This window comes from Lissotriton helveticus, chromosome 8 (assembly GCF_964261635.1).
Source record: "Lissotriton helveticus chromosome 8, aLisHel1.1, whole genome shotgun sequence".
In the NCBI taxonomy this organism is placed as follows: domain Eukaryota; kingdom Metazoa; phylum Chordata; class Amphibia; order Caudata; family Salamandridae; genus Lissotriton; species Lissotriton helveticus.
Window position 1 is genome coordinate 136,327,604 of NC_136069.1, and position 288,358 is coordinate 136,615,961.

Here is a 288,358-nt window from a genome sequence, read left to right on the forward strand (position 1 = left end):
AATCATAAAATGGGATAGGGGGGGGGTAGCAGAGCGTCCACTAAACAATGTTGCAAAGAACCTATGGACAGACTTCTTTAAGCAACAATATGCATGTAATCTGGACACAGGCCAATATCTACCTCCCCCAATGGTCTTCTTTAAAGGCGAAGTGTTCAGTCTGGGTGAATTAAACATAGCGTTGGATGGGGTGACTGGAGGGAGAGCACCAGGAATGGACCGAATACCGGCCGATGTATTTTTAAGCGACCGGGCGTCATGGTGCCAATACTTTGTCTGGTTAGCAAATTCCATCGCCCATGGAGCTTCCATTCCCAATTCATGGAAGGGTGCGGAGATCATCCCTATCTTCAAAAAAGGTGATAAGTCACTCCCAAGCAATTACAGACCCATCAGTTTAATTGATTCTGCACAAAAACTGATGGGTCGACTGATACAAAACAAACTACAAGCATGGATAGATGAGAAGGATGTTCTCTCCCCCTACCAAGCCGGCTTTCGCCCCCTAACAAGTTCTATTGATCAGGTCTTCTATTTTCTAACGTTGTATTGGAGAAATGTGACCTTGATCAATGGTCCATTGTATGCCGTATTTGTTGACTTGAAGTCAGCATTCGACCTAGCATTGACCTAGTCCCGCGACAAAAATTGTGGAGCGTCCTCGCGGAAATGGGAATCAGCCCCGAAATATTGTCATTGTTAGTCCGCATGCATGAAAATAATTACGCTAGGCCCAGGGTGAGGTAACTGATTCTTTCCTTGTAGAGCGTGGGGTAAGACAGGGATGCGTCCTGGCACCCACCTTATTTTCATTATATATCAATGGCATAGTGGACTATCTGAAGAAATCCCCTACGGATGCCCCCATAATTGACGGGGTTCGTGTGCCAGTATTAATGTTTGCTGATGACACGTTGCTGGTATCACAAACTCCTAGTGGCCTTCAGAAGGCAATTAATGCTTTCGGGGATTTCTGCCAGACCCGGGGCTTGGAATTAAACACTTCATAGACTAAGTTTATGTGCATGAATCCAGCCAAGCCATATAGGGGCACAATAACTTTCAATGGGGCCGCCTTAGAACAGGTGGATGCTTTTACATATCTTGGTATCTCCTTACAGGGCAATATGAAATGGAAGTCCCATATTGATTCAGCAGTTTTAAAGTTCCATCAACTAGCAGGGGCTCTAGCACTTAAACATAAATCTTCACTAACCAGACCTATCCATCCAGTGTTAGAGATTTATAGTATGAAGGTGCTAAATGCCTGTCTGTATGGTTCAGAGCTGTGGGGTTTTACTAACTTGAGCACTTTGTCCACTGCCGAGAACAAGTTTTTGAGACGTCTGGTCAGCGTTCCACAGAGCACACCAACAATCCCCTTGTTGTTTGACCTGGGGAGGAAAAATATTGAGGACCTGGCTCGACTGCGCCCATTACTATTCTGGAGGCGAATAATGTCAACGCCGGAGCTAGGCCATTATGCCTCCGCCCTCATGGACATTATCAAGAAGGACCGATTCCATGCAATAACATGGCTCAACGAGCTCCGGAACCTATTAATAAAACTTAACCTAGTCCATCTATGGTCCAACACTGACCCAACTGCCTTCCCATCAAAGGAGATTGTGAAGAAAATGTATTGGGATATGACTTTGCAATCTGTGTTGACTTCTAACTCACATTCCATGTTAAAAGCCCGGTATCTGGAAATCAAATTTGCTCCATTTTGTGAACAATACTGGGATTTTATTACAAAACCCATGGATAGAAAATTGTACTTCCAATTTAGAGCTGGTAGTTTGCCCCTTAACGCTTTCACACAAAAGTGGTCGCCTGGTAATGTTAATGTATGCAACCATTGTAAAGACTTGGTTGAGGACATCTCGCATTTTTTGTTTGTCTGCCCTCTTTATGCTTCTCCAAGAAGGGGGTGGTTAAAACCAGCGTGCCAGAATCTAGGGACATGTAGGTGCCAGGAAGCACTTAGAATCTTGGGACCAAATAGCTCCCCTCCTTTAGCAATTGCAGTAGCAAAATATCTAGGATGGGCATGGATCATTCGCACTCGCACTTTAGCCAGTGGAGTAAGAAGAAATGTATCGTGAATTCATGTAGATTAACTATTTAATTAATCATGTTTGGTGAACTGGAGCTTTTTAGTACTAAATAACTGCATTCCTTTTAGTTATGATTCGTCAGCATTTTGTATTTAATGCGTGTTTTAAAATGTGTCTGTATTTTAGAATAGTATTTACTGATGTATAGGTTAGGGTGTTAATGCTTTTATGACAATGCTGTCGAATAAAGCTTTTGAAACGTGAAACGTGTATGCTGTAGAATGCAGCAAACATGGAATAAGGAAACAATCAGGAGAAATAAAGTTGTTTCTTCTTGTTGCGCCTCCCCTGAGGAGGTGTAACGTTTTGGTGCATCCCCAGGTTTACATGGTTTTGTGAATCTGGGGAAAGCATCAAAATTCATGGATGTTGCATGGAAACACCCACTGCAACACACATGGAATGCCTCCCTAGCGTAGAGTATGGCAGTGCAGTGATTTGCGCTGCCCTGCCTTATTCCATATCTGTGAGGCTATTCATTGCCACGCAAAGTGGCACTTTGCGTGACCTCATAAATATATATAATTTTTCAGTTTGAGACACCGGAGCGTCACAATAAGTGACCCTCCGGCAGGCAGCGCAAGGGGTTCCTAAATATGACCCATTGAATCTAAGCAAAAAGATTCTCTTAACCAGAAGAATGAAAGCATATTTAAACCTCTGTGGCCAGTAGTTTACACACAGATTTCGGCCTTAAGCTCTGTACTTTTTATGGAAAACATGCAAGCCCATTCAAGCAACTGCATGCATCTTGATAAGAGAGCACAGTCTAATAGCTAAAGCGCCACAGTTAAAAGTAGGCAGATTTTCTGGAAAAACGAAGAGGCATATTTGTTAAAGAGTTGGTTGCTCTTGCACCACGCAATAAGGCACAAGAGTGACACAACTCTTAAGTTTGATCAATCAAGCCATGCAAGGTCACCTTCCGTGGCTTGATAAATCCAGAGCACAAATTGCTGCGTTGTGTTACTCAGCACCAGGGAGGCTTTCCATGGGTGGAAGGTGGATGTTCCCTCACATCCACCCCTGGATTTTGGTGCATTCCCATATTTACCATCAGTGGTAGACCTAGGAATGCATCAAAATGCTATGTCTCCCCGTATGGGACCTAACGAGGAGAAATATAGTAATTTCTGCTTGTTGATTGCTTTTGTGGAGAATGGTGTCCCTTCCTGCAGAAAAGCAATCATGCATACAATGCAGCCACCCCTGCACCATGGTGCAAGAATGCCTATGATGGCGCTAGGCAGCACATTGTGTGCCAGCACTGGAAAATGACAGGAATGGCAGCCACGGCCCGTAGTAGGTGTAACTGCAGGGCGGGGGAGGGGGAGGGGCACGGTGGGGGTAGTAATGTATGGATTACGGACTTTAATAGGTAAGTCAACATATAAATAAATAAAACAAATTTCATGCGTGCAGTGCACACAACGAAATTCGTTTTATTTATTTATATGTTTACTTACCTGTTAAAGTCCGTAATCCATACATTACTACATCCCACCCTGCCCCTCCCTCTCCCCACATCACCGCCCTGCAGTTACACCTACTACCCGCGCGGCTGAGGAATGGGCCATATTTAACATAATATACCGCATTCCTGCCTTTTCCCAGCTCTGGTGCACAATGTGCTGCCTAGCGCCATCGCAGGAACTCTTGCACCATGGTTCAAGGGTGCCTGCGTTGTAAGCAGGATTGCTTTTGTGCAGGCACCTTCCTCCACAAAAGCAATCTAACTAGGAATGCCTCCCTGTGGCAGAGTAACGCAACATAGGGATTTGCTCTCTGTTGCCTTACCCTGGATTTAGCAAGTCATTCAGGGTCACGTAAGGTGGCCTTACGTGGCATGATAAGTCACAGTTCGGATTGTGTCACTCCTGGACCCCAGTGCATGGAGCAAAAGCGATGCAACCCTAAGATAAATATGGCTCTAAGGGGCCTATCAGCAAGGGCGATATTGCCGCTTTAGCTGGACTCTTTCCCGCTAAAGCGGCAATATTTTTATCGCCCAATTAGCAAGCTGTCGCTAACATTAGTTAGCGACAGCTTTTAGGTGATAGCTACAGGTTTGGGGCCAACTTTACATGTCAGCGATATTTATCCTTAATGACATGCAAAGTGGGCGTGGCCAAACTGTTAGTGACTGAAAACAGTCACTAACACAGTATCGCCTATTAGCAAGGCAGGCGAAACGATAAATTAGATTATCGCTAGAATCTAACGCCTGCTAAAAAGTTGATTTACCTGTATAGTGAATGGGGGGTGGATTATCAGATTAAGCCCCCATTGGCGTTAATGCGAGAATATAGCTGGAGTTCCAGCGATATTCTCGCATTTCACCACTATCGCTGGATATTTTAGCACAATGGAGAAAAACGTTGCTAATAGCAGGTTTTCTCCTCTAAAATATCCACCGATAGGCAGTGATAAAAAAAATGCGCTAAGCGCATTTAGCGATAATTATCGCTACTCCTTGCTAATATATACCTATATTCTTTTGTATAGCACATAACAAATCACTTCTGGGCGCTCCAGAATGTCAGCAGAGGGACGGGAAAGGCACCAGGGAATGAAGCTTTTCGTCTTTGAACACTGAATGTGGAAAACGTGAGGAAGTTTGTCCAGCAGGTGGGTGGTAATCTGCCATACCAGGAAACACAGCATTGGCGGACCTTTCTGGAAGGGGGGGGGGGAATAGGTGTGTGTAGCCATAGAGAGGGATGAATTTCTGGTCTTCAGGCAGTTCCAGCTGGGGTTCTCAATATAAGGTGTCTCGAGGGTGGCGAAGTATCAGTCCCAGCTTTAAGGCTTTCCTAATGTGTATCCCACTCGGCTTTCACAGACCTCGATAAGGAAGGAAACAGGGCAGTTGGGCAGATGTCTGGGGAGAAGATCTGCGAGAGAGTAAACATCATTTGACCTTCAAAGCGTCTGCCATTAATAACCATGAGCAATTTTGCAGAGTAAGAAATCCACGCACGTCTAATGCAAATAAGCACTCTTTGCAGTAACATATAAATTGCAACCATTTATTATTCGAGCTAGTAGTAGGGCTAAAACGGGGACAGTCACAATTTATGCAGAAACACTAGCCGGGTATGGAGACAGTCGCTCTCTCCACTAATCCGAGCCACATGAAATAGTTCCACTCACAGAAAACGAGGCCGGTTTGCCAACTTGCAACTCTTATGCAAGCATAAACTGCCAATTCTTGAAGAAATTGGTGCACATCTTTTGACATATTTTCTCACCAAAACCACTTTTTCAAATTGTGCCAAGTTTTACTCTCTTGTGGATGTCAAGCTAAAGCTGGCTCATGACACCAGACTAAGGCTCTGTAGAGAGTAAATACAAAGTCTTGTCTTTCAATAACTGGTGTTTTTCTCTGATATAACTGTAACAATTTTTACCAATGTGTGAGAGTTCTCTTTCAGGCTTTCCTGACATATTGCCTATAAAAAAGTTAATCAACAAACCCTAAGACAGATCTTTCAGCTAGTATAGTTCATGGAGTATCAAATTCAGGGTCACAGCCTTGTTCTCAGAGTCTGGACAATGCGTCTGCTTTGGTGTTCTTGCAGCCTGGTTTGTATGTTATCAGAAAGTCAAACATGCTGAAGAAAGTCATCCAGCAGAGTTGTCTTGAAGGGAGAGCATAAACTGACAGCAAAAACTGCAGATTCTTATGATCAGAATTGATCTCTATGGTGTGAATGACTCCTCAGAGGTAATGCCTCCATTCCTGAAAGCCCGTTTTAATGGCAAGTAACTCGTGGTCAACAATGGCATAGTTTATTTCAGTAGGGAGCAATTTCTTTGAGATGAAGTCCACCGGATAGAGTTTCTTTGTGACAATATCCCCCTAACTCAGAAGATGAAGCATCTGCTTCCACAAAGTAAGGTATATCTGGAATATGGTTTGAGCAGGTGGAAAGGCTTCTTGTACATCATTAAATGCCTGTCTGCTTCCACTGACCATTCAAATTGTACTCCTTTATGCTACTGTTTTGTTATTGATGTAATAAAATGGGAGAACTGAGGGATAAACCAAATATAAAAGTTTGTGAATCTGAAAAGGCCTTAAATATCTTCAACACAGTATGGGATAGGCCTGTGCAACATTGTTTGACTTTTTTTTAATCAATTTCTATGGTAGTTGGGGACAGCACAAAGCCTAGGAAATCAGCAGTGGTGATATAACATTTTTTTTAAAGTATGGCATAGAGACTATAATGTTTTTAGTTTCTGTATTACTTCCCGAACTTGCTGCACACGTTCCTCCCCAGACTGGGATTAGACTAATATATCATCAAAATATGCTGTGTCACATGACTCCAAGAATTCTATCAATACTACATTTTGAAAAACTGGAAGACTACAGTTGTGTTACAGTGTCAGAAGGCATGACACAATACTCATATAACCCAAAGTTGGTCCGGAATGCAATCTTTCATTCATTACCCTCTCGGATTCTGCCAAGATGGTAATCTCCACGCAGATCCAGTGATGTAAAACTGTATGTGTGATGCACCTGATCTAGTAAAACAGGAATCAGGGGTAATGGGTATCGATTCTTGATTGTCTCTTTATTTAGTGCACAATATTCAATGCAATCCTCAACTCTCTGCTTTTCTGGGTTACAAAAAAAGAGGTGAGAAACTTGGGGAGGAAGATAGTCAAATAAACCCATTTTCAAGCAAGTCATCAAGGTAACTTCTTAAATATTCATTCTAGTTCTGTGAGGACATAAGCATGCCTGCAAGACAGAACCGTTTAGGAACCTGGTCTATACTGCCATCAAAGTTCTTGCAGGGTGTTAGGGTGTTAGTTTGACTTTTATCAAATGAAGCATAGACTTCTTTAAACTTCTCTGGCAACCTTTGTTTCTTTTGCTCCATGTTTTCAGTCGCTGTACAAGACAATAGTAAATGTATGTAGTAACTGAGTCCAGACGTGTAGAGGATCTTCAGATGTTTATTTCTAGTTAGTTACAGGTCATCTAGTTAAGTCCACTACAACACCCCACCAGGAGCAGCCAGCATGCTGCTCAACCCTTTTCAACTCACATCTCTGGCTCCCAACATTCGGTAACACATCATCCAATGAACATTCCACTGGCAGAGCAAGAGATTGCATGAATAACATCAAAGCCAGGATAAAACATATCCCCTTTTCTTCCATATATAAACAATAATGAAAAATAGGCTTACGCTTGCTGAAGGCACAGCACAACACACGTAGAGTGCAGACGTAGGCTTACCCTCACTGAAGGCACAGCACATATGACAAGATAGTGGGGAGTAGACGCCCAAACCTGAATGGGCAGCTCCAGTAGAAGCACTTCCCCAGACACACAGGAACAACTGGCAGACTGCTGAGGGCAACCAATGGGAGGTCACTGGTGGGACTGTGGTGTGCCAGTTGGTTGAAAATACGCTGCTGTAGAGTAGGTACTCAGATACTCCAGACTTGAAATTGAAGGCCTTAGAGGTAGCACACGCAGATTCTTTGCTTCAAATCGTCGGCAATAAAATGTAGTAACTGAGTCCAGACGTGTAGAGGATCTTCAGATGTTTATTTCTAGTTAGTTACAGGTCATCTAGTTAAGTCCAATACAACACCCCACCAGGAGCAGCCAGCATGCTGCTTAGCCCTTCTCAACTCACATCCCTGGCTCCCAACATTCGGTAACACATCATCCAATGAACATTCCACTGGCAGAGCAAGAGATTGCATGAATAACATCAAAGTCAGGATACAACGATGTACAAAGAGCGACCTCTGACCCGGTCACCAGGCAGGTCGCTCCCCTCACCGCCACGCAGCCCCCTCTGTGACCCGTGAGCCCCGCCTGCATCGCTGCTAAGTTCTGTTCTCTTGCTTTCTTTTGTCCATCTTGCATTCTGTGCCTGTTTCATTTCCTTTTGTCCATCTTGCATTCTGTGCCCGTATTTTGCCCTGTTTGCTTTTGCTCGCCTGTGCCCCTTTCTCTCCGCTCCCTCGCCCCTCGCCCTCTGTGCCCCCCGCTTCCGTCTTCCTGCCGCTGCGTCCCTGCAGCCCCGCCCCCTTGTCTCCCATTGGCCACCCCGCTCCCACCTCCCAGCAGCTCCTCCCACCCTCTGCCCCTCTTATGGAGGCCGCGCAGCGGCCGCGCCGCGGGCGCGCCAAAGGCAAGCCCTTCTGCCCCCATCCGTGCCTGGACCGCACCCATCACCAGAACCCCTGGACCCCGCACCCCCCGCAACACCAGACTGCACTACGACTCCAGCACCATCCACACACTCAACTTCGGACGAAACCACCCCTGCTACCTGGCCACCCCGAAGCACACCCAAGGGCCTTTCACCTGCTGGAACTGCAGATTCACCAGCATCCAGCCAACCAAACCACCAACCAGAGAACCCAACTACCTCGGCTGCATCCTCCTCAACACCCGATCCGCCCGCAAGCACGCCATCGAACTCTGGGACCTCCTAGACTCTACCGCCCCCGACGTCGCCTTCTTGACGGAGACCTGGCTGAACGCCACCTCAGCACCAGGCATTGCCATAGCCATCCCACAGGGCTACAAGATCGCCCGCAGAGACCTCACCAACGGAGTTGGAGGGGGAATCGCCATCATCCACAAGGACACCCTCAGTGTCTTGACCATCACCGACGACACCCTCACCACTGCCGAGCACATGCACTTCCAGATCAACACCGACCCCAACACGACCCTCAGAGGAACATTCATCTACAGACCACCCGGACCACGACCACAGTTCAGCGACACCATTGTCGACCTCGTCAGCACCCACGCCCTTGCCTCCATGGACTACATCCTCCTCGAGGACCTGAACTTCCACCTCGAGAACAACAATGACGCCAACTCCACCGTCCTGATCGACAACCTCGCAAACCTCGGACTCAAACAGCTCATGATGACACCCACCCACTCCGCTGGACACACGCTGGACCCCAACTTCTCCGTAAGCCCCCACGTCGCCTTCAACCACACCACCGAACCCCACTGGACCGACCACAGATGCGTCCATTTCACCTTCAGGAAACCCACCACACACCACCCCATCCAACAGCTGCCACGCCTCTGCTGGGGCAAGGTCACCAAGGACCAATTGACTACCACCCTCGCCCTGAGACCACCCGCCGACCCCATCGACCCCGACACAGCCGCCACCAACCTCAAACAGTGGATCAATGACTGCTCCAACACCCTCGCCCCTCTCAAGATCTCTACAACCAACCACACCAACAAGAAAGCCGCCTGGTTCACCGAAGACCTCTGGACCTCCAAGCACACCTGTCGGAAACTGGAGAAGAAATGGCTCTGCGACCGTTCACCAGACAGCCACACAGCCCACAAGAACGCCACCCGAAGACACCACCAACTCATCAGGACCGCCTTCAAGGACCGCCTTCAAGGATCGCCTAGACAACAACACACACAACACCAAAGAGGTCTTCAGCATTGTGAAAGAATTCTCCAACCACAGCTCGAACACCAACGACATTCCACCATCACAAGACCTGTGCGACTCCCTGGCCACCTTCTTTCCCCGCAAGATCACCGACATCCACGACAGCTTCAACCCCGACACCTCCGCACCCACCACCGAGACCACCACCCCTGCGACCTCCACCCGCACCAGTCGCCTGACCGCCTGGTCCAACGTCAGCGACAAAGACGCCATCAACTCCATCCACTCCGGATCCCCATCCAACCACTGCCCTCACCATGTTTTCAACAAAGCCAGCACAACCATCACGCCCCACCTCCGGAAAGCAATCAACATCTCCTTCGAGACAGCAACCTTCCCGGAAAGCTGGAAGCACGCCGAGATCAACGCCCTACTGAAGAAACCCAAGGCGGACCCCAAGGACCTCAAGAACCTCCGGCCCATCTCCCTGCTCCCGTTCCCGGCAAAAGTAACAGAGAATATTGTCAACAAACAGCTAACCCGCTACCTCGAAGACAACAACATCCTGGACCCTTCCCAATCCGGCTTCTGCAACAACCACAGCACCGAGACCGCCCTCATCGCCACCACCGATGACATCAGGATCCTGATGCACAAAGGAGAAACAACCGCCCTCATAGTCCTGGACTTGTCAGCTGCCTTCGACACGGTCTGCCACCGCACACTACGAACACGCCTACACCACGCCGGGATCCAAGAGAAGGCCCTGGCCTGGACCACATCCTTCCTCTCTTGCAGAACCCAGAGCGTCCGCCTCCACCCTTCTGCTCAAAAACAACCGAGATCATCTGCGGCGTCCCACAGGGATCCTCCCTCAGCCCGACGCTGTTCAAAATCTACATGGCACCGCTCGCTTACGTCGCACGACAACATAACCTCAACATCATCTCCTACGCCGACGACACCCAGCTGATCATATCCCTCACCGAAGAGCCCCACACCGCTAAAGCCAACCTCCACAGAGGAATGAAGGCCATCGCGGACTGAATGAAGGACAGCAGACTGAAGCTGAATTCAGACAAGACGGAGGTCCTCATCCTCGGACCCACCCCATCAGCCTGGGACGACTCCTGGTGGCCCACATCGCTAGCCACATACCCGGAACCCACCAACCACGCACGCAACTGGGGGTTCATCCTCGACTCCGCCCTCTCCATGACCAAGCAGGTCAACGCCGTCTCCGCTTCCTGCTTCAACACCCTCCGAATGCTCCGTAAGATCTTCAAATGGATCCCTCCCGACACGAGAAAAAACGTCACCCATGCCCTCATCACCAGCAGACTCGACTACGGGAACGCCCTCTACTCAGGAATAACAACCAAGCTCCTGAAACGACTACAACGAATCCAGAACGCCTCAGCACGACTGATCCTTAACATCCCCCGACGCAACCACATCACACCCCACCTGAGAGGCCTACACTGGCTCCCCGTCAACAAGAGGATCACCTTCAAACTCCTCATCCACGCACACAAAGCACTACACAACACCGGACCCACATACCTCAACAACCGACTCAGCTTCCACCCCCCCCCCACCCGCAGCCTCCGCTCTGCCAACCTCGCCCTTGCCACAGTTCCTCGTATCTGGAAAACCACCGCCGGCGGCAGATCCTTCTCCTACCTCGCCGCCAAGACCTGGAACGCTCTCCCTATGAGCCTACGACAGACCCAGGACCTGCCGACCTTCAGAAGACTTCTCAAGACCTGGCTCTTCGATCAGTAGCAGCCCCCCCTCCAGCGCCTTGAGACCCTCACGGGTATGTAGCGCGCTTTACAAATACAGTGATTGATTGATTGATTATGATAACAGTTCTTGTGGCAATATTGTGAATCCAAAGTTATCCTTCCTGCTGCCAGTCGATTCTGGGATTATGAATGACTAAGCCAAAGTGTTTCCAAAATTGCCCCAAAAGTGGTGTGTCAATTAAGTCAAATCTTATGCTTTCAAAATGTCTGTTATCTCAAATCAGAATAAAAGGGACAGTCTCAAAGGTAATTGAACAAGAGGATAATTCTAATCCATCACTGGCTGGGACCTTTTTTGTTGGTTCCTTTTTTATTACCGGCAATGACAGGTGCTTAGCGATTTACTTGATCCTTCTATATGTAACGCACTTAGGGGCATATTAGCAAGGCCTTTATCGCTGCTTTAGCGGAACATTTTGCCGCTATAGCGGACGATTTTCCTATTGCCTTGCATGCCAGCGATGATTATCGCTAATGACATGCAAGGTGGGCGTTCCCAACTAGAAGCGACTGAAAACAGTCGCTAACACTACTTCCCCCTATTGCCAACGCAGGCGAAGCGATAAAAAAAGTCACGCTAAGCGCGATTATTGCTAGTATTTAACACCTGCTGAAAACCTGACTTACCTGCATTCCTCAATGGGAGGTGGATTATCAGGCTAAATCCACCCTGGCGTTAATGCGTGAATATCGCTGGATTTCCAACGATATTCAGCATTTCGCCGCTATTGCTGCATATTTTATCACCGTGGAGATAAACCTTGCTTCATGTTTTCTCCGCTAAAATATCCAGCGATAGGCAGCAATAAAAATAAACGCGCTAAGCGCGTTTTGCGATAGATATTGCAAGTTCTTGCTAATATGCCCCTTAGTTTTATTGCATGTGATCAATTTTGGACCCATGTTGCACATCAGATGTTATCCGCTTTTATAGTCTCAATGTATGTATACTTATATGGTTGTTTTATGCATACCGAATAAAGTTTTCATAACGAATCAACAGGTGATTAGCTAGGGTTACATCAAAAAAATTACCAGGTCTTCTAATGCAAGGAGCATTTGGAGCGGAATCTGATGTTGGGGCTAGATTTGCATTGTAACTGTCACAGATAAGTGTTTGGTATTAATTTCGGATATTCCAATTAAGCTATGAGAGACCGTGTTTATTGCGAAACCAAACTGCAAGGACTAGAAACGATCCGAAGTTTTTTGTTTTTATTAATTTTCTACTTTATCTAGTGTTTCCCTTGCTACTCTGGGGTTTTGGGGTTTCACCAGGCAAAGGCAAAGGAAAAGGTCCCTAGGACGGCTCCAAAACAGACAAAGATGTAGCCTTTGTCTGTTATCTTGTTCCTCTTTTGAAGGGGGCCCTGTATTCCTCATATTTGCGCCAACCCCACTAGTAGATCAGGGTGGGTTTTCTTGTCTTTTTGGTTCTTTCCTACGGCCACCACCTTTCTTTAAATAACCTTCCATTCAGTAAGGCAGTAATCCAAATGAAAAATGAAATCAGTTTCACTACTTCCTGGAGGGCTCACTGCTTGTGCTAGAACATCCTTGACGTCACTTTTCCACCCCCTATAAATTAGGGAAGCTCTTTTATCTTTCTGCAATTAGCCTCAGCAACTAACGTATTCAAAGAGTCTAAATATGTGAAAAGATTGCAGTTTCCTTTTTTTAACTTTAAAAGATCATTATAAATTGCTCGCATAATAGTATGCTTCACAAAAATCTTTTTCAAGATGTACAAGTTGGCAGGATAATTGTGGAGAATTCGATCTTTGGATTCCCAAAAGGGAATAGACTGAGTGGCTAAGGAAATAGACTGAATTACCTGATTCCCGTCTAAATACAATAGTATAAAGGGCACTTTAGCGCAATCATCAGGGAAGGCGGATTGTGTGCACAGAAAGTGCAGCTGGCGCCGATTTAGGAACACGGGGCCCTATTTATGAAGACCTTACGCTACCGTTGCGTTACTTTTTGTGATGCGGTGGCGTCAAAAATGTGCCACACTGCGTCATATTTCCAAAGTAACGTATCTAAGCAGATGTGTCACTATGTAAACCCCTGTGCCATATTATGCTTGTGTCAGGTATAATGTATGTAGGGTGGGCGTTTTCCTGTCAAAAAGACTCATCGAAGGGGCACAGTGAAATTTCTGCGATTTCACTGCGCCTCTTCTACGAGTTCACTGCATCAATTCCTTACGCCTGTTTCTCAGCAGGTGTACGGACTGATGCAGGCCCTTTTACATGGGACTCGCCCATGTGTGATGACACATTGCTTGAGTTGCATCTGGTTTGCAACACACTCTAGCAATACGTCATTACTGTGCCACCAGGTACATCAGGATTCCTGACCTATCTGGTCAATCCTTGCGACATTGCGACATTAAATACGGTGCATCCAAGGTGTCGCAAGGAGCGCGCAATAAAAGCTTTGCGTCGTTGTTTTCAACCTATCTCTCGGGTTAGGCGAGTGGTGCATAGAATGGTGTCACCACTGTTACAGCCACTAGAGTGGGATTTGATGATGATGAGGTCAGAATTGGGGTGCTCTATGTGGATTTTGAATCTAGTGGGCCCTAAATTTGTCCACAGATGAGCCTTAGTGGGTCGTGGTAGTGGCCATGCATCTCCTCTGTCTACATTTAATAACTGACTAATTTCATACCTCGGGCTTGGTTTTCCAGCCATGAGAACCCTTAACTTAACTTGGATGGTGTTTAGGGTTTTAGCAATTTCCTCAAGTACTTGCACTAGAGTTTCCATGTCGTTTAAGTAGAGTGAAGATTTGTGGGTTTGAACTTCTGGTACGGCACTCAGAAATTAAGCTTGTAAATTAAAAGCCTATAGAAATTATCCTGTGATCATACCCGCAGGAGCGAAAACAACTTCTCCTGTCCACGCAAGGCATCTTCTCCATTTGCACCGATAAAGTATCGAGATTGATTGAAACACTGCGGGGGAAGAGGACTTGTTCTCTGGGGGATTTTTGTGGACAGATTGGAGATCTTCAGAGAAATCCTTCCTGAAGAGTTGTGCTCTTATAGTTAATCGGACACTGGCTTCTACTGAATTTATCACCAAGGCTAGTACTATCTTGATTCTAGTCTATCCTCTTGTTTTCTGGTTCGATTCCTGTCATACAATACACAAAAAAGGCACAATTACACACTTGTCACATTCGTATGCTTCCACTTATCTGTTATTGCTAAAAGAACCCTTGACTTCTCAAGTGTATCCCAGAATTACTTCTAGTAAACTTTCACAAGTTAATTTCATGTGATCATCACTTGAAATCATTGTCTTTCTCTTGAATATTGGTCTCCAGGTTTTTGTCAACTTCCTCGAAAATGACTTTTTTTCTGGTCTTTTGTCTTTTGTGTTATCAAGCTCAAGATCCTTTCTTTAAAAGGTTTTTTTTTAAATAAATCAAAGTTCTTTTCCTGGTCTAACCTCCTCTCTATGACTGAAAGAAACGTGCTTGATTTCCTCACTTGGATTTAAGTTCAACGCTCAGCTTTTTCCTCTCAATAAAGCTGTTTCAAATTCGTTACAGATTTGTCAAAATGTCGGATTTTCAAGTTCTTAGTTTTTCCTCAGGTTTTTACTGGGCACACGTTTTCAAAGCTTTTCTACTAACCTTGTGTCATTTCTTTCTCAAGTCTTTTCTTCAAGGCGGGTTATTCAAGGGCATGTTGAATCATCCAAATCCGATGGGGGGTGCAAGAATCTCAGGTTCACAGGTAAGGTTTGTTCAAGCTCAGAGCATAGGGCTGCTCGACCTAAAGCTCAAGGGGTTTGGTCGATTTCCAAAATGGCCACCAATAATAATTTCTCACGAGACCTTGCTTGCATCTTGAATTTGGTCACTACTAGGTGGTATGGTAATTGCTGAGGTTATTTCGTAGCACATCAGAATTATGTTTTCCCAAAGGTGTCAGCCGTGTCGTGACCAGAAAAACATAAATGTATTCCACATACTTTGAGTCAAAGAGCAACATTGAATAACCGTACTTCTGACGTCACTGTCCCAAAGCTTATCCTGTTAATAGCAAGAAACAATAGACGTGTGCTAACTTGGTCTTGCTCAGCAATGCACACATAAGTGGACAGGCATCTCCTTGCTTCACAAGCCTCGTTCAGAATAATTTTATTTAGGAAATTGGCAAATGGCAAATGGGCATCTCCTAACAATGACAATGTAAGTGGATATAGTACAGAAATGAATTAAACTTGGGGTTCCTCTTTATTTTCTATGGCTCTGTGTCACTGTGATTTAAATCAGAGGTAGGTGGTGGCATTTAAATGGTTACTAATTTTGAAGGGGCTAACATTTTCAAACAGGGAGGTTTTATTGGCAGACAGCGTGGCAATAACGTTGATTGTATATTTTGTTTGAGATGTGAAGGAAATTAGTGAGTGCAGGTACCTTTCATGTGATTGAGGATACATGTGAAATGTGGCCTTTTAGTGTTAAAGGGAGGAAACGTTCTACTTTGAGTGAGGGATGATTCACATGGTGCATCCCTGAACATAATAGAAAATGTGATGTTTATATATGCTGTTAGTTATCCGTAATTCTGTGAATTTTTATCACATTTTAGTAAAACTGCATGGAACGACATGGTGCTTATAATTCTAGTTCCTTAGTTACAAAATACAGTGTCTGCAACAGGTATGTTTTTTGTTGGTCTGGATTGAACCAGAGAGCCAGATGGCAGGGTGCGCAGATATATGAATGCTGTAACACTATGGGGTCGATTCCGATCCGGTAAAATCCCCGTCCGTACGAATCGTATCCGGAGCCGTTTCCGTACGACTCGTACGGACGCCGTACGACCGGACGATTCCGATCCCGATCGGCCGACCCGGACACGATTCGTACGGTACACGTCGATTCGTACGGAAAAGCGCACGATCACCTACACACTGTACGGCGCGTACCCCCCATGATCGCAGGGGTACGCGCCGTACCCCTGTGATCATGCGGGGTACGTGCCGTACACCCAGCGTACATGGGGTACGTGCCGTACACCCACCGTACATGGGGTACGGTGCGTACCCCATGTACGCTGGGTGTTCGGCACGTACCCCCCATGATCGCAGGGGTACGCGCCGTACCCCTGTGATCATGCGGGGTATGTGCCGTACACCCAGCGTACATGGGGTACGTGCCGTACACCCACCGTACATGGGGTACGGTGCGTACCCCATGTACGCTGGGTGTACGGCACGTACCCCCCATGATCGCAGGGGTACGCGCCGTACCCCTGTGATCATGCGGGGTATGTGCCGTACACCCAGCGTACATGGGGTACGTGCCCTACACCCACCGTACATGGGGTATGGTGCGTACCCCATGTACGCTGGGTGTACGGCACGTACCCCGCATGATCACAGGGGTACGGCGCATACCCCTGCGATCATGGGGGGTACGTGCCGTACCCGGGGGGGGCGTTCCGTACCTGTTTCGGCGCAAACTCTGCGTTTACGACTGTTTTCGGCTCCCGTAGGAAAAGGGTCGTACGGCGCGTACCCGACACGAATCGTACTTGCTGGGTCGTAAAAACCAGCCACGAACCGTAGTGATGTCGCGTACAGCCGGTTCCGAGTGAAACTCGTACGGAGATTTGAGTCGTACGGAGTCCTGTACGACTCGTACGGAGTTTGGCACCTGGTACGGATCGTACTTCGTCGTACGTACGGGACGTCTACAGGTACGATTCGTATGGGGAAAAAACTCTCCGTACGACGATTCGGAGCGCATTTTACTGGATCGGAATCGACCCCCATGTGTTTGAGAGAGTATTTTGTCAGTAACTATACGTGTAGTTGTGTGTGCGATTCACATGAGGTCCTGTTGTTATGAGATAATTGAGGGTTACCCTGTCACAAAAGGTAGAAGAGCAGTACCACAGTTTTAGCATGCAAAGGTGGGGAAGAAGAGTACTCACCATGAAGCATGCAACCAAAGTGTAGAAAACTTGTGTACGGTGATGTGGAAAGTAAAGAAGAGTAGCACCCTGCTGCATAAGGATGCAGGAAGTAGTGCTCCATTGTGTACAAAAGTAGGGAAGAGTGGTACCCTGCCGCATGAGGATGCATGGAGTAGCGCTCCATTGTGTAAAAAAGTAAGGAAGAGTGGTACCCTGCCGCATAAGGATGCATGGAGTAGCGCTTCATTGTGTACAAAATTAGGGAAGTGTGGTACCCTGCCGCATGAGGGTGCATGGAGTAGCGCTCCATTGTGTACAAATATGGGGAAGCGTAGCATTGTGCCGCATGAGGATGCATGGAGTAGCACTCCATTGTGTACAAATGTGGGGAAGAGTAGCACCCTGTCGCATGAGGATGCAGGGAGTAGCGCTCCATTGAGTACAAATGTAGGGAAAAGTAGCACCCTGTCGCAGGAGGATGCATGAAGTAGCACTCCATTAAGTACAAATGCCCTGCCGCATGAGGATGCAGGGAATAGCACTCCATTGTGTACAAATGTGGGGAAGAGTAGCACCCTGCCGCCAGAGGATGCATGGAGTAGCGGTCCATTGTGTACAAACGTGGGGAAGCATAGCACCCTGCAGCATGAGGATGCATGGACTAGCGCTCTATTGAGTACAAATGTGGGGAAGAGTAGCACCCTGCCGCATTAGGATGCAGGGAGTAGCACTCCATTGTGTGCAAATGTGGGGACGAGTGGCACCCTGCCGCATGAGGATGCAGGGAGTAGCACTCCATTGTGTACAAATGTGGGGAAGAGTAGCACCCTGCTGCATGAGGATGCATGGAGTAGCACTCCATAGTGTACAAAAGTGGGGAATGGTAGCACCCTGTCGCATGAGGATGCATTGAGTAAGTGGGGATGAGTAGCACCCTGCCGCCTGAGGATGCATGGATTAGCGCTCCATTGTGTTCAAAAGTAGGGAACAGTGGTACCCTGCTGCATGAGGATGCATGGAGTAGCGCTCCATTGTGTACAAATGTGGGGAAGAGTGGTAACCTGCCGTATGAGGATGCATGAAGTAGCGCTCCATAGTGTACAAAGTGGGGAAGAGTAGCACCCTGCCGCATGAGGATGTATGGAGTAGCGCTCCATTATGTACAAAAGTAGGGAAGAGTAGCACCCTGCCGCATGAGGTTGCATGAAGTAGCGCTCCATAGTGTACAAAGTGGGTAAGAGGAGCACCCTGCTGCATGAGGATGCATGGAGTAGTTCTCCATTATGTACAAAAGTAGGGATGAGTGGTACCCTGCCGCATGAGGATGCATGGAGTCGCGCTCCATTGTGTACAAATGTAGGAAAGCCTAGCACCCTGCCGCATGAGGATGCATGGAGTAGCGCTCCATTGTGTACAAATGTGAGGAAGAGTAGCACCCTGCCGCACAAGGAAGCATAAAGTAACGCTTCATAGTGTACAAAGTGGGGAAGAGTAGCACCCTGCCGCATGAGGATGCATGGAGTAGCACTCCATTGTGTACAAATGTGGGGAAGAGTAGCACCCGGCCGCATGAGGATGCATGGAGTAGCGCTCCATTGTGTACAAAAGTAGGGAAGAGTGGTACCTTGCTGCATGAGGATGCATGGAGTAGCGCGCCATTGTGTACAAATGTGGGGAAGAGTAGCGCCCTGCCGCATGAGGATGCATGAAGTAGTGCTTCATAGTGTACAAAGTGGGGAAGAGTAGCACCCTGCCGCATGAGGATGTATGGAGTAGCACTCCATTGTGTACAAATGTGGGGAAGAGTAGCACCCTGCCGCATGAGGATGCATGGAGTAGCACTTCATAGTGTACAAAAGTGGGGAAGAATAGCACCCTGCCGCTTGAGGATGCATGGAGTAGCACTCCATTGTGTACAAAAGTGGGGAAGAGTAGCACCCTGCCACTTGAGGATGCATGGAGTAGCGCTCCATAGTGTACAAAGTGGGGAAGAGTAGCACCCTGCCGCATGAGGATGCATGGAGCAGCGTTCGATTGTGTACAAATGTGGGGAAGAGTAGCACCCTGCCGCATGAGGATGCATGGAGTAGCGCTCCATTGTGTACAAATGTGGGGAAGCGTAGCACCCTGCCGCATGAGGATGCATGGAGTAGCGCTCCATTGAGTACAAATGTGGGGAAGAGTGGCACCCTGCCGCATGAGGATGCAGGGAGTAGCGCTCCATTGTGTACAAATGTGGGGAAGAGTAGCACCCTGCCGCATGAGGATGCAGGGAGTAGTGCTCCATTGTGTACAAATGTGGGGAAGAGTGGCACCCTGCCGCATGAGGATGCATGGAGTAGCACTCCATAGTGTACAAAAGTGGGGAACAGTAGCACCCTGCCGCATGAGGATGCATTGAGCAAGTGGGGATGAGTAGCACCCTGCCGCCTGAGGATGCATGGAGTAGCGCTCCATTGTGTTCAAAAGTAGGGAAGAGTGGTACCCTGCTGCATGAGGATGCATGGAGTAGCGCTCCATTGTGTACAAATGTGGGGAAGAGTAGCACCCTGCCTCATGAGGATGCATGAAGTAGCGCTCCATAGTGTAAAAGTGGGGAAGAGTAGCACCCTGTCGCATGAGGATGCATTGAGCAAGTGGGGATGAGTAGCACCCTGCCGCCTGAGGATGCATGGAGTAGCGTTCCATTGTGTTCAAAAGTAGGGAAGAGTGGTACCCTGCTGCATGAGGATGCATGGAGTAGCGCTCCATTGTGTACAAATGTGGGGAAGAGTAGCACCCTGCCTCATGAGGATGCATGAAGTAGCGCTCCATAGTGTACAAAGTGGGGAAGAGTAGCACCCTGCCGCAAGAAGATGCATGGAGTAGCGCTCCATTGTGTACCAAAGTAGGGAAGAGTGGTACCCTGCCGTATGAGGATGCATGGAGTAGCGCTCCATTGTGTACAATTGTGGGGAAGAGTAGCACCCTGCCGCATAAGGATGCATGAAGTAGCGCTTCATAGTGTACAAAGTGGGGAAGAGTAGCACCCTGCCGCATGAGGATGCATGGAGTAGCACTCCATTGTGTACAAATGTGGAGAGGAGTAGCACCCTGCCACATGAGGATGCATGGAGTAGCACTCTATAGTGTGAAAATGTGGGGAAGAGTAGCACCCTGCCGCATGAGGATGCATGGAGTAGCGCTCTATAGTGTGCAAAAGTGGGGAAGAGTAGCACCCTGACGCCTGAGGGTGCATGGAGTAGCGCTCCATTGAGTACAAAAGTGGGGAAGAGTAGCACCCTGCTACATGAAGCCTCATGTTCTGCTTGGGAGTGCTCTTAGGCCAAGTGTCAAAGAATACACATGGAAAGTTTCAGCAGCTGCGTAGTATAGCCGGCAGAGTACATCAGTGTGAGGTATATTGTGTCTTTGGACTGTGTTTCACTGATACATACTCAGGGACCAGTATTCATTTTGTACAAATGGAAAGATTTGACAGGTGGGTACTGGAGGGAGAGTACATTGGTGATTACATTGTTTGTGCATGAGTTTGTATACTGGCCTCTAAGTAGTATTTGAAGGTTGTGTTTCCAGATCTTTCCGTCTGCGCGGACTAGAACCTGTCATCATTGTGTGTGGGGGACGTTATGTCTGGTGTATGCATAGCTTCCAGAAGGCGTGGTTTTGGTGCAGACATAGGTGCGTTCTTCTGTTTGCCCCGCAGTCATGTTGGTTTGGCCAGCTAGTGTGACTGGGTGTTGTTGAGCATGTTGGAGTGCTTGGCTGCAGTTCTGTGTGTGAGTGAGAGTGTAAGATATGCATTGTCCTTATGGGCATGTGTACATTGCTTGTGAGAGATAGACATAGAGGAAGAAGTTGCCCTGTCGTCCCTGGGTCATTTCTGCCTTGGTTTTATGTTTGTCCTGTGTGTAAGGAAAGAGAATGATATAGCGATGTAATGTGTCTGTATGTACATCTGCATTGTCCTTGTATAAGTTAAAGGGATTATGTAGTGATATGATGTTTCTGTGATCCCTGCTATATCATGTTAGGTGTGGATGCTGTGAGAATGTGTTCATGCATGGAATGCTGGTATCTATATGTTGGGTGAAGTCTTGGAGTTGATTACAGTTAGAGGGAGAATGGAGCCCTAACAGGACCTAACTGCTATGACTGTAACCTAAGGGCCTAACATTGAATAATTACCTTACCTCCTACACAAATGGCTCCAGACTCTTGTGTGAAGACCCTGCCATCTATCTACAACAGAGCCCCTTACCACCTTCTTCTTGGTGTAGCCTGAACAGCCAAGGCATTTGAATGCACAAATGGGCATACCCCACAAAATCTTTGACATGCCCAGAAGTAGGTGGGCAAATTATCTGTGGCTACCTGGCTTTGCCTTTGATGAGAGGAAGTATACCCACATATCCTGTATGGCCTGAACTCTCCTTACCCAAACCCTGTGTAAATATACAAATGGATACCTTGGCATTGATCAAGTGATGGATACCTGCAGAATTCATCTAATAGGCTTGGCCTGTTCTGGTACCTTGCGTACATAGGGCCACATTTATGAAAAGTGACGCATCGCGGTGTGAAAACAGCGATGCGTCACTTTTCATTGCGCCCTCCTTGAGACATGCTGGATGCATCATATTTACAATATGACGCATCATATCGCAAGGAGTTACAGATATGTCAGTATTTCTGACATATCTGTAACGCAAAAATGACGCATTGCTGGAGTGTGTCACAAAGGTGACGCAACTCCAGCAATGGCTCATTACACATGGGCAAGTCTCATTTCAATGTGCCTGTGCCAGTCTTACGCCTGTTGTGAGGCAGGCGTAAGATATTGACGCATTTGCGTCCTAGAAGTGACGCAGTGATTTCACTGCGTCACTTCTTCGAGGCTTACTTGTGTCAAAACGCCCACCCTGCATACATTATATCTGGCGAAGGTACAATGTGGCGCAGGGGTTTACAAAGTGACACATCTACCTAGATGCGTCACTTTGTAAATATGACGCAATATGGCACATATTTTACCTTACTGGTGCGGGGCAAACGTAACACAAGGGCTCTTAAATAAGCCCCATAGTGTCCAGATTTGATCCCCCTGTGTGTTTGGTCTGGGGTCCTGGCGAGGATGGTCGAACCTCTCCACTGAGATAACAAGGGAAGATTAGCTGACCCACTCTCCATCCAAGTGGAAAGAGCATATGTCTTCCACTTCCATGGCTGTGTGTGAAGTGACTGTCATAGCCACAAGATATTTTCAGGGGCTTCCTTTTCCTATGTGCACAAATGAGGGGAGGCGAGAGGAGCCTAATAGATGGAAGGTCGAGACAGGGGCCGCAGAGCGACATAGCTCTCTCCCTTCATGAAAGTGAGATCTCAGAGAGATCATCAGATGTAAATGATGTCAGAGGTTGCACCTCCCCAAAACCAGAAGGTTATGCATGCAGAAATGTCCTGAGACTCACTGACCTTTTTTTATTAGAGAATACACAACTCTCAGGCCGTATTTATTACGCATCTTAAAAACAACATTTTAAACTGTAATTTTTCCACACATATCTATTTCCTTATTGCGCAAGATAATTTAATATCTCATGGACATAACTGCATTCGATCTCCTAATGGTTTCCAAAAGGACTTAGGGTTGACCACCCTGCAGGTCCTTTATTTATTTATTTATTTATTTCCTTATATAGCGCCTGAGTCAATTCCCGAAGGGATATCTCTGCGCTTATGCTTCTACTGGTTAGACTCAATCAGGGTTATATGCTGTTTATCAGAAAGGTTTTACCTAAGGCAGGGTGTAAAGATAGGTTTTTAGGTTTTTCCTGAAGGATTCAAGACTGGTAGTTTGTTTCAGCATAGGGGGAAGGAAGTTCCAAAGGACAGGGCCTTTATAAGAAAGAGCCCGACCTCCTTGTAGCTCCGACTAATTGACTTAGCCTGGGCTTAACACCTGGTCCTTACAAAATTCTCTTTTACAAGACAAACTCACCAGCTTCTTTAGGTTAGAGGAAGCTTTTGCCAACATGTAAACTTCTCCTCCCCAAACAACCAAAACAACATGCCAGAGCCTACCCTAAAGGATTCCGCCTGGCACTCTTTGGGAGATAGGACTTGGACAATCGAGCCATACCTTGGTCCCCGGGCATAAGCACCATCCCCTATCATCCCCAGGCCATGTAATGAAGTACCCCGGAAGGCTAAGGTCAATCAGTGTAGCACACTTCCCAGGTCCTTCACTACAGACCGTAGTACCACTGCCCCGGCTTGAGATAAAACCAAATCCATTCTGAATTTGCCTACCCTTATATTCCTAATACTAAGGTGTCTATCTGGTTTGTTGCCAAACAAGACTACTCTCATGCATACAAAATACAACAAGAACAAACATTGAGAACAAATTCCTACAAACACATACTGCATCTAGCAAACGAATGGCCCCCACTATCTGGAGCAAGCAATACTGTATTAACTTCCCCCAATGGTACCAACAATGAGAACGGGAGGGTGAGGAAAATTATTAAGAAGCTGGGTCACGTAAACTGTCATCATGAACAGCCAGGCAACAGTGTGCCAAACAAGTAAGGTCATCCAGTTTTAAACCTGTTCATGCACCCCTACCGCCTGCTCACTTGACTCTGCTGGCCCGTGCCACCCAATAGTTGCTGGCCGTGCTTTCCTGCTGCTTGCAGGCATACCCACAAAATTAAACAAATGGAGCCTGCACCGGTCTGCGGGGCCCGCCATTACAGCCAAGCCACTGGATCTAGGAGTGCCAATAAGCAAGAGAGGGAGATTATCTGCTAAAACCATTACTGAAAAGTGTGCAGAACTACCCTTCTTTCAGTTGTTAGTTTGTAGACTTATTTAAATGACAAATAAATAATTATAGGAAGTTAAAGGTTTGTTAGATTCATTTAAAAAAAAAATAATTAAAATGTTATATCAGCAAGCAGACAAAACACAAGAATAAATAGGCAATCAAGATACATCATCCATGTTTTCAATACCAGCGTACACAAATCTTATAGGGTTACAAGATCATTTCATCATAACAATACACTGAAAATGTATATCCAATTAGCCACAGGAGACCACAGTTTCAACCCAAAGATTTTCTTTCTCTTGCCCTTTGATTTATAAACCGCAGTCTCAAGATGATATATAGACAATAATCTGGATTGCCAATTAATAAAAGTTGGTGGTTCAGCATCGAGCCATTGGGTCGTAATACATAAACGGAAAATCGACATACAAATAAAAATAAACCCTCCTTCGGCCTCCATCCTAGGTCTGGCCGGACTTTCTTGGATACCTAGAATCACCAAGTCTACAGATAGTTGCACTCGGATACCCAAACTGTGATTCAGAAAATATTCAACGTCCTTAATAAAATAAGAAAGTTTAGGACAGTAAAAAAACATATGAGGTGCATCCGCTGCACATAACCCTCAGCGGTTGCACTTGTTCCCCCTTGTGGAGTTCCACTTTGCTAGTTTTCCCGGAGTTTAATATAAATAAAAAATAGACATAAAATGTTGACTCTTTAAGGGACCATTAAATAAAATATTAGTAGATAACTCGATTATTCTCTCTAGATTAATTGGGTCTATCCCAAATTTATTTTGCCACTTTGCCTCCCAAGCCACAAGATCGTCCTCAGTCTTATCAATAAACAGCTGATAAAGAGGCACCATTTTAAATCTTAATTTAATCGCTATAATATTCTCTATCTTTTTAAATGTAATCAAATTTTGAGTTATTTTCTGTTCAAAAAAACTACGTAGCTGAAGATATTAAAAAAATCTGTTCGAACTAACTTATATTTCTTTTGCAAAAAGTCAAAAGAGACTAACTGATTCCCCTGGAACAGGTCTCCGACTTTACAAATTCCGACAGGATACCATCTGGCCATGGCCTGATCTCTAAACACTTCTGGAAATAGAGGACAATCCTTAAACGGAGTATAGAAATTTAAATTGGAGCATGTACCCAATCTCTTTTTAGTTTTCCTCCAGATTTCGAAAGCAGTCTCAACAATTTTGAATTTTGTTTTCTTATAGTAACTAGGTTTGATTATACGAACTAGACATTGTCGCACCTCTGCACCCAGTAGTATCTCGTATATGGAAGGACTAGCAAAATCTTCCGTAGGATCATCCTGTAAAAGTAACACACCCATATGTTGTAATAGGGCTATCCAGTGATATAGATGGAAATTAGGGACACCCCAGCCTCCTCTTGATCTAGGTAGCATACACCATTTAAGAGCTCTCCTCGATCGACGATAGCTCCACAAAAATCTAGAACACATTCTCTCAATTCGAGAGAAAAGGGAGGCTGGAATAAGTAAAGGAATAGTCCGGAATATATACACAAATTTGGGAAAGATAAGCATTTTTAAAACATTACTACGTCCATAGAGAGATAGATGTAAATTGTTAATCCTTTCTAATGTCTTATTTGCAGAAGCTATAATTGGATCCAAATTTAAACGAACAATATCTTCTACTTTGGCGGAAATTTTAATGGCTAAATAAATTGCATCTGATTCAAAATGTATGTCAGTTGGGCGGCCTGCCTCCGAATGAATCAGTTGTGTCTTGGTGACGTTTAATTTGTAACCCGAGTACCTCCCAAATGTCTCAGCTGCTTCGAAGATCTTAGGTAAAGCGTTGCTAATATCGGACGTGACAATAGCAATATCATCTGTATACGCGAATACCTTGTACGCTCCATTATGTATCTCGGATGGTTTTATTTCAGTATTATTCTCCAAGGTAGCTATGAAAGGTTCAATATAAAGGGCAAATAACAAGGGGGAACAAGGACAACCTTGTCTTGTCCCCCTTGCTATTGCTATGTTCCCTGAAAGCCAACCCGAAATACGTATAGCGGCCCTTGGCTGCACATATAATGTCTGTATTGCCGTAATAAATTCTGATGTAAATCCCTTCCATGCTAGGACTGACCACAGAAACCTCCACGAGACCCTGTCAAATGCTTTTTCTGCATCTAACAGGGCCACAGCAACAGGGGAATTAGTCACCTGAGACCAGTCCAGGATGGAAACGATCCTTTTGACATGATCTGTCGTGTCTCTATGTTTAATAAAACCATGCTGCCTTTTTGACACCAAGCTGGGCATAAAATCATTCAGCCTGTTGGCGATTAGCTTCAAGTATATCTTACTATCTGTATTAAGGGGTTGATTAGGATCGCGGATTTCCCGCATCCTCCGGGCCGGCGGAAGCCACCGCCGGCCCGGAGGATGCGGGAAATCCGCTGCGGACCCACCAAAGACCCACCACCACATTAGGATGGCTGGTGGGTCTTGGTTTCAGTCTGAAGCCGCACCCGCCGCAATGTTAAAAATAGAGGATGTGACCGCCAGGGTGGCGGTCACATCCTAAATGCACAGGAGGGAACGCCGCAGCACATGCGGACGTTCCCTCCTACTCAGGGCTGTCCGCGATCGTAATGTGCCCCTATGTAACGAAATTGGTCTATAAGACCCCAATTCAGTTTCTTTTTTCCCTTTTGTCTTAAAAATCACTATGGTAGCTTCTGCCCAGGAATCTGGAGAGTTACCAAGGAAAGCTTGTTGGCAGACTTCCAATAATTCACTTTTAAGTATGTACCTAAACGTTCGGTAAAATTCAAGTGGAATACTGTCAGGGCCCGTAGCTTTCCCCTGAGCCAGACCTAATAAGGCCGTCTCAAATTCCTCCCATACTATAGGTGCTGATAATGACGTTTTTTGCATGTCCGAGAGTACCTTAGGATCCAGATCTTTCAAATATTCTCCTTCGTCCCGTACAGAAGATTCTGCCACAGACACACTATACAGAGACTGATAGAATCTTTGAAAGGCTACTAAAACACCCTCCTTGGTTTCTTACAGGACTCCGTTTAAATCAATAATTTTAGTAATATCATTAAAAGCTGCTTTCTGCCTTAGTCTCTGGGCCAAAATGTTGCCTGTTTTTTCACTAAATTCATATAAATCTTCCTTGTGCTGTACGTATTTCGAGGCTATTTGATCAGCAATATTAGCATAGGCTACCGCTTTCTTAATAGTGAGGTCTCTCTGAGCAGTAACTGGATCTGAGCCCAGACTAACCACCTCTGCTAATTTCCGCTCAGCTAGTATGACCTAATCAAAGTCCTTTTTGTGTTTGGCCCATATCTTTTTCCGTTTAGTATTAGAAAAGCTAGGAGTTTCTCCCCTGACAACAGATTTGAAAGCGTCCCAAACTACTTTGGGCCTTATTTATGAAAAGTGACGCATCGCTGCGGGAAAACAGCGATGCGTCACTTTTCACTGCGCTCTCCTTGCGACATGATTGATGCGTCATATTTATAATATGACGCATCATGTCGCAAGGAGTTACAGATACGTCAGTATTTCTGACGTATCTGTAAGCGCAAAAGTCACGCATTGCTGGGGTGTGTCACAAAAGTGACGCAACTCCAGCAATTCGTCCTTTCACATGGGGAAAGCCCCATGTGAAAGGGTTTGCGTCAGTCTTACGCCTGCTGTGAGGCAGGCGCAAGATTTTGACGCAACAGCGTCGCAAAAGTGACACAGTGAAATCTCATAGATTTCACTGCGTCACTATTACGAGGCTTTTTGCGTGTGAACGCCCCCTTTGCATACATTATACCTGACGCAGGTATAATGTAGCGCAGGGGTTTACAAAGTGACGCATCTGCTTAGATGCATCACTTTGTAAATACAGTGCAACAGGACGCATGTTTTACGCCGCCGATGCGTCACAAAAAGTGACGCATCGGAAGCGCAAAACTCACGCAAGGCCTCATAAATGAGGCCCTTTATTCGCAGCTGTTCCTTTATTAAATTAAAAAAATTCCTGGATTATCTTGGTCATAAATTGATGATACTCCTCATCCAATAATAACTTTCTTTCGAAAGTCCAAGCTTGGTTACCTTCTTTTAACTGGGGGCCTAAAATAAGATCCAATATTAAAGGGTTATGATCGGATACTAGTTTGGGCTGGATCTCAATATTAACCATCCCTAACAGTGATGATGAAACGAAAAAATAGTCTAACCGAACAAATTTGGTATGAGGGGTGGAGAAAAAAGTGAAACCTGGATCATCGGCGTGTAATAAATTCCAGACATCATGAAGCCTGTGATCTAGACTCAGACCCAGTAATGACAAGAATACCTGTTTCTTTCTACCCAAATATACATTATTCTTTCTCAAATCCATCTGGGCATCCATATGAATATTAAAATCACCACACATTACCACTGGTTGTGGCCACTAAGCAAGTTCTATGTTCAAGAAATTCATAAGCTCAGCATTGTCCAAATTGGAACCATATACATTACAAAACGTTAATCTATATTGATTGATCTTTAATTCACTTATTACCCAGTGGCCCCATTTATCTTCTGCGGTTTTTAAACAAACGCCCAGGCTTCATAAGAATAGCCACCCCTCTCTTAACCCCTGTTTGTTTAGAACAAGCCACCAATTCTAACCCTAAATTTTTCAAACACTCCCTATTGCTCCATGAGACATGGGTTTCCTTCAAACATAATAAGTCAATATGTAACAGCTGCACAATTCTGGCTAATACATGCCTCTTCTTGGGGTCATTAAGTCCACATACATTCAAAGTACAAATCTTTAATTTCCTATCCATTTCCAAAGGAAAAAAGTACATGCCGGAGAATCAATACATAATAAAAAACAAAGTCTCTTGAAATTATTATAAACCAATCGCTGTTTAACATCTTCTGAGCACAGAGAACCACTATGAAATACATCTTAGCTGCTGCTGATTTTTTTTCACCCCCCAACACCTACACCCTACACCCACCACCTTAAACCCACCCCCCCTCGCCTTAGCCGCTCCTCCCAACCCTCCCGCCCAACCTACCCATCCCACCATATGAGGCCCAGGGACTGTCAGTCCCTGCAAATTATGGAATGCTGTAACCCCCCTCCCCCGGGTTAGGGAAGAGAATATTATCCTCATTTAACTAACTTAAGACAAAAGACCCCTTCGCAGAGAAGAAAAGAAAAAAAAAAGAGGAGAAACCCACCACATACTAAAAAAACAATCAAACTACTAACACTGATACTAACTCATTTAAGCTGTCCATTCCTACAAAGACCCCAAAAACTTTTTGGCCTCAATCTCAGAGAAAAAATTTTTTGTCTGCCCTTTTACGATAACTTTAAGCTTTGCCGGATTCTGCAGATATACTGTGGCCCCTTTATTCTGGAAGCCAGGTATTAGCTGTCGCAGATGCCAGCGTTTAGACACTGGAGCCTGACAAAAATCTGGCCTAACAAAAAAATTACAATCTTTAGCCAGCCCCTTTTACCCTGGTCTAGCTAATGAGTATATAGCTTCCCTCGCTAGAAAATTGTTAAAACAAACTAGAATTGCTCTTGGACAGTCTTCTTCTCCTTGCCGGGGCTTCCTAATCATAAAAGGGAACCAGTGGGCTCATTGAATTTCCATTGGCCATTCCCAAAGGGTCAAATCTGGGAAAGCTTCAGCCGAGAGTTCACATACAAATTTCCGAATGTCAGACCCCTCTTTCTTCCCGGGAATGCCTAAAATTCGCAAGTTATTTCTACGTGCTTGATTCTCCAATTCGGATAATTTATAGCTGAGAACGTCGCGATGAGCTTTAATAGAATCCATCTCCAATTTTTGCACGGCTGCTTGATCCTTTAATACAGAGATTCTGGCTTCCGCTTCAGTAACTCTGACGGCTGTATCAGAGCAGATTTTTATCACACGGCGAACAGCATTCTTCACTTTGCTACATGTTGCCTGCGTGCGCGTATTTTCAGCTTTACTTTCCGCTCTATGATTCATCATAGTATTATAAATTGTAGCCAGAGTGATCTCTTGGGGAGGATTCACTTCATTTACATTCTTTTCGACTTCTGGCCTTGCAATGTCAGACAGATCTGGTTCTGATCCTAGCACCCCCTTTGTGCTCTCTGGGACCAGCTCTTCCGTCTTAGATTTAGTGCAATGTGATCCTCTTTTCCTCACTCTCTTTACAGTGGAAACACTGACATTTGGCGAAGCCGGATTTAGCCTTGACTCCTCCTCCGTGCTGCTACCCTCACAATAGTCATTCCAGTCTTTACTTAAATTAGTGCTCTCATCTGACGATGGGTCGGATAAAGAATAAAAATTATCACCAGCTTCTTGAGAACCCGTCAGATCCTGTGTAGACACTCCCTCGGTTAGTGCCAGTGAGTCTATCTCAGACACAAGGTTATCCAAGCTGCCGGTCATTGCCCCCTTAGAAGTGCTAACAGGGACTCCATCTCCCATAATGCGACTCTCTGCGCTTGAAACATTCGGAGCCGCGTTACCCTGCTCTTTCGGCCATTCTACGTTCAAAGTTGCAGCGTTACCTGTGATATCTGCTACTACTACCCTGCAAGGAAGCAAATTTTCACCACCAGGTGGGACCACAGCCATAACTTTGTGCAAAACAGGTTTGACACCGCCAGCAGGCTGTAACACAGCATTTTTGGAAATCTGTCTCTCAAACAGTGCTGGGAGAGTATGAGTCCCCTATTTTGCAGAACATACAGCCGAATTTGTTTTTTCTGCAGGATCACCCCCCTTTTTTAAATTTGGGGTAGAGACATTTTTCGTGACATTCTCACCTCCTTCAGCCGTTTCTCCTACAACACTCTCACAGACATCTTCCGCCGTAGGCTGCTCTTTTGTTTTTCCACTACGGGTGGTGATCTTCGGCGGCATTTTCTTTCATGCCGCTACCTGAGCCCCTCCACGGCCACGGACAACTCCACAATGAAGTCCGACCAGGAGAGCAGGGAGCCGCCAAAATGGAGCTCTTCGACGGAGAAGGAGGAAGCCCGCAACCATCCGGACAGCGTACGCGGAGCCGTTGGAAGTTAACACAGGTGCTCGCAGCGCGCTAAGGCTCCGTCTCGGACCGCGGGGGAAATCACCGTTATACACGGGTACCGTCGATTCCTTTTCCAATGTCGCTATCTTTACCGAGTTTTTTGCCGAAAGCTATCCTCATTTGTTTGAATATGTTTATTGCATTTTTGTTTTATCAGATCATACATGCCATCACAGTGTTACAAGGCGAAGCAATGATAAATAATTAGTAATGCTCAATTATAATCCACAGAGCAGTAGCCACCATAGGTAATCACGTACAGTATTCAGTAGGGCCGTGCAGGCCTGCATATAATCAAGGTAGCAAAGCAGCATTTCAATCCCACAAATTATTGGCATAGTAACAGTAGGCATGAAGTAACATGGGCGGCAGTGGAGCAAGCGTCGCTTCACAGCATCCTCTCAGATCGTTATTCAGTCCGGATCATAGGATGTACAGTGAAAATAGCCCAAGGTGGGACAAGACCGCCAGGTATGCAAAAGACATTCAAATCTTTAGTACGAAACAGGTAAACATAAGGAACAACCTGAAAAAGGGGGGTGGTAGAACCAGAAATCGGGTGGGTGGTTGTCATGGCGTGTGTGCGTCGATGTGAAGTGTGTAGGGTAGGCGAACGGATGCGGGCACATGCCCCGCATCAGTGGCAGTGGGGAGTGGAATATAATGTTCGGCATATGTACAGCTGGGCGGGAGGGGGAAGCGGGGGGTGGGGGGGACATGGGGGAGGCAAGGAGGGCAGGGGGGCCATCGAGCCGGGCAAAAGAGGGGGAGAGGGGGGAATGTAGTAACAGGGACACGCAGCGACAGGTAGTTGGGACTAAACAATGCCGCTATGCAAGCACTCTTGGTGAAAGGCCACTAATAGTTCATCCCAGTCTTGCGCTATGGGGTACTTGTAGAGCCCCGCCGTTTCTTCGTTGCGTAGTGCTATGCTTTCCGCTCGTGCCCAGTTGTCAAAGGACGTACGCCAGTGTAGCGCCCGCGGGGGGGGTGTCACTTTTCCATCGTCTGGTAATGAGGCGCTTCGCTGTTATCAGTCCCAGATCCCAAAAACGTTCTCTGACCTTCGTCTGTTTCGTCCGCCTGTACAAACCCAATAAGCCCGCCTCCCATGTATATGGCAAGTGTCCTCCCGTCGCCCTTGACAGGGTACCTATCACCACCCGCCAGTAGGTGTGCAGGGAGGGGCATGTCCAGAGGGCATGTAGGAATGGAGCGTCGACTAATTTGCATCTGGGGCATGCTGACGTGGACAGCCCAAAATATCTATTAATTTTGTCAGGCGATAAATAAGCGCGATGGATAATAAAGTATTGTATAATTCTAAAGCGGGCATTGCGAGGCACGTGTAACATCCCAGCCAGTATCCTTGTCCATTCCCTATCCGTCCAGTCTCGGCCTCGATCAGCCGTCCACTTGTCACGCAGCCGTTGCGAAGGGAACTGTGTATGGAAGTGTAGCGCTTGAGCAAGCCAGTGTACCACGTGGGTGCCGTTCCCCATCACATGTAGATATTGAATCAACAGATGGGTCGGGGGCTCCTCCGCCAGCGGTCGCCAAGCCTGAGTCAGGATGTGTAGGAGTGTCGCGTGTGTCAAGAACTGACCAGTGGGTAGGCTCGCGTCTCTCACCAAACTCGCGAAAGGAAGGAGGGCACCATCTTCAAACAGATCGCCTAGGCTCTCCAGATCAGATGTCGTCCAAGTAGTCAACGCAGGTCCCGTGAGAGTCCCTCCGTTCCAAGGCGTCCCCAGTAATGGCAGATTAGGTGCATAAGGCCTGGTGGTGTTTGTGAGTTTCAGGGACCTAACGTAGCATTTTCTGGCCACCGCGAGGTGGAGCTGGGCAGGACAGCGGGACTTAGACAGGGGGTGAAATAGAGCATGGATTTGTGGGGCCGTCATGATCTCATCCAGTGTTGCAGTGTCCCCCATATTCTTGCCGGCCAGCCAATACGTGACCCACTGGAGCTGCGCCGCGAGATAATAGAGCTCGTGGTTAGGAACCGATAACCCCCCACTCTCCGTTGCAGCATACATGGTTTTCAAGGCCACTCTAGGGCGTCCCTTGTTCCAGATCAGACGCCTGATCAGAACTTCCAGGTCTCGGAAAATACGAGTAGGCACGTATATAGGTAAGTTCGCATAGAAATATAGTAGCCTGGGCAGGGCAATCATCTTTGCTAGTGTAATGCGGCTAGGGACGCTCAGCGGCAGGGAGTTCCAAAAGGTCACCTGGGCCGAGAGTGACGAGATCGTCCTTGTGATGTTTCCGTCCAGTAGATCTGCGGGATCGCGATAAACCCGAATGCCCAAATATCTGAAGACAGTCGGGTACCAGAGCAGTCGCTCCCCTGCCACAGTGATGTCACACTCCGGCATGTTCGCAGCGAAAGAATACACCCCCGATTTCGCCCAGTTGACTCGCAGCCCCGAGACGTCGCCGAATGTGTTAAAGATGGTAGTGAGTGCTCGAGGAAAACAGGACAAGTCTCTGACATAAATCAGCAGATCGTCTGCATACAAGGACATAGAGTGTATCCCATCAGCCAGGGGGATGCCCCAATCCACCCCAGAGGTGCGTAACCGCGCAGCTAAGGGTTCCATGAGGAGTGCAAAAATCAGAGGGGAGAGGGGGCACCCCTGTCTGGTTCCTCTACGTACTTGGATCGGGTCCGAAAAGAGCCTACCAGTGCGCACTCGTGCCACTGGGCGAGAGTAGAGAAGCTCTATTATCCGGGTGTAGTCGGCTCCGAGGTCATATTTTTCCAGGACCTGTGCAAGGAAGGGCCACTCCACCGAATCGAAGGCTTTTTCAAGATCCAGTACGACACAACCTGAACGTGGCCAGCGGGACACAGCCAGACTCTGTACACGGAACAGTCGCCTGATATTATAGGACGTGCTGCGAGTAGGCACAAAGCCGTTTTGGTCCGCGTGTACCAGTGTGGGGACCAGAGGGGCCAACCTCTGTGCTAGGGCGGACGCCAAGATCTTATAATCCGTGTTGAGGAGGGCCAGTGGCCTGTAGGAGCCCAAATGAAGCCCGTCTCTACCAGGTTTTAGAAGGGAGATCACGTTCGCCTCATTAAGGGTGGGCGGGAGCATGGCATCAGTCACCGCCGCTCGGTACATCCGTAGGAGCTCGGGAATGAGGATCGCTGAGTAGGCCTTGTAAAACTCCGCAGGCAAACCGTCTGGGCCTGGGGCCTTACCGTTCGATAGGGAGAATATAACTGTTCGGAGCTCTTCCTCCGAGAGGGGCGCGCCCAGCTCGTCGCGTTGGGCCGCAGTGGCCGCCGGCAATGGCAGGTCGGACAGGTACTCCGCAATGTCTTCCCCTGTGGCTCGGATGCGGGAACAATACAGGGCTGAATAATGAGTAGTAAAAGCGTCATGTATGGCCCCCTGTGTGTACACCACTGTCCCCTGCGCATCGCGGATCGACATTATCGGCAGTGATTGAGTGTCTTGCCTAATCAGCCAGGTCAAAATTTTGTCCGGCTTGTCGCCAGCGTGGTGTGTGCGCGCTGAGTGTGCAGCATAATTCAGATGTTTGAGCCTTTCCATAAGCTGGGTGTGATGTGCGCGCGCGGTTATAAGTCTTGTGTCGTCGCCCTGCGCAGCTTCCTGTTCGCATTCCAACAGGGTAGCCTCCACCCTCGTCAGTTCTCCATCTACCTGTCGCCTCTGCCCCGCCTGCGTGCCCAAACAACAACCCCGTGCAACTACTTTGAATGCATCCCACTCGACCTGCGGGGAGGACGCTGTGCCCGTATTATCATCGAAATATTGAAGTATGCGAGACGAGAGTGTTTCACGGAATGGGGCATCCAGCAAGACGTCTGGCTGCAGTCTCCAAGTGGGAATCGGTGGGTGTGGGTGTTCCCAGGCAAAGTCAAGTGTGTGAGGATTGTGGTCAGAGTGAGTGCGGCCCAAATAGTTGGTGTCAGTGACATGGGGCAACAGATCTCTGGTCAGCATATATCGGTCTAGCCTGACGTGTAGCGTGTGTGCACCTGAATAATAGGAGTACATTCGCACGGTAGGGTTGCGAGTGCGCCAAGCATCATGTAGATCCCACTGAACCGCCCAGTCAGCGAATGTGCGCAATGCACTGGTTACCGGTGCACTCACTAGTGGAGGGAATGAGCGGTCAAGGTGGACGTCCAGCACGCAATTATAGTCGCCCCCAAGTAAGAGTGGAACACCCGGCCAGGTCGCCAGCACTGTCGATAACTGCGTCAGAAAGCGCCCCTGTTCAGTGTTGGGGGCGTACACAGAGGCTTTGATGATCTGTTGACCGTCCAGTCTACTCTGTAATATTAAATATCGGCCCTCAGGGTCCAGTGTGCTATGTGTAAGAGCAAAGGGGACTCCCGGCCGAACCCATATCAAAGTCCCGCGCGCATAGGCTGAGTAATCTATGGCGTGAAGCTGTCCCCTCCACCTGCGCCGCAAGGCGCGCGTCTCATGTTCCGTCAAGTGCGTCTCCTGCAGTAAAGCTATCTGTACCTGAAGTCGTTTTAGATATGAAAATACCTGGTAACGTCGCGAGGGGGTATGCATGCCCCGCACGTTCCAGGTGCAAAATTTAACAGGAGACATTACTTCGACATTGACATTCCCTCCCTCCCCGCCCCCACCACCCAACCCCACCACCCCACCCAACCGCACAAAAGATCAACGTATCATACCACGGCTCCCACCGCACCCGCACCGCCCCGCCGCCCCGCCCACACACATCATTAGAAAAGGGAAAAAGCACCAATTTCAGAAACATGTAAAACTTAAACTGAATACCAAAAGGACAACAGTCGAACATTCCGTCGTCCAAACGCTCTAGTGAGCACTAACAGGTCGTGTCTTCAGGGGGGAGGGTACTGAGGTTACAGTAGTAAGTGTACTATGGATTCATGTAATCAGGGTGAGGGTGTAGACTCCCCCACACAGGCAGGTAGTGTTTCAATGACTACAAACAGTAGAAGTCTGCTACACATGTGGAAGGAACTTCAAAGGGGTCGGGCATCTGAGAAGTATCAGCGGGAGCTGGCAGGACGCACATAGGCACTCACCTCTGGGGGGGGGTGTGCCCTCCTCGCCATGTGTGTCCAGGAGGTGACACTGTTCGAGGCGGACAGGGAGTCCCAGCGGCACCTGCGAGCCTCGCATAAGTGTCCAGGAGGCATCAGCAGTACGGGCACTTCCCCCAGAGGGACCTCTGCCTGATCAGTATCATGTGGGTCGGCCTCTGGAGAAAGGAGACCACTCCATCGTGATGGCCCTCCAGTGGGAAACGCTTTTCAGTGCAGCAAATCAGCAGTTTGTGGTGTAACGTCGGGAAGATCTCCCGACACCTGAGAGTCTGACAGTCCGTATAGATACTCATCATCACTAGGTTGATGTTCGGGGCTGGTTCCCAGGGCAGGGTCTCCCGGAAGCGATCCGCTGATTTCCGCTACCATGCGAAGAGCCTCTTGTTGTTCAGTCTGCTGATGTTCCGGGGTAGGGCCCACTTCAGTGTCCGTGTGTGTCGAGGCCGTCATCGATGGTCTCCTACGTCGGCGTCGACGGGCACCTCTGTCACGACGCATTCTCGAGGGCATTCCGCCAGGGTCGGTATCAACACCCGAGTCGAGCCAGGTCTCAACCTCCTCAGGGGTATTGAAAAAATGCGTCTTGTCCTGAGCCACAACCCATAGGCGAGCAGGGAATAGCAAGGAATATTTGAGAGCTAGATGGCGGAGGCGCTGCTTCACTCCCAGGAATGAGTGCCGCTGTCGCTGTACTTGTATCGTGTAATCTGGGAAGAACATGATTTTCGCGTTCTCAACTCTGACTTCGGTAAGTTTCCTTACTTCACGGAGGATAGCGTCGCGGTCACGATAGTTCAGCACACGGATCAGCAATGGCCTCGGGTTGGAACCTTCAGGGGGAGGACGGGACGGCACACGATGGGCACGTTCCACAACAAAGTGCTGCGAGAGGGCACCGTCCGGGAGGATAGTTCTCAGCCAACGCTCCACATGTTCGGGTACCGCTCTAGGCTCCCATCTCTCCGGAAGGCCCACAATGCGAATATTGTTCCTTCGGGCCCGTCCTTCCGCATCTTCCGCGCGGTCCTCCAAAAATTCCACCCTATTAAGTAGGTCGCGGACATGGGTATCCATCTGGGTGACCTTGGGCGCCAGGTCTGTGACCGTGGACTCAAGGGTGGTCGTGCGTTCAGCGAGCTTCTTATGGTCAGCGCAGAGGTGGGTCAGGTCTATAGCCACACCATCAATTTTGGTTTCAAGAGAGGTGCGGGTCAACTGCAGTGACTCCTCCAAGCGTTCCATCGCCGCCAACATAGTGTCCAGCTTGGAGGCCGTTTGAACCTGTTCGGTCGGCTTCATCGTCTTGCCTCTCACCTGTACGCCACTAGCCACAGCTCTCGTCTTGGGTCCAGTAGACATGCAAGGTGCCGCTCCGTGCAACTAAACAAATGGAGGAAGCGCGTAAATATGACTGGGATCAACGTTCAGCAGGAGCGCAACGTCGCTTGGCCGCAAGAAGAAGGGGCCACTAGCGCTCGCACCGCCAACAGGTCCACAGGAGGAGCAGGATCCGTCGCGGAATGGCGCAAACACCAGGGAAATGTATGCAGGGATGAAGAAACGTGGTTGTGAGGTGGAGGGACTATCTCTCAAATGCCCATCTGTCTGTTCCCAAGGGCGGTAGCAATCATAGTCAGGGCCGCAATCACCTGTATGTCTCTCCGTGTCGCTGGGTGTTCACCAGTCTTCCCATGCGTCACAGCTGCCCACCTTCTCCCAAAGCACCGCCAGTTTCGTTTTCAGCAGGGCTTATAGCGTAGATGTGCGAGCAGCAGGACAGATCTAGGGCGCAGCGTCAGCACCCCAATGTAGAGTGAGGGGGGATGAAGGAGACCCCGTGCAGTTCAGGGCCACAGCAACAAACTGGGCCAGCGCTGTGTGAGGCAGTGTTCAGGGCCCTCACGGCGATTCCTTAATGGCGTCCGCCACCGCGCCAGCACTCAAGGGGGGAGCCGCTCACTAGTTGCAGCCGGGGGGGGGGAGGGTAGCCACCAGGCACAACTCACCGCGTTCCCCGTCGCCTCTCGGCCAGGCACCAGGCGAGTACAAGCTGTAGTTGGACGGGGAACGGAGCTCCAAGCAGGTTGCCGCCAAAATGTCACAGGTTCCCTCGTCCGCCGACTCCCCCAGCACTTCAGCAGGAAGAAGACAGGGCCCGTTTCCTCAGTCGGGTATGCGTGAGCGCCAGCCGGATATGCACGCAGGCGGGTGCTCCATGTAAAACCACTGGGCCGTAGGGTGCTGCGCAGGAGCAGATGCGGTCCCCGGCAATCAAGTAAGTGCTACTACCAGGTCCGCCGCGGCAGCCCGCAGTTTAAAGCCTTCACAGCGGCAGGGGGGTCTCGCAATTCCAGCGCTCCCCGCTGCAGAGCACTGGGTGGGGGCGATCTCGACAACCCACACCTCCAGTGCACATGAACAGGATCGCTGACCGTGGTCGATCCTCCGCACAAGGCCCAGTCAGCCAGATGGATCCCCGCCTCAAGTGACGCTCCACTCCGAGCGGGACCACTCGCAGGGTGGGCAGGTAGCAATGACCTCCGCAGGAGCAGTTCCGTAGGGACCAGCTGCTCCAAACTTCGTCAGGGGCTAGAAGGATGGTTAATGGAGACTCGCTGTCGGTTTCCAAGCATTGCGGGGAATATTCGTGGAGAAATGGCCTGTGGTAGGGGAGCCTCTCACGGAGCTCTACCCAGGCACGTCGTCCACCATTGCGTGCTCAGCCACGCCCCCCGCCGAAAGCTATCCTCATGAGCAGGGTTTGCTCCTCAAGATGTGACCGGGGTCAGTACGGGCACCAATTCTCTTCCCAAAGGACCCGGAGCGAGAGACTGAGCTGCTCACACAGCCCACGCCAAGGCCGCCATCTTGCCTCAAAAGGTTTGTTAGATTCAAATGCAGTTCATTACTAAATGCATTAATCCAACATGCTTTTAAGAAATTAAGTACACACAGCACATATGTGTGAGAATGTGGATTATTTTATGGTGTGGTTGTGCTACTCACCATGTAATAATGTCACAATTCCATATCAAATCTAGTTCGGTTTGTTTGTAAAACCTTCGCTCAGTCTAGGGTCGTTGTAGCACAGAGCAGTCAGGCTTTAACAAACAAAACAAGTGTAACGCTTTCAGAATGACCAAAACAGTAAATAAGAAGAAAACATGACGTAATAAAAATCTGATACCAATTTACAAAAATAGGTTCTATTTTATCTTTCAATAGTCACCTGAATGGCACTGATCATTAGGAGGGATCCGGAGGTATGATTCTTAAAAGAAACAATAAATCACTGCTTTTTCACTCAATGCAATACAAAATTGTAATTGACTGCAATAGCAGTTTAGGGTTAGCCACAAGAAAATAGTTGAAAATAGCTATCTAGGCACTCTTGGACAGGTCAATTCTATTAGGGGACAACTCACAGGGACCTAACGAAATGAAAAGAAAATTTATAAAGCGCGATAGTTGCCCTGGGGCGTCCAAGCGCTAAAGAAAATAGTGCTACCTAATGATAATGGTCGCCAAAGAAGAATCTATTCAAATTTGTTAAAGAGAAGAGTTTTTAGCTGTTTACGGAATGAAGACAAATAGGGGTTGGATCTGAGATAAAAGGGCAATGAATTCCACATTTTGACCGCGTTATACGAAAACGACCGGCTCCTGGTCTTGATCTCCTAATCTTGGGGACGGTGGCAAGAAAAGCATGAGTCCGGTCCGGGGGGAGGAAGGGTATCTGTGATCTTTAGCAGTCTCCAATTAAGTTGCGAATCCTCAGGCAGGACCGCTATTAAAGTCAGCAGAAGTGGTCTTCATCAATTAATCAATCAACCATTCTTTGGTCCTCAATCTTGGTGGGTCATCTTTAGCCTTAGGGGTCGATCTTTGACTGAGTTCAGGTGAAGTCCCACGCAGGGCCAGTTGCCCCTGGTCAACTGGTCTCTGGCTATAGCAAGCCCAGTTGTTTCCGTTAACAATAACCTTCTTGGAGAGAGATGAGTGGGCACTCTGACAGCCTTTTTTAGTCCAACAAACTCGGGTGCACTTCTTTAGGGTCAGAACTTGGTCTCACCGACTGCACCTCTGCGTCCAGTAGTGATCAAGGTTTATGGCGGTGGGCTCACAAGGGTGCAGGAGTCTCCATTTTTTTAACTCATTGACTGTAACAAGGAGTCAGCCACTGACTCTTAGAGTCACTTCTCCTTTCTGACACACATGGGCAACTTTTTGTCTGTTTTTTTTTAGTTTTCTTTCCAGAACAGTAATGATCTGAAGTCTAGGTGCCACGGATGTCACTTTTATACCCACTACGAGCTTAGGGGGTGATAGTGACTAACTAGCCAACGAGCTACCCGGTGCCCTCCTATGTGTTGATGACTTCCTACGAAGTGTGGCTCTTAACTATTGCAGAGTGCACTACACCTTAGGACTGACTTATACATATTTAAAAAGGAAGGTTTGGACTTTGCAAGGTTTGAAATGGCAAAGTCAGGTTAGCAGTTTACAAACCACTCTATCAGACTGTAATGGCAGGCTCGGAGTCACGCCTTGCTTTGTTACACTCCTGATGGCACAGTAAGTGCCACAGTCTATGAGGGGGAGTAAACTTACATGCCCTCATAGTACAATACACTAAGGGCTTATAAGTAAGTTAACTTATGCTATTTGGGTGCAAACCAATTAAACCTATACTTTTATAATGTTTCACATAATAAAAGCTCACAGTTCTATAGAGTAACATTATTCAAAATGGCAGCATAAAATGTTACCTGCACAGCAAACCAATCAAAGTTTCCAAAACACCTATTTGCAAACGATTGTCACTTAAAACGTACAAACGATGTTCTTTGGGTAGAAACATTAACATGAGCAATGCAACTTAATAAAGTGGACTGTTCTGTGGTACAAACATAGCAATGAAGATTCATTGAATAACTTATGTTTCAAAACATCCCTAAGGAAGCTCGATATAAATGTTGCTTATATACCATTGACTTTTGATAATTTTCTGAAAAGCAATGAGAAACAAATGCTTACGCACAACATTTAAACATTCAGTAACGTGGCTAGAATGGCTTATTTATGTCAAGGAAACCAAACTTGCTTTAAGCAATAATATCTGATTATTGTAGATGTCTTTAATTCTCTTGTCAAGAGCAATTTCTTCCTTTGTCAGTGGTCTCATCGCCTTTTTCTTCTTGTTCTTGCAATTACATCTAAAACTCCTAACACAAACTGATCTACAAAATGTAAACATTAAAGAAACTGTAATTACAACTATAAATAGTATTGTTATTGAAACAGCAATCTGTACTAATAAATCATTGCCTTGCCCTCTAATCTATGAACCTATCTTTTTTCGAGATTCCAGGTTCTCCAAATTAGTGATTCTGAGTCACAATGTTAGTCAGACTATCAACATAATTATTAATACTCTCACTATGCTCTAGAATATAACTACAATACTGTAGGGCAGATCTACAAGAAAGTGCCGCAGCACGGCACCGCAAGCCCTTTGGCTGCGCCACGCTGCAGCACTTTCAGAGCACAGGAATGCAACATATCTGCGATATGTTGCATTCCTGTGTTGCTCTCCACTGTGCTGGCGCAGAAACAGCAGCCATGCGCCGGCGCAGGCACCCTTGCACCATGGTGCAAGGATGCCTGCGCCATGGGGAGATTGCTTTTGTGAGGACGAGGCTTTGATGTGACGGGGAGGTGTATGTTGCTACAGACTTTGGGGGTGAAGTAGGAGAAGGAATTGCGACTGGCCCTGGGTCTATCTATGCAGGGCACATGGGCGAGTAGGCGATCGGCTGAGGGGAGGTGTCTAGTGGGTATGTAGAGTTGATGCAATTGTTGAAGGAGGTGGGGCTGAGGGTTTGAAGGGCTTTGTATGAGTATGTGAAGTGTTTGAAGAGTGTGTATTTGTGAATGGGGAGCCATTTGAGGTCTCTGAGGTGCGACGTGATATGAGTGAAAGGAGGCAGTCTGAGTGTGAGATTAGCCACTAAGTTTTGTATGGTCTGAAGTCTTCTTATTAGTTTGGGCATTGATTTCATTCTACTGCGTGTGGCAGTAGTCCAGTGTGTGGATGATGAGGGCCTGGGTGATAGTTATGCGTTTGTTTACTGATAGCCATTTGAGTTTCTTGAGCATTTTGAAAGTGTGGAAGCAAGACACAGAGACTGCATACACTTGGCCAGTCACAGCAAGCCGGCTGTCAACTGCTGTACTGAGGTTCATAGCTTGGGTTTCCGGTCATAGTGTGGGTCCAAGTTCAGTAGCCCACAGGGTGTAGTTCCACTTCAAGGGGTCTTTGTCAAAGAGTACCACTTCTGTCTGTGCTGAGTTTTAGACAAGTGGTTTCCATCGGTCAGGTGACTTTAAACATACAGGAGGGGTAGTTGGTCCTGGTGCTAGGTGTTTTGTAAGAGATGGAGAAGATGAGCTGGGTGTCTTCTGTGTTGGAGATGGTATTGATTCCATGAGAACAGAAGATACTGGTGATAAGATCCAGGAAGGCAATAAAGAATGTGGGGCCGAGTGATGATCCTTGGGGAACTCCGCAGATGAGTTTGATGGCGATCAAGGTGAAGGGAGTCAGGCTGATTAACAGGGTGCAGTCTATTAAGAAGGAGCAGACCCAACAAAGTATGGGGCCTTGTATGCCGGCTTCATGGAGGTGTTCAATGAGGATGGGATGGGAGATGGTGTTGAAGGTAACGGATAGATCTAATAGGATGAGACTAGTGGTATCTTCTCTGTTCATGGTCGGTAGGCTGTTGTCTGTGGCTGTGACCATGCAGTTTCAGTGCTGTGGTTAGGGCTGAATCTTAGTGTTTAGGAGGTGGTTTTCATTCATGTGGGGGGCTAGTCGTTTGTTGATGAGTTTCTCTATGACTAGGATAGTGAAGAAATGGGCCAGGAGTTGGCTGCATCCTTGGATCAGCTGAAGGTTTCTTAAGAAAGGGGAGTACTGTGACTTGCTTTCAGGCATCCTGGATTGAAGGTGTTTATTCTGATTGAGTCATTCAATATTGGGGTAAGAGCTGCACTGGGGGTGCACAGTCCTTTGGCAAAGATGTGGTGTGTGCAGGAGCCGAAGGGTGCCTCAGACTGAATGGGCCACATGGGTTTTGCAGTTTCTTGAGTGGTCAAGGTGGTTTGCTGGGGGTTCGTGCTGATGAGCAGGAGTGCTGCAAGGGATGATGATAGGTCCAACTGGGACTCAAAATTGTTGCAGATGTTGCTGATCATGCTGCAGATTAATACAGCTGGGTGATGAGATCCTGTGATGGGGTAATACTAGTGGAGATAGCTCCTGGAGAGGGAGGAGAAATCCTTCACTATGGTGAAAATTTACTAGGCACTGTTCTTGCTGTTTTTTTATGGATGGTCAGTAAGACCGGACATTTAGTGGCCCTGAATTGTTGATGGTAGCATCTGAGGGCCAATCGATAGGTGCTCTTGTCCATGTTGCTGTGGCTCTGCCTTCATCTACATACAAGTAGGTTGCAGTTGTGTTTGGTGGCTCTGAGTTCTTCTGTATGCTTGCGGTCTAGTTCTGGTGGTCTTGGTGGTTTTGAATAGAGTCAGGGTCTCTGTGCAGGAAGTTGTCTAGGTGCTGAAGCTAGAGAACGGAGGAGGTAACTGTGGGGTTGTGGTAAGTGGTCTAGGAACTCTAAGGACCAAGTTTCTTCTGGAATCTTGTTCCATTCTCCTCATGCAGATGTGGTGGGGGCAGTTCTTTGGTAATGCCGGATGGGCATGTTGAAGTGGACAAGGGCAGTATGGGCTTGTCCACTGTGATTTCATTGAAACTGGTGAAGATAAACTCCAGTAGGTGTCCTGCAGCCTGGTTGAAGTTGTCCACTCACTGGGCGAGTTGAGGGTTGAGATTCGAGGGTCACCAGGTCCTACAGGAAGTTGAATGTTTTTGAGTCGGTGTGTTCCTCCAGGTGATAGTTGAGGTTGGCAAGGAGGATGAAATCACTGAAGTCAATTACCGGTGGGAGCGATGAGATCCTTTATTGCTTTACCAAAGTTGAAGCATCATCGGGGAGGTAGGGAGATAACAGGGCTGTTCAGGTTGTAGTTGTTGGTGATGTGAAGTTGGTAGGTAAATGCTGTTGCAGGTGTTCGCGGAGGTCGTGGAGCAGAGGATGTTCTCTTTAAATGTTATGCTGAGCTCTCCTCTGGATCTACTCATCCTGCCCTGCCTTAAGATTTTCTATATAGGTGGGAAACCTGTCGCAATGTGGAGGTCCAACATCGGTGTCAGCCAAGCTTCAGTAAGGAAGGGTAGTTCTGGTGAGAGGTCATGTAGGAGGTCCTAAACTTTGGTGGTATGTGTGGTGAGGGAGTGGGTGTTGAAGAGGAGACAGGACGGGTCTGGGTGCTGCTTAGGTGAAGTGAGGTACGTAGAGTCATGTCGCTGGTGAAGGGTGGGATGGTTGTTGTAGGGGAGCGAGGAAGGTGCAGGAGCGTGGCGCAAAGGAAAAGTTGCAGGTGGTTCAGAAGAATGCCCCTTCTCTGTCAGTATGCAAGGCCCTGCAGCATTGTTAGGAAGTGTGTCCTGGGTTCAGGGTGAGAAGCATTGCAATGTAGTAGAGAAGGGGGAGCGGTGGGTATTAGGAAGGCTGGGCAACTTTGCACTGGGTGCTGGTGGGGTGAAGAGGGGTACAGATAGGTTTGTTTTGGCGTGCCTTGGTGCGCCAGAGACACACTTGCTGCACATATCTGCTCCATGTCTGCACTGTATCGGCCATTGATTAGGAGCAGGAGGGGGAGGAGCTTTGAGGGTGGTGGGTGGGTCTGCAGCGAGCGGTTGTAGGAAAGTCATTGTATTTGCCCATATCACCCCAATAACCCCCATTTTTGATTGATAATGGTGGTTAATGACTCTGAATGTGCCCTGGGCTCTGCTAACCAGGCCCAGGGCAAGTGTTCTGTTTAAAAGGTATATGGTAATTGGTGTAATTACAATTGGTTCAGAAAACCTCTCCCCCTCTTGCCAGCCCAGAATGGGGAATACATATTGGAGAGCTGCAAGAACACCTCAGATCCCTGCTTGAAAACATATGGAGAAGAATGACTGCCTTGCTGGACCCTTGGACTGTACAAGAGAGGGCTGCACTCAAAAGGACTGCACCTGCTGCACTCTAAAGGCTCCACAATAGAATGACTTTTCCTGTCTTGAAGGAAAATGAGTGGACTCCCTGAGCAGCAACGGGTAGGAAAGTGCTGGAAGAAGCCAGCTGCAACAACCACTTCAAGGACAACTCCAGTTTACCAGCTTTGCCTGAATTTAACTTGGATTGACCAGGTGCATTGTGGAAGTTGGACTCTCAGACCCCAAGAGGCAAAACCAGAGCTTTTGACCCTTGGTTGGTGCAGTGGACCCTGTCTGACCTTCATGGAACCTTTAAGAAGAAGATCTGAAAGTTTGGGAATGATTTGCAAACTTTCATGACAAAGCTCCATGAGAAGACAGGCGTCAATGATGAGATTCAAGCTGGCAATTTCAAACTGCAACTCAGCCTGACCAAGCAGGTTTTCCCTACCAAAAGCTCCAGAGCTCCTCACCGTTGATGACAAAGACCTCCAGGAGTCACCAAGGCCTCGCCCTGCAGCACACCAGCGTTGTCAAATTGAAATCCAGATCCAAGGACCCGATCACTCAATGTTGAGAGGAAAGTCTCAAAAAAAGTGACTATGTAAGAAGGTAAAAGCTTGACCAAGCCCAACCACTCGTCGTATTCAACCTGCTACATCACGGTCAGCCTGAAACTTGCACTTTGTCCTGGTCCTGTGTGACTAGATCACTGTGGGTGCCGCTTTCAATTTTAGGTGCTAGAAAGCACATTTAATTCATATTTCCAGTTCCCTACTTTGGATTTTTGTCATTTTGGTGTCATTTTAAAGATACAAATATTCTCCATGTTTATAAGTTAGTGTTGGATTTTCATTGTGTTGTGTCTTTTACTTATTTACTGTTGTGGTACTATTAAATGCTTTACACATCCATCTCCTAGGTTAAGTGTAGCTGCTCGTCTGCCAAGCTACCATGGGTTGAGCACGAATGAATTTATTGAGGCTTGACTGAACCTTATTTGTGATCTTGGTGTTAATACTACCTACTACTGAACCACTTTCCAACAGTGGTCAGAAGACGGAGAAAACACAGTGCAGGAGAATCACAGTACAAGAGAAGATGTGGGATAGGCCTTTATAGAGGGAAAAAGGGCTGAAAGTGAGAGCAGGAAAAAGAAGAAGGTTGTAGGAGCAGCTTCAAGGGAAAAATCAGTGGCAAATTGTGAAGAATGGTAAAGAGCAGAAAATCTGAAACAGTGTAAGATCAAAAGGTAAAAAAGCTAAATGTGGCACAGGAAAAGGGCAAAAGGACCAAAGAATGAGTAAGAAGCAAGGGTGTGGGAACTAGGGGTGCAGCAGGTGCTGCAGCACCACCACTTCTGGGGGCAGTTCAGAAAGATAATGGAAATGGTAATGTTAGATTTTTGTTCCAATGTAGTGCAAAGCCACTGTTAATTAAGGCACGTCCAGAGAACAATTTTAGCAAACCATTGCCATTTCTTTCACATTCATATTCTAAGCTTAACATATAAAGGCTTCAAAAAGATGACATTTGCAGGCAAATTTGCCAGTCTTTTGATCAGGTCCCATGGAAGATGAAAGAATGAGGCATGTGAAAGACCCCCGTATAAAAAATAGTGCCTTTTTAAAGTTTACAAATTTACAAATAAGTATGGTTTGGGTCTAATAATTATAGTTCCTTTGGACCTGTCAGAGGGGGAAGATGTAGGAGGCAATTTTCAAAGTAGGGTGAGAAAGCAAAAGAATTCACAATTTCTTTACCCATGTATGCATGCGTGACCGCTCAGCCCTCCACAGGGCTTGGTCGCCCCACTCACTGCTGCCGCTCCTGCCTGCCTGTGCCGCCTCCTGCCTGCAGATTCCTTCGCTCGCTGCCCGCTGCTCCTGGGAATTTCCCGTTGCTCCTGGGAGTTTCCCGCTGCCTGCTGCTTCTTGGAATTTCCCGCCGCTGCTTCCCTGCGGCCCCGCCCCCCTGTGATTCCATTCGCCACCCCGCTCCCGCCACCCAGCTGCTCCTCCCTCCCGGCTCCTTTCTTATGACGCCCCCAGAGCGACCGCGCAGCGGACGCGCGCAGCGGGAGCACCGATTGAGCGCCGAAGGTGCGCCAAAGGTAAGCCCGTCTGCGCCCGTCTGCGCCTGGCCCGCGCCCAGCGCCAGGACCCCTGGCCCTCCCCGCCGAGGCAAGACGACCCGACTGACCTACGACGCCGCCACTCTCAACGCACTCAATGCCGGCCGGACCCACGCCTGCTGCCGAGCCACCCCGAGATGCACCCACGGACCCTTCACCTGCTGCACCTGCAAGTTCACCTGCCTCCGAACCTGCCCCGCACCCGCCAAGACAAACACCAGCAGCAACCACCTCAAGTGCATCCTGATCAACACCCGCTCCGTCCACAGACACGCCGTGGAACTCTGGAACCTCCTCGACGCTACATCACCGGGCGTCGCCTCCCTCACGGAAACCTGGATGAACGCCTCCTCTGCACCCGACATCGCCATCGCCATCCCGGACGGGTACAAGATCATCAGGAGGGACCGCATCAACCAGACCGGAGGTGGCATCGCCATCATCCACAGGAACACCATCCGCATCACGACCGACGCCAACGACTCCTTCGCCGCAGCCGAACATCTCCACTTCCAGATTCACACCGACCCTAAGACAACCCTCAGAGGCACCCTCGTCTACAGACCCCCGGGACCACGCACACAATTCAGCGAAGACATCACAGACTTCATCAGCCCGCACGCCCTCCCCTCCACTGACTACATCCTCCTCGGGGACCTCAACTTCCACCTGGAGAACGACAAGGACCGCAACACCACCGCCCTGCTGGAAAACCTCGCCAACCTCGGACTCAAGCAACTGGTCAACACCCCCACCCACTACGCCGGCCACACGCTTGATCCCGTCTTCTCTTCCAGCAAGTACATCACCTTCAGCCACGCCACCGGACTCCACTGGACCGACCACAGCTGCGTCCACTTCAGCTTCAAAAGATCCACGACCCACCACCACCCGCAACAGGTACCTCACAGGAATTGGAGGAAGATCACCGCAGACCAGCTCACCACCTCCCTCAGCCAGAGCCCACCCGCCAACACAACGGACCCCAACGAAGCAGCCCGCAACTTCACACAGTGGCTGACCGCCTGCGCCGACGACCTCGCGCCACTAAAGAACCCTCCCAGCAGACCCAGAAGCAAGAAGGCATCCTGGTTCACCGACAACCTCAAGGACTCCAAGAAGACCTGCCGCACCCTCCAGAAAGCCTGGCTCCTCGACCGGACCACCGACAACATGACCGCCCTCAAACACGCTACCCGCAAGCACCACCAGCTCATCCGCACCACCAAGAAGAAATCCCTGAAGGAACGACTGGACAACAATGCCCATGACAGCAAAGAGCTCTTCACTATCGTCAAGGAGTTCTCCAACCCCAGCACCGGCACCAACGACATCACTCCGTCACAAGACCTCTGCGACTCCCTCGCCTCGTTCTTCCACCGCAAGATCGCCGACATCCACAACAGCTTCGGCGCCCCACCCACGCACCCAACCGTCGAACCAATGCCCCCCACCGCCACCCTTCGCACCTGGACCACGGTGACCACCGAAGACACAGCCCGCACGATGAACACCATCCACTCCGGATCACCGACCGACCCCTGCCCACACCACGTCTTCAACAAGGTCGACTCCACCATCGCACCCCAACTCCGGAACATCATCAACGCCTCCTTCAACACCGCCACCTTCCCGGAGAGCTGGAAGCACGCCGAGATCAGCGCCCTCCTGAAGAAACCTACAGCGGACCCCACCGATCTCAAAAACTTCCGCCCCATCTCGCTCCTCCCTTTTCCTGCTAAAGTCATCGAGAAGATCGTCAACAGACAGCTGACCGCCTTCCTCGAGACGAACGGATCCCTCGACCCCTCGCAGTCCGGCTTCAGAGCCAACCACAGCACCGAGACCGCCCTCATCGCAGCCACCGACGACATCCGGACCCTGCTCGACAAGGGGGAAACAGTGGCCCTCATCCTCCTGGACCTCTCCGCTGCGTTTGACACGGTCTGCCACCGCACCCTAGTCCAGCGCCTCAGCAACATCGGTATCCAAGAGAAGGCACTGGAGTGGATCATCTCGTTCCTCGCCGGAAGAACACAAAGAGTCCTCCTCCCCCCGTTTCGCTCCGAGGCCACCGAAGCCATCTGCGGCGTCCCGCAAGGATCTTCACTCAGCCCCACCCTCTTCAACATCTACATGAAACCTCTCGCAGCCATCGCACGCCAGCACAACCTCAACATCATCTCTTACGCCGACGACACCCAGCTGATCCTCTCCCTCACCAGAGACCCCGACACCGCCAGAACCTGCCTACACGAAGGGATGAAAGACGTCGCCGAGTGGATGAAGGACAGCCGCCTGAAACTGAACTCGGACAAGACGGAAGTCCTCATCCTGGGATCTTCACCCTCCGCCTGGGACGACTCCTGGTGGCCCCCAGCCCTGGGCACCGCACCCAAGCCAACCGACCACGCACGCAACCTGGGCTTCATCCTGGACCCCTCCCTCTCGATGACCAGACAAGTCAACGCCGTCTCCTCATCGTGCTTCAACACCCTGCGTATGCTTCGCAAGATCTTCCGCTGGATCCCGACCGAGACCAGGAAGAATGTCACCCAGGCACTCGTCACCAGCCGACTGGACTACGGAAACGCCCTCTATGCCGGAACCACAGCCAAGCTACAGAAAAGACTCCAGCGCATCCAGAACGCCTCCGCCCGACTCATCCTGGATGTCCCCCGACGCAGCCACATCTCCAGCCACCTGAGGAACCTGCACTGGCTCCCCGTCGACAAGAGGATCACGTTCCGGCTCCTCACCCACGCACACAAGTCTCTCCACGACCTGGGCCCCAAGTACCTCAACGACCGCCTGACCTTCTACACGCCCACCCGCCAGCTACGGTCCACCAGCCTCGCCCTCGCAGCCGTACCACGCATCCGAAGAGCCACCGCCGGAGGAAGATCCTTCTCTTACCTGGCTGCCAAGACTTGGAACTCCCTCCCCATCCACCTTCGACTGACCCAGGACCATCTCGCCTTCAGGAAACAACTCAAGACTTGGCTGTTCGAGCAGTAGCATACCCCTCCCCCCAAGCGCCTTGAGACCCTCCCGGGTGAGTAGTGCGCTATACAAATGGCATGATTGGATTGGATTGGATTGACTGAAATCACTTTAAAAAAAAATTTAAATCACTTGTTTTGACTAAAAACATTTTTTTTTTAAAACAGCTTCAGACCACCATTAACTCTCTCTGCTTCCCTCCCGAAAATACACACTCCCCATTGACTTTCGTTGTTCTCTTTTGCTGCACTTGCTCATTCAGTAACAGCAGGAATTTCTGCAACCCTATACGTTTTAGTTGGCCGATTCCCCTGGTCAGCACCCGTAGTCAGAAAATTGTTCATGGACCACTGGAGAGTAGAGCAAAAGACAAGAGAATCAGAGAGTGCATTAGAAGGCAAATGAGACAAGCAGTGATGGAGCTCAAGAGCAACAAGCATTGGCATAGCCAATAGGTCTCGCTTTTGGGAACCTTATAGGTATTTAGTTATGCAGCAGAATATCCTTGGTACAACAACACCAACTGTTGCATGGCTAAACACTTATGAGGTCCCAAATGCGAGACCTATTGGCTATGCCAATGCTTGTTCTTCTTTTTCTATAAAAACAGGCAGCAGAATTTTGCAAGGAGCATCTTCATGGAGGTTGGGCTACTGGGTCACATAGCACTTGTGTGCGGGGAACATGGAAGATCCGAGGTGCTATTTAAGGTGCATAACAATGTATTGACACATCAGATGTCCACCTCAACGGTTGTAAAGGTCTTTCATCATGTCCTTCGGTGAATTAAAAATGGGAGAAGTCTGCTGGGAGTACAAACAGTGAATCGGAAGTGAAGCGCTGCACAAAGATTATTCCCTTGTTAAACCTGGAGTGCGGTAAAGAAAAAAAAATCTGAGCTATAGAAGCCTGTGAATTCTCTTTGCCTCATTAGCTACAGTTAGGACCATATAAAAAGGTGGACCGAATGGCAGCAATGTTAAATAAATGCACACAGTCCTGCTCTTTAAATACCAATGATTCCAAGAATCACAGCGGGGAACAGTTCAAGCAAGCAAATAAATGAAAGACCAAATGTGGGAGAATGCTCACAGATTCACCGATGGAGGTTACCCAACGTGAAACACAAGGTGTGTGAGGGTCGGAGAGAAGATCTGCTGGAAGCTAGTCATGAGTTTAAAAAGGTTTGATGTTCTCCTTATATGGGAGAGGTGTGGCGCCGCGGCCAGGGCGACTGACGCTGGAATCTGGGGACCACGGTTCGATCCCCGGCTCCGGCGGCAGGTTAGCCCAGCACCATGTGACTCTGGGCAATAGCTCGCTTAATCTTCCCGACGGCCCCCCAGCGCCTAGAGACCCTTACGGGTGATTGTGCGCTTTACAAATGTGGACTTTACTTATATTATCTAGACGGCCTATTACTTAACAGCCAAACAGCAAGTACCAATGAAGCGACAATCACTGCCATAACTGGAAACCGTGCAAGTATGGTTTGTAGCACATGTGTGGGGCTGTCTCTCCAAACAGCTGCTCTGTAAGGGACACTCACATCAGCACAAGGCATACATTTTTTATAGTGATTACATTTTCGTTTAGAGACCTCTTCGGCCACTCCTGCTGAGGAGAAAGAGCACAATTTCAAAGTAAATCTTTCACAGTATACCTGAAATTCAAAATGTTTGACCCAGGAATCTGTCTTTCTATGCATACATAGAAATGCTACCTAAATAAACCAGGGTTAAGCCAATTTAAATACTGAACAAGATGAATCACAATAAAGTACAATGTTCCAGCTCTAACAGAGAATGAATTTGTGTACTGTGCGCGTATGCATGTATGTACAGCTTCTGACCATTTGAAAGAATCGAAAGTTCTTTAGAACTGGGCTTAGACAACAGAAGACATAAGTAGTTATTTATATCTGTTTTAATGCTAAAATATCTAAGGGCTTTAAGTGATCGGTGCAGAGGAGGGGGAAAACACAGCTAAGTGAACAAGCATTGGCAATGCCAATTGGGCTTGCTAACTTTTACTTACAAGAGATACCAGACCAATCGGCATTAAGATCGTTGTTGAATCGTCCACATGTCACATGCAGTTTTCCTACTGACCACTAGATGGTACTGAAACGCAGCAAACTGGTGTTTAAATGTTGCTCTGTTTTCTAAAATGGAATATTGCTTTCATTGCAGGATGAATGACTACTGTACCGCTGACGAAACCAACAAGCATTGGCCGCGCGGCCGTAAAAGTGACACAGAAGCGCGGACACGAAAGTGAAAGTAATCGTGAGCGATGAAAGCCGCTGCAAGTGTAAGGGTGGAAAGCCAGATGGCGCCTTAGGAAAGCCAGATGATGCCTGATCACGTGCGCCCGCGTGCGTAACCACAAGCTCCAGGCATTGACAGCATTTTCAAAAGCGCACTTACTAAAAGTCTCGCCAGAGCAACGCATGAGCTGGCTCAGGCGAGACCTAAAAAATGGTGAGCAAAAAGTCTAAGTGGCAAAGAGAGGAGCACACAGAGTGACTGGGGGAAGCGAGAAGATCACGAAAAAGAGGCTAAATTGCAAGAAAGCAGAGAGAGAGAGGAGAAACAAGTGAGAGAGTCAGAGTGCAAGACACAGAGCGAAAGAGAAAGAGCAGAAGGTTGAAGAAGGCAAGAGAGTGAGGGAGGTGGCTTCAAAAATTGCTGGAGCTTGGCCCAACAGAGCTGGGCCTGGTCGGTGGACTGGACACAGGTATGGACAAAAAGCTAGGCGAATCATGCTTCCATGCACATCACTCAGACTATTTACATGATAGATTTTAGGAAAGACAAAAGCTAAGTTAAGGTTGCTCAATCTTGCAAAAGAGTACAATAAATAGTTTTGTTACAAATATGATAAATGCCTCTAAACCTAGGATCAACAGTACCTACCAAATAAAACCAATATATAATATATTTATAATCACACACAATGTTCCCTCTCGTAACTGATTTATCCCACTCACTACGCTTCATTCTCATCATAAACAATTTTACTTCTTTTTCTTTCCAAATTGTGAGCCAAGGATGTATTTGTGAATACTTAATCGTAGTATCTTTTCTTGAATCAGATCTAATTTATTTCAAACTCGTCAACCTATCATGATATCTTTTCTTGTTACATTCTTTAACAGAGTTACCATTTACTTCATATAACGTACACTTATTTTGAATGTTAGCATTCCTAGTCTAGTACTTTGAAACTGTAAAGGGTTTCTAAAAACATCAGATATTTCAATTCTCTTAATACCAGGTGACAATCCATATGTTAAAGGTAATTGTTTGTAAGTGTGAGTACAAATATAACAATCAGGCAAATTCATTATGGGGCAGATGTATGAAGCTCAAATGGGTTCGCAAACGCTGAAATTCACAGAATTTCGGCGTTTGCAAACTCATTTTCACTAAATGGTATGTTTGTAGTAAAGGTTGAGTGCAAAATAAGAAATTGCAAATTTGCGATTCCTTATTTTGCGATTGCATTTAAGGAATCGTAAATTTTGCTATTCCTTAAATGCAATGTATGAAGCACCCAAGTTGTGCGATTTCTCATTAAGAAATCGCAAATTACCACCAACTTTGAGTTGATGGTTATTTGCGATTTCTTTCACAAAAGCACTTTTTTGCATTTGTGAAGGTGCCATGTGGCACACATACATGCCCTTAGGGCATGTATGTGCGCCATATGCGCACACATGTGAATTTCAGGGGTGCATCAGGGTGTCCTTATGACACCCTTGCACCCTTGAAATTATTCTTAATTTGCGATTCTCAAATTGAGAATTGCAAATTGAGAATAACTTCACATTCATTCCTATGGGCCTCCTGGCCCATAAAAATAAATGGGAAATTATTCCTTAATTGCAATTCGCAATTTGTGAATCGCAATTAAGGAATTTTAAGAAATCGCAAAAAAAATGCCATTTTAAACTGATAGAGCGCACGAGGTCACCCAACCAATAATTTCGCCGCTTCCGGCTTCGGGCCCATATATTTCAATTCACCATATACATTGACCGGGTGACTTCACGGGCTGCTACCAATTTGTGTGAATTCCCTACTGTAATTACTCAGCGTACCCGACTTACCCTCCACCGACACGGGTACCTATGACCACAATGGATCAGGGAGCTAGCTGTAAAAGGAAAGGCAGCAAAATACAACTCAAAATGACATTCAATACCTTTGTAAATGACCACGGACAACTGGAAGTTTTAAAGTCTTTATCTAAAGTTCGTTCTCAGTAAGCATTAGATTTACAAGGATAAGACAATCGATAATCAAGATAATGAAAAGTACATAACTATAGAGAAATAAAGTCAGGGTAATCATGGAAATGCTAATATGTGCTGCAACAGGAAACACTATGCATTTAGGGCAAAAGGTCTTTAGACAGTTTAAGTAAGGACGTTCTAGACCATATCAGAAAATGACAAACTGCAATGCAAAATATGATTTCTAACAGATAGGGTAACATGGGAACACGTTATGAAAATATGCAAATGACTTTATGATTCAATAGTTTGCGGCAAAGCATGGAAAAATCAACATGTGCAAAGGTGTGTCTTTATTGAAGCAAAAGACAGAAAAATAGAAAGGTGCAAGTTCAAAGAATTTAGAGCAATATTTACCTAGACTGGTGTGAAAACCAAACCCTGGCCACGGGTCAGTTAAGGACAGGAAACCCTCAAGGAAGGATACCCCTCAATGGACAGCAGGTGCAGAATGGACACCCAGGAAAGGACAGGAAACCCTCAGATTAGAAATCAGGACGGGACCTCAGGACAGGACAGGAAACCCTCAGGACAGGACCAGCACCCGCAGTTCGGAAGCAACGCCTGCGCTCCACCCTCTCTGCGGCTATCGATCAAGACCCCGATTGGGTCAGCGAACTCCCAGCAAAGTGCTTCGCCAGCACTTTAAGGTTCAGTAGGACCTTAGTCTATGGTCAATTTCGGACAGAGTACTCCGCAGTGCTCTGTATCTTCAGTCACCTATTGAGTGCGATGGGTCAGTGACAGGTCAGCTAAACCAGACAAGTCGGACAATTTCCCTAGGTGAACCCAGGGTAGATATACAGTTTGGGGACGGTGTACCACCCCCCAATGTTGCAAAGTGTCAGAATCCCTCAATTTCGATTGGTCCTAAGATAGGATTTGGGTAACACACCAATCAGAACAGACTATTTGGAGGCCTTATTTACATCTCTGGGCACCGCCTAGCAAGATTGGGGTTCCCATGAGAAAATTGCGCAGAATACAGTGAAAGAAATACATTTAGCAACATAATGGAACAATATCGTGATGCTGCGGGGCGAAGGTACAGCTTCCCAGGGTGGCTTCTGGTATCAACCTTCTTTGGCAGCAATTCAATGCCATGATGGCTCCTGGCGAGTCTGCGCACAAGTACCCTCCAAGATGGTCTCCCCAGCCCAGCACCCCTCTGAGTCGAGGATACATAAAAAGTAAGCGAAAACAAATTAATACATAGAAATAACGATATGAAAACACATCATTGGGTTTGTACTTTCAACTTATCACTAAAATTTATACTTATGCAGTCTAAATGTTAGCTACATATACACGGGCACAAGAGCAATGGCACGATCAGTACCACGTTATTGCCAAAGCTATATATTACGCATGCGCAACTATTTCCCTCCAAACCTGCAAACACGTCAGGACACGTGAGTGTGACTGACGCATGCGCAGGAGCTATTTCAAAGCAGCGGCCATTTTTAGGACTCAAATTAATCGTATTAGAAATACACATAGGCAAGCTTCATTGATTTCGTTTCAAACATGAAATAAACGTTAGTAAGACGTACAATTTATTACTTGGTTATACATGGACGAGGTTCATGACAAAAGCAAGTCGCAAATGCGAAGCTTTGCTTCATCAATCCCCTCTTTGATGATATTTACTATCATCACAAAATAAATGGAACCAGATGCCAACTTATCACACCTTATACAGCTCTATCTCTTCCAGCAAGCTATTCAGTTTTTCTCTCTCATTTTTGGTAGGGTGAGAATTCTTCACCCTTTTGTATATCTGATTATTCATTTCCTCTAATTCAAGTTCATCCACACTTCGTTTCACTCCTCTCGCATTCACTTGATGCTTTCCGGTGTGCTTGCGACATTTGCAACAGACAAATATGAAGAATAGGATAAGACCTATAATTCCAATTGGCATCAGTATCTTAAACAATAAGCTTTTACCTAAGCTAGCAAACCAATGACCTACATTTGAAAGACCATCTACCAGTCTCTTCCAGGCACTGTCAACCTCGAGTGGTTTGAGTTCCCTTTCCAAATTAGTAATGTTTTTCACATATCTTTTGAGTTGCACACTTTTGTCCGGAATATAAGTGCAACAATGTTGCGCCTTCAACATCCGGCAGACTCCGCCCTCTTTTGCTAATAAGGTATCAAGAGCAAGTCTGTTCTGCAAAACCATTGATCTGATCGCAACCATTTCGGTATTGACCAGCAGAAATCCATGAGCTGTGTCAGTAGACAACACATCCACTATAGTGGACAATTTGCAAATTCTGTGAGTGTTCAGAACCACTCCCACTCCAGGTATCAGTGCACTGAAAATACTACCCATTATTTCACCTATGCTTTCTCTTTTACTACGCACTAAGCCATTAGTATTTTCACTGCTTCCAGTAACTTTGTTCACATGGTATATTTTCGGGAAGACAATGCCAAAATAGCAGCTTCCATACCAGTGATCCGGCAATTTCTCTAGCAGAACAACTTGCCCCTTTGATAATTTCCCACAATAAAATTGTGCTGCTGGGAGACTTTAACCTCTGGCTAGACTCGGTTGAGTCTGACCCCCAGGCAGCCATGTTGAAAGAGACCCTCCTAGATATGAACCTCCTCCAACATATTCACCTTTCAACTCATGATAAAGGGCATAGCTTAGACCAAATTTGGTCTCAAAACATCTCTTTGGCTATTAAGTCCATCACGCCCTGCATCTGGTCAGATCATTTTCTGATCAACTTTACCATGACCACTGAAAGAAGTAGAAAGCCCTTGCCCCAGCTAGGAGGTAAGACTAGAATGTGGAAGAATGTTGACATCCCCGCTTTTATAGGATCCCTAACATCTCTTGCTCCCTCACTTGATCAGGACATTGAAGGAATGGAAGAAGCCTTCTCAGAGTGGCTACTTCAGGCGGCTGACGTTCATGCTCCCTGCATCAACTTTCCCCGCTCTCGCCCCAATGACGCTCACAGGTGGTTCACACCTCACTTGAAAACCGTTAAACTTAAAGTTCGTCAAATGGAGCGAAAGTGGCGGACAGCTTATTCTAGTCAGGACAGGGCTAACTACTGCAAGGCCCGTAAGGATTATCAAAAGCTTATTCTGAGGCACAAAACTAATTATTTTTCGGAAAAAATTCTCAAGGCCCAAAATAAATCTAGAGAATTGTTTAATATTGTGGAAAACCTTAGCACCAGCAACAGAACCTCCCTCCCGATGGTTCCCACACAGGAGCTCTGCAATTCACTAAACTCCTTTTTCTTCGATAAAATCTGCACTATTAAACAAAGTATCCTTCCTACTCAGTCTTCTTTTTTCGTTGCAGACACCTGTCACAATGCTGTTACCCTGGATTCTTACCCCTCTATCGAAAATGCCAATCTATGCAAACTCCTCACTAAGGTTAAATCCTGTTCCCCTGACGACATTTGCCCCCCTCACATTTTGAAAGAAGTGGGCACAAGCCTCCCCGGGTGCTTACTCTCCATGTTGAATGGATCACTTATACAGGGTGTAGTTCCAAACAACTTCAAAAAAGCCCTTCTCATTCCCCTTATAAAAAAGGCAGGTGCCAACCCACTTGATCCGCTCAATTACAGACCGATATCGTTGCTGCCATACTGCGCCAAGCTTCTGGAGTCTCACGTCTGTGACAGCATCTCCACATTTTTGGAGAAATCAGAGTATCTTGCACCTAATCAGGCTGGCTTCCGTCCTTGCCACTCTACCGAGGCGGTCATTCTTTCGGTGCAGAATACCCTGAGGCGGAACGCGGATGTGGGGATCCATCAGGCTCTGGTACTACTGGACCTCTCTGCTGCATTCGACACGGTCGACCACACCATCTTGGTCGGCCGTGTCGAACAGGCAGGCCTCAGGGGCCCTGCGTTGAGCTGGATCCGTTCATTCATCACTGGCCGAACACAATCGGTCAGACTGGGCTCCTTTACGGCTCCGGCCATACCCACCACCTGCGGAGTACCTCAAGGCTCCTCGTTATCTCCTCTGCTTTTTAACTTGTACCTTCGCCCCCTTCTGTTCTCCCTTAGGAATGCAAAGGCAACCATCTTCAACTACGCTGATGATTTGCAGCTCATCTTTCCTTTAAACACCAAGGACTCTGTGGTTGAATTTCAAAACACCATGTCCCACATTTTGAGTTGGATGAGCTGCAATCATCTGAAACTCAACCCGGGCAAGACCGAACTGGTCTTGCCTGGACAGAGTATATGTAGTTGGAACCCCAGCTTCTGGCCCTCTAGCATGGGCGCTCCCCCATCCAAATCATCTTCGGTTAAGAGCTTAGGTATCTTCATTAGCGAGGACCTCTCTTTAAAAAAACAGGTTGGAGCAGTTGTGTCCTCCAGCTTTTTTCAGTTGAAGAAAATAAAAAAAATAGCTCGTTTCTTCTCCACAGCGGCCCTCACACAGATAGTCATCTCCCTGGTTCTGTCCAGGCTGGACTTTTCCAACAGTCTTTACCTTGGGCTCCAGATGGGAGAGCTTAAACGCCTCCAGCTGGTTCAGAACCAGGCGGCCAGACTCCTGTTGAACATTCCCAGGAGGCAGTCAGTCAGGCTTGGCCTCAAACAGCTACACTGGCTGCCGGTTGAGCAACGGGTGGCCTTTAAAGCTGGGTGCATTATCTTTAAATCTTTGCATGACACTGGTCCCCTGTTTATTAGAGACTTATTTAAAAGATATAGCCCTTCCCGTGATCTTCGGTCCATCCACAAATCTCTCCTGATTGTGCCTCCATTCAAGAGGAAGCGTCTCGGAGGCAGCTGCTTTGACCATCTCGCAGCGGCCTACTGGAACTCTCTTCCCCTACCCCTAAAACTGAGTGACAACATCCTCAGCTTCAGACATTCCTTGAAGACCTGGCTCTTTTCTCAGGCACATTACTGAGCTGCTTCATTTTCACTAATTGACTGTCGCGCATTGCTCCTTTCTATAGCGCCATGAAGCCTCCGGGCGCACGAGCGCTCAATAAATGCAGATTAACATTAACATTAACATTTGAAATAAGCCTTGTCCCCACATATATATTAAATTCCAGGAAACACAGGCTCTGACCCATTTTTGAAACCCCAACCTCCAATTACCTTGTAATTATGTTCGCATTCACTGGAACCAATGAAAATGTTATTATAATAGCTAGTCTTCTCGCGGTGAAGACATAGCTTTCCTTTCTTTTCAAAATCCAGCAACAGAGCAGGACCCGCTCCACCATTTGAGGTGCCTTCCATGTTCTCAGCCCATTTTGGCCTTTTCTGTGTTTCGTCATCTGCCTTTCTTTTTATTTTTATTCTCCTTTTCTCTGCCATGTTCAGGAACATCTTTTCCTGCTCACGCAAAGAACAGGTCAAGTTATCTCTGTGTGCGTCACCTAGGTCTATATTACCTATAGTCAAAAAGTATTCGCCCATATAGCGAGTAACGTCACTTTTGGTATGTACAGGATTCAAGTTCCCACGTATAGGAAGTTCAGAAAAGATCACGTCACTGTTTGAGTAATAGTACTGTAACGGTCCTCTTTTGTAAAATAAACTAGCTAAAATGCTACAGGAAATTCCGTATGTCAGAGGCAAGTGATGGTATGTCACGCCTTCAGCTACAGAGGTAGGTAGCTTCATGCAGACATAGCAATCTTCAATTTCCATAGTCTCTACATAGTGTATTAACAAGTTTGCGAAAACATTTAAATGTGTTCTATTCTTTACTCCATGATAATGTAGTCCTCCCTCATCTGATGCTTCTAAGTCTCGATTTGTTTGTCTAAGTGCTCTCTCATGTCTTGCTACACTCTGTGTTGTCAGCTCCTCACTGTCAGTATTTACAATTTCAGTAGGGACAATATTAGTATTTTTGCTCACCGCAAAAGGAATGAAAACTGTTAGTCCTATCCAGAGTAATATCAGTATAACTATACTACATACACATACCTTGCAGCATGTTTTGCAACGACTGCAACTAGGTCTACAATTCACGTTTGAATCAGACATTTTGGCTCAGAAGAAGTTTCTCGACCCCTCTTTGTGTCTTTACACCAGTAGCTTACTTTGTGCAAATTCACGGTGGCTCGTCTTCTTCTTCAGCAGAGTACTCAGGGACGGGTTCTCCGTCGCTTTCGTCAGTTATATCAAGATCTTCAAATTCTTCCAAAACAAGCGTCCATTCCGGAGACTTGTACTTTTTGTTTTGTCTCTTTATTCGATCACTCCTTCTTTTGGAGGTATCTTCTGGTTGTTCTGCTATGAGAGCACTTCTTCTTTCTTCTGCACGTTTTTCTTCTACTGTTTTTATTCTCAGTCTCAATTTCTTTATGTATCCAGGCTCAATATGCTTTCTTTTCTTAAGTCTTTTTGTTGGTACTGAGACCTCGTTCTCTTCTCTTGCCCTCTTGTTTTCATTAGTTTGTGGCAATTCTGTTTCAGTTTCTTCCTCTTCTATCTGACTATTTCCAGGGATAGCATCTATTTCTTCTGCCTGGTTACTAATCTGGCCTTGTTCAGGAGAATTTTGTTTTCGCTTTTCAAATGTCTCTGTTTCTGTTTCCTGAACACTTTCTCCTAATGCTATCTGATCCTGTTCAAGCACTTCGATCTCTTGATTTTCTTCTGCTCGAACTATTACACTGTGTCTAGTCTGTCCCTTCTCGACATCAGGAGTCAATGGAGGAGTATCAATCACTTGTTCTGTCCCTGTCTGACCTTCTCCTTCCTCAGTTTTGATGTGAATCTCAAGATCCTGAGGTTCTTCGCCTGTGCCTTGCTTTTCCTCTCTAGTCCACTCTCTACCTTCCCAAAGTCGTTCGCTTGTTCTGATGGGGTCTTCGGTGAGATCAATCAATGGTATCCACTCCTCTGGCCATATGCTTGGCAGCTCGTCTTCAGCTACTTCTGGCTCAGCTTCTCGGACCCCTTCAGCAGGCTGGGCTCTTGGTAGTTTGTTATCAACTATTCCTGGGCCAACGTCTGCTGATCCCACGGCTTGACTGGTACTGGGCTGTACGTCGTCAGCTACTTCTGGTCTGGCTCCTGCAGAGTCCTCTGCTGGACGCCCTTCTTCTTCAGGCTCTCCGTCTGGTAATACCTTCTGGGTGTGGCTAGCGTGTATCCAATGTGGAACCCCTGCACACTTTACTGCTGTGGTTGTTACCAGGATCACCTGACGCTTCTCTCCCCACCTTGGCTCCAGGCAACTCTTCCGAGTATGCTTCTTTATTTTTACCCAGTCTCCGGGAACCAGTTTGTGGAGAGGAGTCGTTGGATTGAGGATGGCGTCTTCTCCGATCTGGCGAGAGATAGAACGCACTTGGTCACCTAATCTCTTGCAGTATTCAAGCACCAAATCATCAGTAATACTCAACAGTTTGCTTCCTGGTACCCATGCTTGTCTCATCACTCTTCCCATCAAGATTTCATGGGGACTTAGGCCTGTCTTGCGGTCAGGAACACTTCGGAGTCCCATCAGGACCAAGGGCAGGGCCTTCACCCAAGTCATGCCAGATGCATCACTCAGTTTTGCTAATCTGTTTTTGATAGTTCCGTTTACTTGTTCCACTATTCCAGAAGCCTCAGGACGGTACGCACAGTGAAGCTTTTGTGTGATTCCAAAGGCCTTACAGAGTTCGTCGATCACCTCATTCTGAAAATGTCGGCCTCTATCTGATTCAATAGTGACTGGAACCCCGAACCTAGGTATCAGTTCTTTTAGTAAACACTTAGCTACTGTCATTGCGTCATTTTGGGGAGTAGGGAAAGCTTCCACCCACTTTGAAAATAGGCAGACCATGACAAGGACATATCGCTTCCCTTCACAACGTGGCATGGTGATGAAATCAACTTGTATTCTCACAAAGGGACCCCCTGACCTCCCAATTTTCCCCAGTTCCACCGAAGTTCTTTTGCCAGCGTTCATCCTTTGACATGGCAGGCACCTCTGGCAGAGGGACTCTGCTACCTTCCTGAACTTTTTACTGTACCAAGTCTGTTGGAACACTAGAATCATGGCGTCCCTACCAATGTGTGATCCTTCATGTATCAATCTCGCCATTGTGCTAAGTAAGTGTCTAGGTAACACAGGCATACCAGTTGGGCCCAATATGACACCATCCACACGTCTTGGTCTACACCCATCTTCCTTCCACTTCTCTCTCTCTTGCCAAGGTGCCGCCTGCTGCCACTCTTTCACTTCATCCCATGTATGTATGTATATGTATGTATAGGCATTTATATAGCGCACTACTTACCCGTAGGGTCCCAAGGCGCTTCGACCGCTGCGAAACCCTTCCTGGCTTCCCTGAGAGATGGTCCCTTAATGGGTATCTCCAGGGTGAGACCAGGCATCCCCGGCGGTCTGGTGGGGCCGTTAGTGAAGATGAGGCAAGCTAATGCCCAGAGTTGCCGAGTGTGATCGCTGATCAGAGTGGGCACCGAGGCGAGAGAATTATCGAGTCCGCTGACCCTGGTCCAGAAACCTGCCGCGCCGGGAATCGAACCCTGGTCCCGGGCCGTCCTCTGCTCTCGGGTCTGCCACCTCTAACCAGTGAGCCACACTACTTCAATGTAGGCACTTCTTCAAACACTTGAAGTTGGCAGCTGGTTCCTGGCCCCCCTCATTTTGGATTTATGATATACCGATCTCTGGCGCACCATTGGGCCACTCGATCAGCAAAATCATTTCCCAGTGATACAGTGTCCATGTCTTTTTTATGAGCGACACACTTTACCACTGCCAGTTCCTTTGGTAACTGGATTGCCTCTAAAAGGTCTTGAACAACCTTTCCATTTCGAATAGGGGTTCCTGATGAAGTCAGGAACTCCCTCTGTAGCCACAACTGGCCAAAGTCATGCACAACCCCATAACAGTACTGACTATCAGTATACACTGTTATGCGTAGGTTTTTCCCAATTTTGCAAGCTTTTATCATAGCTATCAATTCGGCTACTTGTGCAGACTTTACGTCAAATAGATAACCTGCTTCTTCAATTTTTGTTAAGGAGACTACCGCATAGGCAGCACTCAGGCCTCCTTGTTCATGTCTTAGACATGAACCATCCACAAATAATTCCTTGTCATGCTCAGGCAATGGAGTTTCTTTAATGTCTGGGCGTGGTTTGGTGTTGAATTCTGTTAAATCAATGCAATCATGCTCATCATCCACCCCACCTTCCATATCCATTGGGTCGGGGAGCAAAGTGGCGGGGTTCAGAATACTGCACCTAACAATGTTTACATTTGCAGCACCCACAAGAATCCTTTCGTATTTAGTCAGCCGACTAGGGGTGAGGTACTGAGTTTTCGTTCTGGTCAGTAAAATTACCACTCCATGTGGAACATACACAGTTACAGGATGTCCCATGACAATGGACTCACTCTGCTCTAAACTTGCGCAAGTAGCAGCTACTGCTTTCAGACATCCTGGTAATCCAGCAGCCACTGGATCCAGGGTGGCAGAGAAATATGCCACAGGCCTTCTGGTCGTGCCATGTTCTTGTGTCAGGACTGACAACGCGCAATTATCGCGAGTGTCACAGAATAGGGCAAATTCCTTGGAATAGTCTGGCATTCCCAACGCAGGGGCTGTACACAGACAATCTCGCAATTTTGTGAAGGCTGTTAAGCTTTCATCATCCCATTCTACAATATCTGGTGTTCCTCTCTTGGTCATTTTTATCAAAGGCCTAGCTAGGACTGCAAATCCCAGAATCCATTGCCTGCAGTATCCTATCACTCCCAGGAACATTCTGATCTCTTTCTGAGTACGGGGTAACTGCATCTTTTGAATTATTCTCACCCTTTCTGATGTTACTTTCCTGACACCTTTCTCTATCTGGTGCCCCAGATATTTCACTGATTTTGCACAGAACTGTAATTTGTCAGGGGCCACTTTATGTCCCTTCTCACTCAGGTGATTCAGTAGGGCAATGGTGTCAATCACACAATCCCTATGACTTTTAGACGCCACCAAGAGGTCGTCTATGTATTGCACTAGGACAGAGTTCCCAGGTAAGACCAAAGTTTCCAAACATTTTTTCAAGATCTGATTAAAGATAGAGGGGCTCTCTGTGTACCCTTGGGGGACCCTGTTCCAGACATACACGTGATCATTGAAGGCAAATGAGAAAAGAAATTTGCTATCTGGATGCAAGGGAATGGAAAAGAATGCATGACACAGGTCTATCACAGTGAACCACTCAGCATCCCAGGGAATCTGATACAGAATCACTGCTGGGTTCGGGACAATAGGGCAGCAGGGGACCACTATCTTGTTGACTTTTCGTAGGTCCTGCACTACTCTGTACTTGCCACTAGGCTTCTTGATGCCCATAATCGGGGAGTTGCATGGGCTACTCATTACTTCCTGTATGATGTTTCCTTCTAGCAATTTCTGTATTTCCAGGGTAACACCTGCTCTTACTTCTGCATTCATTCTGTAGGGTTTAGTATTGGGGTATACAGCATTGTCCTTTATTGCTATCTGTATGGGGTCTACGTTTTTCATTAACCCTACATCTTTCCCAGTAAAGTCCCATACTTCTGGCTTCACTGCTTCTTGGAGTTCTTTGGGCAAATCCTGCATAGTCATTCGTTTAATTTCTGAGTCAGGTCTGATTAACATTAATTTATAGATGCCATCTTCATCTGGGGTCTGAATTTCAACACCCTTTGGTGTGCAAAAGATGGTACAGTTCATTTTGCACAGCAAATCACGTCCCAGTAAGTTCACTGGACTGGTGTCACAAACGACAAATCTATGCATTTCCTTAAAGTTTCCAATTGAGATCTCCATGGGCTTGGTAACAGGAGTACTAATCAATTGATTAGATACACCTACTACTTGGATGGCTTCTCCCGAGAGGGGTAGGTTTGGAACGTCCACTGTTCTCACAGTAGAACGGGTAGCACCAGTTTCCAACAGAAAAGTGACATCATTTCCGTCAACCTTTCCTTCAATGTATGGTCCGGACTGGTCTACCGGCAAGGAGGCGCCAAGTACGCACTCCTCGTCCTCCCCTCTCAGGCCCCGTCAGTACTGGTCATCACAAAGGAAGGTATCGTTTAACAAATACTGCGAAGTTGCTGCATTTCTGTTCTCATTGCTTTCCCAGACTTCTATCTCATCACCCTCTGTGACTCTTCCCTTATGTGCTTGCTTTGGAGCTCGGGGCACCTGAATCGTTTTTACCTGTGGTTGAGTCTTTCTTGGTCTTTCTTTCTGCGTCTGTGGAGTTAAATCTGGTGTTTTGGGGTTATCGTCAGGCAAATAAGGACACTCGTTTCGCCAGTGTCCAATTTCTCCGCACTGGTGGCAGGGAAATTTCTTCATAGCCTCTTCTCTGCTCATTTTGGGCCGGGGCTTACCTCCGCCCCCACCCCCAGGACCTTGGTTCTGAGTGTTTTTGGCCATATTACTCAACTGTTTTTCCTGCTGTTCTGCGAGCTTCACTTGAGCCCACATAACCTTCTCTTTGAGGGCCTTTTTCTTTTCTGCCATCTCGTCCTCGCAGTACTTCGCGTACCGCAGGACCTCGTCTACCTTTTTGGTATGCCAACAGATTTTATTATCCTTTATCCACTGACAAATTTCGGGTCTTAAACCGTTTACAAACCTGTAAATGAAATGCGTCATATCCTTCATCTCGATGTTATCTATACCACTGTATGTTTTAAACACCTGCAACAGCCTTTCATAATAGGAGTGCACTGTCTCGTCTCTTTCCTGCGTTGTTCTATCTATCCTGGTCCAATCAGTTTCCTTTGCGGGCACCTTATTTTTCAAATGCTGAATTACTTGTTCGTATTTTTTCATCACTTCAATCGACGGCTCCCCTGTGTTAGAGTCCCTCGGGTACTCCTCACTAGGCCAGGCTATGGCTATTTTACACTCGGTCCATAGATCTACCGGGACCACAATCCATCCAGGTCTTTCCACAGGCATTTTTGCACCTTTACGAACCTTTCCACCTGCCGGTACCAGTCAACTGGTTTTTCGCGCAATTTCGGGAAATCGTTAGTAAAGGACACAATATCCTGTCTGGACCATGGAACGTGCACATACCTCCCACCTGGTACTTCGCGCATGGGGCATAACTGTTCGGGCTTGTCTACTTCTCTCAGAGCGAACTCAGGGGTCGTTTGTCTGGATCGAGCCTCATCTTTCTTTCGTGCCCACCTGCTTTTCCATTTTTCCACGTCTCCCCATTTTTGCAAAATTGCTAGCAGCTCTTTAATCTGCAACTTTTTCCCTGATACATTCAAGTTCTCTATATCTTTGTCTTAGAATTCAGCTCTGTAAGGTTTTTGCAAGGGCTTGGATCTTGAAATATCTACCCCCATACTAGCTGCAGTGTCTGTCAGCTTTTCGTGGAGCACTCTGGTACTTCTGGTAAGGCTTTTACACATAAACAGCAACTCTTCTTCAGAGTAGGTATTTAATCTGTCCAATCCCACATTTCCTGCCATTAATTCCTCTATTTCTACCCTCAGTTTGTAGAGGTCTAAAGGTTTCGTTTGAGGAGTCTGTTTTTCTAATTCACGACTCCAATTTTCAATTTCTTCCGGAGTTACCAGAGAGACACTCCTAGTACCTGTCGTTGATTCTAATTTAATTTCTTTCGCATTAAAAGGATTTTGCCTCTTCTGCACTCCCTTCCTGGTCTGTTTGTTTGGCAGGTCCAAGAATACAACCTCGGACTCGCACTCACTGGACTGATCGTCTATCAGTAGGGGTTCCTGCCTTGGTGGGGCCATGATTGGGTTAATAACTGGAGGGTTTGGACTTCCCTGATTATTCCCATACAACGGAACCACTGGTCCGATTGTTACCGGAATAGTCAAAGCCTCAGGACTGTTATTTAACTGGGATATTTTCTGAATTATTTCTGTTCTCTGTCTAGCTAGGGCCTCTTGCTCCCTTTCATCTAGTACTCTTCCTAATGTCCGGTCAGGTATCATCTGTGGGGTCAGGTGAGGGGTAAGACTCGGGGCAGTAGGATGCGTTTCACTTGGTCCTCCCCCATAATTTGGTTTTGGGAACAAAGTTCCTGTGCCAAATGACCTGCGCTCTTCCCCATAGGGAGGCTGTAAAAAGGGCATTCCTGAACTTAATGGTTTCTCTTCGTTTTCATAAAGAGGTCCGGGGAAAAAGGCTCTTTCACAGGAATATTTTTCCTCCGGGCTCACGGGCACTCTAGGATATATATCTCGTCCCTCCGCGGGTCCGGGATTCTCAAAATAGGGCAGTACCTGACCACCTCCCCCCCTACTTAGGGATCTGTCCTCTTCCTTAATAGATGGACGCTGGGGATTCCCTCCTGTACTGGAAAGTCGGGCTCCCTCATTATAAGGGGGCGGACTTCTCGTAAAGATGTCATCTAATAATTCATCGTCTGACTCCCCAAGAGCTCCCCAATGCTTACACTTTTCTGTCTTTTTCTCTTCCCCCGAAGGGGTACATGCTGGCATCATGGGAAACAGACCCTCAACAATCATGCTCTGTCTCCACTGTTTCATCTTTTTATCCCTGGTCTCTTGTTTCAGCCTTGGGTACCACTTGGTCAGACCTTTGTCCATTCGGGGTTTCTCCCTTTCGAAAGCCTCAATCTCCCATTCCTCTAATGCCTCATACTGCGTTAGTCTCGGTCTGGGATGCAATTCATTCATTCGAGTCCTCAAATTAAATATAATCCTACCATTGAAAGTACCGTCTAACGGAAAAGCCAATATTCCGTCATCTTTTGTGTACTTTACCCAATTTTCCAACCACACACAGGTATTGTACCCTCGATCAAACATCATGAATGAGGCGGGAGTATTGGGTGGTGGGACAATAACGCCCTCTCTGGACTTAATCGGTTTGTCCGTTTTGAAGTAATTCTTTACCTTATTTACAAGAGACATTTTTCTCTTAGTTCTGTTGTATAGCTCCTATATATCCTTATATCGTGTTAAGTTAGCATAGGTACATTTGAGATTTAAACGCCATTTTTCCTTTCTTGCAACTTCTGCACACGACCCTTAATTGTTGACTTAGCTTTCAACCTAGTGGTTTGCCGTGGTGTATGTGAGAATAATATGTTATTGCTCTGATATCAGTTTTGTTTAATAAAACATGTCTGCACGGAGAGTGCTGAAGTTTCAGGAGCAACACGATATGGTATTGTTATGAGGTCTGATCTCCACGCCTTCATAGTCATAACACAAGTGCAGCCTTTGCCAACTTGGGCTTGAGGCGGGATTGATATTGCTTTGCACGAGAATTGTTAACACACTTGATGCGGTGCACATGCAGAGAGAGCTGGTGTATGCTGATGTGATTCCTTCATGCTAGGACACTAAGGTATGGGCCCGCCCTAAAACAACCCAAAGAGACCTTCTTAGCTAATAATATAATATATGTGTTAGGGAGGGTGAGATATAAGTGTTGTTAACTCTTATTCATTACAGCATGTTAACATGCTGTCACCATTCGCTTTTTATGTCTTAGTAACTATGCTGATAATTTTGCTACTGATAATAAGTATACTTGTATTATCTAAGATACTGCGCCTGAGAAGACGGCATTAGTAAATAAACATTTCAAATGCACATGTGTCTTCTTTACTCCATGTTCTGGTTTGTAATGATAATATAACGAAAGAGTGTTCATGAGTCCCACGTACCCTGAGGTACTGTAAGTTCATGTTCTGGTTTGTCTAAACATTGGGAGTTTGATATGTCCAATGAGACACTGTAGCTAGCTCGGTAAGGGGTGAGTTGGTTGCTAAGGTAAGTTTTGGGACACCCTAATTTGCCGAGGTTCCACTCCTCTGTGCACAGTTCTGTGTGAGTACAGAAACCCTGCAACATGGCGCCCAACGGTTTCGGTGGTCTTATATCATGACACTCGAGTAGTTTGTCGTTCATGCCTTAACCCCTTCACATCCGTTTCCGGAAAACGGGGTGTCGGTGAAACCTACCTATTTTTTGAAATAGGTCTTTATTCAAGCTTGATTCTTTCTTAAACGGTTTCTTTGAATTACTACCCAGTTGTGCTACAAAGTATTCTTTGTGTGTTCTTGTTTCCAGTGTTGTCATGGCGGCGGTGGCTATTGCGCAGCATAGTCGCGTAGCGGTACGCAACCATCTTCAGACGTACCAGGTCCCAGTAGATGGGATGGCTGTGATTTTCGTGGTATGTGCAGATCCGGCGTTTCCTTACGAGTTGTTTTACTCTTGGGTTACGTTTCCGGCTGTGGACGCTAATTCTGGTTTGTTCCACTCCTACACCGCCTCGGATGTCCCAGCTGAATATACGCCGTACAGGGCATTGGAAATACCTATTGATCATTGGCAGCATCGAGTTTGGTTTGATGGCGCCCTCCCCCACTCTTTGTCCGCTGCGAGGTTAGGTCCACTCTCGATTCCAGGTACTAATTGGCCTGCGTTGGGTGGCTTTACCCCGCACCCGAATCACGGGGCTTGTACCCTAGCAGAAATTCGCAGGCTACATGTTGTTTCCATTTCCGTGATTCGTGCATTAGTGCAATACATCGGTCGACATCTTCCTGGTGGTCCCCAGGGGGGTGCGGCCGCTCCCATGGAACGAGGCGGAATGCGTCTCAATCCGGTGATGGTTAATTCGGTTTTTGGTGCGCGTCCTGTTGACAACGATGACTTCCCATTCTGGCTAGCAGAGAAGTTTGATCAACTGGAGGCGGTTTTTCCGAATTCTACTCCTGCTGATAAACATAGAATGTTAACGATTACTCTACCGAAGGATATTACTCCTGAACTTGCTGACTGTGAAAGCTGGGGAAAAACATTTGCGGCAGTTTATACGAGGTGCTTCGGCACCCCGTCTATGAATGCTCTGCCTGACATCATTAGACGTGTTCAGAATGATCACGGTCCAGAGGCAGCGGTTGAATTGGGTATGCGCCTGTGTGGTTCTTTTGAGATTGTAAGTGATCTCATTCTCTCCAATGTTAAAGGAGATGCAGTTAACTTTCAGGTGTCGAATGCTTTGGCTGCTCTGCCCGATGCCGACAAACCCCGCCAGTTAGCAAAGATTGTGGTGGCCGCTTATAAGACAATTGGCCGCACAAGTAGAGGTCTGAAATATTTTCCAGTGAAGGATAAAAAACAACCTCAGGGACAATCTGCAGTGACAGATGTCCAGCCCAAGTCCAAAAAACAGAATTGGCCTAAGAAACAGACACAGGGGAAGCAGACTAGGCAAACTCAGGATTCTGTTCCTGCAATACAAGCTCCTGCGCCGGCAGACAGAGTTTATGATTTGCGCGATCGCGCGATGATTAAATCACCTGATCGTTTTCAGGGTTCTGATCAACGCTCTCCTCGTTCCTTTCAGGAAACATCGGCCCAGAAGACCGGTGGTGGAGGAGGGGGTGGACGTGGACGTGGTGGCCAGCAAGGACGTGGTCAGTCCCGCCAGACAGACGGCGCAGTGAAGCAGGAGGATTCTACGCCTAAGCGTCCGCAGTTTGCGAAGAAGAAAGTCGCGGCCTTAACAGCGCATAGATATGCCACAGATAGTGAGAACGCGGCTTCGGAATCTGACGTGGGCTCTGACCTTGCTGGTCAGCGCGGCGGAGATTACCATAGTCAGAGAGGCGCTCCGTCCACTACTGAGGGTGACAGCGACTGAAGTTTTTGTTGTTATAGAAACAGCCGATACGAGATTGGCTCCCCCTGAAAGACTTTTTGAAATTGTCCTGTTAATTGAAGGTGACATACAGCGTACTGTCAGAGGGGTATTTTGGGAGAACCTTTCGTCTACGTACGACATTTTGCTTTCCGAGGCTGACTGGCCCCCACCTTTTGTGCTCGCAGCGCCGCGAGGGGAGGAGGTAATCCTTCCCAGTTTCGCGCACACTGTCTCAACTGAGCATGCGCAGCATTTTGCAGAAGAGTGGGCTCGTGCTCTTGCACCGGCTCTCTACTGCAACCAATGTGGTTGGGACAAATTGTCCCCATGCCACGAAATTCCTTTGCGGTCTGAGCCGCAGCCTCAGCCTCAATATCCCATACGGCGTGAAGCTAAAGCGGCCGTCGCAGAAATCCTTGAATAATTGGAATATCAGGGAGTTATTGAAACGTGTGTGTCACCAATGAATAATCCCCTTTTTACTGTAATCAAACCTGACGGATCATATCGTTTGGTATTGGATTACCGGCATTTGAACTCGCATTGCCGTAACTGTGCAGTACAGAATACTCACGGCTCTGCCCTAGTGGATAGTCTAGTGCGTAAGCGTTTCAAGACAACGCTTGACATTTCCAATGGTTTTTATGCCCACAGACTGGATGGCTTTAGCTCCCAATGGACAAGTTTTACGTCCGCTGGTGTGCAAAAATGCTTCCGGCGACTCCCAATGGGCTACAAAAATAGTCCTGGGGTCTTCACCTCCAGAATAGTCACACTATTGGAGGGAATCGATCCGGATGCATGTTCTTATGTGGATGATATTTATCTCACAGACGACGAAATTTGGATGCATCTGTGTCGAGTGAATTCCATAATTTGTACCTTTGCAGACATGGGTTACAAATTTAATTTTGCAAAATCGCGCATTGCAGAACACACAGTGTTGTTTTTGGGCTATGAGCTCAACAATGAAGGTAGAGGTTTGGCTCCTCACTTCTTAGAGAAGTGCGCACAATTGCGCGCTCCAACAACTCTGAAAAAATTACAATCTTTACTGGGCTTTTTGAATTTCGGCAGAACTTACATTCCGGATTATGCCCAGCGTATCAAGCCTTTGTATGCTTTGATACAACCAACTTTCTCAAAATCATGCTGGCTGCCTGAGCATTCAGCCATTTTGCAATCCTTGCAGGCTGATCTGCTCGCTTCTATATATTTACTGACTCGTGATAACCACACCAACCTGGTAATAAGAATAATTCCTGGGACGGTGGGTTTCACATACCTCACTTTTAATGAAGGTGACACAGTACCTATTGCTTACAAGTCACACTTGTACACTTCGGCTGAGATGCGGTTTCCCACAGTGGAAAAGGTTTTAACTGCTGTACAGATGGCTATTCTAAAGGAACGAGCACTGTCTCAGGGGAAACGCATGCTAGTGGTAACACCCTGTCCTCACTTGGAGGCAGTCACGAAAGCCAGTGTACCGAATTCAAAGGCTTTGCACCCTCGGTGGATTCAGTGGGCAGCGTCATTGTCATCCACGGATGTCATGTTTATTTTTGACGCTTCCTTACGGTCGCAGGAGTACTTGCAGTATGAATTCGTTCATCCTGCTCCTCTGGCTATGCGACCTTTGGAGGACTTCCATTGCATCATTTACACTGATGGGTCGGCGCAGGTTGCGCATGGCTCTAAACATGCCTACGTTTCCGCATGCGCCATTGTGGTCGGTGCTATGTTGAATGATGAGTTCGTTTCCAGGGAAGTGCACACGTTGCCCCTGGGCGATTGCACCGCACAATTGGCAGAGCTTCGTGCTCTCTTACTAGCTTTGGAGTACGCAGATCCAAGTGTTACTACTCTAATTGTAAGTGATTCTTACTACTGTGTCCAGTCTTACAATGAAAACTTGTTCTTTTGGATTCAAAATGATTTTCATGATTCCAAGGGTAGCACAATAAAACATAAAATGATCTGGGTTCGAGTGGCAGAGCTTAAGGCTATGTTGCCACTCGTTTATGTGATTCATACTCTCGGTCATCAGCGCGTAGGAGTTCACGCTGTTGGCAACTCGCTTGCTGATGAAGCAGCGAAAACAGCAGTATCTACATACTTAGTTGCAGCAGTTACTAGGTCTAAAACCAAGATTGATAGCGACATCTTGGCAGCGATTGCTGCCTCTGAGAAGGGAAGTAAACATCCTGCGGGATTCCCTTCGAAGTATAAATACCACTTAAGTCCCGAAAAGGTTCCTTTTGTGACAATTCCTGATGTTGGGGAACGGCTGATTCCCAACTCGGATCGCAGAACAGACTTGATTACAGCGGCTCATGAAGGTGTGGCGTCTGCGCATGCGGGCGTCTCAGCCACTGTAACGCAACTACAACAACGTTTCTGGTGGCGGGGACTGTACAAACAGACGCGTGATTATGTCCTTCTTTGTGACATATGCCAGCAGATTAAACCTTCAACTGCTACGCGTCCGCCACAGACTCAGTTGTACATTTCTAATAAACCACTAGGCTGTGTTTATTTAGATCACTGCGGTCCTTTTTCATCTGATACTGCGTATAAGTACATCTTAGTAGCAGTTGACTCATGCACACGCTTTGTGTGGGTATGGCCACATCGCAGCGCTGATTCACGGACTGTCATTAGAGATTTGCGTATCTTTATAGGGATTTTTGCCTGTGGTACCTTCCATTCGCCTCTAAGGCGTATAAGGATGCCATGACTTCGATGGGGGTCCAAGTCAAGTTTTCGTCACCCTACAGACCTGAGGGTAATAGTGTAGTTGAACGAATGAACCGTGATTTAAAGCAATCTTTGACAGCCCGAGTTATAGGCACTGGCAGAAACTGGCTGGCTCACCTCTATGGCGTGCAGCGTGCTCTTAATAATCTCCCTAGAAGGTCTCTGGGTGGGCGGACCCCATACGAAATGCTCTTTGGCATCAAGATGTACGTCCCTGACCTTGACGGTCTAGACTCTGTGGTTCGCGCCACTTCCTTTGACGCAGATGAACATTGCAATGTTTTACAGAATCTACAAAAGACCAGAGACAGTCTTGCAAAGGAACATTTGCCCTCCACATCGGATGATGCGTTGCAGATCCCGGTAGTTGGCTGGCTACCCCAAGTTGGAGAACTGGTTCGAGAGAAGATCGACAACAAGAAAGAGTTTGGTCCCTCCTATCGAGCTCCGGTCCCAGTGCTTGGAGTGAAGGGCACGAGAACAGTCATTTTACCACCACTTCCAGGTCGTAAGGAAAACAGGTTTATTTCTATTGACAATGTCAAGATACACAGAGTGGCCGATTCTTCTTAGCATGACACCAGCTGTTTCCTGTCCTTCCATTGTGAGAAATTCAATTATGCCCACTGCTTCGAATATTGAACCTGAAGTGGCCATCGAATTACCTGCTGTTTCCAGTCCATTATTAAATAATTTGCCCGGAACTAACGTTGATGAATTGGACTATACTTACCCCACTGATTTGTCCATGCCTGACCTGCAAGCTCGTTTAGCCACGGAATCCAGATTTTCATTTGACTCTGCTTCCCTTGCCTCGAAAAAACACTCTCAAATTGCAGTATATGCTAGCCTGTTTAAAAAACATTTTTTGATACCTCCTTGGATATACATTTGGCTGGTCCTTTTTTCGGTTTACCTTTTTATGTCAATTGGTTTTGTGTTTTATTTTTTTCGGATTATGAATGGACACTATGTCGAGGAGAGAACTTGCATTACTCATTTAAATGGAACTTTGGCCCCACTTTCCTCTTCACATTCTACACACAGATTAAAAAGAGACTTGACTTTGGTTAACATCACAGCATGGCCTGTTCTGGATGGAATCGCGTGGGATGCAGTTCGTTTTCAGATTCATGGCCCAACGGAAGTCGTTAATGTTCCTAATGTACTAAGAGTTAGTATGGGGGATGTGGTGAAACAAAACATTCGTTCTGATGATTGGGATGTTAATGCTGTGGAAAGTTTGTTTTCTGATTTGAAGTACTATGCTGCTTTTGATGCTGAGGATTTATATTTAGAATCTGCTAATTATGGTGAATTGTTCTGTTACCAACATTATGGCAATCACTTCTTACACAAGACATCTTCCCGAAGGGATGCTGTTAATTTTACACAGTGGGAACATTGCCCGGCACCTACACAAGGGAGTTCAGAAACGTTTCTTAAAAAGTATACTTATTTCACTGACTTTAACCAGTCCAATCCCGAGTCCTTTTATTTTAAATTTCACAAACAGCCACTGTCCAAGGTTAGACTTACCGATACAAAATTGTTGTACTCGAAGGCCTTCCTAGATCAATTAGTTACTGGGGGCTATGAGTTATGGAAGGAAACAATAGACCTTAAATCGGTTTGGGGTTCAAGGGCCTGGCAGGTACAAGGCACTGAGGCTTTGCACCGTGCATGTCTCATCCCGAATCATATGTTGTTTTTAAATGAAACCATTTCCCAGACCACATGCTTTGGATTGGCTACATCTAAAAGGTTAAACACCCCGTCTTTCCCGGAGTTGGAGGAATATGAGAATTGGAGTAATTTTACTCAATTGTCCATTAAAGATATACAGGCTCTGCTTCTTAATTCCTCCTTTAACATTTCCAGTATGAATCCCAAGGGTTGGCTGCTTTGGCACCGTAGTGCTGATTCTTGCCAAAAAAGATTTTTAAATATAACTGACGGTTTTAAGACTGTTAGATCTGATCCCCGGTTTGATTTGAGTCATACTGTCACCTCTTACTCTGTGGGCAAGTTGTGTCAAGCTTGGCTGAAACATTCAACTTTACCTGCGGTTAAGTATCACCTTTCCAAACTGAATGCAGACGTGGATTTGAATGATTTCATTAAAGGCCCCGCTAGTGGCAGGTCGAAAAGGTGGTTATATGGGGTTTACAATGAAATTTGGAAACTCTCACAGATTGAGGCTGCTTCACGCCTTAGGGCTATTGATCAGGCGAATCTTGAGAAAGTGCTTGCAGTTGTTGACAATAGCATTAACGTGCTTTCCTCTAGAATTTACACATTAGATAATATTGTGTCGTCTGTTGTTGATATTGTGCATGATGAAGTGTCAGTATTATACCATGGTCAAAATCAATTACGGTCAATCATGCAGTTTGCATGGACACTTCAGACTCTGAAAATGGGTAAAGTTCCCTGGGGATACATGAACGTTTCCTCTTTATTTTCACCGTTTAATTTGACAGACAAACAACGCTTGCTTTCAATGCGTGATGCTTCCTTTTCTATGCTCCATATTGAAAGGTTGGAATCTTTACCTTTTTCTGTGGCGGAAGCCACTACTGCTACGTGGCTTATCCACGGTTTAATAACACTGCCTTTTGCTTTATATAAGTTTTCAAATTGTATGAAATATGTGCCAATAGGTCGTTTTGAACCCTTGGGTAGCGGTTTTCTTCATGAGGTCTGGTCACTCCCATACACATACAGATGTTTCAAGGATGAACAAGAAGTTTATCTAACAGGGGATGAGTGTACTGAGACGCCAGATCATTCTTTAATGTGCAGACACATACAGTTACACGGTTCATGTAACAAGGACCGACCGAATATGGCTTGCGTTTTACAGGGCACGCCAGTTCCTGCTATCATCCCCACGTTTAAATTGTTAGAGAATGGTAGTTATTTAATGCTCAATAATGAAAACTGTTGTGGTTTAATTAAAGGTATAGCTTTCATAGTAACAGTTAGTGAGCGAGTTATTTGCTGCAGAAATGTTCTTTATCCTCCCACACGTGAACATAGGGAGTCTTCCATTTGGCCACAGATACCGACCTTGGGAGCAGAATTCAGCGGCATGGCTAGAATAAGAGCTCTATTGTCCCAGAAAGAGGTGGCCTTGAGCTCGGCCCGTGAAACTTTCGTGCTTCACATTGCTAACACCCGTACGGAGGTTCAGGCTCTTTTAAATACTGATTTGCCTTTGCATTTCGGAGCCATGGTCCGTTCTATCTTTAACGCATCCTCCACAACGGGCCTAGCACATTTTTTTAAAGTTGTTAGCGGTGGTCTCGTGACTTCCTTTGAGAAGATTTTTGGAGTCATCCCTGCCTTCTTCCATTCTATTTTTTCATCCTTATTTGGAGGGTTCCCGTTTTTACTTGCATTAGCGGCTGGCGCATTGGTGGTTTTCTGCCTTTTTAAATATGGATGCCCTTCCTGTGCAAGACCACGCTCAGCTGCTACTGACGCGGTTTCGCAACCGCATGCTTGATTATTATGGCACACTGCCGTTGGCGACTCTAAGCACGGCTTTTGGATTATCTTTTCGGTTCTCCTATTTCACCTGTGTCCAGCCTGTATTTCGCTGCCTGACCTGTGATTTCCTTTGGGCCATTGATTTGTGTCTCTGCGGACCAATATCTTCTGACGTCGATTTTGTTCAACTGATGAGTCCTATCATTGCTCACGAGTTGGTTTGTTCTGACGAAAGGATTATGGCCTTGGCGGTGGCACATGGACTAATGGGTCCCTGGGATGTGTTGTCGGCAGCGCAAAATTTCTTGGAACGAAGTTTTCTTGAGAACCCACCGAGCTGTCCTCTGATGGTTATAGAGGATCCGGTGCTGGGAGATCACGTATGTTCCTTTCATCTTTTAAATTGGATGGCTGAACTGTTTTCGGATGAGGACAGTGACTTCCTCCTGGAGGCTGTTGCAGCTTACTTTTCATATACAGTCTTATCATAGACACTGCCTCAAATGGACATGCTGATTGATAGCATTTTCTTGATTTTATTGACTTTTGGTCAAGAAATTTTATTTTTGCTTGCCTATTGGCTTGAGCCACATTATACTTGTGGGCTATTTTTTAGCATTAATTTTTATAATTGAATTTTTATTCATGCTCGTTTATTGTTGGATTCTGCTCTCATGTGATGGCACTTCTGTTATCTTATTTAGTCCGTTCTCGGATCATGGGGGGGTGTTGTATAGCTCCTATATATCCTTATATCGTGTTAAGTTAGCATAGGTACATTTGAGATTTAAACGCCATTTTTCCTTTCTTGCAACTTCTGCACACGACCCTTAATTGTTGACTTAGCTTTCAACCTAGTGGTTTGCCGTGGTGTATGTGAGAATAATATGTTATTGCTCTGATATCAGTTTTGTTTAATAAAACATGTCTGCACGGAGAGTGCTGAAGTTTCAGGAGCAACACGATATGGTATTGTTATGAGGTCTGATCTCCACGCCTTCATAGTCATAACACAAGTGCAGCCTTTGCCAACTTGGGCTTGAGGCGGGATTGATATTGCTTTGCACGAGAATTGTTAACACACTTGATGCGGTGCACATGCAGAGAGAGCTGGTGTATGCTGATGTGATTCCTTCATGCTAGGACACTAAGGTATGGGCCCGCCCTAAAACAACCCAAAGAGACCTTCTTAGCTAATAATATAATATATGTGTTAGGGAGGGTGAGATATAAGTGTTGTTAACTCTTATTCATTACAGCATGTTAACATGCTGTCACCATTCGCTTTTTATGTCTTAGTAACTATGCTGATAATTTTGCTACTGATAATAAGTATACTTGTATTATCTAAGATACTGCGCCTGAGAAGACGGCATTAGTAAATAAACATTTCAAATGCACATGTGTCTTCTTTACTCCATGTTCTGGTTTGTAATGATAATATAACGAAAGAGTGTTCATGAGTCCCACGTACCCTGAGGTACTGTAAGTTCATGTTCTGGTTTGTCTAAACATTGGGAGTTTGATATGTCCAATGAGACACTGTAGCTAGCTCGGTAAGGGGTGAGTTGGTTGCTAAGGTAAGTTTTGGGACACCCTAATTTGCCGAGGTTCCACTCCTCTGTGCACAGTTCTGTGTGAGTACAGAAACCCTGCAACAGTTCCGTACATAATATCGTATCTATTGGCTTTCCACTGATCCCTTTCAAACCCTTGGCTTCTTGGATCGGGTCTAGTCTCTGGACAATACGAGTGCCACATACGATTTCTACGCTTAACTTTGTTTACAAAGTTACCTCCAATCAGAACGCGTCTTGCAATTCCACGCGACCAATGGGTGCACGCGTTCAAAATAGTTTCGACCAATGGGTGCGCGGCCCCTTCGTGAGACAGTTCTCACTCTTCGGCGCTCACCCCTCCTTTACAATTCCAGCCCCGCTACCCGCCCGCTGTTTCTACCAATCCCAGCGCGGCACGGAGTGACGTCAGAGACGCTTCGCGGCTGACTCCCTCCCTTCACAAGGTAACGGAAACTTTCTTTCTTTCTAAAGTGCTAGTGCTTGGTTATTTTACAACGAATACACATTCGCCACAGTGCTCAAGTGTCTAGACAGAGAAAGAGTTATTTTACTGCAAGTAAACTACTTCCATTTACTTTTCACACGCTGCGGGTAGATCTCTTCCGCCTACCCTTCACTCTAGCATCAGTGAACCTGTTATTCCCCTAAACTCATCCATTTCTCCGGGATATATCTGAGTCTAAGGTTTCCCAGCGGACCCCTCTGCTTTCACCCAAGCTCCGATGAACCTGCTACTCTTCCGATGTGACCCTTACTAGGTTACGCCACTATGGGAATTTTGCCAATGAACCTCGTTCCTGACATTTATTCACATATGTCTTCAGAAAAAACCCTAGTTAGTGCTTCCCGGTTGTACCTAACCTGCACCTAACTTTCCTTGAGCCTGCGACCTCAAGGCAAATGGATTCTATTCACCACTTTGCCATTCAATTCCCCGGGGAGTTCGGACAACACTGAACGAGACGGTTTACAAATGCATGGATTAATACATATAACAATATAAGAACAAGAATAACAATGATAAAACAATTCATAAATTTCAAAGCAGCGTATTCTCAAGAGAATGATCAGGTCCCTCGGAACGCCCGCTCTTGTAGCAGCATTAATATACTAGCAGCTACCGACTTAACTAGACTAACTAATCCTACCTAACCTTTAACTAGTCCCTAACCATACCTCTGCTACCAGAAAAACTGATAGAGCGCGCGAGGTCACCCAACCAATAATTTCGCCGCTTCCGGCTTCGGGCCCATATATTTCAATTCACCATATACATTGACCGGGTGACTTCACGGGCTGCTACCAATTTGTGTGAATTCCCTACTGTAATTATTCAGCGTACCCGACTTACCCTCCACCGACACGGGTACCTATGACCACAATGGATCAGGGAGCTAGCTGTAAAAGGAAAGGCAGCAAAATACAACTCAAAATGACATTCAATACCTTTGTAAATGACCACGGACAACTGGAAGTTTTAAAGTCTTTATCTAAAGTTCGTTCTCAGTAAGCATTAGATTTACAAGGATAAGACAATCGATAATCAAGATAATGAAAAGTACATAACTATAGAGAAATAAAGTCAGGGTAATCATGGAAATGCTAATATGTGCTGCAACAGGAAACACTATGCATTTAGGGCAAAAGTTCTTTAGACAGTTTAAGTAAGGACGTTCTAGACCATATCAGAAAATGACAAACTGCAATGCAAAATATGATTTCTAACAGATAGGGTAACATGGGAACACGTTATGAAAATATGCAAATGACTTTATGATTCAATAGTTTGCGGCAAAGCATGGAAAAATCAACATGTGCAAAGGTGTGTCTTTATTGAAGCAAAAGACAGAAAAATAGAAAGGTGCAAGTTCAAAGAATTTAGAGCAATATTTACCTAGACTGGTGTGAAAACCAAACCCTGGCCACGGGTCAGTTAAGGACAGGAAACCTTCAAGGAAGGATACCCCTCAATGGACAGCAGGTGCAGAATGGACACCCAGGAAAGGACAGGAAACCCTCAGATTAGAAATCAGGACGGGACCTCAGGACAGGACAGGAAACCCTCAGGACAGGACCAGCACCCGCAGTTCGGAAGCAACGCCTGCGCTCCACCCTCTCTGCGGCTATCGATCAAGACCCCGATTGGGTCAGCGAACTCCCAGCAAAGTGCTTCGCCAGCACTTTAAGGTTCAGTAGGACCTTAGTCTATGGTCAATTTCGGACAGAGTACTCCGCAGTGCTCTGTATCTTCAGTCACCTATTGAGTGCGATGGGTCAGTGACAGGTCAGCTAAACCAGACAAGTCGGACAATTTCCCTAGGTGAACCCAGGGTAGATATACAGTTTGGGGACGGTGTACCACCCCCCAATGTTGCAAAGTGTCAGAATCCCTCAATTTCGATTGGTCCTAAGATAGGATTTGGGTAACACACCAATCAGAACAGACTATTTGGAGGCCTTATTTACATCTCTGGGCACCGCCTAGCAAGATTGGGGTTCCCATGAGAAAATTGCGCAGAATACAGTGAAAGAAATACATTTAGCAACATAATGGAACAATATCGTGATGCTGCGGGGCGAAGGTACAGCTTCCCAGGGTGGCTTCTGGTATCAACCTTCTTTGGCAGCAATTCAATGCCATGATGGCTCCTGGCGAGTCTGCGCACAAGTACCCTCCAAGATGGTCTCCCCAGCCCAGCACCCCTCCGAGTCGAGGATACATAAAAAGTAAGCGAAAACAAATTAATACATAGAAATAACGATATGAAAACACATCATTGGGTTTGTACTTTCAACTTATCACTAAAATTTATACTTATGCAGTCTAAATGTTAGCTACATATACACGGGCACAAGAGAAATGGCACGAGCAGTACCACGTTATTGCCAAAGCTATATATTACGCATGCGCAACTATTTCCCTCCAAACCTGCAAACACGTCAGGACACGTGAGTGTGACTGACGCATGCGCAGGAGCTATTTCAAAGCAGCGGCCATTTTTAGGACTCAAATTAATCGTATTAGAAATACACATAGGCAAGCTTCATTGATTTCGTTTCAAACATGAAATAAACGTTAGTAAGACGTACAATTTATTACTTGGTTATACATGGACGAGGTTCATGACAAAAGCAAGTCGCAAATGCGAAGCTTTGCTTCATCACTACATACATACCAATTTGCAAATCTCAAATAGTGATTTCTAAAAAATCGCTATTTGAGATTCGCAAATCTCGATGTTGATACATCTGCACCCGAGTCTCTATAATTCTTCAAAAAATCTATGTAAACATTTCCCTCAAAATCTTGGTGCTAAGTACTTATACATTCTAAATTACAATGCTTAGTAGTTTTCCAAAACTGTGAACTATTTGTAGTGTTTGGGAATACCCACCAAGAGAATATGTGTACACTAATGTACGAATGAGTGGAGCTGAAATAAGAGTTATTTAAAAAAACATTTAAAAGCCATGTGGAGCCTATCATTTCTTGAAGACAATGTCTCTAGTTTTTTGTAATCAGTGTCATTTCAAAAATAAATCTTCAAATGTAAAATAACCAAATGCAAAGTAGTCTTAAAAAGCTACCTGAGCGCCTTCTCTGGCAATGTCCCCCCTGCAAAGAAACTTCTTCCCCATCTCTTGTGGTGGTAAATGAGAGTGCTAAAAGAACCTTTTCCCTGTCAATTCTAAATATACATTGAGTGGTTACTATACTACAAGTACAAGAGTCACCCGTTTGATTATTTCAGCGGGCTCACTAAACCTTTGGGCAGAAGACAAACCAGTAGACTAAACATCAAATTTGGGTTACTGTACATATTAACATCACTTCCAAAGTTGTATTTAAAAAACTTTTTATTCAAAAGAAGAATTTTCTTTTGAATAAAAAGTTTTTTTAATACAACTTTGGAAGTGATGTTAATATGTACAGTAACCCAAAATTTGATGTTTAGTCTACTGGTTTGTCTTCTGCCCAAAGGTTTAGTGAGACCGCTGAAATAACCAAACGGGTGACTCTTGTACTTGTGGTATAGTAACCACTCAATGTATATTTAGAATTGACAGGGAAACAGGTTATTTTAGAAGTCTGCACTTACCCCCTCCCTGTATAATATATAGGGGTAGCTTCCTCGTTTTTTGGGTAAATGAGAGTGTTAAATACAATTGGGAATTATGCATGGTTTTATGCCCAGCAAAACTGAGTCTGCACTGTTATTCCCCATTCCATGGGGTTCAATTCGTAATTGCACACCACTGGTGGGATATTATCACGTGGTACCTATTATTACGGGTGCGAGTTTGCACCCCAATCCCGGCAACTCCTAGTTGGAGGCTATGTACGCTACCATAACGTAGGTTGTTGTTTACGCTTTGAGACAGGCACAGTTATACAGACATAACATGTTATTTTATCTGCTTTAACATTTAGATTCGTTATAATAGAGATTTTGACTTCAGAAACGTGTTCTAGCCTCTCTCAATATCTAAAAGCGTAACTAGTTTGGTTATCCTGCAAAGTGCTCTGATACCACTGGGTCAAGTTCAGATATAACAATGCAAAAAAGAAATTGGGACACAAAATGTTGACAATATGAATAACTATTTTAAAATACAAATAATATCAGCTAAAGTGGGAGCTTGACAAGGCAACTGCAAACGTTCTAGCAGCTATTATCCCCACGGGAGATTATAACCCCTCGGCGAGGGCAGAGTTGAATGTATCACAGGTCATTGGTCATTTGTCATGATTCTGACTGCTGCATCACCATGACAACTAAATGGCTCTCTGTCTCCGGGGACCAGGGAGAGGCCACAGGTACATCCCCGGGCCAAGCTGAGAAAAGACACTGTTTCAAAAATGGCAGATGCCACAAAAAACATTATCTGTGAATTATTCTGTGGAGAAACAAAACAGAAAGGAGCTGCCTTTTGCTGTCCACGTGCCCCGGCTGAATGTGTTGGTTATTATGCTGAGCGCCAGGCCTGGGGACAGCCTTGGGGGGACTGGAAACAGCGAGGGGAATGTCTGCTGGAATTTGTTTTCATTACCAACCAATTCAGAGCTCTGCTGCTGATTCCAGGCCTCAAGGCAGCCAAAAGCGGTGCAATCACCAACTTATTTTACAATGTAAGACTGCTCCAGGGCAGCCCCTGGTGACATCCAGAGGGAAAAACAGAGCAATGTTGTTTTCTCATTTGGCATTGGTCGTCCTCTCGTCCCTCATCATTTCTTTTATTGATAACATTTATTTGGAATTCTGTATATACGCTCATACTTTATATTCTTCTACAATTTTGAAATCGTAGGTCAAATCTTGCCTCTAATCAAAAAATTACATCAATAGTCGCATTTAAAAAAAGATATTACAGGCAAGTAGTGGTGTGACTGTGCCTACATCACTATTACCACCCCCACCAGGATTGGGGGCTGTCTCTGCCACTATCATGGCAGTAATAGTCCTTCAAGCCCTGTGGAGGGAGCAGCAGACCAAATCCTCCTTGCTTGTGGGATTGTTTGGGGTGAGAGTCAGCATGTCAACAAGCCCCAAAGTCAACACTTCGCCATCAAACAGGCATAGGAGAGCTTACATTTAAAAACTGAGGGGCATATTATCAAGGGGGTTTATCTCCGCTTTTTTGGCTTTAAAAGCCAAGAAAGCGGAGATAAAATTATCTCCCTATTACCTAGCTGTCGCTAACACGAGTTAGCGACAGCTAGTAGGAGATAGCGACCATCTTGGGCCCCACTTTGCATGTCAGTGATATTTATCACTAATGACATGCAAAGTAGGTGTGCCAAGATGTTAGCGACTGGAAACAGCCGCTAACATCGCTAGATCCTATTACCAACTTTTGGAGATATTCGCGCTAAGCGCGAATATCTCCAAAAGCTAACACCTGCCCTGAGCAGTTCTTAGCCATGTTATCCAATGGGAGGTGGATAACATGGCTAAGAGCATTAGTTGGTAATGCATGAATATCGCTGACTTTTCAGCGATATTCATGCATTGCGGCCTTTTTTTATCGCATTTGCGATAAACCTTGGTAATACCAAGGTTTATCTGCGTTAAAAATCGCCGCAGCTCAGCGGTAAATTTTTGTCTCTAACCAAGCAATAGCGATAATTATCGCTATTGCTTGGTAATATGCCCATGAAACTTTGTGATTCTGAGTGCTCCCCTAGCAATACTCGATAACTGCTAATAGCTGTGAAGAAAGATGGGAGGGGGTAGGGTTCACACCACAAGGTATTTGTTTGCTCCATTTTTTTGAGTATTTATATAGCGCTTACTACCCCTTACAAGGCGTCAAAGCACTTTTCAGTGAGTAGCACGCCACTCTGGCACTCAAAAAGGATTAGTGGTGGATTAGTATAGTGAAATTTGAGTTAATTTGAGTGGTGGATGTGTGAATCTGTTAGTTAGATTGAAAGGGATAATGGCGGGCATGGCGGGGGTTAGAAGAGTGATGAGTCTAGAAAGTATTTTTTGGAAGATCATAGTAGTAAGATGAGATGTGGGATGAGTATAAGGAGAGATGAGGGAAGAATCTCTAGAAATGTATTAGGGAGATCATAGTAGTAAAATGAGTTTTGTGATGAGTCAAAGGAGGGATAGGTGAGGGAAGAATTTTGAAGGGTTGTTTGGTTGATCTTAGTATTAAAATGAGGTTTGCGGTGATCCAAAGAGGGAGAGAGGAGGGAAGAGTCTAGAAAAAGTTATTTTGGAGATCTTAGTAGAAGCCTGAGGTTTGTGATGAGTCATGTTACCTAATGCAGTCTGGGGAGAAGGACTTGCTGCAGTTCCTATGCTAGCAATGGAAATGAAAGGAGTTTTGTGGAACAGCACAGTTTTAATCAGTACCTCCTTGCTCATCCAACTAAGATGTGAGGACTCAGGACCCTTTGTATTACAGCCAGAGGGGGAAACTCCCCAAATGTGTGTATTATAATGTATGAAATGCATGCCCACTTACAGATGAAAAGGGTATTACAAGTTACCCTGGAATAGAAGGACCTCATAAAGAAACTAGGGGGCATATCAGCAACGAGGCAATAAAAAATTATCGCCGCTTTAGCATCTGTTTTTGGACAAAAAGCGGCGATAATTTTATCACCCAATCAGCAAGGTTACGCTATGGTGTGAAACCTTGCGTTATCACAATTTCCCTTAACGCCCAGCTTTGCATCTCTAGTGAGACGCAAAGTGGGCGTTCCTCCCCTGGATAACAGGAGAAATGTCGGTAAGCAACATTTCTCTTATTATCAAGCCTCACGCAAAGCAGCATAGCGACAAAAAAAGTCGTGATAACCTCTGTTATCGTTACTTAACTTATACCTGCTTTGAAACTGACTTAGCCATGATATCCTATGGAAGGTGGATATCATGGCTAAGTATGTGAGGCCCTATCAGCAAGCTATCGCCAAAAGTTGTGTGATTATTGCTGGATTTCCAGCGATAATCGCACAGGCGGCAGCTTGCACTCTGAATTGTATCGCTTTGGAGATTAGCGTTGCTGATAGCACGCTTTACCACAATAAAATTCACAGTTGGCCGGCGATAACTATCCTCACCCTAAGAGCGCTGAGTGATAATTATCGCCGGCCCTTGCTGATATGCCTCTAGGTTCGTGGCCTCTCCTACCTAATTGTCACTGAGTTCTACCTGCAATATCATTATCATGTGTAAATGGTGTCAGGTTATACCATATATTTATTTGAACATTTATTTAAATAAGTGCCTATTTTTTAAAATTTGTGCATCATTATATTTATTATAAAGTAATGTATTCATTTAAGATTTAAGTATTCAGGGGCAGACTATGAATGGCCCCGTAAATTGCAATTCCTATGGAAACCCCTGTTTGCACAGGGATCACAACTATAAATGATGCATTGTTTATTACACCCAATGAGCGTATAAAGTGCACACACATTGTTACATTTTGGCAGGTCAAATCTGCTGACTCATTGTCAGTGAAATTGCTCTCCCCCTGCGTAGCTCCACCATCAAGTGAGGCCTTCCCCCAAGCACCTGCACTCTCGAGTGCTGGTGTTCGAGGCCCTCCTCCACCCGCAAGTTTTACCTGCGCATCATCCTTGGTGGTCCAGTGGAACTCTGTCTCCTTTCTCTCGCTCCGCTCTTTCTCTCCTTTTTCACTTGTTTTTCACTGCTTACAATCTCCCCCTTTCACTCCCCCTCTGTGTCTTTCCTCCATTTTCATTCGTTTTTTACTGATTTCAATCTCCCGCTTTCACTCCCCCTCTGCATCTTTCCTCCGTTTTCACTAGTTTTTCTCTGATTTAATCTTCCCCTCTCACTCTCCTTCTGTGTCTTCCCTCCACTTTTCTTGCACCTTTTACTGACTCATTTCCACTCTTTCCTCTGTTTTTGCCTTTTCTGCCTGTTCCCCCCCCCCCAGCAGAACCAACGCGACCGGCCCAATCCAGCTCCCCTCCCTGCTCCCGCCTCCCAGCTGTCCAGCCCTCCCCGACCCCTACTTAATGGCGATCGCTGCCCTGTGCACCCTTCCATGACCCAACAGCAACCAGCGTCTGGAGCCCTGGACCTCCTAAAGGCCAACGCTATGACCCAGTGGCACTCCACGCTCTCAACCCAGGACGCAACAACAACTGCAAGCTAGCATCACCAGCCGACACCCACGGACACCCAACATCCTCGACTCCTCCCAATCCGGCTTCAGAAAAAAACACAGTACGGAAACCACACTCCTTGCTGCAACAGATCGATCCCTGACATTTGTTAATCAGGCCCTCAATGTTATTCATCTGAGTATCTGGCATCTGGAATGGGAATTTAGCACTAAACTTGCAATCAAGGCCATGAATTAATAGAAAGATAATTACAGTGCATTCAGGGGTATATTACCAACAACTAGCGATAATTTTTGTCTCTAACTTGTTTAGAGACAAAAATTATCGCCGCACATCGGCGATTTTTACCGCAGATAAACCTTAGTATTACCAAGGTTTATCGCAAATGCGATAAAAAACGGCCGCAATGCATGAATATCGCTGAAAAGTCAGCGATATTCATGCATTATCGAGCAAATGCTCTTAGCCATGTTATCCACCTCCCATTGGATAACATGGTGAAGAACTGCTCAGGGCAGGTGTTAGCTTTTGGAGATATTCACGCTTAGCGCGAATATCTCCAAAAGTTGGTAATAGGAGATAGCGATGTTAGCGACTGTTTCCAGTCGCTAACATCTTGGCATGCCCACTTTGCATGTCATTAGTGATAAATATCACTGACATGCAAAGCGGGGCCCAAGATGGTCGCTATCTCCTATTAGCTGTCACTAACTGGTGTTAGCGACAGCTTGGTAATAGGGAGATAATTTTATCTCCGCTTTCTTGGCTTTTAAAGCCAAAAAAGCGGAGATAAACCCCTTGATAATATACCCCTCAGTCTCCTATGGCTAAGGCTGGTATGTTTTCCTTTTAAGAGTGCTAAACACATTGCCCTATTCTTGACTAATATCCATCAAACATTCCATGACTACATCTGCTGAGATTTTGCATGCTAAGGATGGGGAAGGTCTAGGGGCTGTCCACAAAGAACCTTTTTTGTATGAGAACCCACATATGAATGCTTCCCTACAAAAAACATCAACATTGCCAAATGCAAATGCACAAGATTTAGCAAGCACATAGATTAGTACTGTTGGTTTGGCAAAGTTTTGTCAAGCTATTTTATAAATATTAGTGAAATTGTCAGCGTTGAAGGCACAAATCAAACATATCTCCTTGCTTGATAGATTATTGCGTCCCTGACTCAATGCTCATCCCTAAAATATATCCTTTCCACAGGGTTTCTGGAGTTAGAATAATAATAATAGATCAGAACTCTGATGTTTGTGGGATTCAAATTACATCAGTAATTCTGAACCCCCTCCATCATTATCTGCACTTTCTCCACAGTGTGTGAGATTGTGAGCTGACTTTATTATACTAAATCAGAGTCCCTTAACCCTTTAAGTGCGCCCGTCGGCCAACGGCCGTCGCGAGCACTATCTCGGTAGTGCCGCGCACGACCATTGGCCGACGCGGCGCCGCCCACTCAATGGAACGCCCCGCACCTCAGCAGAATTTCCCCCGCGGTAAACGGGATAAACTTGTCCTTGTCCCCAATGTTTTGCAATTGGAGTTAAACAAAAACAAAAAAACAACACGATAGGTAAAGGGTCTGAGGGATATTTTTAAGACCTGCCTAGGTTCTACTCCCCCGAACAATACATCTATAACAACAAAACCTAGGGGTCTAAAAAGAGAAAGACTCTAGCTGAAACCTTAAAGCCCCATACAATGGCTCACCTGGTTAGGGGAAAACCTTCCGGGTAATTAAACAATGAGACAGCTAAAAACACAGGACCAACAGTGATTGTGAGTGAGAACATGCACTGGTATGTAGGATTCCCATCAACATCTTGCAATGATCAATATTATCACTTGGTCTTCCTTCAAGGGTAGTGTGTCTCTAGATCATTGAGACAGTATAACGTACCCTATGCCAGAATCAGGTTCCGACCCGCAATCACTTATAGACCATTTGAACATTCTCTGATGGAATTATGTGCAGTGCAAAAACAGAAAAAGTCATGAATTTAAAAAGGATAGGGGAATCAGGAAAGAAACTTTATTAAACCCTGTCCACTTCCTATTAAAAACCAAGAACAGTGCAAAAAATCTAGCAGTTTAAACAAATAACTGCATGGGGGCCAACATGTTTCAGCCTCACGGGAAAAGTACCCTAGGCTTTCTTCAGGGCCTCTGTTCTAAATCTTAATGCTACTGCTAGTGAAAATTATAACTCAAATGTATAGAAGTTTATAACTCAAATGTGTAAAAAGGATATAGTTGAACGGAAAAAGATTTCTTTTCCTCCGTGTCAGATGGTAAAACTTTGCATCTGTAATAACAAGAACACCAAAAACAATTGACACACTGTGTTAGAAACTGACTCACTCTTAATAAAATATAAGAAAATATTGAAAAACTTTATTGCTCACCCAGACTGACCGGGGACCAGACCTCACCTCTCCTGGACCTTGCTCAGGAATTTTTGAGGCCACGCTCTGTAGAGGTAAAGAATAAAGAGATTGATATAGTGGGGAAACCTATTTAGTTCTGCTCCTACCTATATCTTTAAAAATCAAACTCGCATTTCTACACCTCTACCTTTTCTCTTGCCCTTAAAGTCCCGCTCAGCTAGTGATTTACCCCACCAGGGTGGACTCTTGGTATAAGCTGGCAGAAAGAAAGAAAACTCACTGACTGAATAAAAAGCAGGCTAGTGGATATTGAAATCCTGATTATTAATTCCTATCTATGCAGGCTTCCACTAAATGTAAAGCCTCCAATCGTGAAAACAGCAAAAACAAAACAAACCAAGCTTCACTGCTAATTGGACTTGTACTCCCAACTTTTATATTAGTGTGAAGTATTAAAGACCAAATTTTTTCCTACCAATAGCCCAGTAGCTCGCAACGCTATGGAGACAGCTCTCACCTGTCCGTCGTTGCCTCTGACCAGTTCCTAAGTCAGGGGGAGGCAACGACCGGATATGTGCGAGCTCTTTTAAGGGGGTCGGCTGGCCAATCAGTGTGTGATACAACAGGCCAAGTATACTTAAGAGAAGTAAAGGTAGTTATAAAATTGTACCTCTGGCGATTTCTTTTCCTTTTAGACGTCCTGTTCCAAAAAAGGTTTCATAAACTCTCTTACGCGTATGCCCTCTGCTCGGTAGGTTGGAAAGATCAGATGGCAACATCCCGCTAGAGTGGAAAAACTACCGGATGACGTCCTACCCCGCGAATTTGTAGTTTACTTAGTATTTTCTTTGATTGGGCAGTAAACTTACCCAGCAGCCCGCCCATCAAACACAGACTCGATGCAACAAAAACAGGGGTGGCGGTGACATGACACACATCGATGCAGCAGACTCACACTATTGCATAAACTGCATGACGTCATCAGTCCGCGCCGGCCTGGCGGGACTACCAGATGACGTCATCTTAAAGTATTTCGTAGTTCCATCCCCATAAAGTGGGTAGAGAAAGCACACAATAATAAAGATGGCTTACAATGTATAGGGGTTGGCAGATAGCTGCACGATAACGCAAAAAGAATAGTGCCTCATCTAGTCATTTACCCGATATATAGGTAGGTCCTACCCTAGAGCGTAAAGCTTGAAAATAGTAGTAGGACAAACAATAGTCATGTAGACCCTGAACTGACCCTGTCCTATGTGTATGTCATGAATGTATAATCACATACCAGGGAGGAGACTCAATTTTGATAATATGTTGGATCATTGTGAGTGTACATTAACAACCCTTATGTCTCAGCATGTAATGTTGTTATGTGTATACAGTAGTCCTTCAAAGTAAGAGGTTGCTGGTAATTCCCTCCTCCTGGTACTAGATATATCATAGGCTAGTCCAAGGAATTTCATCGTTTAACCCTCTACTATCTGTGTGCAGTCTATATATCCATCTTTGTTCTTTGGTGAACAAAAATTTAGATATATCACTCGTATGCTAGGGAATAAACGGTTTCTCCAGGACCGTCCAGGTGAAATCTGATTCACTGTGATTATGTTCTAAAAAGTGCTTAGTCAGTTTGGAAACACTTTTTTTGCACCTAAATGCACTTTTATGCTCCAACATCCGGGTGCGGACCTTACGAGTGGTCATGCCAATGTATTTCTCATTGCATGGACACATTAGTTGATAAATGACTTGCATACTGTTGCAGTTTGTGAACTGTTTTAGTTCCCAAGGCCGGTCTGTGCCTATATCTATACTGAAGATCTTGGATGTTTGTGGACAAAGTGACACCCTCCACACGGGTGATGCCCGGTTACTGCTGGTAAATCCCACAAAGTTCCGATGGTTCTCCTGGCTGTTTCTTTAGGGCAAGTGTGTATTAAGCGGTCTTTCAAACTACTCGACCGCTTGAAAGCAAACAAAGGAAGTTCAATTTTATCGTTGCTACAATTCAATACTCGCCAATGTCGTCTGACTATTTTTTTTAATACAGTTGGACTTTGTATTGAAGGTACTCACAAATGTGAGACGGGTTAAGGGAGGCTTGGCAAGCTGTGGTTCCAAAAGTGCATCCCGGTTGTTATTGGTTGCTCGTTTCAGGGAGCTCTTGATGAGTTTCTTTGGATAAAGTCTGGCTTTTAGTTGGTTCGATAAACCAGTTGCATGTTTGACAAAGGTTTCAGGTGTCGAACAATTCCGCCAGAGACGGAAGAATTGGCCAAAAGGCAGGTTATCGCGTAGCGATTTGGGATGTTGACTTTCATATGATAAAAGCAAATTTCTTGCCATCGGTTTTCGATAAAGTTCACTTTCTAGTCCAGTGGGAGTAACATAAATGGACAAATCCAGGAAAGAGATTCTTTGTTTGTTGATCTCTACCGTGAACCGTAAAAACCTATTTTGAGTGTTCAATCATTCTTGAAACCGTAGAATGGATTGCTCATCTCCTCTCCATACCACTAAGACATCGTCAATATAGCGTTTCCACCATATCAACGAAGAATAGAACGAGTTGTTGTCTGTGAGCACCACCTCCTGTTCGAACGTGTGGACATATAGATTTGCCAAACTAGGGGCAAAAATACTGCCCATGCTGGTCCCTGAGGTCTGGAGGTAGATGGTCTCCTCATACTTGAAAAAAATTTCTTTCATGGCAATCCTAGCTAGGGCCATGATAAAATGAACAGGGGTGATCGAATTGAGATCAATTCCTCCCAGGATGGACCTGATAGTGTCCAGAGTCTCATTCTGGGGGATAGAAGTATATAAAGATTCAACATCTAGGGAGACCAGATAGTCCGTCTCCTGATTGAATTCTATCTCCGGGATCACACGTAAAACATCCTTCGTATCTTTCAAGTAAGTTGGCATAGTTTGCACTATCGGCCTCAAAAAATGATCTACAAAGGCCGATAAGGGCTCCAAAATAGACACCTGGCCAGAGATTATAGGTCTCCCAGGAGGTGGTCTCTGGGCCTTGTGTACCTTGGGCAAGGTATAAAAATAAGGCATGATGGGATGTTGTGTCTGTAGAAATTGGGCTTCATATGATGTTATCCAGCCTTCTGTCTTGGCTTCTTACACCAAGCACTTAATTTCATTTGTTAGTCTGGTAGTAGGATCAGTATCCAAAGGCCGATAAGCAACTCTATCGCCCAACTGCCGTAGGCATTCAGTTCTGTATGTCTCCGTATCCTGTATTACAATGGAGCCCCCCTTATCAGCAGATTTAATTGTGATAGAGGGGTCCTGAGCCAGCGCTACCAAAGCCTCCCTTTCCAATCTCGAAAGGTTATTGTAGCTACTCTTGGGTGCTACCCAGATTTTCTCGATGTCATCCCTGACAGCCTTCTCAAAGGTAGCTACCAGTGGGGGTACTGCATGCATAGGTGGCAAAAAATTGGATTTGGTTCTTAGACCTGTGTTGGTGCTGTCTTGAACACTGTGGTCGGTGTCTTTCTCTCTAAAGAAATAGTGTAGTCTGAGTTTGCAAAAAAACTGAGCCAGTTCTATCTGTAACCGAAATGGATCCCCATTATCAGTCATGACAAAGCCCAACCCTTTATTCGAAACAGCCTCTTCTATCGCTGATAGAGTTTTGTCGCTCAAGTTAACAACCAAACTAGGCTCTAAATTCTCACTCATTCTTGGGCCCCCCTCCTTGTGTGGCTCCGTGTCCCTGCATGTGGTCCTGTGGAATCCTCCCAGTGCACCTGTGGTTGTGCAGGTCTTCTTTTGCCCCTTGAGCGCCGGGGGCCAAACCCTAAAAAGGGCTGGTTGTTATAATTTTGATAACCAGGAAAAGGGCCTATCGGCGGTTAAAAAGGATTGAAATTACCTGGAAGGGCCATGGTGCAGGTGGCCACCATTGTTGTTGTCCCGGGACCCCCTGTTGTTGCCCCCTAAAGTTCTGATATCAAGTTTACTGCCCAATCAAAGAAAAAACTAAGTAAACTACAAAGTCGCGGGGTAGGACTTCATCCGGTAGTTTTTCCACTCTCGCGGGATGTCGCCATCTGATCTTTCCAACCTACAGAGCAGAGGGCATACGCGTAAGAGAGTTTATGAAACCTTTTTTGGAACAGGACGTCTAAAAGGAAAAGAAATCGCCAGAGGTACAATTTTATAACTACCTTTACTTCTCTTAAGTATACTTGGCCTGTTGTAACACATGCTGACTGGCCAGCTGACCCCCTTAAAAGAGCTCGCACATATCCGGTCGTTGCCTCCCCCTGACTTAGGAACTGGTCAGAGGCAACGACGGACAGGTGAGAGCTGTCTCCGTAGCGTGGCGAGCTACTGGGCTATTGGTTAGAATAGATGGTCTTTAATACTTCACGCTAATATAAAAGTTGGGAGTACAAGTCTAATTAGCACTGAAGCTTGGTTTGTTTTGTTTTTGTTTTTGCTGTTTTCACGATTGGAGGCTTTACATCTAGTGGAAGCCTGCATAGATAGGAATTAATAAGCAGGATTTCAATATCCACTAGCCTGCTTTTTATTCAGTCAGAGAGTTTTCTTTCTTTCTGCCAGCTTATACCTAGAGTCCACCCTGGTGGGGTAAATCACTAGCTGAGCGGGACTTTAAGGGCAAGAGAAGAGGTAGAGGTGTAGATTGCGAGTTTGATTTTTAAAGATATAGGTAGGAGCAGAACTAAATAGGTTTCTCCACTATATCAAGCTCTTTATTCTTTACCTCTACAGAGCGTGGCCTCAAAAATTCCTGAGCAAGGTCCAGGAATGGTGAGGTCTGGTCCCCGGTCAGTCTGGGTGAGCAATAAAGTTTTTCAATATTTTCTTATATTTTATTAAGAGTGAGTCATTTTCTAACACAGTGTGTCAATTGTTTTTGGTGTTCTTGTTATTACAGATGTAAAGTTTTACCATCTGACACGGAGGAAAAGAAATCTTTTTCCGTTCAACTATATCCTTTTTACACATTTGAGTTATAAACTTCTATACATTTGAGTTATAATTTTCACTAGCAGTAGCATTAAGATTTAGAACAGATGCCCTGAAGAAAGCCTAGGGTACTTTTCCCGTGAGGCTGAAACATGTTGGCCCCCATGCAGTTATTTGTTTAAACTGCTAGACTTTTTGCACTGTTCTTGGTTTTTAATAGGAAGTGGACAGGGCTTAATAAAGTTTCTTTCCTGATTCCCCTATCCTTTTTAAATTCACCACTTTTTCTGTTTTTGCACTGCACATGATTCCATCACAGAATGTTCAAATGGTCTATAAGTGATTGCGGGTCGGAACTTGATTCTGGCATAGGGTACGTTATACTGTCTCAATGATCTAGAGACACACTACCCTTGAAGGAAGACCAAGTGATGATATTGATCATTGCAAGAAGTTGATGGGAATCCTACATACCAGTGTATGTTCTCACTCACAATCACTGTTGGTCCTGCGTTTTTAGCTGTCTCATTGTTTAATTACCCGGAAGGTTTTCTCCTAACCAGGTAAGCCATTGTATGTGGCTTTAAGGTTGCAATTGGAGTTAACATAGTAAGGGCCTGATTAAGATCTTGGCGGAAGGGTTACTCCGTCACAACGGTGACGAACATCACATCCGCCAAAATATAAATCCAATAGGATATAATGGGATTTAATTTTTTGGTGGCTGGGGTAATCGTCACCTTTGTGACGGAGTAGCTCGTCCACCAAGATCGTAATCAGTCCCTAAGTCTGCTCCCCATTTCTACATTTTGTGGAGTGGAGAAGTGTGGCTCAATGGTTAGAGCGGCAGACCCTGATGCAGAGGTCTAGCCCGGGACCAGGGTTCAATTCCCCGCCTCGGCGGGTCTTGGGCTCAAAAATTCCATGGACCTGATAATTCTCACCTCTGTGCCTATTCCAATCATGGAGTCCCACTCTGCAACTCTGGGCAATAGCTTGCTTAATCTCCACAACGGCCCCCACAATGCTAAGGATGCCTGGCCTCCACCTTGGGGGTGCCCAGGAGTGGACACCTCACAGGGAAAGCCAGGATGGGTTCCACAGCGGTATTCGTACAAGCGCCTTGAGACCCTTGCGGGTGAGTAGTGCGCTATACAAGTATCAATTTACAATTTACATTTTTGCATTTTCTTCAATATTTATAGGTTTGCACTCCTATTTGTCATTTTGTACATATTTACGAACCCATTTGCCTATCTATTGCACCACACAACTTGGTGCAAAAGCGACACAAATTAAAAATGAGCTTTATGAAACCAGGTATGGCCGCCTTGTGTGGCCCTGAGTGGCTTCATAAATCTTGATGTAGGAATTTAGCGCAAAAAGAAGAGCTTAGGGTTTTTTCTGTCTTATTACTAATTTATTTCATAGTGAGTCCCAGATATACAATATAGTGATTTTATTTGGTGTTCACTTCTTGACAGGCGTAGGAGTAGCCTTCACCCTTCTCCACCGGTTCCTCAGGCTCGCCTTAGATAAAAGAAAGACCGGAGTAAGTGGTGATGTTGGGAAACTTTACGTGCAGAGGGGTTGGGTAGTGTAGGGGTATGCACAACTTAATTAAAAGCCTTCAACAGTGTCACAAAACAAGCATTTACAATGCAATGGTCTCGGCAATATTATAGGTAGAGCTATTGGCATTGCTCATAATTTTTGTATTTTTTTTGTTATCCCTAAATAAATGGCATTGTCATTTCTATTGGCAATAGCTGAATTGTTTGCATATGTGAGACCTATTGCATTAGCAGAGAGAGGGTGAGGTAGTGAGATAGAGAGAGAGAGAGTGAGGTATTGAAATTGAGAGAGAGTGAGGTAGTGAGAGAGAGAGTGAGGTAGTGAGAGAGAGAGTGAGGTAGATAGAGAGTGAGGTAGTGAGATAGAGAGAGTGAGGTAGTGAAAGAGTGAGGTAGTGAGGGAGAGGGATGTTGTGAGGTAGTGCGATATAAACAGAGAAATGTATTTTATCATAAATAAATGGTATTGTCATTTACAATGCCAATAGCTTAATCGCTCGCATATGCATGACCTATTGCATTTACACCCACACAGAGCCACACACACAAAGCCACCCACACACACATACAGAGCCACCCACACAGAGTCATTCACATAGAGCCACCTACACAGAGCCACCCTCACACAGACAGAGCCACCCACACATAGAGCCACCTACCAAAAAAGCTATCCACACAGAGCCACATGCACACACAGGCAGAGCGCCACACACAGGCAGAGCGCCACACACCGGCAGAGCGCCACACACAGACAGAGTGCCACACACAGACAGAGCGCCACACACAGACAGAGCGCCACGCCATATTTCGTGATATTTGCCTATTTTAAAAAAAAAGACATACTGAGTTCATTGAACCTGCGTGTTTCTGCTTGATTAAAAAGCATTTTAACTCAGGACACTCTGTGGAGACCTCCTAGAGATCTCTTTTCCCCTCCCCTCACCACCGGGCCACTCTCAGCCGAGCACCGACGCTGAGAGCCGGTCTCGGGCAGCCGATCCCAAATTAGCGGCCATATTGGGTGTGGGCGAGCGCGGTGACGCGCTCCAGCTGCAGATAAAAGGACTTCATTGTGCGCGAGCGCTTGACTAAGAAGTGCGCTTTTCACCCTCTTGAGGCAACAGCCGGGAGGTCTCTCTTTCCCTATTAATTTGTGATATTTCGTGATATTTCGTGATATCTGCCTATTTTAAAAAAAAGACATACTGAGTTCATTGAACCTGCATGTTTCTGCTTGATTAAAAAGCATTTTAACTCAGGACACTCTGTGGTGACCTCCTAGACATCTCTTTTCCCCTCCCCTCGCCACCGGGCCACTCTCAACCAAGCACCGACGCTGAGAGCCGGTCTCGGGAAGCCGATCCCAAATTAGCGGCCATATTGGGTGTGGGCGAGCGCGGTGACGCGCTCCAGCTGCAGATAAAAGGACACGGTCATGCCTCCGCGCAGCGGACGCGGTCAGCGGACGCGCCGGACCTGCGCCGGAGTCGTGCCAGAGTCCTGCCCGTCTGCGCCCGTCCGCGGCCGGACGGGGCAAGGGGACATTACCCCTAGTCCTTCAAACAAAGACTCTATGAGTTATGATAACACTACATTACATCTGTTAAGACCTACTGAGATGGCGAAATGTCAACATACACTGGACCCTGCTAAGCCTCTTTTATTATGCCAACACTGTCATAGGCATTTTAAAAAGCACGACCACCGGGACAGAGACCATACGTCCACTACATTATACAATTTAGCACTTCTAAATTGTAGATCACTGCCAAAACATTGCACAGAAATAGGACTTCTAATAGAAGAACTTGAATTGGACGCCATATTCCTGACTGAAACTTGGCTCCAAACAGGAAATGAACCAGACATCGTTCGCGCCCTTCCTCCAGGGTACAATATCTGTAGAATAGACCGTAGTACAGGAAGAGGTGGAGGGCTAGCCATTATTTTTAAGGACAAGTATAGCTGTCGCCTCCTGCCTTCAACCTTTACAGAAGGAGAAAACCTTATTTTTTCTCTAGAGCTATCGCCTACAGATTGTCTATCGGGCACTCTGCTATATCGCCCCCCCAGAGGCGCTAAAGGATTTCATTCCAAAATTGATTGATCTAGCCTCAGAACAAGTGATAGCCATGGCCAATTACACCACCTTAGGAGACTTTAATATTCATCTAGATGATCTCTCTCTGTCCACCACCAATAATCTTCTATCAGGCCTTCAGGCCTTAGGTCTTGACCTAAAGTGTCCACTTCCTACCCACGGTAAAGGCCACTTACTGGATCCCGTGTTCAGTAACCTGCAAAATCTTACTTCAGGAGATCCTATCCCTCTACCCTGGACCGACCATTTTTTAATTCCCCTGTTCTGGGTCACCAAAAATACGCAAGAGGCACCTCCCCCCAATGTAACATACGATCGAAAGTGGGGTAAGCTACCTTTGTATAAATGGCAAACCTCTCTTAAAGTCACTCAACCTGTAATAGGAACCAACATTGAAGAGGCAAATACCAACTTTAATATCTGGATCCAAAATACGTTGGATTCCATTCTCCCGAAAGTTATCACACAGAAACGTGACAGGAAAAACACTGCACCATGGTATAGTCCTCAATTAAGATTGTTAAAACAAACATGCCGTAGACTTGAAAGAACTTGGAGAACATCTCCCTCGAAAGACACAAAAGATACATATAGACAAGCTATCAGGAGCTACAAAAAGGAGATAAAAGAAACACAGGCTAAATTTTATGAGGAAACAATAGCCTCTGCTGCCAACTCTCCCAAAGAGATCTTTCGAATAGCGAAAACTCTGATCAATCCGACACAAACACCCCCTGCCAAGGAAGGAGCCCTGGAACGCTGTAACAAACTTGCAGTGTTCTTCGAAGAAAATATAGAGACCATATATAACACCTTTCCCTCTAATCAAACCGATACAGATAGTCAACATCTCACTGACTTAACTGGAGTGCCCATTTTAGATCACCTGGACCCTTTGACGTCAGAAACACTTGATACAATCATTGGTAAAGTAGTCTCAGGTTCTCCGACAGATGCTGCACCGCCCAAACAGCTAAAAGCAATAATTAAATCCGTCCAAACTACCATAATGGACATATTAAATCTTTCCATGTCGACCGGTATAGTCCCTTCATCATGGAAGTGTGCAATGGTGAAAGCATTAATCAAAAAGCCCAGTCTGGACCCTTCCATTCTATCTAATTATCGGCCAATTTCCCTCCTGCCATGGCTCAGTAAATTGGTGGAGACACACGTAAATAACATTCTCACCAATCATTTCGAATCGAACAGTCTGCTGGATGACACCCAGACTGGGTTTCGACCTAACCATGGTACGGAGACTGCACTGTTGTTAGTAACAGAAGAGGCAAGGAAATTGGTAGACGAAGGAGGAAGGGCAGCTATCATCTTGTTGGACCTCAGTGCAGCGTTCGACACTGTCAAACATTCCATCTTGACCAACCGCCTCAGAATGAGCGGGGAGTCGGGCGCTGCACTGAATTGGATTGCCTCCTTCCTCAGTAATCGCCATTTCCAGGTCTTTGAGGGAGATATAGTCTCATCTATTCAGTTGCTGGAATGTGGGGTTCCACAGGGTTTGGCATTGAGCCCAACACTATTTAATGTTTATATGAAGCCGTTGGCAGCTGTGGCACATCCATTCGGCATTAAGATCGTCAGCTATGCAGACGATACCCAACTGGTGGTATCGCTGGGCCAAGACGTGGGTTCGTTTGATAAGCTGACACCCTGCCTGGAAGCAGTAGCCGGATGGATGAAGGACTCCTGCCTCCGTCTTAACGGAGAAAAACCTGAAATCATGTTGTTGGGCAATGCCGCCCCTGCTTCCACCATGCCCTCTTGGCCCACATGTTTGGGTCCAGCTCCGCTACCCAAACCGCACATAAAGAGTCTGGGAGTGTGGCTTGATGACAAATTGACCTTCAATCACCAAGCCACAATATTATCATCAACATGCTACAGCCTGCTAAGGATGATACGAAACATTCTCCCTCTCCTACCTTTTGTAGCACGAAGAATTATGATTCAGGCCTTAATTCTTTCCCGGCTGGATTATGGGAACCCCCTATACCTGGGAGCTCCACTGTCCATCATTAACAAATTACAGGTGGTACAAAACAGTGCAGCCAGAATACTCCTCCAGGTCCCTAGGAGACAATCGGCCAAACAAGCCCTTCGTCAGCTACATTGGTTGCCAATGAATGCCAGAATTCAATTTAAAACACTGTGCATAGCCCATAAAGCCATCTGGAAAACAGGCCCTAAAATTCTCCACCCATTAATGCCACTCTATCTACCAGCTAGGTCGCTTCGATCCAGCAACCAATTTTTAGCCTCCACCAGAAAGATAAAGAAAGCAAGATGGAGTGGCCGCTCCTTTTCACACTCAGCGGCTAAATTGTGGAACGCCCTTCCCCAGTCTTTAAGAGAGACGTGTAGCCTGACTGTCTTCCGCAAACATCTGAAGACACATCTCTTCAACTAGTTGTCTTCTCTGAATTGACACTCTTGGTTCTGAAGCACTACGAGGCCTCTGGGTAGCTAGGCGCTATATAAATATTCTTTCAATTCAATTCAATTCAACACAGACAGAGCCAGTCTCCTGCGGCAAACAGACAGCCCAAGACTGTGAATCAAATAGGTTACTGTGAAGGACTTGTATGCAGCCAACAGTTAGGAACCTTACCTGAACATGTGTTTTCCAAACCTCAATCTGGCCCACCCAGTGTTCTCTGTCCTAGAGTTAAATTATTTAAATCAAAGGCAAGTGTCTATCCTAAATAGTTAAGTGGTGGGGGTGGAGGCATGCACGCCAGTTTCCCTCTTCCGAGTCGTGAGTAGTTAAGAGGAAGTGTCCCCAAATATTACAGAATTTGCACACAGCTCTCACAGCCCACACAGCTCTCACAGCCCACACAGCCCACACAGCCCACAGAGCCCTCACAGCCCTCACAGCTCTCACAGCCCACACAGCCCTCAGCCCACACAGCTCTCACAGCCCTCACAGCCCACACAGCTCTCACAGCCCACACAGCTCTCACAGCCCACACAGGTCTCACAGCCCACACAGCTCACAGCCCACACAGCTCACAGCCCACACAGATCTCACAGCTCTCACAGCCCACACAGCTCTCACAGCCCACACAGCTCTCACAGCCCACACAGCTCTCACAGCCCACACAGCCCTCACAGCCCACACAGCCCTCACAGCCCACACAGCCCTCACAGCCCTCACAGCCCACATAGCCCTCACAGCCCACACAGCTCTCACAGCCTGCACACCTCTCACAGCCCACACAGCCCTCACAGCCCACACAGCCCTCACAGCCCACACAGCTCTCACAGCCCTCACAGCCCACACAGCTCTCACAGCCCACACAGCTCTCACAGCCCACACAGGTCTCACAGCCCACACAGCTCACAGCCCACACAGCTCACACAGATCTCACAGCTCTCACAGCCCACACAGCTCTCACAGCCCACACAGCTCTCACAGCCCACACAGCTCTCACAGCCCACACAGCCCTCACAGCCCACACAGCCCTCACAGCCCACACAGCCCTCACAGCCCTCACAGCCCACATAGCCCTCACAGCCCACACAGCTCTCACAGCCCACACACCTCTCACAGCCTGCACACCTCTCACAGCCTGCACACCTCTCACAGCCCACACAGCCCTCACAGCCCACACAGCCCTCACAGCCCACACAGCCCTCACAGCCCTCACAGCCCACATAGCCCTCACAGCCCACACAGCTCTCACAGCCCACACAGCTCTCACAGCCTGCACACCTCTCACAGCCCACACACCTCACAGCCCACACACCTCTCACAGCCCACCCAACAGTGGGCAGGAATACAAGCACACCACCCTCACAGCTCTCACAGCCCACACAGCTCTCACAGCCCACACAGCTCTCACAGCCCACACACCTCTCACAGCCCACACACCTCTCACAGCCCACACAACAGTGGGCAGGAATGCAAGCACACCGGAGCAGGGGGCAGAAATGCAAGCACACCAGAACAGGGGGCAGGAATGCAAGCACACCGGAACAGGGGGCAGGAATGCAAGCACACCGGAACAACGCTCCTGACTGGATGAGGCGATGACCTGCACAAACCAGAGAGTCTGTAAACTGCAGGATTCCTCGCAGTGAACGCTCACACCCCATCACTCGCACAGTAAGGGAACGTCTATAAACTGCACAAAGGTCCCAAGAGGGTGACACACACCCTCTATCACCACACAGCAGGGAGAATCTCAAACTGCACAGAGGACCCCGGAGTGTGTCACAGCACTCCTCATCCCCAATACAGCAGGGAGCAAACCCTGCGGACTATATGCATGTTTACCTGGTGCCCGATGTCTACCACTAATACAAACACACGACGTTTATCCCACGCTGGGTTAAAGCTGCATGAGCAGAATAAAGGAGCAGTGGACAGAGCGGCCGCCCCAGAACCACCCGGAGGAAGTGCCCCTCCCATGACAGCGGCTCTAGGGGTCGGAGCAGCAGTAACGGGGCGAGCTCTGAAGGTGTGACATACATACAGATGCCAGGGTGACCCCAGGCCCCGGTCCCACGGCTCCAGTTCGACTGCCCATTCTCCACCACTAATGAGGGGGCTCCCAAGGCATGTTCTCCTCCACCACCTACATCGGATAACCTGATATCCCGGCGCATCCTATTCACTGCGCGCACAGTTGTCCTGGGCAGTCCACACGGTGACAAAAAAAACACAACACCAAACGAAATAGTTTCCGACAACCTTTAAAACGGCCGTTGTCCAGATTGAGCCGGCCTTGTTTGGGGTTGTGTGTGGGGGGGGTCGAAGGAGGGGGGCACGCACCAAGTGGCTGTCACTAAAGTGCCAATCTGGGGAAGGTGCCAATGGGTTTCTTCCTATTGGCCATGTTCAGCCCAGTAACACCGAAGACACGTAAGGGGTGCAGGGAGCTCGCCACTGACAGGGGCACGGTGTACCCACAGCCTCGCCACACACCAGGCCCTTCCACCCGCATAGCACGATGCACGCATCACCCCAAGGCATCAGCCGGGCTTTTAATAAACTGCCTTTGGCTTGGAAATAGAAAGGCCAGAGACACGGCCCACCCGTGAAGGGAACCCGGCCCTCCCCCAGCACGAGGGGTGCCCCAAAATACCCCCTGCGGAGCAAATGTCACACCATCACCTCGCCGGACACGGGACCTACCGGGCATGACCTTCATGGCGGCAGCTGGCCCCTGCACTCCCGGGCACAGAATACTATTGAGTGTTTTTTGATTTTTTGAGCAGACCTTATACTTTACCACCTGGTTCATTGCAGTCCCAGGTTGTGTGAGGTATTCAGTTTGAATGTTTGAATGATAGTGGTTTGAATGTGATATGTCTGATGAGTCACAAGTGTTAGTTTGGATGAGTTTTTACCGTACTATTTGGTGTCCTGATGTCCTTTGTTGTTTCATGTTTTGCTTTTGAACTTGAATACTAAATTAAAATTGTGCATTTCCCCAAAGTTTTTTTTTTATAAACAGCTATTCAATAGCAGTCCTGAATATTGAACTGTTGTCTGTATTTGGGTTTGAAATATTTGCTTTGAATAATGTATCAGTATTGGCTTTTCTTTCTTGTTATTTAGTTGCTTTTACTTGGCATCAAACCCCACCTCCCTCCTAATCCCCTCAGGCGGCTCTGTACCTGTGTGAGCTACGCTCCTCCTTGAACGTGGCTGGATCCTGCATGGGGTCTTTGCCTCTCTTCTGTGGTTCTCTGGAATGCTTCGGACGAATTACTGCTTTCCTACAAAGTTGGGCGGTTCTCTGTGTCTTTATCTCGTTAGTCCTCAATAACCGGCTCCAGGAAACAACAACAGGATCATAACTCTCCTCTGGAACAGTTGGCGTCTTCTTGAAGGCTGACTTAGCTTCAGCAGTCGCGCCACGTTCTCCGTCTACTTCCCGCTTTGAACTTCCTGGTTCTTCCCTTTCAGCCCTTATTGGTGGAGACACCAAAACACCGCACCGTAATTGTCATAGGCGGGCATGCTTCTAGGAGGTTTCCTGAATTAAAGGGGCCCTGTCTCAGTTCTCAGGCATAGAGGAAGCCGTAAAGGAATGAGACAGCTGTAAGAAAAGAGAAGGTACGTCATGAGAGGGGAAGGGATCCTCCTCCATATTTCGGGGCTGTTGGGGGGAGACCCTGTGACGCGCGAGTAATGCAATGCATTGCAAATCGCTGTATTGCATTACTCTGTGCCAGGGAGGCATTTCCATGAGCGTTGTGCGACTGTTACCATGCAACATCCATGGATTTTGATGCATTATCAGATTTCCTTGACTTAAATTATGTTAATGGATTGGTAACACTCTGCGTTCTATCATTTTTAAGTGGGTTGTGATGTTCTTAATAAATTAACATTAATGTATAGTCAAATATTTTTTAAACATGCCGTTTAAATACACAGACACAATATTTAATGATGTTTTTCTTGTCATTATAAAAAAAATAATAGAGGCATCTGTGCGGAGGTTTGTCTGGCATCTGTTTAATTTATACCCATAGTTTGATTCTTTTTCTAGGCTCCATGTCATTATCAGATGTTACTTTTCACTTCATATGTTTAAAAGTTTGCTTTTGGAAGTTTTTTCTCTTAAACCTTTTTTAACCCCTTTGGTAAGAGTGTCTGCTATTAGCCGAAACTGAGAAGGGTAGCAAAGGATCCTCTACTGCTTGCACCAGATGATTCCTTTGTGTTATTTACCAGAGGACGGAGGTGATGCAGAATTGCTTGACAGCCTTAAACCATCTCCCACCCATCTGTGATGTCAGCATGCCGCGAAGTACGCTGACTTCACAGATTCTTCACTGGATTGGCAAGAAGGAGCTGGTGAGTGCTCTCTCCCGCTCCATTGGGGAAAAAATGGCCTCATCAGGTTTTTGGGAGTCCTCATGTAAGGGGAGAGTTTCCCCATTCCAACAAGGTCTTCTTGAAATTGTTTCCTAGTTGTGAATTGCATTTGTGCCATGATCCACAGGCAGGAAACCATTAGGCCACCAGGGGCCATTGTTTGGGTAGGAAGAGGGCTTGGGTCGGCCCTCGTGGTAACTGGCCAACCCCCGGACGACAAATTAAAAGGAAAACTGTGTTTGTTTCCCTGGGGTGCAATCCCGCCACCAGGGGAATTAAAAAAAAAATATTTTGAAAAAAACATGAAATTGTCGGGGATTCAGTCCTCTTTGCTTACAGGCACAACAATTATTTTGGGCATCTAGGCCAGGAGACTCCCATTGACCTTGGTTTGATATGTTTCTGTCACGAGCACTAGGCCCAGTCACACAACTTTTTTTGTGACAAGTGGGGTATTGATGGGCGATAGGAATTTTGTAGATTCCGTCGAATTCTCAAAGTTTCCATCATAGAAATGTAAGGAAAATGTGTTGTTTCAGTCAATGTTTAAGATTTGCAGGGCACTGTGGGTAAGACAACCTTGTGGGAGCCATACAAGGAACCACCCCGGACTCACCTGGTTGTCTAGTTTTAAAAACAATGGCTTAGGTTCGGAGTTTTGCAAGGGTGGCACTACATCACAGCCCAAAATACAGCAGCTGCCCATATAGCTTATCTCTCAATGTAGCACTTTAGGCCTTTTGTGCCATAGTTTCTTTGACTCGCCCACACAAGTGGGGTACTGTTATTATTGGGGGACATGTGGGACTCCCCTGCTTGTTTAGTTTTAAAAATGGGCAGGTTTGCTCAGTTTGCCAAGGCGCTGGCTGAGCTGGGTCTCAAAATCCACAGCTACCTGCATTGCAAAAAAGGGTCCATTTTCAGTGTAAAAATGTGATCTATCTATGTTGTGTTTTAGGCACTTTCCTGTTGTGGTCTCTAGGCCTACCCACACAAGTGAGGTAGACTTTTTTTCAGGAGACTGGAGAATGTGGCTCCTCGCAGATTCCAGAAGTTTGCCACAGAAATGTGTGGAATTGTGTTTTTAGTAAAATGTTAAGGTGTGCAAAGTCTTTTGGGTGAAGTGACAAGGTAAGAGCCATGCAAGCTGTGTACCCATGGACTCCCCTGGTTGTCTACTTTTCACAAATGTGCAGGTTTGCTAGGTCCAAAATCTACAGAGACCTACTTTGTAAAAAAAGGTCAGTAATGAGTGGAAAAATTAGATGTATCCACATTGCATTTTGGGCCATTTCCTGTCACTGGCAGTAGGCCTAACCACAATAATGAGGTACCATTTTTAATGTCTGACTTAGTGAAATGCTGGGGGGAAGGAAGCTTGTGACTCCCCACTCATTCCAGAACTTTTCATCACAGAAATGTGAGAAAAAGGTGGGTTTTTTGTAGTCAAAATGTGCAATTTGTAAGGAACCTGGTGAAAGCCATACAAGTCACCCCATCCTGGATTCCCACAGATTCCTAGTTTTAAGAAATGGGCAAGTTTGCTAATTTTCCCTAGGTGCTGGCTTAACTCGGGCCCAAAATCCACAGCTACCCAATTTCCCAAAAAAAGTCTGTTTTGAGGGGGAAAGTGTGAGGTATCCATGTTTCATGTTGGGATGTTTCCTGTCACAAGCACTAGGCCTACCCACACAAGTGATGTACCATTTTTATGGGAAAACCTGGGGGAATGCTGATTGGGAGGAAGTCTGTGGCTCCCCGCAGATTCCAGAACTTTCTATCAAAGAAATGTGAGGAAATGTGCTTCATCGTCAAAGTTTAAGGTTTGCAAGGGATTCTGGATAAAAGAACCTGGTGAGAGCCATGCAAGTCACATCACCCTAGATTCCCCCAGGTGTCTAGTTTTAATAAATGTGCAAGTTTACTAGGTTTCCCTAGGTATCAGCTGAGCTGGGGTCCAAAATCTAAAGCTACCCACTTTGAAAAAAAGGGTTAGTTTTGAATGGAAAAATGTGCTCTATCCATTTTGTATTTTGGGGTGTTTGCTGTTGCGGACCCTATTCCTACCCACACCATTAGCAGGAGACTTGGGCTGGATTCTGGGTGGAAGGAAGTGTGTGGCTCTTCGCAGATTCCAGAACTTTCCATCACAGAAATTTGAGGAAATTGTGCTTTTTTAAGTGAAATGTTGAGTTTTGCAAGGGATTCCGTATAAGAAATTCTGGTGAGAGCCACGCAAGTCACCCCACTCTGGATTTCCCTAGCTGTCTAGTCTTCAAAAATGTAGGAAAATGTGATGCGTCCATTTTGTGTTTTGGTCCTTTTCCTGTTGCGGACACTAGGTCTACCCACACAAGTGAGGTATTTGTTGTAAATCATTCATGCAGGATAACAGCAAACATGTAGTATTCAGCGTAGAGGTTTATTGGAGCAGATAACAGAAGTAATCTTCTTCCCAGCTGACCCAACTCGTAACTGACACTAGGTAGAATCATTGGGAAAGGCAAGAGCATTGAACAGCCCAACACTCTGGAACACTAATGGGAAAGGACACAAAGGAAGGGCTAATAGTAATAAGGGTGAAATACAGATAAGATAAATTACAACACATCTTATCCCCTTAAATAACCCAACAAATGAATAACTTAACAAATAAATAAATAACAATAAAAATTTTAAAATAGACAGTAAAGCAAAATAAAATAAAAGGAAGTCAGCTCAGCACAAATAATCATTCAAATAAAGAGGAGGTCGACGTGTTCTGGGAACCCTAATACCAGAAGAAACTCCAACAGGTGAAGAAACTTCAACAGGTGAAGAAACGACCTGTTGACACACATTAGAAGCATCACCACCATCTTCTTCCCTTGGAACAACAGAAGGAATAGAAGGCAACTCTTCAAAAGTAGATAACATGTAACCAGAAGTTGAAGGCGACTCAGAGTCACTAAAATTAGATACCACAGAGTCATCCCCCTTTGGGATCGAATTAGAAAACAGATCAGACTTCTGAAATAAAGCTACATTCCGAAGGTTCCATTTCTCACCATTCTCAAGTACCACATAATCAGGAAAAGAAAGCTTAACTTTGTAAGGACCTCTAAACTTGTTTAATCCTTTACTTACCCTGCCAGGCTTAACCTTGACTAGGTCACCATAGGAAATGTTCCGCACAGTATCACTTGGTTGAGTCACACCATAAAGTACCAGAGACTTATTCTTCAACCAGGAAGGATTCAATTTAGTACCTGGACGCCTACCCCTCATCAACTCAAAAAGAGACTTACCATTAGATTCATGTGGGGTAGAACGATACGCCCAGACCATGTCACGAACCGCATCATGAGAAAATCCACCTGAAGCCAAAGACATCTGAATAATCCCCTTGATGAGTCTGTTGGCCCTCTCACAAACTCCATTAGCACGGGGATTGTATAAAGAAGTCCTGTGATGTGTAATACCACAATTAATTAAGAAGGTACGCATGTCAAGAGAAGTGAGTTGAGTACCGTTGTCAGTAATCAATGTATGAGGACACCCCTCCTCAGAAAACAAGACAGACAACATTTTTATTGTGGAATTAGTAGTTATATCACGAACAAACTTTACAGTAAGCCATTTTGAAAAAAAGATCAATAACAACTATAGCAAAACGCTGATCCAGGGGCAACTCAGAGATAGGACCAATAAAATCAAGAGATATACTATGCCAAGGTTGCTGTGGAACAAAAATCTCACCACAAGTGTGACCACCCGCTAACTTAAGTCTTTTCTCACTATTCATACACCAGGAACAATTTTGAACCCAAGAAGCAACCTGGGCATCCATAGCTGGCCACCAAAAATCAGTTTTAACCCTACGTTGAGTGAAAGTTTGTCCCAGATGGCCCTCGTGAGCCAAAGCAATAATTTTAGATCTTAACGAAACGGGAGGAATAAACGTATCCCCTCGCATCAAAATAACACCATCAGAAAGAGACAACTCATCCAGGATTTTTATGTAAGGGCGAACAGAAACAGGAACACAACTCTCACGTCGTACGCCTAACTTCAACATATCTACAACAGTCTTCAAAACAGTATCTTGAGACATGGCGGAAGACCAATCAACTTGAGTAAAAGTACCAACACCCAAGGCCAAATCGTCCTGCACAAAAGCTATCGCAATATCATCCTGTAGAATCAACTCATTGTCAACATGACAGTCAACAGAAAGTCTAGATAGACAATCTGCCTGAATGTTACGCCAACCCTGAATAAAAGTAATATCGTATTGATACTCTTGAAGTCTAGAGGCCAACCTAGCAAGTCTAGGAGAACCTTTACCAGAACTGCCAGGAGAAAGAATACTGATAAGGGGTTTGTGGTCTGTGAGCAACTTGAAACGAGTACCCCATAAATACGCCCTGAAATACTGTACTGCCCAAGCAGCTGCTAGTGCCTCTTTCTCGATAAACGAGTAGTTTTTTTCAGAAAGAGACAAAGTACGTGAGGCAAACGCAACAGTTCTCACACCCTCATCATACTTCTGCAAAAGGTCAGCTCCCAATCCTGTTGAACTGGCATCAACCATAAGAGTGGACAGGCATTTAACATCAAAAGGTACCAACATTTTTGCATCACACAGCTCTTGTTTGATATCATTAAAGCATTTGGCATGAGAATCATTCCATACAAACGTTACCCCTTTCTTCAATAGCGATCTCAACACAACTGTCTTGTCTGAAAAATTTCTTACAAATTTAGAATAAAATTCAATGAGACCCATAAAGGACCTAAGTTGGTCTTTGTCAGCAGGGCAAGGTGCCAAACGTATCGCCTCTATGAGGTTCTTCTTAGGTTTAACACCCTGTGCGGAAATTTCATACCCCAATTATTCGATTTGTGGCACCAAGAAAGAAAAATGTTCCTTGCGTAAAGTTAAACCCGTCTCCTCAATCCTTAAAAGAACTTCCTTAAGGGTGAAGTTATGATCCTCCACAGTTTTTCCAAAAATCAAGATGTCATCCTGAAAATACACTGCTCTGTCTATGCCTTTAAATAGCTCCGTTACCATGCGTTGAAAAACGCTGGCAGCTGATGTGAGACCAAAAGGGAGATGGGTAAATTGGAAAGTACCCTCAGTGGTAATAAAAGCTGTGAGGCTCTTTGATTCATCATGAAGACGAATCTGGTGGTATGCACTTTTAAGATCAAGTTTAGTGAAAAATTTAGCCCCGTTTAAAGTAGAAACCAACTCCCCTATATTGGGAAGTGGAAAAGTATCCGCAATAACATTTTTGTTAAGGGACCTAAGGTCCACACAAAACCTAATTTTTCCATCCGATTTGTGTGAAATCACGACCGGGGATATCCAATTTGAAGCCTCAACGGGTTCTATGATCCCCTCTTGTAACATTTCGTTTATTATATCTTTAACTTCATCTCTTGAGGTTACGTAGTTTTCAGCCTCGCTCTGCTACAGCCGCCATTTTGCTTTTAGTCGCCATTTTATGTTGCCTCACTCAGGCAGCACGGCTAACGCGGAGAAAATGGTCTTTCTGCCACTTTCAGCTGCTCAATGTTTTTCTCGTCAAGGAACAACCTTTGTCCTTGTGTGCAACACTGATGTCAGGGTCCTGCCGAGTTCGCAAAGCCATGTCTAGACTGATTAATCCATGACTTACTCCACTGTTTGGGTCCCACCATTCTTCTCATCCTTATCTTATTTAACTGGCCTTCACTATTCTCTCCGTGTGTTCTCTTGTTACATAGCTCTTCTTTTGAAGCATTCTACACATGTTTTGCCACCTGCAAATCGAATTACGGGCACCAGTGTTGATTAACCTGATGGGAGGAGAGCACACAGGGTCTGAAAGGAGGGTGTGTTTTAGACATCTGAAAGCTTGTTTTCGAACTATCCCTATTTGTCAGTTTTGTGTATATTGGGAGTTGTCATTGTAAACTTAAATTGTATAATAGACTGTGCGTCACAGATTGAAGTGGCAGTCTCTTGAGAACCTACCTGTGTGGTACTTCTTAGATAACTGTGCTTAGCTGCAGCTAATAAAACTACTTTTCTACGCCAAACAGAGTGTCCTGTGTCTCTGTCGGTCAAGGCAGGTGAACTCGGAGATCTTAGGCGTGCCCTGCGCCGCTCGGCCCATAAGGCCGGGTTCTCCAATTGGCGGCCCAACGTGTGGGCGACTTCAGCGGTAGTAGTTTTGCCTGAGAGTCGTGAAGAGCTGCGCAGGAAAATTCCGGAGGATTTCGCGAACCACGTGAGCGACCCCTGCATGTCGAAGTGGACCAAAGGTCTTTTGAAGCTTGGCTACTCCTTCCCGACGGCTGCTGACGACTGCTGCCCTGACTGTCGCTCTGCCTTGGCCCTTTGGTGATGATTGGTATTGCGAGACGATAGACGGACATCTGTTGGCGTGAGAAAAGCATTTAGTTAAGTATTTGTGGGTAGCGCCCACTCTTTTTGTTCTTGTATTTTGTTATTCGATTAGCGCGCTAACCGAAGCCAAGGGGTAAGTACGTTTGTGCTGTGACTCTATTGTCTGAAAATCCCTTGACGTTTGTAAGGACAAAATGCCTGGATTTAGTAAGTTTAAGAAATTTTGTTGTTGTGGTTGTTTAACGGATTTCCGACTAGAGGATTCTTGTCCAATTCCTCCAGTTGGAACTCCTACTTATGAACTTTACTCAAAGCACGCTCTGGGTCCTATAGTTTTTAATGAAACATGGACCCGTTACACTAAAAAGGACGGTGTTTTGCAATGGCCACAACATGGGTCTTTTGAGTCAGATATATTAGATAATTTGGAAGCGATTTTATTCAAGAGAAAAGCCCGGCCGGCAATGTTTGACTCCTTTCGCCTATGGCGCGAGGAAGCCAAACAGAAAGAAATTAAGCAAATGAAGAAAGATAAGAAAGAACAGAGTATGTCGATTCTACAGGCTGCCCAACAATTTAAAAATGACGAAGCTGATCAAGCGATTGAGGTGTCAGAAAGACAACATCGCATGGCAATAGATAGATGCTATCCTGTATTGCCTATGGTATCAAAGAGTAAAACTCCTGATGATGATTCTTTTATGTCCTATTTGTTGACATTACCTCCGCCTTATGTGTTAGGAGCTAATGCACCGCCATTACAGCCCGCTGTCAATCCAGCCGCTGTAATTCCTGCACAGTTGCCTGTCCCTCTGATTCCGCCTCAACCCCCTTTGCCAGCAATATCGGTACCCCAATCTCCTGTGCCTCAGCCTTCTCCATCTGTCGTTTCTTTTGCTACAGATTCCTCTTCTGTCTTGCAGAATACACTATCCCCCATTTTAGTGTCAGATTCCCCTGCAGCTCGACGGCGTTTAGTCGACACTGTCTCGGGTCTCTTGTCGCCTTTTCTTGGACCCTTCTCTCCTGCCTCGTCTAGGAGGCAATCTCGTAGTCAATTTCCAGATATGGAAGAACAGACTAAATTAGATTCCCTTGCTTATAATTGGCTCATGAGTCGTGTACAGTATAGTACACGTGATATTTTAGATACTTTCCTTCAATTGAACGCGCCCACACAGAGATATGTATTTGATGTCATGTGTAATACTCTGATTAAGGAATGGGGAGACGTAGATCTAGACTCGCCTCCTCAGGATTTATTCGACATACAGGATCAATTTGATAAGGGACTTATTGTGGGTCCTGCTGTAGAGCATGCTGTTCAGAAACTTGTTGCTTTTCGATCTACACTTTTCTCTCAAAATTCTCTTGAGCCTGATCCCGCAGTTCGTCGTAAGACGGCGCAATACACAATGCGAGAAGTCCCTCCGATATGGAGAGATGCAGTTCCACAAGCAGGTAATGTTCCCGGTGTTCCTGCTCATTTTCAGCGTATATGGGTACACGATCCTTGGAAAAAATCAGAAGTATTGGCACTCAAACAGTCTTTACAGGACCCTCGTAAGAATCCTGCGGGATATTATAAAGAGCTGTCTCAGACTGTTGACGCTTGTATTATGAATTTGGCAGATATTGACTTACTCATGGGGAATGTAGTCCCACAAGCAATATGGGCCAAGATTCGTAGGCATGATCATGCGGTAGCTTTAGGTGGTGATTGGGCTGCCATTACAGCTGCGGATGCAGGTCAAGTAGGTGGGGCCAAACCGGATGTCCTGATCACAGAATTGCCTGGAAAAATGATAGATTTGATGAAAACTTTAATGCCTGCGATGCGTGTTAATTGGGATAAGTTAGCGGCGTGTAAGCAAAAGACGGATGAAAGTGTCTCCGACTTCTTTACTCGGTTTGAGGAGACTTTCATCGACCATAGTGGGCAAGATATGAGTACTGAAGGTGGACAATGATTGTTCGTAGACAAATTTGTTTTTAATTTACTTCCAGAATTATCGAATAAATTAAAACAATCGGAGAGTTATTGGGCTGTCTCTTCCACTGCTCAGATATTGGCTACTGCTCAATATTATGAGAATAGGGATAAGGAAGACAAGGAGAAAGCGGAGAAAAAGACTAAAGACTTGAAAACAAAAGTCCTTCTGCAACAGGCTTATCCCCCTCGTTCTGCTCAACCCTCATTTTCACAGCCCCCGCAGTTTCAGAGGTTGTTGCAGAAGCCAGTTCCCTCAGTTCCTCGAGCTCCATTGGGCCCCAACCTGTGTGCTTACTGTAAGCAAGATGGTCATTTTAAGAATACTTGCCCAATTTTATTACAACGGTATGGTGGATCATTGGCGCCACGGGGTCGTGGTGATTCTCGATCCATATCCAGAGGAAGGGGTCGTGGTGCGCCACCTCAGGAACGACGTCTCTCTCCCTCTCAAGACTCTACGAATTATTTTGATTAGCAGAATTCTCAATCTGCACAATACTACAATGATGACTATTGTTTCGATAATGAGGACGTTGCTTTCCACACTAGCTAGGACAGCCATAGGCAAAGTAAGGGAGTCATATCAGTTCCAGTAGATCAGAAAGGACCTTATGCTAATGTTATGGCATTAGGTGTTACAGAACCATTTCTCTTGGATACTGGTGCTATGAGAAGTTCTATAATGCATTCTAAACTCCCTGGGGCACCTTTGTCTGGCTTAACAAATGTTTCTGTAGGATTCTCTGGCGCCCCAGTTTCAAATCCTATCTCTTGTCCTTTGCCCATTTCTATTGGTCCATACGATTTGGACGCTCCTCTCCTTTTAACAACGGGATGCGAAGAAAATGTATTGGGTTTGGACCTACTGAAACGTTTACATGCTACACTGTATTGTTCACCCTCTGGTGTGCACCTTACTTTAGGTGATAAGTTGACTTCTCCAATGTATGTATCTAAAGAACAGCTACCACTCGAGTTGCGTTCACTTCCCGCTACACTTTGGGCTGTGGGTCCAAATGATGTTGGCTTGTTGCAAATTCCACCATATGTAATTACTGTTAAAGACAATGTTAAGATGCCACGTGTTCCACAATATAAAATATCCAGTGATGGTGAGAGAGCCTTGTTGGCCATTGTTCATGATTTGGTTCAGAAGGGTGTGGTTGAAGAGACTAGAGGAAACGTTTGCAATAGTCCTGTTTTGCCTATTCTTAAACATACTGATCCCTCTCAACCACCTGTGTACCGTTTCGTAATTGATCTTCGGGAGATCAACAAAATTGTTGTCCCTCAATTTCCTGTTGTGCCAGATATCACAGCTTTGCTTACCATGATTCCTGCTTCAGCAGTTTGGTTCTCAGTGATCGATCTTAAAAATGCTTTCTTTAGCATTCCCATTGCCGAAGAAAGTAGGGATCTTTTTGGCTTCTCTCTCGGAGGTCAAAGCTTCCGGTTTAAGCGCGCACCCCAAGGATATTGTGAAAGTCCTTCAATATACAGTCAAGCTTTGAAGTCACAACTTGATATCTTTTCTTTGCCCTCAGGTGCCACTCTTATCCAATATGTGGATGATTTGTTGATCGCTGCAGATTCTGAAAATGTTAGTAAAGCTGCAACTGTATCGCTCTTACAGCATTTGTCTGATTCACATCATAAAGTATCGTCTTCCAAGTTACAATATTGCCGACAAGAGGTTACCTATTTAGGTCATCTCTTGTCGAAAGAGGGAAGGCTATTGACTCCAGAACGTATTCATGCAATTGCACGAATGCCTGTACCGTCCACAGAAAGAGAAGTGCGTGCTTTCCTAGGCATTACCTCTTACTGTAGTCAGTGGATTCCAAATTTTTCCCTTCTTGCTAAACCTCTGTTGGCACTTCCACTTAAAGATACGCCCCAGCCTTTGCCTTGGACTGATGAATGTCAAAAGAGTTTTACAGATTTGCGTACTGCCTTGTGTTCTGCTCCTGTGTTGGGTAGTCCAGATTACAGTAAACCTTTCACACTTTATGTGCATGAAAGGGAAGGTTGCGCATTATCAGTATTGACGCAACGATTTGGCGACAAACAAAGGCCGTGTGCCTATTTTTCTGCAACATTAGATCCAGTAGCTAAGGCATTACCTAGTTGCCTTAGAGCAACAGCAGCAGCGGCAATTTCTATTCGTCAGTCCGCTGGACTAGTGCTAGATCATACTCTTAATGTTATGGTGCCACATGCAGTAGACACTCTTCTTAATAGGACGAAAACTCAGCATTTAACGAGTGCTCGCTTGTCCGGATATGAGTTGACACTTCTGGCTAGTCACATACACATAAAAAGATGTAATGTTCTGAATCCAGCAACATTGTTGCCTGCTTTGGATGCTAACAATGTACAAGATCAGCATGATTGTTTTCTTCGCACTGAAGAAGAAACGAAGGGTCGAATAGACCTCAAGGATACACCACTTGTGGATCCGGATGGGATCCAATGGGTAGATGGGTCATGTTTCAAGCTCCCTAATGGTGAAACGACAGCTGCTTATGCAGTAACGACGTTGTATACAGTGGTAGAAACTGCACGCATTCCGCATAATTCAGCGCAAGCTGCAGAATTGATTGCGTTGACAAGAGCATGTGTGTTGGCGAAAGGGAAGAGAGTGACTGTCTATACCGACAGCCAATATGCATTTGGCGTTGCCCACAGTTTTGGTCGTTTGTGGAGGGAAAGAGGATTCTTTACCTCCCACGGCACCAAGATACAGCATGGTGAGTTGGTAACTGACCTTCTCGAATCACTTGCCCTGCCTACTCAAATAGCGATTGTGAAGTGCAGTGCGCATAAAAAGATTACTGATGATGTGGGTCAAGGAAATGCATTTGCAGATGAGATAGCGAAGGAAACAGGGAGGAATGTTGAAAGTCGCATGTATGTTGCAGGGCCTGCTAGATGGGTTGCAGAAGCTGGTATGTGTGAGGACACAGTGGAAAGTGTGAAAGCGATCCAGAAGGAGGCCACTAAGAAAGAATTAAGTACGTGGAGAGAAAGTACGGGAATGTTGGATAGTACGGGATGTTGGACGGAATTGTCAGAGCATCAACGATGGTTGTTACCTGATGCGTATGTACTGCCTGTAGTTACTATGGCCCATGGACCAGCCCATATTAATGCACAGGGTATATGTAAGCTTTTAGCTCCAGTATGGCAGAATGTTGGTATTCCTAAATGTGCAGAAAATGTGGTGAAACATTGCATTGTTTGTTTGATGCACAATCCAGGAAAGGGAACTCCATCTCCAGCAGGTCACTTTGCACCCCCTACGTACCCATTCGAGGTACTGCAAATAGACTACATCCATATGGAGCGTTTCAATAATCTCAAGTATGTCCTGGTGGTGGTTTGTGCCTTTTCCAGATGGATAGAGGCCTACCCCCTAAAGGACAACACTGCTTTGTCCACTGCAAAAATACTCTTGAAAGAATTCTTCCCGAGGTTTGGTTTGCCGCGCATTGTCTGGAGTGACAATGGAAGTGAATTTGTAGGTCAAATTATGCAAAAGGTGTGTGTAGGTCTAGGCATTAGACAGAAATTCCACGCGGTATACCATCCTCAGTCAGCAGGTTTGGTAGAGTGCTACAATGGCACTCTCAAACTTAAGCTAGCAAAGATTCAGGCCAGCACTGGCCTTTCTTGGCCTGATGCTTTGCCTTTGGCACTCCTTTCTACTAGAACAACTGTTCATTCTCGTTTGGGGCTTAGCCCATACGAGATTGTGTTTGGACGCCCAGCTAACGTCTGGGGAGTCCCCAGACCCAAAAAGTACTCAGATATCCCCTACCCACTGTTGGTTGATTATTTGCATGATCTCACCACTAAATTGCATGTTATTCGTCAACAGGTCCAAAACGCTTTACCAGAGGCCTCTTCAGATCCCGGACACACCATCCAGCCTGGGGATTGGGTGTGCCTGAAAGATTTTCAGAGAAAAAGGAACCTGGAACCTCGCTGGGGGCCTCCAAGACAAGTCCTACTTACAACTCGTACAGCTGTCAAGGTCCTGGGGAAAAGACACTGGATCCACGGTGTGCACTGCAAAAGGGTACCATTGCCTTTGCCTTATGACCAGTGGGTCCGAGAAGGTATCGGTGACAGTGAGTGTGAGCAGGTACCCAGTTTCGTGCCGTTCAGCAGTGCACACCTGGATTGGACTAGCTCAGAGAAAGAGGACGATGATGTTCTACAGGAAGCTGTACCCGTTCATCTGAGACTCAATACCACAGATCCCGAACATTTGTTCCAGGACCAGACAACGCTTGGAAAGAGACGATATAATTTGAGGAAAAGATCCCCTAAGGACAATTAATTTTGACTTTCACTTTTTAAATTCTGTTAATAAAGAAAAGTTTTTCCTTCCCTTATCCATCAAGTTGCAGGGTCACGGTAGGAGTCTTGAGCTGTGACCTGAATAGTGACTAGGTCAACAGGACTTGCAGTGTCATAGGACGGCTAACAATCACAGCCAAGTGATTAAGGAAGATTATCGTGAGCAACGCCTTTAGAGTAATGGATAGTGCAGGGAAAGGAAGTGATATTAAAATGTTGAAGAGAGCTCATTATAAGAAATTATTATTTGGTCGTTGTGGCGTAGCACTATGTGTTTTAGTAGGTTTAAGTAGTTTATTAGCATGCATAGGATGGTTTATTCATGTCCTGCAGTTAGTACCTGTTCCCGTTTCTGTCCCTCTAACTCCCTCTACTACTGTTTCACTGCATAAGTTTTACTCACTCCCAGATCACAAGCAAATGAGAAGAATGGAATATATTAACAATTCGTTTATTCAGCTGCTACACCAGCATCAATTGATAGTGAATGCTACTGACTGTTGGGTATGTGGTCTCATACCACATAATACACAAAGAGGAATGCCGTATCTAGTCCTCCCCTTTTCATATGAAGGTTCTGCTTGGACCTATCTGGCTATGTTTTCCAATGCATACCAGAATTTACTTCGATACCCTTCTGGTGGATCCTATAATGGTGGAGTGGATTTCAGTCATAGTTCTTTGATAAAGGGCATTGTAACTATGGCAAAGATTGCTGATATCATCAAGATTCCCAAAGACGAAAAGAGAGCGTATGATGGGTGGAATATAACTCGCTATACTCTTAGCCTTACTGACAAGCTCAAGCAACAGAGTTCTGCACCGATTTGGGTACTACCCCAACGAGGTATTTTGTGCTTGCAAATAAATGGCCAGAATACCAAAACTAAGCAAGAGAGGAGCAACTGTTCCCACACTTATGTCTATACTCCTTCTACACCCGCACCATTAGTGCCATCACAAGGTACATATTTCATCTGTCATGATAAAGCTTATACATGGCTTCCCACACACTTCTCGGGAACATGTTATGTAGCTTTTCTCCTCCCTCCTACATACACCGCTCCTGCTGATTATCACAGGAAGAGAGTTGCTAGAGGAGTGGTAGATTCAGAAGATACATCAGGGCAAGAAGGAGGGGATTTTCTGAAAGGGTTTCTTCCCTTTTGGGGTCCGATGGCCAATAGAAAAAATATCAGACAGTTGATCCGTGTGGTTGATGCCACAATCAATGTAACTTCTGGAGCTTTGAAAAATTTGACTGCTGAGCTTCAGGCGGATCGGCTGATGACTTTACAGAATAGAATGGTGTTAGACATAATACTTGCAGATAAAGGAGGAGTTTGCAAATTGATTGGGTCTAGTTGTTGCATTTATATTCCTGACAACGCCCCTACAGTATACCAAGCCATCTCTAAACTACATGTCATCTCTGAGTCTATCCACCAAGATACTGGAGATTGGTCTGTGATGGGATGGTTTTGGGGACTGCTGTCCACTTGGGGATGGAAGGTGCTAACTTTCCTTGGACTGATCCTAGCACTTGTCTTTTCTTGTTGTCTTTGTCTACAGTGTGGTGCAGCCATTTGTGGACTTTGTGCCACAATCTGTGTCTCCAAACCAGTAGCACAACAGACAGAACACATTAAGATGATGGTGCAACAACATCTTAGTGACCTCATGACCATTGATATTGACTCAGATTGAAATGGGTTCCTTTGTGCTTTGCCTGAGTATGGCAAAAGGAGGGTCTGAGGTTACGTAGTTTTCAGCCTCGCTCTGCTACAGCCGCCATTTTGCGTTTAGTCGCCATTTTATGTTGCCTCACTCAGGCAGCACAGCTAACGCGGAGAAAATGGTCTTTCTGCCACTTTCAGCTGCTCGATGTTTTTCTCGTCAAGGAACAACCTTTGTCCTTGTGTGCAACACTGATGTCAGGGTCCGGCCGAGTTCGCAAAGCCATGTCTAGACTGATTAATCCATGACTTACTCCACTGTTTGGGTCCCACCATTCTTCTCATCCTTATCTTATTTAACTGGCCTTCACTATTCTCTCCGTGTGTTCTCTTGTTACATAGCTCTTCTTTTGAAGCATTTTACACATGTTTTGCCATCTGCAAATCGAATTACGGGCACCAGTGTTGATTAACCTGATGGGAGGAGAGCACACGGGGTCTGAAAGGAGGGTGTGTTTTAGACATCTGATAGCTTGTTTTCGAACTATTCCTATTTGTCCGTTTTGTGTATATTGGGAGTTGTCATTGTAAACTTGTATTGTATAATAGACTGTGCGCCACCGATTGAAGTGGCAGTCTCTTGAGAACCTACCTGTCTGGTACTTCTTAGAAAACTGTGCTTAGCTGCAGCTAATAAAACTACTTTTCTATGCCAAACAGAGTGTCCTGTGTCTCTGTCGGTCGAGGCAGGTGAACTCGGAGATCTTAGGCGTGCCCTGCGCCGCTCGGCCCATAAGGCCGGGTTCTCCAATCTAACAGTTAAAGGAACTCTGCGGAGCTTATGCTGAATGGGAATAGCATTTTTTTTTAAACAAAATTTTATGGACATAACCATCAAGACGTCCTAATTCATTTCTGAAGACACTTTCAAACTTATGCATGATGTCATTCAAAGATTCATCATCCACAACCATAACTTGACACTCAGCTCGAGGATCTACTCTAATATGAAGGTCGTACTGATGAATCCACCCAAGAATTGGAGGCCCATCTAATGCTACATATACCTTCCCATAAATAATTCTGCCTGAAAAAGAAATGTTAGCATCAAAATACCCTAACATATCTATGTGTTCCCCTTGAAACCCAGTGGGGGCAATGTCACATTGTAACAATGAGACATCAGGCCATTCCCTTTTAAATAAAGGTTCTGGAATTATTGTATACCTCGAGCCAGTGTCCACCATCAAAGTGACCACATGACCATTGATATTGAATTCGGCCTTGGGACGAATTTCCCTCTTTTCATTTATAAGGTTTACGTCTGAAAGAGATTCTTCAACTACCAAAATTTTGTCTTTATCCTTGTGAAAGTCAATACAGTCATCTTGTACAACAGCTATTTTTTGTTTACCTTTGAAGCGACACATTTTAGAAAAGTGACCCACTTTTCCACACTTCAAACACTTCTTATTATTAGCGAAACAAAACCTTGCGTCTGAAGAGTGAGTATTGCTCCCACACCTTGAGCAAAATTTTGCATTAGGCTTTACATACTGCTTTTGTTTGTAAACAAACTTCCCTTTTGATTTTAGAACAGCAACAGACTCATCATCAAAACCCTCATATTCTTGTGAGGTACAATCAGAAACAATAGAAACAGGAGTTGATTTATGCAACTCTTTCATGCATATTTCCGATTGTTCTACCACTTTGGCAAGGTCAATGGCTGTTTTGAGAGAAGGATTTTTAGCTGCCCATAACCGCTCTTGGATCTTCTTATTGTTGCACTGTACTATAAGTTGGTCTCTCACCATCTCATCAGCCATGGCTCCAAAGTTACATTTAACAGATAATTCTCTAAGCCGTGCCACAAAATCATCAATACACTCCTCTGCACGTTGTTCATGTGAATAAAACTTAAATCGATTTAAAACCAAATATTCTTCTTTGGCAAATCGGATTTCCAAACGCGACATAGCATCAGTATATTCATCAGGAGCTGACTGTGCAGAAGAATGTAACTGTTGAGGTAAGTATTTAAAAATGCGCTGTGCCTCTTTTCCCAAAGCGCTTAATAACAATGCCTTTTTGCGCTTAGCAGGAAATTGCTGGCCATCTAAAGCATCCAAATAGTTATCAAACATAACTATCCAATCCTCCCATGGAATAAGTGGAGTACCAGGTTCTGATAATAATGGTGGAGGAAGGGCAACATTAATTTGTTGTGCCATATTGCTCAGAACAGAAGTTACACACTTACGAATTTATAAGGAAGATTATGAATAAATAGTACCAAAAAGATTACACAGTGCGCAAAACAAATATGACAAAAGGAAACAGTAGCAGCCCAAAGAAAATTAAGTCACCGTTGAAATCGGGCAGAGCTCAGATATCCAGTTCGTAGTGCACAGGGGAAGCCTCCACGAAGACCAAGGAAGTAAACAAATAAATCCAAAATGGCCGCACGTTGCGTGGTGACGTGACGTCTTAGCGCAGGTGACGCGGGCAAGGAAACGTTGCTAAGATACCTCAAAGCGTAGTCAGTCTTGCACGAGAGCACTTTTGATGACGCTCTCACGGCTGCGCTCGAGACGGAGTCGTTAGGAATGACGTCGACTCCAGTCAGTCAAACAACGTAAAAATTGCTCAATATTACCAAAATCCAGCTGAAGATGTACAGTGTCACGAGGATAGCAGGAAATATAAGCCACTGCACGCCGGATCCGTTTTTCGGGAAGAAGGAACTTCACTGCATTAAATTTGGCTGAGACGCTGTATCCTCGAATCAGGTCAGCTACTGAAAACGTCGCCAAAATGTTGTAAATCATTCATGCAGGATAACAGCAAATATGAAGTATTCAGCGTAGAGGTTATTGGAGCAGATAACAGAAGTAATCTTCTTCCCAGCTGACCCAACTCGTAACTGACACTAGGTAGAATCATTGGGAAAGGCAAGAGCATTGAACAACCCAACACTCTGGAACACTAATGGGAAAGGACACAAAGGAAGGGCTAATAGTAATAAGGGTGAAATACAGATAAGATAAATTACAACAGTATTCTTTTTATTGGAAGGCATGTGGGAGCATAGAATAGTAGAGCATTTACTGTTACCAAATTGATTTTGCTGCATTTGTGCTTTCCAAATGTAAGCAAGTGTGAAAGATAGAAAATATTTTGAAAAAATACGCTCTAAATCATAAGCTAGTACAGGTTCCCACAAATTCTGAGATGTACAATTAACCACTGCTTCTAAACTCCAAACATTGTGCCTATTTCTGAAATACATATGTTTTCTTGATACCCAGTTTTCACTCTACATATTCCACCATATTAATTGGTCTATACTAGATATACATTGAAAAACCTTTGTCTGATGCAGCTTCATTGTTGGCTTTTGGAGAATCTACAAACCCTATGTATCCCCACAAGCATACGGGTGTTGCGGACGTAATGGTATATTGCTTTTGTAAATCGGCCTTAGTAACACAACGTTACAGTTGAAAACATTGTCAACTAATGACTGTTTTTTCCTACTCGTTTTCAATATTTCTTTAATTCAACAGTTATTTTATTTGAGAAAACAATGAGGGATCTACACAAATGACACCTTGCTGAATGCAGAATGTATCTACTTTTCAGTATAACTTTCCTGGATCACCCATGGGTTTTACACTGGTTTCCACCTCAAACTGTAAGTAGGTGGAGAACACAAAAAATAGGAACAAAACTGTGACAAAAGATTCGTTTTTTATTCAGCTCTGCCTGTTCCTGAAACCTGAGAAGATGTTGTCTTTAGTAGAGCAAACCCTTCATTGATGCCATTTTAGGAGAAAAAACAAAGACTTTTATCCATTTGTTTCATATTTTTCCCCAAAACTCAAATTTTAGCTAAATGTTGCCTACTTTCTCTGTCCCCTCCAGAGGAATCCACAAACCCTGGATACCTTTAGAATCCCCAGGATGTTGGAAAAGAAGGACACACATTTGGCATGGATAACTTATGTGGAAAAAGACATTTGGCATGGATAACTTATGTGGAAAAAGAATAAACTACATCATGGAAATTGTGAGGTCAACTGCCTGCGAACACAACCACTCCATCTAAGATAATTGTGGTCGAGCCACACTGATCCTATTAAACCTTTCTGTGGCATTTGAATCCATCTCCAAAGCCATTTTGCTGGAGTCCTTATCCTCAATGGGAATTTGTGGAACTGCCCACAAATGGTTGCACTCATTCCTATCTGACCTTTCTCCCACTGTGATACTAGGCACATTTAAATCGGCTATCTCTGAGAACAAATAAGGAATGCCTCAGTGTTCATTTCTGAGCCCCATGCTTTTCAATGTAAATTTAGCTCCTCTGGCACAAATAGTACAGTCCTTTGGCTTTACCATAGTATCTTATGCAGATGAGACACATCTAGTTGTGTCCATTTCTGAGTAAATTAATTGTACTCAAAAACTTCTTAAAGATTGGCTAAAACAGTGGCCAATAGGATGCATAGTCTGGATTAATCAGTTAGCTGTCTTTTTTGTGGATAAAATTAAAGCTATCCATGATTCTTTCTCTGGTTCTTGCTCCGCGTCTGCTCTGGGCTCTATTCCCAGCCCGGAAACCTCCATACCGGGGGAAGGCCCATTTCTATCGGAATTTCCGGTAATGTCCCTTACGGTCTCCCTTGACCTTTTGTCTCGGCTCAAGTCCGGCTCCCCGCTTGACCCCTGCCCGGCGAGATGCTTGGGGAAAGTCGCTCCGGCTTTAAACGAGGTGTTTAATCCATTACTTAACGCCTCACTGAGCACGGGTGTTGTCCCTCGTGCGTGGAAGCATGCCTTGATCCTTCCATTGATCAAGAAAGCTACTCTGGACCCTTTTATCCATGCTAATTATCGGCCTATCTCTCTTCTCCCTGCTTTGGCTAAGGTGACCGAGAAGTTCGTGCATAGCTCCATTACCAACTTTATTGAGAGTAATAACATTCTGCACGACTCTCAATCGGGCTTTCGCACGAATTTTAGCACAGAGACCGCCCTTCTCGAGGTCACCGATGCCATAAGGGAAGTTTTGGATACTGGAGGTACGGCCATTTTGATTATGCTGGATCTGTCGGCGGCGTTTGACACCGTCCCCCATGAAGGTCTCCTTCTTCGACTCCAGGAGATCGGTTTCCGAGGGACGGTGTTGAACTGGTTCAAATCATTTCTGACCGGCCGCCGGCAAGTGGTCTGGGCACCGCCGTTTTCCGCTGAAATGCCACCGCTGGAGGTGGGGGTCCCGCAGGGCTCTATTTTAAGCCCTGCCCTTTTTAACATCTATATGGCCCCTCTGGCGGTGGTTGCGGAGTCTTACGGTGCCCAGATCATTACCTATGCTGATGACACCCAGCTGCTCTTTACATCTGAGAAGGGGAAGGACTTTGATGGCCCACGGATTAGGGACTGTCTGGGAGCCGTTTTCACCTGGTTCCAGTGCCACAGCCTTAAATGTAACCCCGACAAGTCGGAGTTGCTTTTTTTTGGTTGTCCACCAGACCCTGGTTGGAAGGCCTGGTGGCCTTCGGACATGTCTCCGCCGGACATGGCCTCTTCCAAAGCCAAAAATCTGGGCTTTGTGATTGATGATGGCCTTACTTTTGGCCCTCAGATTTCCGGGCTGACCGGAAAATGCTTCGGTCTTTTGAAAATGTTACGGAAATTTCTTCCGTTGCTGTCACTGAAGCACAGAAAGATCATTGTGCAAGCCTTGATAGGCTCGCGTCTTGATTACGCGAACGTTCTCTATCTTGGCCTCCCGAAGTATCTTCTGACACGACTGCAGATTGTGCAGAATTCTGCGGCAAGAGCTATTTTTGGTCTTCAGCGCAGGGCCGGAGCCACAGAATTACGTACGAAACTGCACTGGCTTCCAGTCGCTAAGAGGATCGCTTTCAAGGCGCTTACCTTCGCCTTTAAAGCCCTGCACCGGATTGGCCCTAAATATCTCCAGAAGCGTCTGGCTTTCTACGTACCTCGTAGAACCTTACGTTCTGCAACTCTTCTCAAAGCTTCGATTCCTTCCAGCCGCCGGGTTAGAATTGGAGGACGTTCTTTTCGCCTTCTGGCGTCTCAAGGCTGGAATGACATGCCTGTCTCGCTCAGGAAAGCCGAGAATTTGTTTTCTTTCAGGAAAGATTTAAAAACTTGGCTTTTTACTCAGTAATATCTTTTGTTTGTTTCTTCTGTTTCAGTAGTGTTGTGTTTCTCTCAGAATGAGGGCTCTTTGTCAAAGCGCCGGGACACTCCTAGGAGTAGCCGTGCGCTATAAAAGAGCATTTTTAACATAACATAACATAACATAACAACTGTCTCCAGCTCAATCCATAAACAAAAATTAGATTCCAGTAGTCTTTGGCTACTCAAATATCATCCGGTCGAATGGTTGGTGGCCATCTGAATTTGCCATATTCCTGCTTTACACATGAAACACAGAAAATCTCAGGATCCTGATCCTCATGTATAAAGATTCCTGTTAATGAATCATAAATTGCGACATTTAACGATTCCCAATTTGCCACTCCTTCACAGAAATGTACTAAAAAGGATTTGGTAAAAGCACAGTGACATTTACTGAATGTAAGTGTATTTTGCGAGCCAACCTATGTACTAATAGGTCAGTTCTCAAAATACAGAATCGTAGTGGGTCGCAAGTTGACATACCTCAATGATATGCATGAGTACATTGTGTCCCACTACGATTGGCTACATTCACAATAATTGTGGCCTGCTGGGGTCATCAGACCACCATGACTGTAATTGGTTTTGAATAAAGCTATTTTTTAATGCAATTTGTTTTCCTTAAAGTAAACTGGGATGTGTATAAAAAAAAACAATATTCACAAACCTCTTTTATGACCAGGCAGTGATCTCGTTGACCACTGCCTGCTCATAAAAACACTTTTGTAAACATTCACAAAGGGGAAAGGCCATTTGTGAATGCCTTACCAACTCCTTAGTGGAGTTGGTAAAATATTAATGTTTTGCAATATGATTTCAGTCGCAAAACATTGAAATGTACCATAAAGACTCGGTCTCTGGAAGGGACACCCTTAGCATGCCCCTTCCAAATACCGAATTGTTATTTATTCCCAAAGCCAATTAGCAATTCGGTAAGATTCAGCGACATCTTACCAAATCGCTGTTTGGCTTTGGTGAATTTTAAATGCCATTTGGTTGTTGGAAAGTCTCTGATTTTACGAATCAGAGCCTTACCGACTGTTAAATAGCATGATACATGAGGACCCTGATTTGACTATAATATGGCCTTTGGGTCACAGATAGCGGCTGTGTCGGCTTCTTGCTTTGCTTTGCTTTGCTGGAGTCGGTTTGAAAGATCCTGGGCTTTCTACTTCCTATAACCCACAAAACGGTGACTGCGATCCCCTCGAGGCTAGGTTATGGTTATTCTCTTTATCTGGGCCTGCCCAAATATTTGGTTCAATTGTTAAAGACTGAGAAGACCACAAGCAGTAACCCAAAATGTAAGTGTGACTCTCTAATGAAGAAAGACAAATATCCTGAAACACCTGTCTAGAGACACACAGCAATTTCTGCGCCAACAGGGTAAATACTGCAAAGACTTTCAACTAAAGTGAATGTTGTTTTGCACTGCATTTACCACAATGCATCTGGGCAAATTATGTGTCGGTATGCCAGGAATTGTGCTCCCTCCTCCTATTTTTTGATTGGCTCTATGTTGAGTTATTGGGCAGATGAGCTCAGTGGGATGCGCCTGCGCACAGGAGTGCTGCGGAAATCTGAGAAGACTGGGAGGAGCAATTCCAGTTCCCACCTCCCACAAATGTAAGTGTTACTCTCTACTGAAGGAGAAGAATCCTGAAACACATGTCTAGAGATACACAGCCCTAGCTGCACCAACAGTGGTGAAGACTGCAAGAACAATTAAATAAAGTCAGTGTTATAGTTCACTGCTTTTACCACAACGTATTTGAGATAACTGTGTACTGTATGCCAGGCAGTGGCGTAACGAACGTTTGGGGGGGCCTCCTGCAAAGTACATTAAGAGGCCCCTCTGGACTCACTCAGGAGCTCTCGGGCCAGGGTACTGTGCTGAGGAGGTCACCTGGAGCTCAGGACCCCCACCACACACTGCAGGGGCTGCGGGGGCTTCAGGGCACTTTGTTTTGCCACTGCTCCTCCCCCTTTTTTTGATCGGCTCCATGTTGGTTTATTCCGCTGACGCGCTCAGTGGGGTGCCCCTGCGCTGTGAGAGTGGTACAGAAGCTTAGAAAGGCTGTGACCCGCATTTTCTACACCTCTAAATGTATGCATTATTCACTACTGAAAAACCTATATCCTGAAACACGTCTAGAGACACACAACACTGGCTGTGCCACCAATGGTTGGATACTGCAAAGACTTTCAACTATAGAGAGTGATATCATGCATTTGGGTGAGAGAAAATGTACTGGGTGAATATTCAGGTTTGTGTGGGTCTCCTAAACTGGCAGTGACACAAATGTGAACTGAATTCCTCTGCTGATACTGCTGGCGAGCAGTACCCCTAGACATGAGCAGGATGACTATAGACTCCACGAGTGAATGTTTGGCAGAGGAAGAACTGGTCCTAACCAAACAGAGCCAGTAAATGAAAAGGAGGGACTTGAAATAACCCCTGTTATAATTTAAGAGCACTGCTTAATATGCAAAAAAAAAGTGCCAGGGCTCTACAGATGTGACAGTTCAGACTATTTCAGGCCCCCAAAGCTACAAGAATGGCTTGGGTGGCAGGTGGTATTGATTTTTAATGTATATCAAGTTAATAATTAACTGTTATTGTGGTCATCTTTAAATTAGCCAGACAGTGATACCTTGACAATTAAGTGCTGGTGCCCACCATCGGAAAGGACTGGCTCAAATTAAGCACTGTTTAAGAGTCGAAGCTTCACCCCAAGAACAGGAGTGATGCAGAAGCAGTTGGAAGAGGACGAGATGAGCTGTTTTAATCCTACTGGAAATGCCATAATCACACTCCACTTCACACTCTGTTGAGCTTTAAAACTGTGACGTGGGTGATATTTCTCTGCTTATTTTTAGAAGCAGCAGCGATATGATTCGCGTAGATGTTTGGGTTGTTCCAGGCTGCTTGGCAGATTTGCTTAATTATCTTCATCATTAATGTGCCTTAGACCTTCAGTGCCAGCAAGGAATAAAATGCCAGGGCTAAGTGGAAGATTGCCTTTAGTATTATGCAAACAGAGCGGCTCCCAGGGTTAGTGTTTTAAAGCTGGGTTATGTTTACTGCATGCAGAGCAGGATGAAGCCCATTTATAAGACCAGCATGATAGGCTGCTCTGAACTGCAAGTGAAGCAGCATCAGCGAAGCCATGTCTGAAATCTGAGCACATCCATCATGTGTAGCTCACAAAGGCCCTGTTTATGACTGACCCGGTTTTAGGCGCGGGTATACCTGGTGGCAGGAATTGACATATCTGGCTGGTATCTCCACACGTAAATCCAGCCACTCCAAATTTTTTGGTGCCAAAATGGGGAATAACACTAGGACTCTGAATTACTGGGTCCAAATCTACATGCGGAGCCCTCATTACAAAGGACAAGGTTCTTCCTCTAGTTCTCTCTTCTCACAACTCACCAGATAAAATCATAATGACTTCTGCTGGCCTCAGGACCTGATTAAAAGACAAGCCCATGGTGGCCAGATGCATACTCGTAGCCAAAATGAACACCCTGAACATGACAGGACAGGCAATATCCGCCCCCTGTAACAAAATCGGCCGAAACTGGCCCCTGCAAACAGCTGGGCCGCACCGCCTCAGCCCCTCATGGGGGCCAGCTGAGCAGTTTGCCAGGCCCTGTTTCGGTTCCCAGTCCGACCCTGGCTCAAAGAGATTTTTTTGCAGGACTCCACAGATGAGGTTTAAGGGTGCAAAGTGAAAGGTGCAAGGCTAACAGATTCAGGAGATTAAACTAATTTTACCTGGTTTAAAGCTCTCAGATCTGGTTAGAGTGCAGAGCGGTAGCATGACAAGATACCCAGACAGCAGATAAATGGTTAAAGGAGAGCCCAGCGGTTGCAGCGTGATTGATTCATAATACACTGTGCAGAAACACTGGACGTGCAAAGCCTCTGGTCACGGGGCTGATACAAATGGCTAGCAGGCGGCCCGCGCTGTCCATCCCTGACAGCCCACCAGACCCCGTCGTGCGGCCGGCCGCCTCTGGTGATGGACGGGCTCCCGGAGACCGGACACCTTCCGGACACCTCCCTGACAGGCGCACGCGCTTGTTTGGATTACCGCTCGCCGATCAATGGCTGCTTGTAATGGGGCTGTTAGGAAATTTATGCTGGAAAACGAAACGGCGGGAAAACGCGCTGACTGGAATAAGTACGCCCGAGTCATCGTTATGCCGCAGTTTCTATCCTCAAGAATCGCAACCAATTAAAATCTCTCTGCTTCGCCGTGTCATAGTTACCATGCCGCTGCTAAGAACGGATCTAACCACTTTTCTGATCGATAACACCCTGCCTGTTAGTCTTTTCTATTCATTATAGGGTTCTCGCGTCGATCAGGGTCAGTGGTCAGGGTCACACCACATATGTCCCGGCCGCCTCATGCGCCGTGACCCGAGCTGTAGGGAGCTGCTCCAATGACTCATTTCTTGTTGAACAAACGCAGCCAGTAGTTCTTTTTTTTTTTTTTTTTACTATCCAGGTATTTCTTTCAATTACCCATATAATTTCCATTTTAAAGGGCAGGAGCTGGTAGAAGTTGATACAGAGGCGACCACTGGTGCCTGCACATGGTAGGCGGTTTAGAGACGGTGTTTTATAATTCTAATAGCGTCCTGACAGCAGCGAGGCCGGCCTGCTGGGGCTGGTGATGCCTGAGACACAAGGGATTTACGAGTTACATACTTGCTTATGTGTAATTACTACCTGGGGAGTCGACCGGAAGATATGGAAATAGGAAAGGAGAGAAGGAAGAGGGAATGGAAGGCTGTAGTAGGAGGGAAAAGAGGAAAGAGGAAAATAAAGCAAGGTGGGAAGTATGGAGGAATCAAAGAATGGAGTGAGATAGGAGGAAGGGATGGAAGAAAGTTAAAAGGGAGAGTACAAGTACGCAAGCAGGTAAGGGAAGAAGGAAGGAATAGAGAGAGGATGAAGGAGCAAGTAAAGTTGAAGGGTGAGTGATGGGGAGGAGTGATAAGAAGCAAAGGGAAGAAGGATGGGAGCAACCAAAGAAGGGATGGAAGGCGAGAGGAAAAAAGGAAGGAGGGAAATAAATAAGGAAGGAAGTAGGCAAAGAATAGAAAGAGGAATAGAAAAGGGAGGTGGTTCCAAGTAAAAGGATTTAAAAAACGGAAAGCACGCAGAGCAGAAAGGAAAAATAAAGAAGTAAGCATGCAAGAAGGAATGTTGGGTGGGTTTTGAAAGAGATGGAAGAAAGGAAGACTGGAGAGGGGAGGGAGGCAGGATGAAATAAGCACTGGCAAAGCCATTGAGTCTGAGTTTTAGCAGACCTTTTATCTGATCTTCCTTTCTCAAGGAATCAGAATCAAGACTACAATGAAGGCTCCCTTACTAGTTTGAGCATTCATTATAGTCCTGTGGCAACGAGAGAAAATATTTATTATTTCTCACTTTAGAAAAACACCTTCTTCATAACTGAGAGAACATCTGATAGTGCCCTTTATAATATGAGCGTTGAGGCACCATAAGCTGTATGGGTTCATGATGAATCAATAAAGTCTATAGATTTTTAATTCCCAATCATGAAATGGTACGTTTTTTAAATAATTTCCCCAGAAAAAAAGTAGTTTCTAACCATATCCAGAGCTCAGCCTGATGTCAGTGTCTGGAGCCCTCCTCCTAATCCTGCGCTTGCTCCCATGTGAAAAACAGCAACAAATGTTGGACTATAAAATGAGACTGGACCAAGGTCAGTGAATTAATACAAATACCGTTCACTTGTTGTTTCTTAATATGTTATTATTTACTATTATTTCATTCTCAATAAACTTTAGCCAATACGTTTCAGTACTTTAAAAAAAAATAAACTGTTGCTTCTTCAGGGTTCTGTAGTCATTTAATCGGTGGGTCAGTTGAGGCTAGAGAATTGAGGCAGTGCGTATTTCTATGAATTCCTGACTGAAGGAAAAGACACAGATTTAAACTAAGAGAATGCCAGTGTACTTCTGGTTTCAGAAACGCGGCCAGTTAATGGCAGGAGTTATCCATCGTGCTATTGAATTCATTAAAAAGCTTCATCAGGGGTCATCAGCAATTATTCCGCAATACCTGTGGCTGGCTTTTCCTTAGTCAGGAGTTCATACTATATTGGACAGAATTAATTCTCTAAGTCTGCGCAGATCCAGCCATTCACTGACTACGGAGCCTTGATGACGCTACAGTTAATTAAAATAAAAGGTGTAAAGCATGTGTTGGCTTAAGTTAATTAAGAGTCAGATAATAATGAAAATGACATATTTAAAAACAACAGCGAAAGATATTTGTATTAATTCACTGACCTCAAGGCTAGACTAATTTTTTACCAATTTGGTAGAGGTTGGAAGAAGCACCACATACAACCCTGGGTCAAGAGGTTGTTCTCAGAAAGGTTATCTTCTATCTCTTAAATGCAGGACTGTCATAAAGATTTCAGTATAGTTGTGTATTAGTGTTTGTTTTTACCAACTCCACAAACAGAAAAGATGCAGAACTATCCCTAAGACACAGCTTACCCCCGCCTCCTCTAGCATGACACTCACACTGCCAACTCATACCTCCTTGTAGGCCTTACTAGACTACCTGCCGTTAGCCTCAGCCTACCCACCTCTTCTAGTGTGACACCTACACCGCTAGCTCATGGTTCCTTGCAGACATTACTAGTCTTCATGATGCTAGCCATAGCCTACCCCGCCTCCTCTAGTGTGACACCCATTCTGACAATTCAAGCCTCCTTACTTGCATTACCAGCCTGCCTGTCATTAACCAAAGCCCCCCCCTGTGTTCCTGGGTGCATTACCAGACTTCATTCACTTCGCCATAGTTTACCTCCTTTAGTGTGACACCCACACTGCCAGCTCAAGCCCTCTTGCAGGCCTTACCAGACTTTCTATTTTTAGACACAGTCTTTCCCACCTCCCCCCTGCGTGCATTATCAGATTTCCTGCTCTTAGCAACAACCTAAAACAATCTCCTCTAGTTTGACACCCACACTGGCAGCTCAAGCCTCCTTGCAGTCAGTACAGGCCTCCCTTTCATTAACCAAAGCCATTCTACACCCTCCCTCCCCCATGCATCACCAAATGTCCAGCCCTTAGCAACAACCTGCCTCAGCCTCCTCTAATGTGACACCCACACTGCCAGCTCAAGCCTCTGGCTGCATTTAGTAGCCTTTTTGCCAATTTCTGAACGTTTGCTGACAATGGGTAGCCACACTGTGCTCACAACCGCCACTCCTCTACTCCAAGTGACTGTGGCTTGAATTTCAGCAACACCTCTCCCTAATGCCACACCTCCTCCTTTTGCACAGAATCAGCTTCTCCACTCCCCTTTCATGTTATTCTCATTGCTGACCATAGTTTATCTTCACTATTGTCAATGACAATGTCTGCTACCTACCTGCTCAAGCTCACAAGCATTAAGGCTCTCCCCGCCCTTCCTAAGTCCTTTGCCCAGGGCCACTGGAATTACGCGATTGTGCGGCCACAGTGATTTGCGCATGGCAATAGATTTGCTCCATTTGCCACATAATCCATCCCCTGCCACATAATCTGCAGATTTTAACAAAGAAAACTGTGTTTCTTGCTCAAACGGTTCAAAAGTTACTAATAATGCAGCAACACATGCTGCTGTGCAGTGGAAGGCTTTTTGTAAAGCTGGACTGATCACCTTTTTGATGCTTATTACTATATTTGGGTATGAAACTGGTACTAATGAGGTGCAAGCAATGCCCAGACAGTGTTACCAAGTTTAAAAATGATGAATTAATGAGGTAATACTATTACAAAATGTGCCACATTATGCCACATAATTAGCATTTTCTGGCTGCATAATTTACTCAACCCTGCCTTATAATTTGACATTCTCCTGCTGCGCTGCATAATTCCAGTGGCCCTGCCTTTGCCTCAATGTGGGGTTCCTCACTAGTCACACGTGGATATACTCTGCCCATTCACTCCTTGTCTTCTCTGTATTCAGCCCCTACAATGCCAATGAGTTCACTCTTTGTCCGTTCAGTTCTTTGCCTCTGTTTTTGGCAATACATTTACTTTGTGTGCTGTGATTGTGCCCTGTGGATGAGAGGGAACAGTAATAGTGCTTATTGGATCATCTCCTTGGGTCCCCCTGCTTTTTAACATGTAAAATAGCTCCTCCTTCAGCTGTCCTTTTGTGTTCTGCACAGCTGTATGATGATAGGACCACAGCTCCACGCACAAGTGTGATGTTGCATATGTCACCTGAATAACAGGGATGTACTGCAGGCCAGGAGTGAGGCCATGTGTGAGGTCCAGTACTGGAATAGCATGGGTTGTTGCAAGCCAGACTGAGGTGCATTTGAAGAGGTATATATGTGTCTTAACACTCAATACTATAAGAGCGCTGTGTTCTACAGGTTTGGAGTGAGGTGCTTTGTCAGAGCTGTGTGTGAGAGAGTGAAAGAGATGCTTAGGAATACAAGAATTCAGAGTTTTACAAGGTTGAATTGAGGTGCAGTGGTAAAATTCAGTGTTCATCTCTATGAGCACATCAAAGGTTGCTTCAGGTTTGGACTAAGGGGTAGGTATGTACGTGTGATTTTCAGTAATGCACATCCGGATTGTATTACATTGGTAGAGGTGTTAGAGTTATCAGTACAGAGTTGTGTGTGAGGTCAGTGCAGAATTCCACAACAGAGTTGTGTGTGTCTCTGTAATAGGACAGTGCATAGTTCTACAGGTTTGGACTGAAAAACTGTGCCAGATGAGCATCTGTGTCTGAGTTTAATTCTTCAGGTCTGGATTGTAGTACATTGGCTGAGTTGTGTGTGGTGTCAGTGCAGAAATCAATAGCAGAGCTGTATGTCTCAGTAACAAGACAATGCATAGTTCTACAAGGTTAGATTGTTTTTTTTTGGTAGAGCTCTGGATAGACTTATGATTACCATTCCAAAGATATGAAACATAATTCAGATACTCCTTTCTGATCAGTAATTACAACCTAAAAGTGTATTAAGGAATTTCCAATGCTAACCGATGAGATGAGTAGGCCTCACAGTAGTAAAAACAGAATTTAGTTGTTTGCTGCTACCAAGACATGCAAAACATACTGGTACATTTCCTACCTTTTACTTACACAGCACCCTGCTATCTCAGCCTACCTTAGGGGTGACTTATGTGTAATAAAAGGGGAGTTTAAGGCTTCACAAGTAGTTTTAAAAGTCAAGTGAAAGTTTCAGTAAAATGCACACACAGGCTTTGCAGAGGCAGGCCCAAGACAGGTTTGAACGGCTTCTTGTGTGGGGTGGTAAATCAGTGCTGCAGGCCCACTAGTAGCATTTGGGTTACATGCCCCGGATATATGGTATACCACTTTACAAGGAATTTACAAGTAAACTAAATGTGCCAATTGTATTTACACCGATGTTACCAGGTTTAGCAGAGAAGTACATGCAGTTTAGCTCTGGTCAGCTGTGGTAAAGTGCTTAGAGTCCTAAAGCCAACAAAAAGAATCAGTAAAAAGAGGAGGAAAGAATGGACGAAGTTGGGGGGGGGCACCCTAAGGATGACATGTCTAACAAACTCTATCTGTGGTCTCCAACATATTTTACTAAAATCAATCCTTGCCTGTCTTATTATTTTGGACACTATGCACTCACTGAAGTACTATAACTAATTTTACACTGATTGTTTTACTGAACCTCAATATAAGTTCACCGCCTCATGAAAATTAACGTGCACTCACTGTCTAAGTATAATTCTATGTAAACTGGTTGCTTTATCATACCTCACTGTATACTCATCGCCTCACTATACCTCCATGTTCACTCATTGAAATGTGTACTCACTGTCCTGCTATAACACATGCTCTCTGTGCCTTATAACTCACTGGGGACTCACTGGCTGACTATTTCTGAAAATGTATTGACTGCCTTACTACACCTCATTACAGTCTGCTTCCCTATAACATCATATGCACTCACTGCATACTATATCTCTGTGTACAATTTACCAATTGCACTTCAATGTGCATTCCGGTTCACTACAGCAGTGTTCACTTCCTGCCTCAATATACTTCCCTATGCACTCACTACCTTACTGCAACTCATTATGCAATCACTAACTCACTCTAAGTGGGCTCCCATTGTAAACCAATGCATACTCACTGCCATAATATATATCAGTGTACACTCTTTGTCTTATTATTCGTCAATGTGCACTTACCAACTTTCAACTCAATGTGTCACCATGCTTCACTGTGCAACAGCATGCGCACACTCTATCAAAGTGTGTACTCGCTGCCTTGCTATAACTCACGTGAAATCTCTGCCTGATTGTGGTTTTCTGTGCACTCTCCACCTTACTTTACCTCAATGTGTAACCACAGCCATACTATATCTCACTGCTCATTCCCTACCTTACTATAACTCAATGTGCACTCACTGTCTGACTTTTCCTCGTAGTGCACTCACTAATCCTGTACTTCAATGGCACTCACTGCCTTATATAACTCAATGGGCACTAGCTCCGTCTGCTCTCACTGGTTTACTACACCTTAATATGCATACACTGCATTTTTATGCACACTCACTGCCTTTTATAAAACACTTCTTGCATCATGCCACCCCACCCCTGGAGCCCGCGCCCCCCGCTTTACCCTGCATTACTTCTAGTGTGACTAACCGTCTATAAATTTCATGGACCGTCCGTAACTTGGATCTCACGTCCGTTGTCCGTGACGATCCCTTTTACGGACGCCTTCTGTCCGTAATTTTTGGCATTGGGGAACATCACTGTTCCCCTGCCAGAAGCCTCAGCTCCCTGATGGGGCCACCTAGCACTCCTCTGGGCATAAGAGCAGTCCCACCCGCCCATTGTACTTCTGTCTGCATCTGATTGCCACATAGAGAATGACAATGGCCAATCTGTACTCTTACTGCATGTGGTGGACCTCCTCCTGCCGCGGTCTAGGGCAGGACATTCAGTCAGGTGGAAGAAATCAACAAAACGCCCATGCTGCTAAGTAAGATTCCAGTTCATAAAAAGGTGGTGAAAGAAGTTTTTAAAAAAAGGGTTATGGGTCTTTCACTGTCTCATCATTTTAAAACTGACGCATTTTCAATGTTATATTCAACAAAGCCAACTAGCAAACATTGACCAAGCCAATAGTTCTGTCTTGTAGGTGTAACACTACTTGTGTTATATATCTGGATGCAATTACAGAAGCAACAAATTACCAGTCGGGCGGCACATTATGCTAAGCACAGATTTAAAGCTTAGGTGTTTCAAGCCATGCTCTTAATTACACCGAACACCCCCTTTGAAGAGACCGTCCAGTTTTTTCATTCCACTTAAAGCCCTGGAAACAACACCATGTCACAGTGGCACTGTGCATCATGCATGACTCATGACTTCCACTTTTTCGGATTGTCTATGTACAGGGGCATATTGAGCCCTCCCCTGCCCATTGCTTTAGGAACTACAGCAGGGGTGACGTCCTTGATGGGCCTGTTCTGTCTGCAACTCAGCAGACAAAGGCCCAGCTCATAATTAATGTGAAAAGGTGTGTAAGTGAAGGGATGGGTCGATGGCTGGATCGATTAGTAAAAGAGTGAATGGATAAATGAAAGGGTGAATGGATGAAGAATGAGAGAAAGGATGGACGGGTGAGTGAGTAGAAGGATGAGAGAATAAGTAAATAGACGGATGTATGGGTGGAAGAGTAGATGGACGGTCAAAGGATGGATGGATGAGTGAAAGGATGGATGGATGGATGGATGAGTGAAAGGGTGGATGACAAGCAAGTGAATGGGTAGATGGATGAGTGAACTGATGGATGGATTGATAAATTGATAAGTGAAAGGGTAAATGGATGGATGGATGAGTGAAAGGGTGGATGTAAGGCTGGATGAGTGAGTGAAAGAGAGGGAGGATTAACAAAAGGGTGAATAGGTGAGTGAAGGAGTGAAAGGATGGATGGATGAGAGAAAGGATGGATGGCTGAGTGAAGGAGTGAAAGGGTGGATGGATGAGAGAAAGGATGGATGGATGAGTGAATGGATGGAAGAGTGATAGGGTCAATAGATGGATACATGAATGGAAGAGTAGATGGATGGGTGGATGGAAGGATGGGTGGCTAAATGAAAGATGGATGGAGAGAGAAAGGGAGGATGGATTGATGGATGACTAAAATGGTGGATCGGTGGAAGGATGAGTGACATGGTGGATGAATGAGTAAGTGAAAGGATGGCTGGGTGCGTGAAAGGGTAGATGGCTGGATTTGTGAGTGAATCGATGAGTGGAAGAGTGGATGGATGAGTGTACGGATGGATAAGGTGAAAGGATGAATAAAGGGATGGATAAGTGAAAGGGTGGATGGAGGGATGGATGAGTGGAATGATGGCTGGATTGAAGGATAGATGATGAATAGGTTTGCAAATGGTTGAAGGAAAGAATGAATTGTGAAAGACTGAATAATGGATGAAAGAATGAGTAGACCTTGTAACCCCCATTATCTGAAGTACATTTCCTACAGATTGACTTTCACATTTATTTTAGTCAATGTCTGGACTGGGCATCGAGGTTTCCCTGGGAGGCTGGGAAGGTGGGCGGGGGCGCAGGTTTTGTTACCAGAAAAATACCTGCGGCGGGTGACCCAGTGGCAGTGGGTCCTTGCCTGTGGTGGGAGAAGCGGACACGTTTTATTTTGAAGCTGTTCACGATAGTGCATCTTGTGGATTATTTTACCAGCGCTCTGCTGAGTTGATAGCAGACGTGCGTTTTTAACTAGGGAATATTTGTTCTTTTTTGTCCGTCAGCCCCACTAACTCTCCTGTATTTCAAAGTTTGTGACAGGACACTAACCTGCTTTCTTCTTCCAGGGAGCCCCGGCTGCCGGCTGTGTGCTGATCGTCCCGGCGGGCTCACAGCGGCCGTGGGCGCCATCTTGGGGTGGGCTGGTCAGGCGAGTGACATCATCGCCACACCCCCCGAGATCCTGCCCTATTTAGGAGTGTCCTTTATCGCTCTCCATTGATAGCGGGCGGGTGACCCAGTGGCAGTGGGTCCTTGCCTGTGGTGGGAGAAGCGGACACGTTTTATTTTTAAGCTGTTCACGATAGTGCATCTTGTGGATTATTTTACCAGCGCTCTGCTGAGTTGATAGCAGACGCGCGTTTTTAACTAGGGAATATTTGTTCTTTTTTGTCTGTCAGCCCCACTAACTCTCCTGTATTTCAAAGTTTGTGACAGGACACTAACCTGCTTTCTTCTTCCAGGGAGCCCCGGCTGCCGGCTGTGTGCTGATCGTCCCGGCGGGCTCACAGCGGCCGTGGGCGCCATCTTGGGGTGGGCTGGTCAGGCGAGTGACATCATCGCCACACCCCCCGAGATCCTGCCCTATTTAGGAGTGTCCTTTATCGCTCTCCATTGATAGCGGGCGGGTGACCCAGTGGCAGTGGGTCCTTGCCTGTGGTGGGAGAAGAGGACACGTTTTATTTTGAAGCTGTTCACGATAGTGCATCTTGTGGATTATTTTACCAGTGCTCTGCTGAGTTGATAGCAGACGCGCGTTTTTAACTAGGGAATATTTGTTCTTTTTTGTCTGTCAGCCCCACTAACTCTCCTGTATTTCAAAGTTTGTGAAAGGACACTAACCTGCTTTCTTCTTCCAGGGAGCCCCGGCTGCCGGCTGTGTGCTGATCGTCCCGGCGGGCTCACTGCGGCCGTGGGCGCCATCTTGGGGTGGGCTGGTCAGGCGAGTGACATCATCGCCACACCCCCCGAGATCCTGCCCTATTTAGGAGTGTCCTTTATCGCTCTCCATTGATAGCAGGTGGGTGACCCAGTGGCAGTGGGTCCTTGCCTGTGGTGGGAGAAGCGGACACGTTTTATTTTGAAGCTGTTCACGATAGTGCATCTTGTGGATTATTTTACCAGCGCTCTGCTGAGTTGATATCAGACGCGCGTTTTTAACTAGGGAATATTTGTTCTTTTTTGTCTGTCAGCCCCACTAACTCTCCTGTATTTCAAAGTTTGTGACAGGACACTAACCTGCTTTCTTCTTCCAGGGAGCCCCGGCTGCCGGCTGTGTGCTGATCGTCCCGGCGGGCTCACAGCGGCCGTGGGCGCCATCTTGGGGTGGGCTGGTCAGGCGAGTGACATCATCGCCACACCCCCGAGATCCTGCCCTATTTAAACGTGCCCTATGTGTCGGCGCAGCGGACGAGCGCAGCGGGGGCGACGGATGCGCGCCGGAGTTGCGCCTGAGTTAAGCCCGTCTGCGCCCGTCCGCGTCCGACCGGGGCACGGGGCATGCCACTCTGCCTGTCCCCCGTTATACACTCGGTCGGATCTTATTCATCTCCATGATCCCGTACTTCCCCCCCCGTGCCCTTATTCAGACTTACTTCACCGGGTTTATTTACGCCTAGAAGAGCCTTTCCTGAAATTCTAGCCCTTTCTGATGCTCCTAATCCGCCCGCTCGGCCTTCTAGGCTCAGCTCCTCCCTCTCCGTCAGGACTCACAAACCCAAGCTCTCAGTAATTTATCTTAATACCCGTTCCTTGGTGAGCCATCAGCTAGACATATTCCATCTTTTGGGATCTGAGCAACCTGATCTCTTACTCCTTACCGAGACTTGGCTCAATGAGGACTCGTCCCCTGATATCCTGGCGGCTATTCCGCCGGGTTACTATATCCTCCAGGCAAACCGCCCCCCTGGTAAACCTGGTGGAGGCGTGGCAGCCATTATTAAGCACTCAATTCGCTTCTCTCTTGTAGTCACCCCTACTATTCACATGACCGACTGTTTGGTACTTAGGCTGGAGCAGCCAGGCTCGTCTCTTATATGTGTCCTGGTCTATCGCCCCCCCAGCCTATGCCCAATTTTTCGGCTCAGTTCGGTGATCTTATGTTTTAACTAGCCATCAATAACACGAATATCTTGGTCGTCGGCGATTTTAATTACTGGCCCTCTGACCCTCATGAGACCCCAGGCTCTCTAGCCTTTTCCGACCTCATGTTGGGTCTAAATTGTTTCCAGCGCATACATTCACCTACACACATTAAGGGCCATATCTTGGACCAGGTCTGGACCTCTTGTCTGGATATCTCCACTCCCCTGGTTCTTCCCTGCTTATGGTCTGACCACTTCATGATCACCTTCTCTCTAGCTATGCCCCTCACTGTCACTAATGCCCTAGAGACCAATTTTTCTGCTCGCAATTGGAATAGGGCGGATCTTAGTAAACTTACCTCCCTCCTTAGCACATCTGCCCCCTCCAGTTCTGGATCTATTGACACACAAGCCCAGGACTTGACCAGCTGGCTCACCTTTGCTTCCGACTCTGTGGCACCCCTAAAGTCGATCAGAGCCAGGCGCCGCCATGACGCCCAAAGGTGGTTCACTGACGACCTTAAAGCCCTGAAACTTGGGCTTCGACAGGCTGAACGACGTTGGCGCCGGGGCTATAGCTTAGATACAAAATTGGCATTTTCCACCTTACTCAAAGAGTACAAAGCAGCTATATCTTTAGCCAAGACTGTGTATTTCTCTAAAAAAATCCTGGAATCGACTAATAAATCTAAAGATATCTTTTCCATAGTAGAGGAGTTATCCAACCCCAAAAGAGTCACCATTGCTCCTCTCCCTTCCCAGTCACTTTGTGACTCCCTTAACCAATTTTTTATCAATAAGATAATTAAGATTAAAAACAGTATCCCTGCCCAAGTCCTGCCTATCCTCCCTCTACTGGACGCCTCTTGTTTTCCACTCGATTCCCATACCTTATCCCAGATCCCTTCCATCTCGAAGGAAGGCTTTCTTACCCTGTTACATAAAGTCTCTTCTGGCTCACCGAGCGATTGCTGTCCCCCCACCGTTCTTCGTGAAGCCTTCTCCGTCTGCCCTGAACCCCCCCTGGCCCTTCTGAACAACTCTTTGGCCATGGGTGAGGTCCCTTGCTCCTTTAAGCAGGCAGAGGTGGTGGCTATCCTAAAGAAACCCTCGGCAGACCCTTTGATTATGAGCAATTTTCGCCCCATATCCCTTCTTCCCTTCCTCAGCAAGGTGCTGGAGTCACATGTCACCAACACCCTCAGCTCCTTTATTGAGGAATCTGGTTTTCTGGACTCCCAGCAGGCCGGGTTTAGACCTGCGCATTCCACAGAGGCTGTCATACTCTCTGTTATGGAGGTATTGCGCAGAGAGGCCGACGCTAACATCTGTCAGGCCCTGGTTCTGCTGGATCTGTCGGCCGCCTTTGACACGGTCGACCATGGTATCCTTGTCGACCGTGTCAGAGAGGCCGGCATTCGGGGTATTGCCCTTGACTGGGTCCACTCTTTCCTGTCTGACCGCAAACAAGCGGTCAGGCTGTCCCAGTTTTCAGCTGACCAGGTTGGGCTAACCTGTGGCGTCCCCCAGGGAACTTCCCTGTCCCCACTTCTTTTTAATTTATACCTGGCTCCCCTGATCCGCTCCCTCCGCAGCCTGAATGTCACCGCGTTTAATTACGCGGATGACATCCAACTGGTCTTTACCATCGACCCTTCGGATCAGTCAATTTCCACTTTCCAAACCACCCTCTGTTTTATCAGTGATTGGATGAGCTTAAACCATCTCAAGCTCAACCCCGACAAGACCGAGTTGGTTCTTGTCGGGGGATCCCCTAACCCTTGGCAACCTTCCTTTTGGCCGACAAGACTGGGCAGTCCCCCTTGCCCAGTCAACTCTGCAAAAAGCCTGCGGGTCATTATTAGCAGTGACCTCTCGATGAAGTCTCAGATCAGTGCGGTAGTATCTTCCAGCCATTTCCAGCTTAGGAAGATCCGTAAAATCTCCCGCCTCCTCACCTACGAGGCCCTCACTCTGGCTTTGCTGGCGCTAGTCATTTCACGAATCGACTACGCAAATGCACTCTATGTAGGCATTCCTGACTGCCAAGCCAAAAGACTGCAGCTGATCCAAAACCAGGCCGCCCGCCTCATTTTTCACCAACCCAGACATCAACACGTCCGTCCCCTCTTGAAAAGCCTACATTGGCTTCCGGTCACTGCTCGCTGCAAGTTTAAACTAGGCTGCATAATTTTCAAATCCCTTGCAGGCGGAGGCCCCTCATTTATCTCTTCCCTTCTTCACCCTTATGTTCCCTCTCGTAGCCTTCGCTCGTCTCAGCTGGCTTTGCTGACAGTCCCCAGATTTAAGAGGAAGAAACATGGCGGCCTCAGGTTTTCTTTTTTAGCCCCTTCTTTCTGGAATGCCCTTCCTCTCTCTCTAAGGCTACCTCCCCCCTACACCAGGTTTAGATCTCTTCTTAAAACTTTTCTGTTCACTGAAGCCTACAATTAGCTCTCTATCCTTTTTCTTTTCCGCTTTCTTCACACAAGCGCCAAGAAACCTTCAGGTGTTAGTCGCGCTATACAAGAATCTTTCACATCACATCACATCACATCACATTTGCTCAAAGCTGTATGCATACTGAAAAACCATGAATTGCACAATTGTCTCAACCTAATATAAACTTATTTTCACTTGTACTTAAGTGGTTGTCTATTTACTTACTTATATACTATTGCGCAACCTCTTCTGCTGTGTCTGTAAAACTCACATTTTGTCCTGAATTTTGACCTCCTGTCCTGAATTCTTGGCTGAATTTTGACCCTTTGTCCTGAATTTTTACACTCACCGTCCTGAATTTGCACCCATGCCAGTTGGTCACCCAAACTACTTCAGACCTTCTACTACTTGGTTTACCTCACCTCACACTGCTCAATACCTCAGTTCAGTTGCCCTCTACTCATTGGTGTAGCACGTGGGGGCCGGGGGTTTGGTGTGCGGGCGGCACAAGTTTTGCGGGTGGCAGCCTTCCCGCCCCTTCTCTTAACTTTGGCCACGTTGGACAGCAAATGCTAGATTTGTTTGCTAGCACGCCCCCCTACAACTACCCCCCAGTTTTTACAGCCGTCACAGGGCGGCAAAGCCTGGCTATGCCACTGCCCCTACTACCCTTTCCTGCCTGACCCCCAGACCCTGACCTGAGGCACTGCTCCATTCATGGCCGGCTGTAGCGCATGTGGCGCCGGGTGTGACAAACATTTTTGGTGCCTCCACACGCCCACCTCTGATTCTATCACTACCACTTGACCAAAGTGCCCCTCATCTCTCCAATCATAAGTTATTACTAAACACACTGAGGTCAGTGCCCCCTCCACAGGCAGGGCCGGACTGGCCCTAGCGGGCACCAGGAACCGGGCCGCTAGGGTTGGGGCTTGGTTTTGGGCCCCTGGGAGGATGTTTTTGTTACTGGGAGTCAGCAATATCGACCCCCTGTAACAAAATCGGCTCAAACCGGATCTCGCGAACTGCTCGGCTGCACTCCCCCTCACCCCAGGGGGGCTGGCTGAGCAGTTTGCCAAGGCCGGTTTCTGTTCCCAGTCCGGCCCTGTCCACAGGTCAGCACCCGGTGCGGCAGCACCAGTCGCACTGCCCTAAAGCCGGCCCTGGCTCCATTCTCCAGACCCAAAGCTGTTCCGGTCAAGACCATGCACTGCCCTGCCCCTCAGACCCTGCCTCTGCAGCTCTCATCCAGCATGGTGCCCTCTAGCCCCTGCGCCATCACCCCTTCATTGTCAGAATCCCATCCTGCTGAACAGCCACACATCTCCACCAGACCCGGCTCTGGTAATTTTCCTTCTCCCCCAAACCCCATACTCAGACCCTGCACTGCTCTCTCCTCCCAGCCCATGTGCTGCTATTACTCTAAACAGGTACAGAGAGTTCACCAGCATTTGCAAACTTCCCTATATATCGAAATGAAAGACCCGCTGTAGGAGCTTATGTGATAGCTCTATGTACGTGTTACTCAAGCGTGCAAACATCTTTTCAATAATCATGAGCCAGATCGACTTGGCATTGTCAATGCTTGTTTGTTGCCCATATACTGAAGCCCCGCCTGTGCTCAGTCTATTAGCTCATCCATACAATTCATCGGTGCGCCCAGCCTTTTCCCACTGATGTACCTCGGGTTCAATGCGGACAGGAGACCAGGCCAGCCTGGGATGCGTAGATGTGTTTAATGCACTCGCCGCCCATACATCACTGACAGGGAACGCCTAGGCTGGGTGATGGGCGGCAGATGTGAATATGGGATGTAAAATTGCTTTCCTCATATAGATTATTGGATTTGCAGGGAGGGAGCTGGCGCGTGGGTCGTCACTGTAACAAATTACTATAATAAAAAAAAATGGCGCTTCTCCCTCCTGGATAATTTTGCTGCGTGGGCTGTTTGCTTTCGAGGAATGCACTCGGAGCTCTACGCTTCTTTGCTGATAAGGTGATTGCATAAAGAAGTCCAGATGTTTTCTAAGTGGCCGATGTGGAAAACAATATGCCACTTATAAACAAATACCAGTAGTACATAGAACATTATGCCCCTGTGGCCCTTTCCAAAAAATATATTTGTACATTTTTAGCTGTAAGCAAGCTTGGCCTCTTCTCTAGCAAGGAAGCAGCTTACATGACCATGCCTCTACGTGGTGCCATATGCTATGTATTCTCCACATATTGAAACAGGTGCTTTGGCAGCTGGGTAAAACCGAGGCAATTTCAAGAGACCCGAATTGCTTTAGCTCCAGGCCATATAATAACTTGTGAAGCCTACTGTATAGGCAACAGAGTTCATGAGTACAGGGTCTGGGCCTATCGAGTTGGCCTGTACCATGAAAGCACAAACTGGTCAGTGCAGTTTACCCACGTCAGTGAGCTACTAACTAAGAGGTGGCAAAATATGTCCTCTGTATATGAAATGTGACGATTCCCAGGTACCGCGCCTGTTGAGTGTGATAAACATAGAGTGCAAGAACACATCGTTTGCAAAAACAATGGCACCAAAACATATATAACAAAATTGTCTACTTAACATAAATATCTCCCTGCCCAAATATCGACCTGCACCTAATACCACAATGAAGAACTTAATATTCTTGAATCCGTACTAATGATGACACCTGCAGGCCCCAGGTTCAAGTCTCGACAGAATTGCTGAGGGTGTTGAGTGTCTGTTGCACTGAAGCAGGTCACGTGTTTCAAGGCCAATCAAAAATCTGCAAAAGGGTAAGAGAAAAAAGAAGAGAGAAAGCAAAAGAGGAAAGAGAGTAACTTCAAAGTTATTTCTGTTGAATTTCATGTCAGGTGTTTAACGTAGTGTGAACCTAACCCCCGCGAGCACCAGGGCTGCGCAGGGGACACTTTTGAGCCAGCACGTGGCTTCCTAAATTTGGGGGCACACAAACAGTAGAAACCAGTTGGCAAAACCAGAATTCCACGAAGAGCTGGAGGATAGCAACAAGCAGGTGGGGCATTACTAGAAAGTACATTCTGCAATGAAATTTTACAAAATACGTTAAAAATATTGGGGTATAGGAAGGCATCTTTTACATCACTGGGAGACAGAGTGATTGGCTCTCAATCACATGCTGAAACTGGGATTAGAGCCACGGTCTGCAGAGCTCCAGATCACAGTCAGCAAATGTTTATATGGTAATAATGAAAGGTTCCTCTCAAATCAGGAGTTAGGTCTAACGTTTCTCCTATTCCACTGCTCTGTCTCCAGGACAAGAAAAAGATACAGGAGTGATTTGAAGAAACAAACTCTGTACACATATTTTCTAAATGTACATTTGAATTGTCGTGCTTGGATAGTTGTACGGAGGCCTCTAAGTACATTCCCTTCTTCCCTCTCTCCCCACCTCTGTCCCCTTAGAAAAACAGAAAAGCTGCCCCGCAGGATCATTGGTATTTCCATTGACCGTCCCTTACCAGCAGTAATATAGCATGGGGCAATGGGCTATGGCACAAGCATGGAAGCTGACCCCACCTGACCCCTTGTTTGGTAGTAGGAAGAAGCTACGAACGGAGGTGAAGTGGGTCCCTCACATCTTTGGGCCCTGGTGCTACTATGCCTGCTGCACAGTCGATAGCTACACCCATGACTGCTAGCACAGCAGAGATATTTGAGATTCCGATTCTTTGAGCTTTCAAGTAGCCAATGACGAAATCAGGGAAAAGTGTACTGAGGGCAGAAATGTGAGTTGTATCCTGTGAAGGTTTCTCTGCAGTGGCTCTTAAAGATGCTTTTTGATCCCCAGGCCTCCTGGGGTGCTGAAGGCTGAAGAGCATAGGTTTGACCAACCACTTTAGAGGTCTGGGGGTCACACATCTGTACTTCTACTGTTCCTTGGGATAGTGAAGCCCACCAGAGACCCAGCCACAACCGATTCAGCTACTCATATTACCTAGTAACCCCAGATTAACCTTTTGGGTCGTGTTGGTTTAAAAGCCCCTGCTGTTGAATTCCTTGTATGTCCAGCAGTTTTCAGGCACCAATAAAAATGTCAAGATAACGCTGGTGATTAATGTTCCTGCTGGAGAAAGATCGGGTAGCGCAAATGGCAACCCCTTTTTAGCCAGTAAAAGAGATCATTTAGGTAGAATTACATTCTTATTGGTAAAGCCAACCCCAAACACTGATGTTCATTTGAAATCCTGAGTCTGTGTTTCTCCAGACCAAACACTCTTAAAATAACTGCTTTCTAGTATGGTTGACGTGATTCCTACAGCTTGTAATCCTCATTGTCTCGTGTAACATTTCCTATACACTGATTTACACACGTATGATTCACTGTCTCTGTATAATGTTTGTGAGACATAAAGTGCTCTAACACCCTACACTGGAAGGAGTAGGGGCCTGGCTATAAAACAAATGAAATGCATGTCAGAGTGGCTATGGAGAGATGAGGGGCACAGTTGGAGGGTGGAAGAGAGGGAAACCGTAGAAAAGGAGGTCATGAGGGGAGGTGCTAAAAAAGGTCTTGCACCGGTCACCACCAGCACTATAGACGGCCCTGAATGTGATGCACCATGTTTGGGAAGTGTGATGCCCAGTGATGTCAACAGGGTGGGGCCCACTGGAGCGTGTGCCACAACTGTATGTCTCTATCATATACTCTATTTTTTCTCCCTCCCACAAATAGGCGCTACCCACCTTAAGTTTCTTAGGCTTTTTTGCTGCACTTGCTTATTCAGTAACTCTGCCTCCCTACTCCAGCGGATCACTGACATAATATCGAGGGACAGAATATCGACTATCAAAAATATCGGCGACAAAATATCGACAGACATAATATCGACTTTGTATCTACAAACAGGTAAGTACAAAAATATCGAGTAAAAAATATCGTTTACAAAAATATAGTTTATAAAAATATCGACTTTATTAAAAACAATGTTAAATTAAATTAATATTAAAAAATAATTACTAAAATATACTTAAAAATAAATACTTAAATTACCTTATATTAATTGAATAATTAATTAAAGTTATAACATTTTTTTTTACAATCATATTTGTTAAAACACATATATATATAGTAACATAATATAATTAAAAAATATCCAATATTATTACCGTAGGATAGCGGAAGTGTAAAAATTACCATTCCCACTCAAGAGAGTGCAACAGTAGATAAGGCGTTGGATAGCGTAGAGGTAAAAATTACTATTCCCACTCCAGAGAGTGCAACAGTAGGGAAAGCGTTGGATAGCGTAGGGGTACAAATTACTATTCCCACTCCAGAGAGTGCAACAGTAGAGAAAGGGTTGGATAGCGTAGGGGTAAAAATTACTATTCCCACTCCAGAGAGTGCAGCAGTAGGGAAAGCATTGGATAGCGTAGGGGTAAAAATTACTATTCCAACTCCAAACAGTGCAACAGTAGGGAAAGCGTTGGATAGCGTAGGAGTTAAAATTACTATTCCCACTCCAAAGAGTGCAACAGTAGGGAAAGCTTTGGATAGCGTAGAGGTAAAAATTACTATTCCCACTCCAGTGGGTGCAACAGTAGGGAAAGCGTTGGATAGCGTAGGGGTAAAAATTACTATTCCCACTCCAGTGAGTGCAACAGTAGGGAAAGAGTTGGATAGCGTAGAAGTACAAATTACTATTCCCACTCCAGTGGGTGCAACAGAACGGAAAGCATTGGATAGCGTAGGGGTACAAATTACTATTCCCACTTCGATGAGTGAAACAGTAGGGAAAGCGTTGGATAGCGTAGGGGTAAAAATTACTATTCCAACTCCAAAGAGTGCAACAGTAAGGAAAGCGTTGGATAGCGTAGGGGTTAAAATTACTATTCCCACTCCAAAGAGTGCAACAGTAGGGAAAGCATTGGATAGCGTAGGGGTTAAAATTACTATTCCCACTCCAAAGAGTGCAACAGTAGGGAAAGCGTTGGATAGCGTAGGGGTAAAAATTACTATTCCCACTCCAGAGAGTGCAACAGTAGGGAAAGTAAATACTTCATATATTATTTAAAAAAATATAAATTAATATCTATAAAAAATTATTTAAAAGTAATTACCAATTTAATATAATATAATAATTAATCAAAATTACAAATTACAATTAATTATTACTATTAGTTACCTATTCAAATTAATTACAAATTAACAATAAATTAAATAACAATTAAAAATTAATTAACAATTAATTCAAATTAAATACAAACTAATACATTGAATTATTTAATTAATTATGAATAAATTACTTCCCACCCTATTCCCCTATAAACTCACAACCCGCTACTGAAAATAAATTAGTAAAATCAACATAATTACGAATTAATCAATTAAATAAAAATAATTGGCAATTAAAATTTAATTAATTACCCATAAAAAATTAATTAACAATTAATTCTAAAAAAAACCAATAAATATTTTTACATATTTAATTAATTATAAATAAATTACTTCCCACCCGATTCCCCTATAAACCCACAACAGAAAATAAATTAGTTAAATTAACATATTTAGCAATTAATCAATTAATTAAAATTAATTGCAAATTAAAATTTAATTAATTACCAAATATAAATGAATTAACAATTAATTAAAAATGAATACCAATATATACATTTACATATTTAATTAATTATAATTAAATTGCTTCCCACCCTATACCCCTATAAACCCACAACCCGCTACAGAATTAAATTACGCAAAAATTAAAAAAACATAATTCATTAATTAAAATTAATTATAACATAAATACACACTTTTCACACATATAATAACATAACAAACACTATAAAAAATTCCGTATTATTATTAAAAATTCGATAATTTTAAGAACCTATATTTTATACTTCGATATTTTAACTTTCTATATTTTTAACATTCGATATTACATTACTTACCTTAAAAACGATATTTTTGATGTCTATATTCTGTCCATTCGATATTTTGTCCATTCTATATTTTAAACTCGATATTATGTCCATTTGATATTTTTTACTCGATATTTTGACTGTTTACCACTCCAGCATCTGATGCTGGCACATTTGCCATGGAGTCTGCTCTCCCTTCTCCTACCTCCACCTTCAACAGGTTTATAATTTCCTTTTTAGGTTTATAATTTCCTTTCCCTTTCACTCTGGGTTTGCACCCTGGCACTTTAAAGACCTGCCCTTTCCTTCCGTTCCTAATTAGCTTCAATAGCCCATCACTGCACACTCTCTTCAGTGGGTGTCTTTAATTTGTCTGCAGCCTGCCCACATCAGGTCATCCCTCTACTCCACTCTTTTACTGCACTGGGCGTTTCTTGCACTGCTCGTCCATGTTTTTCTTTTTCTTGGGCCCTGATTCACAAAACCATTTTCATCCATAAAGACGCGTTAAATGCCCCAAATTGCACCATTAAGACCTGTCAGGAATTTTGATATGCAGAAAGGTTTTTCGCTTCAACAGGTTATTTACCCCAGCAGTGCAGCACAATCTGCAGAATTACACCCCAGGAGCGGGCGGGGAGTGGGAAGATCAAAGCGTGGTTTGCCTTGCAAGTTTGTGACCATAAACTTGTTAGTTGTCTGGAATTCACAAACTCCATTTCAACCCTTACCCACCCTGCAAATGGTAGGAGCTTTACTCCAGCAAAGGCCTACACTAATTCACCTCCCAGGTTAGGCAGAGCAAGGGATCACCTTCAAACATGAAGGTGGTGTAGGGAAGGAGTTTCTCCATGTGTAAAATCCTTTGCCCATGGACAAAAATATGAAAAGAATGAAAATAGGTTGTATGACACAACCACGCATGCCTACGCCACGCGTTCTTTAACAACGCGGTAGGAACAACAAATGAGTCTTGACCATGCATTCCTTTACCACACAAATCTTTACAGCGACTTGCCGTAGGAAAAGCGCTGGACTTTGGAACAGTATAATTTACTATTTCAACTCCAGTCCGCGCAACAGTAGAGAAAGCGTTGGAAAGTCCAACACTGCATTCATTACCTGACATGAATGCTAAAGAAGGTTAAGATGCATTTGTTGTTACGTCCGCGTTGCAATGGCAATGCATGTTTCTGCCATCGTTGTAATTGCTGTTTCCCATCAAAATGTACATTTGCTCAGCAGACTGCCTTTACTCAGCACATAATGAAAGTTAACATGGTGGGGGAAATGGGATCCTCAGGGATACGTCACATGGCATACCCTGGAAAACTTGCACCTGCCCAGCTTTCCAGGTGTGCTACTCTGAATGTTTGTGGATTCCTAAAGGTAGTGATACGGCATCTGTTTGTTGAATATCTGTGGAAAAATGCTTGCACAAGGTTAGGAATGACTAGTTGTTTGACAACTATCACAACCTAGTAGTTTCCGTGATAGATTCCAGCAGGTCAAAGCTGCTGAAATATATAGGGGGAAAAGGCCTGGAAAATGGCAAAAAATGCCAAATTCGATTTGTTAAAAATTGATTCTGCATATTATGGCTCATTTGTTTAATGAAAACATGGAATAGGAAGTATTTAAGGCTCTGCATAATATTGGCCCAGATTTATAGAAAAAAACTCGTTATTTGGTATCTCTCATCCAGACACCTAAGATCATCCAACGCAAAACGTTAGGTTGTCCCTAGGATTAAAAGAGCTCAGGGAGGGGGTGGGGGGCGGGGATGGGGGGAGTTTAATTGCAGGAACAGCAAGCTCTGGATCTCTCTCCCCACTAAACTTCGAGACACTCCAAATCTCCTATCCTTCAGGAAGTCATTAAAAACGTGGCTCTTTAATAACTAGCTAGTGGCCACATAAGACAAAGTATTCCACCTGTGCCGGAAGCAGCCCAAGACGCCCCAGGGCATGGGACTACAATATAAAATTTAAAATCAAATAAAGTATTTACCACACATGGTAAATACCTCAAGCTGTAATAATATTTGGTAAATACCTTACCCTATTCCAAACTACTTGCAATAAAGGCCTAAGAGTGCAGATTCGCCCTTGGTCTTTACCATATCCTGACTACTTGTCCTACATATGGCATTCCACAAGTCTGTGATCTTCAGATTCCTTTCTCACTTTAGATCAATGCTTTTTCATCTGTTTTTATCTCATCCGTCAGGTCCACCATTCCCCTGGGTCAGCAGCGGCCCAGGCTCTTCCTGCCATAGACCAGCCAAACGGATGTATGACGTTACAACGCATACTTTTACAACGCCTACCTTTACATCGCAAGTTTTACAACGCATACTTTTACAACGCATAGTGCTTTTAGGCGCTGGATAGTGAATTGTTGAATTTACTATTCCAACTCCAGTCCCCGTGGATAGTAGGGAAGGTGTTGGATAGTACATTAAACCTATTCCCTATCCTAGAGTGCCCCCCAGCGCAATGCGTTGTAATGGGGTGCGTTGTAAAAGTTGCGTTGTAAAGGCACTGCGTGGTAAAAGTTGCGTTGTAAAGGTTGTTTACCCAGCCAACCTGTTCAAAGAAGCACCACGCTCCAGAAGTCCTTTTCACCCCAAAAAATCATTACTACTACGGAATGTTTCAGTCTCTATGAAGTAAACTCCAAAAGCTGAGGTTTGTTTCTGAGAAGTAAAAAAATAAAATAAAGGCTTTGCTACTCAGAGAGTTTTCTTCCAGTGTGTGGTGGCTGTTGATCATTTTTCCACCCCTGGGTCCACCACGCTTCAAGACTGGGCAAATATGCCTTGGAAGGGTCGCCCTAAATAGGGTGGTCCTTCCACCTCAAAGAGGTGCGCCTCAGGTTATTGATTTCCAACAGCAAATCTAGTTGAGGCTCAGCAGTCGGAAACATACTGATTCCCCTCAGTAGCGTAATGAAACTTGAGGGGGCCCCCCTGCAAAGTACATGGAGACCCCTCCACATCGGACCCCCTCAGGAGCTCTCAGGCCAAAGCCTGCCGCCCTTGCGCAGCGCCCAAGGAGGGCCCTTGGAGCTCGGGGCCCCCACCACACAACAGAGGCCGCGGGGGCTAATGTTACTCCACTGGTTCCCATAAGGAACCATGGGTGTGGCACGGTGGGCGATGCACCCCTTTGTGGTGGCTCCTGCTCCACCAATCTCTAAATTAGGCCCTATGCCATCTTACAGTCTTTTTACATTTTGGAGCACTTTTCCCCTTTCTGAAAGACTATATTAAACCTTTACTTTGTTGACTTAAAAGGGGCGAGAAAGATGTACATTTGCGAGGCAGTTCTTCCTTCTTCACGTGAATGTGTTGCAACTGCTGCTAGAGGTCACTAGGGTACTCAAGTATTCTTAGTGAATATTGCTAATGTGCTGGTATTTATGCATCTTTGTAATGTGGCTTGGAAGAAAGCGGTTCATAAATAAATTAGGACAGATGATTCATGGTAAAGTATAGTTTGAAACATTATATTTTAGTCTTTCTGAGCTGACTGGTAGCTCTTACCAAGCTCTGAAGCCATCTCTGACAGGTAGAGGTCTACAAAAATAAAATCAAAAATAGGATTATCACATTACTTCAATTGTTAAAGAGCTATCAAAGATTGGTCTTGCACAAGGAGCCAAAGCTGGAGGTGTTGTCCATGAGCCACATTGACAACATTTGCCCCTTTGTCATTCTGGCTTAACCATTTGACCAGAATGTGCGACCCTTGGCATATAGGATTGTCTCCTGCTACCCAAGTCTTAATAATAAACACATAGAAAACGGATAACCTATGAAAACCCCTGTTTCGGGTGTCTGTAAGATAAGCAAAATTACATTTTATGTTTAGTCATTAGGGGGCATATTACCAAGGGTGGCGAAAGGCAATTATCGCCGGTTTAGCGGCGATAATTCTATTGCTCTATTAGCAAGCTGTCACTAACTGATGTTAGCGACAGCTTTTAGGCGATAGCCAGCAGTTTGGGGCCCGCTTTGCATGTTAGCGATATTTATCGCTAATGACATGCAAAATGGGCGTACCTAACTTGTTAGCAACTGAAAGCAGTCGCTAACGTCGCTATCGCCTATTAGCAAGGCAGGCGTAGCGATGGAAATATTCCCGCTATCGCCAAAAACCAACACCTGCTCAGACCAGTTCTTAGCCATGTTATCCAATGGGAGGTGGATAACATGGCTAAGAGCATTTCGTCGCTAATGCGTGAATATCGCTGTATTCTCAGCGATATTCACGCATTTCGCCGCTATCGCTGGATATTTTAGCACAATGGAGAAAAACGTTGCTAATAGCATGTTTTCTCCACTAACAGATCCAGTGATAGGCAGCGATAAAAAAATCGTCGCTAAGCCTATTTAGCGATAATTATCGCTACTTGTTGGTAATATGCCCCCAGGTCTTTTGCTGTAACTAAAATTATTCATACAGTCCACCCTCCTCCTCTAGTGGTTGTTGTGTCAGTCACTTTTTTTCTGCCCACTAAAGCAAACAGCTTGGGGTAATGGGCCAGCACATTCCACCATCAGCTAACTTCACTGTGACTTGCTATTTCTGCTATTTCACAAGGAGTACATCCACGCACAAAGCAGTTCCCTTCGGTGCTAGGGACTACCATGGCAATGAGTGCTCTTCAGGAGCAAAAAATTGTGGGGTTTATTTACAAGCCCCTTGAACCACCAGTGCCTCACTGTTAGTGACGCACCGGCAGCACAACCTGCTGTCCCATATTTAAAAAGACACTTAAAGCCACAGTGACTTTTTGGGTCCTTGTAAATATGGCCCCTTCTCACGCAACACTTTGTGTGAAAGTGGTGTGACATGGGTGTTGTGGGTTTTCCCATGCAACACCCTTGCATTCTGACGCATTTAAGAGAATTCATAAGCCTGCAAATGGGTCAGAATGCTACGCTACTGCAGGGGAGGCATAGTGAGGTGTAACAAGGAGAAATGCTTACATTTCTCCTCGTTTTTTCCTATTTCTATGCGTGCTGCATTTCTCAGCACACATAGGAAGAGGAAATCACCTCTTGTGATTGTTTATGTGCAGAAAGGTTTCCCTTCTTGCACATAAACAAAAAGGTCTCCCTTCTTGCACATAAACAATCATTAAAAAAATGACTTTTTGCAACTTTTAAATTTGCTGCATTAAGGTGCACTATGATGCAAGGGTGCCTGCATCGGTGCATGGCAGCTAATTGTGTGGCCAGCGCTGGGGAGAGCAAAGAGATCTGTCATATAATTTTAGATATGACGCATCCCTGTGCTTCGGAATTAACGCAGCGTGGCGCAGCGAAAAGGCTTGCTGCACCACGCTGCGTTAATGCCTTATAAATAAAGCCCAGCGTTTTTAGAAAATCCATTCTTTTATATTAGTGAGGGCCCAGCAGTCCTCCAACAATACGGTTTTACAAAAACAAAGACAAAACAAGCATTGTCAATGCCAAAAAGCTGACAGCCAAAACCAGACATATTGGCTTTGCCAGTGCCTGTTTTTATTGTGTCTCTAGCATTAATAGCATGCTTTAGCTATTCTTGCTAGTTGCTGATAGATAGATAGATATTTTTAAATTAAGAGCATTGGTGGGCATCATGCTGTGATCACGTCCCTACAATCACTTCATTTGCTTACTTTGATTTTCCTGTTACTAATATTCGGTCGATACCTCACAGAATGTCGCTTTTATGGATATAAACAAACAGCTAATGTAAATATGCCTCTTCCATGTTGTTCCTGCTACACATCTTTGGTTTAATTTATTACTAATAAACCTGCGATGCAGCAACTGTGGACAGCGCCATCATTTTTCCCCCAGTGTTTTAATATCTTATTTTATTTTTACGGCTTTTTATTAAAAAAATAAATAGCCACAGCACCACAAAGACGCATCTCCCCTCCTGCACGGGTTGCTGTTGTTATTTTCCCACCCGTGGCTCGGGTGACCCCATGTCACAGTGCCAGGGGGCTCCTCGAAGCGACAGAGGCATGAGTGATCAATGGCAGAAAATAATGCTAGTAATGGCGAGGTGTAGAGTGCAGGCCACAAACCAAGCTGGTTCTCTAATAAAGGGTGCCGTGAAAGCGTGATGGGGGAGGCAATGTAAGGCTGGAAGAAAATATTTACATCTTGAATGGACAACCTTCAGAATAAACCATTGCATATATTTAAACAAACAACACAGCTCTAATATGACTCTTAAAGGAGCCATCCTGTGAATGACATCACAATGTATCCCCAAAAACACAGTGACATCACCAGACAAAGCAACATTCTAGAATGCCTATTATTGGTGCTCATCCGTGATGCAGAGCCAGATACATCAAATTATGGGGCATATTTATGAGAAAATGTCAGAGCGCAGAGCTGCGTCAGAATTTGGCAGCGCCGACATTTCAAAACGCAGGGATGCACCGTATGCACAAGAATACGCTGCACCCCTGTGTTTTCCCTGGCGCACCCCTGTGTTTTCCCTAGCGCTGGTGCTAAATTTAGCTGCCTATGCAGGCACCTATATAGTGCAAGGTTGCCTGCATAGAAGGGAATGATTGTTTAAGTGCAAAAATGTGTCCTTTCCTGCACATAAACAATCCATAATGGCGAGTTGTAACTTCTATGTGTGCAGCATAACACACAGGACACATAGAAGTAGCAAATCATCATTATTTAATGATTGTTTATGTCAAGGGAGGGACACCTTCCTGCACAAAACAATCATTATTGACATTTTGCTCTTTCGATGTATGCTGCAGAATGCAGCACACAGAGAAAAAACAAAAATGAGTAGAAATAAAAGTGTTTCCTCGTTTTGCCATTTTAACGCCTGCTATTGCACGTTGTTAGTTTATGGCGCTTCCTCAGATTTACACCTCCTTGTAAATCTGGGCAGCGTCAAAAGCAATGGGTGTTGCGATGCAACGCCCACAGCAACACCGATTGCACCCCCCTTTCACACTAAGTGATATGTGTAAAGTGGCCATATTTACAAGGCGGCATTAAGCCACAAAAAGTGGCCTAACGCTGCTTTGTAAATATGGAGAAGGGCATATCGCTACACAAACGTCGCTAAAATTGACGGTCTGTTGGGGATTTCCCCTTGTAAATATATATCCCTTTGTTTACACTCGAAGACCCCTTTAAACAACCTAATGAAACATTTGCTAAACTTGACTTTAGAAAATGCTTGGATCCATCCGCGTTGCTATTAACTTCGAAGTTTTTTTTGCCTACAATTAATTATCACCAAGACTGTAAAAACTGCCTAGCACTGCTCTCTAGAAATGTGATAGATTTGCTTTGCAGTATTAATTCAGTGGTCTATTCAATATTCCCTAATGAAGGAAAAGGAATGATCTAGCCATTTCTTCAGCACTGCACACACAGGAACAGTCGATAACATCATTAAATCAATCGTTAATAATGCCATCAATCCAGGTTAGTGAGCCAGCAGCCATGACCTTTAATGCAACTGTTTACTCGCTTCCTTCTCATTTGTTCCTCACATCATAGATGATTTGCAAATGGTTCCAGAGCTGGGTTACTTTATTGCTTCGTTCTCTTCGTCACCGCCCTGACACAATGCAGATGAGTCTCATATCCGGAATAGATACAACCCTTAAAGCGTATAAAGTGAACGAAAAAATAGCTCCTCTCAGTTGCCCTGAGTTTCTATGTACCTGGATTGTCTCTCAGAAGCTCTAATTTGTCATTTTTCTTGATTCAGACACCAGTATAGATGATTCAGTGTATCCAATACAATCTCCTTTCTTTGTTTGCTATAATGGTTACATATTTCAGCTTTGTTTGGAATATTAGTTTAGTGTTTCAGCTTCAGCATTTCTCTTCTGGTCACATCTAAAACACATTTTTTGATTGATGCCTGCCAGACATGGGGACAAGTCGATAGCTGACCAGGAAAGCAACTCCGCCTACTGCTTCTTATTGGCTTTTTGTTTTGTCGTTCTTATTTTCTTGCTGTTTACTTGATGGTTTTATTTTTTTAGCCTGTCCATCTAGTTGTGTTTGTCCCTCCCTTGGACCATAACCTGCTTAACATCTCACTTATTGTCTCCTGTTATCCTTCCACAAGTGTCTGCTCATCACATTTTTTTCTTTTTCTAAAAGCACTCCATGAGGGTGCATTTATTTTCCCCATTTGCTAAGTTTTCCCACTTCTCACAGCACATTTCCTTTGATAACCTTATAAAAGTTTTACTTCAAATATCTTTTAGGTCTTGCCCGAGATACAACAATCACTTTCACCCTGCGACGATCTTTTGTTAACCAAAAAAAACCCTAACAAGGGCTTAGAGGTCAGCCATTACTTACCATTGGTTGGCTTCATGTCACTCTCATTTTGTTTCTTCTCATTTGTCACCACGCCCAGACATCAAGTCTGGTTGCACTTTACTTTGTGTGCTTATCACTTCAATGGAGCATGGACCAAGTGCTAATTAATGTCTTTATTAGTGTCCTTCCACTGCTCCTGCTCGGATTCATGTCCCTGTTTTCCTTCCTCCCCCCATTGTTCACAAAGTGAGGTGGCCTCTGGCATGCAAAATGTAACTTTTTTTTATTGCTTACCCTGTTGTTCACGAAGTGTGCCAGCATTTTGGCATGCAAAAATACAACATTCCAAACCGATTTCAGAAAATCATTAATGCACGGTTTCTGAAGACTCTTGTTACCCATGTGGCCACTCATTTCCCCATTGTGACTCACACAACCTCTACCTCACATTTTCCTGTTGCCCGTTCAGAGATTTTTCCTTCTATTACACTTGATTTCGGCAGACGTACCTCTCTATGCACTATGCAGGTGCAACATTATCACAGAGGTCATGGAAGAGGCAGCTACAGCACAAGTTGATGGAGACTGCACCTCGGAACTGCACAGCTGGACCCCATCATCTCACTGCAAAGACTTATCTCACTGTCAGCACAGTAGAGCACCCAGCACCCGTTCTTCTATAGCGGTTCAGCCACGCCTCTATGGTTTCTAAGCACTGTAAATAAAAGCACATTACAAACCTCAATCTACTACTCTCTCTAATGAACTGTCCTATTTCTCACCCTATACCTCTCTCAATATATCTGCTACCTCCACTCTCTGACTACTCTGATCCCCAAAAAACCTTTCTGGAATCTTCCCTACTCTATCTTTACTATGATCCCCAAAATAACTCTTTATCGACACTTCCCTCCTCTACCCCTGCCTTGTATCATCTCAAACCTATTATACTATTCAGATCTCCCAAACAAGCCTTTCTAAACCCTTACCTCTTACTCTCCCCCCCACTCATCCCAAACCTCCTTCGGCTGCTATGATCTGCAAATAAACACTTTCTAGACTCCTCCGTCCTCTATCTGTCCACTACCCTTTTCAATCCAACTAACAAACTCACATGCCCATCGCTCAAATTAATTTCATATTTTCCTATACTAATTCGCCACTAATCCTGTTAGGGTTCCCTAGTAGCATGCTACTCCTCAAAAAGTGCTTTGATGCCTCATATGGGTTACCAAGCACAGTATAAATGCAAATCCCTCCCTCTTCTATCTCTCCACTATCCTTTTCAACCCAAATACAGACTTAAATGTCCACCGCTCAAATGAATTTCATATTGCCCTATACTAATTCACCACAAATCCTTTTTGAGTTCCAGAGTAGCATGCTACTCGCCGAAAATCGCTTCAATGCCTCGTCAGGACGAGTAAGCGCTATATAAATGCAATTTAATAATTACAATTACATCAGAGTGTAGCCTTCTCTCACTACTCACATGTCCAACACACAAGAGCCCTCTGCAATAATAACTATAACCTATTTTTATATAGCACGCCAAACTGCCCTTTGTTCTCTATGCACTTTAAATACCAGGACATTACAGTACAGCTCACCCCTCCCATACCTTGTCTAGACCACCAAAAAACAATAAAGATAACTTGTTTTTATTTAATCTTTTAAACCTCATTGTGGCAGTTCGTAACCACTGCAGACAGCCAGTCCATCATCTGACAACAAAGCCTTCTGCTACTGCCCACATGTTGTCAAGATTACCCAGTAAAAATGATGATGCCTTGTTCTCTTGAATACCCCTTTAACCAAACTACACCCATTCAGGGCACTGGAGCAAACTTGCCAACATTATAGAAGAGGAAAGTGAGAGATTTTTAAAAAAGACGTATTTTCCCAATTGATTTCTATTGAAACAGAGGGAATTAAAACATTGGGAGTCTGCGGCCTCAATCGGGTCTATAGACATGTGTGCTGGAGCTACACCCACTGACCTCCATTGTTTATATTCAAATAATTGGATACAAAACTAAAATATACCAGCGTTTGAAATTTTTCTAGCAGGAAGTGCGCGGACACATTGTCAACAAGAAACAGTTTTATGCGGATCATTGCGTTTTCACTATGAATTTTTTTTGTCATGTAGGTTTTTTAAAATCAAAGACTCGCGGTAAAAACAGATTGTGGAATATTTTTATTTTCATTGTTGATGTCTCTTGGTTGAGAGTAATCAGGCTTCCTGCATTTGCCGTGACAGTTATGGTTTTTCATCCTCTGTTCTTGCAGATTTCACTAAATTCCTTGTTGGAGAAGGCATATTTTTTTTTAAGTCATTCTGCGCCCCTAAATCGATATGATATTGTAGTCCTACTTTTATGTTAGTGAAATGTCCCAATTTTTGGTCTTTAAACTCAGGTCACCCTAAACTTAGGATCTTAAGTGATTATGAGTAAAATCATGAGTATATCTGCTGAAGACTGATCTTTCTCAATGATTCTCAGCAATCATATATCTAGTCGCCCCACTGAAATGTCCCAGAGACGTAAAATAAAATTGCAATGAAGTCAATTCATTACCATTTTATTTTCTTCACTCCTTCCCAAATGGATCATCAGGATGGTGGCGGGGCTGCTGCTGAATGACAGCAGCAGAGAGAGCAGGGCACTTTCAATTTAAAGTGCACATGTCTTTTTGGCCGGCTGTCTTGCTACGGCCAGCCACTCAAGCGTACTTAAAACCTGTCTAACCCAGCTGTCTTAAGACCTTAATACATCGGGGGCACATTCTGAGCCTCACCTGCCGCTTTCCCGACTGCCACAGTTGTCTCCTGTCTCCCCTCTCGCCGCCTCAGCGCTTACATCCACCAGCGGCCGCAGTGTGGAGGGGGGCCCAGGGGCATCGGGACTTCACATCCCAGACCTCTCCGCAGCGGAAGACGCCGCCACACGCACTTCCCATGCCAGGAGGCGCACAAAAAGGATCACAGCCCCGGAGGAGGGGGGGACCTTAATACATCGGGGCACATCCTGAGCCTCACCTGCCGCTTTCCCGACTGCCACAGTTGTCTCCTGTCTCCCCTCTCGCCGCTGCAGCGCTTACATCCACCAGCGGCCGCAGTGAGGAGGGGGGCCCAGGGGCATCGGGACTTCACATCCCAGACCTCTCTGCGGCGGAAGACGCCGCCACACGCACTTTCCGCGCCAGGAGGTGCACAAAAAGAATCACAGCCCCAGAGGAGCGGGGGACCTTAATACATCGGGGGCACATTCTGAGCCTCACCTGCCGCTTTCCCGACTGCCGCAGTTGTCTCCTGTCTCCCCTCTCGCCGCCGCAGCGCTTACATCCACCAGCGGCCGCAGTGAGGAGGGGCATCGGGACTTCACATCCCAGACCTCTCCGTGGCGGAAGACGCCGCCAAACGCACTTCCCGCACCAGGAGGCGCACAAAAAGGATCACAGCCCCCGCGTCGCAGGATCGCGCGCGGGACTGCGCCGGGCTAAGCCCGGGCAAAGGGCGGGCCGTCTGTGGCCGTCCGGGGCAGGAGGAGGCAGGGCTGGGCCAGCCATCTAACAACCAACTATGGGTAAGTGCAAGAAAGTAACAAATGCCGAGGAGGGGGGAAGAAGGCCAAAGTACCGAGACATTCAGAGTCTATCATCTCCTACCTTTCATCAGCTGTCAGGGCCCTCTCAAAGGAAATTGCAAATGCCGAACAGGAGCTGGGTTTGCCATCCCCCCCCTCCAATAGATCTCATGTTACTGACATTCCTCAAGTCCCGCACATTCCACTAGAGCCGGAGGTGGTTGTGCTGAAACCTAATCCCACTGTAGCCACCACTGCCCTTCTTTCCCCTGGAAATCCTGGTAATCTCCCTGCTGTGCCATTGTTACAGGGGACCCAGGCGAGCGGTCACGAGCCAAAGATGAACTCAAAAAGGAGGAAAAATGTAGAACGTGTTTCTAATACTGCACCTGTGTCGAAGGACAATCTTGGCGACCAGTTAGAGGCTCTGTTTACTGCCCGCATCGAACCCTTGTTAGTGGGCATAGCAAAAGACATCGTGGAGACATTGAACACTTGCCTTGCTGGACTATTAAAGAAATTTGCCCTTATTGATACTCTGGTCAACAAACAGGCCCAAGCCCAGGAACTCCTTAAGGTGGCCGTGGCCCCCTTAGGCAACAGAGTTAATGATGTAGTTAGACCTTCTGAATCCATGCTGACTAACAATGGGATGGCCGTAGATAATCTCAGGACCCGGGACTCTTGCACAGTTCCTAATAGCCTAGATATTATTCATCCCAACTCAAGCCCCCTAGACAGCCATGTTCACTTACACCGCCCACCCATCAGTACACGGGTTAGGGGTTGCCAACTAAAATTAGACCTGCCCCCGGAGGCCGCTCCCTTAGTTGCAATATTCATCGGAGTTGCCCCACTCATTAAGGGAGAGTTACGAACCCGTGTCTGACCTAATACATAAGGCTAGACAATGGTGTGCTGACTCCTGTTGTGGACGGACAAATATCTCTAATAGGATAATCATGGCAAGAAGAGTGGGCTGGATTGGAAATCGTACCTAGTTCATAGAGGGGGACTGTGTTATAATAAACTTTGATAGCTCTGATTTGGCCGATAGATTGTTCTGGGATGGGTCGGTGATCTCAGAAACTGGCAACATGAGACCGGTTCCCCTGGGTTTTTTCTATCTGCCTTCAGATACCTTCTACCCACCCTCAGATACTTACTACGGGGCACGTCGCCCAGCTATGGCAGGGAGGGGTTGGAGTTCAGCATTAGGAGGTGTTTTCAGGCGGAAATCTATGCCCGCATTCTACAAAGGGGGGCTAAGGTATCCCGATGGCACTCCACCTTCAGAGAGCTCATACATCTGGTACGGGGCCTGGGCCGGTTCTGAGTAACCGTTTCTCCCCTCTTTCAGATACAGAGGAAATCGACTGACAGCTAGCCACAACGACGCTTGCCACATGTGGGGCTTCTAACCCCGATGTGACAGCGGCCTGTAAAATCATTAGCTGGAACGTTGCTGGCATCAGAGCAAAAAGGGCAGATACAGCTTGGGTAGATTTTGTCGCCAGCCACTACATTATAGCCATCCAGTAATCGTGGGACCCTTCCCCTAGTTTTTGGTTGGACGGCTTTACAAGTTTTGCCGTTCCGGCCATCTCAAGCATTGCGGGAAGAGCAAAGGGTGGCCTCATTTCCCTCTTTTCATTAAAACTCTTAGGGACACTAAACCCGATTGAGGTGGGTTCTCCTAACCTTCTAATTGTAGAATGGGTAGTTTCCCCTACCCGCAAATTTATCTTTATCAATTTTTATAATTCCTGGGTAAGGGACGATGGGAACGTACACATGGCCTCCCTGGAAAAGGCAGGGCCTGGCCATGTGGTGGGGGTCAAGGGGCCATTTGAAGCCAGGCAGTGTGCTCAGGCCTGCACCCATTTTGCCTTGCTTTCAACCATTATGCCCAGGGGTACTCAGTGGTGCATGGACCTAGTCTTTCTGTGGGGTGTCTTGAATTTAAACATCATTGAGAGCATGGATGGCATTGGACTGTGGTGATTTTTGTGTGTTTTTCGACTTTTTGGGGTGTTGTTGGGGCCTGGCCATGTGGGTGGGGGCCTTGAGGCCTGGTCCAGGCAGGGCGTGATCGTGATTGGAACCCAGCAATGCAGTCTGACAGTGAGGCACGCCATGAGCCGACAAAGGTAGCTAAGCCTAAAAGGAAGGTTCCCGCAAGGCTTCGACTTATGGTTGATGACGATGAACAAGAAGTGGTGTCTTCTGCTGCTGATGAACAGTCTGACGATGACCCAGTCATCACAGACATCACTCCAGCCACAGTGGGCATGCAGCAGACAAACATTTTCACCCTATCCCGAATGGATGCTGAGCGGGATGTGGGCGGTGTGGCACTGGTACCACCACCAACGCAGTTAACTACAACACCAAAACGACCTACAGCTTCCATATTTTCTCGTCAGAAGGGCCGGCAGGGACCTCCATCCAGCTCGACCTCCATTACCTGAAGTAGTGGTGCTGTAAGTGAACAACAGAAACAAATTCAGCCACGCCCATCCTCCACTTGATTTGGCATTGAAAGTCAAAGTAGCACCTCCACCACCAGCAGACATCTCCAGTCCCCAGTTTGGGACTTCTTTACTGTTAGCAAAAAGGTGGAAAACATGGTCGTTTGTTCGATTTTTAAAGTATCAGTTAGTCGGGGTAAGCTTGGTACCAACTATGGTACCGGAGGCCAGAGAGGTCATCTAAAAAATCACCACCCTATCCAGTGGTTTTCTAACCTAAGTAAGATCGAGGAAGTCCAAAGTAGAACTGATCCAAATGTATCCATTGACATTGCATCTGATGCTGACGAGGGGCTGATTGTGCAGGAGGGAAGTCAAGAACCGACCGACATTTTTTCTGGTACACCCAGTACCCCTGGCAGCAGCACTGCAGTGGTAGCGCTCACACCCTCTACCCCTGCAACATGTATGAGGCACACTAAGAGTCTGGGACAGACACCAATGCAAAAAATGAAATCAATGAGCCTAACTGGTTTGAAGTCTGCATCATCATCATTATCATCACGTAAAACGGTCCAGCTCACCATTAACAGCGTGTTTTGGTCGGATACGCCATTTGAACGCAACCACCCAACGGTACGTCTGTATAACGCAAAGCTGGCTAAAATGCTAGCGCTGGACCTTCTCCCTTTCTCTTTCGCGGAAGCGGTGGGTTTTCTTGAATTTGTGGCAACAGTCTGCCCTAAATGGAAGGTTCCTAGCCGGTCCTATTTTGCCAGGGTTGCTGTTCCAGCACTACATCAAGATGTGCTGGAGGTGATTGGCGCAGCTATTCTGAAGAGTGCTGTTCACACTATCCACATGACAACAGACATGTGGACCAGTTGCCAAGCCCTTGATTACATGTGCATCACTGCACACTGGGTCTCTTTTGCAGGGGTCGAACAACAGTTAAAACAAGCAGGTGTTGACACGGAGAAAGTTTTTCAAACTACTCGCAAACATGCAACAGTAGGCATGTTTGCCATGGAGAAATCTCACACTGCACGTAACCTTTTGGAGGAGTTTAACAGGAAGGTCAATGAATGGCTGCATCCAAGAAATCGCATAGTTGGTTATGTGTCCACGGATAATGGCAGTAATATAGTTAGGGCTATGACTGATGGTGGATATTTCAGAGTGCCGTGTTTGGCGCACAGTATTAACATCGTGGTGCAAGAATTCTTGAAAAAAGAAGAGCCAGTCATCAAATTACTGACCACCTGCCGAAGAATCTGCACACATTTCAGCCATTCTTTTAAGGCCCGGAAGGAGCTGAGGAGCATTCAACATGAACGTAAACTGCCAGTCAAAGGACTAATCCAGGAGGTGGCAACACGTTGGAACTCAATCTTTTACATGCTTGAGCGTCTGTCTGAGCAGTGGGGGGTAATAAATGAGTATGTCTATAAACTGGGTTCTACGGACATAGAAATGAGGCTAGAGTTGGAGGAATGGAAGCTAATTGCAAGCCTGACAGACATGCTTCGTCCTTTTGAGGTCTTGAATGAATGAATGAAAATTGTTTTTGTATAGCGCAACGTTCACTCCAGGGAGCAGCTTGGCGCTTTTGGACATGGCTGGACGGAGAGCATGGCGGGGAGATCAATGGTGCAGTGCAAGAAAAGGAGGGATAACAGGGAGTGCTCATATTAATGTTAAAATCTTCTGGTCTGAAGTGCTGAATATCCATGTTTTGAGTAGCTTTCTGAAAGCTGGTTCATTGTTGGTGTGTCTTAGTTGTGTTGGCAAGCAGTTACAGGCCCTAGTTCCGAGTGCTGCCAGGGTTTTTCCTCCTCGGGTTTTCATTTTTAAATTGGGGATGGTGAGCAGATTTTCGGCTGAAGACCTCAGAATTCATTTGGTTATGTATGGTGCGATTTTCTTTCTTAGATATTGTGGACCAGTTTCTGTGGTGACTTTATAGATGATGGTCAGGACCTTGAAAAGGATCCTTTTGTGTATTGGGAGCCAGTGGAGGGTTTTCAGGGCTTCGGCCGAAGATGACCGTTTAGGGAGCCCCAGCACCAGCCTTGCGGTGGCGTTCTGGAATACTTGGAGTCTTTTGACTACCGTCTTTTTTGTCCCTGCATAAAGGCTGTCCCATAATCTAGACATGATAAAATCATTGCCACCGCAACAGATTTCCTCGCGTGCAGAGGGAGCAGATCGAAGAATTTCCTTAGTGCTCTGATGATTTGGAAACACGTGCCTGCCATAGTCAGTGCCTGTTTATGGAAGGAGAGTGACGGATCAAACTTGAAACCTAGGTTTTTGGCTGTATCTACTGTGGCTGGCGGAGGGTCTGAGTTTGCGGGCCACCATTGGGTGGGGTTGAAATTGTTTGCTTTTCAGAATGGCATAATCTCGGTCTTGGAGCTGTTGCACCTGAGATGGTTTGACTCCATTCATTTCATGACCGATGTGAGGCAGTGGCGAAATATTTCTTCTGCTTCGGTTGAATTTTTGTCCAGGGTGAGGATCAATTGCGTATCTTATGCGTATGTGATTGCTTCGATATTGAAGGAATCAATCAGAGTAAGGAGAGGGGACATGTATAGGTTAAAAAGGGTTGGGCTCAGGGAGGATCCCTGAGGGACCCCCGAGGATAGTGGTTTTCCTCTGGATTTATAGCTGCCTAGTGTAACAACCTGGTTCCTGTTTCTGAGAAATGCTGTAAGCCATTTATGGGATTTGTCATTTACTCCACTTTGTTTTCCAGGAGGATGTTATGGGAGACAGTGTCAAAGGCTGCGGAGAGATCCAACAGAATCAGCACCGCCTCTTTGCCTTGATCTAGGGCCCATTTCAGAGTATCTGTGGTGTGGAGTAGTGCTGATTCTGTTGAATGTCCCGTTCTGAAGACTGCTTTTTTCGGATGTAGGCTGTTTGAGTTTTCCAGGAATTCGGTCAGCTGTGTATTTACCAGTTTTTCTGCGATCTTACTTAGGCAGGGAAGTAGGAAGATGGGCCTTAGATTGGAAAGGGTCGTGGGGTCTGGTAATTTCTTCTTTTGCAGGGGTTTAACCGCGGCCGTTTTCCAGATGTCCGGTATTCTTACTGTTTGGAATGTAGAGTTTATAATTCATGCGTGAAGTCAGCAGGAAGGACTGTTCTTTGGGCAAAGCTATCCCATTGTTGGTCATGCTAGAGCACCAACTGTAGAGGTGTCTTCAACGTTCAGAGATCATGCTGAAAAGCGAGAAGCATATGGTTTGGCGGAGAAGTTATTAAGGCGCCTACTTCGCAATGAAAGGCTGCAAAACATACATACAGAACAACAATACATTTGTGCCACTATTCTGGATCCACGGTACAAAAAGGCAGTGGCCAGCAAAGCATTCATTCCTTTTGATGAAGCAGATGTTTCAAAGTACAAACATTGGCTCGCTGTGTCAGCCACTCGGTTCGAAAAAGAGCGGATGAAATTGCACGGAGACAGCACAAGTACAACTGAATCAGCAGGCCATCCGGCGTCAAGTTCCACTTCTGAATCCATGGCCGAAGGGAGTCACTTTCCCTCACAGCCGTTAACGACACCAGCAACGGTGTCATCATCATCCTCACCTGCACCAGGCCCAAAAAAAATATTGTCGGAATTGGATCGGCTAACTCAGCATGGGTTTGCTCGGTCCACTGCTGCAAAGGCCACAGATTTTACACAAAGTGGAGCAACCCTGGAGAATCTTGAGTCGGTGGTGCAGGCCTATCTGGATGACCCAACAGAGGTCTGTCTTAATGAGAACCCATTGGTGTATTGGTATAGGAAAAGGTCTGGATGGCGACTGATCAGCAACCTGGCTCTAAATTATTTGTCTTGCCCACTCGCAAGCGTGTGTTCTGAACGTGTTTTCAGTGCTGCTGGTGCCATTGTAACTTCAAAAAGGACCCGCCTCTCACCCAAAAATGTGGAGAGGTTAACAATAATCAAGATGAATCAGCACTTCATACCACCCGATTATAAAATACGTGAATGCACGCAGGAAGAAGAGGACACCGACTTAAGTGACGCCGACAGAAGTTTTTCTCTGTCACCAGATCTACTCCCGTCTCAATTCATAGACTTTGAGGACGAGCTCTACTTCCCTGACACCGAGGCCTGAAAATTACTTCCTTTTTTTCCGTACTTATTCACTTTTATTCCTGTGTGTCTTTCTTTGTTTTGCAACTTTTACCACAACAAAACTCTAATCACCTAATCACAACAAGTCCATCATCAGCACTGTCTTCATCTTATTTTCCTTATTGATTTGAAGGTGCCGCAGTCTGCATTCCTGATGTTCACAAGTTCACAACTCAATCATGCTCCTCTATCCTCCTCCTCCAAACTCCCCCTATCCATTTCCCTCAAGGCAGATGGATGGATTATGGAGAATAAATAAACTTTGTCTTCGTAGATGAGTCCCCTCAAGTGGGACTGAAATTACTGACTGACTACATGCTTGCTGATTGTTGACAGACTTACTTCTGAAATTGACAGGAGAGGCTGCCCTGTGGGCCCTCACTTTCCGAAGAAGATGCGGACAGAAAGTAGAACAGGTAATGAATAATGAGAAGATGGCATGCAGTGGACAGCAATGGCTGTCTGTCTCTGTTGAAACCAATTGCTGTTTGTTTTTTGTGTTTTTTGTGAACAGCGCAATTTGCCATGTTTAGATTATAACAGTATTGCAGGTTTTTGGGGGTTTCTTTGGGGGTGTTGTAGATTTGCGGTGCTGGGTCGGGGGGTCTGGGAGCACTGCTGGCACAGTCTAATTTTGATTGCATTTGTTTTTCAGGAAATCCATGGTGGAAAAGGGGAGTTATGGCCTAGCTGCAGAGCGCGCTTGGAGTGATTTTGGAAAGAGGACTAAATATTTCTAAGTGTGAGTTTTTCCGGTTTTGCTTTTTGCCTGTTTTGGGGTCTTGTACTTTTTTTCGCCTGGGTTGACGGGTCTGGGGGCATTGCTGGGAAGGTCTAATACCGGATAAAAGTGTTTTGGAGACAACCCATGGTGAAAAAGTTTGTCACTTTTCAGAGTTTTTGCTCACTTTTGTGTTTTCGGGGGCCTGCTTGGGGGTGTTCCTGGTGTTTGGAGGGGTTTGGGGGGTCTTGGAGCAACACTGGGTATGGATAGTTTTGATTGCAAGTGGTTTGAAGAAAATCCATGGTGGCAAAGGAGAGTTAGGGCCTAGCTGCAGAGGGCGCATGGAGTGATTTTGGAACTGGGCAAAAATATTTCTAAGTGCCCGTTTTTGTATTTTTGCTTTTTGCCTGTTTGGGGGTGTTCTGTTTTTTTGCGGGTGGGTTGACGGGTCTTGGGGCATTGCTGGGAAGGTCTAATGTCGGAATCAAGTGGTTTGGACAAAATCCATGGTGAATTTCTTTTCCTGTTTTTGCTCACTTGCCTGTTTTTGGGGGCTGTTTGGGGGGGGTTCCTGGTGTTTGGGGAGGGGTTGGGGGGTCTTTGAGCAATGCTGGGCATGCCTAATTTTGGTTGCAAGTGGTTTGAAGAAGATCCATGGTTGGAAAGGGGAGTTAGGGCCTAGCTGTAGAGCGCGCATGGAGTGATTTTGGAACTAGGCCTAAATATTTCTAAGTCCCCGTTTTTGAAATTTTGCTTTTTGTCTGTTTGGGGGGGTTCTAATTTTTTGCGGGTGGGTTGGCGGGTCTTGGGGCATTGCTGGGAAGGTCTAATATCGGAATTAAGTGGTTTGGACTAAATCCATGGTGAAAAAGGGGGGTTAGGGCCTAGGGTTAGAGTTAGGGTTAGGGTTAGGGTTAGGGTTCTGAAATCGCTCTTTACACTTTACACATAGCTTGAGGGGAAAGATCCACAAATTTGGCCCACACTTATTTATCCTTGAAAAGGAGACTCAGAGTACGCACTTTCGAAATGATGCTTGTATGTTATGTAATACTGTCGACTCTGAAACTGAAAGTGTTATTTTTGCACTACACAGCGTACCTTATATTTTTTCTCCGTGGTGTTTTAATATCACTTCCTGTTTTTCCATAAACAATTACAGGCCGGCTTTTACCCTGTGCAATGACAAAAAGGATGACCTCAGGCTTAGCGACCCGCAATTCAGCATCCGCCAGGCAGGCAGTGGACAAGGTGTCTTCTGGTCCCCAACATTGATCGGCGGAGCGTCAGATGGAATGGAGGAGTACCGCGAAAGAGGAAATGGCTGGATGCATACAACTTCCCAAATTCAACCGGACAACTACAACAACACATACAGTTACAGTATCCATCTTCATTTCGACTTATCTTTTAAGTAATGTTAATGCTGTGAACTTCTGTGAGTGTGACACGGTGCATTTGTTTTCTCTCTGCTTCATTTTATCCCTCCAGCCATTGTATACTTTTTTCTTTGCTATTATTTAACCTAATTTAATGTACTAAGTGGTTCTTCTCACTGAGGGCAGATAGGCAAGTGAAATTGCGTAATTACTGCAGCCCTGTACTGTCACATTGTTGTTTCTTCATAGTACATTGTAGAAAGTACTACTACTTTACAGTAACCTATCCAGCAAAAAACTTCATGCATGCAGTAGTGCATGCACTTCCTTTATGTCCCTTAAAAGATTTATGAATAGCTTTGTATCCAAAGATTTGTTTATCTTCATTTGTTGTTTGTCCATGCTGTGTTTTTTTCCTCTCTCCACAAAACTTTCCCCACAAACCCCATTCCCATCCAAGTTTCAAACCCTAACCCTCTTCCCCCGGGCTGTGTGGTTTTCATTGAGGTGTGAGTAAATTACAACAATAGTTCCACACACTTTCTGGGGAGGATAAGGTCAAAGCAACAGAAAATCTGGTTGAAGGAATCCGAGGAGATATTCTTACTCAGCTTTACACAGACCCAGGACTATTTGAAAATCAAATCTGATTTTTCATGGCCGCCATCAACTGTATTGATCATCAAGAACATCCTCCTCCTACACTTGGCGAATGATTATGCTGCTGTGTCCTTCACCTTCGGTACTATTTCTTGTAGTAGCCAAAGCCAAACTCGACGCAACTAGTATACTTAGGAAACTAACATTTGTTAGGCTAAATTATGGCACTGTTTTTGTGTACTATGCTATCTATCGTCCTGTTGTAATGATCCTCTCAGGCCACTCAAGGTTTCATTTTCTTTTTTTTTATATGCTGCTAAGTACTGCCACTGTGTACCACCACTACTACCACCACAACGATACCATTTCATCCGCCCAGGATTGCCAACCTTCATCAACAGTTGCCATGCAGCCAGCCCTGTGCCTAGCCCTATTCTCAAATACGAATCACAGGTAAGATAAGTATTTGGGGGGGGGGAAGAAAAGTCGAGTAGTAGGAGAGAGGAGAGACTGACGGTAGTACTACTAAAGTAGTAGGACAATTGAATTCACTAACTCTGTGAGTGGCACTTACTTTTGTAAACATTTGGCCGATTAATTAGACTATTTGAATCAAGCAGCCAGTTAAGTTTCAGGAAAACAAACGAACAGGTAACCCCCACCCGCAAAACAGTAAAAAGTACGCGTATGCAATGTTTAAGTTGCAAGTAAATAATTTTTTTAATACATAACAAAAATAAACTTTCCCGCAAGACCCGACCCACCCCCCTCCCTAACCCCAAAGAATTTCTGTGAAAAAGTCCCCATAGTCCAAGAAAAAGCCCAACTCCCAATTCCCCCCCCAAAAGTCTTTAAAAAAGGGGCAAGGGACAGTCTCTCCTCCTCTACTGCCGCCGGCGGTGTCCTTTGGCCAGGTTGGCCCGTTGCTCCCTGCGGAGGTTCTTGAGCAGGCTCTTCATTCTCTCCATCTCCTGCGCAAGGTTGGACACCCTGAGGGTTAGGCGGTGGATGCGGGCCTTGCACCTGCTGTGGGGGGCAGCTGATTTTTGGCTGCTTGGCGGTGGTGGGTGGCTGCGGTACCACGGCTCCGTACCACTGGAGGCTTGCGCTGACTGGCTGACCCAGGGAGAGCGGAGGAGGGTGCAGCGGTTGTGGTGGATGTTATTGTGGACTGTGTATCCTCCTCCTCCTGGGCCACCAGCCGCCGATATTCGGCGACAATCGCCTCCAGCTTCCTTTGCCGGACCCGTCTAGCCAGCTCCTTCCGAGTCAGTTTGGAAGGAGCATCTATATGAAGAAAGAAAAACATACTGTAACCAATGCTCTTTAGGATTAACACAAAATAATTCAGCAGAAAGTTGTGTGTGTCACAGTAGAACTAGCAACTTGCAAGCACAGTACATAACATTTTTGGCCTGTATCTATCTAACCTTCCACTTTGTCAGCCTCTGCTCTAACATTAGTGGGAGTTTCAGGAATCAATTCTACGAGCACTATATGGACTCACTACATTCGACTATGACAGTACACCAGTTTTATTCTTCTTCATTTCTCTTGTTTAGCGAAATTGGTACATAAACTTCTGGAAGCCGGCATAATGCCATCGCAGTCAACTTGCACCCGAGAAAAACAGACGCAAGCCATGATGACACAGACTTGCGTTACTGTACCAGTGCAGTACATGCAGGTGGTGAAGCTCTTACTTTTCTATTACGGGTGGCACTGAGAATACTCTGTTACAAGGGCTACTGCTTAATGAATTTAACTATCACCCTACAGTGCCAATGACTACTAGAAAAGGAAAATGACGAAGATAAATAATATGATTATCCATACCTTCACAGGATATTTGCTTACATCTGGGAGACCTTTAGGTGCTTTGTTTTTTATTGAGTGAACACTGATAGGCCACACATGAATGAAAGAGTAGTACTAACATTATTAACAGAGGTAGTGAGTGGCCCCCGTATTCGCCGGATTTATGCTGTGCTTTCAATACAACAAATTACTGCTACTATTCATGGTAGGATTCGTAAAAATTAGAACTTCTTTTCCTTGCCTTTGCTACACTGGAACGGACTTGCGGGTGCGGTGTTACATGCTCTTCAAAGTAACACTTACTTCATCCAGTGACCGTCTACTCTGTCTACATCCACATATGCTATCTATTAGTCAGATAGTACCATGATCCAGGCATCCATCCATTCAAAGAACATGTCACTCATTCTTCTTAATGTCTCAACTGGACAAACCTTAGTTTTTCTCACGGAAAAACAACATTTTCATTTTATTTTGGAAACCGCAAGCCATGCATCCGTGCTTGACTTGCATTTGAATTTGAACCAAAGGATATATTGCGCACACATACAGTTTCGGTTTCACCCATCCAGGCAGTCCTCTTCCCTTTCTCCTTCCACCCATCCTTGCTTCATCCTTCAACCGGCCATGCATCATATTCCCAGCCACCTCGGGTAGCATTCAAAAACACGTATCATTCTTTGCCAGTCATCATTACTTGTAACTCGCTCGTCCTTCCACACTTACTTACACCCTTCTTTCCCTTTTCGTTCATCCCATCCATCAAGTTCATCTCTGATCTGACTTGGCTTCTTGATAAAACTTTCACAGCTGAGTTGAATCAATTTAGAGGAGGCTACTACCTGGTTGATAAAAACGTAGTTCTAAATTTGTAAGTCTTCTTAACAGTAAAGTATACTTGTACTGTACAACATATACACCCGTGCAGAGAGCACACTCTGCAGTCTGCAATCTCAATAAGTAAGGAATATAATAGCTTACCACTGCCCGCCACTACCGAGGCATCCCCCACAGCAGTTCCGGATGGCTGTTCCACCGCCTCCGCCCCAGGAGTGCCCACCTCCGCGCTGGCCCCGGCACCGGTGGATGGCTGCGCCGATGTTCCGCCTAGAAAATACATTTCAGATTCTTAGAAGCCATATACACAACTCCCTAGTATTTGTCTAGGAATGAAAAAATGTTAATACGACTACACAATTAAATTTAATAATTTGTGACTCTCTAGTCTAAACTACAAATTGCCCTTTTTTCAGTGAAGGGTGTTTTTTAGTTATGCTTAGCCGTAACAAGTCTTGCTACACTTTTTTGGCACAACTGATGAATGCTTGCTTTTTAACACGCACCATTTTTCTCATAACAGACAGAAGCTTCCCTTCTAAGTACAAGAGCAAGATCAGATCCTCATCACTTGAACGGAGTCAGCAACGATTCAGCACCACAAAGAAGACTTGAAGTTCCAACTTGTGAGGGCTCGCCCACAATTAATGTGTGAAATCACTAAGCACTTTTCATTTTTCAATCCACCGTTTATGTTGTATGATGAACTTGATTTTAATAAATGTTTTTACTTTTAATAAAGCTTTAAAACTTACATAGACTCTGTGGTTTTTGGTCATGAGTCAGTGAGCGAAAGGGTTTGCAATTTACAAGCATGAGGCCGTGGCTCTGAGAGGTTGGGACTCTGACTCCGTACTCCTATGTCCTGGGTTGTATAATCATGACTGAGGTATGTGGAAAGTCTAACTGTGCCTATTATAATTGATAAACAATGCACTATTTCGTGTCCATAGTTCTGTTTGTGCAGAATAGTCCCAGCAACAGTAGTAGTATGGATTGTCCTCCTATCCAATCAAAAAGTAAACTAGTATCTTATTCTTTCTTGGTGGCCATTGACATTTTATTGTTGGGAATTGTCAAAGCATAAACATTTAGAAGACTTCCAAAGACATTATGGACAACCCAGAGGACTGCACTCAGTGCATAGAGCTATTGCTGAATAGAATGGGAGTTTTGGTTAACACATTTTGCCAACTGTGCAAGCTTAGTTATCTACACAGACAGACTACTAATAATCTAGTAGTACCACAGGGAGTCATAGTAGAGGCAGGATAAGAATTTAAAAACAGTCTACAAGAAGATCAAAGACAATTTAGAAAAAATCAAATGAGGAACGTTAGGAAAAAATAGGTGCTGTAAACGATAGGGAAGTATAATTATTAATATTAGCAGGAAAACTTACTGGGGCCAGCAGAGGAGCCCTCGCCGGACCGATCCTGGCCTTGGTGATCTTGTCCCTTCTCCGCCGGCGCCGCTTCCTCCTCCTTTGTCCCCTTTCCCCTGGGGGATGCTGATGTACAACATGAAAGAAAGACACAAACATGGATGATTGTTGTCAACCAAATCAAACATTTAAAAAGAAATAATAACTAATTATTTCGGGGAAATAGACAACAATTGCACTAAATTTATTGACCTTTCTGATGTGGTCTACTAGGATATGAGTATTGTTGGATTCGCGGACCGTCTACTTGGAAAGTTATGTAACTCACTAAACCAACTACAAAAAGGTTCGACTAGGACTGGCAGGCAGCACTCCGCAGCACGCAAAGTGACAGACACAGTCCATCGTGATTGCAGACCAGTGAGAACACTAAAAAGTTTCCTACTAAATAACCATTCATAATATACTCAAACTTTCAATCCACCACCACTATCTCTTCTTAGTGGCAGGAGTACAAAGGAAGGAATGGACTTGAGTCTCTAGGGGCAGATTTGCAAGCCCCTTGCGGCTCTTTTGCTCCGTCGTTGCGTGACTTTTGTGATGCAGCGGCAGCGCAAAGGAGGCGCCATGGTGTGGGGTATTTTAACAAAGTGACGCATCTGGCAGATGCATCACGTTGTAAAGCCCTGCGCCATCAGGGGTGTTCCGGCGCAAGGGAGGGCGCCTCCTAAAAGTTGCTGAGTGAAATCTACAAGATTTCACTCAGTCACTTTTAGGCCAATGCTGCGTCAAAACCCTGCGCCTTCTTGAAGCAGACGCACGGCTTGATGCAGCATTGGGGAGATAGGGCACCCCAGACCATTGCTGTAGCTGCGTCGTGCTTGCGACGCAACTCCAGCAATGCGCTGCCTTTACGGCACAGATGCGTGACGCATCTGTGTCGTTTTTACCCCATGGTGCGCCGCATTGTAAATGCGGCGCACCATGGGTGGTGGAGGCGTGGCGCACAATTACTGGCGCATCCCTGCTACTTTACAGGGATGCGCCAGTAATTGTAAATCTGCCCCTTAGTGTCTCTCTAGCATTACGCAGTTTTGTAAAGTACACTCATACATAATCACTCAGGCCAATGAAATGAGCACAAAATCGAAAACAAGTAAGCATAGTAGCACCGCCACTGAGTAGACGAGCAGTGCACCTGCAATGCAATCACGGAAGATTTTGAAACATAATTTACCTACAACATAGGCACCATTATTGCTCTTTGGAAAAAAAAAAACATTTGCAATATGATAACATAGAGCAGTAGAAAACAGAGTATGTTATGTTATGTTATGTTAGTTGCATTTTAATGCGCACAGCTGCTCCAGCGAAGGAGCGTCCTGGCGCAGGGAAAGGTAAACACAACACAACACTAGGTCCGGTAACAAAAGCAAACAGTAAAAGCTAGAAACAATTAAAACAGGAAGGTTTTCAGGGCCCTACGGAAAGACATTAGGTCATTCGAAAGGCGGATTTCCAAGGGGAGCGCATTCCAGAGGGTTGCGGCTTTCACGCGGAAGGAGCGACCCCCCATCCGACTAAGTCTGAAGCGGGGGACGACCACCAAGGACTGTCCAAGGGATCGTAGTGAGCGGGTAGGAACATAGGGAGAGATCAGTGTATTCAGTATTCCGGGTGCCAACTCTCTCAGAATTTTAAAAACCAGGCAGAGAGCCTTGAATTGGATACGCCTGCATATCGGGAGCCAGTGCAAGGACCGCAGGGTGTTAGAGGTGGGGCAGGTTCGAGGCAGACCAACCACCGCCCTAGCCGCCGCGTTCTGGACTCGTTGTAAACGGAGAATCTCGGCTTGGTTCGCTCCTAAAAGGAGAGAACTGGCGTAATCCAACCGCGAGATGATCATTGCTTGAATGACCAGCTGTCTTGTAGGAGCATCGAAGAATCGCAGCAGGGGTCTTAGCCCGCGTAGTACTCCAAAACAGCAGGCCGCCACTCTCTTTGTATGAGTCACAAAGCTTAGCGTGTGGTCAAGCCATACTCCGAGATTCCTGAGTTCCAGGACAGGGGCCGGCGCTGATCCCAGCTCTGGAGGCCACCATTCGTCCCCCCAGTGGTCCGCTTCCCTTCCAACGATCATCACCTCTGTTTTTGACGCGTTCAGCTGGAGACAGTTGTTATTCATCCAGCTGGCCACCTCTCTCAGTCCACTTCGGAACCTGAGGGCATCCTGCTTGGCATCCCCGCTGATCGTAACCGCCAACTGAGTGTCGTCAGCATAGGAGACCATGGTAAGGCCCCATTGCCTGACGACCTCAGCCAGCGGCTGCACGTACAGATTAAAAAGCGTGGGACTCAGCGAGGAGCCCTGAGGGACCCCCAGGTCCAAAGGATGGTACTTGGACTGAAAAGGAGGGGTGGCAACGCAGAAGGAGCGATCACTGAGGAAGGAGCGGAACCACTGCAGAGCTGAACCACAAATGCCAATGTCCTGCAGGCGGTGTAGCAAGATGCGATGGGAGACAGTGTCAAAGGCAGCGCTCAGGTCTAGTAAAATAAGCGCTGCCGTTTGACCTGCATCGAGCACACTTCGCAAATGCTCAACCATTGCCAGAAGGGCCGTCTCGGTGCTGTGGCCAGCACGAAACCCATTCTGCGTGGGATCCAGGACATTCACAAGGGTCATATGCTCCGTGAGGGCCCGATTTACATGGGCCTCCATAACCTTGGCCGGCCAAGGGAGCAAAGATATAGGGCGGTAGTTTTCAGGTCTCGATGGATCCAAAGATGGTTTTTTTAGGATCGGGGAAACCACCGCTTGCTTCCATTTGGCAGGGACCAGGCCAGAGGTTAGGGAGAGGTTAATCAGGGAGCACACTGCTGTGCGGCCCTGAAAAGCAACGTCCCTGAAGAGAGCAGATCTTACCGGGTCTGCAGGCGATCCAGACTTGACTCGCAGGGCCCACTTTGCGAACTCCTCATTGGAGATGGTAGGAAGGGAGTGCAGCGATGGACAGCTGCTAGAGCCGCTCCAGGGAATCACAGGAGACAATGTGCTTGGAAACGCCAGATAGATCTTCCTGACTTTATCCAAAAAGAAGGTGGCTAGGGCTTCACAGTGGGCAGTGGAACTGTCCAACTGTGGGGGAACTCTCTTTGCCATTAAGTCTTTTATGGTCTTAAAGATGGTTTTAGTCGGGTTAAGGCTATTTCGAAATTCGGCTGCGTAAAACGCCGCCCGGGCCCTGCATATAGCTCGATGGTAAAGCTTAACTAAGGCCAGGTAGATGGATTTCTTGTCGGCATCGTACGACTTACGCCACACCCTTTCCGCCCGTCTGCAAGAGGACTTCATTGCACGCAGCGCGCTGTCATACCAAGGGCTAGCCTGCCGAGGACTGGATTTGCTGGAGATGATGGGTACCAGGGCGTCCAGCGCCCTGGTAATCCAGTTACAGAACCGGTCATAGCCCGAGGTGGCATTCAGCAGGGGACCTAATGGCTCAGCACCCAAAATGCGGTGAAGGTCCTCTAACCTAAGTTTGTTCCAGTGACGCCGGGGTATCCGCAAAGGAGGCGGTATAGTAGGATTAGCAGGGAGGGGAAGCCAAGCAGACACCAGATAGTGGTCAGACCATATCACAGGATCAACCGCCACAATCCGAACATCAGAGAGAGTGGTAAAAAACGGATCAAGGGTGTGGCCGGCCACGTGTGTAGGCTGAGAAATAAGCTGGGTCAACTGCAAAGCCTCTAAATCGGCCAAAAAACCACTGATGGCCAGAGACTCTAACCTATCAAAGTGGAGATTTAGGTCGCCCAAGATAGAAAAGTTTGCACATCCACTAGCCAAGAGGCTCACAGCCTCCGGAAAGGCACCTCTAAAAGCTACATCGCTGCCTGGAGGGCGATAAACAACCATCCCTGACAGCGAGTAGTGATTAAATAGCTACTACTACTCACCAAGCCCGGGGATCTCGACGCCTAGCAGATCGAGCAGGTCGTGTTCACGGTCCAGGATATCGGACCACCGGTGCGTGGCCTGACTGTCGGGGTGCCGGACCCGAGACTGCCGGTACATGGCCCGGCACACCTTCCCCCACAGCTGCCGACGCTCCCGGAGCCCGTACCCACCAGGGATCCTGCCGCCTGCCGCGATAAAGATCTCCTGGGCCACGACTTGCTCCCCCCTTAATCGCCCGCATGGGAGCCGGGTGCGGGGTGCGGGACCCTTCCTCTTGCTCTTCCCGGCTCCCTTTGGCATGGTCCTGGACAGCTGAAGAGAAAAAAATAGAAAAGAATAGGGAAAAAATAAAGAAAAGAGTTTAAACAAGTAGCTTTAAAAGTAAGGAAAAGTTGAAAAAAACACAACATGTAGATGTAGAAAAATAGAGGGATGGATAATGAGTAAAAAAGATTAAAAAAAAGTTCAAAGAAGCAAAGGATTGGAAAGATTAGGAAAGGATAGAAAAGCATGGCCAGAACCATACCAATGAATGAAAAACAAGATGGCCGCGCCCATCGAGGACCGGGTGGCTAAGTTTGCGCGATATTTCCCCCGCGAGCACGCACAAACACACGCAAACTTGTAATAGCGCACAACGCGAGATTGACCATAGGGCCCGGAAACGGAAATACGCAATGCGCACAAGATGGCCGCGCCATGTAGGACCGCATGGGCAACCTCGCGGTCGGTGCGCTGCAAGCGGTCCGCGAATAAGCAAAAAAACGCGCAAACACGCAAAAAAAGAAATTTGCAAATTCACACAAATTCGCGAATTCTGTGGATCGCGAATTCGCTTTGGTGCGATTTCGCAGATCGCAAATTCGCAAATTTCGTCCATACTTACTCCCAACGATGGTCGGAGCCCTTCCGACCGAACCGGAATATGTGGGCTGGATTCCTTTATGACCAAGCCCTTCTGATGGGCGCGGTCGGAAAGGAATTCGACTCTGCTTTCCGGATTGCAGACGACAGGCTCAGAGAGCCTGTCCGCAGTCCGGAAATCCCTCAGTATTCCACTGGTCGCCTCTTCATGACCAAGGGAGTACGATGGCAGCTTTTCACTGCCTTTTCGTGCCTGTGTGTCCGGCACGAAAAGGCAGTCGGAAGCTGTCTCTGGGGGCCCCCAGCAGGGGTGTGAGGCTGCCGGATGGCGGCCTGGGGCACCTATGGTGCCCCTCTGTTGATCCCTGCACCCGGTGTCAGGCTCCTTGGGATGCCGGCCACAGTGTGCAGGGATGAACTGCACCCCTGCTTTCAACAATGCAGGCATGCATTCCACTTGGATTGCATGACTGTATTGTTAAGTATACAAATGCAAACGAACCCTGTTCGGTCGCATCGTACTAGCAGGGCTATCACCAACGACAGCAGATCGCTCGGTTACAGCTCCTGGCCGATGTCGGACGGAGTCAGGTCCGTCCGACATGGGAATTGGCCCCTAAGTCATGCTTTTCTTCAATTTCTTCCTGGTATTTGTCCTGGTTCTGCTCTAAGATTTCATAGTTCTATATATATATATATATACATATTTGAACAAGATGCCTGTGGTATGAGAGGCACACTGCAGGGCTCTCCCCTCCGGGTTGAAATGTCTCAGCGTGCTTCTGCACGTTGCAAAGAGTAATGTGCCCGACGCGTTTCTGGGGGACTCCACCCCCGTCATCAGGGGCCGCTTCCAGTCAAATCTCAATGTACTTCACGTGATTTATGGACATTTTCTATCAGGCAAATCCATAGGCAACCATGTAGCCTTGTAGTTGGAATTATGGGATTTGTAGTCCGTGGTGAAAAGTACACGTTGATAATCTTGGGTGCATGATGCTTCAATTTGATACCTTGAGTAGGCTTGCTTTTTGTGTTTCAGCACGCTGATTATTAGCATGACGAGTCCTGCGCTCCTTCACAGCCAAAAAGTTTGGATGCTTCAAGCTTCATCCCGCCGCTCCTCCTTTCAGAACAGCAGGCGATGGTGCCCTCTCCGCGGCCAGGCTGCCGCGTGAAAATATTTGAACAAGATGCCTGTGGCATGAGAGGCACACTGCAGGGCTCTCCCCTCCGGGTTGAAATGTCTCAGCGTGCTTCTGCACGTTGCAAAGAGTAATGTGCCCGACGCGTTTCTGGGGGACTCCACCCCCGTCATCAGGGGCCACTTCCAGTCAAATCTCAATGTACTTCACGTGATTTATGGACATTTTCTATCAGGCAAATCCATAGGCAACCATGTAGCCTTGTAGTTGGAATTATGGGATTTGTAGTCCGTGTTGAAAAGTACACGTTGATAATCTTGGGTGCATGATGCTTCAATTTGATACCTTGAGTAGGCTTGCTTTTTGTGTTTCAGCACGCTGATTATTAGCATGACGAGTCCTGCGCTCCTTCACAGCCAAAAAGTTTGGATGCTTCAAGCTTCATCCCGCCGCTCCTCCTTTCAGAACAGCAGGCGATGGTGCCCTCTCCGCGGCCAGGCTGCCGCGTGAAAATATTTGAACAAGATGCCTGTGGCATGAGAGGCACACTGCAGGGCTCTCCCCTCCGGGTTGAAATGTCTCAGCGTGCTTCTGCACGTTGCAAAGAGTAATGTGCCCGTTGCGTTTCTGGGGGACTCCACCCCCGTCATCAGGGGCCGCTTCCAGTCAAATCTCAATGTACTTCACGTGATTTATGGACATTTTCTATCAGGCAAATCCATAGGCAACCATGTAGCCTTGTAGTTGGAATTATGGGATTTGTAGTCCGTGGTGAAAAGTACACGTTGATAATCTTGGGTGCATGATGCTTCAATTTGATACCTTGAGTAGGCTTGCTTTTTGTGTTTCAGCACGCTGATTATTAGCATGACGAGTCCTGCGCTCCTTCATAGCCAAAAAGTTTGGATGCTTCAAGCTTCATCCCGCCGCTCCTCCTTTCAGAACAGCAGGCGATAGTGCCCTCTCCGCGGCCAGGCTGCCGCGTGAAAATATTTGAACAAGATGCCTGTGGCATGAGAGGCACACTGCAGGGCTCTCCCCTCCGGGTTGAAATGTCTCAGCGTGCTTCTGCACGTTGCAAAGAGTAATGTGCCCGACGCGTTTCTGGGGGACTCCACCCCCGTCATCAGGGGCCGCTTCCAGTCAAATCTCAATGTATTTCACGTGATTTATGGACATTTTCTATCAGGCAAATCCATAGGCAACCATGTAGCCTTGTAGTTGGAATTATGGGATTTGTAGTCCGTGGTGAAAAGTACACGTTGATAATCTTGGGTGCATGATGCTTCAATTTGATACCTTGAGTAGGCTTGCTTTTTGTGTTTCAGCACGCTGATTATTAGCATGACGAGTCCTGCGCTCCTTCACAGTCAAAAAGTTTGGATGCTTCAAGCTTCATCCCGCCACTCCTCCTTTCAGAACAGCAGGCGATGGTGCCCTCTCCGCGGCCAGGCTGCCGCGTGAAAATATTTGAACAAGATGCCTGTGGCATGAGAGGCACACTGCAGGGCTCTCCCCTCCGGGTTGAAATGTCTCAGCGTGCTTCTGCACGTTGCAAAGAGTAATGTGCCCGACGCGTTTCTGGGGGACTCCACCCCCGTCATCAGGGGCCGTTTCCAGTCAAATCTCAATGTACTTCACGTGATTTATGGACATTTTCTATCAGGCAAATCCATAGGCAACCATGTAGCCTTGTAGTTGGAATTATGGGATTTGTAGTCCGTGGTGAAAAGTACACGTTGATAATCTTGGGTGCATGATGCTTCAATTTGATACCTTGAGTAGGCTTGCTTTTTGTGTTTCAGCACGCTGATTATTAGCATGACGAGTCCTGCGCTCCTTCACAGCCAAAAAGTTTGGATGCTTCAAGCTTCATCCCGCCGCTCCTCCTTTCAGAACAGCAGGCGATGGTGCCCTCTCTGCGGCCAGGCTGCCGCGTGAAAATATTTGAACAAGATGCCTGTGGCATGAGAGGCACACTGCAGGGCTCTCCCCTCCGGGTTGAAATGTCTCAGCGTGCTTCTGCACGTTGCAAAGAGTAATGTGCCCAACGCGTTTCTGGGGGACTCCACCCCCGTCATCAGGGGCCGCTTCCAGTCAAATCTCAATGTACTTCACGTGATTTATGGACATTTTCTATCAGGCAAATCCATAGGCAACCATGTAGCCTTGTAGTTGGAATTATGGGATTTGTAGTCCGTGGTGAAAAGTACACGTTGATAATCTTGGGTGCATGATGCTTCAATTTGATACCTTGAGTAGGCTTGCTTTTTGTGTTTCAGCACGCTGATTATTAGCATGACGAGTCCTGCGCTCCTTCACAGCCAAAAAGTTTGGATGCTTCAAGCTTCATCCCGCCGCTCCTCCTTTCAGAACAGCAGGCGATGGTGCCCTCTCCGCGGCCAGGCTGCCACGTGAAAATATTTGAACAAGATGCCTGTGGCATGAGAGGCACACTGCAGGGCTCTCCCCTCCGGGTTGAAATGTCTCAGCGTGCTTCTGCACGTTGCAAAGAGTAATGTGCCCGACGCGTTTCTGGGGGACTCCACCCCCGTCATCAGGGGCCGCTTCCAGTCAAATCTCAATGTACTTCACATGATTTATGGACATTTTCTATCAGGCAAATCCATGGGCAACCATGTAGCCTTGTAGTTGGAATTATGGGTTTTGTAGTCCGTGGTGAGACATTTCAACCCCGAGGGGAGAGCCCTGCAGTGTGCCTCTCATGCCACAGGCATCTTGTTCAAATATTTTCACGCGGCAGCCTGGCCGCGGAGAGGGCACTATCGCCTGCTGTTCTGAAAGGAGGAGCGGCGGGATGAAGCTTGAAGCATCCAAACTTTTTGGCTGTGAAGGAGCGCAGGACTCGTCATGCTAATAATCAGCGTGCTGAAACACAAAAAGCAAGCCTACTCAAGGTATCAAATTGAAGCATCATGCACCCAAGATTATCAACGTGTACTTTTCACCACGGACTACAAATCCCATAATTCCAACTACAAGGCTACATGGTTGCCTATGGATTTGCCTGATAGAAAATGTCCATAAATCACGTGAAGTACATTGAGATTTGACTGGAAGCGGCCCCTGATGACGGGGGTGGAGTCCCCCAGAAACGCAACGGGCACATTACTCTTTGCAACGTGCAGAAGCACGCTGAGACATTTCAACCCGGAGGGGAGAGCCCTGCAGTGTGCCTCTCATGCCACAGGCATCTTGTTCAAATATTTTCACGCGGCAGCCTGGCCGCGGAGAGGGCACCATCGCCTGCTGTTCTGAAAGGAGGAGCGGCGGGATGAAGCTTGAAGCATCCAAACTTTTTGGCTGTGAAGGAGCGCAGGACTCGTCATGCTAATAATCAGCGTGCTGAAACACAAAAAGCAAGCCTACTCAAGGTATCAAATTGAAGCATCATGCACCCAAGATTATCAACGTGTACTTTTCACCACGGACTACAAATCCCATAATTCCAACTACAAGGCTACATGGTTGCCTATGGATTTGCCTGATAGAAAATGTCCATAAATCACGTGAAGTACATTGAGATTTGACTGGAAGCGGCCCCTGATGACGGGGGTGGAGTCCCCCAGAAACGCGTCGGGCACATTACTCTTTGCAACGTGCAGAAGCACGCTGAGACATTTCAACCCGGAGGGGAGAGCCCTGCAGTGTGCCTCTCATGCCACAGGCATCTTGTTCAAATATTTTCACGCGGCAGCCTGGCCGCGGAGAGGGCACCATCGCCTGCTGTTCTGAAAGGAGGAGCGGCGGGATGAAGCTTGAAGCATCCAAACTTTTGGGCTGTGAAGGAGCGCAGGACTCGTCATGCTAATAATCAGCGTGCTGAAACACAAAAAGCAAGCCTACTCAAGGTATCAAATTGAAGCATCATGCACCCAAGATTATCAACGTGTGCTTTTCACCACGGACTACAAATCCCATAATTCCAACTACAAGGCTACATGGTTGCCTATGGACTTGCCTGATAGAAAATGTCCATAAATCACGTGAAGTACATTGAGATTTGACTGGAAGCGGCCCCTGATGACGGGGGTGGAGTCCCCCAGAAACGCGTCGGGCACATTACTCTTTGCAACGTGCAGAAGCACGCTGAGACATTTCAACCCGGAGGGGAGAGCCCTGCAGTGTGCCTCTCATGCCACAGGCATCTTGTTCAAATATTTTCACGCGGCAGCCTGGCCGCGGAGAGGGCACCATCGCCTGCTGTTCTGAAAGGAGGAGCGGCGGGATGAAGCTTGAAGCATCCAAACTTTTTGGCTGTGAAGGAGCGCAGGACTCGTCATGCTAATAATCAGCGTGCTGATACACAAAAAGCAAGCCTACTCAAGGTATCAAATTGAAGCATCATGCACCCAAGATTATCAACGTGTACTTTTCACCACGGACTACAAATCCCATAATTCCAACTACAAGGCTACATGGTTGCCTATAGATTTGCCTGATAGAAAATGTCCATAAATCTCGTGAAGTACATTGAGATTTGACTGGAAGCGGCCCCTGATGACGGGGGTGGAGTCCCCCAGAAACGCGTCGGGCACATTACTCTTTGCAACGTGCAGAAGCACGCTGAGACATTTCAACCCGGAGGGGAGAGCCCTGCAGTGTGCCTCTCATGCCACAGGCATCTTGTTCAAATATTTTCACGCGGCATCCTGGCCGCGGAGAGGGCACCATCACCTGCTGTTCTGAAAGGAGGAGCGGGGGATGAAGCTTGAAGCATCCAAACTTTTTGGCTGTGAAGGAGCGCAGGACTCGTCATGCTAATAATCAGCGTGCTGAAACACAAAAAGCAAGCCTACTCAAGGTATCAAATTGAAGCATCATGCACCCAAGATTATCAACGTGTACTTTTCACCACGGACTACAAATCCCATAATTCCAACTACAAGGCTACATGGTTGCCTATGGATTTGCCTGATAGAAAATGTCCATAAATCACGTGAAGTACATTGAGATTTGACTGGAAGCGGCCCCTGATGACGGGGGGTGGAGTCCCCCAGAAACGCGTCGGGCACATTACTCTTTGCAACGTGCAGAAGCACGCTGAGACATTTCAACCCGGAGGGGAGAGCCCTGCAGTGTGCCTCTCATGCCACAGGCATCTTGTTCAAATATATATACATATATATATATATATATATATATATATATATATATAATATTTATATTTATTTTTTAAAGAAGGTAAAAAATATGAATGTGTTGAAAATAAAAATACAAATATATTTATAAAAAACATTATAATGTTAAACACATATCACAAATATCTATAAATATTATACTAAATAAAATAAAATAAAATATTTTTATTTTGGAATTATTTCTTAACTAAAACATTGATTATTACATACATTTAGTCTATTTACTTCCTACCCTATACCACCACACAACTCACAACCCACATCGAAATAAAAAGTATTTGCTCAATTAACATAATTATTAAAAAAAATATTAATTCAAAAAAATCTAAAACACATACAATGTAATTACTTCCCACTCTTTTCACCTACAATCCCCACAACCCACACCTAAATTTAAACTGTAAAAAAATATTTACACAATTAAAAAATGTTTTCAATTAAATAACAACTAATTTTAGGGTAAGTAAAATTAATTTACTCCCCACCCTTCACCCCTATATACCCAAAAGCACACAAAAAATATTAATTATCAACTAATCATTAAATAATTATAAATAAATTACTTCCCACCCTTTACCTCTAAAACCCCACAACCCACAACTAAAATTAATTACACAATTTCCATACTTAAGTGTCAATGAATGAATGAATGAATATTAATTAACAACTAATTATTAATAAATGAATTACAAATAAATTATGTCCCACCCTTTACCCCTATAAACCCCACAACCCGCTTCTAAAACTAATTACACAATTACCATAATTAATTGTCAATTAATTAATTATTATTAATTAACAACTAATTATTAATTATTTAAAAATAAATTATAGGTTATAGGATTCCAGATATTGAGGACTTCATTCAGAATATGGGTATAGAGGAGGATGCTATCAAAGAAAGCAATCTGACTAACATACTCCGCTTTGTTCCTGAAATGCCCAAAGATAATGTAATTGACATGGTTTTTGATTTAGTGAGCAAGGATATTGATTGTATGCCAAGATGTGTAAATACCAATAAAAGAGAAACAAGCACATTCTGGACAAATGATTTAAAGGTCATTATCAGATAAGCAGACAAGGGTGGCAATGAAATACCAGCATTTGTAAAGTGCACAGCTACCTTCGGAGAGATGTCCCGGCACTGGGGGCTGTCAGGAAGATTAAGTGAGCTATTGCCCAGGATGCTTGTTTCCGGTCCAGGGAAGACATAGCTTGGCAGTTCGGGCTAGACTGTTCCCATGAGGCACAGGGTCAGACTGATTTGCATATGGATCTCTTAGCTGCCTTTGACACAAGCGACCATCCCACCCTCATATGCACCTTAATGTCTCAAATGAGATTCATCAGCAATGTCCTTCACTGGTTATCTTCCTACCTCTCCAGCCAACACCAGTTTGTTCACATGGGCACTCACAGATCCCAAAATATCCCCATCACCGGCTAGATACGCTAGGGTTCCTTGCTGCTTCCTGTCATCTTCACCCTCTACATGGAGCTGATTGTTGGTCTACTCACAGATCACAGCATCAAGACTCACCAATATGCTGATGATACACAGCTCTGTTTGAAAATCTCATTTGATCCAGTCATTCAACGTCTCAGTCACTGCCTTATGATCATCCACAACTAGTCGTCCAGTGCCGTTTTGAAGCTGAAACCAACCAAGACTGAATTCCTGTTATTTGTCAAGAACAATAAACAAGAAACTCTACAAACCTGCTTTAATGATATAAACTTTGACGGCTTTGAAACCAAGCTTTCACTCAATACTAAATCACTTGAATCCATCCTGCATACCAACCTCACACTCAAGAGTAGGAATAGATTGCAAACAAAATCAAAGATGGCATGCTACCAGCTCTCGGTCCTAAAGAAACTGAACTGTTTCTGCTAGAAAGTGACTTCAGAACTGCTGTTCAATCCATTGTACTCTCACATCTGGATGGTAGTAATGCCCTGATCCATGGCATTTGAACAAATATTATAACATCACCCCCATCCTGATTGAACTCCTTTGGCTCCACTTTCTGGTTGTCACCATCACCAAATCCAGCTGCATCATTTACAAAGCCCTCACGACCTGCATCTCTGCTTCTCTTGCAGAAAAGCCCCCATCTCTGGTGGTTCTCGGCACACTTGCAGCCAGACACCATGAGACTGCATACTAAGAAGTGTAACAAAAAAAACAAAGTAGCTGGCATTTTTCATCCAGGCACCCTAGTTAGCCACTAGAGCGTGGAATAAAGTTATAGGGACAGCTTTGCAGGAGCTTATAATTGCCACGGCAGGTCAACTGCCAGAGGGAGTGGATGAAGCGTCTGTAGCGTACACGAATTGGCTGGAACAAGACAGTAGATCAAGTTAATATCCTTTGCCCTAAAAGATCGCAACGTTCTGAACCATGGTTTAAAGAGGATTTAAGAAATCAGAATCTTGAGTGTAAAAGGCTGAAGTGGAACTGGAGGAAGGGCTATGGAGATACTGATAAAACACTGTATAAGTCCAGTCTGCAAAATGACAAACAACTTATTTTTGCCGCCAAACAAAAGTATTTTGCAAACCGCATTGATTTGGCAAAGAATTCTGAAAAATAGCTATTCAGAACTGTTTCGAATCTGGCTTCTCCAAGTCTAGTCACGGTTCAGCCTAGCCTGGAACTCTGGGAAGACATCGGCAAGTTTTTAGTGAGTAAAGTAGAGTCCATCTTTGGTGCTTTTAGTGGGTTGAGTACTGGGGGAATACATGCAACTGCGGAGGAACCAAAGTTAACAACAGTTCCCACTGCCACGTTTGAGAATTTCTCACCTGTGTCCCTTGGAGACATTCAAGAGCTCCTCACGGCAGCCAACACGGGGTCACCTTATGACCCATGCCCAGTGGCAGTGGCCTAGCTGGCTCCGATCCCCATTGCGTCTGTGCTATTACCAATTTTTAGGGGCATGTATGTAACTGGGCAGTTTCTTACATGTTGGAAATTAACTTCTATCCTGCCCCTATTAAAAAAAAACAGTCTGGATCCTAAGGATCTGAATAATTTCCGCCCCATTTCTAGGATACCACTCCCAGCAAAACTGATAGGAAAAATATGAACATACAACTCAGTGCCTTTCTAGCAGAGACACAAGCTTTGGACTCTTCCCAATATGGCTTTAGGGAAGGACAAAGCACTGAGACTGCCCTCATCAAGGCCACAGATGAGATCAAGGGAGCAGTGGATCAGGGGAGCAAGGCATCTTTGGTGTGGCTGGATCTGTCCGCTGCCTTTGATACGGTCCACCATGATATTTTGATGGACCGTCTAAAGGCATGCGGGTCCTTGGGAAACCTTGGGACCCTTTAAGATCCTTTCTATCAGGCAGAAGACAAATTGTGGCACTTGGAGATCATCCGTCTTTTGTACTGCTCTGTAGGGTTCGACAGGGCTCTTCCCTTAGCCTCATGTGTTTTAATGTTTATGTTTCCTCTCTGGCACCTATTGTTAGGGCTTTTGGATTTGGCCTGACATGATATGCGAATGAAACCCTAATTGTGGTGTCTCTACTACCCGGTGAGGAAGCAGGTTTAAACAATTGATTAGAAGAGTGCATGTTATCAGTGGGGAGGTGGATGGCAGAGAACTGCCTAAAACCCAACACTGGTAAAACTGAGGTATTGTTGTTTGGTAACATCTGGACTCCAAATTGGTGGCCAGATTCTATGGGTTCTCACCCCTCACCCACTAATAAGGTGAAAAACCTGGGTGTGATAATGGATGCGGGTCTTACCTATAGTCAACAGGTTGATTCTGTGGCATCTACAACCTTCTATCTGATCAAAACAATCATGAAAATACTGCCGGTCCTGCCCCCGAGCAGCCAGCAAACAGTGGTCATAACTCTCGTAATGTCGAGATTGGACTACTGTAATAGTTTGTACCTCACTGCTCAACAAAGGCTCCTGAATAAACTTCAATCACTGCAGAATACAGCAGCCAGACTGCTCTCAGGCACACCTCGGTTTGCGCCCATTACCAAGGAAATAAACAAATTGCACTGGCTACCGATAAGGAACAGAGTTCGCTTCAAAGCCCTATGTCTAGTTTTTAAGGCACTGCATGGCTCAGGACCTGACTACTTAAAACGATATTTTCACTGGTACACACTGAAAAGACCACGTTGTTCAGTAGGGGCTAGGCTGGTCTCAGTGCCATGCATAAAAAACAGTTCAATGGGGAGGCAGAAATTTTACCCACAGTGCGGCCAAAGCCTGGAACAACCTGCCGTTCCAATTAAGATGCATCACGAGCCTCTTAGCTTTCAGGAAAAGCCTTAAGACATGGCTCTTTGCCCAATAAACTTCTTCCTTCTTTGCCACAGGAGATGTAATTAGCGCCAGGACATCTCCGGGTAACAGTCGCGCTGTATAAATTTAATTAACATCAACACATGTAAACACATGTACACACATAACATTAACATCCCTGGACAGCCCCAACTCAAACTTCCATTTAGGAAAGAGTTCAAGGTTCACCTCTTTAAAGAACACTAGATCACAATACTTAGACTGTCCTTAACCCAGCTACCTATCCTATCACTCGTTGACTTTATGCTTGTCTTTGACCCTATACAGCACTCCACTGTCTTTAAGTTAGGTTCTCTCTCTATAGAAATATGATATACATACATGCCTACAATTGCCGGGAGTCAAGACTGTCCAAAGCAACAATCATGGGTGACAGTTGTGTGCGTTATGCCTTCTGTTGTGTTCTTCATGGTAGTCAGCCATACTACCACAGACCTCTCCCTCATCTTTAGTATTACAGGATTTGTGGTACCACTACTGGACAGGGCATTGAATGGCTGTAATTCTAGGTTCTAAAATACAGTGGTCTTTTATGATGGCTGGTTAGGGCTGTGCTGATGATGGGTGCTCCTAACCCTGTGGTACTCAATCAAGTCTTTCCTTTGCATTTTTATTAAGGCCATTGAACCTTGCTTCGTGATTAATATTCGATTCCTTTCTTAGGGTAAAGAAGCATAGGTGTAGCTGCAGCTCTCAAGTACATTTAATTCGTTTTTGAGCAAAATCGGCCCTTTTGATAGGGTACAGTGCCACATATGGGCTTATTAATGACAAGCTTGACGTGTTTCATTCATAGAAGTTGGTTTTCTCCAAGTGCAATATTTAGGATCTGTATGATAATAAATCTTGGGGGATCTAGAGAGTTAGTTCAGTTGTTTATGTACCGGCTGCTGGGCGTCGTATGAGACTTGAAGGAGTGGACTCAAATTCACAGATAGCGCTACTTAGACATTCATGTTTACGATATTGACTGCCTGAGTCAAGTAGAACTGAGGACTCCAAAAGCACAGCATTTTCAGTGTGCATTCGTTGATAGAAAGGGCTTTATGTATGCCACACTTTTAAGCATTAAATGCACTCAGCTGTATAATACAAAATGCAGTTAAAATCGCACCAATGTGGCACAACTACTAATTGTGCCAAACCTGCAGCTTGCTAATTTTTCTACTGGCTGGTCTACTTTCATAGATTGAATGCCTTCTTATGAGTACGGAGGCCCACAGAACCGCTGTACTCGCATTGTTGGTCTGACCAACGGCACCACGGTGGACCCGCCTGCAGGATTTTGAGTGTGGTAGACAGAGAACCACAGGACCGCCGCCTCCACCGGGAACCAGTATCCCACGGCAGTTGTGCAGCAGTCAGGACCAGTAATATGCTAGCGGGGCCGCTGCGGCACCACTGAGCCTATTATCAATTGCCTGTCCACCATGCCTTTCATAGAGGTGAGTCCACCATGAAAAGAGCGGCAGAGAGGCAACTAATGGTGCTGCCGCTCCTGGGTGTGCATACAGGGGGGGGCACATGTTAAGTCCCCTTGACCTGCACCCCTGTTTATGCACATTGTGGCCTGCACAGCATGGTGCATGCCACACCATGCAGAAAATTATAGTCTGTGGTCTCACGAGCAGCAGTCTCCATGTTAGGATCTCCTATGAACCTAAAAAACCCTGCCGTCAGACCACCGCAGCGCCGCCCGCCATGGATTGCACTTGTAATACGGCAGGTGCACTATGGGCTTGGCGGTCCTCCTGTCGGCGTGGCGGGCCAACAGGAGGCAAGCAAAACTCGCAATAAGGCCCATAGTAATTGCTGTCTCTGTGCCTCAGTTATTTTCACCTGTTGCATATCTGTAAAATCGACCTTCCCTTCCTGGATCGTGGCTAATTAATTTTCTAAATGATTTGAGGGGTAGTACGAGACATTAGTCAACCACTTCTAGCACTTTGGCTTTGCCTCATGGAATATCTCTAACTTCTTCGGTTAGCTCGATGATGCCTCTCTGGTGCTGTATACTATTTACTGTCCATAGTATTATTGGTCTGTCTCCTGTGTTTAGTATGTAAAGCCCTTTGTAGGATGCCAAAGCTGTGGCTTTCCAGGGGCAGACTGTGTGAAAGACATATTACACCAAATGGATGGACTGCTTTACAATGTACATGTGCTTATGATCCAAGCTGAATATGTAAATACCTAAAATCAAAAAAGAAAATCATATTAGAAAAAAAGATATTATTTAGTACAGACAAAATTAAATAATATATAATAATATTAATAAAAATTGAAAAAAATTAAAATACAATGTACTTCCTTACCACAAAAACATAAAATACCCCAAAAAACACTTCTTACATAATAAATGCAACAAAATATATTTTAAAGTATTACAAAACTATAAAAAAGACATTTGCTAAACATTAGTGTTAAAAACACATAACAATAAACTATTAAATAAAATAGATAAATGTACGTAACATTTCCAAAATTAAAAAAGATTAGAAAATAATTATCAATTAAGCAATTAAATATTATTAAAAATTGTTAGAGAAATATATAATTACAATACCTTGTATTGTAATTGTATATTCCTCTAAAAAAACAACAACCCACTACTAAACTATATATTACTAATAAACACGTAAATACTTAACTGTACTGTAATTTTTTTTATAGAACAATTACAAAATAAAACAATTTACATGTTTAATCATCAACTACCTAATTCATTAACAATTACACACTATTTAGCATTAATGAAAAAATATTTGTAATTCAATTACCCTACAAAACAACCTGCTATTGAAAAAACTTAAACATTTAACTATGCTCTAAAATTGTAAACATTTAGAAAAAAATAATATCTATACTACTAATATAAAGAGAGAGCTGAAACTTTTGAGGCGGGTAAAGACTAGTGGAACTGCAGCATGATGTAATAATTTCAATGCTTTTGCATTTGACTTGTGAGGGACACCTAGTGACGACTAGTTGAACTGCAGCTCTTTGTAGAATAATTTTGAAATTGGATACTATAATATTCACTGCCCACTGCTAATCTTGTCCCATAATGCTTTGCAGGGCCTTTGGTTGGTATTGTATTTTTGCCCATGTGCTTGGTGTGGTCCTAAGAGGATGGGACCACTACCAAATTGTTCAGCAAGACGTGCCCTTTGTTTTCAAAGCATCTGCTCGGTTCTCTCCCTAGGTTAGGGAGGATCCCAAAATCATCACCTCTCTCACTGCTTACTAAATTTTCACTTTTGTGAAATGACTATAGGCAGTTCAGCATGGAAAAACGGAAACCAGAAGTATATGAGGCTTCTGTTTTATTCATTGGGAGTCCGACAGAGCGAAGTTGCGAAGTTCACAGAGGTTTTGTTAAAATTTGTGGAATTCCACGTAGTAGTACTTCGCCAACTACACCCTTAATTTTTTTACAACTTTATTCAAATAAATTATGTTAAAGAAAACAATATTCTTTAAAACAATAGTATGTACTGAAAAACAATGCTCTACAATATTCTGTCATTTTTTTGCACAACAGCGGTTCCTTTTTGAAAAATATTTGTATTCCTAAATGAACAAGAGCGCAATTGCATAAATGAAAGTATTGTAGGATGCAGTTCACGGAGAGGTCCACAATAAGATCCCACGCAAATAATAATTTGGAACATGGAAACAATTATTTTGATAATTGGTATAAATTAATTGGTATAAATTAGTCAAATACATATACACATTACAACATGTCTCATATGCAGCCGAACCCAAAAGGAGCACATAAAAGAGAGTCCCTGACTAAATAAAAATCTACATTAGTAAATAAAATGAAAAACAAGGTTTTCCAACACCAAAACAAACATCCTCAATTTGGTTCACACATAAGTTTCAAACCAACCCGTACGTTCAAATGATTGGGATACAAAATGTATTTGATATTGTCGATGATATTTCGACCCACTATAGGGTCTTGGGGACTCATCAGGACCATTCAATGTGAGGGACAACTCATTGAACCGATACGCACCACAAAAGTGCACCCCACCAAAACGTGATCAAAATAAAATCGCACTACGAACATGATGCCTCCTGGAGCTACTTGAACACAGAACAGGGCTCTCAGGTAATGTACTCAAATGGTTCAACTCTAGTCTTTTCTACATAATTGCTTGCATTGAATCAAACTGGGAGGCTCACTAGCTAATTCGTTCCCGGTTTGTATGGGAGTAACTCAAGGATCCACCATATCCCTTACACTTTTCAATCTATACATGGAACCGCTGAAGGAGATTATTAGACAGGTGAACCTTGTATACCACATGTATGCCATCGACACACAGTTATGCTTGAAAATGTCTTCCAGGGATGATATCACCTGACTCAATGACATTCTTATGAAAACCTGAACCTGGCTGTCACAAAACCACCTCAAATTCAGTGAAGAAATTTCTCCCAACAAAACTAAAACCACTGTTAAAATTTTCGCCACCCTCACTAGAACTGGTATCTTCGGCAGTTATGAACACTAAATCGGGAGCACTTGTGGACCCATGTCCACCGAAAGTACTGCATCTATTCCCTGGGATCCTAAGCGAACAATTGGTCAGGCTTATGTCCCAAATAGTGAACTCAGGTCACTTCCCGGATCTGTGGAAATCCACATCAGTACTACCACTACTAAAGAAACCCAACTTAGATCCACAAGAACCAGGGAACTACAGGCCTATTGCAAGGATACCTTTCGGTGCTAAGGTTCTGGAGAGATTGCTGACCAAACAACTGGTCCAATATATCGCAGAGACGGCTCCCGAGAGGGACATGGAACTAAAACAGCCCTGCTTATGGCAGTAAAAGAACTCAGGAGTGTACTGGATGCCGGAGGGAGGGCCGTCTTGATCCTGTTGGATCTTTCGGCTGCCTTTGACACGGTCAGCCATGATACACTCCACGGTCAACTCGCAGAGGTCGGTGTACATCCAGATGCAAGAAAACTGCTGGCATCGTATCTGTGCAATAGGACTTTTACAGTCGAGCTGGGAGAAGCAAAATCCAAACCTTTCAGCTCCTCAGGGATCATCGTTAAGCCCCACTCTCTTTAATTTGTACGTAGCGCCTCTAGCAGGAATTATTAGGACCTGTGGTTTCCTTCCTGTCTCGTACTTAGACGACACCCAAATAGTGGTCTCAATCACAAACGACCCTCGAATACAGCAGAGAAATTCAAAAACTGTATGCTGCAGGTCAGCCAGTGGATGCAGAGAAACTGCCTGAAATTGAATGGGGACAAAAGTGAGGTCATGATACTAGGAGCAAGTAACGAAGTCTGGTCCCCGGAATGGTGGCCAGCTAATCTCAGCAACTGCCCATACCCAGTTAACAAAGTGAAAAATTTGGGCATGACAATTGATAATAGATTAACATTTGACACCTAGACTAACAACCTAATATCCACCAAGAGGTATATCCTGAAAATGATTAGGAAGCTCCTGCCATACATTCCCATTCACTCCCGCAAAACGGTAGTCACAGCGCTGGCTCTGTTGAGGTTAGACTATGGGAATGCCCTGTATGCCGGGATGCAAGCCCAGCACTTAGCTAAACTACAACTCTTGCAAAATTCCAATTTCTCACCACCCTAGGTGCCCTACATTGGCTCCCAATGGTAAAAAGAATCAAATTTAAATCTGTTTATCTAGCATACAAAGCCCTCCATGGCTCTGGCTCTCAGTTCATAAGAACGCACCTCGAATTTTAAGAGCCACCCAGGAAATTGCGTTCCAGCCAGGCAAAATTGATCCAGATCCCCGTTTCAAACAGGTTAGGTGGGGAGGAAGAAGCTTCCTGCTACACACAGTTAAAGACTGGAACCTGGTCCCACTTGCAATCAAAAATAGCACCGCCGTGCTTTCCTTCAGGAAATTGGTAAAAACATGGTTGTTCACATCTGGTTAGCCGGTTTCTCACGGCCGCACCAGTCTCTCTGTACCTCCAGCGCCAAGACGCCCATGGGCATATGTGCGCTTTACAAAACCATAAATCAAATCAAATCAAATCAAATTAAATGAAACTTAATGAAAACAGAACTCTAACTGTTCTCCACTCTCGCTTCCAACTCTCAATACTAGAATGGATAATCCACTTGGACACCCTCAACTGCAAACCCGTCACAATGGAATCTACAAAATTTGGGTTCAATCCCTGGTTGTGTCCAGACAAGAGTACAGGAGTGCAACCTCAATGAGCTGTCTAAAATCATGCATGGCACCACTAAAGGCAACCCTTATTGCTGCAGCGAGATTAATAACATCAACGAGGAACTACTCCATTGGCTTCCATAAAAAAGCCAGGATCCATTTGTAAGATGCTCTGGGCTTACCTCTTCATGTTCCATACTTTGTGGCATGCAGGACGTGAAGCTCAGCACGATGCCTACCAGACAGGGTGGGCAGCTGTCCTGCTTGTGGGCTTTTCAGGCTGCTTGGTCTGGTTGGGAGGTTGGTGATCGGGCACAACATGAATCATGCTTGGTCAGTCAGGTGTCCTGCACTGATGGGTGCCATCTTGGAAGGTCTTATAACTCCAAGTCCAAAATGGCGGGCCATCAATACTGTTTGACCTTGTCTGGCCAAACCATTATGGCAGCATTAGCTTCCTGTGGCCATCCTTTTCCTTGTAGGTCTAATTAAGGGTATATGAGGGGAGGCAGATTACTGGAAGGTCGGGTCATAATTGTGTCCTGATTCTGTGCATGCTTTTATTTTTATCCTGTTCTATTCTAACTAGTATTTCCCCTGTATTTCTGTACAGGTGTTATTTGGTCCTCTCTACTGAGTGCTGCCCTTCTGGAATTCTACTTTGTAGGTTTTTGCTGCCATTTGCTTTTTCTCTACCAGAAGTGGTTTCTTTTCAAAGGCATCCACTAACTGGCACAGTGGCTGCGGGAAACAATGATCCTTTTTTCAGAGTTAAGGTCTCTTGAATTCAGACAAGCCCAATACAACTGGTGATTGATAGCAAATGAAAATAGAGTGCCTAGCTCACAAAGCCCTTCAGCATGATACACCCAGGTACATCACAAATAAGCTCACAACATCAGGATGCAACCACTCCCTCAGGAGCGCTGCTTTCTCTTGCTAGAACCCGCCATTTTATTTTCAAGGCAAGCCCGTCTGCGCCCGTCAGCGTCCGGTGTTAGAAACGCTGCTGCTTCCACACCACAGGGAATCTGCACCCAAGTGATTATCGACTATGTTACAGCAGAGGAAACCTGATTGTAATTAGGTAAGTGTGTGAGCTACCGCTCCCACTTCTCTCTTGCCGCTGACATGGATGGCCTTAGATGTAGTGACTGCAAATGGGCAGTTCTCCCTTCCCCAGATGTAGGATGTTTAGTGAGGTCAAGGACTTTGGCCAAACTTGCCCCCCGTTCCAGAATTCAGAGACCAAGAACGGTCTACAGGCAACGCTCCTGAATACACAATCTATAAAAAAGCATCAGTTCCAAATTGTTGACCTCCTTGATGATCTCAAACCTGATGTCATGTCTCTGACCGAGACATGGATAAATGAAGGTTCCAACCCCACTATCGCGAACGCGATTCCCCCGGCTATCTGTCAATTAGAAAGATAGGCCTGGAGGTCGGGATGGGGGAGTGGCTATTAGCTATAAAAACACTTTCTCTTGCACACTACTACACACTGTAGAGCTGATAGTCTCCGCTTTTTACTGTCGGTATCTGCCCATCAGTAAATTGCAGGGGTTGTAATTTATTGTCCACCAGGCCCGGCCGGCCATTTCTTTGGGTCACTAGGCAATGACATTTCACCTATTGTTGCAAAATACAAGCAATGTTTGGTACTTGGAGATTTTAACATCCATATCGATCAACTTACTGACCCTGAGCCCTTGAAACTGTATGACTCTCTTAGTATCCTAAATTTGACCCGCTATGTTCTTTCCCCTATACATGAAAGGGGCCATATCCTAGACCAGATTTTTTCAACGGATAGGATTGAAATGGATCCACCGTCTCCTATTATCTGGTCAGACCACTTCCTACTTACTTTTAGATTTCGCAAACAATCAGCTCAGCCTCAATCTCAATGTAAAACACGTGCCACGAGTTTCAGGCCTTCAATCAGATGACTTTGGAGGCATTAGCTAGAGCACTCAAGATACACCCTATCTCTTTTATTGGCCACCTAATGAGCGACGTATTCTCACTAGAAAGTTGGCTCGAGATTCACGCGAATGAGCTCGCCCTCCTAAGACCCGAGCAGACAGCGGCTGTAGAGCCTCGGCCCCATCGTTCACTGAGGTCCTCAGGAAAAGCAGAAGCACCTGCAAACGTCTTGAGAGAGTTTGGAGAATTTTTTTTAACTCCTCGGATAAATTGGCGTATAAATTGGCAATAAAAACCTACTACGCTAAAGTTTGCAAGGTAAAAAAGAGCTTTTTATCCTCAAAAATGGAAAGAGCAGGGAACAGAAGTAAGGAACTTTATTGAAGATTTTTCCTCCCCTTACGCCAAAAAAATTACAACCATTCAAGCCTTGCTTGGGGAATTTCCCCCTGCTACAGTAGACATTACTGGCAGCTTTCCCCCTGTCTTATCCAACGCTGGTGGGACCCTCCTGCCTTTTCCTCCCATCTCGTTGGCCGACTCGCTGAAGATAATGAATACGCTGAAATAAGGCTCCCCCTCTGACCCTTGCCCCGCAAAAATACCGGCATCTGTTGCAGAGGTGATCAACCCGGCTGTTAACCGGGTTCTGAACCTCTCTCTGTCAGAGGGTGTGATGCCAGACAGCTGGAAGCACGGGAAAATCCTTCAGCTTCTAAAAAAATGTTCAGCCGACCCTTCAGTAGCCAGCAATTCCAGGCCAATTTCGTTGTTGCCTTTTTTCTCCAAGGTTCTGGAGAAATATGTAAATAGGGTCGTTGCGGACTTTGTTGAGGCCAACCATGTACTACATCCTAGCCACTCAGGGTTCAGAGCCCATTTCAGTACGGAAACAGCCCTACTGAAAATCTCTGAATCTATGAAAACCACACTTGACAGAGGAGGCAAGGCTGTATTGATACTGTTGGACGTTTACGCGGCTTTCGATACTGTGCCCCATGCTCTTCTTTTGCACAGACTCCAGGGCTGTGGCACAGGTGGCACAGCCCGCCGGTGGTTCACTTCTTACCTGGAAAGCCACCACCAAATAGTCTGGTCTCCCCCTTTTTCAGACCCTATCTGGCCGCTGAATGTAGATGTCCCACAGGGATCTATCTTAAGCCCCACTTTGTTTAATGCCTTTCTGGCCACCCTAGCGCTTCTGGCGGAACAATACTGCGCTAAAGTAATATCTTACGCCGATGATACACAGTTACTGTTCACCTGCGGTAAGGATGAGGCCTTGAATGGGAACGAGATAAACATTTGCCTGTCAGAGGTATTCGAGTGGTTTAAACAGAACCTATTGTAGTATGTTTATCTAGGGACCTGTATCGATACTCCTATTTCTGACCCTTGTCCGGTTATAATTCACTAATAACCATACAACGGCACAGAAACCCGTCTTCAGATTAAGTCATAGCGCATGCTGTCACATTGAGCAAGCACTATTCCTCCAGCCCCCTAGAAAGCACACCGAGTTCTCCAAACAAACCAAGCCTCCAGCAAACCTGGGAAATCCCCCGCTGCTATTGTTTTGATTTCGTTCGAGAACTCCTGTAAAGAATGTAAGAACGACCAGTTCTTAATGACATCCTTATTGACGTCTTATGTCCATCCTTACGTCAAACCCGGCACCTTTCAGGTATAAATATACCGACGCTGCCCTAAGCAAGGACACGGTGGTGATGAGCTTGGAACAGCGATACTTGCCGGAGAGCCCAGCTGATGCAAGAGCCCACGGACGCTGCCCCTCCCTCCTGCCGAGAAATCCAGCCTCCAGCGTTTCCAGCTTGCCCTCGCGGGTAACTGGGATACCGAGTCCTGAGAAAGAGATACCAGCCCTCCTACCTTCTAAATCCCAGGTACTGAACTGACTAACCCCTTACAGAGAATTCTTGAGTCAGATTCTTGGCAAAACAAACTTAACTTAAACTGCTACTTACTTACTTCTTCCCACGTATTAGGCTTAGGTCAGGTACACCGGGGTAGGCATAGTTAGAAGCACCAGTTGAGTATGATTAGTCAATGTATATATGTATGTATATCTTTTATCCATTTAAAGTATCATATGGCTAAGAAACCATATCAATACTTTTACAGTATTATTTTATAATCCTGCTTTTATTATATGCATTCTACTTAACCTTAAGTATTGCAATTGTAGCGATTCATTTCTCTTGTATGAGAAAGGAGACTGATCAATAAATAACACCTTTTATTGAACACGCCCGTCTCTTCTTTTCTCTACAATCTGGTGAAACTAAGTATGCACGTATTGACTGAGTAAAATAGCTGTCTTCTGTTTTCACATGACTCTAGAGATATATTCTGGATCAGGGTGAGCAAAGTTGTCATGTTCTATGGTTGTCAGAAACTAAATCCCTTCTTGTCTATCCAGGGAGGTTAAACTCCTCCTCGGCTATTCGAGAAAGTTTCTAGTGAACTCTGACCTAGCTGGCACACAAAACTTAAGTCTAATATCGTCAGTAGAAGACCTAGTTAACCTCTGTCCTACGTCTATACTATTGAAGATATTATTCCAATGCGCAGAGCCTATTGGGATAATAGGAACTACACTACATGGCGCCCAACGTTTGGTAAGGCGATAAATCTAACGCAAGGCATTAGAGTAACTCAGTCGTGCTTTTTCACACAGACCCTTTCTCCCATAAATACTTCAAAGACGTCTGGAGTGGGTCAAAGGTTAAAAAATCCGCCAAACTTAGTAGGAGGAGACTCTTATGTATGGTTTTTTGGTTTATTCAACGTTGAAGGATACAGTGTTCCAAAATATTGTGCACCTAATCTTTGTTTCCTTGAAACTTGAACAAAAACCTTCCTGTCAGTAAAAATATCAGACAGCGAAGGAGAAAGGGAGGCAGCTAGACTAGCAGCTCAACTCCTAACGGAAGACACAAGTCTCCTGCAGACTGACCCGGAAGCAATACTCATCCCGGTCAACATAAGAAAAACTATAACTTTAAAACTTATAGAAAATGGACTGACATCGAGAGGTGGTACAGTCATATTCGTAATTGAGGCACACGAATATCGGCAGACAGAGGTATTCTATTCATGGATAAACTTTCCAGCGGCAAACGCTGTAACAAAGGAGTTCCACTATTACAAAATAGAGGAACCACCGGATGAGTACACTCCTTTCGAGGAGGTGGAAATACCATTAAAATACCAAGAGCACCTGCTCTGGTTTAAAGGCGCCCTAAAACATAATGTTCACATCACCAGGCTCGGTCCACTAGGAAGACCAGGAGCAACGTGGCCGGTTCTAGCCGGATACACACCACATCCAGACATTGAAAAAATGTCAATATCAGATCTTTTAGCACAGCTAAAACAACTGATTAAAATACACAGACAATTAGTCCAAATTGTAATGCGGTCTTCAACAGTCCAACCAGCTATTAAAATTCCACAGCTGACCCCTCATCAGGGGAACACAAATAAAATCACACCAAAGAACATACAGTCCTGTCTAGGCAAAGTACCCATTAAACGGGAACAAATTCCATTCTGGTTAGCACAAAAAATCACTCAAATAGAGGCAGTATTTACGGATACTACCCCTGTTGAGAAACACAGAATTCTGACTATCTGTCTCCCAATGGGGATCACACCACATGTGGAGGACTGTGACACTTGGGGCACAGTCTTTGCTTCCATATACACAAAAACACATGGTGTTCCGTCCATGGCGGTAATACCAGATGTGCTAAAACAGATTCAAAATGAATACGGTCCAGAACCTGCCTTAACTCTGGGTATGAAAGTACTGAAAGACTTCAAGCAGGTCTCGGCAATATTACTAGCCAACATAAAGGGGGAAGCAGCATCTGTGGCGATCCGCCAGAGGTTGAAAGAAACAGATATAGCAGACCAACCATTTGAACTTGCCAGAATCATAGAAAATCCTATGAAGAACTAGTAAGAGATAGTTTGGGTGGGAAACCAGTGAAAACCCAACTAACTGAAAATCCTGAAAAGGTATTTATTAAAAATAATCTAAACACTTCAAAAAAGAGCTGGGATGGAAATAAACAATCCACTCCCAAAGAAAAAAGATTCCAGTCCAGAGGAAGGTCTCCTCGGCGGAGAGAAAGATCTCCGGACCAAGGACACAAGTCTCCCCAGAGGGAGCCCTCTGAGAAAAGATACAACCTTAGAAATAGGGATAATTTGAAGAAACCTGATAGATATCAAGATATTGATACACGTCCCTCTCGATCTTTTCAGACTTCCTCGCAGAAATCGGAAAGAAGAGGACGGTCAGAACACAGGGAAGAGCACGTCAAGTCCAAAGACAAGGAACCTGCTCATCAAAGTAAAAAGTTACACTTTCCAAAGAAGAAGGTAGCCAGCATTAAAATAATCAAACATGCCGAGGATACTGAGGACACAGCTGAAAAACGGAGAATGGGCTCAGACAATGCTAGACAGCGCAGCAGAAGTGAGCATAGCTCGCAAGATCCTGATGAATCATCTGGAGACAGTGGACACGAATGAATACATTCAGGTGGAAACTGCAGATACCAGAGTTAGCAAACCTCATAAAATATATGAAATAACATTGCGTATAGAGGGAGATAAGACTAGGAAAATAAGGGGTCTATTTTGGGATAATCTCTCCAAAGGCTATGACATCCTTCTAGCTGAAAAAGACTGGCCACCAGAGTTTGTCAGGGAGTGCCCTCATGGCGAAGAAATGATTATGCCTGCCTTCTCAAATCATATTCCAATACATAAAAAATATACACTTGCAAGAAAGTGGGCAGTAGCCCAAGCTCCTGCATTATATAAAAATCATGTGGGATGGGATGAGGACTCTCCTCCTAACAAAATCCAGTTAAAATCTCAACCAACTGCGCAGAGACAGTACCCAATTAAGCAAGAAGCTAAAAAACAGGTCAGGGAGATCTTAGATCAACTTGAATACCAGGGGGTGATTGAAACTTGCACCTCACAAATGAACAATCTTTTGTTTCCTGTCTCCAAACCAGATGATTCATATCGTCTAGTTTTGGACTACAGACACCTAAACTCATGTTGCAAAACTTTTGCAGTACAAAACTCACACAGTGCAGCACTAATGAATAGCATAGTGCGCAAAAAATACAAAACAACATTAGACATCTCTAATGGATTCTTTTGTCAAAATATAGCACCTGAAAGCAAAAATTTGACCGCGTTCTCAATAAATGGCTCGCAGAAAAATGTGTGTTGTTTGCCACAGGGGTTCAAGAACAGCCCAGGATTATTCTCAGCGAGAGTAACAGAGTTACTACAAATATATGATGATGAGGCATTATCTTATGTCGATGACATCTATCTAACAGATGATGACTTGGATACTCACTTGAAAAGAGTGAACACCATAATACTTGGGTTCGCAGCAGAGGGTTACAAATTCAACTTCAAAAAGTCAAGAATTGCCCATCTAACTGTCCTGTTTTTAGGATACGAATTATCAAGTGAAGGCAAAAGCCTAGCTGACAATTTCCTAGAGAAATGTGCTGTAATCCAAGCACCAAGAACGCTGAAAAACTTACAATCAATTCTAGGTTTCCTGAATTTCGGAAGAACTTACATTCTAAATTATGCAGAGAGGGTTAAACCTCTCTATGACCTAATAAAACCAGATTTTAAAAGAATCAATTGGACTCAAAAACACACAGAAATTTTGAGATCCTTACAAACAGACATGTTAGTTAAAACAAAACTGCAAACACGCGACAACACACGCAACCTTGTGATTCGAGTCATCCCAGGAAGATGCGGATTCACATACCTAACCTCTAATGAGGGAGAAACGGTACCAATAGCATACAAATGACATTTGTACACAGAAGCTGAATAAACATTCAGCATTAAGGAAAACATTGTTCATGCGGTTCAAACAGCTGTAGCAAGAGAAAAAGACCAAGCTGACGGCAGACGTATTACAGTCAGAACAGCAGAATCAGCCTTTGAGGCATTAACAAGCCCATGTAATCTACCTACCATGGCATTAAGTCCAAAATGGATACAATGGGAAAATTCTCTGGCTACAGACAAAGTAAAATACTATTTTGATCCAGAAATGAAAAAATTAAAAAATCTAGAATATGAAAGAGAATATCCTCTGCCAATCGACATTCTGCCCATACGACAGTACGCCTGTGTAATATACACAGACGGACATGCTGAATCCTCAGTGTGGGGAAAACAAGCATATAACGCCACATGTGAGATTGTAAAAAACGTGTGGTGCAGTGGTAAATTGAGACCTCTGGTAACAAAAACATACTCAGTGGAAAATGATTCAGAACAACAAACTGAAATAATAGCGTTAAAAATGGCGCTAGATAATGCCGATCGCGAATTCCCGACACTAATAGTGTGCGGTTCGTATTACTGCGTCAAATCATATAATAACGATTTACAGAAATGGATTCAAAACGGTTACAAAGATGACACAGGTGCAACAATAAAGCAAAAATCGCTTTGGGAACAAGTAGTTCTTTTACAGAAAGAACTACCAAAGACTCACGTGATACACTCACTGAGTCATCAGCGTGATGGCGTTCACGCTGCAGGGAATTCATTGGCTGAGACAGCCACAGCGGAAGCAACTAAATCGGCTTCCGTAGCTTCAAAAAAGCGTTCAGGAAAATACATTGACGGGAAACAATGCTGGCGGTGAAAACGTCATCAAAAGGCGACTGCTCTGCACTACCCATCAACTATCCACTCAATTATACATACATAATCGATGCAAACTCCGTTCCTTTTGCTCTAATCCCTGGAGTGGGGGATAGAGTAATTCCATACACGAACAGGAGAGTCTTGTTAATAGCGGACGCACATATGGGTGAGGGTCTTAGACACCTTAAGCTTAAGGATTCTCTGGAAGAATTACAATCAACAGGAATGAGCCTGGAACATCACATATTTGCAAAAAACTGCCCAGACTGCAACAGAGATCGCAGTGGCGACCGAGACGGTATATTACCATGGCGTTTCGCTCCAGATTGGATTAAACAATAAATAAAAAAAATTAAAAAAACAGTATGAATGATGCGTCATATTAACATATAGAGACTATTTTCACTTATAATGTAGACCCCAGCACTCGGCTGACGTCTGAACTGTTATAAAAAGATTTGCGAGTCTATAATGGCATATACGCTAGGAGCATGCTACGTTCTGACCAATGTCTTGCCTTTAGCTCTCGAGCTTATAGGGGGGGCATGGCCAGCATGAGCATTGCATTGCGGGACTCTTCTCACTTCCTTCCTGAGGGAAACGGGATGGTGTAAAGAAAAAACTAAGGCATAAAGCAATCTATAATGGCAAAGGTATTAGGTTCGGGAGCTGGGTGGGTCAAACATTTAATAAGTGTCCAACGTAGTCTTAATAATCTGCCAAGAAATTCTCTGAGAGGTCTCAGTCCGTACGAACTATTGTTTGGGACGAGAATGTTAATCCAGGACCTCGATAGTCAAACTTCAGTGGTGAAAGAAAAATGCTTTGATATCAAAGATCGTTTGGCTATTTTACAGGACTTAAACGAAACAAGAAAAGACCTGAGCAACATAAAGTTGAAACAGCCAACAACCACTGAAGAGAAGCCACCTGTCCCAGCAAGGCCTGTCTGGATTCCAAAAATCGGGGATCTGGTCAGAGAGAAGATTGCGGTAAAGAAGGAATTTGGGCCTTCTTACAGAAAAGCAGTACCTGTCTTGGCCATCAACGGGACAAGATCAGTAGTATTACCGCCCCTTGCTGGTAAAAAGGAGAACCGAGTTGTATCCATCGACCTGGTTAAACCACAATCATGTGGCCGATAACAAGTAGTAGGCCAAGTGGACTCCCAAGAAGTAGTAGAACACCAAAGTTTGCTACAAATACTGAGAGACTAATCACCTTTGATAAACCTACAGTGAATCAACAAGGACTATGCAACAAAGCCATGGAACTTAAACCTCTTGAAACCCAAATCAAATTCTTACATCAAGAAACGCTAATCTACAATGATGTAACCACTGACTATGCTAATGAAACAAAGCAAATTCCAACAGCAAAAAGGAATCCAGAAGCAATTGAAACAATTGACGGATCAGCATCAGGCTACTTCATCAACTTCGATGATTTTTCTGAGGATCCAAGTGAACCTGAGGAACAGCCAACAACAACAAAAACTTTTAAAGACAAAGCAAAAGAACTCTTTCATCCACTACAAGAAACCTATCTGATTTCTCCATGGATTGAATTTTGGGTGGCACTAGGTGTATTCATCCGCATACTTTGGCTCATCATGGTACTATGCTTGGGACATTTCATTGAGGGAAAATATGTTACAATGGACACAGCAAGTCAGAAAATCAACTTGGTCCTGAAACCACACAAGTCTTCACACATCGAGAAAAGAGAACTTTCTTCAGTAAACTTCACAGCCAATCCTATACCCGGTGGGGTAGCATGGGACAAAACTGATCACGAAATCTATGGCCCGGTTGAGCTCCTGAAGTATCCTCATCAATTCAAGATTTCATTAAGTGACTTTGTAAAACCAAGCACATTCGCTGATGATTGGGACTTTGAAAGTATTAATGATATGATATCAGATCTAGTGATGTCAGCTAAATTTACAGAACATGATTATTTGCAAGGTTCATCTAATTATGACCAGATGTTTTGTTACAACCACTATGGTCACCATTATCTGCATAAATCTGCTCAACCTAGAAATGTTTTTAATTATAACCAATGGGAACATTGTGCAACTCCACCAAAAGGCAGTTCAAAAACATTTTATGAAAAATGTTCATACTTCTCAGGGTTTAACACAAGTAATGCAGAAATTTTTTATTTCAAATTGTTAAATAAGACAGAAATGAAAACCATGCTTACAAACACGAAATTAATCTATTCAGAGACATTTTTTGAAAAAATGAAAACATTCGGTTTTGATTTCTGGAACAAAAATATTGAAACGAAAACAATCTGGGGTACAAAAGATTGGCAAGTGCAAGGTATAGAATCATTATTTAGAGCCTGCATGATCCCAGAACAAATTATATTTTTGAATGATACAATTCAACAGACTACCTGTCTTGGCCTAGCCAAAATTAAAGACTTGAACAAACCGTCTATTCCAAAACCAACACCTGACAGTAATAGCACTACAGATGTTGAAATAGACGTATACCATATTTTAAACCAAAACAGAACACATCCTGATTGGAAAAATGGTTGATCTGGCCCACAGACACAAATAACTGTCAAGATAGATTCCTGAACAAAATAAAGGGGTTCACATTGACCAGGCCAGACCCTAGATACTCCCAGAGACAACATCCAGGGATTGTAACTACTTACAGTGTAGGGAAACTCTGCCTCGAATGGCTACATACATCCACACTGGTAGAAATTAAGCAACACTTGACTTTACTTAAAGAAGGTGCTGACTTGCGTGATTTCATCATGGGACCACGCAAACAGCGTCAAAAACGTTTCATAGCGGCCTCTATATATGCAGCTTACAACGAAGCTTGGAAAGTAACTCAAATTGAAACAGCAGAGAAAATACGAGAAATTGACCGTGTTAATTTGGAAAAATCACTTTCTGTTGTGGACAATGGGTTAATGACTCTGTCTTCCAGAATATATTCACTGGACAGTATTGTATCATCTGCAATCAATATAATAGAGCAAGACTTACTGATGTTGCAACATGGTCAGTCCCAATTGCGTTCTATTGTACAGCTTGGCTGGACGTTACAAAATCTGCGTTCAGGCTACGTGCCTTGGCGTTTAATCAACACAACGTCATTATTCAGTATCTTTAACCTTACTGATACACAAATCAGCTTGGCACAAAAGGGTGCAGAATATACAATTCTGAGCATTGAAAAACTTGAGAGATTACCATTGACAATGTCAGAACGACCTGTCATTGAATGGGTACTACATGGAATCATAACTATTCCGATAACGACTTTCCAATTTCGATACTGCCAAAAATATATACAGGCAGGCCAGTATGAAAGGTTGGGTAAAAGATACATTAAGTCAACATGGAACTTACCTTATACACACACATGTTACAGTAATACAGGACAGAGTGTATTTCTTAGTGGTAATAATTGTGAAAAATCACTAAGTGGTATACTTCTGTGTCAGGGTATAAATTTACATGGTGCCTGTGAAGGAACTTCAAATAACCTTTCATGTCACCAGCTCGGCACACCTGCAACACAAATAGAACCATTCTTTAGAAGACTTTCTAACGGGAGTTACATTCTAATTGTAGATCACAGATGTTGTGGCTTGCTGCCAGGAAAACCTTATCTAGTAAGTGTGAGCTCCATGGTCACTTGCTGTGAGCGAGTATTGTTTCCCAATGACACTCCAGACAGGGAGGGAAAAATTTGGCCCAGTTTGAAAATCTCTTCTATTCGAATTGATACTTTAAGCAGAATGAAGACTGTGCTCCTACAGACGCCAGTTCACTTGACGTCATCAAAAGAAACGTATGATCTCCAAGTTGCAAGGACAACGGGAGAGATACATTCACTGTTATCAACAAATTGCCCCCTACACTTCGCAGAAATGCTAAGCGAAATCTTAAATATTTCTGATACAAATGGTATCGCGACTGTATTTAAGACCGTTTTTTCAGGACTGTTAACCCCATTCAAAGCAGTCCTTGGTATTTTTCCTAATTTGTCCATTCCATCTTTGGCGGACTTCCACTCCTGTTGGGACTCGTAGCAGGTATTTTATTTTTGCTACTCCTGCTTTGTTATGGCAAGCCATGTCACAGACAAGACTCCAGCAACAATGGAAGAAACGATCCTAGCTATACGCTATCGGGACCGCATAACTAAAGTCTTTGGATTAGCCCGGCTAAGAGATCTGAATATGACCTGGTTTCTTTCGTTCAGACCCATATGGCAGAATTGTGTCTTACCTGTATTGAGATGCATGCTATGTGGCGAAGAATGCGTGTTGGACACCCGTCTTACACTACAATCAGAAGTACCATTGGATGCAGATACTTTGTTGGGTCCAGTAAAGGCTCATGCATTGTGCTGTCCCCAGCGGCTACCTATCCTGATGACGGCATTCGTGGAGACTTCACCACTACGATTGAAGGGTAGTGAAGTACAGGATGAGAGCAGCATCAACCAGGTACGACCTTCTGTAAGCAATGCTGATCGAAACATCATTGAAAGCGAACATGCGCACGACTGCATGTTAGCGACATTTTCCAACTTGGTCGAACTTTCACCTGAGGCAGTAGACTGTTTTTTTGAGAGTCTGTCTGAAATGATGTTTTCACCAGAACAGAGAGAGTGACTTTAAGCAAACGTGCACACAGCGTTCCCTGAACTCTGAATTTGGCCTTCAGCTTTGAAAAACAAAGCCACTGAGAACTTTTTCCTTCTTCCCCTGAAAACGAAAACTTTTTCCCAAATCCAAAATATTTACCTTTTTGGCACTTATCTTCTGCTTAAAGTAGAACTATTCTTAGAGAACAGAGCTTCTATTTTTAGGAACTCTAGAGACAATACATTACCTCAACCTCTGGCTTATTTACAAGTAATTGTATTTATATGTGATGAAGTGGTCTCGCACTTTTTTCTTCTGTATTAAGAGCCATTTCATGTGTTATTTTCGCAAATCATTCATGCTGATATAAATGTGCATCTTTTCTTGAATGATTACACTGTTTGAATGCATACAGTACCTATACTCATTTTCGTGTATTTCGCAATGCCATTTTTCAAATGCATAAAATGAATTTTGGGGTGGTTCGGTATACACATGCACTATTAGTTATGTTTACTATTGCTTAGGTTAGTAAATATGGACATAAATGCGTGGAGTGGGTGTAGTATGTTTATCTAGGGACCTGTATCGATACTCCTATTTCTGACCCTTGTCCGGTTATAATTCACTAATAACCGTACAACGGCACAGAAACCCGTCTTCAGATTAAGTCATAGCGTATGCTGTCACATTGAGCAAGCACTATTCCTCCAGCCCCCTAGAAAGCACACCGAGTTCTCTAAACAAACCAAGCCTCCAGCAAACCAGGGAAATCCCCCGCTGCTAATGTTTTGATTTCGTTCGAGAACTCCTGTAAAGAATGTAAGAACGACCAGTTCTTAATGACATCCTTATTGACGTCATATGTCCATCCTTACGTCAAACCCGGCACCTTTCAGGTATAAATATACCGACGCTGCCCTAAGCAAGGACACGGTGGTGATGAGCTTGGAGCAGCGATACTTGCCGGAGAGCCCAGCTGATGCAAGAGCCCACGGACGCTGCCCCTCCCTTTTGACGCGCTGAGGAAGACGCTGTCTTTTCTCCTGCCGAGAATTCCAGCCTCCAGCGTTTCCAGCTTGCCCTCGCGGGTAACTGGGATACCGAGTCCTGAGAAAGAGATACCAGCCCTCCTACCTTCTAAATCCCAGGTACTGAACTGACTAACCCCTTACAGAGAATTCTTGAGTCAGATTCTTGGCAAAACAAACTTAACTTAAACTGCTACTTACTTACTCCTTCTCACGTATTAGGCTTAGGTCAGGTACACCGGGGTAGGCATAGTTAGAAGCACCAGTTGAGTACGATTAGTCAATGTATATATGTATGTATATCTTTTATCCATTTTAAAGTATCATATGGCTAAGAAACCATATCAATGCTTTTACAGTATTATTTTATAATCCTGCTTTTATTATATGCATTCTACGTAACCTTAAGTATTGCAATTGTAGCGATTCATTTCTCTTGTATGAGAAAGGAGACTGATCAATAAATAACACCTTTTATTGAACACGCCCATCTCTTCTTTTCTCTACAATCTGATGAAACTATATGCACGTATTCACTGAGTAAAATAGCTGTCTTTTGTTTTCACACGACTCTAGAGATATACTCTGGATCAGGGAGAGCAAAGTTGTCATGTTCTATGGTTGTCAGAAACTAAATCCCTTCTTGTCTATCCAGGGAGGTTAAACTCCTCCTCGGCTATTCGAGAAAGTTTCTAGTGAACTCTGAGCTAGCTGGCACACAAAACTTAAGTCTAATATCGTCAGTAGAAAACCTAGTTAACCTCTGTCCTACGTCTATACTATTGAAGATATTATTCCAATGCGCAGAGCCTATTGGGATAATAGGAACTACACTACACTATTGTTGTGCAATTCAGAAAAATCTGAAATGATTATTTTTGGTCACACACGGGTGAGGAAAGGCGCAAATGGTGGCCACAGAATATGTCCACCCCCCTGCAAACCAGCCCCAACCGTTAAGAACCTCGGGGTGAAAATTGACGCGGACATGTCCACGAAGTCCCAGGTCCAAGCAATGGCCGGCACATGTTTTGGCCTACTGAAAATGTTGAGGAACTTTCTCCCACTACTCCCTGTTTCCCATAGGAAAACAGTAGTCCAAGCATTGATTATATCCTGCCTCGATTATGTTAATGTTCTGTACTTGGGCCTCCCTGATTATCTTCTTGGCTGACTCCAGGTGGTGTAAAATGCAGCGGCAAGCCCCATACTCATGGTGGGCCACAGGACACACATGACCCCTCATCTGAAATCCTTGTACTGGCTCCCTGTGCACAAGAGGACACATTTCAAAGCCCTGGTGCTGGCTTATGAGGCCTTCGATAAGATAGGGGCCCCATACTTGAGAAACAGAATCCAGCGTTATGTGCCACCTAGAATGTTGAGGTCTTCGAGCCAGCAGCTTTCGTTGATTCCAAGGTTCTCTGCTCTCGCCTGGGTGGTCGTTCCTTTCAGGTGGTATCCTCTCAGTTTTGGAACAGCATGCCGCCAGCCTTACGTCAGCGTCAGGATCTCCTCAGTTTTAGGCGATGTTTAAAAACAGCCTTCTCTCACAGTAAATCAGCTGTTAGGTGGGTGCCTGTACTGCTCTGTCACTGGTTCTCTTGCTCAGCGCTGGGACACTCCAGGGAGTAGCCGTGCCCTTTACAAGTGCCCCGTAACATTAACATTAACATTAACCTGCCTGATTCAGGTAAAAGAAGACCTACGTCCACACCTTCTCAGGATCTGCACCAAAAATATGGAACTCACTCCCTTCGGAGATCAGGTCAAACCCATCGATATCCACCTTCAAGAAAAACATAGGATTTCTGATCTTGATTCTCCTGAACCATTTTATAAAACTTTCTAAATTAAAAGAAAATAATAAAGGTCAAACACACTTGCAACCCTAATCACACAGCTTTAATTCGGCTGTTCTCACCTGGAACCACAAATCAGACAGCCTGTCACCTGCTAATATCTGAGGCATGTAGCTTGCTCTCCTCTGTACAGCATCCACCTTCAGACCACCTCAGCACCGGGGTCTACCTAGCATAAGGGTCTAGGTGCACTTGTCTTACTCCAGCACTGTCACGCTTCCTGCGGGGTGGGCAGGCTCTTTCCCGCTCTCGGCGGTCAGACTGGCTTCCAGGTGCTTCAGCTCAGTTGTACAGCTTCCTCCTACAAGGCAAGACTCGGGTGATATCCCCTCATCTCTGGGAAGTGGACTATCAGGCGGACACCAGCTCTGGTTGCACAGCAGTCCTTTGAGTACTCTGCAACACACTCCCTTCCTTGGTCATTAAGAATTTGGAACTGAAGCCACAAGTAGGTTAGAGGGTCCCATGTTTATACAGTCTAAGCAGACAGGAGATATGGATCTACTGTCTGCACTTTCAGAACTAGTTTGGTTCATTCTCCTTGCAAGTGTTGTTTCTAGCCGCTCTCTGGACTCTTAGGGGCTCATTAGTATGGCGGGCCATAGGCCCGAAAAATGGGACGGCCCGCTATGTATGCGGCGGTCCCGCATTAGGCCTTTGGATGCCCCCGCCATACTAGTGGGCGCATCCCGCATTCCAGACATTGCGGCGGGCGGTGCTTTCAGCAGCACCCTCTGCAATTCAGAAATGCATGTTGTGCATTTGCATGCACAACGTGGCAGGCACCACGCGGTGCCTGCCACCCTGTGCATGCAAATGCAGGGGGTACCATAGGTACCCCCCATGTGCACCCCTCACCCCCACAACACCCTGGGGGCCCGCAACGGGCCCCCAAATAAAAAAACGCATGCCTTTCCATGGCGGAGTCTACGCCATGGAAAGGCACATCTCTGCCATTATAGTAATATGGATGGCGGTGCCCACAAGTCACCACCACCATATTGCTATGCTTTTCCGCCCACTAGGCAATCGGGCGGATTGCCCACCAACGGAAAACCGGCGGACGGTCTTCACGTCTGCCGTGGTCCCCCCCGCCATAGTAATATGGCGGGGGAAATGGGTTGCGGGCAGTGACTTTTTGCGGGCGGATCGCCACCGCCATGAGGGTGGTGGTGATCCGCCCACTATAGTAATTAACCCCTTACTTTGTGTGGAGTGATGCGCTTCACTGTTGGACAGTCTCCAGTCTGGAACACCCACAACCCACAGAAAGGTGTGAGCTTTCTGCACCTGGCTGTTATCAGCCAAAGTGAAGAGTGATCAGTAGAAAAGCAGAAGGCTGGCCTCACTTAAAGGTTTCCTTTCAACTTGAACAACTATGATCCCACCCTTTTCCTAGGCCATCTACCAAAAGGCGCTGTTAGTGGAAGTCTAATCAGCAGCCCCTTGCTGCAACACACCTAATTGAATTACTAAAATGACTGCAGTGTCTAGGTCTCCTCTCTTCAGATTTAATGCACTGAGGACACCTTTGGTGTGCTCCTCCAGGTCACAGGACAAGTCCAGAACCTCACTCATGTCAAGGAATGGGCCTGTAGCTCTGTGCACACATTAGGTTAGCGTGGGGTTAGGGACAAAATGTAAAACCCAGGATACCAGATACATGCAGTCAGGTACACAGTACTTGTCCTACATCAGTGATGTGTGCATATGAGATATGATAGTGCTGTTACTTGCTTATCTCTCGCATCACTGTGCTTTGGGACATATTGGGGCACATGCATCTAGCTAATTACTGGTCGCAAACGGGATGATTCACAGAATCGGGCGCTTTGCGACCGGTTTTTAGCCTTTTGGGATGCATCAAGCACAAAGCCATTCGCAAAATAGGTAATCACAAACTGTGTGATTTCCTATTTAGCTAATGCACTTAGGGAGTCACAATTTGCGATTCCCGAAATGCAATGCAAGAAGCATTCTCAGAATACGACTTTGCATTAAGCAATCGCAAATTTCCATCAACTTCAAGTTGATGGTAGTTTGCATTTCCTTGGAAAAATGCACAAAATTGAATTTTTCTAAGTGCCATGTGCCGCACACATGCCCTTAGGTCAAGCGTGTGCACCACATGTGCACACATGCCAATTTTGAGGGTGTATCAGGGTGTCCTTTTGGCCCCTCGGCACCCTTGAAAATTGCATTTGCAAATTTGTGATTACCTAGAAATGAATGTGAAAGCATTCCCTAATAGCAAATCGCAATTCGCGATTCTCTATTAGGAAATGTGTAGGAATCGCTATTTTTTTAGCGAAACCTACATGCTTAGGCAATTGCAATTACTTAATAGTGATTCCATAATAATCGCTATTAAGGAATCGCCATTGCTTAGCTTGATGCATGTGGCAGATTGTTTTTAATTCTGGAGCTGTTCTAAGCTCAGATTTTGCTTCAAGTTCCACGTTCCCTCCCAGTAGGCTTGGTGCTAAAGGTGTTCTCTTTCCATTTAAATTGATTAGCATTGATATTGGTACCTGGCCAACAGCGGTTTTGTGGTGTAAGATCTATAGTATGCAGTTGGTATTTTGGGCTGACAATGTTGTTCTTTATATGCTATGTTTATGGCTCTTGATCTGTGGCTTTTTACCTATCCCGTGGGTTGGCCATGGTAATGGCAAAGGTTGCCACATAATTATCATGAACAAGCTCCTCAAAGAGTGTGGACTTCCTTCCTTTACTCTCTGTGTGATGTGGTTCACATGTAGGTTACTGCTCTTTGACTCGTTATGGTCTTGGTGGATGCACAATTGGGTGAGAGATCTACTTCTTGGGCCTCTCAAGGTTATTTGAAGCATATTTACTCCTGGAGACAGATTACATTGTTTCTGCTGGTGTAAATTGGTTCCCTTAAGTTCTTGGTTTGGGTTTTCATGTGCTTTATTTTTTGTCACTCATTGGTGATGCTGCTGTAGTGACTTGGCAATATGATATGTGTTTATGCTGAGTATAGGTATAGGAGAGTATAGGTATAGTACTTCATGGGGTGCTTGACTCAAGAGAGATGAAGGTTTGTAGAACACCACTAAATCACTATAGCATAGCCATCGATAATGGCGTTAGTCTAAGGGATAAAAGATGATTTAGGATAAGGGTTAAGGTTTAGGTTTACAGCTACGGTTGAGGTAAAATTTATGGTCAACATAAGGATTAGATTGTAAATTAGGCTTTAGTTTAGGGTAATGTCTCAGATTAGCAGTAGGCATAGGGTTATGGTAGTATCAGTTTTAGGGATAGCTTTGATGTAAGTGTAATATCGATTAAGGGGTGTTTGTGTAGTGACTAATTACTCAGCATATATACCTGGTTGATGCAGTAGTAGCAATTTGATGTAGTGGTTTTATGTGGTGATAGTTTGAGATTCAATATGGAGACATACTGCCCTTAATATTCAGTTAGGGCTGTGACAAGGAAGATGGACAAAATGATAATGTTAATTTTTTTTTTACCATAGATTTGGACAGGACTGTAGGGCAATCTGGCAGTGTCAAAGGGCCACTCTAACAGGTCAGTCTTTTGGCCAATTTTTGCCTGCTTTTGAGTCAATGTGGTAGACATTTTTTATAATGGTTTGTATGCAGTCATGGGCAGCATTCTGCAGGTGGCAGTAGGCTGTACTAGGCACATTGAGCATTGTAGGCTGGGTGACTCACATGGTATTAAAAAAGGTGCATCATGTTTTGTTGGGTGTGCCAGAGTAGATGGTGCAGTTTTTGAAGATAAATCAATCAGCTCCCAACCCACCATGTCGGCTGATCACGTACCTTTCAGAAGTTGCCTACTCTTCAATTTTTTCCTGTCCATAATCACATCTGGCAGTCGTACATTAATTACTGCAATAGCCTTTATACTGACTCATGAATAACCCAACAGCAGAACTCCAACGATTCCTGAACCATCATGTTTTGTTTATAACAGTTGTTCCTCGGCCCTCCACGGGCTCCCTATAAACAAAAGAGAAAATTTCAAATACATCTGCCTAGTTCACAAACTCTTCCATGGTCAGGCTATGAATAACATGTTGAAGTTATTTGTCTTTTATCTTCCTACCAGATGTAGGGCGGATCGCCACCTTCAGCATGGCTGTGGCAATCCGCCCTACATCATACCCCGCCCCCACCCATTTCCCCCACCATATTAGTATGGTGGGGGGACCCCGGCGGATGGAAAGACCGTCTGTCGGTTTTCCACCTGTCGACCAGTCGACGGGCGGAAAAGGGGCTGGATATGGTGGCGTGTCTGGAAGACACCGCCATCAATATTAGCATGGGCAGTGGTGCAGGGCTTTCCATGGCGGAGACCCCGCCATGGGAAGCCATGTGGAGTTTGCAGGCCCCCAGGTTATTGGGGGGGTGGGGTGTGCACACGGGGGGTACCTATGGTACCCCCTACATTGTCATGGACAAGGTGGCAGGCACCGCACAGTGCCTGTCACCTTGTGCATGACAATGCACTACGTGCATTCCCAGCATTGTGGGAGGCGGTGCTGTGAGCACCGCCCGCCTCAATACTGGGAATAGAGGATGCCACCGCCACAGTGGAGGTGGCATCCTAATTGCTGATGTCGAACCGCCGCGCCACTGGCGGCCGGACCCTGCACCGCTAGGGAGGCGGGCGGACTAAGGGCCGCCTGCCAATCTAATAGGCCCCTTAACCCCTTCGCCGCGGGGCTAATTCCCCCGCGACTCGGGGAAGGGGGGTCGCGCGCGGAGCCACGGTGCTTGTGACGAGTTCGGCTCGTCATGCAGCACGGTGGCGCTGTGCTCATGATGAGCTGAGCTCGTCATGACCACGCCCGCTCAATGGAACGCCCAGCACATCAGGGGAATTATCCGCGCGTGGGCGTTCCACGGCAGTTATGACGAGCTCAGCTGGTCATGAGCACAGTTCCACTGTGCCTTATGACGAGCTCAGCTCGTCATGAGTGCAGAAGGTGTTAATGTCTGCTATTCTTAACTTACTCTCCATCCCCCATCTTTTCACAAAGAAATTGGATGAATGGGTTTTCATGTGGAAGGCTACTATCTCCACACATGGGATGTGATTTTCTCCAATTCAGGAGACTGATAAAACCCATTATTTAAGCAGCCTTATGGAGAGCACTGCCTGTGCCTGCTTTTAGTCTTTCCTGTAGCTTGTCAGTTAGATTCCTAAAATTCGTTTCCCCCCCTTTATCCTGCAAACTCTTCACCAAGGACTTTCACCTTTCTAGCAGCATACACTGTTGATGGAGTCCTTCAGTTGATGGTACCACTCAATGAGATGATGAGTTATCATCCAGAACTTAATCCATTTCCATTCTGCTATGGATCTGCTCCTCAGCACTCTCAGGCTATGGTAATCTTTTTCAATGATTTACAAAAACAAAATAAATAGGAAGAAGTTAAACCAAAGTAGAACTAAAACATTAATGCCAACCAAAGGAGAAAGCCTTTCAAGGAGCACATTGAGGGTGATGTTGTCAAAATGTGGCTGAGAGTCTGATGAAGTCAAGAATAGGTGTTGGGTCAAGATATTAAGTATGCCTCAGTGCGGGGTCTAATGTCCTGCAGATTTTGAACCTTGATTAAACTTCACTGATAAGGCTTTTGATTAAAGGCATTAGGAAGACTACTGTTTGTAGAACATTTGCAGCAAATGATAAGCATGAGTTAGGTTGGTAGTGGAAATGATTGCCTAGGTCCAGCAAAGGTTTCTTCACAAGGGAGATGATAATGGCCTGTTGGAGGTGGTGATTCCGTAGACAGGGATGTATTGGTTAGTTTGGTGGTGAACAGTAACAGTACTGTGAGACTCTGGTAAAACTGTCGCTTTACAAACATGCCATGAGAAGATATTTTGAAGGACATCAAGCTTTTTCTGATATCACCATCAGTAACAGGCACAAACTCATGAAGAGGGAAAGAGCAATCAGATATTTATTAGAAATTATTAAAGGTGATGGAAGAGATGCTCTCCCTTACAGCAGTGATATTGTTAAAGAATGAAAGAAGGTTGTCATACAGCTCATTTGCGGGTACGAGGAGGCTTATCATTATACTAGGTGGTTACCATCTTCTTACCCATACTTCCATTGAATTTTCTGCCTTAGTAATCTTGGCTTGTACATATTGCTTTGTACCTCTGGTGCAAACTAATTTGTAGTTCCTAGTATGCACTCTGCCAGAGGCGTGATGAAACTGTAGCTTTGATTTATTCTGTGGTCCATCCAGTGCTCTGCCTTCACATTTCAATTCGTGAGGGATGCTTATGATGCATTTGTTGGTCTTTGTTGCATTTGCCATGTGAATAGATAAAGGAGCAAGAGTTGCTAGTATACAAAAAAAAATTCTTCAGTTTTAAGCTTCTATGAAATTCATTGTTCCGTGGTGAAAGAAAGATAAGTTTTCTATAAAGTGATATTTCAAAGAAGATGCTAAACTGGTCTGACCTGAGTAGCTGCTGGGAGCTGATAAGGTGGAGTTTAGTAATTGTGTAAAATAGTTTGAGGAAATGTCCTGTCCAACTCCATTTATTGGAAATTCCCATGACACCAACTCCTACTCATCCTCATTATAGTGATAGCTTTTGCCCTTCCCGCTTGCCTCTACAGTCTTTGCCTGCGAAACGTCATGTCCCAAAATCTTGAAATCTTGTTTTTTTCAAGTGGAGGAGCTCTTCACTCTGTTCGCTAAGGGCTTGTTTTCCATAAATGTATGTAGTCTGATTTTATGGTGACACTTGCATAGTTTGCACATTTGGCTAGCATAGTGGTCTTTTGAAACCCTCTAGTGGTCAATCCACTTTGGAGGTTGAGCTTTCTTGTTGGCACTTTCAATGCAGTAACAAAAGGGTGGGTTCAGTGTCTCCTGCATTGTGCATGGGAGTTGATTGGTTGGGGAAATCTCAGTACAGTCAGGTTGACAGTTTTTTGTTTGTTTTATCAACCCACAGGTGGAAGTCACCAGTTAGGAGGATCCAATGAGATCAACCACTCAGCATTGATAACCACTATTACTCTGTCTCCTCTGGTGACTGCCTCTGTGAATGAATATATTTCCTAAATGCAGTGAAAAGTTACTATGAAGCCAATGATATGTGATTATCCATTATATAAGTGTTTGAATCTTATTATGAGCTTTGTCAACCTACTGATGGCTGACAGTTGTAAATGTTTAGGCTACTTTGAAGGGGTGAAACTCCAAGACTGTTTATTTGTTTGCTCCTGGCTCAAGCTCTTGTGTGACTCCTGACATAAGGAGCCCAAAATCAGTTTACTGCTTTCGATTTTGCAAGGTAGTGTGTCAGAGATGGGTGTATCATTTTTCATTAGTGTAAGCCAAGACCTTTTGATTTGACTACAAGTATATGTACACATATTATATTTTTAGCAGTTTTCAGGTAGACCTCTTCATCCTTTGACCTGTTAATGTATCATTCACATTTTTCCTCCGCCCACTACTGTATATTGCATGGGTCTATGGGCCAGCCCTGGTCAGCCATTGGCTAACTTTCCTGTGAGTGATGGTACTCTTTCACTGAAAGCACATCTGCAAACAAGGTAGGAGTCTCTTTCAGAGTCAATGACTAATATGTCATTGTGTGGTTTTTGAGATGATAAACATTTTTCCTTCCAAGCAACGTTTTTTATATTGTTGAGGTCCCAGCAGCTACCCATCCAAAGTTTTTACAAAAAGCATGACAAAATAAAATATTGGTAAAGTCAAAAGACTGGCAGCCAACAGATCTGTTAGTTTTGCTAATGTTTGTTTTTCATATGACACTCAGTGGGTGGACTCATAGGAAGTCCCACCAGCCACCATGTAGAGATATGTCTAGAGGGTGCCACCTTTCAAGTGGTACCCCTCTAAGTGGGGCATAGTTAGCTAGCTCCCTTTTTTCCCATTTGCTTGCATTTGTAATATAGTGCCAGGGCACTGCATTAGACAATTTGTGTGGAGATACAACCATGCACATGTCACCAAACGTTTGCAGCCCTTCTGAGGGGAGGACAGATATTTGAGGGGAGAAGTACAGCTCGAGAGACAGAGAGAAAGAGAGAGAGAGAGAGAGAGAGAGAGCAAGAGAGAGAGATCAAGAAAACACATGTACTCTCAGGAAATGCTTAAAGAAAAAGGAAAAAACTTCCCTAAGTACAAGCCGTGGAAAGACACATTCTGATCAAAAGTGTGATGAGGGGAGGGACAAACACAAGAGGACTAAGGAAAGCCATGGTATAAAAGCAAGTCAACTAGTGACCAGAACACCGACAGTGCTAAGCAATGACAGGCTCTTAGCCCACTATAAGCTTTTGGGAGAGTGCACCAGAGGTTTTTCGCACACAACAGATAAAAGCTGCATAGGGGCATAAAAAAACACGCCCTTATTATACTGTTATCTGTACGCAGAATATTGAGTGTTGAAGGTGCAATCCCAAGCAGCTTTTTGCTCTTAGTATATAAAAGGAGAGCAATCTCTAGCTATCAACGTGCCTTTATTCTGACAAATGCGTGGCCATTTTTTTTGTAATGGGATTCTAAGAAATCTGCCTGTTTCCACTGGGAGTATTCAAGCCCAGGACTGTCCTCCCATACAAATAGCTTGTGCTCATATATATTACCTGAGCCCTGCTAAATCATGCGCTGACACCAACGCCCACACCTACTAGCTCTTTCGAAAGTGCAGCTCCCTGATTACAATATTTAAGATTTGTAGACCTTCAGAATCCACGTTAAGCAGAACAATTAAGTGGGTGCAAAAAAAAAATGCGCCAGAAATACAGCATCACAATGAAAAACAGTCATCCAGGTAGGTAGAATTAAGTTTCATTGCTTCAAACAGGAGCAGGCCATAAGCGATCCTTGGCCTGCAACAGTCACCAGCCAATCACACCGTCCTCATAGAATCCTCTCTCACCAACATTCTAAGAATGTCACACCTTCCCTCCACAAAATAAATAATAATATCATAACAATAAGAGAAAATGTAAAAGATGCAAACACTTCATAGAATAAGCGCTACATTTAAAGGACAAATAATAGCATAACAATAAATTAATAAAGAAGATGCACTAGGTGCGAAGACCTCACTGAATTTTTTTAATTTTTTCAGAATTCAAAATGGAAAGTTAATATCAAGTTCATAAACATTAGAAGCATGTAAATGGCTTATCAAACCCTTCCATCTATCAGGCTCCTGCATCAAACATGCACTGGGGTTGTATGTGATTTCATAGAAAATTATGCAATGTAATATTATTGCTGAGAGTCCATTTCATCTATACTGATTAAGGGAAATTTTCAGAATGAATGGCATTTACCTTTTCCTAAAAACCAATTCATAGAATTTTTTTTGGGTCGAAATTGACTTTTGAATGCTTGTTGTTTAATTATGAATGCAATGGTTGCAGGTCTTACTTTCAGAAACAGTTTTGTCTGAGATTTTTATTTCAGTGCTTTACTTCAGCGGACATTATTTAATGGTTATATCTTTTAGATTGTCATACAATTACTTTGAATGCTTTAATTAACCACCCGTAAACACCATCCATCACTGACATCTAACAACGCCTAAAAACGGATGTATGACGGTACAGCGCGTACCGTTTCTAGGCGTGCCTTTACAAAGCGTCTTTAACAACTCAAGTCGTTACAACGACTTGCGCTGTTGGGCGCGGATAGTGAATAGTATAATTTACTATTCTAACACCAGTCCCGTGGATAGTAGGGAAGGTGTTGGAATAGTAAATATACTATTCTCTATCCTTTAGCGCCCTCCAGCGCAAGTCGTGGTTACGACTTGCGTTGTAAAGGGCGCGTCGTAAAAGCACTGCGGGGTAACATCCGCGTTGAAAAGGATGTTCCCCCCTAAAAATCATCAATCCCTGCCACCTCAAACCACTCACCACACCTAAGCTACACCCATTCCTGAACCCTAATAATCGCTTTCTACGCCTAATCCCCACTCCTCCCCTAGCCCTTAAAACATCCCCACACACCCAAACTCCACTCATCTCTGAACCCTAAAAATCCCTCACTGCCGTTAAACATTATCATCCATTTCCTATAAGAATTCCTCATTATCCTAAACTACTCATCCCTGAACCTTAAAAGCCCATTTCTACATCTAAACTCCACCTAGCCCTGAACCCTTAAAATCTCTCACGATCCTAAACTCTATGCCTTAATGAACCCTAAAAACTCTTTCCCACCACAACCTAAAACCCATTTCTATGCCCGAACTCCAATTATTCCTAACCCCTAAAAACCTTTCATCACCCTAATCATTTCCCTCCCCAGAACCCAAAAAACGCACAGTAGTCCTAAAACCAAGTTTAATGTAATTTTGTATTGTTCCTTAAAACATTTTTTCCTCTAAAATGTTTCCTTAATTTTTGAATTTTTTTGTATTTCCTTAAAATTGTCTGTCCTTATTGTCGGTTTTCCATGAATAGGTTTCCTCCAATGTGGTTTCTCAGTTTTACATTCCATTCATATACTTTATTTTGGTCGAATAGACCATAAAAGTGCATCTGCAATCAGTTTTCAAACACTAAAACAATCCTGGTAAAATGGGCAGACCAGTTAGTAAATATACAATGTTAAGATGCATCACAAAGTTCACAGCACGATAACCCCACGTAATTCGTAGCTTGTTGCATCATAAACCCCCTTCCACAATGTTACTAACCATCTGCTTCCCTCTAACAGCCAGGTAAATAAATATTTGTCCCCTTGTTAAAAACAGATCACTACATACATGGTATTAAAAACGACTAAAAATCGATTGTAAACAAAATTACTTAAAAATAGTTTTTTAGAAGTACTGGAAATTAAAACCACAGAAGAGGAAAAAAACAGTCTAGGACTGTGAGGTGGATTTCAAGGACAACCTGTGTGCACTCCACATAGAGGTTAAAAATCACAACACTGCATATACAATTGGCATGTAGGTGTCATATTTCAGGATCCTAAATACATCTTCACAGGGCTCGGACTCTATATTTCAGCAAAATTGGATTAGCGAGCTCTGCCTGGCTATTTTCTATCCCGGGCAGGAAAAAAAGACATATAGCTTTGACTTTACCTCACAATTACGGGAAGGACACCCTAGAGGGGTGGTGCCAGGCCCTTTTTTGGGAAATGCGTGCAGAGGGAGGGTCCAAAGTCTAAAGTGGATATATAGTTTCCTGACAAGAGCTGGTTGGATATCATCCAGGAAAGACTCTCATGTGTACTGGTCCTTAATTCTCATAAAGTTGGCAATTAAGGATACAGTTGGTGAGCTCTCCTGTAGTTCAGCAAGTTTGCCCACCCTATAAGCACCCTACCAGTTCAGTTCTTGAAATTACAGGGCACGTTTCCTTGGGATTGGTTTATAAACTCGATCTGCCCATCATACGGAATGCATCCTTCACATAAACAAACAATGCTATTTTCCTACGCCAGGAAGCTTCAGTACCTCCTTTAACTCTGACCTATAAGCAGACAGTTCCGGGGTTGCCCAAAGACGACACCAAAAAGTTAGAGGTCTAAGACCAATCTCATCCGCGATTAGTCCCATTCCTAAGTCCAAGCGTAAGGGAGTAAGTGGAGTCCTAGGGGGAAGACCAAATAGCTGCCTCATAAAGTTGTTCTCTACCTTAATCATGTTTCTTGAAAAGCAGTGCCCCCATAGTTCTGCTCCATATGTTGCAGCACCCCTTGCTTGCACTTTATCTCAGCTATTGGCCCAGATGGTTTGTAGAAGGAATTCCTATATAGCTTTGACAGCCCCCCCCCCCGTTGTCTGTGCTAGCTTAAGACTTGGTTTAGCCATTTGCAGCCCTCATTCCAGATTTTCTGTTAAGGTAACACCTAGGTAATCAAATACTCATACCCTCTCAAGCATGAGGCAATTCAAACAGGGATTAGATCGCGTCGTACTGGCTGGATTGAATACCATAAATGTAGTCTTCTGTGTGTTGATCTCCAGCCCTCTGTTTTTACAGAAGGCATCAAAACTATTGAGGATCCTCGGGATACCCATGGGTGACGTTGAAACCAAAAGAGTGTAGTCAGCAAACATCATTGCTGGCACTTTCCTGTGTACTAGCTTCGGGCATTGTTATCATTCACCTCAGTGAGTTGATCAACTAGTGCATTGATAAAATGGCAAAACAGGGTAGGTGTGAGCACACAACCCTGTCTTACTCCTCTATTAACTGGGAGTGGAGAGGTAAGTTCAACATGTTTCCTATACCGAATTTGCGCACAGTTGCCTTCATGCAATCTCATAAGCATGCGCAAAAGATAGGTAGGGACCCCCAGGTCACCAAGTACAACCCATAGTTTGTCCCTGGGTACCAGGTCAAAAGCTGTTTTTAGGTTCACAAATATTCAATACAGACTACCATCCTCTATTAACACCTTTTTCGAGTATAAAAATTGGAGTCTATATATGTGGTCAACGGTGGAGATGTTTTTCCTAAATCGGGCTTGGTACAGACTCAAGATTTCATGATCATCATCCATACCTGGAGACGGTCCAATAGTACCCTAATATTTTCTGGGTCACATAGATCAACCTGGGTCTGTAATTTGTGGGCAAAAGTGGGAGCCCTTTTTGAAAACAGGAATAATTTCTGCACCAGCCCAGGTTGTAGGGATTGCCAGTCCATGCCGAATAACATTAAATAATACCCGTAGATAGGGTCCCCATATTTTTGGTTCCGACCGGAAAAGGTCCCTTGGAATCTTGTCAAGCCCTGGAGCTTAGCCAAGGGATAGCTTGCGTACAGCATTTGCTAATTCGATCAAGGTTATCTCACAGATCTTTTTACAAGTGATCAATAAGGAAGTTGTTGCTGGTTCAATATTGGTGTATATAGGTGTATAAAGTATGTCTTCCATTTATCTGCCATTGTGTTTGGCGGGGAGAGGTGTGGCGCCGAGTCCAGGGCGACTGATGCTGGAATCTGGGGATCACGGTTCGATCCCCGGCGCCAGCGGCAGATTAGCCCAGCACCATGTGACTCTGGGCAATAGCTTGCTTAATCTTCCCGACGGCCCCAGCGCCTAGAGACCCTTTCGGGTGATTGTTTGCGCCATACAAATGTGGATTATTATTTAAATCTGACTTCCCTTCACTAAAGCCTGTACTGACTATGCTCCAGAATATCTTCAGATCATTTGATAGGGTAGTTTTTAGTGTATCTCATCTATCAAGTTCCCATGTCTTTTTTGCTTGGTAGATGCTATATCTATGTCATGCCCTATTTTGCTTAATTTGGCACCTATCCTTGGATTTGATGGCATCTATCGAAGCCTGCTTAGCCAGTCGACAACTACCATCAAACCAAGATCGGTTGTCATTCCACCCCCTCTGGAAGATCCTTTTGGAAAGAATATTTCGGCCAGTTTAGATGTCAACACTATATGGAGCTCTTCATCTCTGCTTAGGGGATAAAATGCCATCTAAATTTATGATGTTTCCCATTTACATTAGAGTCGGGAAGATGGCTGACTATAGGGAGGTCAGCTTATCAGGGGAGTGATGGATTATAATTACCCACATACAGCAACTTAGTCAGGGCGTTGTGGACACTGTTGTATTGAGGCAAGACAGCAAAATCGATATCCCTATGCCATATTGTGATGTATTCCTATAGGTTCTGTATCGATCCCCCTATTCCTGACCCTATTCTGGTTAACAAGTTAACTAGCAGCCATCCCATGAGGCAGAAAACCCCCATGATGCAGGAACCGTTATCTGATTAAGCCACACTACGGCACAGGAACGTGTTATCTGATTAGGTCATAACGCTTGCCATCTAATTAGACAAGCGATATTCCTCCAGCCCCTGATAAGGCATACGGAGTTCTCAAAACAAATCAAACCTATGACAACCTGGAAAAAACCCTGCGGCCATTGTTTTGATTTCACCGAGAACTTCAGCAAAAGAATGTGCTAACGACCAGGTCGTATGACATCCTTATTGACGTATCTATGTCCATCCTTACGTCAATCTCGGCACCTTAAAGGTATAAATATTACCGATATTGCCCTATGCAAACACACGCGGTGGTGACGAGATCGGAGCAGCCAGACTTGCCGAAGCCCACAGCAGAGCAGACCCCGCTGGCGCAGCCCCGCCTTCCTGACGCGCTGAGAACGAGACGCTGCTTTCTCCTGCCGAGAAATCCAGCTCCGGCGCTTCCGGGTAGCCCTCGCAGGCAGCCTGGAATATCGAGACCAGAGACGAGAGATACCATCCCTAATTCATCCTAGATTCCAGGTACAGAACTGAATAACCCCTTGCAGAGAATTCTTTAGTCAGTCACTTGGCAAAACAAACTTAACTTAAACTGCTACTTTCTATTCCCGCCCACGTATTAGGCTTAGGTCAGGTACACCGGGGTAGGTGTAGTTAGAAACACCAGTTGAGTACGATTAGTCAAATGTATATGTGTATGTATCTATTTTATCCATTTTAAACCATCGTATGGCTTAGAAACCATATCAATGTTTTTACAGTATTATTTTATACTTCTGCTTTTAATGTATGCACTTTACTTAACCATAAGTATTGCAATAATATCGATCCATTTCTCTTGTATGAGAAAAGAGACTGATCAATAAATAACATCTTTTATTGAACACGCCCGTCTCTTCCTTTTCTCTACAATCTGGTGAGACTAAGAATGCACGTACTGACTGAGTAAAATAAGTCGTCTTTTGTTTTCACACGACTCTAGAGATACACTCTTGATTAGGGGAGAGCAAAGTTGTCATGTTCTATGGTTGTCAGAAACTAAATCCCTTCTTGTCTATCCAGGGAGGTTCAACTCCTCCTTGCCTATTCGAGAAAGTTTCTAGTGAACTCTGAGCTAGCTGGCAAACCCAAAACTTTAAGTCTAATATCGACAGTAGTAGACCTAGTTAACGTCTGGTCTAGGCCTATACTATTGAAGGTATTATTCCAATGCGCAGAGCCTATTGGGATAATAGGAACTACACTACATGGCGCCCAACGCGTTTGGATAAGGCGATAAAACTAACGTAAGACATTTAGAGTAACTCAGTCGTGCTTTTTCACTCAGACCCCTTTTTTCCCATAATACTCCAAAGACGTCTGGAGTGGGTGAAAGGTAATATCCGCCAGACCTCGCAGGAGGAAACTCCTATGTATGGTCCTTGGTCTAGTCAACGTTGAAGGATACACTGTTCCAAAATATTGTGCATCTAATCTTTGTTTCCATAAGAACCTGATCTGCAAACAAACTAAATAACCTTCTGGACAGTACAATGTCAGACACTGAAGGAGAAAGAGAGGCAGTTAGAATAGTAACTGAACTCGCAGCAGCTGATAATGCACTGCAAGACGCTGACCCAGATATAATACTCATCGCGGTCAACATAAGAAAATCTATAACTTTAAAACTTATAGAAAATAGACTGACACCTAGAGGTGGCACAGTCATATTCGTAATTGAGGCACACGAATATCGGCAGACAGAGGTATTCTATTCATGGATACACTTTCCAGCAGCAAATGCTGTAACAAAGGTCTTCCACTATTACAAAACAGAGGAACCTCCTAATGAGTACACTCCTTTCGAGGAGGTGGAAGTACCACTTAAATTTCAAGAACATCTGCTCTTATTTAATGGCGCCCTAAAACATAATAATCACATCACCAGGCTCGGTCCATTAGGTAGACCAGGAGCAACGTGGCCGGTTCTAGCCGGATACACACCGCATCCAGACATCGATGGGATGTCTGCAGCAGAGCTTTTAACACAGCTAAAACAATTAATAAAATTACATAGACAATTAGTCCAATATGTGATGCGGACTTCAACAATTCAACCAGCAATTAAAATTCCACAGCTGACCCCTCATCAGGGGAACACAAATAAAATTACACCACAGAACATACAATCCTGCCTAGGTAAAGTACCAGCTAAACGGGAACAAATACCATTCTGGTTAGCACAAAAAATCACCCAAATAGAGGCGGTGTTTCCAGACACCACCCCGTTAGAAAAACACAGGATTCTGACTATCTGTCTTCCAATGGGAATCGCACCACACATTGAGGACTGTGACACTTGGGGTACAGTCTTTGCTTCCATCTACACAAAAACGCACGGTGTTCCATCCATTTCGGTAATACCAGATGTGCTAAAACAAATTCAAGACGAATACGGTCCAGAACCCGCTTTAACTCTTGGTATGAAATTACTAAAAGACTTCAAGCAGGTCTCGGCTATATTATTAGCCAACATAAAGGGAGAAGCAGCAAACGTGGCGATCCGCCAGAGGTTAAAGGAGACAGATATAGCAGACCAACCAGCTGAAATTGCCAGAATTATAGAAAAATCCTATGAGGAACTAGGTAGAGATAGTTTAGGTGGAATACCAGTAAAACCACAACTGATTGAAAGTCCTGAAAAAATATTTTTTAATAATAATTCAACATCACAAAAAAAGAGCTGGGATGGAAACAAAAAATCCAATCCTAAAGAAAAGAAATTCCAGTCCAGAGGAAGGTCTCCTCGGCGGAGAGAAAAATCTCCGAACCAAAGACACAGGTCACCCCAAAGTGACCCCTCTGGGAAAAGATATAACCTTAGAAATAGGGATAATATAAAGAAGCCTGATAGATATCAAGACATTGATACACGTCCCTCTCAATCTTTTCAGACTTCCTCGCAGAAATCGGTAAGAAGAGGACGATCAGAACAAAGAGAAGAGCACGCCAAGTCCAAAGACAAGGAATCTGCTCATCTAAAAAAGAAACTACAATTTCCAAAAAAGAAGGTAGCCAGTATCAAGGTAGTTAACAATGCCGAGAATACTGAGGACACAACTGAAAAACGGAGAATGGGCCCAGACAATGCTAGACAGCGCAGCAGAAGTGAGCATAGCTCGCAAAGTCCTTATGAATCTTCTGGAGACAATGGACACGAATGAATATCTTCAAGTGGAAACTGCAGACACCAGAGTTAGCAAACCTCACAAAATATATGAAATAACATTACGTATAGAAGGGGATAAGACTAGAAAAATAAGGGGACTATTTTGGGATAATCTCTCCAAGGGCTATGACATCCTTCTAGCTGAAAAAGACTGGCCACCAGAGTTTGTCAGGGAGTGCCCTCATGGGGAAGAAATAATTATGCCTGCCTTCTCAAATCATATCCCAATTCATAAAAAATACACACTTGCTAGAAAGTGGGCAGTAGCTCAAGCTCCTGCTTTATATAAAAATCATGTAGGATGGGATGAGGACTCTCCTCCTCACAAAATACAGTTACAATCACAACCTACTGCACAGAGACAGTACCCAATTAAGCAAGAAGCTAAAAAACAGGTAAAAGAAATCCTAGATCAATTAGAATACCAGGGGGTGATTGAAACTTGCACCTCACAAATGAACAACCCTTTGTTTCCGGTCTCCAAACCAGACAATTCATATTGTCTAGTTTTGGATTACCGACACCTTAACTCATGTTGCAAAACTTTTGCAGTACAAAACTCGCATAGTGCTGCACTAATGAATAACATAGTGCGCAAAAAATACAAAACAACATTAGACATCTCTAATGGATTCTTTTGTCAAAACATAGCACCAGAGAGCAGATATTTGTCTGCGTTCTCAATAAATGGCACTCAAAAACAATTCTGTCGGTTAGCCCAGGGGTACAAGAATAGCCCAGGGGTATTCTCAGCGAGAGTAACAGAATTACTACAAACATATGATGACGAAGCATTATCGTATGTCGACGACATATACTTAACAGATGATGACTTGGATACTCACTTGAAGAGAGTGAACACCATAATACTTGGGTTCGCAGCAGAGGGTTACAAATTCAACTTTAAAAAATCCAGAATTGCCCATCTAACAGTCCTGTTCTTAGGATATGAATTATCAAGTGAAGGCAAAAGCCTGGCTGACAATTTCCTAGAGAAATGTGCCGTACTCCAAGCACCTAGAACACTAAAAAACCTACAGTCAATTCTAGGCTTCCTAAATTTCGGAAGAACATACATTGCAAATTACGCAGAAAGGGTCAAACCCCTTTATGATCTAATAAACCCAGATTTTAAAAGAACCAATTGGACTCAAAAACACACAGAAATTCTGAGATCCTTACAAACAGACATGTTAATTAAAACAAAATTAGAAACACGTGATAACACACGCAATCTTGTGATTCGAGTCATCCCAAGAAGATGCGGATTCACATACCTGACCTCTAATGAGGGAGAAAAGGTACCAATTGCATTCAAATCACACTTGTACACAGAAGCTAACAAGAAATTCAGCATTAAAGAAAACATTGTTCATGCAGTTCAAACCGCAATAGCTAGAGAAAAAGATCAAGCGGACGGTAGACACATCACAGTCAGAACAGCAGAATCAGCCTTTGAGGCATTAACAACACCGTGTAATTTACCAACAACAACATTGAATCCGGAATGGATACAATGGGTGAATTCAATTACAACGGACAAAGTATACTACTACTTTGATCCAGAACTAGAGGAACTAAAAAATCTAGAATATGAAAGAACATTCCCTCTGCCAATCGACATTCTGCCCTTACGACAATACGCTTGTGTAATCTATACAGACGGACATGCTCAACCCTCCGTTTGGGGAGAACAAGCATACAACCCCACATGTGAGATTACAAAAGAAGTGTGGCGCGGAGGTAATCTAAGACCTCTATTAACAAAAACACACTCAGTAGAAACTAATTCAGAACAACAGACTGAAATAATAGCATTGAAAATGGCGCTAGATAATGCGGATCACGAATTCCCGACGCTTATAGTGTCCGATTCATATTACTGCGTCAAATCATATAACAACGATTTGCAGACATGGATTCAAAACGGTTACAAAGATGACACAGGTGCAACAATAAAGCAAAAACTGCTTTGGGAACAAATAGTTCTGTTACAAAAAGAACTACCAAAGACTCACGTGATACATACACTGAGTCATCAGCGTGATGGCGTTCACGTTGCAGGGAATTCATTGGCTGAGACAGCCACAGCGGTAGCAACTAAATCGCTTCCGTAGCTAGAAAAAAGCGTACAGTGAAGTATATTGACGGTGAAACAGCGCTGGCGGTGAAAACGTCATCAAAAGGCGACTGCTCAGCGCTACCGATCAACTATCCACTCAATTATACATACATAATCGATGCAAACTCCGTCCCTTTTGCTGGAATCCCTGGAGTGGGGGATAGAGTGATTCCAAGCATGGACAGGAGAACCTTGTTAATAGCAGACGCACATATGGGCGAGGGTCTCAGACACCTCAAACTAAAAGATTCTCTGGAAGAATTACAATCAAGGTACTGGTGGCCAGGCATGAGCCTGCATCATACCATGTTTGTAAAGAACTGCCCAAACTGTAACAGAAATCGCAGTGGTTAGAGAAACGGTGTAATACCGTGTCGTTTCACTCCAGAAAAGATCCACAGTAAAAAGCAAAGCGTCCGATCAACATATACAGGCTAGTTTCCACTTATAATGTAGATCACCAGCACTCGGCTGACGTCTGGACTGTTATACAAAGATTTGCGAGTCTAAATGGCATATACGCTAAGAGCATGCTACGTTTGACCATTGTTTTCACTCTAGCCCTCCAGCCTGAGGGGAAACATGGCCAAATGAGCATAGCACAGCGGGACTCTTCTCACTTCCTTCCTGAGGGATATGGGATGGTGTAAAGAAAAAACCAAGGCATAAAGCTATCTATAACAGAAAGGATATTAGGTTCGGGAGCTGGGTGGGTCAAACATCTAATAAGTGTCCAACGTAGTCTAAATAACCTGCCAAGAAATTCTCTGAAGGGATTCAGTCCGTACGAATTATTGTTTGGAACTAGGATGTTAGTCTTAGACCTCGACAGTCAGACTTCAGTGGTGAAGGAAAAAAGCTTTGATATCAAAGATCGTTTGGCTATTTTGCAGGACTTAAACGAAACAAGAAAAGACCTGAGCAACATAAAGTTGAAACAGCAGCCAACAACCACTGAAGAACCACCACCTGTCCCAGCAAGACCTGTCTGGATTCCAAAAGTTGGGGATCTAGTCAGAGAAAAGATCGCGGTAAAGAAGGAATTTGGGCCTTCTTACAGAAAAACAGTTCCTGTCTTGTCTATCAACGGGACAAGATCAGTTGTACTACCGCCGCTTGCTGGTAAAAAGGAGAACCGAGTTGTATCCATCGACCTGGTAAAACCACAATCATGTGGCCGATAACAAATAGCAGGCCAAGTGGACTCCCGATAAGTAGTAGAACACCAAGATTTGCTACAAACACAGAGGTTCAATCTAAGAGGCTAATCACATTCGAAACGCCTACAGAACTACAACAAGGACTATGCAACAATGCAATGGAACTTAGACCTCTGAAAACCCAAATAAAAACATTTAGCAGAGACACACCAATCTATAATGAAGTAACAAACGACTATGCAAGAAACAGTAATCCTGAAGCAATTGGAACAATTGACAGAACTGCATCCAGCTACTTCATAAACTTCGATGATTCCTCTGAAGGCTTCACTGAATCAAAAACACAGCCATCAACAAAAACCTTTAAAGATAAAGTTAAAGTACTTTTGAAACAACTGAAAGAAACATATCTGATTTCTCCTTGGATTGAATTTTGGGTGGGTTTTGGTGCATTTATCCTCATACTTTGGCTCATCATGGTACTAACTTTGGGACGCTTCATTGAGGGAAAATATGCTAAAATGGACACAGCAAGTCAGAAAATCAACTTGATCCTCAAACCACACACATCTTCACACGTCGAGAAAAGAGAACTTTCTTCAGTCAACTTCACAGCCAATCCTATACCGGGTGGGATAGCATGGGACAACACTGACTACGAAATTTATGGTCCGGTTGAAATCCTGAAATATCCACACCAAATTAAGATCTCGTTGAGTGACTTTGTAAAACCAAGCTCATTTGCTGATGATTGGGACTTTGAAAGTATAAATAATATGATGTCTGACTTAGTGATGTCTGCTAAATTTACCAAACATGATTATTTGCAGGGTTCGACAAATTATGATAGTATGTACTGTTGTAACCACTATGGTAACCATTTTGTACATAGATCTGCACAACCTAGAAATGTTTTAAATTATAATCAATGGGAACATTGTGCAACCCCTCCAAAAGGAAGCTCAAGAACCGTTTATGACAAATATTCATACTTTTCAGGTTTCAACTCAAGTAATGCTGAAACATTTTATTTCAAATTGACAAATAAGACAGGGACAAAGACCATGATAACAAACACGAAATTGATATATTCAGACTCATTCTTTGAACAAATGAATACTTTTGGTTTTGATTATTGGGACAAAAATGTTGAAGTAAAAAGTGTTTGGGGTACGAAAGAATGGCAAGTACAGGGTATAGAATCTTTGTTTAGAGCCTGCATGATCCCAGAACAAATTATATTTTTAAATGACACTGTTCAACAAACTACCTGTCTTGGCCTAGCCAAAATCAAAGACTTAAATAAACCGTCTATTCCAAAACCAACAATGAACAGCAATAGCTCTACAGATGAAGAGATAGACGTAAATTATGTATTAAACCAAAACAGAACACATCCTGATTGGAAAAAGTGGTTGATCTGGCCCACAGATACTAATAACTGTCAAGACAGATTCCTGAACAAAACACAGGGGTTCAAAATGACCAGGCCAGACCCTAGATATTCCCAAAGACAACACCCAGGGATAATAACCACCTACAGGGTGGGCAAATTATGCCTTCAGTGGCTACAAACTTCCACACTGGCAGAAATTAAGCAACACCTAACTTTACTTACTGATGGTGCTGACTTGCGTGATTTCATTATGGGACCGCGCAAACAGCGTCAGAAACGTTTCATAGCAGCCTCTGTATATGCAGCATACAACGAGGCCTGGAAGGTGACTCAAATTGAGACAGCAGAAAGTATACGGGAAATTGACCGTATTAATTTGGAAAAATCACTTTCTGTAGTGGACAATGGGTTAATGACTCTGTCCTCCAGAATTTTTTCTCTGGACAGCATTGTGTCTTCAGCAATCGACATAATATCGCAAGACTTACTGTTGTTACAACACGGTCAGTCCCAATTGCGTTCTATTGTACAGCTTGGCTGGACGTTACAAAATCTGCGTTCAGGCTATGTGCCTTGGCGTTTAATCAACACAACGTCACTATTCAATATCTTTAACCTCACTGATAAACAAATCAGTATGGCACAAAAGGGTGCTGATTATACAATCCTGAGCATTGAGAAACTCGAGAGATTACCAGTGACAATGTCAGAACGACCTGTCAGTGAATGGATAATACATGGGATAATTAATATTCCAATATCAACCTTCAGGTTTCAATACTGCCAAAAATATATACAGGCTGGCATGTACGAAAAATTGGGAAAAGGGTACATTAAAACAACATGGAACTTGCCCTATTCACATGCATGTGTCAGTAATAAAGGACAGAAAGTGTTTCTTAGTGGCAATAATTGTGCGATGTCACTGAGCGGTACACTTCTGTGTAATGGAATTAGTTTGCATGGAGCCTGTGAAGGGAACTCAAATAACCTTTCATGTCACCAGCTAGGCGCACCTGCAACAGAGATAGAACCATTCTTTCAAAGACTCTATAATGGGAGTTACGTTCTAATTGTGGACCGCAGATGTTGTAGTCTTATGCCCGGGACTCCTTATCTCGTAACTACGACTGCGAAGGTCAAGTGCTGTGGACGCTTATTGTTCCCCAGCTCCCTTCCAGACAGGGAGGCAAGGGCATGGCCCAACTTGAAAATTACTTCTATTCGAATAGATACTTTAAGCAGAATGAAAACAGTGCTTCTTCAGACGCCGACAAGGCTCACGTCATCAAAAGAAACGTATGATCTCCTCGTCGCAAGGACGACTGCAGAGATTCACTCCTTATTATCAACTAATTCCCCCATACATTTCGCAGAAATCCTGAATGAAATCTTAAATATTTCTGATACCAGTGGAGTCTCAAAAGTATTTAAGACAGTATTTTCGATGGCATTAACACCATTCAAAGCCATACTGGGTATTTTTCCAGATTTCGTCCATTCGATTTTTGGCGGACTCCCCCTCATTTTAGGACTAATTGCAGGAATCCTATTCTTAGTCCTTATATTTCGTTATGGCAAACCATGTCACAGACAAAACACCTGCGACAAGGGAAGAAACAATCCTAGCCATTGGATACCGGGACCGGATATCAAAAATCCTGGGACTATCCCGGCTTAGAGACCTGAACATGACTTGGTTTCTTTCATTTCGACCAATGTGGCAACGATGTGTTTTACCTGTATTAAGGTGCTTGCTATGTGGAGAAGAATGCGTGTTAGACACCTGTCTGACGCTACAATCAGATGCGCCAATGGATGCAGAAACATTGTTGAGTCCAATAAAGGCTCATGCTTTGTGCTGCCCTCAACGGCTACCAATCCTGATGACGGCATTCGTGGAAGCTTCACCACTACGATTAAGGGGTAGTGAAGTTCAAGATGAAAGCAGCATTGATCAGGTACGACCTTCTGTCAGCAATACTAATCAAAATGTCAATGGAGACAATCATGCGCACGAATGCATGGTTACACCTTTTTCCGAGTTAGTGGAACTCTCCCAGGAAGCTGTTGACAGCTTTTTCGACAGTCTAAATGATATGATGTTCTCACCAGAGCAGAAATAGAGACTTTTGAGCAAGCTCGCACACGGCGTTCCCTGAATTTGGCCTTCAACTAGAAAAGCAAAATACCATGAACAATTTTCCCTCCAGTTCACGGACAGCAATTTTTTTCAGCAGCCCCAAAATATTTTTCGAATTTTTCGGGACACTTATCTTCTGCTTAAAGTAAGAACTATTCTTAGAGAACTAAAATTTCTAATTTTAGATAGTTTATAGACATTAGCTGCCCGCTGGTATGTTCATAATTATTTTATTCTGTGATGGAATGGTCTCGAACCTTTTTTCTGTATTAAGAGCCATTTCATGTGTAAATTCTCATATACAAATCAGTGATAATGTATAGATATGCGTGATTACTTTAGCATTATTCTACAGCTTGAGTGCATATATTACATGTGACTGTTTTTTCCGTATATTTGATAATTTCAAAATGCATTTATGTATTTTGGGGTGGTAAGGTATACACGATACTCTACAGTATGTTTTACTATGCATAGATTCGTAAATATGTCCATAGTTAGCGTGGAGTGGGTGTGATGTATTCCTATAGGTTCTGTATCGATCCCCCTATTCCTGACCCTATTCTGGTTAACAAGTTAACTAGCAGCCATCCCATGAGGCAGAAAACCCCCATGATGCAGGAACCGTTATCTGATTAAGCCACACTACGGCACAGGAACGTGTTATCTGATTAGGTCATAACGCTTGCCATCTAATTAGACAAGCGATATTCCTCCAGCCCCTGATAAGGCATACGGAGTTCTCAAAACAAATCAAACCTATGACAACCTGGGAAAAACCCTGCGGCCATTGTTTTGATTTCACCGAGAACTTCAGCAAAAGAATGTGCTAACGACCAGGTCGTATGACATCCTTATTGACGTATCTATGTCCATCCTTACGTCATCTCGGCACCTTAAAGTTATAAATATTACCGATATTGCCCTATGCAAACATACGCGGTGGTGACGAGATCGGAGCAGCCAGACTTGCCGAAGCCCAGAGCAGAGCAGACCCCGCTGGCGCAGCCCCGCCTTCCTGACGCGCTGAGAACGAGACGCTGCTTTCTCCTGCCGAGAAATCCAGCTCCGGCGCTTCCGGGTAGCCCTCGCAGGCAGCCTGGAATATCGAGACCAGAGACGAGAGATACCATCCCTCATTCATCCTAGATTCCAGGTACAGAACTGAATAACCCCTTGCAGAGAATTCTTTAGTCAGTCACTTGGCAAAACAAACTTAACTTAAACTGCTACTTTCTATTCCCGCCCACGTATTAGGCTTAGGTCAGGTACACCGGGGTAGGCGTAGTTAGAAACACCAGTTGAGTACGATTAGTCAAATGTATATGTGTATGTATCTATTTTATCCATTTTAAACCATCGTATGGCTTAGAAACCATATCAATGTTTTTACAGTATTATTTTATACTTCTGCTTTTAATGTATGCACTTTACTTCACCATAAGTAATGCAATAATATCGATCCATTTCTCTTGTATGAGAAAAGAGACTGATCAATAAATAACATCTTTTATTGAACACGCCCGTCTCTTCCTTTTCTCTACAATCTGGTGAGACTAAGAATGCACGTACTGACTGAGTAAAATAAGTCGTCTTTTGTTTTCACACGACTCTAGAGATACACTCTTGATTAGGGGAGAGCAAAGTTGTCATGTTCTATGGTTGTCAGAAACTAAATCCCTTCTTGTCTATCCAGGGAGGTTCAACTCCTCCTTGCCTATTCGAGAAAGTTTCTAGTGAACTCTGAGCTAGCTGGCAAACCCAAAACTTTAAGTCTAATATCGACAGTAGTAGACCTAGTTAACGTCTGGTCTAGGCCTATACTATTGAAGGTATTATTCCAATACGCAGAGCCTATTGGGATAATTGGAACTACACTACAATATCCTGGTTTCCACGAAGATATAGTCTAACAGCGAGGATTGGCCAACTCTGTTAAATGTTAACTTCCCTGGTGTGTCAGATTTTCTGCAGCCATTACAAGCTCTTAGGCAGTGGTTTAATCTGAGTGAATTTATCTGGAGTGCTAGCGGAGACCACGCCCTGAGTGACAAAACTTGTGGATCGGGGATTGACCAGCGCAAGTCTTCTACACAGAGGGTTGCATCAACAGGATCACTGAGGGGCTCAAATTGACAATTAAAATCCCCAACAACAACCAACCATATATTTGTGGTGACGGTGGGAATAAAGAGACCGAATTGGTCAATGGTCGGAGATTCTTGGCTATGACTTACGGGCCGAGAGTAGACATTAATGAAAGCAATTCTGATCTTTGATGAGAAAGTGATATGCACTGGATGTTATTGGAAGAAGATTTCAGCTGCTCAACCGTGCACCCCAATCATATACAAAGGCCCCCAGATGGTCTACACCTTCCTCTCAAAGTGGCAGGTACATTAAATGACGCAAACCCCATCTGCAATGCATATTCCCCTGCCCATGTTTCCTGGAACATAAATATTGGTCCACAAATAACCCCAATCGGGGCATTTCAACTTATTTTTCAGGCCAACAACGTTCCTGGATAGAACCCTCAGCTTATTTAATTCCTTATGTTTTTCCTGGTTAGCTGCTTAGGTGTGGGTTTTGGGGGGTTGAATTACTCTCATATGGGCACAAGCGTGCTTCTCTGACAGCCTTAGTGGGGCTCCTCCACGCTCTATAGTATTGCCTGAGGGAAAGGGCCTTGGGTCTACTGTTTTTCTTAGTTCACTAGTCAAGACCCCTGTTGTAGGGGAGCGTATAAAAGAGTCCAATGTGTTGCCTGCTTGTGTCAGACATGTGACTGATGGCTCCTCTAATACCATTTTTTCTAACCTTGATCTTCTGGTTTGTTTCTGTTTGTAACTTCACTTCTTCTACCCCTGGCCCATAGTGGGTAATCTGGCTACACTGGTCAATGGTGTACTCTTCTATCTCCCTAGGAACCCTGGGGCTGTTAATCACCTGGGCTGGATTTTGTATCATTACTTGTCAATCTACTTCATCCAGGACCCCAAATCGATTAGCTACAGGTATGTTAAATAGCAAGGGTCTGGGGGGTTGATGCCATTGGCTCTGAAACCATTGGCTTTGAGACCACATGTCCAACTCAGAACTGTTATGAATGTAGGAGAGTAGGATCTGCTTACTATGGTTACCCCCACTTTTTGCTGGTGTTTCACTGATTTTGGACTTTAGTCTGGCTGGGGTCCTGCTAACCAGGACCCCATCCTAGCTGCTTCCTCTCTAAATTGATTGCAGGTACTTTAGGTACACTCCAGATTTGTTACTGGGTTACCCTTGTGAGTCCCTAGTATATGGTATCTTAGGTACTAAGGGTATAGGTATCCCAGAGGCCTACCAGGGGCTGAAGCATGTATTATGCCACCCCTGGGAAGCCTTCCAAAATGGCACCACAGGCCTGCTACTGATGCCTGCCTTAGGTGGTGCATGCACCCCTTACTAAGATATAGGTTACCTATATCTACCTTATATCACTGACACATATAAATCTATAAGTCACTCCTATGGCAGGCTGGGTGGGTGCATTCATAGAATGATTTTCAAACAGTGCTGGGGCACACTAGGTGCCCATGAGCATACCCCAGTTCAAACCGGTTGCAGGGACACTCAGCCCCTGCTCTGGTGTGAAACTGGACAAAGGGAAAGGGATGTAACCACCCCCCTCCCTGGGTCCTCCCATAGATGGGACCCTAGAGTAAGTCCGACCCCTAATCTTAATATAAGTATAGGAACCCAGTCCTTAGGACTTTAGATTACACCTGGACGAAACTCTGTAACATATATCCTGGAACTTCGACATTCTACATCGACTAGAAGATGGAAGAATCTCCCTTGGGGTCAAGGTGTGTCTCCCCTGTTCAAACAGGCACCAAAGAATCATCTTGCCGGTCTGCATTTCCAAGGCTCCCGCCGGTTCCCGATAGATTTGCGACTCAGGACACAGACTTCCAGACTTCTCAGAGGCCAACACGAGATCCCAGCAAAGCCGAGACCAGCTGCCCTCATGAGTGACTTGGGGCTGGAACTCCTGGACACTGTGCACATTTGCAAGTGCATTGACTTCCTAAGCTTTCCCGAAGGTGTGCATTGGGCTACTTGTAGTCCAAGCCCCGAGCACCATTTGCACCGAACATTTTGGGCCTACAATCCACGAGTGTTCCGTGGGCCCGCCTTGAGGCTCCTTCGCGATCCCTGGTCCGTCGACTGGTGGGTCCCCACGAAAGTCACTCTTCTGTTTCTTGAGCTTTCCTGGTTGCTCTAGACGTGCCCTGACTCCCCTCCGAAGGGTCAGTCCCTCGGACTTTGCTGGTCTGCACCAAAGCCAATCTTTGCTTTCTGCTTGGGTTGCTGTTGGCAAAGCTTGATGGGTTCAATCCGGAAACCAACACCGCAGCACTCAACATCCTTTGTGGTACAGCTCGAATCCAGCTCCTGGTTGCCCTCAACGCCTCCTGGTCCTCGTGGCTGAAGAGTCAAGCTTCACCTCCTGCACCTGAAATTACCTGACATCAGTTGGCATCTTCTCATTGCCTCCCTGGTCACTGGCTAGTGACCCAGATGATGTTGCCTCTGCTTTCAGGTTCTTCAGATTTCCGATCCACCCTTGGATCCACACTGACACTTTCCACTTGGTCGCCTGCAGCACTTTTGAGCAGCTCACCATTGAAATCGACGATGAAAACAGGCACGAAAAGACACCTATGAACCGTCTTCCCTGGGTGAGGTAACTCGCGTACTCTGGTGCTCCGGTGGGTTTTGACTCTAGAACCTTCTAGTTCTAAAGGGGTGTGCTCCAAGTCCTCCTCTAAGCGTCCTTAATCTATAATTTTCCAACCGCGACTTTCCCAATAGAAGTGAATGGTGATTCGGGGCTGTGTTTAGACACTGCACGCGTCCCCCTTGGGTCCCCTGTGTCACTACCTTGGGTGGTTCCTGGTGGCCCTAGCGGTTCTAGAGGCTCGAGGCCTTGTATCTATGTCAGTCTTATACCACTTTCTTAGTATATGGTTTGGTAAGCCCCTAGGGGCATATATTGTGCTAATTTACTGAGTGTTAAATAAGTTTACTGAATTTACTTTTGCCTCTAGCCTCATAAAGAGACTAGAGGGATGTGTTTAGAATAAATATATATACCTGGCGTGGTTCTCCTTTCATTTGGTCATTTGGTCATTCATGAGAATATAGACTGGTAAAACAAGCTGCTTTACTTTCCTTCAAGACTTAGCCTGAAGGCTGCTCTCCACAGCCACCAATAGGATTGCTTTCTACATAGGTTGTCTTTAAACATACCATCAATAAGGGTCGTTTGGACTGGTGCAAGGTGCCCACTAGAATATTGGACAGCATATGCCAGGCCAACTTCTCACAATGAGCCCTAGGTGGCATTTGACCAGGTGTATAAAAATAACCCAACACAAGGGGCCTAATCACCGCAGCTAGTTCCTGGCTACAATGATTCTTGTTTAAAAGTCTACAGACGGTCAGGGTTTTTTTAAAAGTTGATAACTATGCAGTTCCCTTGCTTGTCATTTTCCCTGCTGCCCATCCAACTTACTTTGCAGACCATGAGCATTTCCCCTTCCCTATCATTGGCGAGCTGTCTGTGCCTCACAAACTAGAACAAATATTTGTTCCTCAAATCAAGTTGGGTTTCCCTCTGGCCGCTTTTGATTTCAGGTTCACAGGTCAGTATAATTACATACGGAGATGAGGCGGGAGGTAGGTTTATGATAGGAAGACTATCCCCTTCATCCCTGCCCTCTATGCCCCCTCTCCCCCATACCCTCTCTACTCTGCGTGAGCAAGCTGTTTTTGTTCATTCCCCTCTTGTGTAATGCTAGTTCATTGCTCTTAGCCTCACAATTAGCACTCCTAGAGCCCAAGATGGTGGTGGGGTCTTGAACATGCAGTGGAGCTGGCCTTTCTATTGGTGTCATACTGAGTATGTCTGTCTGTCAACTGAAATTGTTTCTTCTCACAATGGCTTGGGTGTGACTTTCACTGTTGTGTCCAACCCTGCTTTCCCACAGTGTTGCTAGTTTGTCTATGCATTCAGCCAAGGGAGCAAGCTCTTCCCTCACAATAGATCTAAACTGGCTCTGAAGGTCCATCGTCAGACTCATCACCCAGACTGGGTATTCCATGTCCGTATGTGTACTGGCAGTACATCCCAAATTCAAAGCCGGATGTTCAAGGTTCTCTGTGCTTTTGGAGGACCCATTGTTCAATTTCTTTCTTTTTTTCCCCAGCTCAGTTACTTGTTTATGATTTCTGCTCGTGGATGTGCCGGTTACCACTCCCCCTTTCCTGTGATTACTTTAGGTACAGCTCCCCCTTCATTACATACAGCTTGCAGGGATAGCAGGGGGGCGGTTACCCTAGCAGGGGTGACAGGGGTAGCTGATGCAGTTCGGGGGGAGATGAGTCGATCGAAGAGCAACGAAGATCTAGAGTTAATGACAAGTGTTTTTCAGTGAGCTCTATTTCTGTGGCTACCACACCTATAGCCCTCTGTAACATCCTGTCAATTGAGGTAGGGGGTATGGAGGGGGAAGGTGCCTGAGGAAGAGCTTGTGGTTTATCAAAACAGGTCAGTTTCCCCATTATTGTTGCTTGGATGGTGGTACAGTTCAAACACCCCCTAAAAGCTATCCCACCAACACTCCAACTAGTTAGAGGGGGAAGTAGAAAAACAAATGGGGAAGCAAACTGCTGGATGGAATTGGTTGGATACAAAATAAAAGAGAAAGAAGATTTAAAACCAGAGGCCGTGCTTTACTATCCGGAAACAAGGCCCTCTGTTATGTTTTCTGCCTGCCGTAGACCTTGATAGTTTGGTGGTTGGACTGGGTGGATTTGAAAGCTGAAATAGGGACGGTACAGCAAGCTTCTCCAAGCACAAAAATCCAAGAGGGGGGCCCAGCCTAGCCTCTTCCGTGCTCTGATGGGTGCAGATGGGCCTGCCTATGGCCCACGCATGTCCCATGCTGTGGGAACCCTGCGGTGATTTTAATCACCTCATGGTGCGTGAGGCCGCGATGGTGCTTAGGGGCTGTAGTCCAGAGTCCCAATGTGGTGTTAACAACAGCAGCAAAAAGGGTATCTCAGTTTTCGTTTTCCATTAATTCACACGCATTAGTGCACTGCACCTTAAGCATCCATCTTCTCGCAACTCGGTCAGATAACGATCACCATTAACACTCACACTACACGAGAATATTGCAGGCACACAACCCCATCAACAGACGCAGACCATGAACAAAGACTATCTCCAACCAGACAATTAGCACAATCAGCTTCACCCACCGGGACATCCAAGAAAACATTACCTCATGTACAAAAGTACCTTTGAGCCTATCACATACTTTTTTCAGCTTTTCACGTGAACCATGATAAACTGACACCCTGCTCAAATTCCATATTTTGCCACCCTCCACTCTTGCAGCCTTGCTAAAAACGTCAGTGATTTTAATAGGATTAGACTACTTTGTGTGAGCCCTTACCCTATTTAACTGGAAACCTGATGTAACCCTTTGCTAATACCCCAAAACAATGACCAGTAGGTTTACCATGCTTACTGTTCGAATATATGTTCATGTGCTTTGTAATATTTTTCAATCAGCCTTCTTTTAGTTTAAAAGAAGTATATTTGTTACAAAAATAAGACATAATTCAATAAACAAGGAGTAAACATATGCCTAAAATAATAACATAAAAATAAGAGGGAAAGAAAGAGGGTAGTAAAGACATGGGGAAAAAGGAAAGAAAATAAGAAGGAAGGGATAGAACATCCATGTCAAATATTATATGCGAAAAAGCAGAACATTAAGTTGATAAGTTCCTATTTACAATGAAATATACTAATACTGTAAGGTAAACTTTAAATAACAGAGTGATAATTGTAAATTCAAGAAACACAAAAGTAATTGCCTCAAGGGGGTTTGGGTACTTCTTCAATACAGGGGTCATGTGCAGATAACTTTGCTGAGGCATTTAAGATTTCGGTAACAGGCATCCAAAGTGCCTCTCTTTTAATAGCAAGCGAGATTGGATGTACATAGGCTCTATCTACTCTATGATTATAGCAAACGCCATACCAGCATGCTTGAAAAGACACTGTAGAAGTATATTTCCATGACTTAGTAATTTGTTGAAATGCGACAGCTATGAGTAAATCGATAATTTGAAAATTGGGAGAAGAAGAGGATCAAGTTTCAAAAGCACTACCTAGAAAAACATGTACAACGGAAAAAGGAATGTGGGAATGACAGATGGTATTAATAAGCTGCCAGACTTTGGTCCAGAAAATACGTATTGCTGGGCAGTCAAAATGCATATGTTTGAGATCTGCTACTGGAGAGCTAGATGACCAACAAGTAGGGGAAATGGAAGGGTCAATCTTGTGTAGTTTAGCTGGAGTGATTAGGAGTCTATTGTGAATAAAAAAATAAAGTTTGAGTAGTATTAGCAGCTCTAAAAGATTTCCTTATTTTAGCCCAGATTTATTCCACATTGGAATAGGAAAAGATTCACCCAAATCGGATTCCCAATTACATTCCACGTCAGATTAGCACGAGAAATAGGATTATCCATTAACTTTTTGTATATTAGAGAAGCAGAAGGGGAGTTACTTAAAAAAGAAGTGGTAATTGAAGTTGAAGGGAAGAGAGTGTGAGAGGCCGTTAAAGAATTGTAAGAATTCTGAGCAACTGTCATTAAAGATATATATTTAGAATGATATGAAAAAGGAAGGGAAAAATGAGATTGTAATAATGAAAAGGGTATACAACTACCATCTTAAGAGTCGGTGAGTCCATTTGAGACCATAGGATAACCACTCTTTCTAAAAGATTAATTTATTATTGAGTTTAATATGTTAATTATACCAAAATGATGAATTTAAAAATGTTTCCCGCTCATTTAAAACAGATAAAAAAAGAGGTTGAAAAAGGTTTCGAGCATTTTTAAGAACAGGGAGAGACAATGATGAGGGGACATGGGAAAGAGAAATATATTCTTCAAAGGAGAAAGGATGAAAAAAGGCTCTTTCAATGTCTAACCACAATGGGTAAAGCATAGACTCAGTCCCATTCTCAGACAATAAAAAAGAGGAGTGCTTAGGAAAAAATGAAGTGTGATAGGAATAAAAATCCGGAAAATTAACACCACCCATATGTTTAGGTTTTTTAAATAGGAGAATTATTATGCCGTAAAAATTTAGAAATAATGCTATATATAGTTTTATAGAAAGACTTAGGAATATTAATGGGAATATTAGATAGGTAGAATAGTATCACTGGGACAAGCATCATTTTTATGGAGTCTAATCTACCCTACCAGGATAAAAATAAGGGATGGCAGTGTGAAGTGGAAGCGGTTAAGGATGTTTAAAGTTCCTGTAGATTTAAAGCAACAGTAAATTCCAAGATATTTTATTTTAACTGGGTTCCAATGAAAAGATGAAAATAAAAAGTTAGCATGAAAGCAGAGCTTGTTCAGAGGAAGGATCTTGCATTTATCGGCATTACGCTTATAACCCGAAACAAGAGCAAATTCAGTTACTTCCAATAAGAACGCTGGTAAGGAAGATTGTGGGTTAGAAATAAATATTAAAATATCCTCTGCATAAACTGAGATTTTTAACTGGTTAACTCCGTAAGGGAAACCAGTAATGTCTGTCTTTGACAGAATTTTTTATTAAAAAAGGTTATAAAATAAAAGTGGAGATAAAGGACAGCCTTGCCGAACTCCTCTATGAAGAGGAAAAGAAGGGGAAAGCAAACAGTTAGCCTGTATAAAGGATTTAGGAGAGGAATAAAGTAAAGAGACATAATTAATACATTTTGGGCCAAAACTAAACCAAACAAGGGTTGAAAAAATAATTGACCAGCTGACCCTATCAAAAGCCTTCTCAGCATCCAATGAGATTGCTACTAACAATTTGTTATATGATTTGGATTTACTTAAGACATTAAAAAACAATCTATTATTAGCCAATAAATGACGTCCTTCAATGAAACCACATTGTTACTTCCACAATCAATTAAGGTAAAAAAGAATCTAAACGAAGGGCAAGGATTTTTGCAAATATTTTATAATCTAAATTAATTAAAGAAATAGGTCTATAATTCTTACAGAGTGTGTGATCTTTGTTGTCTTTTGGGAGAATACAAATCAAAGCTTCTTGAAAGGTTCCATTCGATTTTTGATTAGAAATAAAATTTGTAAATAATTGATGCAATGTGGGGAGAAGGAGTTGGGAAAAGTGGGAATAAAATTCAATGGTTAAACCATCAGGGCCAGGAACTTTCCCTTTCTTAATAGCGTGCATAGCAGTAAGAATATCATTAGTTTGAATATCTTCTTCCAAAGAAGAAAAATCTACAATAAGAGATAGAGGATACATATCAAGTAATATCAGACTACCGAGAGGGAGATTCCTGAGTATAAAGTTGTTGATAAAAATTTGAAAATTCTAAAAGAATATCTTCATTCTTATGGACTGTAGAATTAGTTGAAGTTAAAATGAATTCGATCTTGTTGCGCTCTTTTTTGAGTTTGAGATAATTGGCAAGAAAATAGCTTTCCTTATTTTGAGCCCTATAGTACTTAGCACTAGACCTAAGTAAGTATACGTTAGCAGATTCAGTAGAAAGTTTATTGAAAGTAAATGTGGCTTTAATAAGTTCATTCAAGACAGTGGGAGCTTTTGAGGAGTAGTAAGAATGGTCTAATTGCTTAGTACGTGAATTAAGGGAATGTATGGTTTGGGCGGACGCCCTCCGTTTTTGAGCTTCAAAGGAAATATTGAAATCCCTAAAAGCAGCTTTGAAAGTGTCCCAAATTAGAGAAGGAGAGAGATGGTGGGATTCATTTTCCCCAAAAAAGGTGTGTGCAAATATTTGAAAAGAGGGAGTGAAGTTAGGGTCTAATAGAAGAGCATTGTTAAATCTCCATCTCCTAGTACTTTCAATGGGGGGAAGTAAGCCCAAGGTCACAGGGGCATGGTCTGAAATTAATATAGAACCTATGTCTGAATGGGAAATATGTTGTAAATAAATAAATAATCTAACGTACATACTTGGAGAGTGGGGTGACATAGTATTGGAGAACCCGGCCTTATGGGCCAGGCGGCGCAGGGCACGCCTAATATCTCCGAGTTCACCTGCCTCGACCGACAGAGACACAGGACACTCTGTTAGGCGTAGAAAGGTAGTTTATTAGCTGCAGCTGAGCACAGTTATCTAAGAAGTACCACACAGGTAGGTTCTCAAGAGACTGCCACTTCAATCCGTGGCGAACAGTCTATTATACAACACAAGTTTACAATGACAACTCCCAATATACACAAAACTGACAAATAGGAATAGTTCGAAAACAAGCTATCGGATGTCTAAAACACACCCTCCTTTCAGACCCCGTGTGCTCTCCTCCCATCAGGTTAATCAACACTAGTGCCCGTAATTCACTTTGCAGGTGGCAAAACATGTGTAGAATGCTTCAAAAGAAGGGCTATGTAAAAAGAGAGCACACGAAGAGAATAGTGAAGGCCAGTTAAATAAGATAAGGTAGACAAGAAGGGTGGGACACAAACAGTGGAGTAAGTCATGGATTAATCAGTCTAGACATGGCTTTGCGAACTCGGCCAGACCCTGACATCAGTATCGCACACAAGGCCACATTTTTTTTTTTTTAGCGAGAAAACACATGGAGCAGCTGAAAACGGCAGAAAGACCATTTTACTGCGTTAGCCGTGCTGCCTGAGTGAGGCAACATAAAATGGTGACTAATCACGAAATGGCGGCTATAGCGAAGCGGGGCCGAGAACTACGTAACCTCAGTCTCCAGGATATCAATAAGGGCCCTCTGGTTTATTGTAGATCTAAATTGAGTGTGCACAGAGGAAGGGATATATTAAGATTTAGAGCATCTATCTAGGAAGAGGTCCGTAACCATATTACAATAAGCACCCAAAATTAAGTTATCATCAGTGTATAACATCAATTTAGATAAAATCTCAGGCCACAAAAGCTTATCTGGAGCAGTAGGTGCATATAAATTCAAAATAGTCAAGGGGATTTTATTAACTAGTAACGAAACTGAAACCCATCTACCTTCAGAATCAGCATCTTGATGTATAAGTTGTATATCTAAATGCTTATGGCAGAGGATGGCTACACCATTACGTTTGCCTGAACCCGGTGATGCATAGACTTGACCAACCCATTGACGTTGGAGTTTGGCAATTTCTTTACTTGTTTCGTGAATCTCTTGTAATAAAACTATATCACCTTTTAATCCAGCAAACAGGGGAAAAAACCCTCTGATGTTTTATGGGAGAACCCAAACCTTTAGCATTCAAGGATATAACCTTTAATGACATTAATACAATTAATATGTTAGAGAAAAAACTTAATACGAATTACAAATAAGAAAATACAAGTGTATCATGAATAAAGCATCCAATAAGAGGAACCGAAGCAGAAAAGCATTGTGCAGAGGAGAGAAGGGAAATAGGAAAGAGTATCATAATGAGATAAAGAATAAGTAATAATAAAAGAAAAGAAGAAGGTTAACCAATGAAATAAAGAGGAAAAAACATGGATGAGATGAAGAACGTAGAATCTGTGTGAAAAGAGGTTAAAATAAAGGAGAGGAGAAAAGAAAGCAAATATGGATGAAGGATTAAGGGAAATACAATGGAAACAAGTCAATACAAAGTGAGAGTGATATAAAACAAAAACAAAAAGACATACAATGAACATATAAGGAACATGGGGGTGGTGGAACCACATGAGGAAGAAGGAACTATCCAGCAGGAAACTCAAAGACGAAGACAAGGAAGGGAGACATCTCCAGGCAGGAAAAGGGAAATCAAATAACAGACGACCAAAATAAACTGCATCTAACATTAAAGAAGATTTAAGAAACATAACGGCAATAACAACAAAAACAGAAATACAAATGAAAGACATAAAGGCAGATATGCAACAGAGTACAAGAAAAACCGTCACAACATAGAGGAACGAGGGATTTCCATGTTCTCTTCTCTGTATGTATCCAAGAACTGTTGCAGGCGAGCTAGATCCTCATGGGAAGTGGTTTTGTTAGTATAAGTTACTTTCATAAGACAAGGATGGAACAGCATTCATGTTTCTAAGAGCTGGTCTCATGACCAAAAATGTCTTCCATCGATCCATTGATCTGCTGTTGCCTTAGCAAATCCCGAGCGAAGAACAGATTGCAACCTTACCATGAAATCTTCCCTTTAAGTCTGGCAGCTTGTAGAATTTTAAGTAAGTCAGTGTATTCTAGAAAATGCAAGATAAAACTTCTTGACTTGACTGAGGAAGATGGTGATCTTGGATTTGGACCCAAGCGATGAGTTCTTTGAATATTTAATTTTGGAGTCTCAGGAAGAACCAGGAGAGTCCGAAGGAACGATTGGATAAAGGAGAGGGGATCTGTACCTTCAAGTCTTTCCGCAAGGCCATAAATGCGCAGGTTATTGCACCTATTACGGTTTCCCAAATTCTCCAGTTGCTGTTTAATGAGGGAAATCTCCAACTGTAAAGAGGGAACTTGAGTAGTAAAATTTTTAATAGAGTCCACTCGCTGTTCCAGATGAGTTATTTTTTGATCCGTGTCTGACCATTTATTCTCAAAACTTTGTAAACGGGTATTTGTGTCTTCTATGAAAGGTTTGAGAGCACGTATTTCCTGCAAAAGCAATGCCATAGAAAGTGCAGTCGAAGAGCAGTAGGAGAAGGTGGGTCTTTTTTGACACGTTTGCCTGTTACGGATGTTGAAGCAGCTGGGATTTTAGAGTTTTGTTAAGGTGTAGTGCGAGGCATAATGGGTGCCATACCTCCGATAACTGTAGAGCCCGTATCTGTTTATTTCATATTATTTTTGTAAAATACTGAAGGAGTTATAATCCTCCAGCTAGGAAGAACTAGCAGAAATAACACCACCACTAGAACAGCGCGGTTTTGCCATATGATAAACCCAGCAGGAGCACTTAATTAATACCAAGGAGGCTGTTTAAAGCAAGTATTACTGACCAAAATTGTCAGAAGCTGGGAAGAAAAAAGTCTCTGTGGAAAGATATTACCTCAGTAAGGCCAAGTGCTGTATAACATGCATGGGAAAAGCACTTTGTAAAGGCATGCACAATGCTTATCAACCAGCAGAGGGCAGAAGGCACATTCTTGCAAAGAATTTCAATAAAAATAGGATCCAGAGGAACTTGAGCAGTAAAAAAATAGATATTTGGCCTTAAAACAAGATGAGGAGAGAGTCTGGTCGGCAGTAATAAAACAAAATGGAGGCCGCCAGCATCAGCGCGGGCCGTCTGATGAGGAAGAAAGAATGCAAGCGCTCACCATTTATGCAGAGAGGCTGCTCAAAGCATGCCACTGGGTTTCCCAAACAAGCATATGGAGTTGAAAGGTCCCAGGAGCAGGAAACACCGCCAGAGGAGAAATCATCTCCTCACGTCATTGCAGAGCTCCCCGGCAGAGCGGCCATCTTAACAGGCGCCTAAGCCATGCCCCCCCTTTCAATCAGTCTTCTAACGGATCTAAAATCCTCAGCACCCCAAACCACCATTCTTAGTTTTCCACCACGGAACCAGGTTTCTTGCCCTTGAGTACTTCAAATGGCAAAACACCAGTAACGGAATTGGGGGAAGTCTGGTAGATTGTCTTGCATTAGCCATCCTCCATGGCAGTCCATCCTTTACAGCCAACCCAAAGTAATCGTTCCTCCAGACATTAGATCATGGATAGCAATTGGCAACTCTTTTTGTGTACAATACCACACCTTGATAGATAATTGCCTAACTCCTTACACACAGGCTAGGGACCATTCTATGAAACCAGTTCTTCAAGCAATCTTTCCCTACAAAATATATCCTCTAAATATTACAAAATTGCTGTGAACTTTTCCACCATTCTTACCTCCTGACACATAGGTGCATAGTTCAACAAAACCATAATGAAAACCTCCTTCCTTGGAGGCACACTAAAAGGTCCCAATATATCAAGTCCCAGTTTCTATTAGGACATACTACAGGTAAACACTCACAAGGATTGGTAGGCTTATCACAGGCTAGAACACTCTGGGCATTGCCTCACCCATTTGTGCGCCATCCTGTCAACAACTGCCCACCAATAATAGTCCCTGAGATATCTCTTCATCAGTGGTGTCAAGGAGGCACCACAAATGCGTGACATTACATTTTAGTGCGGTAATGCGAACCACCGATCTAAAATGCGGTAGTGTCACGCCTAATGCGTGACACTTGACAGGTCTGCTTCATGAAGACACACCTAAATGCCCCTTCACGTCCCAAATCAGAAATGATTTCCCTGAGATCTACTCGGGGTATGATTTTTAAGCATGGGCGTAAAATCCGCTCCGCTCGCGGATTTTTCGGATTTTCGGCAAATTCGCAATCCGCGAACGCTCGCGAATTTGTCGAAAATCCGTGAATCCGCTCGCGGCGGATTTTTTGCTTGGTTGCGGCGCGCGGCGTGGTGCACGGCGTTCACTTTCCGTCATTTAGCGTTTGCCGAGTTGTTTTTCTTTGCAAGTGACGCGCCATTTTAGATCTTGCTGCGTGTTCCCGCGGGAGTTTGGCGCCCGCGAATACGTAATCGCGGCTTGCCACTTTGCACAGCACACCTCGCGAGAGTTCGCAATTGCGAACACGTAGTTGCGGCGGAAAGGAACAATCTCGCACTTGCAAAATAGAGATTTTGCAATTTCGCACAAGAAAATCACCAGCAAACAGGATAAACCTTCAGAAAATTATGATTTTTATCAGAATCACTCCTCAGGTTGACATTTGCATGGCCTTTTTTTTTGCAAGGAGTCCATTTTGGGGTGGGGGGGGAGGAAGGAAGTGCCCCACAGTCTCCAACTTCCTGTTCCTGTCCAGCAGGCTCCTCCCAGTGCTTTGTCCATCTCCTGGTCACTTTCATTTGGATCTGGAGCTGGAAGGATTACTTTTTGTGGGTGCTGCTGGATATTTGGATTTGAGGCCTTTTTGACTGTCTTTGGATCACTTTTGGATTAGAAATCAACTTTCACAAGTAAGTTTGTTTGGGGCATTACAGTTGCTGCAAGTAAAATTTTGGAACTTTTTCAGAACATTAAATAAATTATATTGTGGGTAGCCACAGTATCCAGTAGGACCAGGGTTGGTTAGGGGTGCATGATACAACTGTTTTGTTGAATTTAAACACCATTGAGGCCATGGATGGGCTGGGATTGTGCTGATTTTTGTCCTTTTTTTGGGCCTGCTGGTGGGGCCCTTTGCCCAGGGGTGGTGAGTGTTGCATGGGCCTAGTCTTTCTGTGGGGTGTCTTCTTGAATTTAAACATAATTGAGGCCATGGATGGGCTGGGATTGTGCTTATTTTATTGTTTTTTGTCGTTTTTGGGGGGCTGCTGGTGTGGCCTTTTGCCCAGGGGTGGTGGTGCATGGACTGAGTGTGCCTGTGGTGTGGTCTCACTCTCTTTAATGTAAACATCATGGATGGCATTGGATTGTGGTGATTTCTGGCTGTTTTTCTGTTTTTTGGGGGTGTACTGTTGATGTGGACTGGCCATGTGGGTGGTGGTGGTGGCCATCTTGAGTGCTGGCTGGTACAGGCAACATGTGCTTGGGGTGTAAGGGGCCATTTTGAGGAGAGGCAGTGTCTGAGGCCTGCACTTATTTTGCCTACTTTTCATCCATTATGCCCAGGGGTAGTGAGTGTTGCATGGGCCTAGTGTTTCTGAGGGGTGTCTTCTTGAATTTAAACACCATTGAGGCCATGGATGGGCTGGGATTGTGCTGATTTTATTGTTTTTGGTCGTTTTTTTGGGCCTGCTGGTGGGGCCCTTTGCCCAGGGGTGGTGAGTGTTGCATGGGCCTAGTCTTTCTGTGGGGTGTCTTCTTGAATTTAAACATAATTGAGGCCATGGATGGGCTGGGATTGTGCTTATTTTATTGGTTTTTGTCGTTTTTGGGGGGCTGCTGGTGTGGCCTTTTGCCCAGGGGTGGTGGTGCATGGACTGAGTGTGCCTGTGGTGTGGTCTCACTCTCTTTAATGTAAACATCATGGATGGCATTGGATTGTGGTGATTTCTGGCTGTTTTCCTGTTTTTTGGGGGTGTACTGTTGATGTGGACTGGCCATGTGGGTGGTGGTGGTGGCCATCTTGAGTGCTGGCTGGTACAGGCAACATGTGCTTGGGGTGTAAGGGGCCATTTTGAAGAGAGGCAGTGTCTGAGGCATGCACTTATTTTGCCTACTTTTCATCCATTATGCCCAGGGGTAGTGAGTGTTGCATGGGCCTAGTGTTTCTGAGGGGTGTCTTCTTGAATTTAAACACCATTGAGGCCATGGATGGGCTGGGATTGTGCTGATTTTATTGTTTTTTGTCGTTTTTTTGGGCCTGCTGGTGGGGCCCTTTGCCCAGGGGTGGTGAGTGTTGCATGGGCCTAGTCTTTCTGTGGGGTCTCTTCTTGAATTTAAACATAATTGAGGCCATGGATGGGCTGGGATTGTGCTTATTTTATTGTTTTTTGTCGTTTTTGGGGGGCTGCTGGTGTGGCCTTTTGCCCAGGGGTGGTGGTGCATGGACTGAGTGTGCCTGTGGTGTGGTCTCACTCTCTTTAATGTAAACATCATGGATGGCATTGGATTGTGGTGATTTCTGGCTGTTTTTCTGTTTTTTGGGGGTGTACTGTTGATGTGGACTGGCCATGTGGGTGGTGGTGGCCATCTTGAGTGCTGGCTGGTACAGGCAACATGTGCTTGGGGTGTAAGGGGCCATTTTGAGGAGAGGCAGTGTCTGAGGCCTGCACTTATTTTGCCTACTTTTCATCCATTATGCCCAGGGGTAGTGAGTGTTGCATGGGCCTAGTGTTTCTGAGGGGTGTCTTCTTGAATTTAAACACCATTGAGGCCATGGATGGGCTGGGATTGTGCTGATTTTATTGTTTTTTGTCGTTTTTTTGGGCCTGCTGGTGGGGCCCTTTGCCCAGGGGTGGTGAGTGTTGCATGGGCCTAGTCTTTCTGTGGGGTGTCTTCTTGAATTTAAACATAATTGAGGCCATGGATGGGCTGGGATTGTGCTTATTTTATTGTTTTTTGTCGTTTTTGGGGGGCTGCTGGTGTGGCCTTTTGCCCAGGGGTGGTGGTGCATGGACTGAGTGTGCCTGTGGTGTGGTCTCACTCTCTTTAATGTAAACATCATGGATGGCATTGGATTGTGGTGATTTCTGGCTGTTTTTCTGTTTTTTGGGGGTGTACTGTTGATGTGGACTGGCCATGTGGGTGGTGGTGGTGGCCATCTTGAGTGCTGGCTGGTACAGGCAACATGTGCTTGGGGTGTAAGGGGCCATTTTGAGGAGAGGCAGTGTCTGAGGCCTGCACTTATTTTGCCTACTTTTCATCCATTATGCCCAGGGGTAGTGAGTGTTGCATACTTGCATGTCCCTAGTCTTTCTGTGGGGTGTCTTCAATGTAAACATCATGGATGGCATGGGATTGTGCTCATTTTTCTGTGGTTTGTCGATTTTTTGGGGTGTATAACTGAACTGATGTTCCTCTGTCTTCCATTGCTTTTAGGTGCACAAGAAGACTCAAGAGAACCACCAGTGCCAGGAAGAAGTCCTGCAGCGGTGTGTGTGTGCACCATAACGTCACGCGACGTCACGTCTGGACACAGAACCCTCTGCAACTCGTGCAACTGCTGCCTGCTGACCTGCTCTGAAGAAGATGGCCCCAAAAAAAGTAACCCGTAGCTCCTCTAGCAAGAAAGGTGCCAGTAAGGAGCAGAAGAAGCAAGTTACCAAGGACACTGGTGTGCTGCCCGCCCCTTTTTTTGGGAGTAAAAAAAAAAGTATGCCTGCAGCAGCAGCAGCGGGATCTGCTGGGGACCAAGCTGGCAGCAGCACCCCCGCTCCATTGGGCTCAGTGCCACCACCACCACCACGCCAACTTAAGTCCAAGCCCTTGAGTGCTGCAGAGGCAGCCAGTATAGTTCTTCAATCACCATCGACCAGTGATGTTGGCTCATCGCAAGAAAGCAGCAGCAATGTCCCTCAATCAACACAGGTTGTTGTAGCTCATCTGACGAGTGTTGAACAACCACAGCCGCAACAACAATCACATGTGCAAGTACAAGCCCAAGTACATGTGGAAGGAGAGGCAGCGCAAGGAGATGCGCAAGCAGAGGTGCATGGAGGGTCACAAGTGCCCACAATAGTTGTTCCTCCCGAAGTAGGGGCACATCAGGAAATCGACAATCAAGGCGAGGTATCATTTGAGGAAGCCACTCCTCCTGATGATCCTTCATTGTCTTCCACACCCCTAGCAAGGAAGAGATCAAGGGTGGTGTCTACATCTTCTTCAAGCACACCTCCTTCTGATGATACGGATCAAACTTGGGAACCAGCACCACAGCCGTCTGAGAGTGAGGCACACCATGATCCGACAAAGGTAGTTAAGCGTAAAAGGAAGCTCGTCCAAAGTCTCAGAGTTATGGAGTGTGATGAGTCTCAACAAGAAGTGGCGGATACTGCTGCTGATGAAGACTCTGCCAACGACGACCCAGTCATCATAAAGGTCACTGCAGCCCCAGCGGGCATGCAGCAAACAGACATTTTGACCCTAGCCCGAAGAGCTGCTGAGCGTGATGATGATGATGATGTTGTCGATGAGGAGGCAGTGGAAACACCACAATCATTGGAGTTAAGTAGTACACCAACGCGTCCCACTTCCATATTTCTTTCTGGCAAGAAGAGACCTCCGTCAACCTCGACCTTAATTAGTGGCGGTGAAAGTGCAAAACGTACAAAAGTTGGGCAATCCAGATCCTCCACTTCATCTGGCATTAGCTTCATGACCACCACCACCAGTATCGCCGCCTCCTCCATGTCCCACAGACACTTCAAGTCCCCAGTTTGGGACTTCTTTACTGTTTGTCCAAAAAATCCAAAGTTTGCCATTTGTACCATTTGTAAGCAAGCAGTTAGTCGTGGTAAGCCAGGTACCAACTATGGTACCGGAGGCGAGAGAGGTCATCTTAGGAGACAGCACACTGTCAAATGGTTTGCGCACCTAGATGCGATCAAGAAAGGCCAAATTCAAGGAAACGTTGATGTTTCATCTGATGATGACGAGCAGGAAGAAGACGTGTCAAACACTTCCCTTACACCCAGTACCCCTGTCAGCAGCACACCCAATGTGAGGCACACTAAGAGTGTTGGAACGAGTGAGACACCAACGCACAAAAGTTCACCAGCGAGCAAAATTGGGTCAACGAAGTCATTATCAGCCCGTAAATGCTTGGTCCAGGGCAACATTAGAACAATGCTTACTTCAGACGTGCCATATGAACGCAACCACCCACTGACGCGTCTGTATAACACTAAGCTGGCTAAAATGCTAGCTGTGGACCTTCTACCTTTTTCTTTTGTAGAAGCGGTAGGTTTTCTTGAATTAGTGGCAACGCTCTGCCCTAAATGGAAGGTTCCGAGCCGGTTCTATTTTGCCAGAGTTGCGGTTCCAGCACTACATGAAGATGTGCTGGAGGCGATTGGGGCAGCTTTGCAGAAGAGTGCTGTTCACACAATACATCTGACAACAGACATGTGGACCAGTGGCGCAGGTGCTGATTACATGTGCATCACTGCACACTGGGTCTCTTTTTCAGGTGTTAAAGCAAAGCTAAACGCAGGTGTTGACCCGGACAAAGTTTTCAAAGCTGCTCGGAAACATGCAACATTAGCCATGTTTGGCTTGGAGAAAAGTCACACAGCAGAAAACCTTTTGGAAGAGTTTAACAAAAAGGTCTTGCAAATTCTATCCCCCCTAAAACGCAAGATTGGTTATGTTTCCACGGATAATGGCGCCAATGTAGTTAAGGCCATGTTTAAGGGTGACCATTTTAGAGTGCCGTGTTTGGCGCACTGTATCAACCTGGTAGTTCAAAAATTCTTGAGTGATAAACAGAGTCCAGCGTTCGAGGTAATGGCCACCTGCCGCAAAATGTGCAACCATTTCAGCCATTCTTTTAAGGCCCGGAAGCATCTGCGGAGACTGCTACTTCAACGTGGAATGCCAGTGAAAGCACTCATCCAGGAGGTGGCAACACGTTGGAACTCAACCTTCTACATGCTTGAGCGTCTGTATGAGCAGTATACGGTACTCGATCACTATTTCTTCACAGAGGCTACATCTCAGAAGGAGGACATGCGGATGGGTGCGGCGCAATGGGACATAGTTAAAAGCCTGACAGACATGCTTCGTCCTTTTGAGTTCTTCACGCGTGCAGTCAGCCAGGAGGACTGTAATTTGGGAAAAGCTATCCCATTGTTGTGCATGCTGGAGCACCAACTGATGGCGGTGTCTTCTGAGTTTGAAAAAGATGAAAAAAAAAAGACCATTTTATTTTGTCTGAGAAATTATTAGAGCGCCTACGTGGTGATGAACGTCTTAAAATGATCAACTCAGAACAGCATTACATTTGTGCTACTATTCTGGATCCACGCTACAAAAAGGCGCTGGCAGGCGAAGCATTCTTTCCTTTTGCTGATGCAGATGTTCAAAAGTACAAACATTGGTTAGCCTGGTCAGCCAAGAGGTTTGAAAAAGAACGGCAGGTTATTGAAGGAGAAGCCAGTACATCAGCATCAGCATCAGCAGGCCATCCCCAGTCACAAGAATCCACTTCTGCACCTGTGGCTGGGGCACAAGTGACCTCTCAGCCGTTAAAGACACCGGCAACTGGATCATCTGCACCACACACAATGACAACACTAACAGTGGCTGCGGAGGAGGATTGGCTAAGTTTGATGGGGTATGGTTCTCGAAAAAATGTCACAGGCACAGCAAAAAGTAAGCAAAGTGGAGGAACAGTTGATGACCTTGAGTCGATGGTGCAGGACTATCTGAATGACTCAACAGAGGTCTTTCTTAATGATGAGCCATTGCAGTATTGGCATGGCAAAAAACAATTGTGGCCACAGCTCTTCAACCTGGCTATAAACTATTTGTCTTGGCCACTCGCAAGTGTGTCTTCTGAACGTGTTTTCAGTGCTGCTGGTGGCATTGTAACTCCCAAACGGAGCCGCCTCTCGCCCAAAAATGTGGAGCGGCTGACAATGATCAAGATGAATCAGCACCTCATACCACCAGATTACAAAGTACGAGAAAGCACGCCGCATGAAGACGAGGAGGACGGCAACGTAGATGAGGGGATTTGTTCTCTGTTCGGTGGCACTGACCTCATCCAGCCTGAATTCGCAGAGTATGATGACGAAATCTTGTTCTTATTCCCTGACACCGAGCCCTGAAAATGAGACAATCAATCAAGAACTTCTTTTTCGTCCTTATTCACTTTTATTCCTGTGTGCTTTGTGTCTCTCTTTCTTTGTTTTGCACAGTTAATTTAATTCAAACTTTAATCACCTAATCCCAAAAACAAGACCATCATCAGAACTGTCTTCACTTTTTTGCTTATTGATTTGAAGGTGCCGCAGTCTACATTCCTCAGGTTCACAAGTTCTGAAGAACATGCTCCTCTATCCTCCTCCTCCAGACTGCGATTTCCCTCAAAGCAGAGTGCTGGATTACGCCCAATGAAGAAAGACTCAGCACTTGTGGGGGTGTTGTACTTCTTTGCGGGTGAGTTGACGGATTTGGGCCCATTGCTGTGAAGCTCTAATAATGGACAAAAGTGTTTTGGACCAAATATGAGGTGGAAATTTCTTGCCGTTTTTGCTGACTTGTTTGCCTTTGAGGTGCTCTTTGGCGGGGTTCCGGGTGTTTGTGGGTAATTTTTGGTGTCTGGGAGCACTGCTGCGACAGTCTAATCTTGATTGCATTTGCTTTTCAGGAAATCCGTGGTGGAAAACAGGAGTTATGATGATTGATGATGATGATGAGTGACCTAGCTGCACAGCGCTGCGTTTGGACCGAAGGCCGAGAGATATTGTAAGTATGAGATTTAGCTTTTTCGCTGTTTGGGGGTGTTGTCGGGTGTTTTTTTCCGGGTGGGTTGGCGGGTCTTGCCTGGGGCATTCCTGGGAAGGTCTAATACCGGATAGAAGTGTTTTGGACAAAATCCTGAAGGAACAGCCTTTTTTTTGCTATTTCTTCTGTCATCTTGCTCAATGTAGCGTTTTGGGGGGCTTCCTGCTGTTCGTGGGTGGGTTGCGGCCGGGGTCTCTGTCGAAGCACTGCTGCGACAATCTAATCTTGATTGCATTTGCTTTTCAGGAAATCCGTGGTGGAAAACAGGAGTTATGATGATTGATGATGATGATGACCTAGCTGCACAGCGCCGCGTTTGGACCGAAGGCCGAGAGATATTGTAAGTATGAGATTTAGCTTTTTCGCTGTTTGGGGGTGTTGTCGGGTGGTTTTTTCCGGGTGGGTTGGCGGGTCTTGCCTGGGGCATTCCTGGGAAGGTCTAATACCGGATAGAAGTGTTTTGGACAAAATCCTGAAGGAACAGCCTTTTTTTTGCTATTTCTTCTGTCATCTTGCTCAATGTAGCGTTTTGGGGGGCTTCCTGCTGTTCGTGGGTGGGTTGCGGCCGGGGTCTCTGTCGAAGCACTGCTGCGACAATCTAATCTTGATTGCATTTGCTTTTCAGGAAATCCGTGGTGGAAAACAGGAGTTATGATGATTGATGATGATGATGACCTAGCTGCACAGCGCCGCGTTTGGACCGAAGGCCGAGAGATATTGTAAGTATGAGATTTAGCTTTTTTGCTGTTTGGGGGTGTTGTCGGGTGGTTTTTTCCGGGTGGGTTGGCGGGTCTTGCCTGGGGCATTCCTGGGAAGGTCTAATACCGGATAGAAGTGTTTTGGACAAAATCCTGAAGGAAACACCAGTTTTGCCACTTTTTGTAAGTTAGGGTTCGTTAGGGTTAGCCCTAGCAGCAGGATTGCATGTGTTTCGGGGGGTTCTATTGCAACGCAGTTCTGGTGTTGTAGAGCACTGTTGGAGCGATGCTGGCTATGGATACTTTTGCTTGCTTGCAAGTGGTTTGAATACAATCCACGGTCTGTATTTGGGCCTACTGTTACTTTCAAAGTACGTTTTGTAACCATTTTTCTGCTAGGCATCGTTTTTGGAGATCTGATTGGGGTTCTTCTACATTTTTGCGACTGGCTTTAGTAAGGGTCTTGGTGGGAGCATTGCTGGGAAGGTCAAATTTTGTTCTAAAACACAGTTTACAGTACACCTACCTTGAGGGGAAAGATCCGCTATAATATTTTGGCCATACTTATTTATCCTTAAAAAGGTGACTCAGACAGAGCACGCAATTTCAAAAATATTGTACTGTCTATTAGGGAAATCAAAGTGTCACATTTTGAACCACACAGCGTACATACCTTTTATTTATTTATCAGTGGTATTGTAATAGCACTTCCTGTTTTCCGTTCAATAATTACAGGCCGGGTTTCAGTCAACATCCGCCAGGCAGGCAGTGGACAGGGTGTCTTCTGTCAGTGGTGGTCACCAACATTGATGGACGAAGCGTCAGCTGGAATGGAGGAGTGCCGCCAATAAGAGGAATTGTTTGCTGCATGCAACTTACTTACCAAATTCAAGGACAACTCCAACAACATACGCAATACAGATACAGTATCCATTGTTTTATTCTATGAGTGTGACTGCATGTGCTTAGCTTTACTTTGTAACCAAAGATTGTCTTTATCTTCAATTATTGTTTGTCCATGCTCTGCTTTTTTTTTCTTCTCTCAACAAAACCTACCCAAAAAGAAACCCCCATTCCCATCCATTTTACAAACCCTAACCCTCTTCCCCCGGGCTGTGTTGTTTTGCTTGATGTCTGACTAAAATAACATCAATAATTCCACACACTTGCTGGGGAGGATAAGGTCATAGCAACAGGCTGGTGAAGGAATACGAGGATATCTTCTAGACTTACTCAGCTTCAGTACTATATCTTCTAGTAGTAGTAGCCAATGTCAAATAAATTCAACGCAAGTACTAGTTATACTTGCAAGCAAATACTTTACCATTTGTTAGGCTACATTATGGCACTGTTCTGTCTGTCACCTGCTATATTCTCGATCGTACCGTAACCGTTGTAATGCTACAGTAAGGACAAACAAGGTTTCGTTTTCTTTTTTTCCATAGGCATGCAACTGCCACTGTGTCACACCACTAGTACCACCGCAATGAGGAAATGTCACCCGCCCAGGATTGACAACGTTAATCCCCATTTCACGTGGAGCCAGCCCTGGGCCTAGCCCTAATTTCTAACACAAATTACAGGTAAGATAAGCGTTTGGTGGGAGGTAGTATAATGGAGTATTATTTCGGAGCAGACAAGAGATTGACGGTTGTACTACTAAAGTCCTACGACTGTTCAGGAAAACAAAGTTACTGTTACACCCCCGCCCCCCACCCACCAGACTGAAAAGCAGTAAAAAAACAGGTATGGTCAGATAAAGTTTAAAAATATATTTATGTAGCCCTAACAAAATAATCTCCCTCACCCACCCTAACCCCAACGATTGTCTTTGAAACGTCCCAAAACGATCCCAATTCCCAAATCCCACCCCCCAAAAGTCTATAAAAAAAGGGCAAGGGACACTCCACTACTGGAGGGTGCTGGTGCTGGTGCATTTTGCGGCATGGGCATCATACTCCTTGCGGAGGGTGGCAAGCTCGGAGCGGAGGCCCTTAACCAAGTTCTTATACTTCAGGACCTCCTGCTCCAGGTTGGACATTCGGACTCGTAGGCGGCGTTGGCGTTCCTTGCAGCTCCTGTGGGGGGCAGCTGGTATTTCTGTTGCTTGGCGGTGGCGGTTGTCTTTGTTAGCCCGGCTCGGTCCCGCTGGCTTAGTCACGGAGGAGGATGCAGTGGTCACAGTCAAGGATGTTGTTGTTGCCCCGCTCGACTGCGTGTCCTCCTCCTCCTCCAGGGCCACCAGCCGCCGATATTCGGCGACAGTGGCCTCCAGCCTCCGTTGCCGGGCCATTCTAGCCTGCTCCCTCCATGTTGTTGATTTGGAAGGAGCAACTATATGAAGAAAGAAAGACATAGTCTGTAACCAATGCTCCTTAGCATTAATAACACAAAGTGATTGAGCCGAAAGTTGGGTCACAGTACAAGTAGCAAATTGAAAGCACAGTACATAACTATTGAGGACAGTATCTATGTAACCTCCCACTTCTGCATCCTTGCTCTAACATTAGTGGTAGTTTAATGAACAAATTCTACAACCACTATGGACTTCCATTACAGTCGACTATGACAGTACACCAGTCTTATTCTTCTTCTTCTCTCTTGTTTAGGGAAATTGGTACGTTATCTTATGCAAGCCGGCAGAATGACATGGACAGCACAGTGAACTTGCACCCGAGAAAAAAAGTTGCACACCATGATGAGTGAGACAGACTTGCGTTACTGTACCGGTCCAGTACATGCAGGTGGTGAAGCTATTACTTTTCTATTACGGGTGGCACTGAGAATACTCTGTTACAAGGGCTACTGCTTAATTAATTTACCTTTCACCCTACAGTGCAAATGAGTACTAGAAAAGGAAAATGAAGAAGCTAACTAATTTGATTATCTATCACTTCACATGGGACGTATTTGATGACATATGGGATGACTTTAGGTGCTTTGCTTAATATTGAGTGAACAGTGATACACCCACACATGAATGACGTACTACAAGTAAACTAAAGTTATTAAGAGAGGTACGGAGTGTCCACCGTAATAACCAGATATATGCTGTGATTGCAGACGCAATACAAAGTACTGCTACTATTCATGGTAGTATTGGACACATTTACAATTTCTTTTCCTTGCCTTCCCTGCACTGGAACGGACGTGCGGGTGCGGTGGTACATGCTCTTCAAGGTAACACTTACTTCATCTGGCGACCATCTACTCTCTCTAGATACACATGTGCTATCTAAGAGTCAAAGAATACCATGCTCCAGGCATCCATTCAGTCAAAGTATACGCACACATACAGTTTCTGTTTCACCCACCCAGGCTGCTGTCCTTCCACCCATCCTTGCTTCATCATTGACCCAGCCATGCACCATACCATATTCTTTCCTTCCCAGCCACCTCGGGGGCCAAGCAAACACATATCGTTCTTCTTTGCCAGCCATCATACAAGTTCGCGTCCCACTTACTTACACCCTTCTTTCGCTTTTCGTTCATCCCATCCATCACGTTCGTCTAAGAACTTATTGGGATTCTTCTCACCAAAAACTTCACAGCTAAGTCGAAGTACATTTCGAGGAGGCTACTACGTGGTTGATTTGTAATACACCCGTGCAGAAAGCACACTATGCAGTCTTCAATCTCAATAAGTAAGGAATATATAGCTTACCTGTTTCCGCCACCACCGTTTGAACCCCCACAGGACCGTCCGCCGGCTCTTGCACCGCCTCCTCCCCAGAGTCCGCAGAGTCCTCGCCCAACACAGCCACCTCCGCGCTGGCCCCGTCACCAGATGTTACACCTACAAAGTACATTTAAGAATGTTAGAATACACCACTCACTACTATATAATATTTGGTCTAGGAGAAATGTTAAAAAAACTGAATACAATGTAATAATTTGTGACTGTCTACTCCAAAGTAAAAATGTCCCATTTTCCAGGGAAGGCTGTTGTCTTGCTGCACTTTTATGCACAACTGATGAATGCTTGCTTTTGATTTTTAACACGCACCACTTTTTCTCCTAACAGACAGAAGCTTGACTCCTAAGAACACGACCAGGATCAAGTTCAAACCAGGTGAGAGCTCGGCTCGACCACGAGAAATGTGTCCAATTAATCGTCAGCACTAACCACTTTTCCGTTTTCAGTTAAATAGTTTTATGACAAAGTAGATTTTAATAAATGTGTTTACTTTTAATAAAGCTTTTAAACTTAAATAGACTCTGTGGTTTTTGTTCCTCCAGACTAGAGTGGATGAGCTAAAGGTTTTGGAATTTTTGCAAGCATGAGTGCCTCTGACACTTCTTGACTGTGCTGTGACTCCGTACTCTCTTGTCCTGCGTACGATAATCTAGAGATCATTGGGGATCAATAATCGGTGACTTCGGGAGCTGAATGACTCTGCCACACTATCTAGTCAGTAAGGAGACAGTGCATAGAGCTATTGCTGAATAGAATGGGAGTCCAATGGAATTGCCAAATGTCCAATCTTAGTTAGCTACACAGACAGACTAATAAGAATAGTCTAGTAATACCACAGGGAGTCATATTCGAGGCAGGATAAGAATTTATATCCAGTCTACAAGAAGATCAAAGACGATTTAGAAAAAATCGAATGAGGAACGCTAGGAAAAAATAGGTACTCTTTATTAAAATGTAAACTTACTGGGGCCAGCAAAGGAGCCCTCGCCTGCCCGATCCTGGCCTGCATTCTCAGCACCCTCCTCCTGTGTCCTCTTGCCCTTGGGGGGAGCTGATGTACAACATGAAAGAAAGAAAAACCAGAAAACATGGATGAGATTTTTCAACCAAATCAAACATTTCAAAAGAACAATAACAAAATATTTTGGAGAAATAGCAAATAGATAGACAACTATTCCACGGGATCTATCTCATGTGGTATACTACGTTATTCGAATTGCCTGATTTGCGGAACGTTGACTTAGAAAGTTCCTATGTAACTCAATAAACAGACTACTAAAGAGGTTTGCCTAGGCCTGGCACTGCAGGCAGCAGTCCGCAGCACGCGAAGTGACAGACAAAGTCCATCCTGCTTGCAGATCAGTGAATACTCAAACTATCAATCCACCCACCACCGCCACTATTTCTTCTTATAGCCATGTGTTTAAAGGAAGGACTGGACTTCAGTCTGTTGGGGCTGATTTAGAAGTCCCTTGCGGCTCATTTTCCTCCATTGTTGCGTGGCTTTTGTGACGCAGCGGCAGAACAAAAGACTCGCCATGGTGTTGGTGCGGCGTATATATTAAAAAAAAACACATATGGGCATATGGGCGATGCATCACGTTGTAAAGCCCTGCGCCATCAGGGGGCGTTCCGGCGCAAGGGAGGGCGTACCTGCGCAGGAACGAATCCTAAAAGTGGCTGAGGGAAATCTACAAGATGTCAATCAGTCACTTTTAGGACAATGATGCATGACTCAAACCCTGCGCGCTTGAAGCCGACGTACGGCTTGATGCAGCATTGGGGAGATAGGGTACCCCAGAGCATTGCTGGAGCTGCGCCATCGTTGGCACGCAACTCCAGCAATGCGCTGCCTTTACGGCACAGATGCGTAAGGCTTCTGTGACGTTTTGGGCCAATGGGTGGTGGTGGCATGGCACACAATTACTGCCGCATCCCTGCTACTTTGCAGGGATGCGCCGGTAATTGAAAATATGACCCTTAGTGTCTAGCCTTACGCAGTTCTTATCTTTACACTACACTCATACATAATTTCTCAGGCCAATGAAATGCTTCTGAACACAACATACAAAACAAAGAAGCATAGTAGCAAGCAAGGCTACTGAGAAGGAGAGCAGTGCACCTGAAATGCATAGAAGATTTTGAAATATAATTTACCTCAATGTAATCGGCAGCATTATTGCTCTTGGTAAAGAACAAAGATTTGCAAATAACAGAGCCGGATAAAACAGAGTAGTAAATGAATAGCTACTACTACTCACCAAGCCCGGGAACCTCTACGCCGAGCGCGTCCAGCAAGTCCCGTTCCCGGTCCATGACATCGGTCCAGCGGTGGGTGGCCTGGTTATATGTGCGCCGGACCCCAGAGAGGTTATACATGGCCCGGCACACCTTCTCCCACCGCTTGCGGCGCTCCCGGATGCCATAGCCAGTCGCGATCTTGCCGCCTCCCAGGATCGTCTTGGGGAGGCGGCGCTGGACGTGGAAGATGAGTGCCGCCACTTCCTCCGCGCTGAAGATCTCCCGCGGGACCACTTGCTCCCCCCTCAAACGCCCGCACGGGAGCCGGGCACAGGGTGCGGGACACTTCCCCTTCTCAGGGTGCTTCCCGGCTCCCTTTACCATGGTCTGGGCAGAAATACAGTTAAATGATAAACAAGAAATAGAATAGTGAAGAAGAAAAGAAAAGAGTTTAAAAAAGTAGTTTAAAAGTAACTAAAAGCAGCAGAAAACACAAAAATATAGAGCTAGAAAAATAGAGGGATAGATAATAAGTAAAATTAGATCAAATAAACTTCAAACAAGCAAAGGATGGCAGAGATTGAGAGAGGATAGAGAAAGCATGCCCAGAACCATAGCAATGAATGAGAAACAAGATGGCCGCGCCCGTTCACGACCGCGTGGGTAAGTTCGCGCGAGATTTTCCTCGCGAGCACGCGCAAAATTGTACTAGCGAGCAGCACACTTTGCGAGATTACACATAGCGGCCGGAAACGGAATTACGTCACGCAAACAAGATGGCCGCGCCCGTGTACGACCGATAGGGTAACTTGGCAAACGTATAGCTAGAAGCGCCTCGCGAACACGCGCAAGATCACGCGAACATACACGTCGCAAAAAAAACTATTTTGTATTCGCACGTATTCGCGGCTTCCGAAATCGATCTCGCACGGATTCGCGCCCCAAAAAACGCGCGAAATTGCAGAAAAAACGATTTTAGCTAAACTGAAAGCAATGAGCAGGTGCAAAAGTTCAAACTTAACATTAGTAACATTCAAGGTAGTGCTTCCTGAGGGGCCCCTCCAGAGTTTGCAACTATTCTATGACCCTGCTATGACCCAAACAGCAGGCTCATAGAATAGCTACAAGTAGACCATAAAGGTCCTGTGAAAAAAAATTTCACTGCAACAAAAAGCAAATTACAGATAAGGAAGGAAGCAGGTGCCAGCCAGACTGGAACTTTCAAAATTACTGACACATTAATGACCCACAAATTAATTGATGGCAGTTGAAGAAGGGCAGGTGTGCTTGCTTTTTTCAACCACCATAATCTACAGTGATAAATAAACCTAATGGGTGGCAGTGAGGATGTACCAGAGGGTGGCATGGGTGTCCCAGAGGGTGGCAGTGGTGAAACAGAGGGTGCTGTGAACCTGTGATGATAAACCAGACGTAGAAACAACATAGTCGCGGCCGTTGCGAGCCGAAAAGTAAGTTTGCAATTGCGAACTTGTCCCAAAATCGGCGCGAACACGCGCCAACACAAAAAACGGGAAAATCCGCAAATCCGCTAGAGTTCGCGTATCTTCGCGGATTGCGAATCCGTAAATCCGCAATTTCGCGTACGCGAGATCCGCTAGATCCGCCCATGCTTAATGATTTTATCACTTCTCATTATTATACCATCCTGTTCAATTAACCCCTTCGCTGCTTCTGTCGGCCAACGGCCGTCAGAAACACTACCTCCGTGGTGCTCCGTATGTCCGTTGGTCGACGCTGCCCTGCCCACTCCGCTAACCACTGCACCGCGGCAGAATTGCCGCTGCCGGTAAGCAATTCAACTTTCACTTTAAAAAACACATTAGGATCACATAAAAGCTTTTGCTTTTCTGGACAATTGGAAACCACATACTTGGATGCTCCTATAATATCAACATCTTTGCACCTTTTCTCATATCACATCTACATTAAAATGTATAATTAGCTCCTTCATGCAGAACCCCTAGATCAACATCACTGTTAGAAACGGGATCTCTGGCTGGCCAAGGCTTGCGCCAATGTCAGTCAGAGACCACCACTTCCAAGTCAGGGCAAGGGAGTCACACACCAAGGCAACCCCTGCTCACCCTCTAGGTAACGTGGCGCGAGCAGCAAGGCTAAACTTGGAGGCGGTATGAGTTAAGTATTCGCGCACGCACCCCAGCGACAACACCCTAGGCCCACCACAAAGGAAACTCCACACAAGGTTATATCAAAAATAGCCTTTGTATTATGATAAAAAAAACACATTAGATAACACACACACTTTACAATGTGCCAACAGGCACGGGCAAGATTTACAAGGGATTATGTACAGGACAGGGCCACCTGGACCACTGTCAGGGGTATGCACTTGTTAGAAATAATACTTGTAGGTATAACACTTTAGCACATCAACATATAATGACTGTAACACAGAAATAGAAAATGTAGCATACAACCAGTAACTACTGGTAAAGGGAAAATACCTCCTACGCCACCCTAAACACTGTAGGGAAATCACGCAGGGAACTAGGGGGTATATTACCAACAACTAGCGATAATTTTTGTCTCTAACTTGTTTAGAGACAAAAATTATCGCCGCACATCGGCGATTTTTATTGCAGATAAACCTTGCTATTAGCAAGGTTTATCGCAAATGCGATAAAAAACGGCCGCAATGCATGAATATCGCTGAAAAGTCAGCGATATTCATGCATTATCGAGCAAATGCTCTTAGCCATGTTATCCACCTCCCATTGGATAACATGGTGAAGAACTGCTCAGGGCAGGTGTTAGCTTTTGGAGATATTCGCGCTTAGCGCGAATATCTCCAAAAGTTGGTAATAGGAGATAGCGATGTTAGCGACTGTTTCCAGTCGCTAACATCTTGGCACGCCCACTTTGCATGTCATTAGTGATAAATATCACTGACATGCAAAGCGGGGCCCAAGATGGTCGCTATCTCCTATTAGCTGTCACTAACTGGTGTTAGCGACAGCTTGGTAATAGGGAGATAATTTTATCTCGGCTTTCTTGGCTTTTAAAGCCAAAAAAGCGGAGATAAACCCCTTGATAATATACCCCTAGGACCTTATCATCAGGACCTATGGAAGGAAAACCTATCACCTAAGCAAGTCACATTTAGCAAAGGGAAGGAGACCTAAAATAATCACCTAGGCAAGTAACATTTAGCAAAGGCAATAAAACATCAACATTCCTCTAAGCAGGTCACTTTTAGCAAAGGGAAATAAACCATAAACAATTACCTAAGCAGGTCACTTTTAGCAAAGGTAATATCAAACAATCCTCTAAGCAGGTCACTTTTAGCAAAGGGGATAAAACATAAACAATTACCTAAGCAGGTCACTTTTAGAAAAGGTAACAACAAACATTCCTCTAAGCAGGTCACTCTTAGCAAAGGGGAATAAAACATAAAGAATCGCCCAAGCAGGTCACTTTTAGCAAAGGTAATAACAAACAATTGCACATGAAACATTAAAACACATTCAGAGGTGCAGGTAGAACATTTGCGCAGAAATCACATAAATCAGTAAATCACAATGCGCAGGGTGCACATGGCACAACACTAAAACTGTCCCTCAGGCCAACTGGCCTCGAAAGGGGCTGAAATGCCCTGAGTCTCAATGTCAGGGAAGCTGCGCAGGCAGCACAGAACACAAAGCCTAAACGTAGCAACTGTCCACTAAGTGCTGGACAGTTGTGAATACTGCTGGCCAACGTTGGAGCCTCGTGGGCTCAAGAACACAATGGGGCAAAACACAGTGTGGGAGCCTCGGGGCTCTAACCAATTAGCTGCCTGTGTCCCCTAAGAGCCACTCAGGCTCGAAAAACAATTATGCTGGCACTAAAGAGCTTCAGCGCTCTTAAACAATTAAAATGCCCCTAGAGCCTCTCTCAGGACTCTAAATAAACATGTGGGCGGGAGCCTCGCTGGGCTCTAGAACAAATGGCTGCCCCCTCGAGCCTTCTGGGGCTCACAAAATCGCTGTGGGCGTGCAGCCTCTCGGGGCCCGAAAACCAATGTGCCCCCACGAGCCTCGGGGCTCGTAAATAAACAAATTGCTCCCAGGAGCCTCGGGGCTCCTAATCCAACAATGCGGGCGTCGTTGGAGTCCCTCACGGGGGACTCAGAAGGAAGTGGTGCCCCCGGAGCCTCTTGGCTCCCACAAAGAAATGCGGCAGACGTTGGAGCGGCCCTCTGCCAGCTGGGGCCGCTCGAAGGATCAGGAGGACCCGCCCCCGCACTCACCGGGACTTCACTGGTGCGGCGGGGGGCGGGAAACACTGCTGGCTCACCTCTTTAGCAGCGCGGGGCTCCTCTCCTCACGGGAGCCCCGGGGACACGCGCTGGCCGCTTCCTGCTTCCTCCTCTGATGACGCGGCGGGGGCTCGGCCGGCTGGGCCAATCCCAGCGTGGCTCTCCCGGCAGCTTCTCTGGGCTTCTCCTCGACCCCGGGACTGCGGCGGTGAAACCACGGAGGCAATGCCGGGTGGGCTCCGGCTTTAAATAATAAAATAATAACGGGGCAATGCCGGGTGGGCACCGGCGTCCAAAATAAATATAAAGCGAGGTAGGCACTCGCGATGCGCCGCAAATAACGGGGCAAATGCCGGGTGGCACCGGCCTCCGATATTTAAATAAAACGGGGCAATGCCGGGTGGGCACCGGCCTCCGAATTAGAATATAAAGCGAGGTGGGCACTCGCTTGGCCTGGCAAAGCGCTCCCAAGCGCTATAAGGGAAATAAAGCGCTTCTGGCGCTATAATCAGAATAAAGCGCACCCAGTGCTTGGGGGCATGAAATAAAACGCTCTCTAGCGCTAAGAGCAAAAGCAAAGCCCCAGCAAGGTCTGGAGGCAGGCAGGGGGGCAAGGCAGGGCCAGAGCCAGCACACTGGGTCTCCAGGCAGGGAGACAGCCAAGTGGCGGTCCTCCTGGCCCCAGCAGCAGCAACAGCCCCTTCTGGCAAGGATCCAAAAGCAGAACAATTTCTGTGGGGACACAGCCCCATTTTTATACAGAGAAATCCTTTGTTTCAGGGTGCAGGGTGGGGGGAAACCAGTTGCAGCTGGCTTGGGAGTACCCTTGATGGCCCAACCACCCCTTTCATTCACTGGGGAGGCTTGGGTCGTTAGACAAACCACAGGGGGGCGGAGCCAGCATTGTGTGGGGAAAAACCCAGCCCATCCAGGACCCAGGTGCACTCCTCCCACACATCACTCATGCTGATCTCACACTCACCACCGGGCAGACCCATACAGACTTCCTGGAGCCTGGCATGCCAGCCAGCTCCAGCCAATCATGCTCCAGCACCCTCACTGCACACATACATCAATGTCCAGAAGTAGCACTTCCCTTCTAGACACATACAAGCCGCACATACCATCTCGCAGCATTCATTCTCACGAGTTCACACATACCAAACTCGAGCCTGCACTCCCCACACATCAGGAACTAACATGGACACACACATTCCCCATGCATTCCTATGGGAGAGCAGGCCAGCCATATTACACGCACGCACTTTACTCTGGGGCACAGGGAAAAAGTGCGCCAAGACCCAAAAATCACTAACACTGGGTCACAAATAAAAGCAAAAAGATTAGGGGTGAACCTGCCCTAAGGCCCAAGTCCAACAATCACTAATGGTAAAAGCTATCTCATATTCTTCATCTTCATCATGGTAATCTAAACCAAGAACAATTGGAAGTGGGAACGTACAGTCCGCAAGCACATTTGTTCTGCTTGGCACATACTCCACCTTGAACTGATACATTTGTAATGTAGTCACTTAGGGGCATATTTACAAGGATCTTGAGCCGCCGCTGTATTGTTTTTTTTACGCAGCTGTGGCATTTTCTTTGCTCCATATTTACAAGGTGACGCATCCAGACAGATGAGTCACTTTTCATCGGCTTGTGTTGGTTTCTATCTTTGTCGGAATCAGCTGCGCCATGTTTGTTTTAATATATGCAAGGTAGCCGTTCCCACCTAAAATCCCCCATAAAACTGACACAGTGGTATTTTTGGAATTTTGAAAAAGTGACGTGTCTTCAGGAAGCTGGCTTATAAGCTTGAGATGCGTCAAAATTGCTAAGCCTCTGAAACCCAGGCATAGGAATGGGTGCATAGGCTGTGGCGTGGTTATCTGACCATCTGAAGTGACTTGAAACAGTGTAATATGCAATCAAGTCACATCCCCTCAACAGGTAAGTGCACACATAAGGTAGGTAACACAGTAAATATCACATCACACACCATCACAGACTTATATGCACTCACATTGTACTTTCACGTAAAGAGTCACACATACATACAAATAGTACTACATATAAGTACACTATGCACAGTTCTATGCGTGACATCCAGAACCAATGTATTAGAGTGCAAGGTGAGTTTTTCACTGTTTCACACTCTATTACATTTGTCCCCACACATGAGGCTAAGAGCATCAGTCAAAAAAGACTAATCGCCTCTGATTTCTGATGCATTCCTCTAGTTGTGCCAGCCTTATGACCAGCTACACCAATGCACCACTTTTGGGCAGGAAGCCTTGTGGCATACTACCCACAGATGATTCAGAATTTCTGACGCATCCCTGGACGTTGCGCCATGGAGCCCCATATTGTATATATGGAGTGTCCATAGTGTCGTAAGGTTTTATGACGCAAATGGAAGAAAGTTAGACGTTTCACTACCTTGGCCCAGCGATGCAAAATTTCTTATAAATGAGGTCCTAAATGTGCAAAATGGGTTGTGAGTGACCTTCCCCTCCAGGTAATGGCATATTGACAAGAGGATTATGGTTGTTTTTAAGAACAAACTATGAGCCACATAAAAACTGCCTAACAAGATCAGCCACCCATGTGCACGACAACCATCTATCTCCCTCAATTATGGAATAGTTCTGCTCAGATTCCCTCAAAGTATTGGTAGCATATGAAACTACCCATTCATTCTTTCTGCAACAATACCACCCCAAACTGCTTGCTAGCATCTGCTGCTAACAAACATTCTCTGCATTACTCAAGGGATTTAAAAAATGTGAAACGTTTTGCACCTACCAATTTAAGTTTCAATATTTCAAATGCCTGTTGCCGCTTCAGCCCGCAAAGACACTGGACTTTTTTTTAGAAGACAACACAACAGCTCCAATTAACCTCATCAATGCGGCGCGAATTCTACCGCAGTGCTGAGATTCCAATCGCGGGCGTGGTCATGACGGCTCCCGGCCGTCATCAGCACACGCCCACCGTGACTCATGACAGCCGGGAGCCGTCATGAGCATGGAAGAGGTTAAGTAGCGTAATTGTCTATAAATTTGGCACATAATTCAGTCATATGCAGAAAGAATATAAGTTGGTCCTTGGTTTATGGAACAGTTACCTCCATAATGGCATCCACGTGATTCTGTTTGGGCTTGACACCATCCCTATTCATAATCTTCTTCAAGTATTCCACCTCACTGCGTCTAAATTTAGACTTAATTTCAAAGTCAAACCCTTTTTTCCTTTTTCCTGTGGCTTGTGACCTCCAGATAAGCCAGTTCAGGTGGCATCTAAACACGTTGGCCACATGTAGCCCACATTACTCCAGAGCTTGAACATTAACCCATCTGGCTAGTTTACAAGATTACACCAGTGAAAACAACAACGAGTTGAATGCTAATTCCTGCATTTCTCAACCCGATTGTCCCTTGTGGTTACTATCGGTTCATCTGTCCGGTATTGTCTTTGGGGTCTTTGATGTCCTCCAGGTTGGTACCAAGCCCAGGAGCTGGGCCTATCTCCCTGTTCAGAGCATCATGTGCAGTCCGATTGCTTTGTGCGCTGTCCTCACTGGTCTGAATTTACTGCCCCTAAAGGTCAAAGGTTGAGCGATGAGGTCAGCCTCGTGGCATTGTTCGAGCTACATCCCCACTCTGCAGTGAATGTTATCTTTCCCTGCCATTCATTCGCCTTGTTGCCCTTGACACATGACAGCATGTTCCAGGGACAAGACAAGCATTGCCAGCGACCTTGAAGGGTTTCAAGTTCACATCGACATCAGCTTTCCTAATTTACACTAGACTATTTACTCCAGTAAGAATTAGAAGAAGAAAAGAGCACATTGTTTTATATCGAACTTTTTTTGTTCCTAATTACCCAAACTATTAGGGGCAGATTTACAAGGCCCTTGCGCCATTTTGGGGTCATTTTTCCCATGTTAAAAATGACGCAAAAGTGGCGCAAGAGGCTTGTAAATCTGCCCCTTAGCACCCAAATGACCGACTCCCGAAGGATGGAAGGGTGAGTTAGCTTTGCTCGATTTGAACTCTAGGCCGGAAGATCACAATAGATGTTAGCAGCGAGCGTTTGAGAACTGGAAGGCAACTAGTGTCTGTTGCCATTCCTGGCAAGGGTAAAACATTAGTAAAGCATTCTGCTCTTTAAGGGCATTGGGCCGATTATCAACATAATTCGTATATTTAAGCCTGAAGTTCTTACATTGGTACAGTTTTACTCCTTCGCAGGTATCCAGGCACACTTTTGGAAATGTTTTCTAAATTCCATTTTCGAAAGAGGAAATGTACACGTCTTTATTGCTCATCCACAGATTTACAAAATACATGCATTTGATTTTTTGGAAATTTTCTTTAGTCAAATCTTTTTCCCAGGGAGAAATCCTTTCCAATATTCCCCCACCAATTTATGGGCTTTTACCAAACCCCTTTCTGCCAAAGAAAAGGGTAGCTTGTCCTGCTTTTTTAATGTCCCTCAAGTGTACGTGTCAAACAGAAAAATATCAGACTCCATTAAACTATCTCATCTCCTTATTTCGTTCAATGTTTTCACTTAACACCTTTAATTACACATATACTAATGTATTAGGAGTTATATAAAGCGCCACACATTGCATAAGTCAATTCAAAGCACTTACTGAATAATTGATTGCTACAAATATGGGGCCATATTATCAAGAAAGGGCGATACATTATCGCCGCTTTTATCGGCAGGAAACTGCAGCTAAAGCGGCGATAATGGGCTTGATAATATGCCCTTGTGAATTCCCATAGAAGCCCAGGTAAACCCCAGAATCTGGGCTTCTATGGGAATTCACAAGGGCATATTATCAAGCCAATTATCGCTGCTTTAGCGGCAGTTTCCTGCCGCTAAAAGCGGCGATAATGTATCACCCTTTCTTGATAATATGGCCCTCGGAGAGTTATACATTACACCTCTCTGTTTGTAAATGTCTCAAACATGTGCATAGAAGGAGTTCCCATCCTTTTCTGTAACAAGATCTACTTATATTCAACAAAAATCATGCCGGGCAACTAATATTATTAGTGCTGTATAGACAACATTATGTTAGTAGCCACCCTATGCAAGACTGCCACAGCTGATTACCTCAGCGCATCTGGCCGGGTTGTCAGCAGTAATGCAAGAAAGGTTTTAGCACCTTGGAATGTATATTTTAGAAATGTAACAATCATCTCATGAGCTCTGAAAATTCATGCATTTTCATCTTGAATACGCACTTTTCAATTTTAGAATACATATGTTAATAAATCCCATCAATAGCCTCTAATTTAGTAGGCTTGGCTGCACACAGAAGAGCTACTTACTGGTAGCCGGCGAGCTACCAGTGACTTATGAGCTACTGGTTGGAGATGCCTGCAATAGACTATTGAGAAAACTCTCCTTAAGCTGGTAAAAGCCAATGTAGGTGTTTGTGCTGTTTATGGCTCTTGACAGTAGAGGTCAGTTTTTGATTGACAGGTCTAGTCCTTCCTTTGAGCTGGTGGGTGCAAGTGGGCACCACTGGCACTCATATTTGAGGACCAGCACTTAATTTATTCATCCGACATTTATTGAGAGCAATAGAGGGACAAACAAACAAAGTGAAAAAGAGAAAAGTGATAGAACCACCGCAAATATAAACAGAGAAAGCAGGAACCTGCATGAGTGAGATAAAGGGTCCCAGGTAGTGTCTGCCACCTAGGCATAAGGTGGATTTAAAACTATGCAGCCTTGGTTTTCATTGTTCCAACATTGAAATTCACAGGTTCCAAAGTTCTGAGCAGTTTTTTTGGGCAGGGGCACAATTTATTTTACAAATTAAGTACTGGCAGCTCACATAATGCATCCAGTCTTGTAGAGTCCTGTAGGGATCAGCTCTGAGATTGATCTGGCAGAAGATTGTCAAGCTCCAAAAAGTCTTCATAGACTCAGTGTAGAAGAATATACTGAGAAAAGCCATCCATTTCACACTGGCTGCATGTACTCATTGAGCCTCCATTTTTGCTTGGTCTTACTTGGAAACTTTAGACATTGGCGTTGGTTTTTGACCGCAGGCATTCGGGACAAAGGGGCATATTATCAAGGGGGTTTATCTCCGCTTTTTTGGCTTTAAAAGCCAAGAAAGCGGAGATAAAATTATCTCCCTATTACCTAACACCAGTTAGCGACAGCTAGTAGGAGATAGCGACCATCTTGGGCCCCACTTTGCATGTCAGTGATATTTATCACTAATGACATGCAAACTGGGCGTGCCAAGATGTTAGCGACTGGAAACAGTCGCTAACATCGCTATCTCCTATTACCAACTTTTGGAGATATTCGCGCTAAGCGCGATTATCTCCAAAAGCTAACACCTGCCCCTGAGCAGTTCTTAGCCATGTTATCCAATGGGAGGTGGATAACATGGCTAAGAGCATTAGCTCAGCAATGCATGAATATCGCTGACTTTTCAGCGATATTCATGCATTGCGGCTGTTTTTTATCGCATTTGCGATAAACCTTGGTAATACCAAGGTTTATCTGCGGTAAAAATCGCCGCATCTTAGCGGTAAAATTTTCTCTCTAACCAAGCAATAGCGATAATTATCGCTATTGCTTGGTAATATGCCCCAAAGTTTTCCACAGACTTAGTCACTTTCCCATACAATAGACACATTCTGGTCTCTGTATCGAGTCCATGTTTTGCCCCACCGACCCTTAGAAATGGTAAGGCTCCCAATAAAAATAGGGCAAAAGTATGTCTCTTTTGAGAAACAATCTCTCTTGAAGAATATGTTGCACAATCCTAAAATTAAATTACAAGCATGTCTTGAAAAACAGGATTTTCCTAACAAGGAATACAAATCAGCAATATTAGAGTATGCATTTTTGTTGCAAAAAGCCATCGTCTCCTACTTCCCACCAACAGATCATGACTACCGAGCACCCCTGGGATTCAGATGATCTAGCACATCATTCAGCAAGCCAATGTTACCATCTAGGAGGGCCTTTGCTATCAGGAATTGTCAGTTTATAAAGGCTGAAATTGCCTGGCCCAAGATGTGGTGGATGGAAATGAAAGGTGGACACTGTGATGTTGCTACGGAAGCAGCAGCATTTTCCCACATTAGCTGTGACCATATAATGCTAACCCCTCACCAGTGTATATGACCTTTTATAAGTTTTCTCCATACATACTTCAAACAAACATTGGCAATGCCAATGGGTCTGGTTTAAGAATGTACTGTTTAGCCACACCTTAAAATCCATGTTAATGTCAGCCCTCCTTCCATCTTTACTGCTGACAGACAAAAAAGCCATACATTATCAAGTCATCTAAGCCACTTTAATAGCATTACAATGGCATGTCTGAGCCTCTGAACTTTCAAGCTCAGGAAGCTACATAAGTTTCAGAATGATCACAGCTATGTGGAGGGCAAACTCTTTTTTGTGTTTCACATACAACTTCTACCTAATCAAAACAACTCTTGGCTCCCAACATGTGGTTGGAGCCAATGCCCCTTTCCTGGTGATTCTCACACAATAGCTGTGCTGTTAAGTCAGACCATAAAAAGAGTACACATGCACAAACTGAAAGTCAGATAAACAGGTGCACATCTTTCTCTTGAGAAGAATGAACAAGGACCTTGAAAACATACAAGAAATGTAATCTTGCAGATGCTGAGCTAGTGGCTTTTGAATCCTCAGTTAGCAGTGCCAAGCACAATAGTAAGGCTAAATAAGCCAAAGACAAAAAAGTTGTACAGGTTAAACACAGCACGGGCAAACAAAATGGGAGCAAATGAATCAATATAGCATCCGGTGCTCTAGTAAATCAGAGCAGGAAACAGCCTTCAACATTCTAGTAACAAAACAACAATGACAACACCCACCGTGTCCAAAATCCCAGACTTTCATTTGAGTCATTTCTATTAGAGATTTATCTGCTTAGTAGGCCTGGGCGGTGAACTTCGCTCCGTTCGCGGAGTTTGAGGAGTTTTCTGCACTCCTCACTCCGCAGACCTCGCAGAGTGCCGAAAACTCCACTTTGCGATGTGCAGCAGAGTTTTTTCACCGCTCGCGAACGGTAAGTTTGCGAGCGCGAAAGGTAAGTTTGTGAGCACGAGCTGCTGCTCGGGTATATTTTCAACCAGAGCAGCAAGAATTCCAGCACAAACTGCAGTTTGCACTGCACTCCACTACTCGCGGAACTTCTGGGAGTTTTTTTGGAACTTCGCGGAGTTCCGCATAGCAAAACTCCGTGAACATCGCCCAGGCCTGCTGCATAGTTCATCCCTAGATAAGTGACACTACTTTGAATTCCAACAGGTACAATATCCTACAGCAACATGTCATCATCAAGGAAATGTGAAGGAAAAAAGTACTTGTTCCACCACACCTTCTCAACCAAGTAAAAAATATATTTGTTGAAGAGAACTGTAGTTTTCACACACCTCTCTCTTACAACATGCTCACTCCTGATGTGCTCCTGTACGAAGCTGGCACTTTATATGATATACCAAAATTATATATATCGTGCACAGTGTCCTGGGGTTCCCTTATGAGTGGACAGGCATTTGCTCTAGCAATACCACGGTGCTCTTCTAGACGGTAGTGTGGTTGAGCAGGATTAGGCTTATCAGAGATGTGTACATTAGCAAATACACACAACTGTCAATAAATGATGCACGTGACTCAATAAGAAGATCCACACCAATTATAAAAATAACACATATCTTTAGGCACCAGAATCAATATGATCAGGTAAGTACGTTTTTCAAGAGAAATACTTTTATGTTTAAAAAGTCAACACAGTGCATTTTTCAGAAGCTCCAATGTTATCCTATGGTAGAAAAAACAAGTACATCCTTCAAGTAGATTACAATGACTTATGAGGCCAATCTACATGACTTAAGGTGATTGTTGGGAAAGGTCTAAGGCAACACCATCAGATCATCTCCAGCGGCACTAGGGTGGCTGGGTGCAGTGGTGCCATACAGAGTTGGGTGCCCAATGCTAATCAATGGGGATCAGCCTTCATTAAAAGAAACTGCTGGTTTTGACTAGATGACCAGTTGGGTTGAATAAACAGGTGGGTTCAAGTCTTGCGATGCTAGGAGAAGTGGGGACACCTGTGGTCCTTTTCATCATGGCCTAGGTGTAGAGGGGCTTTGTGATATCAGTTTTCTTCGTCCGGAAGCACTTGAGGTTGAGGGGGCCTGCAAACAGAGGTGCAGGGGACGTTGAGGAATTCACGAGGGGTGAACCCAAGGTAAACTCGATCTCTTGAGGGCTTGGAGACCATGCTGACACCATTGCAGGCTGGCACAGCTTTTGCCAGGTCAGTTGTTCTGCTTCTTCTGTTTTTGCATCTCTTCCAAGTCCTTTTTCATAGGTCATCAGGATCCGCTTTTCTGGGGCAGGGCCCTGAATACTGAATTTAGGGGTTTTAGGGGAGTGTAGGGTAGTAGCCATTGGGTAATACCACCCCAGTATGACCACTTCCTGTGGGAAGTCGGCATCACCCTTTCCCAGAGTTCGTAGGTTTGCCATCCCCCAAAATGGCTAACTTTGAAAAATCACTTCTACTTCAGGCAGCCCACCTTAGTGTTGGAATAAGCCTGAGGATGGACATGCCTACCTGACTAGCTAGTTTTCCTACCTGTCCAGGTGCTAAAGGGCCCTGGACAATGGGTGTCAGCTTCCTCTCCTGTGAGAAAAGCCAGATTCACATATTAAAGGCGGTGGGCTTTTTGAAGCTCCTCTGCCTTTAAATTCTAATCTGTAGGTGATGCTGTGGGAGCAGGCGCAAGCAACATCTGCCCGAGCTGGCTTGATTTCTACCCTCCTGAGAGCAAAGGCCCTCACCCTTAGGGGTCATAAATGTTTCTCTGGTGTCAGGCTGGTGAAAACCAGTCAGTCAGCACACCAGTAGCTAGTATGTTTTCATGGGGTACTTCTAATGTGCCCTCTGAGTCCATATATTAACAAATCCAACACTAGCATCAGTGTGGGTTTATTAATACGAGATGTCTGATTCCAAACATACCTATTTTCAGTAGCCATCATGTAAGCTGGGGAACTCATTTTCACCAGTGTCCAGCACATATGTTTTAAAATGGTTTGCATGTTCACTTGCAACATCTAGTAATAGGACTAGACATCACAGGGGCCCATCTGCTTATGCAGATATGTCCGCACATAAAATATAATGCGCCCTACTTTAGGACTCAAAGGCCTGCTGTAGGGGTAACACATATATTAGATGCAGTGACTTTGGCAAGACACCAAAAACCAGAAACACACTGGAGTCAAGTGGCCTAAAGTAGTGTTGAACCAAGAGGCCTTGGATAGTATCAACAAGGAACTGGAGACCACCACTGTAGCCATGGAAGCTATGTTGAAGATGGGAATGGTGGGAGGTACAGAAATGGATGAGATCACCAACCTCCATTGTGCATTCTTTGACCTAATAAAAGGTCACTTTTATAGGGTAGTACGGGTGCAACCTGGCAAGAAAACTCCCCCACATCAAACAGGGTGGTATAATTCACAGTGCAGGGCAGCAAGAAGTTCATTGGGGATGGCTATTAAGAGCAAAGTCCCAGCTGCTGTGAGGGAAGCGAGGAGGGTGTATAAGGTTAGTGTCCACCAGGCCAAGAAGGACTGGGATGAGCAGCATTGGTTAGATCTTAAGGCCGCCAGCTCAGCCAAAGATTCCAGACTATTCTGGAATATAGTCAAGTGGGGGAAAGGTGGCATTCCTGAACCACCCTCAGACTATGTCTCACAGAGTAGCTGGTTGGACTACTTTGGGCCCCAATACAAATGTCGTCTGGAGGACATCTCGGGAGATTCTGTGGTAACTACAGTTTTTAAATCACCGCCTTTTCTAAGAACCGACGTAGCAATGACCATAGATTCAGTGGCGCGGGGTAAAGCTCCAGGACCGGACGGGGTGCCCGCTGATGTCTTCCTCCACGATAAAACCTGTTGGGGGAAGTATATCTTGAATTTGGCGAATGCGGTAGCTCTAAGGACACCAGTGCCAAAATCGTGGCTGGGGCGGTAATAATACCCGTATTCAAAAAGGGAGACAAAACTATACCGGGGAATTATAGGCCCATCAGCCTAATAGATATGGTCCAGAAGGTTGTAGGAAAAATGACCCTAACAAAGATCATGAACTGGGTAGAAGAATCCAATGTACTATCACCCTATCAAGCCGGTTTTCGCAAATTGACCAGCACAGTAGACCAGATCTTTAGGTTCACTTTGCTACACTGGAAAATAGTGCTGTTGGGGAATGGAAGTCTGTACGCAGCTTTCATCGATCTGCGTGCAGCTTTCGATTTAGTCCCCCGCTCCTTGCTATGGAAAGTCCTAAGTGAGATGGGTATGCCATCTGAGATTCTATCCCTGGTCATGAGATTACATGAGGCCAACCATGCAAAGATTCAGTGGGGTAGGCATGGCCAGGTAACTGATGAGTTCCCAGTTGAAAGAGGGGTACGTCAAGGCTGTGCCATGGCGCCAACACTTTTTCCCCTATATATCAATGGTGTAATGGAGCGCATGTTGTCTGCGTCTATTGATGCTCCAGTTTGGGATGGATTGAAAACCCCAATATTACTTTTTGCAGACGACACATTGATAGTATCTAAAACCCCTAGTGGCCTTCAGCTTGCCCTGAACATTTTTGAGGATTTTTGCAGGGATCGTGGCCTCGAAGTAAATGTGGCAAAAACAAAGCTCATGACTTTTAACGCTCACCCCAGTTTCAGAGGGAACTTTTTCTTGGATGGCCAGAAGGTGGAAATAGTATCAGACTTCGTCTACCTGGGAGTCCATATTGATAAGGGTGCTAAGTGGAAGAAACATATGAAAATGGCGGCCCTCAAATTCCGCCAAAACACAGGTGTCATAAGTGCTGAGCATAAAAAATCATTGACTAGACCTATCAAGCCAGCATCCAAGTATATGAAGCCAAAGCAGTTGGCTCTGCGCTATACGGCGCTGAGCTTTGGGGCTATGACAACCTGGCACCACTGACACTCACTGAAAATAAGTTTCTCCAAAACCTTACTGCACTCCCTAACAGTACACCCTTGAAGCCGCTACGTTGCGAGTTGGGCAGGAAAGCCATATCTGACATGGCCAGATTGCGGCCCATTCTATACTGGCGTCGCATCTGGGTTACTCCTGAACTCGCTCACTATGCTAGGGGCTTCCTGGATGTAATCACCCGGGACAAATTTCATAAGATAGGCTGGTTAGGGATCTGCATAGATCCTTGGGGTCCTTGGGTTTGAATGAGCTTTGGGAGAAACCAGAGGAGGTGCAGTTTCCGGGTAAGGAAATTATAAAAGCAAAGTATTGGGAAACAGTAAATTATAGGAATTGGAATGATGCTGACCCTTCTACGTTGGAGGGCCAGTACCTTGAATGGAAATCTTGCCCTTCCCTTGAGCTTTACTGGGATATTATAACCAAGCCCCAGGAAAGGAAGTTATACTTCCAGCTCAGGGTGGGGTCCATTCCTATTAGATCGCTAACTGGGAGATGGGCTGAGGGTAACTCTCACTTTTGTCCATCTTGCAAAGGCTGCATAGAGACCATTGCCCATCTACTGTTTGTTTGTGCGGCCTACTGTTTACCCCGACGTGTCTGGTTGAGGGCCATATGTAAGCAGCTTGGTACAAGGGATAGTGTTGTGGCCCTTAGAATGATACGTACTAGTTCTTCCCCCACTATTGCTGTGGCTGTTGCGAAATACCTAGGCTGGTCATGGGCAATCAGAAGAACTTTTTTGGCACAATAATAGGATGTAAAGAGAAATGAAGTCCTTTTCCTGCCCTTCCAATTATCTATTGAGATTCTGATTATACATTGGTTGTATCTTTGCATGAATTTTGTGGTTTTAAATTGAATTTTAAATGGAAGTCTTGTAGCTTTATTTTTTAAATTTCATTGTGATTGTAAACATGTTTTTATTATCATTGTCATGAATGTAAGGTTTTAAAGGTGTTTTGCTTTTATGAGTTTTTTACTTCGAATAAAGCATACTTGACTTGACTTGAGAAACACACTGGGGTCTATATCAGAGCCTGTTGGACTCCCAAAAAGAAACACGCACTCCTACAAAAGTCGGTAAGCGTTACTAAAGCTAAGTACCATTACCTCACTCATAAAATACCAAATAAACAACCTAAGTACTGGGATTCACTGTAATTTTTGAGTAGACCCATACCGAGAAATACTGGATTCCCATCAACGTCAAATGTAGATCATATATTCTCATTTGGTCATTCAAACAGGGATGGTGTGTCTCATGATCACCGAGACTAGTCCATAACCCATACTCGTCTGGGTCACATCTCCAATTGCCGTGAAGACCATGAGTGTAATGATCGTGATGGAATCAGGTGCAGTGCAAAAATAATAAAGTGTAGTGAGTTTTAAAAAAGGATAGAAGATCAATACAACCAACTTTAATATACCTTGATCTCTCCCTTACTAAAAACAAGAACAGTGCAAAGAATGCAGTCTAACCATATAACTGCATATATCGGGCCAACATGTTTCAGCCTATAGGGAACCAAATCCCGCGGCTTTCTTCAGGGCCACAGTCCTTAACGTTTGCTACTGCATATCAAAAAGTGAAAAATAAATAAACCACTCAAAGGATACATGTGTGTCATCTGTATTTCACAATCCTCTGTAACAACCAGTATCGTTTGTATCTGTTCGAAAAGAAATCAGAAACACACAATTGAATCTCAGAAAAAGGATATCTTATGATCAGAATCCCTAATAGGTGACCGTAATACTTAACTAACGTATACTAGCCTGTGTGTATCCTTCCTCTATGAATAGATCTTTCTCTGGGGAATAGGCTTTATGTTACTAGTGGCGGACTGCACAGACGTCACTATATAACAATGTGATGATATGACAACTGAACACAATGTTGGCAGTTTCCTAATTCTACATATTCCTTTACTCCAGGACATGATTCGTTCCGCTGACTGGTTATAGTATGATGCGTCTGCCAATAAAGCTTTGTGAAGTTGATAGTAGAATTGAACTACCAAAATGGTGGCAATGATGTCACTTTGTAGTTGATATGCTTTGCATAGGATATGCTCTGTTTGGGTGCAATTTCGCGAGAAGATTCTTTCCGTCCATATGAGTTTCCGAATTGGGCGTGAATATAGGTGATTTGGTTCCCCTTTTGCTTATTTTGCTTATTTTGCACAACGAGACGGTTTTCTTGTATAATGCCACTAATATTCTGGCGCTTCTTGCTCATATGGCTTTAACCGTTCGATCGGTGCAGCCTGATTGAAAATGCCTAATTTGCTTCAAGTTAGCACTGGAACTACAGAGGCACGCCCGATGACGTATTTCTGTAGTCCCGGAGCATACTCTCGCGATAGGTGATTTGCCGTGTCTCACCAGAAATCGGCAATAATGAATCTTGCTACTCTCTGATGTAAATAGGATGTTTCTGAGCCTTCCAGACAGCGCCTGTTTGTTGCGGGAGTATGTAATACACAGCGGTCTGTTACTATTGTACGAGCAAACGCACGAAGAAAAAAAAAGAGGGGCTCCTCCCCTTTTTGCCCCTCCCTTCATATACGGCCACAGTGTTGTCCTCGTTGCCTCCCCCTGAGCTCATTTTTCGGCTACGAGGCAACGACGGACAGGTCAGTGGCGGACTACCAGTGGCGGGCTATCTGTAGTCTACATCGAAGGCTGTAGTGAAGGGTGGAACGAGTAGGTAGTTTGGGGTGACCCTAATGTTTTACTGTGGATGGGGTCCCCGCTCCTTCTCTCCCCTCCCACCCCCACTACCCTCCACCACCAACCCATTTCCTTTTCCCCGTGTGAGCTCATGAGCAGAGTCAGGTTCATGGCTCTAATAATGAACGTACCGAGAGAGGTGCCTGGGACTGTTTCTTGGGAATGGGACCTGTTTCTTTCTTTTGTTTAAGATCTAATAAACGCTTTAGGAGGTGTAAATACTGGGGGGGAGCCAGTTAAGGTAGTCAGTAGAAGATGAGGTTACTCTAGCCCATTGCTTCTCCTTTACCTTCCACAGAGCGGGGCCTCTTTTATCCTGAGCAAGGTTCCAGGAGAGATGAGGTACACTCCCTGTACAACACAGGTTAGTATAAGTTAGTTAAGTATTACGGTCACCTATTAGGGACTCTGACCATAAGACATCCTTTTTCTGAGATTCAATTGTGTGTTTCTGATTTCTTTTCGAACAGATACAAACGATACTGCTTGTTACAGAGGATTGTGAAATACAGATGACACACATGTATCCTTTGAGTGGTTAATTTATTTTTCACTTTTTGATATGCAGTAGCAAACGTTAAGGACTGTGGCCCTGAAGAAAGCCACGGGATTTGGTTCCCTATAGGCTGAAACATGTTGGCCCGATATATGCAGTTATATGGTTAGACTGCATTCTTTGCACTGTTATTGTTTTTAGTAAGGGAGAGATCAAGGTATATTAAAGTTGGTTGTATTGATCGTCTATCCTTTTTTAAAACTCACTACACTTTATTATTTTTGCACTGCACCTGATTCCATCACGATCATTACACTCATGGTCTTCACGGCAATTGGAGATGTGACCCAGACGAGTATGGGTTATGGACTAGTCTCGATGATCAAGAGACACACCATCCCTTTTTGGATGACCAAATGAGAATATATGATCTGCATTTGACGTTGATGGGAATCCAGTATTTCTCTGTATGGGTCTACTCAAAAATTACAGTGAATCCCAGTACTTAGGTTGTTTATTTGGTATTTTATGAGTGAGCTAATGGTACTTAGTAACGCTTACCGACTTTTGTAGGAGTTTCTTTTTGGGAGTCCAACAGGCTCTGATATAGACCACCAGTGTGTTTCTGGTTTTTGATTCATTGAGCAGGGGACTTCACCCTGGGCAGGTCTTTAAATATTTTCCCTTAGACCCTTTCTTCTCCTTTAGTTATTAGGTACTTTGGCAAGACACCCAAGAGTGTGACAAGTTGTGTTTTCACTCATGGTTATGGGGGTGAGGGGTGTAACTCTAACACAAGTGCAGTTCTCTTCACATGCACAAAAAGTTGCACAATTGTCACAGCATGTATATTTGTTGTGTGTGTGTATATATATATATATATATATATATATATATATATATATATATATATATATATATATATTCATTTATTTATATATATAGAGAGAGAGAGAATCACCTAGTTCATCACATATTCATATGCAGTCATGGAAATTTCATCTTGAGAGTCAACAAGTGTCAGCAACAACACAATCTTGTAAAAAGGAGGAAGGAGCAGATCTTTCATGGTTGATAAGATCATGATTTGATGACACTTTCGTTAAGCAGATTCTGTTCAGAGCATTTATAAATATGGTCATCGGTTACTTTATGCAGGAACATATTTGATAAATCACATTAACTCTGGTGATGCAGTGCCATTCAAAATGTTGGTAATAAATTAGTTCTTGTCAAACATTTTCTTTAACAAAAATGTGATCCAAGATAAAATTTTAAACATTATAAAAAATTAAGAGAAATATGTATCTTTGTAAAAATTACACTTACGAAGACTGGATGGATCAGTGAAG